Genomic DNA, 240,244 nt, shown 5'->3' with positions numbered 1-240,244 from the left:
ATTGAAATTGAAGTCAACTTCCGTGGTGTCCAGAGCGCTTGGGGGCCCTAGTTCTGTCAGATGTCACCCACTCTAATTATGTCGCTTTCTGCGGGACTCGAGCCAATGATATGCCCCTCGACAACGCACCTTCCTCTCTCGTTCGGCCTGACTGCATATGCAGAATCCCATGCAAGTCACGTGGCTGATCGAGGAATACTTTGACGCCGATGATCAATGTCATCTTACGGTTCGCTCCCTCTTTCCCAACGTGGATTGTCCAGAGGGAGAAGAAGAGGACCATGATGGAGGACTTACAGCCACCGTTCACTTCAAGCCCCGAGACTCACGGCCTGACGGTCCAAGACTCCAAGACAGCCTTGTTCAGGTCGACCGGAACTTCACTGGCTTCACTCCGCTCTACGTCCCGCCAATCGGGACACCAATAGTCGCGGAGTACGTTTTGCTTTAAAATGCTTGGTATCTCGTGGCTGATCGTGAACCCAGCATCATTGCCGTCACCGGCCTGGCCGGACATGCCTATGGCTCCTGGGCGCATCACGATGATAGAATGTGGCTTCGGGACTACCTAAAACGCACGGCTTCCAATGCCAGAATTCTCACATACGGCTATGAGTCCGGGCTAAAAGACAGCCATTCGTTTAGCATACTCCAAGACCACACCAACACCTTCTTCCGCAAGCTCATTGACATACGCGAAGAGGGAAAGTGTGAGAGTCGCCCTATCATATTTGTTGGCCACAGCTTAGGTTGTTTGATCATCAAAAAGGCCATGATTGATGCAGGCTCTATAGGCATTAACGCATCCCGGCTCCCAGTCCGGGCTATCGTCTTCCTAGCGGCACCCCATAAAGGCCTCCATGTGGAAGCTTTATAGACTCTTGTGAAAGGGCAGCCTAGTTATGGTATCATCCACGAGCTTGAGAAGGGTTCCGCTACTCTGTTGGAATTGAACCTGAAATTCGCCCAGATGGCTCACGAGATCGATATTTTGACGTGCTATGAGACGAAGCAGACTAAGCAAGCCGTAAAACTAGAGGACGGAAGTTGGGCACGGAAACGCTCTCCCGTCACGATGGTCGACCGCGATTCAGCAATCGTCTTCACTGCGAAGGAGATAGTTGTTGGTGCGGACGCAGATCACTCCGAAATCGCCAAAACCAAGCAAAGCCAGGCGGGAATCTTTTCTCATGTCAAGTCTGCCATTCATCGCGCTCTTCGCCCAACCGTCTCACTTGCAGAGGATCACCAGGTCAGTTTAGCATATATGCACTTTCAATGATTGAAAAGGGCAGATTAACTAACAACAGACACAGGCCCAAAGACCTCATTCATGGGCTTACACTGTGCCGCCTCCGATGTATTCCCCTGGTACAGGTGCAGGGTCTCATATTACCGAGGTCCGTCATAAACCAGGAGTGGGTTCACCAAAATTGCCAGCGGAGTCATCTACATTACTGTCACATACTCCATCATCAGCAAACATTGGTCGCAATTCGTCGACCTACGTTTCAATCGCCGAGTCTTTGGAGGTATCCCGATATGCTGCGACTTCCACCCAGAGTCTTCCGCAACAACCCGTGTTAGAAGCACACCAGGGTTCTGGAGTGGAGCCCGGTCTGGAGACGAATGAGCGGCCGGAAGAGCCAAGGTCAAAGCCAGAGTCAGAGCCACAAGCAACCAAACCGCTGGATGATGCAAGCTCGGCGGATGGGGCGATGGCTTGCCCCATCACCAACCGCAGTTCGACAAATTGCGTCCTTTGTTACTTGCCGATTCAGGACTCAGATCCCCATTATCTCTATCACCGGCTTAACGGTTCGCCACCCGCGGGCAGCAAAGTTGAAAATCCCCGATCCGAAAATGAAGACAAAGGCCACAGCCCTTTATGTTACAAGGATGAGATACCCACCTGGTGTTGCCACGACTGCGCCGTCAGTCTCGAAGCGCCATTCATTTGTCCCAGGCACCAGCTAACGATGGGACCCAAGATTATCATTACAGGCTTACGTTCCAAGCGTTATCTACACTTTGTCAGCGAAAGAGTTACAGAGCTAGACAATAAGGTTGTAGTAGCGATCAAGGAGAACAATACGATTGCCCTGCAGCAGGCGTTGGATCATAGCAACAGAAGGCTTCTGGGGCCTTACAACAGCATTCGTGAAACCCCTCTGCATCTTGCAATCAGGTTGGGCCGTCTATCCTGCGCCAAAATGCTCCTGGCGATGGGCGCTGAATCAAATGTGCGTGACAGCCGCGGCGTTACGCCTCTAATAGCGGCCGGCGCATACGAGCGCCTGGATATGGCTGTCGCACTTTGGGGAGACAATGCCGAATTCCGTTACCCACTTCTTTACATGGCTATCGAGTACGGGAATGAAAAGATCGTCGAGTTTCTGTTACGGAAAGACGGGGTTGAAGTCGGTGCAAAGAACGAGAGGTTTGGAAACACTCCACTGCACCTCGCATCAAGCAGTGGCTATGAGAAGGTGGTACAGATACTTCTGAACCATCACGCAGCCGTCGATGCCGTAAACGACAACCAGGAGACACCATTGCATTATGCAGCATATGAAGGCAACGTGGAAACCTGTAACGCCTTGATCAGTCACGGCGCAAGCCTGGATGTCGTAGACAGCAGCGGGGATACTCCACTTATGGATGCCGTGAACCGCAAACACTGTGCTGTCGTTAGCTGTCTCCTTGAAGCTGGTGCCAACTGTGGTATAGTAGACTCGGGTGGCAATACACCGTTGCATTTGGCAGCAGCAAAGGGCCTGGTGGACATCTGTTCCACATTGATCCGTCACAACGCCAAGCTAGCAGTAAAAAATTCGGAGGGCAGGACTCCCCTCATCTCCGCGGTCGCGAAGAACCACCTCAATGTAGTCAGCTTACTTCTCAACAGCGATCCAAACCTAGACGTTGACGCCGCCGACAACGGGGGCTACACTAGCCTCCACTGGGCTGCTGACAACGGCTCTGTGGACATATGCGCTACCCTCCTGAATCACAACGCATCTACTCAGACAAGAACATGCGCGGACTACAATTATAGAACGCCACTCTTGGCGGCGATTATCAGCGACCAAGCTGAGACTGTTCGACTGCTACTGGCACGAGGCGCATACGAACCAAATCAAAACGACAGTACTATCCGCCAATGGTACGACTTTCCGTTGTTCGAAGCGGCTTCACTTGGTCATGTCAGTTGCCTGGGGCCTTTGCTGAAGTATGTGAAGATCGACTTCGAATTCGACGGTTGGAATGCGATCGCGTTCGCGGCACGTTTTGGAAAGGTGGAGGCGGTTAAGTTCTTACTGGAAATGGGCGCAAGTGGTTTCCCACCAGCGATTCTTAAAGGCAGATGGGAGAGTCTTCCTTTCCACAACGTGGATGAGTCAATTGCAGATGAAATTCTGAAAATTCTTAGGAACGCTAAGCGCGAATAGGGCGGTTGGCACTAATAGCTTCGTTATGTCCTATCAACTTAGATATATATTCTCTAGCCCTGTCCAACTTGAGCCCTTTCCAGGGCTTTTCTTTCGTCGGTGAACAGAACTCTTACGAACGACTCAAAATGACCCCGGGCGACAGGCGAAGCTTAGGGCTTTGCCTACATTAACTTGATCAAGCTGTCGCTCGCAGCAGTCTACAAATGAATCCATAACCTGATGCGATCTGTGTGGATTTTAGAGTTCGATTACCCAGCGAAACTTTCGAAACTTGAGACGTCTGACTTCAACACTACGACGTAGTGACCAATCTCTTAACTCCCGAAAATGACTGCGACGAGCTGACAGGAGGTACGTCGTCACTGATTTCAATAGTGCCCTATCACAATGATGAAAGCAGTGTGACGGCTCTACTCTGTATTTTTCGCTTGGTATCAGCCAAACTTAGTCTAACAAGTTATCATTCCCTGCGAGCCCGGCCTAGGTGCATTTGCTACTGCCTCAACGGCTTCATGCTTCTCCATCCCACCATAGACGTTATCAATCATGTAAGTTGACCGCCATCAAAATACTGAACTCTCAATGAGGCCAGAAAGGCGTGTGGATATTGTGGTTGGACTGCTGTAAAAAGACATAGTCAACTTTGAGACTGGCTTGCGGGCACTCTTTGGTGGTAGGCGCTCCTCGAACTTTTGTCGTGAGTTACGCGTACCTTAATGAAACGATCGAGGTACTGATAATATTTCCTACATGCAAACTCATCGTGAGACCCCGGCGATTTCCAAGGCAACTAATGACTGCTGTGACAGCTGTTTCCCGATGAGCTGTTCATTTCTCTTGTGACCTCTTTTTTGCTTGAAAAGTCTCATTATGCAAGTTGGAAAAAAATGTCGCACCAAAGACTCGATCGACGGCGCTTAACGCGCACATGAATCAGTGACATGGCAAATCCGGTTTGTTGCAGAAAATCCCCAGGTTTGGCGACCGCATATCATCACACCTTATCGCTGTGATATCAGAATCCCGATCGACCCGGTCTTGTGGTTGTTATCGCCGTCGGAGACGACAGGGGTCATTGACCAATGAAGTCACTCTTTGGGGGCCACATTCTTGTTGTCCCCTTGGTGGTTCTGCCCCGTGTACTCCGTACAGCTTTTTGCGGGCGGCACGCGGGGGCTAAAAAGTGATGAGGGGAAAACGGCCCTTTTATGGGTTGAGCAGCACGAGACAGTGGTGAGCAGAACATCATCTGCCACATGATGTCAATGGCGTTGACTTTCGACTTCAACAGTTGATCACATACACATTCAACGGAAATGTGGGTATCAGAAGACTCAGCAGAGACTCGAGGTTTCAGCGGGAGGAGTTGGTTGATCGCGGCTTGGCTCTTGGTAAAAAAAACTTCCGACCCATGAGCCCCTATCCCCGATCGGCTTACCGGCCGCCTGCTTTGCCAGGTAATCTTGCGAATTTTGCTGGCCCCCACATGAAACCCAGGAAAGCCCTGCCCATAGGCTGTGACTTAAGCGCAGAAGATAGAGAAAAGTTTGTCAAAAATAATTGCAGGTCCATGGAACTGGGACGGTGGCTACGTCGTCTCATCATGGGCAGTTCGTGGCATGCTCGTGGCTGTCACGTTGCCTGCCCCGACGAGAAAGCATAAGCTTGCCAGCATCGGGGGAGGTTCCTTGGGCTGCCGTCTCGGCATCGCACGATCGGCTCGGTCTTTGCTCATCACCCTGCCGCCTCACGGAGCGCCAAGCCGGCCAACAAATATATTAGTGCTCAGCCAAGAACGCGGCTTCGACGCGGCTTCATTCCGGGCCGGGACCTGAATTAGCGGAGAGATAAGCGGATAGCTAAGGCGGTCTATCGGTGGCGGCCCAGGAACAAAGCCTCGTGTCGACGAAGAAGTTTTTCAGGCACGTGGTTGCTGCGCCGTAATACCATGGTTGTTGTAGCAATAATGGAGCACACATTTCTCGTCAGGGGTAAACCGAAGAACTCCTATTCCAGAAAAAGAACTGGAATCACGAAGACGTCTGGCCGCGTTCCGGGCTGCAGTGTCGCCTGCGCCCACCGGGCAGAAAAATAGGGAGTCAATATTTCAGGAGTCGGCAGAAACGCGACCTTGAACGGCCATGTGCCCTTCTAGATTTTCCTCGTTTGACGTCAGCCCATCGTTCCCCAACTCTTTTTCCCCCGGGAGAAGTTTTCAATGGTCCAACTCTGTTTTCTTCTCCACGCGGAGTCTCCGTATTCCCTCCGTAGGCTCCCGCAAGAGCGCGAGAATGGTTCGGACTGTCACCGAACATCGGGATCCAGAACGCGGTGACGGCCCTCACGGTAGAATTTTCGGTCAAACCACCCCCTTCGGGCGGGTCTCGCACAAACGCTATCCTCGCCCGTTGTGGAGTCGCGAGTCAGATGGAAATAACGTCGCGGCCTGATCTCCGGTACCAGAACCTGCAGTCGTCGCCCCATCCATCCCACCACCCACCGCGTTCTGGCGTTGCAGTCCCGAACCTGGAGCGCAGGCTGGAGCCCCAAGGGCAATAGAGCTCATGCGCCCGCAGCACCCGCAACCCGCAACAACACCCCCAGGTCGGTCTCCGGGCACGCGTCCCTGAGTCCTGGGGTCCTCCACTGGAGAAGAAGGCCTGGAAATGCGGACGAAATCGCTCTTACTTCGGCCGTTTTTCTCCAGCTTCTCCACCCTAACACCAGACTGAAATTTTGGATGACGATGTTGGTGTCGAGGTTAGACAAACAGGTAACGAACATCGGCGAAGAACCCACAATGGATCAATGCGCTCGCCGGGTTGGTTGTTGTTCCAGTTTTGGTCCGTCGCGTGGTGTCCGTAGGCAGTTTGTAAGCGGTATTGACTGATCTGCAAAGTTGTTTAAAAGCCTGGCGCCTCCCGTCGTTCAATATCCTTTAGGTTTGCTTGGCAGCTGTCTCTCTATTCCGGACGACCTTATCAGAGCCGCAATCTGCTTGGCATCTGCTCCTAGTCAGATCCGTAGTATTTCCTCTCGCACGGACAAGCGGAAGACAACCAACAAGATGCACGGCGTAACACTAGCCCCGAAGATTTCGGGCAAACACAACCCAGACGGCCAAAATGAGGCTCACGTCGAGAACCTCCAGACAGCCCTCCCTGGATTGAACGAAAAGGATGCCCTCGCCGTCGCCCAGGCCGGAGGGTGGGAGGTTGATGCTCTCATTGACAGCTTGGAGCGTGAGCTGGAGGCTGCCGGCGGAGTGAAGAAGGGTATCTTCGATCTCGAATTCAGCAACACCAAGTACTTCACCTGGCTTATCGTCGCCTTCGCCTCCATGGGTGGTCTTCTCTCCGGTCTCGACCAGTCCCTGATTTCTGGTGCCAACCTTTTCCTGCCCGGCGACCTTGGTCTTACGGACCGTCAGAACAGTTTGGTCAACTCTGCTATGCCCCTCGGTGCCGTCGGTGGTGCCCTTATCCTCAGTCCCTGCAACGAATACCTCGGAAGAAGAATGTCGATCATCGTTTCTTGCGTTCTCTACACCATTGGTGCTGCTCTCTGCGCTGGCGCCATGAACTTTGGTAAGCACCCTTATTTCCGGCAGTAGTGTACGCCGACTGACTCCTGCCCAGGCATGATCGTCTCCGCTCGCGTCATCCTTGGCATGGGTGTTGGTCTTGAGGGTGGTACTGTTCCCGTCTACGTTGCCGAGACTGCCGAGCGTCGCATTCGTGGAAACGTTGTGTCCCTCTACCAGCTCAACATCGCCCTGGGTGAGGTTCTTGGTTATGCTGTCGCTGCCATGTTCCTTCACGTCAAGGGTAACTGGCGCTTCATTCTCGGCTCTTCTCTTCTCTTCTCCTCCATCATGTGGGCTGGTAAGTTGTTCTATGATAACCTCTGGTTAATCTTTAAGCTAACAACCGCGTTGGCATGTTGTTTTTACCCGAAAGTCCAAGGTATCTTATGCACAAGGGTAAGACTCTTGAGGCATACAAGGTCTGGAAGCGCATTCGCGGTACCTCCACACCTGAGGCTAGGGAGGAGTTCTTTATCATGAAGGTCTCTGTCCTCGACGAGCAGCAGGTTGTTTCGGAAGGCGCTAAGAACAAGCGCTTCCCCTGGATGGACTTCTTCACCGTCCCTCGCGCTCGTCGTGCTCTCATCTACGCCAACATCATGATTCTCCTTGGTCAGCTGACCGGTGTCAACGCCATCATGTACTACATGTCCATTCTCATGCAGCAGATTGGCTTCAACGACGAGAAGGCTACTTACATGTCTCTTGTCGGTGGTGGTTCTCTCCTCATTGGTACCATTCCCGCCGTCATGTACATGGAGAAGTTTGGTCGTCGCTTCTGGGCCAACACCATGCTTCCCGGTTTTTTCGTTGGCCTTGTCATTATCGGTGCCAGCTACCAGATTCCGACTACGACGAACACTACTGGTGCTGTCGCTTGCTACTTGGTCGGTCTGGCCTTGTACATGATGTTTTTTGTATGTCACCACCCTGGATGAAACCCCTCACTTCTGGGAACGCGCAGCTAATCAAAATGAACGAAAGGGTTGTTACGCATGTCTCACTTGGGTCGTGCCTTCTGAGGTTTATCCAACTTATCTGCGTTCTTACGGCATGACCACATCTTCTGGTCTTCTCTTCCTGTCGTCTTTTATCGTCACCTACAACTTCACAGCCATGCAGGAGGCCATGACGCGCACGGGCCTTACGCTAGGCTTTTACGGAGGCATCGCTATCATTGGATGGTTCTACCAGTATGTACCCACCCTTTTCCTTCCAAACATTTTTCACGCTTGTGTCACCACTGTTCATGAAAAGCCTCACTTTTGGGAACTTATAACTAACGAAGCTGCGCGTATCGATTAATCTTCATGCCCGAGACAAAGAACAAGAGTCTTGAAGAGATTGATCTCTTGTTTGAGAAGCCCACGAGTGAGATTGTCGCGATGAACATGAAGGACATCGCCCGCGGCCTCAGCAGCATTTGCGGAGGCGGCAAGAAGGACAGCAACGCGCCCGGCCGTGAAATGGAAGTGGATGAGAAGAACGAGAAGGAGATCAGTGCTTGAAACATGAAGTAACGTAGTAATGTGGTGGTGGTGGCCCAAAGGCCATCGATGAATGATACCAAGATATCGCATATGAATCGCGAGTAATGCCCCCCAAACATGGGAGTTTTATGCAGTCAAAGTACCGAATTACTTTTGAATGAGTTCCCTTGCCATTTCTTTCCCATTTGAGTTGTGTTACTTGTGGTTGTGGCTGCCGCAATCATCCTTGCCGCGACGTTACCCCAATCGCCAACCCCAGCGCCATCCAAATGCGATGAAATGCAATGAGTGTGGCAAGCAAAAAGAAACCCTGAATTGACCCATCATGCAAACCCGCTTCAATCGTCAAGAAGGCCTCGGCACGTCGATTGAGCGATGATGCCGCGCATTCAATACCAGACACTGGACGCTGACCGTCAGCGAAGCTCCCGGACCGAAAGCGGGGCCGGAGGGGGGCCGGAGCCGGGGCTCACGCCGCCGCTGCTGACCACGCCTGCCTCGTCCCCGCGCATTCCTCCTGCCTTCTCGCATCACGTCAGCCAACAGCTGAAGGATATTTGAGCGCAAAAGCATGCACGAATTTGGGCTGGGGGTTCTTTTGTTGTGAAGTAAACGGATCTCGCTCCTCCAGCTACGGCGCAAGTGCCTGCGCATCCGGAGCTTCAGTCCGGACCACATTATGATTTCCAAGGTGTTAAAGTGTGAGAATACAAGCTCGCGGAAACCCAAACTCTCAAGTCATAGCAGCCGGGGGTTTCAAATCAAGGAAGATCTATCCCGATCATAAAAAGGATACTTGTTGTTTCGGTCTCACGTTTTCAGGAGTACTTAGAGAATTGCTGTCCCGCCTTCACCATCGCGGAATATGTTTGTTTGTCCGTGGCTTGCCTCTACTTGAGGAAACTGCTCGTATGGTCATGACCCTTTGCTCTACATTTGATATGCGTAATTCCAGTGCGCTTGCGGTCCTCGACGAGCTCTTCAAAAGCACCTAGCTGAAACTTGCCAAGGTTTTCTCGTAGCTATTCGCATCACGATGTCGCTGTTGTAAATCGAAGGAGAACGTGGCTTTAAGAACAACGTCGCCTTGAGATTTCCCGACAGCGGTCTTTGTGGCTGGAGTCGCGACATTTCTAATCCCGCATACCTCAGTCCGAGCATCGAAATATGCCATCTTAGAGTTTGCGGTCAGCCTCGCTCGTCGCCAGCGGAGAAGCCTTTTAAGTAGCTAATTAAGAGTTATCTTTTTGTTTAAAGTGATTCATTGTCTATGTGATTCATTCGCACGTCAGCTCATTGCGTCTGATTCGGCAATCATTTTTGAATGGGTTCGTCATGAATCCTCCCACGATAGAGAAGGGGCTGAATAGCCTGAGCATCCCCGAGTCGGAAGGATGAAATGAGTCTACTGCAACATGAAAGATAACAGAGTCCCATGAAAAATGTAAGAAACCGCCAGGGAAGTTTCATATTTCAATATCATGATCAACGCTGTCAGAACCTTGATTTCTCCCGACGCCCGCCAATTTTGAGCCTCCCAATGTAGCCAGCAATTGCGGAATCAAAGATTAAGGACGAAAGTCTCAAGAGAAACATTGTTGAGATTAACAGAAGACACATAGGTGCAAAAGCACCATGAAAACTGGTTGCGCAACTATCTGCTTAGCTAGCCTCTGAGCCCCTGCCTACAACCTTGCCGCTCAGACGGCTGAACACACGAGCGACACCAGAAACGTGCCTGAGTAGGCAAAAGCGACGCCATGGTTTTGTCCTATCAGTCATAGGTCGGCAATTCCTCGTCCATTTCCATCGGCAGCTTCCGGTCAGCGGACTGGGAGCCGCCCACACCAGAGCTCCGCGCGGCGCCAGCGTCATCGGGGACGCTCTGGCTGGAAGGTGGGACCTGGGATCCCAAGGCGACTTCTTCCTTGCTCATCTCGACCCTGGCGAGCTCCATCTCGCGCTCTTGCAGCTCCTTCATTTGCTCATCGTGGAGGTCATCGATTGTCTTGCCGCTGGGACTGGAAAGAGAATAAGTCAGCTTCGAATACACTCGATTATGTAGTTCAAATAGCTTACAGGTACTCGCGAACATTGCGTTCAATGTCGCTCTGATCTCTGAGCGCTTTCTCCAAGGCTTGGTTGGACCTATTGATAAGGTTCTGGATGCCGCTCTGCTCCTTGGGAGAAAAGTTGGAACCGTGCTCCTCGAGAATTTTGCCGTAAAGGCGAACTGCTTGCTTCGCATTGTTGACGTAGTCATGAGGGGAACCAGCAAGCAGCAAGTGCATTCCGGCTCGATGAAAATCCCCAAGTCGTGGCTCCATCAACATCTTCATAGCCTCGGCCTCGGCCTCTTCGTACTTCTTCTGTCCGTAGAGCTTCCAGATATGGTTGTATCTCCACTTGAACATAGCTGCGGTGAAGCTCCAAGGTCAGCACAAGATCGAAGGTGCAAACGGGATGGATCAGTTACCTCCGAGGTTGCCTAGGGGGCTCTCCTCAGGAGCCGAAGCTGGTGCCGCTCCCTCTGAAGCGTCCGCCATGATGTTGTTGAGCTTGTGATGTGAAAAAGAAAGTGAAAGTGGCTTGGGTGGGCGGTAGATTGGTAGAAGGAAGGAAGAAATTTTCAGGGTGAGCTCCGATCGGCTTCAGATTGCAGGTACGACCGAGCCACTACCTGCCATAAAGGATCGAGACGTGCAGGAACTTGCCAATACCAGAATGCTTGTTTTTAATTGGCCACCTTGAGGTCCTCCGCGGCTTAGCTGAACTATTCGAAGTGAATGTGAGCCCGATTATTCTACCAGACCTTTATCACTGAATCTCCCTCAACGCAACAACCGGAGCTTAAATTCACGGGCAGGCACTGCCTCCATAGAAGTTCCACAGGTCTTGAAGAGTACCAAACTGGAGTCTACTAAGGTTTCGTCACCTCCGGTAAGATTATCGTTCAGCATTTTCTGGACTTCCTGCTGAGTCTGACTCTTCTCCGAAAATTATTAGACGAGTCCAGGCATGGATAACTGGCCTACATGCAAGTGGCACGGTGAACACGGGGAAAAGGACGAAGGATCAGCTCTCGATGAATGATCAACAAGCCAGTTGCCGAAAGACCTTTGAAGAGGTATTATTGAGAGTCACGGAGGCTACTTGCAGGAGTCCTACCTATGATAGCTACGCTCTCGTCTTTCAGTACAAGCTGTTGTTTAAGGCCCATCAGCATCGGCAAAGTTCAACCACAGTCCACCGCCATCAATACAGGTCACCTTGTTTCAAAGATGATGAGAAAGATAGATCTCCCCTACAAACTTCCTTTATTTAGCATCCGGATGACCAGTCGAGCTTGGTCAATCGTGTAGGCCTGTCAATCGTATAAGCCCGTCGAGCGGTCATTCATGAAGGTGGGACTCTCTAGGGAGATCTAAATAAAGCATCTATTCGCGACACGGACGTGGTCGATGAGGTTGACCGCGCCACCAAGGATTGCGTCAGACCTCCCGATTTTTGTGACCGTATTCCAACGATGGATGTCCATTGTGGTCTTCCATGACTGTGCGGGATGTGGACTTCGTCTTATTTATCGCAGTTGTCTGTGAGCAAGCAAGTACGACAGATGTGTTACAGCTCGGCGACAGTCGTCGCACCAGGCGTAGGGCCGGCAGCCACATCAGTCAGCTTTTGAACCAAAAGGCCAATGCCCTTATTGACAGCCGTGAAGCGGGAAGATCCCGAGGGGTCTCGCCACAGGATGTCTCAACAGCAGCCTGGAAGACATCTGAGATCCCGGGATAATGGCTGAGGAGGGCCAGCACATATGATCTACACCTCATCTGCTGCTTACTTCCCTGTGAGCGATGCAAACAAACCGCTGCATCGAGTGTCTCTTGGTGTAATGGAATAAGTAGGAAGCAAAAGGAATTCTTTAACAAAAGCAAAAGAGTATGCGGCCAGTGTGGATTGAACACACGACCTTCAGATTGATTGAATGAAGTTGCCCGGATGTGAACCCGCTTCAGTCTGACGCTCTCCCAACTGAGCTATGTCCGCCGCACTTTTTAATGAGAGGTTACAGCCCTACGTGGAGCCAAGACGGCGATACCGGAAGTTCGCCGGTCGTCACCAACCCGACTACCACTTTAGTCCTAGATAACCATCAACATTTATGGATCTGCTCCTTTAAAGATGTGGGGTTTTAATCAGCAAGGGCATGGCATCATGAGAGTTTAACAGGGATAGAGTTAAGGTGCAGTCTAAAGTTCTCAAACCATGGGAATGGTATTTCGCAACAAACATGATGAAGAGTATATCTGCTTCTAACAAAGATACATGACCGTGGAAAATCCCTCCAGGATTTATCATCCACACAGAACAATCACCCAACGGTACTTCGGCTTCAGTACACTATCTTTGCATCAGCGGTCGTTGAAGACTAGAAATCACAAGTGAAGACCGTCTGCTGACGACAGCATTGGCTGAATCCAAAGCGTCCTACTTCCAGCAAACACTCGTCCTAACAATCACACAGGCTTAGCCCCTGGCCAGAGTTTTCGGTGTATTCTCAACCAACTTACACCTTGGAGTTGACCCCCAGAGCTCTGGCAGCAGACAGCGGTCTCATCTGTCTCGTACACAATTTGGTCATTCTCGTTGGAGCTGCAGCAATAGATCGTCTGAGCTGCAGCGCTGTAAGACAGTGCTTGTGGTTAGCGCTATACAGACTGGATTGGACGGGGTTGTGCATCAGCGAACCTTGCAGCGAGGAAGTATGTGGCGATGAAGGCGGCGGCACGCATTTTGAGGGTGGATGAGTAAAACGAGTGTTTGGTGTAAGTTTTGAAGTGAAAGTGGAGTTGAAGAGACAAAGCTGGTGGCTGGTGAATGAGTGTTCTGGTTTATTCAACAAAGTGCGAGACAGGATGCCTATTAGTATTGCAGGATACGAGTACTTTCGGGTCAGGTATGCCTATCTGGGTGAGAGAAGGCACATCTGACCGAGACATCTCGTTTTCGGATCAGATGTGCCCTGCTAGGACTGAGAGATATCGTCGGAAAGACCGAAATAGACAGAGCAAGCCAGCTGACTCAAGAAGTAGACTCTAGCACACCTCTGATACCAATGAACATCTTGAAAAGACGTTGATTCAGGGTTGAGATGTCTCCAGAGCTGCGTGTATTGTAGATGGTTCGGTCGAAGGCCGGACTTGGCAAGTACGGGGCTCGAACTCAGGATAATTGAACTTACTGCCCAAATCAATGGCGATTCATAGAATAGCCTGACACTGCTGGAAAACTGGCGCATTGCGCCTCCGCCAAGAAAAATATGCCGTCCGTCTTTTTCATCCCTTCCTTCGGCCCCTTCGGATGGCGGGTGTGGGGACGAACCGCACTGGAGTCTGGACTGCCGGCGACAACCCGCGGACCGGGACGGAGAATATCTGCACGTCCAAATCCACATGATGCATCTTGGCGCTGCAGCCCTGCTAAGGGTTACTCCGTCTTTAAATTGTGATGGACGATGCCTTAAACGGTCGTTCTGAACATGGTTGACAAGATCTGGGCAACGTCAGACCAGTCAAACCTAGTTGAAAGGCCAAGATCGACTAGCTTACGTCTGCACAGACTAAGAAAGGCTATTCCATTGACTGCTGGTGGACTCCACAACACGATTGTAGAAGACGGAAGGTTCATCTAATCTGGAAATATTGATACTTTCCTTTTGGAGAACTGCGAGTCTTATGGAAGAGCAAAGTTGGGAAAGACTTCGCCAGTCATCATCTCAAGTACTGCAGTCCAGCAGCACGCACTGAGTGGGAAAACATGCACGATAGTTACGACACTTTCAACAGCTCTGATGACACGGGAGAAATAATCATCCTATTTCTTTGACGAAAACAATAAGCGACCTCGGTCTCGGTATATTTTGACTATGAATGCCCTCTGCATCTGGTCTGGAAGCGAACACACTGCCTCATCCAGCGTAGCTCACAAGTCACACCCCAGCACGTTCCGTAACAGGGCAGTTGCTAGTTCCTTAGCCTCCGCCTCGGTAGAAAGAAAACCGCCGTCCCCCCTGTCCCACGTGATGTCGGTTATCGAAGCGTGAGGTTCGTCAGTGTTTGCTGGTGGGGCACCTCCACCCGGAGCCGCCAAGACCACGTTTATGCGCAGAAGCTCGTCCCCAGTCCAGCTTCTGTGCACATGCACCACGAAGTCTCCGCGGACGTCTGGCTCGTCTGCGCGGAACATCCAGCGGTCCTCCATCGCCGCCGGCCGGAAGCCCCGGAGGAGCTTTTCAACGTCGTTGCGAGAGGCGCTGAGGCTCCAGGGCGTAGTGATTGGGTTCTTCATGATGATGATGTTCTGACGGGATGGAGTTTGATAGCGGGCGGCGCGGCAGGTCTGCGGAAAGAGGCCTTGTAGTCCAGTAATGGTCGCGCGAATGATGCAGGAGTGGGTAGCGTCTGAGAGATTGAATGTGTGAGATGACGAGATAAGGTGCAGTGGTTGCCTTTACAACTTGGGACCATGAAAGAGAGTGGATGTGTGCTCCGGAGATCTCGGGGAAATCTGTCTCAAAGAGCTTTTTAACATAGCCTTACGAGGACATCATTCTCCGCTTTTGCGTACGATTTGACCGGCTAGCACCTAGTTCAATAACGAGCATTGTTCCGTCTGCCCAGCAGTCGAGGAAGGTTGTTTGATGACAGATGGAGTGGGGTACAGCGTTTGAGCTATTCTACACTAGGTCGGATTGCGATGCCAAGCGTTCGAGAGCGTTCGACTCAATCAAGTTGAAATATTTTCGGAATAAAGCCGGCACCGCAGCTTGTGTCTAATAATCTAAATATGCTCGTACGAGCCAAGCTTGAGGTTGAACTTAGTTATGGTGCGTGCTTTTGATATCGCACTCGCAACAGTTGTCTCTTGGGTTGTCACAATACCCAGCCACCAGGACATGGAAGCTCGTGTCCAAGATTTCGGGAACGGCGTCATGTTGAGAGCGAAGTACTGAACACCAAGAGCGGAGCCAAGATTGGGCTTGAACCTAGTCATAGTGCCGGCATTCGACCTCGAAATCCAAAGAACGCTGTCTCTTGAGTCGACGACACTCAGCCACCATGAAGCTCACTGCCAAAATTACGAGCATGACATCGTGCTGAGAGAGAAGTACTGCCCACGTCAAAGTCGTCAGAGTTGAGCAGTGAGAAGATGCTGAGCATCATGAGCGTCTGGAGAAGTATAAATCAGGACGCCTTCTCTCCTTTTGATTCCTTCTGTCATTATCATCATCACTTCATTCGCTACTCAACACTAGCCACTCTCTCAAGCCTTGTCTTACACCGTCCCTCATTTGTCACTACTTGTCTTGTCGCTTGCACGACAGACCGCCAACATGGGGTTCCAGAAGAACATTCTCATCCTCTTTGTCCTCAACCTGTGGACTGCTCTGTGCAATGCCCAGTTCAGAGTGTGGCGCGCCGATACCAGAACTCCGACTGAGATGCGCGCCGCTGGCAACTTTGCTCCCAGGGGAGCCAGCCGCTTCCTTGAGGTTACCCCGAATGTCAGCATGTACAACCATGCCGTCGGCGCCGAAAGCGGTGCTAGCCGTGATAATGACGGCTATGTCTCGACCACCGCCAGCGAAGACACCGCTGTCAGGTTCCTCACGCAGATGTTCGGCGGCAACGGCTATGTCTACGAGATCGCCGCTGCGGGCAACTTCATCCAGGTCTCCGGCACTCTCGGCCAGTTCAGCCCGTACCCCAACGAGCAAGAGTACGCCGCGCTCGGCGGCTTCAGCTGGGACCAGGTCATCCGCTGGAGACACTACACCAACGGCGTCGCCGATGCTGCCGGCATGGAAGACAACAATGTATACGAGGGCAGGATCTACAACAGCTTGAGGCCCAACAACGGCCAGCCCAGCCTTGCTGGATTCCCTGCTGGCCACCGTGCCTGGACTCTCTCCCCTTGGAATGCGTTCGCCCAGGGCGGCGAGGGCTGCGGTGGTAACGGCGAGCTCTCTGTCGGTGCTCGCCGCCTCAAGGCTCGCCAGTGCGCTCCTGTTGACAACGCCTTTACCGCTGCTAGCAGATTCCTCGACGACGCCTGCTACACTAAGGCCCTCTGCGGTTAATCGCCGAGGATCAAATCACGCCGCTTGGGCTTGCGGCATGGTCGGGGTGCTTTGCATCGGATTAGACCTTTTTGAACAGCAATAAGAGGTCACGAACGCCACGTACATGACCTATGCTCACGCGAGGTCGTCGATGCATTGGATAGGGGATGCAAGATGATGGATTGAGAGATGGCTGAGGATGGGCCACACTGTCTTTACCATTGCTGATTTCCATCGTGTGTTGTTCTTTTTGTTTTTCTTTGAGTTTAGTAGAAGAAATATATTGGTGATGGGTTGCTTTCATACTTTGAGACACCGGGTCCGATATCAAGTTCGGTGTATTGTGAATGGCTGGTTGAGGCACTGCTAATACCCTGCGGCTTGCGCAGTGCTTTAAGCACAGAAGCCAGCAAGGGCTCTTTAATCCTACTCAGAACGCACCGAAGACCGATAGTGCACCAGAGTTAGCATCGAGAGAGAAAGAGACCCCTCGAACCGTTTATCTCCCTCCAGACCCCTGCCGTTTTTGACCCCCGCATCTTGATGATGACACCTGTGCCGGATCCCGATAATCACCAGGATTCAGCAAGCTAGCGCATGGAAGATAATCTAACGACCTTGGCCAGACAACATGCAGGTGGCTTTTCCCTAACAGCTTACGACTCAGTGCATGCGCCTTCCAGAATAAATCTAACTGGCTTACTTGACCTGGATTGTTGTCATTTTGTATAGTACCGTAACTCAACTCCACCCTTTCATAGCCCCTGTGCCGGATGACTCCCTCTGGATCCCACGATACCACCTGCTACCTCGAGTCTTTGGCAACCCACTGAAGCCACATGATGCAGAAGTCTTTGCCGCCTCTGGACGCCGCATGGGACCCGACCCTGCAGACCGACGACGGAGAGGAATATTGCTGGACGCCGTTGCAGCTTGCCGCCAGAGGCGGAGAACTGGGTAACATGCGGGAAATTATTGCCGCCGACCCGAAGGCCGTTAAAGACCCCCCGAGCGGCTACTACGGACAGACAGCCATCCAGCCTGCATGCATGCATGGCCACGAACAGGCGGTGCAGATGCTGGTCGACGCCGGGGCCGATATCCGCTTCTGCGGAGGCAACAACTTCCAAAGGAATGCTTTGCAGATAGCCTGCGGGCATGGAAACAAGAAGGTCGTCAACATTCTACTCAGTGCGGGGGCCAAGGTCAACGAGGTGTTGTCAGAGCCTGCGCATCCGGCACACGGGTCACCAGCGTCATCAGTTGTCGTGACCCGGTACAACGGAAGAACAGCACTTCAGGCAGCAGCGGAGCGAGGACATGAGCATCTGGTCAGGCGACTACTGAGATTGAGAGCCGACGTGAATGCTCCGCCGTCACCAACGGCAGGTTACACGGCATTACAGGCTGCAGCAGGCGGCGGCTACATGACGATATTGAAGCTTCTTCTCCAACACGGGGCTGACATCAATGGTGCCTCAGCAAAGTACAAGGGCTACACGGCTCTTCAAGGGGCATGTCTACGAGGTGATCGCGAAATAGTCGATCTTCTTATCAAGGAAGGCGCTAATGTTCACGCCCTGGGAGGCATTTACGGAGATGGGATGGCTTTACATGCCGCAGCCGAGAAAGGCCATGTGGAAATAATCAAACGCTTGTTGGCAGCCGGTGCTGATGTGAATGCTTGTAGCTTCAAGGGACGAAAAGGCCAGACTGCACTTCAAAGCGCCGCGGTTGGAGGCCACGATGAAACGATACAGGTCCTTAGAGATAACGGTGCTGTAGGCAGGACTGGGGGAGGCAGGTTCTTATTTCCTTAAGCGTCATGGATCGAGGAGTGACTATGTTTATTTGCATAAAGCTTGTGATCAGTTTGAAGTTGAACAGGAAGCCATCGGCATCATTATTTCTAGGCATACCTTCACATACACTGCTGAGTGCAACTGTCTAATCTTTGAGCGAGACAATGTCCTTCTCTCTGTCCAAAACGATGTCAGCCTCGATGGCGCCGGCTCTGGGAGCAGAAAAAGCGAAATATTCCTCCGTGACTGGCACGACTCCAGCCTTAGCCCCGCAGTCTCCCAGTTGATAGCACCGGATAGTAGCAAAAGGGTGCTACATTTTCATAAAACCTTCGACAACAGATCGATGCAAGTGCTGCATGAATATAATTTTGGGAGACGAAAAGACAGCATATTCAAAGATCAAGACATGCAATTAAATAATTACAAATAGTTGGCCACAAGGCCTTCCCCCTTTCTTTCCTCGCTGCAGAGTGTACACGACCGAGCTAATCCTTGCACCACCATGACTCATGAGCTAGCCAGTGAAGGCTCATATGATCTCGTCCTGCTTTCGCTCTTCAATGTCTCTCACGAACCTCTCCACTTCAGGGTCAAGTGACAGATTCTCCCTGAATTTATTTCTGCTTCCTTTCACGTAGAGACCCTGGAGCGAACGAGCCCTGCTGAGCGCAACATATATCAATCTCCCATCCCAGGCACTTTCGAGGTCGACGGTGACGTGATCAAGTGAAAGACTTTGGCTCTTATGGATGGTCATAGCCCAACCTGGGACGAGTGGTATTTGAGTTCTTACCGAGAATGACTTCAAAGCCAACCGAACTTCACCATCAATCTCTTTCCAACAAGTAACAACATTGTGAAAGCTGCAATCAGGGCCGATAACGCGGCGTTCGCCATTGGAAAACCGAACTTCGGGGTCTGGAAAGCATGTAAGCATCCATGAATTTATCGCATTCTGCCACACCAGGATACTTACACAGTTTCGTGTCCAGATTCGCTTTGAAGACTCCGATTTGCTTGCAACGGGCTTTCGCTAAATCGCAGCCAACCTGATCGCCCTTGTAATGTTTGGGATTTGGATCCTTGAGGTCGTCCTCCAGACGCGGTACGAAACCAATGACCGTGCCTTGGCTGCCGTTACAAAGACCTTTCTCCACATCGATCTGCAAGAATCGTCAATTCTAGAGTCCATGAGCGTCAAAGTAACTAGGATGATCTCACATTAGAAAGTAAGATGACAGGCATATTGACTTTCATCTCCAAGCATTTCTGATATCGATGTTTGTCGTCATCATCGCCGAGCGATTGAGATCGAGATTTGTCCTCATCGTCGCGTTTGTTCTTTCTGTCGCCGATGGGTTGTGTATGATCGAGGCACTGATATTGTACTTCTTTACCATCGAGGGATTTGAGCTTCGCGTCATTGTGATTCTTGACATCATTTTTGTGGCTGAACAAAAATGTCCCATTACCATCAACCCTGCGCTTCTCCAAAAGAAGGTCAAGTTCATCATCATGGACGTGGCCTCTACGAATGTTCTGAAGCATTCGTATGAAGCCCTCGTCTTTTTGCCGATGTATCGTGGTCAAGTGTATGTTTCTGGTTGTTGATAGAATTAGCATGTCGACCCATCCCAACGATCAGAGGAGGATATACTTGAATGTGCAATGATGCCAGGCGTCAGACTTGAAAGCCCACTTTTCGCAATCTTTGAACTGACCGTGGCTCTTGTCCCAAGGGAAATAATGCAGCAGATCGTCCGACGTTTCCATTAACCCGCACGAATAAGGGATCTTGGTTTTTTCATCGAACATCTCGAAGGAGCAATATTTGAATGGTTTCACGGGGGGCAATTGGCAGAAGTCACCAACAGTAATGATCTGAACGCCCCCGAAGGCACCGTGTGCCGATGGTTCGTATCGACCTCGTCGAATCACGCTTAGAACGTAGCTGAGCCTCTCGAACACTTGTCTTTCGACCATGCTGATCTCATCAATAATGAGAACCTCGGTGGACTTGATCCGGGAGAAAATGTGTTTCCTTCGTGCCTACGCGACAAGTGTGCTGTTGGCCAGGCCGAGGTCGTCAGGCCGCCATCCAATGTATGAAAAGATCGTCCTTCCTCCAATATTGATCGCTGCTTGGCCTGTGGGTGCAAGTAAGTGAACGTTCTTTCCATAGGCTGTGAGAGTGTCGTAGAGAGCCTTTACTAGACGGGATTTGCCGCAACCACCCGATCTACGGAATCAGCTGTGAGTTGATGTGCTAATCAATAGATTATCTTTCAATCACGTACATACCCAGTGATGAACAGATTTTCTCCCTTAATTGCCAGCTCTAGCGCGCGTTGTTGTTCTGGACAGAGGGGTGGTAGCTCAGGCGGCGGTGGCGGTGCGACCTCATCCTCCTCATCAAAGCTCTTTTCACCTCGTAATTCGTTGTTTGCCGATGCGACAAACGCGTCGTGAGAACTTTCAGGGTACTTAGAAGGATTATTCAGACGCGGGCGCTTGCTTGACGAGGCTTCGCTCGGGAAGCCATTTCCAGCCTTGACTGAAGACCCAGCAGCAGTGCGTTGAGGTTTTGTTGGCGAACGCGGCAAATGTCCCGCCATGGATTCCCTAGCGAAACCTTCACGAAGAAGTTGCATCTGCTGTTCGTTCGTCGTAGTCGTAAGGGCAGAAGATTGGGCTCACGGCTATCTTCCAGGTTGATGCTGAAATGCCTATCGTGATTAGCATTCGTTAGCTAAACGATTAAATACGAGTGTATGTTCTTAGTGAGAATACTTTTACTTCGCACTCCTCCTCCCGTCTGCTCTTCAGCACCACCAGGGCCTGCCCAGTTCTTAAATATGCCGCATGTTTTCCCGGCGTAGATAACATAGTACATGCGAATGTCCCTTCGTTGTTCGATTGCAAGCTGGTCGCGATTCCGTTCGATATAATTGTCTGCCTCCTTCCAATTCCATTCGGAGGGCTCGTTTTCACCCTTGATCTTATCAAGACCGCGCTTTTCCCCCATATTGCCAGTGCTGAAATATTTGTTGATGATCAAGACGCGTCGCGCAGGGCACATCGTGACATAGGTATTTCCCGTCCTGATGAGTCAGCAATTGAGGGGCCCTAGCAGAGTTCAATCTCGGCGCCCAAAATCTCCAGCTTTCTTTTGTGGTTTCAGATTCCTTCCTTTCTACCTACCTTATTCGCTCACTACCTAGACAGGAGTGAAACCGCTGGGTGGGTCTTTGGACAGGCATTAATCCTAAGCTTTGGCTTGCCCGGTCAAATTAGCTCTTCTGTTAGTGAAAGGGCGCGGTTATGAGCAGCCCTGCACGTAGGAACTGGAAAACCAGCGTAAAGAAACGACATTACCAGGCGCACAGGCTGGAGGCTAAAAGTTGGCCGGGAATCAGATCTCACGTGATATTTGCTAGACGCAAGCTACGAATCACTAAATCAGTTACAAGCCCGATATTGGAACACCATTGCATCCTCCTTTCCTAGTGCTGTTTTCCTCCCTAACAACCCATGATTGGGATGCAGCAAGCCTCGCAAAGACTGGCGTATACCTGAGTGAGAAACCGCGTCCAGCCGCTTCTTGGCCGTTTTGGTGATGTGGGGGTATCTGAGTAGTAAATGTCAGCCACGGAACACTCTGCAAGTATGGGCCACACTCAGGCCGTGGCGGAAGTGGCTTGCCTTTTACATGAAAGCTTAGTCAAATCCATGAGAACAACGAGACTTAATTTTGGTTCGTGTTCCCGGTGAGATGCCGCACGCATTGACGACGGCGGGATCCGCCGCGGCAGCGTAACACGCATCTTCAAATTCGTTGCCTCCGAGGAAAGGGTGCGGGATGATGGGCCACGCGCGCGTGCCATAGCACTCTTGCTTCTTGAAGTTCATCTTGGAAATTGTTGGCGCATTCGGGTCGCCGTAGTGCACGCCGAAGAACTTGTCTTGCGGATAATAATTGCAAGCGGCTTGCGTTAAGCAGAGGTCGTGGTCCGGTACTTGCTCGCTGTTGCACCAGCAGAAGTGATGTCTATCGGCGAGTGTGCCAAGTGCGAGCGCACAAAACAGGACAAAGAGTCTAACAAACATGGTCGATATTACGAACGCCAAATGAGTGTGGTTGAAGCTGGGAATGAGAGACTTGTTTGCGAACAATTGACTATTAAGGTCCTCCGCCCGTTGTTATCAATAATTCCAGAGTCACGATGCATGATCATTTACACCAATGTGTTGATAAACCACTCTCCGCGGGTTGACACGAGATAACCCGCGAGGATGGCGTAAGATCGGTGTGGCCGAAAGACGTGGAGATGTCACGGACGATCCGTTCCAGGCTGGGAAACTTTCGCTGGGAAAGACCCAGAGCCCTCATATTTTATACTTCAACACACTGACTCAATTACTATAATTCCTCTGCACCACAAACGACCTCAACGTAACGCTGCAATCGCGTGCTCGAGCTTCAGATTCCGTCAACGTCAAATCCTTCCCGTGTCCATTCCTTCTGGGAACTTTTTGCCTGTTTGGGGACGTCAGCTGAGCCCTCATTCGCTGCTCAACCAACAACTGGAGTTGCGGCTTCCATCGCCGCCGACCCCTAGCTTTCTATAATTAGGGTACCCCGGCAAATCATGCGGCCTCTGCCGCGAAGCGACCTTATCACGCCCTAAATCAATATAGCGAAAATATTGAGATCACCTATTCTCTCTGCTTGGGTCTCATCGGCAACAGCGAAGGACCTGACATCGCAACATTAGGGCTGACACTCATCTGAGATAAGCTTCATTCTTACGACTCAGATCCTTCACCTGCCAAGCTGATAACTCCGTTTGGGACAAATGCCAACTCCCCTATCTCAATGGTTTCCCGCAAACAAGCGCTCTCCCATTGGCCAAAGTGGTCCATTGGCAAGCTATCACGCGAGAGCGGACATCCGGTTCGGCGTGGGATATCTCTCCACACATCCGTCCCTTACCAATTACTCTTAATATGTTCCCAGAGTCATTAGAGATATGGTTGAATGGACCTTGCCGATTGCGCAATCCCCCCTTATCTGGCTAGACCGCACCTCGGATGGTGGTCACGATAGCCGCTGTATTTGCCGCCATAAGCCGGGTGTCTGCCAGGCAACCCAGAGAAATATATCATCGTCGAGGGAAACCTTGGTGATTCTTCCAAACTCAGCGTTCATCTGCAGTCGGTCGTTCACAGTTCCATATACCCAGCCGCGGTTTGGTTTTGATCGTTGTGCTAGCGCCTCTTTTGTTTTGTTTCGCTGCTCATCATGCGTTACCAACATATAATCGCGACTTGTGTCGCGTTGTTAATGTCACAGACCGTTGCTACACCAGTCCTGGTCAGCAACAACGACATCAGCCTCCCCAGACCTACAATCTTAGATACCCGGCAAACAACTTGCGAAACAAAGGCACTTTCCAACCAAACATGGATAGAGGAAGATGTCGACGGCTTTTTGGCGAACGCCTCGCAACATTACATCCAGTACCCCAGCAACAACATTCAAGCATTGGGAGCCTACCTCGGCGCGCCCAACTTCTTTTGCGGCGTTAACGAATGGTGCAATGCTGGACAGCCATGCTCCCCTGTCCAACTTCCTGGCTGGTACGTCATATCTTGGTGAGCCTCATTGTCTTGAACTCTCGCTAACAATACCTAGGTATGCGCTCATGGGCATCCAGGGGTGGAACAACTATGTCAACAACCTCAACCTCGCTGTGACATACACAGCAGCTATCTTGGGCATGCGACTTTCCAAGATGGTTACTGAATTGTGGCCGAAGCCAAAGGACAACGTCACGGGATGGAAGATGGCAATTGCGTGGATGAACGGTATCCTCAACGCTTTCCCTACCACTGCAGTGTTCGGGGCTGTTCAAGGTGGTATCGCCTCAGCAGTACAGGGAAACAACATCATCGTCAGCGGTATGTTGCTGGCGCCGAGCGCGGATAAGGAATTCGTCAGGTGGACTGCCATTGGGGATCAGATGGGCCAGAAGTTGGATGAATACAAGAAAGCCATCGGCCAATACGCGCAAAACATCATCGACGCACCCATCAACGACACCAAGTGGGGCATCAACACGGTCCTCCACGGCGGCAACTACCTCGTCCGCAACAAGAACTTCACCCAAGACGACGTCGAAAACTGGATGTACAAGACCGTCAGCATCAACGCCATGGGTCTGATCCTGCAGGCCCAGAACGTCTTCATCTTCCGGGTCTACAACATGACGGAATGCGATCCCAACGATTACTACAAGGACTACAGGAGCGCCTTCTACTGCCAGCAGCAGCCCAACGGCCTGTGGACCAAGTACCGCCTGCAGAAGATGGGCAGTGACGACTTCGTGCCCGAACATCGCCTCGCATCCAAGCTGCAAGACGTGTACGGCCTGACTAAGGAGGACATCTTCCTTGGGCCCACCACCTGCTTCGACACCCACGACTACGAGCAGCTGACCAACCCCTGGGAGGAGGTGTCACCGAACGGCGTTTTGTTCGACGCAATGCAGCCGTGCAACTTCAACCTGAATGTTTGCACAGTGGACAACGCAGAAAAGGACCTTTATGGGAAGTCTGAGTTTGATTACTACGAGAACGAGGGCGATTGGTGGTGCGAATTGCAGGGTATTACATGGGTGTAGCGGTTGTTTAGTGCTTTATAGTCTGTAGCACATGAGAACATGATGAAATTACTTGGATGGTCAATTTTCTGAACGCGGTGCCTGAACCATGTTGGGCATCAAAACCGATTTCTGCATCAATCTCAAGCGTAGCACAACCATCTGGTCGCCCCCGACCCCTATTTTTTCCGCCGTCTTGAGCGTTACATTGAAGATGCCTAGCTTTCTCGAATGTACTGTCACTTTTTCCTCTTATTTCCAAACAATTTTTTCTTCATGATGTAGCTTAAGCGTCAATGTTCACTCAATTACTGAGTTTCAATCCGTCGAAAAGAATCTTTCTACCGTTCTGCGCTTGAGGTCCCATACTTTTTCTGATCTCTTCGTGGCGACTTACTGTCCTAACTGTCTCTGACCAGGCCGAAAGAATAACGTTTAAGCCCTGCAATTCGCGAAAGGATACCTGACGTCGGTTTGCTTTTACTCTGCGTCTCTTGACGGTAGTCAACTCTCGAAGATCTGGTTCAGAATAATGCATCGCAGCCTGAGATACCCGAGTTCAAGCTGACTCTTATTGCAAGTTGCATGAAGACATCTACATACGGTACTTGGCGCAGCTGCACTCTTGTTTCACAACATCTTCCCCCGCTTCTGATCTGACACCGTGCTTCTATATATTGAATGCGTAGCCAGTAGCATCATTGCACGTCTCAGCTATTGCATATGCAGCATCTCAGCTCGTTTTAGGATGCCTTCGGGATGGTACAACATGCCGCGACTAGCCAATGATATGCCTACCAGCTTTCTCCATAGTCGTAAACGTCCTTGCCCTCAAACGATTCCGAGTGAGAAAGACTAGGAAAAAGGAGCTATTAGTTGTGGAACTGGAAAGTTTCCAACATGACCTCTGGTATATGAAAACCACTCAATTTCTTATATATAGTAGACGCATTTGCGAGCCACGATGACTCTAGTTCCAGGGTAAGTCACATCATCTAGTCGCTTCCCGTGTATCCGCTTCGGTTTCCAATTTCCTCCATCATCACGGTGATAACGGCACTATGAATTCCCTGCATTGCAAAAAGGAAGCATTCACTGTAACGGAAACGGCAATCAATTCATCAGAGACACAGCGTTTCAAGGGAGTCGTGGAAATACCTGAGACCACTGAGGGAAAAGATCCGTTCCTCATTTGCTATGAGCGACGTCACAGTTATGGTGGGCTATCACGACGTTCCTCTTTGTGCCCGTGCTCACCACTGATTAGGTGGGGTTGAAGTGCGTTCGAGGGGATTGGAAAATGAGAACGACATTATAAGTTATTCGAATGTGAACAGACTACCATGGGCTGTAAGATTTTCAGCTTCGAGAGAGCTAATGAATTCATACCAGAAATTGAGAATACATAGGACTTCAGAGTTGGATGCGGGGGGCGATGACCGTTCATCATCATTCAACATCATGTGAGTACGCACATTTACTTGATAGCTCAATGCTGACTGCAGAAGCGGCGGGTATGGGAATGGAAGTGTGAAGCCTCTAAGCATCAGCCAACAGCTCTTTCAAAAGATCATGGACGAAATGCAGCTTCCGAAGTCAGTCCCCAAGCTTTTGCGCTCTATTTGCGGCATTTTTACGATGTTCTTAGAAGAGAACGACGACGTCACAAAATCCATCCGTATGGAGAATTGTTTCAACGTCGAAGATCATTGCTAATATTCTAGTAGTAATCATCTATTCCACGCCTAATACCCTCGTGAGGGAGGTGTTTCTCGCGATGCGAGTACGCTTTACCTATCAACATTGCTCCGTAACATGCCTCTTCTTTGACGGTCTGCATGATGACCTCGTCAAGGTTATCAAATCAATTGAGGATCCAGCCGCGGATATCGACTGGTCCAACCCACTGGCATTTCTCATCCTTGTGATGCAAGATGTCGGGCGCTCTTCAGAATTCATAAGAAGAACAATGGACGACAAGATTGTCACGATCGAGTCTAACACCAACTCAGCTTCTTGGATGAAGGTTTTCGCGACTAGCCATCATCTACCGACGACACAGATACAACAGACAGAAGCACCCCTTAAGACCATGACCACCTTGCATTTGTGCGAGAATGTGATGACTTTCCTTGGCCGTGCCACCGAGGCGGAGCATAACGCATGGCTTCAGGTGCGAAGGTTGGTCAGCAAGGAGCAGTGCGATTGGTTGTTCTCAGACGCAAGGGCTGGCAGCAGACTCAAAGCTCACATGGCAGCTATTGCTGAGTTTGAAGTGGCGTACAACCAGAGCAAGAAGCTTCAAATCCGCGATTTGGAGCAGCGTGCCAAAGTACAGATCAATCTGGTGAGTGGTTATTTTTTGGCGCGAGTGATCTATCGATAAATACGGCCTATTTCTCACTAATTATGATCGTGACATTTTAGGTGAACAATATGATGACACATCAAGAAGCGTCGCAGACCAACTTAATCGCTATCGTAGCGTTGGTTTTCGCCCCTGCTAGTTTGACAGCTGTAAGTAATCTTCCAATATTGAAGTCTTCTCGTCGTATTGCCTGCGAGCTAATCAATGCATGCACGCGTGTGCATGTAGGGCATTTTCAGCGCCGGTCTCTTCGAGATTGGCACTAGTTCATGGGTTGTTTATGTTGCCTCCACTCTATCCATCACCTTGGCAGCACTTGGGGCTGGCATGGTGTTTCTTCCACAGTAAGCGCGAATCCAGCGAGCATCAAAAGCAGTGTTTGCAAAGTTGAAACTTGTAGGCAGGCGTGGCCGCCTCAAGGACATGACAAGTAGTGATAACGTGTGAGATCAAAAGCTGGACGAGTTCTGATTCGACCAGGACGACTCGGACATTTGTATTTGGGATCACCTTTTTATGGAGCAAATGTGCCCTCAAAGAATGCGTTCTTTTCCGCGAAACATCATATTTTTACACAGCAGAATGGTCACACCTTTTTGCAGACCAAAATTGCTAGAGTGACGTCAAAATTCAAACGATCGACCCTTGGTTACGAATACAGTGACGAGACTTTAGTCAGCGGGTTCAAAGCTAGAAATGCTATGTAGAGACACTTGGCCGCAATTCAGATGTAAACCCAATGATTGAAAATCATCTGGGATTTGCGTGATTTGTTTGGATCATGGCTATGCTGTTCGGATATTTGTAGCCTTCCGGACAGTCGGTGTCGTAACCCCGAACCCGGGGTAAAGGCCGATTCCTTCGGGAAACCGATCATTTTTAAGGTTGTTGTTCCGCCCAGCTTGACGGGCCTCGATCTACGATCGCGTCTGAAAAAAGGGTAAATATAGTTCGGTTATTGAATTAGGAAACCGAAAGTGCTGTCTTGGCGTTTTGGTTGGCTGAGTCGCATCAGATGACTAGCCATCTCGCGGGGAAATTTAACCCTCGGCCCAGGAGCGACTAACTCTCAAACTCACTGACAGACACATGTGCGAACTGTCCCCGACGGAATTTACCCACCTGTCGAGTGTTAGGACTGGTTGTAGCGATAAGCGTAAGTGCCAAATGTGAAGATCCTGTAAAGATCCTATTATGCCCTCGAAGCCATCAGCGAGACTAACATGAGACCTATTAGGCTTTTCACGCAGCAAAGCGATTCTGCCAAACACGTACGAGGTAGATAGTTAAAGATCTTTAATTCATATTGGAAACTGCCTCTCGCACGCTCTGTCATTCGCTCATGTTACGTGACAATCTCTTTTGGCGAGAAATTTCCGCGGCCAAATCCAAATACAATTGCTACCCGAAGCTTGAAAATACCCTATGCTGTGGGTATAGGTCGGGGTAACTCACACTCCAAAGGCCATCGGGCAGCCTCTAGCCTTTGAAATTCGTTCTTTGGTCATATCCATGTACTCCTTTCCCTTGCCCCTTTGGGAATCAGGCCCTACTTCGGGAATCAGATAACCGTCAGGATGGTATTTGGTACCCTCATCTCCAGGAAGGCGGCCACCGATGAGACGGCTGTAAATAGCGGCAGGCCCCCATCGTGAGTAGAAGGTAGGCTTGACGTAGTATGGATGGGCCAAATAAGTCGGCAAGTAGTATCGGCAAGTCTTCTTGTCGATGTCCTTGAGCATTGGGTTGGTCCACCATTTGGGCCTCGGAAGACAAAGATTCCTCAGAACCCAGCGGCGCGTGTTCATGATAGCGTTAAAGACGGAAAATTGAAAGTCGCTAGGGTCCTCGTAACTAGAATGAAGGTCAGTAACCAAGAGTTACAACCAAGACCAGTTTACCACTACTCACCCCATTGCATGCCTCAACTGGGTCTCCATCAAACACCGTAGTTGGGCAAAAACGAAGCTGTGCGACCACTTTGGAAGATCGAGGAGTAGTAGGTGCACGTTGGCATGTGCAAGCTTCTCGTTCGGGACGGCGTAAACCATATACTTCTCCTGGTAGTTGATGCTCCAGACTTGCAGAGCATCCAGCCATGCGACGGCGTCGTTTTTCTCGGCCATGTGCGGGATCAAACAATCGTACGAAATCTCCATCTCCTTGCCCAAGTCTCTCCAAAACATTGCCATGGCGTTCTTCTCGAGCATGGTCAGATCTCGCCACTCGTACCTGGCGGTCCAGCGCACTGGCTCGAGGGCGAAGAGGCTCAGTGTATAGAGCAAGTCGTCGTTGGAGATCTTCCCAGCTTTACGCCAGCGGTCATGGAGGAAGTTGACGCGGGCGATAGCTTCGATGCTACGAGGACACTCGGGTTTGTTCATCATGATTTCTGTCATCAAGACGCCTGTGTCGGTGCGCCGCTTCGAGGCTGTGGCGTCGCCGGAAAGCTGACTCGTCGCGACAAGAAGCTTGGAAATAGTCGGAATTCCGTATGTCTGTTTCAGGGTTTAGTCTTCAAAATGAGCGTAAATAGTAGCAGGAAAGCAAACCTTGAATAGTGCAAAAGATACTGATGTGTAGAAGATTGTGGGGAACTCTTGCTCTGAGAGCTCCCGAATTATTGCGGCAGCATCCGAGAGCGACATGGACGACATCTCTTCCCTCGTCTTGTAAGGGAATCTTTTCTGGAGGTCATCTCGGCGCCGGTATCTGAGAGCCCGTACAAGAAGAAGATAGGAGACGATTGCAGCAATAACAGGTAAGTAAAACATCGTGAAAACTGATCGTCAAGAGAGTCAAAGTTGCATTCAATACATTTCTAGTTGCTGGGTTAATTCTGCCCTCGATCGAGGTGGCATGACCTTCTGTTTTATTCTCCCACGACACTTCCGATGGTCTAGCGAGCAGACAAGGATACTTTCCTTTTAACCCCATATGTTTCCGCGCTCTTTTAGCCCATCTTTCCGCCCCATGCACCCCTGGCCCCGAAGGCACAGGCTCGTTTTGACGTCAACCGTGCGATTCAGAGTCCACGTGGAGTGCGGGGGGAGTGGAGGCCGATGAGGCGTCTCTAATCACAAATATGGGCAAATTTAATGCATTAGCGCAGCCGGGGATGTTGGCTGGGCCATCCCACGCGATGGGATGTCGGCCGACGTCCAATGAATGGGGGAATAATTGGAAAGTGACACGGATTCCGTCGGGCAGCCGAGTGTGACTATCAGACGAAGTGCTGGACCAACAAAGCTAGCTCCTCGCCGGAGTCAGACAAGGCGATTCAGATTTAGACATGGTCTTTGCTCGGAATCTAGACTTGTCGCATTGGGTAAGTCGGACCCGACGTCCCTTACACCATTTCCTGTGGCGCGCCACGTCCGGATGGCAGGTCTGAATTTGCCCAAATTTTCTGACTTGTAAGATCCGACGTCGTGGGTGGCTACAATGTTGCAGGACGACGGAGCTCGTTAGAGCCAGGGGCAGCGTGTGGCGGACATCGTCCGGCTCGGCGACTTGTTATCTCATCTCGCCTCTAGCCGCCTAACACGCATTCATAATTGACCGTCATTTGCGATACGGCCTATGCAACACCTCGGTGCCCGCCATCGCGATGGGTGGGTCAGACTAAGCTCACAGAATTGTCTCGGAGCCTACGGTGCACCACTCTCGGGAGATCTTCAAAACCGGGAGGCGGTGATCCACAGTACCCGAAGTAGACAAAGAGCTCAGAGTACGCGTAGACCATTTAGCCCAGTAGGGCTGCGTCACTCTGTACCCCGGATTGCCGGATGATCCTTCATAGTCCCCTGTTCAGACCCATCGTGGACCTTTTGTCTTGAGTGTCGTGAATTAACCTCAGAGGTATGTTGGCCCAGAAGGCAGGCACTCAGTCTTAGTTGCTAAACCCACAACCTCCGCCGGAGTACCCGGTTCCACTACGAAAATGACGCTTTCCGGGGCCGGGACCGGTATAAGACGGCAAAGCCGCCTTTGCCGCAACATTTGACTTCATTCATACCAGCATCGCACAGTAAAGACTGTTTATGTCACTGAACATTACATTATCCCTTGATAGGGGTGAACCTAGGGGATAACGTAGTAATTATTCCTTTCGACTATCCATAAGCCTTTGATATGCCTGAGTTAGGGCCATCACATCTGAGTCATCGACAATATCTTGCGCTTCTCGTCCGCCACTTGTATCCGAGGATACACTATCATATGCCCATTTTACAGACCACTCAGGGAGTTCGACGCCAGCACCAGGAAGCACGTCTGGGACGAGACGGACAGAGTCGTCTGCCGCACGCATGAAGAAAACCACCTTCGTCCCCCGGACCTCGCGGCCGAAGACGTCCCTGCCGGTCATATCCAGCGTCTCGGTGACAAATTGCTCCACTCGCATGGTCTTGGCAGGCAACCCCGGACGCAAAGGCTCAACTCCAGGCGGTATCTGTCCATATTTATCCAGAACCACGCCGTGTTCCATCTCCACCATACGCCGTGCCACCGCATACATTCCATCCCTCTCCCAGAGTGCTTCTCTTGGCGCCGGGAGAACGGCCAGGCACCGAAGTGCCTTCAATCGAAGACTGAGATATCGACACTTCATGACGAGAAACAGGACTGGCGCGATGAAGCCCATCTCGAACTCAAATTTGCTTTGGCGGCCTGGAGCTCGGTTTTCGACTGTCTTTAGCATTTCTTCCACTGTGGTCTGGTAGTCGTCGAAGTGCTCGTCGAATGCCATTTCTGACGAGGCAAAGGCTATGTTGGACCAGATTCGACAGATATGGTACCGAACTAAGGAGAATGTTCGAAGAAAGCCCTTCTTGGTTTTTGTTATAGTAGACTGTTTGGTTGTCGAAATTAATCTGGTCTCAAGGTTTTCGAATAGTGCATGCCATTCGTTCAGTAACTGTACGATTCTTTGTTGCTGGCTCAGTAACTCCGGAGACGGGTCTTGGCCTCTCATGGACCCGCCTCGGTAGATGTAGCCTTGGCACAGAATCTGGAATGCCTGGTTGAAGATATCATCGACCATGTCTCCCGCCTCATCATAATTAGAAAACTGAGCAGGGGTCAAACATCTGAAGACCTTGAGATCTGGTAAATCAGGTCCTTCCCCGAACCAGAAATTTAGGGTGTTGAGGCGGCGGAACAGTGGCAGCACCCACTGCTTGACCCAGCGATAGGAGAGAGCATCGGAGGTCCCCAGAATGATCGTCCCGTGCGTGCTATGTTGAAGAGCAGCTTCGCGGTTCGACTGTAAGATCTCGATACAGATGAACAAGAGGCAGACAAGTACCACCAGCCCCTTGTTCTCCATGACCAGCAGATGCTTTATCGCAATGTTATAATGAGCTAGTGCGAGGTTGTTATCACGCAGACATCGAGTCTGGGAGCTCCTTTTCGCATCCGCACTCGTCATGGTGACATCTTCATATAATGCGCTGATGGCAAGCACGGAGTGTTTTACCGCCGGCTCGAACCTGGTGAACTGCATGACGAGGTCCGTCCAGAAATACGGGTCGGTAGCGCCGGGCAGGTTTGGGCCTACCATCTCAGAGAAGAACTGCATGGCCCTGTAGTCCGCTCCGTTTAGAGAACCCGGAAACTCGTCCGGGGACTTCGCCAGGCAAAGCTGCGGTCTGGCCGGGCGTGCCGGGGTCAGCGCCTTGTAGCCGTCGCATTTCCGACCGGTCGCGGAACATTTCACGCAGACCGGCTTTGTCTCGTCGCATTTTATCTTCCGAGCCCTGAACGTAGCCGTGTTAGGTGCAAGTTCACTAGATGACACGCGATTTGAGGCAATGGAGTGATGTTACTCACTTGCAAGTTAAGCAGCCCGTTCTCACTTTGCGGCTTCCTTTCCGGGGCATTGTTTCGATAACGGCAGGATGGTGCTCAGTGACGAGGTCAAAAGTGCCCCCTTTTCTAGTTTCCAGGTCCTGCTGTGGGTCTCCGTGGCTTTATTGGCCTCTGATAATGGAGAGCGGGTGGGAATTGGGGCTATGCGAGAAGACTGGCAGGGGTCAGACAACAGGGGTTGAGGAGTCTTGGCGGTTAGCGACTGGGTTGCGACCGGCTGTCAAGCTGACGTTGGCAACAATGATGATGGTGGCAAGACCGCTTCAAGGAGACGAATTCCAGAAAGCCAGCCGTAACTAAGTAACTCAGTCTTATAACATACGTTGGATTCTATGTCTCAGCTGTGACCCACGGCAAGTCAAGACTTTACGACTACCCAAACAGTCGCATTTCCTATCTTCTTAGACAAAATAGAGACTGCAGCAAGAACGTGTTGCTTACTAGGTACGTTGCTTATTAGAAAATACTAATGTCGTAAGCGGAGGCAGACATGAGAAGCATCTCAGGGTCAGCCCGCATAAGCTGGGCTGACGACATTATATTTTCGGGATTATTGGGTAAGGTATTCTAAGATGCTTTGATCAGGACTGTGTATGATCAGTAAGCAGTGCCAGCCCTACGGAGTTCGGACACGTTATGCGTATAATTTTCTTCTTCCCCCCAGTTTGATTAGACTCGGGGCAAATATTATTCTAATTGGGTAGGCCTTCTGATCACACGGCCATCGGGGTGTACCCTGGGACATCCACAGTCAAGTGGAGGGGTTAAGACGACAGATCAAATGGCAAATATCATCAGCAACAAGTCAAACGCGGTATCGAATTGTCCCTAGGTCACTAATTGTATCCAGGTATCGCAATACTAAAGGATATGTACCGAAAGCGTGCAGGACTGATGATAATGACGTACGCTTAAACGACTCAATAGTTCCTTCCTATTAGAAGCACGCTGAGATCCTTGGTAGTGCTGCCGCACAATTACGTTATACATTTCGTCCTTTTAAACGCAACCTCGCATCCGCAATCATAAAAGTGCGCATAACTGAAAGCTACAACAATACGCCCGTCGTCAGTCCGTACATAGTGGCCCGCAGCTGTTTCAGTTCCTTTTCTCCTCCATAGGATAGCTTCTGCAAGACCATTTCTCGAAATTCCACATCCCACTGCCCGACTGCCTGCCTCGCCAAAGCCGCTTGTTCGAACCCTATCGGATATATGCCTCCGAATCCAAAGTCGACGAGGCACAAGTCCTGTTTTCCTTCATGTAGGATGAGATTTCGAGGTGCAATATCTTGATGAGTCAGGACAACATCCGTGAAGGAGAATCTTTGGGGCTCATTGCTCGTTCTCTTGAGTCGTATGCAAACTTCCAGTTTATGGTTATACCAGTCTTCCATATCTTGAAGGGTCGGGAAAGGCCCCGTGCCGTATTCGGTGAAATAGGGACCTCGCCAGGGCTCATCGCCTCCGTGGTCCACAGGGCCAGGAGGCATGTCGCTTAATTTGAGAGACTGCATCCGATCGATCATCTCGGCGACCTTGACTGCCACGGTGTTGCGAGTGTCAGTGTTGAGGTCTGGCCATGCCTTCTCAAGAGAAACTCCCGGCACAAAATCCATCACTATGAACCAGCTTTGTTCCTCTTTGTTCCTCTTTGTTCCTCTGGCCAGTCGGGGTACAGCCCGAACAGGGAGAAGACCCGATGGACCGTGGGAACTGGGAATCCATGGACTGCAGCGAAGCGCTGAGTTTCACCCTCGCCTTTGGAGACTGTGCCATCGCCTTTCAAAACGAGACTCTGAGAGATTCGCACAATCTTGTTACTGCCAGCTTGGTATAAGACGGGTGCCGTTTAGAAAAGACGACCAAGTTGCTCGTCAGAGACCGAGTCAAACTCCACGTCGTCCAGCGGATATGATATGTCTTCCATTTTATTCGACTTATCGGCCTCAGTCTGAGATTCTCCAGGTCTGGCGTCCGACGTCATCGGACGATCTTGGTTCGGGGTGGCAGCGACGAAAATGCGCATGTGGACTTCGGTCAAAAGGAAATAGAGATGCGACCAGCGAAGATCATATAAAACCGAGTGAGAAGCAGAGATTCGATGTGGTTTGCATGATCTCTTGCTGCGATTGGCTAAATAATGAATGTCGATGGGGTTGTGTTGGTTAGGTCTTGGTAGCGCGCGGCAACATAGCCGATGTCACGTCGTGTTGGCCGGTTCTTATGGTCAAAGGAAAGATTTCCCAGCCTGATGCCTAGCCATACCCACTTAAACCTGTCCGGATGTCGTTGCATCTCAACGAGCGGTTACTTAAGTAAGTGGTGCGGCGAGCCAGTACCCTTTCATATTCTTAAGTGCTGCCTGTTAACGAGCTTCGTGGCCGTTCTACCCTCCTTCATGCAAAACCAGCTTGTTAGTATCAACGAGTCCTCACGATCTGAAAATCTTTCTCTTCGAAGTCTCCGTACAACAAGCAAGGTTCTAGCTTCACAGAATGACTTCGATGACCCAGAGCGCCCGTGTCGAGCCAAGTTCGACTAATGATTCCTCTGCGATGCCTTCAGTAACCTCTGAACCTGCTTCAACCCAGCAGTTTTGGGCTTTCCAACCACCGAAATTCGAGGCAGTGCAGTGTATTCCAAAGAAGGATCGAGAACACATCTTCTCCCTCTCAGTCTTGAAGGCAAGCGCGGTCGCCCACGAGCCCCTCGCTAACGGCGGCAATCACTGGACATTCTACTTGACCGTTACACCGAATCATCTCGACCCTGATGCCTGGCGTCTGATACAGCTCGACTGCACGCCCAGCGGAACCCCAGCCGGCGGTGGGGGCGATGGCTCTAAAGCCAACATCGTGATCAGCCTTTTGGAAGATCGACAATTCAGCCGGGCCCAATGCATTTGCCGGCTCACTACTCGACAGCCGCTAAAGGTCAGCAATTTTGTCGACACAATTGTTGAACATGGGAGGGAAAAGTATGACTTCGACAACAAGGGACAGGGGTGCAAGAAATGGGTTGCCGAGCAGATGGACTTGTACTTCAAGGTCGGGATTATCACTGATCGGGACGAAGTTCAAAGCCCGAAGAGCGAGATGATGTTCCAGTGGGAAAAGTTCAAGCACATAGGCGATCATTCTATGTGGGCTATGGGCAGTTACTATCAGTGAGTCGGTGGAGGAAAAAACAGGTCTTCAACTTGGTTACACACAACAACCTTGTTAATATAATTGATTTCACCCGAAGTTATGCTTATTATTCTACTTGATAATCCCACATGAAGCTCTGTAGATTGTGTCTCGGCTGTCCGCTGACCATGTAATCAAGGAGTAAAGATTTCTTGTGAGTTTTCGCTATGGTATGCCACGCTATATAATCTCAACCGTACGCCAATCCCTATCTATAAAGTTGAATGTGAGCCCACTCGCAGTGGCCACAAGTAAAAGACAACATATTTACGCAACGCTGTCATTCTAGCTGAGCAGGCCGTTGAAGTCAGTGTCGAATCGAACAGGAAACCTCTTCCTCCCCTTAGCGTCCTTGTTGACGAAGCATGCCATGCTGTTTCGTTGGCAGGGGAAGAGTCCCAGGCCATTCTCATCAATCATGACGTTGGCAGTCTCCAGACCCATAACGTCTGTCCATACTTCCCCAGCATGCTCGCGTCCAACCTGCATGCAAATCTGGGACTCGGCCTCGGGAGATTGGGTCCAGCTCATGACGACAGCAAGACCATCGGGTCGCTCCTCAGTTCCCTGTCTCACCCATCCGATGCAGTCGTGCTTGTCAAAGTAGTCTTTCTGCTTGCCGTAGGCGTAGAGCTTCCTGGCCAAGAGCAGATTCGGGAGGTCTGGTACAGAAGGCTCAAGGTGGGGAAGGCCGGTGCCGTAGAGATCGCCAAAGAAGACGCAGGGGTGTCCGTCTCGTCGCAGGAGAATGAGAGAATAGGCGAGGGGCATGAATGCTGCTGAAATAGGCGTGTCCATAGCTTGGCCACGCTGGGTATCATGATTGCGAATAAAAGTCTGGAAGTATGTTAGCTGGGTGTAATCGGCTGACACTCCCGTATGAGATACATACCACTGCGTTATTGGGACGTTGCTCAACCAAAGTGTTCTTGAAGACCTCCATCAAGTCGTGATCCTCATGCCATGACAGTCTCGCGATGTGGTACATCAGCGGGACGTCATACAGGCTGAAGAACGAATGCATATTGTCCATCCAGTTCGTCAACACCCGAACGTCGCCGTGCCAGAACTCGCCGACAAACATCAGATCTTGCCTACTGGTCTTCTTCAGGTACCTCGTCCACTCATTGATGAAGTTCCATGAGATGTGTTGCACCGCATCCACGCGGAAGCCTCTCAGACCAAGCTCGTCTACGATCCATCGGCCCCACTCTGTCGACTCCTTGACAACTTCGGGGTTGGTGTAGTCGAGGTTCTCCAACATGAGGTAATCTGCGTTGCCCTGGCTGGTGCCGACGTCTTGGTGCCAGTTCTTTCCATCCTCAACATACCGGTAGATTGATCTCTTGCTGTTCTGCTGGTTCCAGTCGGTGCCGTTGAAATGCGTCTTGTTGTATGTGAATGTGCTGTACTTGCCACCTCTGGCCTTGTAGTTGAATTTCGTCCATGCCTCAATCTCATACGTGTCTGTGATGTCTATCCGTCTATCTAGAAACAAAGTTTAGCATGGTATCCTGGTGTACATGAGTCGCGCGTGCGCCTTACCTCTGGGGTCAACTTCGACGACCTTGACCATCTCAGTCTCATCCGCATAAGCGCGATGGTTGTGAATCGCGTCCCACACCAGTCCGATGCCGTTCTTGTTGCTTTCGGCAGCCAGCGCCATCAGGTCCTCCTTCGTGCCCCATTTCGTGGGTACTGAGCCCTTCTGGTCAAACTCTCCCAGGTCCCACGCATCGTAGATGTCGTAGCCGTTACTCTCCGGATCCTTGGCCTTGCTTCCTGGAGGAAGCCACAGGCTGTTGACACCAACAGCCCTTAGACTTGGGAGTGCTAACCTCAAACGCTTCCAATGGGAATGGTCAGCGGGGAGGTTCCATTCAAATGCCTGGAGTTGCACCGGGTTTTGTGTGCGATCACCGCGACGACGAAGCTGTGACTTGGTCCTCTGGATGACTGTCGGACGAACGGGAAGATCAACTTGTTTCGTCATCGTGGCGCGGAAAAGAAGAAGGCTAAAGAAATCAGAGGTCTAGTGGTTTGCATGACATCTCATGATGAGTTTTGGCGGACGGACTCGGCCCCCTATATATCCAAGCGCAAGATTCATGAGGCATGGACCAGATAGGCAATTTCATGGATCGCGTTTACGAGTACGGCGCCGCCACGGTGGCTTGCGCTCCCACACAATAAGGTATGCACAGCACCGTCTCAACAAGCGCACTCGAACCCGAGATTGAGGCAGGGGCCAATCACAGCTGAGCACTGCCCAGAAGGGGTCCAAGAAGGCATTGGGACGTTGTCAGCGCCATCACGTGTCTCATACATCAGCCGTTCCAGAAGTCTAATGCGTGTGCGTCTGGTGCGAATCGTCATGGCCTCTGCGTCTTCCCCCCTCGGGTTCGCATTTGGAGACTTCGGTCCCGCAATTCAATACGAGCGGGGCTCCCCCAGGTCCCCTTATTTTTTCTTTATTCAAGCTCCGGGACCCCAAGGCAAACTGACACCCGGAACGAGTCGGGTCACCGGGTGGCATGTTGACGGAGAGCAGCACGGGCACCGCAATGGCGCGCATTGGCGCCAAGCTCTAGTTCGAATGGCTATGTTTAAGGGGGAAACTTGGGTGTTCATGGAGTTAAGGCCGGAGTGTCGGGACTCTAGAACATTGCAGCACGGGACGGGGCGAAGATCAAATTACCGATAGCGAAATTGTGTCCAAAGCTTCTCCTTATCAGCGATCAGCGATTCTGCCCAGCGGAAAAAGAACAACAGAGACAACGCGAAAGCGAAGAGAGCACAGCCTCTGCTCCAGAGCAGTGCACGGCGCGCAAATGCTTCATTCAGGCGTCAAGTAGATGACCACATCATGTTCAGGCAATTTGAAATAATGCCACATCACAAAAAAGCATGTAAACGTTGGCGGCAGTTGCCCGGGCCGCGTTGATCGGTGTGGGTTGCGCGCCAGTTTGTCAGTGTTTGATACTCCCACAGCACACCTTCTCTACCCCACGTGGCGTTCGCGCAGAGAGTCTGGGTGGACCATGTGGGAGATCCTTCGAACGCATCGCAACCTTTACTCTTATGCGGCAGCCGGCACAATCACGGTTTGGTCTGCTGATTGAATCAAGCTTATTGACTCGAACGGCCTTTGAATCTTCAGATGCATCGGCGAACGATCGCGCAACATAGCATTGCTGGCCTGATGGGTTGGTTTTGACAAGAAACCGACCACACGCTAGAACGGTTTGACATGACTTGAGATTGAATCAAGCTCAAAGCTAGACGTCACGGTGCTTTTTTCGTCGTCTTCAGACCAAGAAAGACTAACATTGTCTGTAAGGTATCTATCTAGATTGTCCCTTTTCGGAACGTTGCATAAACTCAATGGGTGTCCTCATCATCAACTTCTCGCATTATCCGAGATCCCGATCGGGTTTCCAGCACGGCAACCTCCAGATTCCAGCCGGCAGCCGACAATCTCCTCGCGTATCCTTCGTATTTCTCGTCGGATAGAGCCATAGTCGCCTGAATGTGTCCCAGCATGATGTGCTGGCCTAGCTGAGCTCGCCTCAGCTCGGGTGCCTTCAGACCGTGCAGCCGCTCAGCGAGCAAAAGACCGTGGAACCAAGCTTTCAGTTGCGACTTGGCGGAAACGCCATTCTTCAACACGATCAACACCTTGATCCTGGATGCCGCGTCGTAATTTGTCGCCTCGGATATTTGGCACCATATGATATACTGCTGATTCTCGAAAAGCTCCATGAGGTTGGATAGGTCCACCGTCGGAAGTTGAAAAGACCTCATGTTCTGTTGGCCATTTGCCAAAGCCTGGAGCATAGACTCCAATGGCACCCCGAATTTGCAATGGCCCAAAATTGTATCTGCGTTCCATCGGAAAACCTCGCCACCGCGTCTCTCGAAGATCAGCTCCTTTTCGGAAATCTTTCCGGGCGTAAGAACCTGGTCTTTGGATAGCAGTGCAGAAAACGCAATGTTCGCCCTCTGTCGATTCAGTGAGCGAGATTTGACGGCTCTGACGCCCTTCCAGTTGAGAAATAGGTAGATGGCGATCAGAATGAAGAGTGTTGTCCAGGTAGTAGTTGGTGTTGTTAGGCAAGAAACCACCAGAGTGCCGGTCTGGTATGAAGTTAGCAAATGCTGGTGCTATTCTGAATATCTGCAACTCACGAGCATGCCCATTAGTGAAATTGCCGTTTCTTGACTTGCGTCTTTCTGTATGGTGTTAGTCATGGACAAAACGTCGGAAGCAGATCGCTTACAGCATTGAGTTCCCCAAGATTGTTCCACTTCGCAAAGTGCCCGCTCAGACTGCTCTTTGATGCATTTCCAGCAACACCACTCGCCGCAAACAAGATACTTGAGCAGCACAGAATCAGAAATCTGATACTTCTCGGGAACAGCGGCGAGAGACAATCCAAGATGAAGGCAATGCTGCACAGCACATCGGAAGCCATGCGATAGGCCTTGCACTCAGCCTCTATTGATGTCCCCATCAAATGAGCAAAGGCAATGGTTCCGAGTCTGCCCATTGACTCGCGAATCACCTGTATCATCATAGCGCCAATGGGCGAAGCCCTGGAGTCACCAACTCCCATACCTGTCCGATGGGTTAGCGTCTATCTCACTAGCAAGTGGATCACTTGGACTGGTCTTCATCCAAAGATCAAGGGGCAGGTTTAGCCGTCGATGACGTTCACAGCTGCTTACCTTCCCATACGGCACGTGAAGATATCATGCCGGCTATCGTCCCGGCGAACGCCTGGAACGAGTCCTGAATGCTAGTGAGCAGCTGCCATCTAAAACCGGAAGGAATATCAACATACGTAGATCTGATAGGCGGCATAGTCATCCGTCACGCTGTGAGGATAGCCATCCGGCAGGAAGATGTCAAGCACCTTTCTCCAAGGCTTCTTTCGTATTGTAGGAAGCTGCACAGAAGAACCGTTAATCACATGCATCGCGCAACTCTGTTGGTGAGGTAAGGATCAGGGGTGTGGTGATGGAAGCTTTTTTTTTTTCTTTCTAAGCTTACCAGGATATCGACTCGAGCAGGTCCGGCGCGCGGAGCCGACTCGATAAACTTGGCTTTCAGGTTCCCAGCCCTGTCATATTCCGCAATCGCCAGACTGGCCGGTTTCCGAGCCTTCTTGGGGGGCTCAAGCATAACTTGAGCCGAAAGCGAAGGCATATTGAAAGAAATGCGATGTTCAAGCGTCGAGCGCAACAAGTCAAAGAATCAATCGGTGCGGGAAAGTCGAACGGATGCGATTAGGGAGGATGAAGGAAAGAAAAGATGGCATGTGAAAGGATGAGATTAGGGAGATTAGATCAGTACAAGAGGACTAGCCAGATGGGTTTGGCGTGTAATGACACAACGAAGAGAAAATTTTTGTTTAGGAGATTTTCCGCGAAAAAAAGACGGATACGAGAAAAACAAAAAAAAGGGTGAAGCAAGACAAGCTGTTACAGCTGTACGCGTACGGCGTGGTTATTTTGACAGGCAACGAGACTGACTCTCGAAACTTTCCGGGCTGTGCATTCCGCTCCGCGTACCCGCGCCCGCGCGCATCATTGTTATTGTTTTTTTTCGCCTCAGCCTGGGATCAAACGTGTTCGATGATCTGTCATTGTTCCCATTTGACATATGTCATGGAGTGGAGGATGTGGGTTGGATGTGGCGCTTGGTGGTGGTGTGCTGCGGGCTGTAGGTGCATGGGCCGCTGGAGGGGGGGAGAGGAAACAGGAAAAGCTCTCAAAACTGCATCAGAAAAACCAAAGACCACCATCCACAAACTTGTTTCACAAGTTGGGATGCAATCGCCCGTCAGGATTCCGTGGGAGACGCGGGAGAAGGACGTACGTCAGCAACAAGGCGTGCATCCCTCCCTACGCTGTCTCCGCTCGGGCCTAATGCGAATAATACGACTGTCATTCGTGAACTGATGTATGGAGCTTATGCCTACATGGGATCATCAGTTCGCGTTTGCTTTTCCGAACGATCGGCAGGATGAGCTTCCGGAAGAACTTGCGTAGTTCAGCCGACACAGCTATCGCCTCGTAGGGTTTTATCACACTGCGTTGGGATTCGGGACGGACGCAAGAGTCTGTGGTCTGACTTGGATACATGATGTTGGCATTGCCTGGCCCCCGTCGCGGCGAGATCCGTTTGGGTAAAACACTCGTAGCTAACGGCCACGCCGCCGATGGAAACCCGTGTGGCTGTGAATGGTAAGGTCGCCATGCATGTTGGGTTGATCGTTGATCTGTCGATCATACGGCTTGAATTATGGGACAGTCACTAGTTCGAATGATAACGTGCAGCTGGTAACGTTGAATCGGTGCTGTGCCTTTAGGAGAATCTAAATATCAATATTGCAATCGGTTATTGAACTCCTGACAGAGTTCAAGGTGACCTTTCCAACCTTAGTGCCCCCGTAGGTTGCTGTTGGCTCGCACGGGGGCATCATTTTCGGCCACGCAGACGCAATCAACCCCACACTGATGCCTCAAAGTTGTCACAACGGTTTCCGCCCATGAGGTGAACAGGTTCTTTTTTCGTATTTACATAGTTCCGGTTCGTATCGTGTGGAGGGTGCAGCCTGTCATGAACCGCTTGAGAGAGTTCAATCAAGGGCGATAGAGTTCTACAAGACAAAAGGCCTGGGACCAATGCCCTTCCTGAGACTGTCTTCTCCAGAAACAGAAGTAAAAGGAAGTTACCGCCGTCAGAAATGACCATGGGATACTTGAGAACAGTCTTCGACCGGCGTGGCGGTGGGAGAAATAAGACCTACCGGTTCCGAAATCCGACAGACCCAATCCCCACACGATAGCCTCAGGACTGCCAGCGTAACGCGAAACGACGACGATCCTAGACGAGGTTGCATTTTGGCCATCCAATCGAAAACGTGTGTATCCGTCTACCCAATCCAACGAATAGATGCATGAGCAATCCGAGGAAACACCGTATTCAGGCCGTGCTCTGCAGTGCCGTTTTGCTTTGAGTAATGTCGTTCGCTTTCTTTTCCCAGTCACAACTGCCCGTACAAGGCGGTGTAAACCCCAGTGTCGATCGGACCGAGCTGATCGTATGACTGCCATAGATAACGGTGTTGAGTATTGCCGAGGTGACACACAACGAATCGCCTTTCGGGTTCCCAATGATGTCAAGACTGCAAGACATGAAGGCTTTCTGCCATAAATGACGCTGGGAACGAACACAATCTTTCAGAGACGTCTTGTTTCTAGTCACTGTGTCAAGTTGCGACGGTGATCTCCTTTCGGAAACCTCAGCATCCGAGAGCGCCTCTTGGTATGGCCGTGGGATACCGGACGCATCTGCAGACTATTGCCACCATCAAAGGCAAGTTAGGCTGAACGTGGTTGTCTCTGGGCTTTCTCAGGAGAGAAGAGGCTTCTCGGCTTTGAATACCAACTGTCCCAAGGCAGCATCAATAGGCAAGTATGTAGCCGGAACATTTCCTTTCGCCCTCGGAGCTCCCCCCTATCTGACATCCCGCAGCAAACTGTTTGAAAGCGCCGCCGACGATCCGAGGCTTGCCCTACACGACACATGTCCAAGCAAGCTATGCGAGCCTGGCTCTGACGTCGAGAACTAGAATGACAACAAGCACAACGACGACTCCAAAACGAAGCTTCCACCACCTACAATCACCGGCAAGTATACTGTCACGGCAGGAGGAACCTCTAGTATTGATGTGCAACTCTAAAAGACAAAGGAATCGCCAAGCCCTGTCCCGGGCGGTTCAAGAATCCAAAGTCAAAAATTATATGGCGATACAACAATATTCTGAAAGAGTCGCCTCTTGAGAAGGCACAACATAAGAAACGCTTGAACGGCCGAGGACTCTTCTCGTCGATTCCTCACAACACACTGCGTTAGGGGGCATTGTTGAGGAAGTTTCGAGCCCACCCAGTAGGGGGTTCCAGCGTCGGGGTGTTATCGTAATATACCTCGATTGGCGTCGGTGTAGAGGAACTTCCAAGCCGGCTACGGCTCGATTCGTAGCGTCTGCATGTTTGGTGGGTTGCTGTCTCGTTGACGGCATGTCAGGTAACGTGGCGAACTGCTTCCCTGGAACTTTTTCGTCTTCTTATCTGCCTAGTATGGCAAGAATCCTGAACATGGTCGTTGTCTACAGTGTAGAGCTGTGACCTAGTGACGCTTCAACAACTCAGCTGGGTTCTGTCCGTCTCTCTTTACTTGTTACGTTTGCACTTCTCCCAGGCCTGGTGTATCATTGACCGGAGCTCATGATATTGGGACGTTGTGAGTATTTAACAGCTTTCTGCATATGTATGGGTCTACCTCGAAAGTCTCTGCATCCACTCGTACGCCTAGTGGTCTATGATGATTCCAATCAGTGGGCCGCGGTACGTGAGTTCAATTAGACGGATGACACAACAGACTTCAAGGTAGACAAAAGTTATAATGAATCTTATAGATTTAGTCTGAACTACATATCCCGATGTAGCCCGCACAGCACTAGTACTTTTATACACAATTGTGACAGTCGTAGATGGTATAACCCTTCCGATCCCGAGGACGGAGAAAAAAGTAAAAAATAGACACAAGAAAATATGGACAAAGGCCAGCAGCAATTTTCGCTCAAGAAAGCCAGCCCCCAACCGCAATCCTTCAACACACATAAATACCATAACCCCAAAGAAAATCCCCAACCCAAAGACGTTTAAGAATCCCAAATGGGCCCAAACGCAGGAATACCTCTGCTCTCCATCTGGTACACAAACTTATTCGTCGTCGGCCCGTTCGATATGATGGCAACGCACTCGGCGCCGCTCTCCTTGTACACATTGTACGCGAGCTGCACGAGGTTCGGGCGGCCGAGCTGGTCCGTGTCCCAGATGAGCGCGTCCGGGTCCGCCTTGAGGATGGTGTCCATGATGCCCTGGCCGTACGTCTTGAGCGGGTTCTTGGTGGACCACACCACGCGCGCGGGGACGCGGCGCTCCATGAGGACGGGCAGGCAGGGCCCGATGCCGGAGCCGGTGGCGACGAGGACCATCTTCTTGAAGAGGGGCGCGACGGCAAGGACGCCCGAGGCCGGGGTGCCGCGGGTCCAGATGGAGGTGGGCGGGTTCTCGATGATGCGCTTGGTCCAGTCGCCGGCCTTGGAGACGACGATGGAGAAGCCGGGGCCGTCGGGCTCGGGGATCGCGGCGAAGGCGTGCCACTCGACCATGGGGCGGTCGGTGATGCGCACGCCGCGCGAGGTGCAGGGCCCGGGGGTGGTGAAGTCGAAGTGCAGGCGGACGGCGTGCTTGGAGAGGGGCTCCGGGACGACCTTGACGCGGCGGAGGCGCATCCAGGGGAGGGCGATGCTGAGGGTGGTGAGGGCGACGAGGTAGAGGGCGGGCGTCTTTGCGAGGGTGGCGCCGAGGGGGGCGGTGGGCGAGGCGGAGGAGGCGGCGGTGGCGACGACGTGGGCCCAGACGAGGGCGAGGGCGGACCAGCCTGCGAAGCGGTGCGTCCACTCGAACTGGTCGTGCATCTTGCCGCGGATGGAGGGGTACGCCATGACGAGGATGGCGAGGAGGAGGAGGAGGATGAGGTAGGTGAGGACGAGGGTGATGAGGGAGACGGAGTGGAGCGGGTTCGAGGCGAGGAAGTTGCCGGTGGCGGCGCCGGTGAAGATGACCCACCAGACGGTGGCGGAGACGGCGCAGCCGGAGTGGACGCCGCCGTTGTGGTAGACGCGGGCGAAGTGGCGGCGGATGGCGAGCGGCACAGAGGTCGGGACGCGGGAGCAAAGCCAGAAGATGAAGTTGACGACGTAGTCCTGGCGGAGGAGGACGGCGCCGAGGAGGTTGGCGGCGACGGCGGTGGCGAGGTGGTTCAGGGGCAGGGAGAAGTTGTTCTCGCGGGCATCCCACAGGAGGAAGACAAAGGTGGCCAGGTTGGCGAGGAAGATGACGCCGAACAGCTTGCGGTAGGCGTTCAGGCCGCGATGGCGGATCCAGCGCCAGCCGTGGAAGCCGTTCTTGGAGGGGAGCTCGTAGTCTTCCTGCTTCTCTGCCTCTTCTTCCACGAAGGCGGCAGTCTTCTCGAGGTCTGGGTCGCTGCCATGCGAAGGGATGACGGTGAAGTTGCGAGAGTCGACGAGCGTGCAGCCAGATTCGCTCTTCGTGGGGGATGCCACCTCTGTCCTGATGGAGGAGGCGGAGGAGCCGGTCTGGGGCGTGGACATGGAGGTGGAGATGGGCGGGAGGGGAGGAGAAGGAGTGGCGCCGCCAGCGATATCCCGGAGCACGCGCTTATCAACCTTGCCGTTGGGTGTGAGCTCAATGACCGGGAGATACTTCCAGACCGTGGGAACAGCGTAGAAGGGCTGGCCCTCGCCGACGATGGTCTTGAGCTCGGCCTCGTCGATGGGAGCGGCAGCGGAGTAGAAGCCCCAGAGGCGGTCCTCGATCTTGAGCGCGCAGCCCTTGGTGACGGCAGAGTGCTTCTCAATGGCGCGGGAGACGCCGTCGAGCTCGACGCGGAAACCAGAGATCTTGACCTGGTCGTCCTTGCGGCCGAGGGGCTCGAGACTGCCGTCCTCCAGCCAGCGGGCCAGGTCGCCGGTGTTGAACATCATACGACTGTGAGTTTTAATGTCAGTGGCGTTTTCTCTCGGCCGGGTTAACGGGACGGTGGGAGGAGGGAGGGAACTGGACTAACCCGTCTTGAGTGAACTTGTCCAGCTTATATCTCTGAGAGGTTAGCTCGGGCAGGTTGAGGTAGCCTCTGGACACGCCTGGACCGCCGGCCCACATGACACCCGGCTGGCCGATGGGGACGGGGTTCTCGTTCTCGTCGAGGACATAGACGTTGGTGTTGGGGTTGGGCTTGCCGATAGACAGCGTCTTGCCGGGCTTGTGGAGGTGCGCCGTATTGAGAATGCTGATCTCGGTCGGGCCGCAGACGTTCCAGAACTTGATGTAGGGCGCCCACTGTTCGGCGAGCGCCAACGGGCAGGGCTCGCCGCCGACGGCGATGGTCCTGATGTTGGGGAAGTCCTCACGTTTGGGCATGTGCTTGAGGACGACTGACGGTGTCGCGATGACGGTGTCGACGCGCTGCAAGCAGTCCGTCCAGAGGTCGTTGCCGCTGCCCCTGATGTGCAGGGTTCCGCCGTTCATCATTGTTCCCAGAATCTCCCATGCGCCTATCCGTGTGCCGCGTCAGCCAAACAATGAAAGCTGAAAATGGGAATTTAGAGTTTGAGACATTTGACTTACACATATCGAAACCGACGTTCAACTGTTGCGCCACATTCTTTCCCACACGGATGCCCAGCTTCGACGGCTCCGCTAGAAGGGTGTTGGTAACGCCCTCGTGTCTCACATCCACGCCCTTGGGGCGGCCGGTGGTGCCCGAGGTGTAGATCACGTAGGCGCCGTCCTCGGGCTTGACGATCACGCCGGGGTGGCCCGCGTTGCCGTGCTTCCACAGCCAGCTGTTCGCGTCGAGGTCGACGACTCTCACCACATCTCGCCTGTCGTCGGGTATGCTGCGCAGGACCTTCTCCCTGAACTTAGGCAGGCACAGCACGACGGGGGCGCCGGAGTCGGCAATGTCGTAGCCGAGGGTGTCTTCCGGGATGATGCCGCCGTCGAGGGGGACGTACTGGCCACCGGCCTTGAGGACGGCGAGGATGAAGACGACCATCTCGATGCAGCGCGAGTAGACGAGCACGACGCGGTCCCCCTTCCTGAGGCCGTGGGTGCCCCGCAGCTCGTTGGCGAGGATGTTGGCGCGGCGGTTGAGCTCGCGGTATGTGATCGTCGTGCCATCGTAGTGGCGGACGGCGGTGACGTCGGGATGCGCCGCGGCGATGGACTCGAAGGCGTGGTGGACGACGTGGTAGGGGATCACATCACTCGGGCCCCTGCTGAACTGGTTGAAAAGCACTCGATCCGCCAGGGAGAGGCTTTCCAGCGAGTGGAAGGAACGCGAGGAGACCATGATTAGTAGAGCTAGAAGTTGATGCTCTTGAGTGATTGTGCCCACCAGTGACGCGAGGGATAACCATAGCTCGAACGAGGAGAGGTGGGAACCGCGAGGCAGATATATCCCTATCCGCCTGCTGCGTCTAGACCATCAACATGCCCACGCCCCCGTTGTCTCCATGTCAACTTCCTTGCCATGTCTCGCCTTGCTCGTCTGTGTGTACCGGTAGGCGCGTGGCCATCTCGCGAGATGCCAAGACGAAAGGCCGTGCAGAAGCCCTGTCATCCGAACCACAGCTCCATCCCGTTTGGCAAATTCGCCAAAAACCTGCGTCGAGCTCCGTGAACGAACAAGGTTACAGCTTCTAGAACACCCTGGCCAGACGCCGAGGGATGGATATCAGGGCTGGGCCTCGTTGCTTCTTTCAGCTCCTGCCTACTACGCAGTGTGCAGAACAAATGTTTTAGATGCGGTGGAGAACCGGGCTGCCTGTTCTGATGAGCTAGGTAGGTAGCAAGCAGGACGGAGGAGCTTTCTCACAACACCATGGGGGGGCCTTGTAATCGGACGTCTTCTGGGAACCGTCAAACCGTAAACGAAAGCAGCAACGGACGAGCGGATACTTGGCCGCACTCCGCAAAAGCCAGGGATCATGACGGGATGATGTGCTGGATGATGGGCGCAAGCAGCAGGTGTCCTGGAAGCATTTTGCATCCATCACCAAGAAAAAGCCCCGAGCGCCAAGGGGCACACCGGGGCACGGTCGAGAATACGCCTCCCTTACGAGCGCGTGTAGTACGAGTACAGGCCTAGTAGTGCTGGAGATTTGCCGTTAGTCTGCAGGTATCCATAACCATAACACGGTATCCGTAGAGAGCAAGTAGTAGGCCAAACCGACTAGGTTGAATTTAGGGCCCCAAAACGGGCAGAAATTTGGTTGTAACGCGCCTGCGGCCCTGTCTCCATCCCGCGGTAACAGTTGTTGTGCGGAACAGCTGTGCGGAACGGCGGGGCTGGCCCGGACGAGACCTCCAAATGCGGGAAAAACGGAGGTCGATCCGGACCAGATCCGCCCAATGCGGCAGCTGTTTCCTCAGGACTTGCTGTTGCTGGCGGACCTGGACCTTGGAGGACGTGAAGTTGGACTGTAGCAAGGGACTTTGTGGACGGGACGTCAGGATTTAGGGGCTCCCTTGAACATCCCCCGGTGCAGGGGAGTAGGGGTAAGGGGACGGGGGGAGAAGGGTTCGTCAGGGGGGGCTTACAAAGTTGTTGTCAATCAGTCCCATTACTTGACGGATTGCTCCCTTCAGTACGTACCATCGATCGTGGAGGATTTGTCAGGCGCTTGCGGATTCACAGCCGATGCGTGAACTTTGACGACCCCTCGTCATCTCTGTGCTGTGCTCCGTCTCGAACAACTTTCTCTCAACCCACGTCCCGTCCCTGATGCGTTGATGAAATGATGTTGGTGGTGTCGCCTCCTCCCCGGTTGGGCGACGGTCGCCGGCCGCCCGGGGTAAACCCTGATCTTCGCGGCTCCTCACGCCTGTTTTGACCGTTCACAGTGTTCGGCCGCCCTCCCTCCCCCTCATCAACTGCACTCAACTCGCCCTCTGATTATCCGCACTGCTGCTCCTGTGCATTTTTGGAGGCTCCAGTCGGATGCGACCCTGAAAAGGGCCCTGCGACGCACTGTTTCCCCTCACCCTCGTCGGTCGGCCGAATTCGGTCATAACAGGGCGGCCCTCCTGGACTGCGCGCTCGGTGTTAGTGAAGAAGCAAAACCTCGTGAGGGGAAAGAAGCAACGACGGAAAAAATAAAAAAAGTATCAAGAAGAAAACGTCCAACTTCTTTGTCTCTCTTGCCATGTGCTCACCACGCTTTTGACTCTCATTCCAAGTCAATTCCAACCGGTCCCCCGTCCGTTGTCTCCATTTCTCCAATTTCGCCCATCACGTTTTTGCTTGTTTTTTTCTCCCGCTTTATCGCCATTCCGAGGTTTTTTTCAATATGGACAGCCTGCAAACGCTCGAGTTGACCGTGGAAGCCGACAAGGGCGTCGCTCTCGTTCGATTCAACCGCCCGGCCAAGAGAAACGCCTTCTCTCAGGTCATGATCGGCGAAATTATCGCGACACTGGTGCATCTCGATGCCTTGGAAGCCGTCCGCGCCGTGGTCATCACCGGCGGCCCTGATGGGCCCTTTTGCGGTACGTTTCGTCTTCCGTCCAGTTTTCCAGCTTCCAGCTTCAGCACTCGAGACATGTCCATGTTTCTTTCCCCAAAATTTCCTGCATCCCACAAGCTCTACTGTTGGCCGTTTGGGATCTTGAAGTCTTGGTGCGACAGACAAACACCCCCTCATGCGTTCGAAATCTCGACCCCCTCCCCTCCCCTTCGCTTTTCCCCTCGGCATCTGCGGTTTCTTGCAGTTGCTTGTCAATCAACGCGCGCAGGTTGGCCTGGCCCCCCTTACCACGTGCATCCAGGCGCATCACCAACAGGCGCGGCGCCGCACACGGCAGTCAAGCCTGAAAGGCACCGACAACTGCCATCCCATCTCCATCTGATTCCCCACGGACGTGATACACAAGGGCGGTGGTGGGCCCTGCCTCCGTCCGTCGTTGGAACGTCGACGTTTCTGAATCTCTGAAACGTCATGAAAATCCTCGACGGGGGCCCCAGCAGGCGGACCTTTCATCTAATCTAATGGACACCATAACGTTAGCTAATCCGTTTTATGGTGCAGCCGGAATGGATCTGAACGAGCTGGTGCAGATCTCCACGGCAGAGGCCCACAACAGGGCCTTCCTCAAGGACCTAACAGACGCCTTTGCCAGGTTCTCCAAGCCCATCATCGCGGCTGTCGTCGGATTTGCCGTAAGTTGTTTTCCGCGTCGTCGTCGTCGTGCGTTTGGCGTCTTGGCTGGGCTATAGGCCGCTTTGGCGCCCTAAGGCGACTCCCCCCGGTCCAATTGCTTTCTTTTCCTCCCTCCAGAACTTGGAAAAACCTGGCTAATGCGCGAGCCTCAAGTTGGGCGGTGGCTGCGAGATTGCCCTGGCGGTAAGTGACATGAGCCCCCCCCCCACGGTCCTGCTGCTAGGCGAGAAAAGTCGCTTTGGGCGTGTACTTCGTACGTGCTGTGCTCATCACATTCGATAGTGCGACATGATCTATGCCGCTGAGGACGCCTCCTTCGGCCTCCCTGAGATCAAGATCGGAACCATCCCGGGTGCTGGCGGAACTCAACGGCTGGCGCGCGCCCTTGGAAAGCACAAGGTAAGTCAAGCCGAGAACGAAGATCAACTTAAAGTTTGACCCGTTCATCTTTATCGACTCACTCTCCAATGAGCTAGCGCACTGCGCCCTAGAGATAGATTGAACTAACGGTTGTTAGGCTATGGAGTTCGTCCTGACGGGCGATTCAGCAAGCGGAGCCGAGTTTGAGCGACTGGGCGTGGTCAACAAGGTGTTCCCGCGCGCAGAGGTCGTCCCAGCGGCCCTCAAGCTCGCTGAGCGCATTGCCGTCATGTCGGGCCCCGTCGTCAAGACGGCTAAGCAGGCTGTCCTCACCGGTGGGTTCCCTCACACTCTCTCCCTTTTCTCCGTTTGGGGGATGGCTTCCGGATTCCACTTAGGGATCGAGGGGGCGTGTCCCTGTAATTATGACTCGCTGACCCCATCACAGTTGAAAATAGCCACTTGGACGCCGGGATGACCATGGAGAAATCTCTTTACTACTCGACTTTTAGCCTTGGCGATTTCAATGAAGGGATGTCGGCCTTCCTCCAAAAGAGACGTCCCGAATTCAAGCATCAGTAAGTTTCGGGATGGCCCCGCAGCAATCGGTCGCTGTGCGACGCCAATAACGGGGTGGCGCACTGCAAGGGGCGTTGTAACGGTATTTCGACGTCGGGAGCATAGTGCTTGATGACTCGAGCCAACACTGGCATGTGCTCATGGCATCACGGAGTCCTTCTTGCTGGGCCCGCGCATTCCACGGTTTCCGGCGCTTGATACGCGCCTGTGGCTGTAGACGTCGGTTGATTAAACTCATGTAACCCGAGTAAATAGGGAAGCTGTTGTACTGAGCCCCTCTAGACGTAAACTTGTTCAAGGCAAAGATCCGTTTAAGCTCTAGTGAATTGACCTTGGCACAGATCGTGTCACTATGCTCCTGCTCGATTGAGGTGTCAAGCGAACACAACGGCGGCAGCGACCTGTGCATTGCAGGCTGACAAGTTGTCTCGATAGTAGGCTGGGACAACAATTGCACCGGCGGCTGGTGGCTTTCGGGAAGCTGCACAGCTAGCACACAGACTGCTTGCTGGCAGCGTAGCATGCAGCGCATCTGCCGGAAGCATCCGCCACTTCGCGCCATAAGCACATGCTTTTTGATGATTTAACGACTTGCCATTTCTGTAAAAGGTCCTGTTTCCCCTGTTATCGCCTCTAGGAATACATCACAAAACATGCTGCTTTTGACTCCATACCGTTGCCCTCCGTGCCGTGTCTTGTCCCTAGTGTTTTTCGTACAAACTGCAGTCTTCCGTCGGTTGACTGCGACTGCGCCATTTACCCGCCAGCAGCACTGCAACGTCAGACCGTTGTAGTGCCAATGTCAAAGATTGCATTGCGCCACCCGTCTCTCTGATATTCGTGCACTCGGTCGCCTGCCAGGGCCGCCTCCTCGTTCCACATTTTGACGAGACTGCCGGGGGCATAGACCCCCTTGAAGACACCCCGGCCGGGTTGCGCAACGCCCACTCGGGTGTAGAGATCTGGATCCTCCGGAGGCACCAATCTCGCTGCCACGGCCTTGAGGAATGTCCACAAGTCCTGCGGGTCGGCGATGCGGGTGGCCCTGAGCCGCTCACGAGCAAAAAGAAGTTCTCTGTTAGCGAAATGAAGCAACTCGCCGATGCTGGCAGCAATCTGGGCTTCCAATGCGGCCTTGACAATTGGTCGTATAATCGGCTTCAGCACCCAAGCGAGGCAGGCGAATTTACTCTTGCGGAGCGTATAATCGAGATGGTGGATGCGAACTCGGACATTGTGAAGAGTCAATATGTCCTCAAGTCGCTCCTTTCCGACCTCCACATCAATGGCAACATCGATCCCCCGCTCATCAAGGTGGAATCCAGCGATGCCAGCATCGGCTAGCCTCAATATTCCCGAATGAAGGCGGAGCCAAAAGCCCAGATCCTCTGCGGCAATTGACAGGCCCGATATGGTAATTCGCATCAGCGTTTTCACTGTGGAAGTCGTCCGGAAGCGGGCCTTGCGAATTTCGACATCATTCTGGGTCGATATATTGATCTTGTAGGGGAGGAAAGAGCTGTTGTTGACGGTGCGTCCTGGTTCCAAAATTAGGTTCTCCAAAAGGAGGTCGATTGCCGGTGCTGAAACCTCCAAGCGAGGAATTGGCACGTATTGAACAGCCTGCACGAGCAAGGGGATGAAGACGTTGACAGAGTCGGCCACCAACTCCCCGTTCGTGTATTGGTGGGCAGGCGACAGGATTTTAAGAATTCTTTGGGTGGTGTTGAGCACCTTTTTGATGTCGGCATCTTCAAGCACTGAGTGCAAGGCCAGTTGGACTTTGTCGAGCAACGCGTCAAGATCATCCCTGACGGATGACTCGGATGTAAGCTCTTTTGACTTGGCCCTCAACTCCTTGAAACGGTCTTCGGCATGTTCGAAAAAGTCAGGATCTGTCAACATGTCTTGCAGCAAGTTGCCGATTTGCCTGACGAGCTCGTCAAACTCAGGATCACTCCGGCCATGCTCCATAACAACCTTGAACATGCGTTCGACTTCGTTCCAATGGTTGCGGTCACCGAGAGAGGTCAAAAAGAGCCAGAAGTTGTTAAGGGCCCGGTCCGCCTCAGGGTTGGTGTTGATGTCATCCTGCGCAACTTCGATGGTGTCGGAGATGGCGTGCGAGTAAACCAAAAGATATCGTCTGATCAGAAGAGACAGCGTGGACACCGAGTCAGAGTAGTCTTTGCGGTCGCGCAAGTTCAGAATCGTCTTTTTCAATCGGTGCACGATGGTCTCTTGTTCGTCGCCGGTGACATGATCCACTAAGCTCTGGCTGGCTTCATCTGCGACTTTGGCGACGCCATCAGCAACGACCTGGGAAACCTCGACGACCTCATCCTGGAAGTCGTCCTTGGAAGGGGGAGGCTTCGAGTCCCCGTTCGGATGTCGGAGAGCTTCCTCTTCCTCTTTGGAGGGCTCTATTTTCTTGGCAGCCTGCTTGGACACGTCGGATAGGGTGAAGGCTGTGTCGCGGAACACCTCTCGACCAATGGTGCCGAGGTCCGATAGCAAAAGGCGAAAGTCAGAATTGGTTAACACGAGAGAGCCGACGGTTTGTAAGCTTTTGTATGCTTGGCAATTGTCAGTTTTAAGTCCAGTCAGGCTTTCATCTATTTGACTTTGATGGAACGTGGGGTCCTCCCAGTACACGGCATCTACGGTGTTAAGGTGTCAGTAGGGATCGACCCACCAGCAACTGTATCGGCTCTGGCCCTGGCTTTTGACGCTCGAGCACCAATGTCGTAGGCGTCGATGGACAAGCGAGCTTTCGTCAGATACCAGATAAAATCTTGAATCTGGTCCTGGTCGTTCTTGTGCAGCAGGAGCTCAATCAGCTGCTTGATCAGGAGCTTGACGTTGAGGATGAGTTTGCGCCCAGAGTCGCTGAGGTCTGGCGTGTCGGGGTTAAGGATGTCGCAAGACAGCAGGGTGCGCAGGTTGATGATGAGCTGCTCGTTGGACGGCATGTATCCCTTGCCGAGAGCTCTCAGCATCTGATACGTGTGCAGCTTCTCGTGCAGCCGCTGCTGGAGCGCCGTGTCGTCATTGTAGCGCGGCAGCAGAGGCTCTCGCTCGCGATCCTCGCGTGACTTGCCGAACCCGAAGCAGGACAGCATCGTGCGCCACCTGATATTGAAGCCGTAGGACGATGTGTTGGATATGCGCGTCAACTCATTCATGCCCGAGTCGAATGTGGTGTATCTCGTCGATAAGAGCTTGGAGGTTGTTGACGTGAAGTCGCGACGAGCAGGCGTGTTGCGTGGTGGAATTCGAAGGGTGACCAGCCCATGACGTAGGTGAGTTCGTCCACAGCGCTGAGCGGAGCTTCCCATCCGGCAGGAGGCACGTGCCACCCCAGACGCAGCAGAAGCTTGGGCCCAAAACCGCAGTTGCAGAACCCAAAGCTCAGGCAGCCAACCAGCGCGCCTGCGAATGAGAGACAGGCGATCGTCCCAAATCACAAAGACCCGAAGGCTGCACCTGTGGTTTCACTGCTTCTGAGGTGCGAGCTGTCGGGTCGTGTGCTACAAGTACCGGGATGAGTGGCTTTCCGATGACTGACGCCTCAGAAATGGGGCCGTGAGCTCCGGTTCCCTAGCCCCACTCTCTTCCGCGGTACGTCCGCAGGTCCTCCGCTCCATGTCCGCAAATCTTAAGTATGCTTTTCGGAGGACGAAGATTGCTGCAATCGTACTTATTATAGCATTGTATTTTGATATGTTTGAAGAAGTTATTTGATTGCTAGGTAAATACAGTTACAGTGTAGATATATGCCAGTCTCCAGCTCGCTATTCAGCATAAATAAAAAGACTTCAAAAACGCAATAGAAAATCTCTACTTGTCTATTCTATCACCGTAAACATGACGACCGAATGCAATCCAGAGAAGAATATCCCTTCACTGCATGGGAAAATTGCTGTCATCACCGGCGCAAAGTAAGTCGACTCACCCACATTCAACAAGCCTCAGCTTACACGATTCTTCCCACAGCAGTGACATTGGACGCGAGACAGCCAGATATCTTGCGCTGAATGGCGCAAAGGTGTATCTGGCGGTGCGATCTGAGGCCAAAGGTGTGCAGACACGAAGGCTCATTCTAGACAAAACCCCCGAGATCGAGCCGCAAAATCTCCAATGGGTCAAGATAGACCTCACGGATATGCGTAGCATCACGGCCGCAGTGAATTGGTTGAAGACACAGGAGCAAAGGCTTGACCTCCTGAGTATGTTACTTGCCCATACCCAACCCGGAATAAGAGTCATCCATGCTGACATTTTGGAAGTCCACAACGCAGCAGCAGCAACCTGGTCAAACGAACCAGTTGGCGCGGGATGGGAGCCTCACATGGCTGTGAAGTAAGTTCTATGAGTCAAATACAAGATGTCCTCTCCTGACCAGTGACTGCAGCTTCATCGGCCCCTTTGCGCTCACGAACCGCCTTCTCCCATTACTCCAAAGTGCCGCCGCGGAGAAAGGTGCCGACGTCCGCATTATCACTCTAACCTCCACCGCACAAGTCGCGATGCTACCCATTGGCTTCAAGTTCCCCTTCACCTCGCTCGACTGCCTCCGCAACCCGGTCCCGTCACACCCCTGGCAATGGCGCTATTTCGGCAAGTTCGCCTTTGGCTTCGACATGATTCGCTACGCGGTCTCCAAAGCCGCCAACCTCATTTTTGCGCAAGAGTTGCAGAGAAGGCTGGACAAGCAGGGTTTGCCCATCATATCTGTTGCGGTGCACCCGGGAGAGGTCGCCACAGAGGGCGTGTTCTCGATTAACAACGCCATGGTCAGGACCTTTGCGCGCTTGACGTTTCTCTCGCCGGAGCAAGGTGCTGCAACCTCCCTGTTTGCGGCAGCTTCGAGAGATGTGAAGGAGAATCCGGCTGCATACAAAGGGCGATTTCTGTTGCCGGTGGGGAAGATCGGTGTTCCTGCTTCGGTGGCGTTAGATGAAGAGCAGGTGAGGGGGCTCTGGAATTCCGCCATGGAAGAAGTCAACAGAAGACTAGCGGATGAGAGTCTGCCACCTTTGCAAGCTTGGTAAAAAGTGAAAAAGAGTGAAACGCGGCGAGGTACTGGACCATATACGAGGCAACTTTGATTTTCAATTCACCGTCGAACAGTACCCCGAGCTGTTTATGAAAAGACTTGTCATTTGTGGCTTGTTCCAAGTTCTGTAATTTTGCTTGCAACCAAATCCGAGGTTCACCATGACAGATATATGGAAATCCTCAATACATGACAGATACACTATCGCCAGTACTCACAACCCAACGTTCGACCTTCTCAAGCCCCCACATTATCGTGAACAACAGCCTCGCAAACTCATCAACCTCCGCAGCAGGTATCCCGCGCTCAACCAAGCTCTGCCCGTGCAAGCTATGCAAAAACAACGGATCCGCCTTGCGAGCGCTAGACTCCCACCGCGCGGACGAAGGCGCGTCCCACAGCTCCGCACGCGCGGTGATGCATATATCCCCGCCGCACGTCTCAGATCATGTTGACTTGAGCGCGCCGTACACGCCAGTAGCGATGCTCGTCAGCAGGTACGTCCGGCGGATCGACTCTGACAGGACAAACGCCCGATACAGATTCTGCACCATGTCCGTCGTGTCGGCGCCAGCGTCTGCAGGCAACGACAGGGTATTTGAGCAGATGGACGAGGAGGTTGCGTCGAGCGCGGCAGACTCCCAGAGCTGCTGGGCCCACAGGCGGAGCATGTCGATCAGACTCTCCGCCTTGGCGCGGCGGGAGATGGAGGGAGAGAAAAGGGACAGCAAGAGGTGGATTAGGAGGGCCTGCGTGCGAGCGAGGTGGTCCCTCGTGGTGAGCAGAGAGAACGCCGGCTCCGTCGCCGAGTGGCTGGCGATCAGGTCCAGGATGTAGGTCGCGGAGGTGGCGTCGACCACGTGTTCGTTGTCCGGCGTGACGTTCTGCGCGATGGCGATGGCGGCGTACGCATCTTGGAGGCAGCGGGGCATGCTCGATTCGGTGTAGAGGTTGCGGTGGATGAAGGGGTTGTGGCCTTTGCGGAGGAAGCGGACGAGCCAGTCCTGCAGGCCGCGGACGAAGTTGGTGAACACAGCGGCCGGAGGGATGGATCCCGGTGGGTGGTAGTGGTAGGCGATGGCCCAGGACGGGGAGTTCAGGAACCAGCTTAGACGCTCCACGGTGGGGCTAAGCTGGTTGGGGCTCGATTCGCTGTTCGACTGATTCGGGTTTGTGTTTGAGGATGATGACGATGCCTCGAGGTTGTGGTCGATCCCGAGGGATAGAGTACTCGGCACATCAGCTGCCTGGTCGGAAGCGAAGAAGGTGTCTGCTAAGGCGTCGATACCCTCCACCTGCAGAGCAATGTCGTTCATGTCATCCTGTATTGCGGGCCAGGCTGATTCCAAGTCCCAATTGGAAACGGACTGCGTCCCCGGGTCGAGGTCTGGCGGCGGACGGAGCCGTGACCGGCGGACCGGTGGGTATGCGCAGTCAACGTCCCGATCTAGACATCGGGAACAGGCGGGGAGTGTCCGATCGCAACGCCTCTTGGCCTCAACACATGGAAAGCAAGATGTCTGTTTTGATCTTCGGCCCATTGCGGTGTAACTTGTGATGTTGAGAAAAAAAATTGGCACGTTGTCCGCGTCGCACTAAACACGGAGTTCACGATGCAGGGGCCGCGAAATAGAGTTTCGCTGCGGAGATATTGCGGAGCGGGGGCACCGTTAGATCGACGGCGAATATTTTATGGCTCCGTCTCTAAACACCATTGACTCAATCCTCGAATATCTTCAATTTTATGGCTGATTTCCCAATCGTCGGGAATCATTGCTTTTGTGTGTTTATGGTAGCCGGTGCATTGATAACCAGATCCATAAGAACATGGTTTAGGTGACCGTTCAAGGAAACAAGAATCGGTACATCCGCATTTTCGGCACTACGTCTACTTGGCTAGACACATATAAGCTGCTAAAGAACAATACTGGGCACGTAGCGTCTTGGCTGGAAAAACGGTTCCATCCTAAGGTTCAGGGTCTCAAGTTAAGCCAAGGCCATGAATTAGGTTTCGGGCAGATCCAGCAACGTGGATGCAGGGACTGAGAAACACTAGGTGTGGGATGGAACCTGATCGTCTTCGCAATATATTTGAGTTTGCGCTGAGCATCCATCATCCCAAACTTCAAACATCAAGATCTGATGCCACATTCCATCTCTCGGCAGGGCGGGCCGGCGGTGGAGGTGTTTAGCTGGGCTATTCAGGACTGGTATCGGCATCCCACTCCCATCTCAGAACGAACCGGTGGGATAGGAACTCTAAGAGATTTATAACAACTTTTTAGTAGACATCCGGCGAGGAGTTCTACTCATCCCCTAAGAGAGTGCTAACCAGTTATGATGCCATTCAGCGCAGGCACTGGTCATGAATAGCATGATATGGGCCTGCTACATAGCACTTGAGAGGGCTAGCCTCTAGGCTTTATTTGGCCATCTTTTAGTAGTATTCATGATTCTCTGATATTGGATGGGTTGAACTTGGAGGGAAGACTTCTCTGAGTGGCCAGAACCCCTGGAAGAATCCCTTCAGGAGTGCCAAGAATTGGAAGGATTCACATTGCTGAACGGCGATTCGCTACCAACCATAGGCAGCCACTCCCAAATCTAAGGCAATTAATTGATTGAATTCTGGTCACCTAACCTTGTTCAACGTCATGTTCTTCTAGTTCTTCTCGTACTTCCATTTTCTCCCTCCAAAAAGTTGCTCTTCCGTTACGTAACCAATCGTTATCAGGTTCCAACTGCACGATATTTCAAAGCCAGCACTTTAAGCGCCTTAGACACTCATATTCAGTTCTATCTTGTCGTGGGAGGTAGTGTTCTGGACCAGAAGACCACCATGTCTTCTAGTCACAGTGACAGCGACGCTGTCGTGATTGGCCACGACGACATTAGCAACTACAACCCCGATCAAATTCTGCCAGAGCTCCCCGAGGTGATCGAGAACCTAAGAGCATGGCTACGACCAGCTTAATATGACCTAGACAGCGGCGAATATCGGAAACACCTCTCATCTCACGCCCCAGGCACCGGAGAATGCATCGCATCAAACAGCACATACAATGACTAGCTCAAAGGTAGAGAGCAAGGACTCGTATGGGTCAAGGGCAGACCGAGCTTTGGAAAGTCAGTCCTGGCGTCCAAATCGTTCGATACCTGTCCAAAAACCAGCCAGGAACCCCGGTGCTGTACTTCTTTCGAGAGAACATTGACGCCAACCACGAACCGGCTGCGCTGTTGAGAGACTGGCTGGATCAACTTCTGCTATACAGCCCACCTCCTGCAGAAGCAGATCAAGGGGTACGTCGAAAGCAAGCGATCTCTCAACAGCATGTCGCTTGAGAGCTTCTGTAAAGACCTTCAGATGGCACTTTCTGGTTTACATGAGAAAGCGTTTTGCATCATTGACGCTTTGGATGAGATGGATCGGCACCATTGGAAGTTCATCCGCGCTCTGGGTGAGCTCGGGACTTGGAAGCCTCACAAAGTCAAAGTGATCTTGACCAGCCAAATCATGCCTGATATGAGCCACTCATGAGAGATCTCAATCATTCTCAAATACAACTTGAGTTTGGCATAGTTAACGTCGACATTGCCACCTATGTTCGAGCGATTTTGGGGTGTTCAAATGTACCTCTAGAGTACCAAAAGGTCTTCAGGGAGGCTATCCCAGGTCAAGCGCATGGCCTCTTCTTGTATGCCAAACTCGCCATGGATATCTTCCTCAAGCCAGGAGCCAGTGCCCAGGAGGTTCTGCAAGCTCTCCTTAAGGATATGTCGGTCATATACTCCAATCTGCTCCGTGAGCACTCACGGAGGTCTGGCGTTCCCGAAGATGTTCAGATCTTCACTCTCTAATGGACTACGCACGCTATCCGTCCACCTAGCCTAATGGAGATGGAGATGGCCGATGTCATCAAAGTCACTCATGCTAGTCTCGCCAACCAAGACCTCACGCTCAGCAAAGACAGCGTGAGAGCAGCCTGTGGCTCTTATTGGAAATACTGCCCGATGAGACCGTCTGTGTGATCCACCACACATTCAAAGAGTACCTCACAGATATCAACAGGAACCACGACGCTGGATATCATATTCTGACCTTCGGAGAGACGAGCGCCAGACTTGGTTTAGCATGTTTGAGTTATCTACAGGCTGGGCGCCTCGATGAGATGAATCCCGAGAAACATGAATCACCAAAGCGTCCTGCAAATAAACCCAGACGCGGCTGCAAAAGACATGACACTGCCGAAGTAAACTTGGAGTATCCCTTTGCTTGCTTATGCAGCAAGCAACTGGTACGACCATATTGTCAAATCGGCCTGCGAAGGTTATCCACAGAAGGGGATCGATCAGGCACTCGAGATGTTTGTTGAGAACAATCATTGGTTGAGGATATGGCTCGAAATGCGCTGGGAAGAAGGACATGGCGGCGTAACGCCATTGCATGTCGCGGCCAGATATGGCTTATGTGAGTAGGTGAAGCATCAGCTCACCGTACCGGATGCCGCCGTCAATCCTGTAGATATTAATGGCAGATCGCCTCTTTTTCTGGGCTGCTGAGTCTGGCAGGAAGGACATCGTGAAATCTTTGATCGATCCTCTCTGGACCAAATTGCTGCTAGAAAGATCTGTCGACCCAAATAATGCCGACAACAAGGGCTACATACCCCTTCACAACCCGGGAAATACAGACAACATGTCTCAACTGATTGAGACTGACCATGCAGATATCAACGCGGCTATACCTTCAAATGGGAAGACACCGCTCTTCTTCTTCCTCGATCGCAACGCTACATTTCTGGCTCACAAATCCCTAGACTATGGCCAGGACTGCAAGGTCGTGGATAGGGAGGGTAATGAGGAATTGCACGTGGCCCTCGGTAAGTCCAACTCAGACGCCAGAATCATCAAGAAACTGATCGAGGCAGGCACCGACGACAATCTCAGCAACAAGTCTGACATAACACCTATGGACGTCATGAGGCTATCAGGCGAATACGCGAAAGAGATTTGGGGCATGTTACTCCGTGCCGGTGCTGACATCAATGCCAAAGACAAATATGGCCGTACCGCACTTTTTAGGATGGTCAAGTCCCGTACTTCCAAGACCCTCACAGAGACATGAAGGTATTGATAGAACTGGGCGCCACCCTTGACACATGCGATGCCAAAGGTCGCAGTTTGTTGCACGAAGCTGTGAGAAGCCATCCTGGGATCTCAAAGAGACTTTTCCATGATCAGGAACATCCTCGACTGGACCTTTTCTTCGGCCAAGGACTTGATCCGCAGGTCGTAGACAGCGATGGAAACACTTTGCTCCACGAATTCAGCTGGCATCCATCGAACTTCGATAACTTCACCAGCGTCATTCCTGTCTGGAAGCAGCTCTTGGATCTGAGACTAGATCCTGAGAAAACGAACCAGAAAGTCAGGACGCCACTTCAGAACCTGCCATGTAAGGCCCATCGAGGGTGGGGCGAGCCGGACGCGACATACCCCATGGATCTGCTCCTCTCACGAACGAAAACCATCGATGCCGCTGATGAAGACGGCATTAATCCGCTGCACATTGTCGTCACCACTTCAGAGTATCATGCCAAGGAGCTGATCGACGCAGGTGCTAACCAGAATGTTGCAACTAATGAGGGGTTGACACCACTCCATCTCGCTATTAGAAGCAGGCAAAGCAACATCGTCGGTTGATTATTAGACTCTCTTTGCCAACCAACTGGATTCGAATACGCACGCCTAGGTGCTTGGCTCGCAGATGATTGCAACTTGCTTATCCCCTGTGTCAATAACGAAGACAACAAGGGTCAAACACCTCTCCATTACGCTTGTAAATCAGGCCGCCCCGAAATTGTTACTACCTTATGCTGCTCCGTGCAGACGCCAATGTCAAGACCTCCGGTCTTCGCGAGGCTTGCGACCTTTTCGGAGTGGAACATGCGCTGTGGAATGCTCCTCATAGACGTGCCCTTGAGCCAGGAAATGGAGACGCAACTGGTCTCTAACTCTCAGACTTGTCCCGTCCCCAGTATGACGGCAACAATCATCTGTTAAAAGACACAGCCAGTCTCGGTGAGATTATCGACATGCTTCTTGATAGGGGCGGAGATCTCTCATGGCCTTGGGAAGGACGGCGATGGGATGAGAAGCCTCGCGGGGGTTTCGACTACCTCCTTGGGATGTGGAGATTGCAGGTGATCTCAGGTTTTGGACTGAAGCATTGCAGACGCGTCAACTTGCTCTCTATCGACATCGATTTGGACACGCAGAAGCTCCATTTGATGAGCAGCTCGTCAAGTACCGTGGCGAGGCACCCATCACGGCGTTGCGGGACTATGATGGTATCAAGAAGGGAAGGTCGAATCGAAGACTGCTTTGTTCGATATTACAGCGGCGCCATTATTATCTTGTGGAAGAGCTTTTCCACTGTGGTATCGATTTCTTTGCTGAAAACCGGCGTCTAGGGCTCACCAGTCTAGAAGAAATAATACGTGGCGGCTTCACGTGTTTGGTGAATCGCATCATCCAGCTGGAAGCCAAAAGGAGACAAGAAGATGGCGTCTCTCGTGTAGGAAGGAACACAACAAACCCGACAGCCGGAATCGATTCGTCTTGGGTGCGGAAGAAGGAGTCAAACAAAAGTTTCAGGCCATTCATTCTGGAAGCCATCCATATGGAGCTTCCAGTCTTCGACGTAATCTGCCTTTTAGTTGAAGACTTCGGCGCTGGTATCAACGAAATGAGTTGGAGCGCCATGAAGCTTGGCAACGATGAGATGCAGACCATGCAAAGTGCTCTACATATCCTTGCTAGAGGGAATCACTGGTGGCATGTCGCACAAGCTCTGCCATATCTCATCGGACGCGGCGAGAACCTCGAGCTGAGGAACGATAAGGGGCCAACGCCACTTCAAATTGCCCTTGAGTGCGGAGAAAAGATAAGAATTGGGCCATTCCACCGCAATGCAGCTCGACCGGCTACTCGTTTTTGGAAGCGCGAACGCGAATGCCGTTGACACGATGGGGCGGACATGTCTCACATATGCCGGTTCTGACGCCGAGATGATTCTACTCTCAATGGAGCATGGGGCTAATGAAGCGGGCGTGTGTTGAAGTTGTTCCAGCATGGGGAGACTGAAGACGAGGGAAGGAGAAGCTGAATGAATGGTGATGCCATCTTTGGTCTGGGATGATGGGATTGCGGGGACGGGCGCATACGGTTTCTCTATGCGAGATGTATCACCATATCATCAATGCCTGCAGATTGATTATCGTACTTGCTGCCTGAAGAACTGATCAGTCTAGACCATTGGATGGTGACCGGGGTGCGCGGCTTGCGCGGTCTCCGCGAGTGTTCTTTGGCCTGCTAGCCGAGGTCTTCAGCGGCAGACTAGTCTCGATGGCATTTCTTGGCGTCGCTGAGCCCTTGCCATTTCCATACCAAGCCCGAGAGACGCGCCGTTGCTCCAGTTCCAAGTTCGCACCGCGCATTCTGGGCATGATCGGCGGCTACGATTGCCTTCATGCAGTTGTTTGAGGCTGGACGTGGGCTGTCAAAGTTCCCCGTGGGGAAAAGGCTCCGCAGGTTCATCTGGACCGCAATTGCCCGTGGAGAAATGTTCTAGACTTTGTCCTACACGAAAGTTCTATCTGGGTAAGGTGTCTTAGTGGGAAGGATAAGTTCATCAGGTGAGGCAATAAAGTGATGGGCTAATGGCTTTTCAATAACCTCACGGGGAGTATCGGCTGTGGAGTGTCGGCGTCGGCAAGACGTGGAGTATCGGCCGCGGCTACTTGGACGGGGAACAAGACGCTTGTTTGGCAAGGAGGTGCCTGGCCACGAGTGAGCTGAGATGGAGGACGCATCTGCCGATGTCAACACCGGAGCATTCCTTGGCCATGTCGCCTCGCTGGTTGCAGAAATTGGGGATCAACGAGAGGCAGCCAATTGCGACCGCGTTCCTGGCTTGATCCGGGGGGGTCGTGTGGGGAACAAGGACTTTGAGACCGAAGATGCGGGGAGTTAGGTGACCAGGGTCAGTTGTACCGAGACTTGGATTTCGGGTTTGATTGCCTGCCGGGTGTTGAGTGAACTATCATCAGGGGGGAATAACATCGAGATGTGTGTATTCTGGCTGGCCGTTCCACTGCGATCGAATTGTCGTCAATTCAGTGTTATCAATAGCAGGTCAACCTTCATTAACCGCCGTTGATGAGCGAAGAACACTCCTTGCAGGCCCCACGTCTCGTTCTGGACTCTTCCGACGGATAGACCCGTCGCCGCTGTATCAAGTGGAAGAGACATATTTGTGAAAACAATCATCATAGTCTATGCTGGCTCTCAAATAGATAAATTCACGTATAACTAAAGAAGAGGTCCGCGTTGCAACTGATGCATTTCAGTCCAACATGACCCTGACACAGCCACGCCTTCTCGCTGTAGGAACGAGTCAACGAATCCAGCCACGCGAGTCGAAAAGGAAGGGCCAACCGCAATTCTCACTTGGCATTGGCTGTGACTCCCCGCATTCAAAGGCCCGACTCAATGGAGAACATTGGTCTCCGCGTTTCCCCAGCGGCGCAGAGGCCCAACCCGGTTTGAATCCCCCACGAATCCACTTTGAGGCCATGGAACAATACCTGTCAAAAGCGAAAGAGGCCTCGTCTCGCGCGTTCGCGGCCTGATCAACCGCGTCATTGGCCCACCTCCGCAGTTGCATGAACAGGGGGCTATGCGGGGTATTCTCCTTGATACCCCATGAACAAGATGAATTGTCCGATGTTCTAGCGAATACACCCATCTCCCTGTAAGTCGGAGGCTAGGGGCATCTCGGTCGACGCCAAGATGATACAACGGGGCGGCATGGCACGTCGAAATACTTTAATAGCCATAGCTTCGCCCTCTCGATTTCTCAAAATTCTGCCCGGGCCCAGAGCCGCAGTTCTCTCGACAACTACCTCACCTCCTCTCCCGACCTTCCCAGGCTTTCAACATGGGCCGAAAGAACTCAGCAAACGCAAAGGCCGTCGGCGCCGAGTTGGCCGCCGTCCTCCCGGACATCGGTCCGTGGTACAAGCAGCCGCACATCCTACGCCTCAACCTATGCATCATCTCCATCATGATGTGCGCCTCGGCCAACGGATACGACGGTTCCATGATGAATGGCCTGCTTGCGCTCCCGCAATGGCACGCTTTCATGAACCAGCCCACCGGCCCGTGGCTGGGATTCGTCAACGCGGCATACTCCCTCGGTAACGTCCTCGTATACCCGGCCGCCGCGTGGGTGTGCAACAAATATGGCCGCAAGGTCGGAATATACATCTCCTGGGTGTTTCTGGCAATTGGTACAGCGGTGCAGACGGCAGCACCGAATGAGGGCGCTTTTGTAGCCGCCAGGTTTATAATTGGTTGTGCTTCTGGGTTCTTCCTCTCGGCGCCGCTGCTAATCACCGAAAACGCGTATCCTACTCATCGCGGAGTTGTATCCTCACTCTACAACTGTAAGATCCACTGCTCATCTCCTCTCGACAAGATTTATGCTGACTCTATAAAGGTATGTGGTATGCTGGAGCTGTCGTCGCGGCTTGGTGTACCTTCGCCACGAGGCATCTCACCGAGTGGTCTTGGAGAATGCCATCCCTCCTCCAGATCGCCCTCCCACTCTTGTCGGCTCCGGGTCTGTTTCTGATCGGCGAATCGCCCCGATGGCTTGTCTCCGTGGACCGAGTCGACGAAGCTAGGGTGGTCATTGCCAACGCACATGCTGGTGGCGACATTAACTCTCCTTTGGTCAACTTCGAGATGATGGAAATCGAGGAAACGATCCGCGCGGAGAGGGAGGCGCACACAGCCACGACGTGGGCCGATCTTTACAGCACACCTGGAAACAGGCACCGTCTGTTTATCTCTGTTAGTTTGGGAGTCTTTGCGCAATGGTATGTCGACTTTCCATCCCTTCCATTACATCTAGTAACTTATTGGCGATAAAGGTGCGGTGTCGGCGTTATCTCGTACTACTTGGCCCTCGTCCTCTCATCAGTAGGCATCAAGTCCGTCGACGACCAAACTCTCATCTCGGCTTGCATCCAAATCTGGAACTTGATCTGCGCCACCAGCGCTGCTGTCATGGTGGATAAGATCGGAAGACGAGCTCTCTTCCTGGCATCAGTGAGTTCCTAAACATGTAACCTCTAATAACTGTTGCTGACCATCATACTATCCAGGGCACGATCATGCTCATCTCCTTCTCAATCGTGACCGGCCTCTCCGGCAGCTTCGCAATGACGGGCAACGCACCCACCGGCACGGCCGTCATCCCCTTCCTCTTCATCTTCTACCTCGGCTACGACATCGCCTTGACGCCCCTAATGGTCGCCTACCCTGTCGAGATCTGGCCGTACCGCCTCCGCGCCAAGGGTCTCACGGTGGCGTTGATGGTCAGCTTGGCCTGTGTCTTCTTCAACACCTTCGTCAACCCCATCGCGCTGGAGTCTATCGCTTGGAAATACTACCTCGTTTTCCTTGCCGTACTGGTCATTATGCTCGTGAGCGTCTGGTTTGGATACCCCGAGACTCGTGGACGGACGCTTGAGAACGTCGCGTATTTGTTTGATGGAGAGGACGCGGAGGTTGGAACTGGCACGGCAGAGGGCGCGTTGAAGCAAGCGGAGGCTGCTCATGTCGGAGAGGTGGCACATGTGGAAGAGACTGAGAAGAAATAAGTAATAGAGGTTTGTTTGTCTACAATTACTCGTAGTCAGAAAGCAGTAGCTTCGAAGGTGTATCTGGAGCATCTAATTTCTGAAGCCAAGGAGAAGAAGGTTTCCATTTGATGACTTCTGATCCGATGCTATTTTGGTGGTCGCTGTTCCATGCTGCATCCTGCGTCATCGCCATCGAGTCGCCGAGGACAAACTTTGATTATCTCCAGCTTCTGAGTCTGGACGCACATGTGCTTTTCGCGTGGCCGGTTCTGGCCGTCCATCCTAACGCTGTTTTCATTTCGCTCAAACCAATCGGGGGGGTGGGGGAGGATCCAAAATTCCCCATGTGCGTAGACTTCCGGGCGATGCGACTGATCACAATGTCTGGACAAATTCCACCATCGCCAGGCCGCAGTCAATGCTACCACCGCGGTCCATCCGCCTAACGCTTTCTTAAGCAGGTAGCCGGGAATAAGGACAACCGCCATTATTTCTTAAGGGTTGCAAGTCAATTCTCTAATCCAAATGAGAATCCAAAAAGAGTTCGCAAAGCACATTGGCCTACTACATCTCTATCCCTGAGTGGACCCAAGGGAAGACTTAATCCGCAACCCACTTCGAGGTGAGCTTGGCCGGGGATCGAACCCGGGATCTTTCGGCATCGTGTGGTGCGAGCCGAAAGCCATAGACCAACTAGGCCACCTAAGGTATCTTTCACGACGACGAGAAGGAAACTGGGTGATGTAGCAGGCGGCGGGGGAATGGGGGAAGGGCGAGAACAATTGGGAAAGACTTGGGGAGTTGCGATGAATGGGACGTGGAAGGACCGGCACAGACGGGGAAGAATGGAGAGGGTGTGGTGGCGATGTTGGAACGAGAAGGAGGATGGCCTGAGACCGGCAGGTGGAGACATGAATGGGAAGCAGTGAGATGGAGCAGCGGGTTTGAGAAGGGAATCGAGGCAACATCGAGTTCAGAACAGGAAGGGGGAGGCACGATTTAGCGGTATCATGTGGCAAGTGGAAGGACCAGGACTAGAGCGCCTGACTTTTTGGACGAGTTTACTTCGAAGCGTCGGGAAGGCGGGGCAGTCACCAGCGTGACAGCCTCAATCGAGTTCCATAGCAGCTTTCAGAGAAGGGAAGAACCAGAAATGAACATAGCCCAACAAAATCGCAATCAGGAAGAGTTTGAGTCGGGATCATGTGGTATGAAGCTCCGCATAACCACACGGACTTCTAACAGAAACCACGGACAACATGCGAGGGGGTTATCAAGCGCAACATAGGCCTCAAGTCTGTTCCCTTAGCAATCGTTGCCAAAGAAGAGACGGCGTGATGCTAAATGGCATGAGGCTGTAGGAAACCTTTCGCACACGGTGTCCAAATATCACACCAAATGCCGGGCGAAACGTAGAAGGCGATATGGCGGGAAATCAAGAGAAGACACGAGATGGCGACTTAGTTGAAAACAGCATATTTCGGCCAGAAGACGTAAGAAAAGGGGAACGAAATTGCATGTGTGGAGCGTTCGAATTCAAGTTCCAGCTAATTGCGTCCAGGCTACGATCCACAGCGCCCAGGAGATATAGAGCTAGCTTCTGCCACATTGGATATCGTGTGGTGCGTCCCGAATGCCTCTGTGGCCGAATGGTTACCTATGGTATCAGGATATCTTTTGCCTCTTCCCTTCAATTAGGTCTGTGGTTCGAGTCCTGTCTTGTGCTTTCTTTTGGTCCTTTTTTGACGTTGACCCTTCAGGTCCTCGTTATTAAACTTTACAGATTTTTACCTTAATGTCCGCGAGAAATACCTTGAGATCTTGACTCAAATGGATGTAGTTATCTGTATGTCTTTCTCAAATAAAATACAGTCAACGTAATGTTTACCCCTGAAGTGCAATAGGTGCATCCAAATAACCCGCCTGGCTTGAGAAAGGCGAACCGAATGACTTAGAAACCAATCTCCGACCATAATCGCGCGAACACTTCCCTCTATGCAAAAGGTGAGGTGGTTCCGGCTGCTGAGTACGGCAACTTGAAGAGGCTACCGAAGGGACACCGTTGCCGAGCCCCCAAGAGGCTGTCCAGCGTAACGACCACCTCATGGCCTCAGAGGTTACCGGATGATTCTCAAGCTGCATGTAACTAACTAGAAGTCATGTTGAAAAATGTTAGTTTGGCAAGATCATGAGGCCTCTTCGCCAGGTAGAACTGAAAAGTATGAGTGAATCCGAGTGATGAAAGAAACAGAGCATCCGTACATAGAGTTCGCCTTATTTTTCTTCTCACATGGCTTTCGTCCGCATTTTCCACGGCTTATAATAGGCAAGCGGCGTGTCTAAAAACACAAAGTACGTGACGTTCAACACATTGTTAAACTTGCCGTTCAAGTCAAAAACACCACTCGCCTTTTGTGAAATTTGAGAGTTGCGATGGATAATAAATAAATAAGCCAAACGGCTGACAGTCCATTCCTCGAGTCCAAGCAGACGTAATTACACCAATGACGTGACAGAGCAACGGCAGCGACGCTCATATAAAATGCTTGAAGCTGATGCCAACTCATAACGTACTTATTTTTCGTGGACACTCGAGGAGGCTTTATAACTAATTAAGGCTGACTTGAAAAGTTGGGGACGAGGCGCCACATATGTGCTTAAACTCGTATGGTCTCATCGTTATGTTCCCGTCATCCTGAAGATAGACAAAGACGGGCTCGAGAGCGATTCACAGCGTACGTCGTTAGGTTGATTTCGCAGAACGCAAAATTGCAGCCTGTCGCCAAAGCACTCTATTGATATCTTCTCACTAAGGATTAGATACAAGTTTGTATCTTCAGGCTTCGTTTGAATCGCAATTTTAGTCCTCCGATGTCCGGGAAAATCATTGACGTTCGCAAGGTTATTTCATTAGGCCGGAAAGGAGTGTTAAGCAGCATCTCTAGGGGCACTCAACTGCATCTAAACCTGCAGACTTTAACTTAAAACCGCAGCAGAAACCAATGCTTCTGGGCTCGCCTTTATATGTCTATAAATTCTCCCTTCGTTGGAAACCTATCCGATCATCACTGGCCATTCGTGCCGAGACCCTCTCGTGACGGTTGGCGGCGAGGGTCTGTCGGCTCGTGCCGTAAGACATGTCTCTGTAAGGATTGAGCTTGTGTCTGCGATGAAATTAAAGGGAGGATTCCTTGAGTAGTCGAGAACCGCAAGAAAGAAGCAACGCAATACAGCAACTCCGCTTGATTGTTGAAAACTGGCGCAACTACACGTTTGCCATATTGTCGACCCCTGTATGTGAAGTGGGTATGCGGCCGGAGCCGGTATGGGGGGGGGGGGGGGGGGGGGGGTCCGGCGCACCCAAATTTTCGGGCGGTTGCGGGGCCCGGAGGAAAATTCTTCAACACCCTGATCGAATCCACCCACCACGCCACTGCAAAAAGAATTTTCTTCCCATATATGCAACTTATTGCCCTCCTCTTCCAACAATTCAGCTGGGTGTTTCCAATCGCCCGGCTAGCTCAATCGGTAGAGCGTGAGACTCTTAATCTCAAGGTTGTGGGTTCGACCCCCACGTCGGGCTCAATTCCCGTCAGCGATTGACAGTACCTAGCTTTCCTTTTTGCTTTGTTGGAACGTAGCATAAACAGCACAGTCTAGAAGTTCACTGAGCTCGGTGGGATTAGATAGTGGAACTACACGTTGAATTGCCATCCTGATTATCTATAGCTAGATACGACCGCAATCCCACCTTTTATCACTAAACAATTATAGATTACTGTGATAAGACCCCTGAACTAAACACATTAAAGCCAGCTTAAAACAACGCAAAAAAACAAGACTATTGCACTAAGTAGCAAAGACGACCAGCAACATCTTCTCAAACCCGCATACTTAAGCGACCCGTCTCAAAATCCTTGTAGTCCTGCTTGGAGGCTCCGGCTTCCTTGCCATCAGTGGCTGCAGGCATTGAGGTGTAGCTGCGGTAGGTAGAGAAAATGTTGTTATCGGTCGGTTGCTCGCTCGTCCCTTGAAGGATAAAGACTTTGGTCTTGTCAAGCTCATTCCAAGGTATGAATCTTCCCTCCATCTGTAACCGCAACAACGCCAATGGTCAGCAAGACTACATGTATGAAACGGGGTGATGTGTTGCAATATCCTTGTCTAAAAGGGACTTCACTTACCGAGACAGCAACCCATGTAAGACCATCCTTGAGATAGGTCTCAACGGTACTCGGTGTCAGGTCTCCGATGGCGTCGATGTTCTTATTCACGGCGTCTTTATACAGGGAAATCGTGAGGGAAACAGAAGCGCGCGAGAGCACGCCTTCGTCACGTTGCCTTGCACATTTGGCGCAGTGCAATGTGTTGTCTTCTCCCTGACCCACAGTCTCGACTGGACTGCTGAACGTGGAAATGCTACCGACATGACCTGGAAACTCATGGATCATGCGATCACCAGCTCGAACATCAGCTTCAGCTGGAGCTTCTCTGAAGAAGAAGTGAATTGTGTACGGAGCGCCATCTTCGTAGCCGTAGCTGTCAGAGGTTGATGTCAGTAGCCAGATCGAAGAAAGCCTCTTAGATGTCTTACTCACCGATCATAGAGCACGTTGATAACATAGTCCTCATAATCCTTGTCGCCACCGCCCAACTGTCCACTGAGGAAAAGGCCACCCTTGTCATGTTGAAGTACGTCGCCAGTCCCGTGGTAGGTTTTGTTGATGTGGCTTGTGATGCCAGCAACATACTCCTCATCCTCCTGTCCTTTCTGGCGAACCAGAACATCATACTCGTAGCCGAATGTCGAATACGCTCTGACGTCATCGGAATTGAAGTAGTCAACGTGCCTTTCGCCGCCGAAGTCATTGTGGAATGGAACAAGCTTTTCTTGTCCACCAGCCGGATCAAACCAGCTATCGGGATTCAAAACCTGCCACATGGCAAAAATACAGTCCACGTAGCTATCACTAATTAGTTCAATACGTTCAAGATTGTGTACATAGGCCATACCAATGGTGCATCCAGAAGATTGGATCGAATGCTGCGACTGGCACATTTGACATGTGTCCGATACCCTTGCTAAAGTCACCAGCACCTCCGTTGAAGACCTGAACAAGTTAACCATCGATCTCGTGATGTATCTTCTCGGTAAAAGACGTACATGGAGATTATTGTGGATGAACTCGAGGGATATCCACTGAGTCCACTCCACGGGCTCTGGTGATGTGTCGGCAGTGATAGTTGAAGAAAACGATCGCCAGTCTTTGACATTGGAGAGAAGGCGATAGACAAGATCGCTGACGGGATGCCTGGATACTTCCCCTGGTTCATAATACTTGTGAGATCCAATGGCCGATTTGATTGGCTCATAGTTATTGATTCCTTGGGATTCAAGTTCAGCGGGCTCCGAAGACTTTATGCCCCATCTACTTGTACCTGAGCATTTAGACCACTGTTGCGGAGCGTTTCATTAGTTCTGAATTCCTTCGGGGAGGAAATCTACACATATCGGAAGCGTCGTTGTCTCACCCTGCTTCACATCGTCAATTTTGTATTTACCCAACGCTGGGCTTCCCATTAGCGTGACCTTTCCGTCAACCCTCATCTCATAGCGGTGCAAGGGATTCGTAACCGTCTCTGGCTCGGTTCCTGACGGAGTGCAGATGGCCACCTTGTCATGCTTAAATAAGTCAGGGACCCCCTCGACTGGTTGGAGAGCCCAGTTCCAGTATGGTAGTCTCCACGTGCTGCGCTCCTTCAGCCACTCCTTCTTGACTCCGGGATCTTCGATTTTGAGGTCTTCGATGACCTCACCCATGAGATTAAAAAGCGTTTGCTACTCGTGATATTGACAATCAGCATCGAGTCACAAACTATTCGATCTGAAAATACACACCTCGAACAAGATCATATAAGGTCTATGCCAGGTCGGAAATGTCAGTTCATTGTGAGTGCAGTACATTTTCTTCTGATATGTTTTGCTCTCATGGTGAGGATCCTCGGAATTGCCCCAGGCTAGATCACCTGGATACCCATGGATACCTGCCACAGACCCGGTGAGTAGGATGAACAAAAGAAGACTGTATGAAAGGGAGCATGCCTACCTGCTATTTGAAAGTATGACAAGGTCTCCGTGTAAGGTGTATCATAGAACTTCTGGAGAGCTCGAATGAAAAGGGAAACTTGGATGCTTTTGGCAGGTGCTTCGGTTGCCCAGCTCGTGAATTCTCTTCGGATGCCAGGTTTTCCGCCTAAAGGAACTGATACTCCGCCAATAAGAACATGATTCTTGGGGTTGTTGGTATCTCTGGCAGACATGACTGTTGAGAGTTTGTGTTTGAATACAGCTGAAGAAGATTGGGTGAGCCTGGATAACACACAAGTGCAATGGGGTACCCTCTTGGGGCAAGCTTGCCCAGATACTTATACATATTCCCAGGGAAACAAAATGACCAATCTGGTCAGCTTTCCCGGTCCATGATGGCCACTTGATTCTTGGCTACACTGAATTTCGGAGAGGTCAATCGTCGATTCGTCAATGTGCCTTTGGAAGAGCACAGGAGCGAGAGGGCGCTGCGGCTGATAGACGCTAATTTGCGGGGAAATGTGACGAGTCTGACCAGCCAGCCAAATGTGATGACTTGGACGATCTTGGTGCCAAAATGTCTAATGTCTCAAAACTTCAGCTGATACATATCGGTATTTTGGTGACTGGCATACGCCGAGCTGTGTGCAGCATGATGCCATGTTTGAGAATCAGCCAGCCGTTTGCTAGAGTGGAATGCCGGCAAACGGAAATATGCGGGTAGCCCGCTGGCTAGAGTACGTAAGACAAACTGGGAAAAGATCCCACAGTGAATCTCATCTCGGGACACAAGTCTACAGCCCGACATTAAGAGCCCTGCGCTGCAGCTTCCATTACTGGGAGGCTTCGAGGCGCATCTGTCCTGAGACACGAGAACCTCATGCCGCAACACGCAAGAATGTGCAGTGCACCCTAGATTGACGAGCCCAATCAATTCAGACCGCTTGAACCTGCAAACAGAGGATTTTTGGAATGGAAAAGGCTTTCATTGTAAACTTGGATTGCGCAGTCCGCGTACAACTATGTGGTTGAGTTATCTACACAACCGCGTCTTCAAGGGATGGCCAGCTGAGACCCACATGAACCCTGAACGCTTCAGAACGCAGCCTGGACCTAGTGCCTTGCTCTTCCAGAGCCCAGAGAGGGATGGCGCGTAATTTGATCATGCTAAGATATCTTTGCGGAAGGCTGAGCTTTTCAAAACAGGGTCTGCGTAACAAAGCAGCCTTCCGCAAAGACATCTAAGCATAGCGATGTGGTGTTGAGGCAGAGAGGGCGAAGGAAAATAGGCGACAATTATGTGTGCGGCGGGAGCATTTGAATGAGGCCAAGGCCGAAGGGCAAATTGGGCCCCGAACCGCAACAGGGTTCATGGTGACTTTGCCCATTTCGTATCCTCATTGACCCTCTGTCAAATGTAGACCGCAGCCGGTGACGTAGAACACCTCATCAATACCGTTGATGGTGTCACACTCTGGCTCATATCACTCACTGGAACGGCTCAGCTGAAAGCCATTAGCGTGTTATGCCTCTTATGCTGGGATTTGGTACTCAGCCACATTTCAATGTGGGTGGCCCGCGGCCTCCGGGGTACGAGACGACGGGATCTAGAAAATTTCCGGGGGCTGTGAGATCTCGCGGGAGCTTAAGGACTAGCGGGTCTTGGCATTTCTTGGCACCGACTGACAGCTTGGGGTAGCACCAAAGTACCTGGAATCGACATGCGGCTCAATCCTCCAAGTCGATGTCGTACATGGTTAATAGTCAACATCATGTTTTTGCGTTTTGAACGTGGCACGATGGCCTGACTTGGCCGGCGGTCGTCCAATCCACTGGGACAGAGCAAGTGAAGACGCTGCGCAATTGTAAAGATGATGACGAGGGTCAATAAACTTTTAATTATTAGGTATTAAGATAGTATGTAATCAAGCCCCGAAAGTGTATGCAAGAACGCTGCAAAGACAATCAGATCATTTCGCTTGCTTCTCCATCCATTGCTCTGTGTCTATTCGATCGCCCCGTTCTCTCTGATGTTCCTAGCCAGTGTCTGGTTGGCAGCGGCTGACCAGCGTGCGCGGCCTCTTTTCAGATGGTATCAGTCTGAAGTCTCGAGACGATACCAAAGCCAGGCGTGACTCGAAAGCCCTGTGTGTTCTTAACACGCGACTCGAGTGAATAGGCCTCTCTGAATCCTTCGGCCGGGCTGATGTTGTTCGCAGGGTCTGGCCCAACGGTCACAGCGCAGATCTCTTGTTCCTGAATCATGTGTCGTGCCTCGTCTGATGGTTTGGGTGCAAACTCGAAACAGGATCAGGCTGTCTGAAGTGACCCCCTCTCCCCCCATGTGATGGTCCGGGCGGTTTCTTGGCCGCAGCCTGCATGCGCTTTTGCGCAGCTCCAGACACGTCTGATGGAGGCCTTGGCGTCCGTATTACTCCTGCGACCGTGATTTTGACTCCTGTCGACACTGATTGGATAACCCTCGGACGTATCCCGCACGCATCGCCCGACTCTGAGTTGGCGATTGTTGCGTCGTGGTTTCTCTAATGCTTCAGACCGCTTTACTCTTCGATTCTTCCTCCGCTGTAGGTATTTCTCCATCGACGGCCGAGCCCGGAAGTTCGGAGATAGGCTCGACTACTCCTTGCTGCTTTGTGCCATTGAGGAATTTTCGCTGCTCGGATCGCGCCATCTGGAAGAGTCTTGATGCGCCGTAAAGTTGAGTTGTGATCCATAGGGAGAAGATCAGGGGAGTAACGACTCGCCATACCCGTCCCCATCGGTCCCAGGAACGGTGCAACAGGTAAATCGTGATCGAGGTTTCCAGGATGGCTCCGAGAAGGATCCAACCGAAACAGCCGTACGCCAGGTAAGAGAGGAGACGATGGTCCTTACGTCTTACCCTCCAGAGGATCATGGACACGTAGATGGGGAGCTCGACCACCACGTCAAAGGCGCCTTGAAGAACACAATTGTCAGCTGACACGGTTGATGACAACCGAGAAGGAAGAATGCCTACCCCAAACCATGCACATGTAAAACTCGATCGTTGCCTCTGGATGCTCTACGAAGTTGCCAAACAGAGACAGGGCAGTCTGTGTGATGGCCAAGAGGCCAATATGATGCGCGATACTGAGAGGACTGGCGAATTGAGTGCGGAAGCAGAGCTCGAAGACGTAGTAGGCGCTGTAGACCTGAGAGACGGTGAAGAGCATATCGCCGATTCGAAGACGATGTCCCTGGACCACCGGGGTCCCCAATCCAGCGGTTCCAGTCAAGAAGTGCATGACGGGGTAGATGCCGATGCACAAGAGAGCGAACATGATGATTGCGCCGACATGGTAGTATGTGAACGATCGACGGCGCTTCTCGTTCTCAGGGCGCTCCAATGTCTTGTAGACTTCTCCGTAGACCATGTGAAGAAGCCATCTCTCGAGGATGTTGGCGATCAGGACAACCACGACGACACTGGAGACCAGAAGCAGGGAGCCATATGAAAGAAGACCGGAGATGGGCCCGTTCTGAATGGTTTCGATCTTGGGCATGCCCCTGCCTTGAAGGGCTTCAGTGACAGACGCCATTGTTGAAAGCGGATTGTGGAAGGCGTCGAGTCGTTGATCGTGGCGTGTGCCATAAACGGATGTGTCTTACAGCTCTGGGTGAGGGCCAAAGTATATAACAAGGACCATCGCCAAGGCTAGCAAGCAAGCAAAGAGAGAAGAAGGGACGAAAATAAAACACCAAGGACGGGTGTTCGCCAGGAGCGCATCAGCGCTAATCTCGAAAGGAATGAAATGAGCGTTGATTACGAGCGTCTCACCGATCTAATAGCTCCTTGCGCCGTGAGGTTGGCTAGGTGTCAGGCGTCCTGGTGTGGTGGCCGCGGGATCCGTGCTTAAAAGCTTCGGCCGCCGATGCTCTTCAGACAGGTTTGTAAAACTATCGTTCATTATTGAGCGAGAGACAGGGCAACCGAGTCGTCTTGAAATGCAATCCCACCCCCGGTTCATTGAGCACGTCCGACCTGGCCTTACCTGAGCCGATCTTGCCCTGGTACCCCTGGCGACACCGGCGGCCCAATCATGGTAGTCTGAATCTTGCCGTCAAACCCGTTTTAGGGGGTGGAACGTTTGGTTTGGTCGCGTTACAAAGGTGGAACAAAGAGTATGCGGGGTGATCGTTTCTTTTTGGGGCCCTGGGTCTGCCGCTGCACGGCTCTGATGATCCACGAACGGTGTTCTCGGCACCCGGCACCTGGGGTGAAGACCAACACAACAATACCACTGCGGGCAGGGCTGCACGACACCCACACCCACACAGGTGCTCTGTACTGTGTCGCGTGTCCGCTGTCCGTCCGACCAGATAAAACCGACGTGTCTGGTCTGCGTCCCAGGGAGGTTTAGGCTTTTCTTTCCACGCCGACATCAGAGGCCAAGACGCCAGACCTGCGTGGAGACGAAACTCAAGAGAACGGCTGGTGCGGGTTGTCCGATGTGTCTTTCCTGTTTGAGAGGGCAGCAGATCTTGTTGCCTGGAGTCCGCTAGAGTTTTCGCTACCTGGATTGCAAGTGTCATCGAGAGAGACGGTAGAGGCATTTTGCCTCGGGCGCAAACCTCGCGTGGGGAATCTCAAATTACGCCTACACACGAGATCACGTGGGACTGAGCTGTTTTTAGGTCAAAGAGACACGCAGGGAATGCAAATGCGGCACAAAGGGGGGAATGGCGGCTAGGCGTACCTGGCGGTTCTAGCGTAGATCATGATCTATCGGCTGTGGCTGGCTGCCTCAGCTTTGCCTGAAAAGGTTTAAGTCGGTGCCGGTTCCCGAGCCCGAGCTAGGCGGTGCCGAAAGCCGGGACTTGGGCCCGTCCGACTCATGGATCTTTCTTGGTGGTCAGTCAGCGCCCGAGCAGGAGAAAACAAATAAGGGGGCTCCGTCGAAAAGGTCGCCGCCAGTGGACGGACGATGAGCATCAGTAAGGGGGAAGCTAGCGCATCTGAGTGGGATTAGACGCGGGACTAAGATGCCGTGGGAAATGCGGCGCGCGATATAATGCTCATGCTACTGAAGCCCACGGACACAGGGAACACATGTCAATCAACATAAATGTCTCGTCAGCATCCTTCCAATGACAGCCCGGGGTTCCGCAGTCTCGCAGTCTTGCTGTCATTGTCCGAAGTGAAGCAGCTCAATTGGTTCTACCTGATCGTGAAAACATCCGTCTACCGTTACGAAGCACCGGTGCCGTTGTCCAGTACCCCAAAGTGCCCTGTGCACAGTTGATGATGGCCTACTCCTTGATGCTAACAAAACACGTCTTAATGGTCGAAGCCACTTTCGCGTTAATTGTGTTCGCGTTTCGAGATTCCGCAGTCCTCAAATGCCGCTCAAGTTGATATGTGACCTCCTTGAATAGTTCACTCGTTGGATCTTTCATGGCCGGATTGCTCTGTATCGTCTTCTCCCATTCAATCTCTTGCCAGTTGTAATTGGTCCGGTACTCTGCCTCGCGGTTTACCGTCTCCCAGACGACGTCAGTCACTCGACCCTTGAGGTGATCCATAAGCTTGGTATTCGCATCGCCTCTGCGATACTCGGCCACACTCGCCAGAACCCCATTGATGTTGGCCAAGTGGCGCGTGATTGAGATGTCGTTTGTGACGCCCACAATTCTTCCTTTCTCAACCGCGTAGCCCAGATCGGTCCAGACGCCAACGTAGGTTTTTCGCCCGTCCCTGAGTCTTCTGAACCTATCATCCTTCTTGGGCTCGTTAATAGACATCGATCGCCATTCGAACGTGGCAGTCATGATGTCGGTTATTGAGTTGAGGGTGAATTCCCACTTTGACTTGATATCGTAGATTGTAGGCGTGGGAGTGGTGCTGCCCGTCTCAATGTAGCTGACGAACTCATTGTATGTGCAACGGTTGCCGGTGCCAGTGCCCCTGCAGCCTAGCGCGATGTAGCCCTTGCCCACACCGAATACCTCAACGTCGAGTTCGTAGACTGTGTAGAAGTACAGCATGTCTGCAGCGTCGATGAGTGTGTAGTCCGACTCGGCACATATTCGCGAAACAAAGCCCACGACTGCTATCAGCAGTGAGAGGTTCATGGTATTCTGCTACGTAAAACCCGGCTTGTTAGTGACTAAAGGAATGGAATGGATACCCGAACATACCAGTGGAGGTTGTGAGTGCTCTGAAGACCACAGCGACCTGGCAAAGATGCCTATCAAGGTGATGGCACGATTTGATATCAACGGCAAGTGAACAAATTCGTAAAATCAAGCTAAAGCCCTAGACGTGAGTACCTATGTAGTCATGTTAAGAGGCTTCTTTTAAGGTCGCAGGTGGAGAGTTCAGCCAAAAGATACACTTCCGGAGCTGGTCATGAGTCTTATCAGAAGCCAGCAGCCTTTCCAATGTGTCATCCTCGGGACTATTCAAAGACCGAGAATAAATGCTGGCCGAATTTGTTCATGGAGGTCTCGGTCGTTCTCTTTTCCAAAGTCCTTCCTGGGGTTCAGGCCAAGCCGGGTCAGACGGCGACTTTTTGAGCACGAGATGCGGGATGTTTTGAGCAAAAAACATCTACATCCTGATCAAATTTGGCAATATCGCGGCCAGAGTGAAAGTCAGTCATTTGAAGGTGGCACATCACAATCACTTGACTGCCTACAACATTCCTAATCCGACGTTAGTCTGAACAAGCTATTGATCGAAGGATCCTCGCAGGGGTCAAAGACGCAGCCCATTGAAAAAGGTGTGTGTGATAAGCTTAATGACAAGCATGCAAGGCACGCGATCGTGTGATTCCGCCGCGGGAAGCCACAGTCTCTGGAGATGGTCCCTGGTCTCTTGGCGGGCGGCCGACCGCCAAGACGGCGGAATCATCCCTGCATCGAAGCGCCAAGTCCTGCTAAACACTAAAGTCCCAAATCCTGTCGGCCTGCCAGCTCGAAGAGGCACTGGTTACACACGGCTAAAGCCAGCAAAGACTCATCTAGATGGGATGTCTTGGACGAAAGTTCCACCAAGTTAGGGCAAAGGATGGCGGGATGTGGACTCGCCAGGAGCTGAAGACCAGAATACACGGCTCGCTCAAGCTATTGCCAAGAGATAGGCCTTTCTGTATCAGTCGAAATTGAACATGAAGGATCAAGAATGAGTCGGGGGCGAGAATCCCATGAACCCAGGTAGAACTCGTGAATGAAGTGAGGGTGTGAGTGAGCCTGGACCAAATGGTCCGGACGTGTATCGTCAAATGACAGGTTCTCAATACCCTCATCAACTATACTAATAGCTTGCACGGCCCATCCCTAAAAATGGCCTGCGTTTGGCCTTGCTATTCGACTGGAAGACTTCATTTCTGACGTAGAGCCATTAAGGTTCCTCGATGGGCATGATGCAGTCTTTACCAAGATTTCTCAAGCTGTTACTTCTATGGCTTTTCCTGGGCCCATTACATGGAACATTCGCCTATCCCTATCATCATGATCGTTCGGAAGACCATGAAGGCGTGGGACTTTCCAATCAGACGCATCCTTTCGCGGAATCCGGTTACAGTCCCGTCAAATCCAGAGCGGACAAGCCAGAGCTCAGAATCCTGCCGTTGGGCGCCTCCATCGTCTTTGGCGTCGGCTCAAGCACAGGCAATGGGTGAGTGATACTAGGAAAGACCGAATCTAAGGAGTAGGGATTACTGATAAGAGATCCTCAGCTTTCGGAAGCCTCTTCGTGATGCCCTCCGATATGATGGCTTTGAAGTCAACATGGTCGGCACCAGGCACAATGGTAACATGCAAGATTGGGCATAACACTGAGCACTATTATTTGTTTACTCAAAACGCTGACGGGAGTAGGATAATGAAGCAACATCTGGTGCCATCGTCAGTGAGATCCGCTCATACCTGAAAGGGTCTCTCGCCTACAAGCCCAATGTCGTTGTCATCAATGGCGGCACGAACGACTGTAACAGAAATATCGACATAAACAACATTGGCGAGCGCATGAGACTGATTTTGAATGATATCTGGGGCGCACCTGATATGGCAAACACATGGTAACCCAATTGAACGCCCATTATAGATCAAAGACTAATCTGAGTAGCGTAATGCTTTCTACCATCCTTCCCACAGCTGATGCAACCGGAGCTCTCAATCGCATCACTGCTAATCAGCAGTACCGACTTCTCGCTGAGCAGCTTGCTGCTTCTGGAAAGTGCATCTACATGGCCGACATGGACCCTGACGAACCCAACATTGCTCACAATTGGATTGCTTTGGAAGCTGATATCGGTGGTGATGGAATCCATCCAAAGTACGGAACCCTGCCTGATTCTATCGGCAACAGTCACTGACACTGAACTAGCGACCAAGGCCACAAGAAGATGGCCTCTGTGTTTTATAATGCAATCATGAAAGCTGTCTCGGATGATAAGATCAAGAACCCCGCTGCCATGGCGAAAACTGGCACCACCGGCTGCGATAAGACGTTGGGTGGAACCTGGACTGTGGCGATCACCGCCACGAAATCAATGTTCGAAAATTGCATCTTGACAAAGCTACATGCCGCTTCTCACGAGAACGTCTAGTCCGGATGGAGGAGCGGTAGGTAGACAACGCATGGAAAAAAAAGGAGGGGAGGGGGGGATAGGCAGATTCCTCAGGTATCGTGATGACGATTGCCACAGAAACCCACATGCTGTTACATAACAATTATTCAGTTTTTCTGGTTATCGTAGATAGCATCACGATGTTTATAAACAGAATTTTTCCCTAGTGTGGCGTAAATCTCCCCAAATTGGGTGTTGCTGGGCTCAAAGATAGAAGGCGCAACAATAGTTTTAAGTTGAATTACACAAAGACCTTCGAAATTTTGAAGCCTCCAGGAACCCGCGTCTGGAACACGCCAGCCGGGTCGTACTTTGCTGCGACTTCCTTCAAAAACTTGACATTCTCTTCTCCATACGTTTTGATGGGGTCTTGGGCGGGATTGACGTAGTTCAAGTAACGCCAAGGGGTCGCCTTTCCGTTGGCTTCAGCAAAAGCCTCAAGCTCAGCAGTCGTGGCGGCCAGCTTCGCATGAGCCAAGGCCTCCTGCTCAGCGGTACGTGTCTGCACTTGGCCTAGCCAAATGATAGAGTTGTGCGTCAGCGAGGTTTCGAGTCCCAGCACATTGTTGCCGCTGCCCTTGGTTGCGAAATGCTTGGGCAAAGGCTGGCTGACGAAGGTGAGATGGAGATCCGGAGACGGGATGAGAGTCTGCAACTCGGCGAGCAGCTGGTCATAGAGCTCGGCCATCTTCCTCATGATCTCTATGTTGTTGAAGAAGCAAAGTGAGAACCACACATTTCTGTATCATGATTAGCGAATGCACCGAGAACATTTTATCACAGGACTCACCTTGCACCACCAGCCATGGTGTGAGTTGTGATAAGTGTGCCATAAGTCTTTCTGCTTCGGTCGTCAAAGAAGGACGGCAGCGTTGCGAGAGGTGCGAACGAGGTGGAGTTCGATACGCCTGCAGTGTTGACAGCCTGGACGGCGATCATCGGCGCCGAAGTCTCGCTTGAGTAAGCAAACGTGACGACTTCGGTGTCATCCGGATGTTGCTCATTGGTGTCGATCAGGTTGACAAATTGCTTCATGACAGCATCCTTGTGCTCGTAACCCATGAAGATCAGGCCCCCGTAAAGACCACCGGGGGCAGCAGCAAATGTCTGCATATCAAAGCGCGTGACGATGCCGAAGTTGTTGCTACCACCCTTCAGCGCCCTGAATAGATCAGGGTTCTCGCCACCATTGACATTGACGATGGAGCCATCAGCCAATACAGCCTCATAGTTCTTGACATCGTCCGCTGCGAAGCCGCGGTTACCAGTGTGGAATGATGCGCCGCCCCCGAGAGTCAGACCTGCGACACCGACGTTCCCCTCGCGACCGCCAGTCACGGTCTGGCCGTACTTCTCAATCTCGGTGTACACCATACCCCACCTAGCGCCGGCTCCGATCGACACAGTGCCCTTTGCAGAGGTTTAGTTACTGTCGCAAGAGGGAACTGCAGCACTTACACTGCAGTTCTTGTAAACCACCGAGTTCATGCGGCTCATGTCGATGGTGACGCCATGGGCAACATTATTCGAGGTGAAGTGCGAATGGCCACCGCCACGAACGGCGATATCCCAGTTGCCGGCGGGACTTGTCTTGACGAGTGCCGACAGAGCCCTGGAAACCTCGTCGGTGTTGGTGGGTTGGATGATGCACCAGGGGTGGAGGGCCTGAGAGTCGGCAGACCAGTAGGAGGCGATACTGGAATTGTACACCGAATCAGTGGGAAACGACACTCGGTCGGAGAGCCCAGCTGAAATTAGTGCATCGCACTGCAGGTCATCATGTCAGCAATACCGCTCAAGTCCATTAGATGTCAGCGACGAAGGAGGAAAGACATCTCATACACCTGTATAGCCACTGGCAGGTGGGGCTTGTCGAGCGTGTCGGCCGAAGCCGACCTCTACTCGTGCGGCTGCGACGCAGGCCAGCAGCGAAGAAATGGCAAGCGGAGATGATAACATCATTGTAACGAACGAGCGAGCGAGGAAAACGAATGAGTGGACTGAGGATTGAAGCCAACCTTACTCATGGTGACATCTCGTCGTTGGTATGGCGCATCGCTGCTTTTAAAAGCTTCCCGAACAGTATCACGAGTGGCGTTTCCAACCTCCACCAAACACCCCAAAGCAGTCATTGGAGTGCGAGGTAAAAGCGAAACCGAGGTGCATACAAAGGAGATTAGAATACGACCCTTGAAAGTCTATACCTGGGTTGCTCCGTCTTTCCTGAGATGGCAAACATTTCTCATATAGAATTAAGTAGACGGGAGATATAATTAACCGAACACCCTTCTACACGACGTGCCACGCTTATTACAAACATTCAAGGGAGATATTCTTATGAACCCCATGCGATCTTGGCGAATATGTTGAAAGAAGAAACACTGCTGGAAATTGGCCCCAAATTGATGGCCCTTGTGTGCGTGCTGGAGGCCTTCTGCATCGGGTTGGTGCTCCAGAATACAACTGGCAGAAGCTCCAGAATTTAGGACTCGGAGTGATTCCTATTGGACTCGGTTATGGCAAGCGATGTGTTGTGCCACCATCCTGCATGCGGTACCATAGAAAGACGGAAGATGAGGCCGGTAACTTGCACCAACAACAACATGTTGGTTGTTGACTGGGATAGATACGAGTCGCTCTTGGCATGCAGAAGCGAGAGGCCAAGACCGGTATGTAATCGGAAAATCGGCGTCTGATATGAGTGATAGTCATCACGGCGATCTCACAGTTTGGGGCGGCACGGTTTCAAGATTGAGTTTGGCGCCCAAATCACGGGTATGTTGACATACTGCATCAACAAGCTGCGACATATTTGGCGTAGAATCATAGTAGTTGATACTGAGCAATGTGCGGTTGGCTTTTATGTTGGTGGACAACGGGAAGAGGTCTCGCTTCTGTTGGTAATTTACATGAGTTTTGCTATCCGGGCGGTAGTTTCTGGCCAACCGGGCGGTACCCACTTATTCTAGCCAATTGAACGTCTAGCATTGATCGCGCAGCCAATCACGTATAACGCAGCGTTCTGCGCGCAATCGACGACTTCGCGCGGGCGCAGTTATCGCGAAGTCGTCAATTTCGCCTGAAGTCGTCAATTGCGCGCGAAGTCGCTGATTACGCGCAGAGCGTTAATTGCGCGTAGAACGTCAATTGCGCGCAGAACGTCAATTGACTTACGCTGTGGTGGTTTTCTGAGTGGGTCAATAGGATCGCTGAGATGGTCGATAAGTGGGGTACCGCCCGGTTAGCTAGAAACTACCGCCGGATAGCAAAACTCATTTACATTTCATGGACCCACGACATGGTGGCCCACCCATGAAGTGGAAGCCAGGGCTGCCCAACGGTTTTTTCCCAATTCGTCAGATATCCAGCAAATACAAGGTACGGGTTTCGGGGATACGTCCGGCTCCAAGGAATAACTGCTAATGGAATATGCGCTCCGGTCCAGGCCTACAGGGCTCGTCGTCAGTCTGGACTGCAATCACAGGAACCAACAACCTTTCCTGTACTTGGCGTATCCGTACCTGCTTGACGATCGCAAATGATATCCAGAAAACTGGTCTTTTTCAGGTCGGTTGCTTCATGGAGCACGCTAGTGCCAGATCTGCCCTGTTCCTCCGATTCTCGTTCATCACATTGTGGCTACTTGATGTCAAGACATCACTCATACCCCTATTCCGGGGCAGTTGAGAATATTCTACGCCACGCGCTTACAAGATTTCGTATCACATACATGAACTCCTAATTAAGGATCAGAAACAATTGCTCTGCACGGATTGCTACTGAAGAATGACTGGATATCTCTATTGATCAGTGGCTCAATGCCGACGTTGGGCCCTGATATTGACTCGCTGTGCCTTTTTTCCTGTCTACTGTCTTTCTACGTGTCTGTCTTCCTCTTCCTCTCACACACACGCCGAAACCTCTCGAGCTTTCTCCATGTCTTTCTTGCTTCACACTGGTAGTATTGAACTCCCTAGTTACGACTTTGCAAGGCAAAGACTCCCCGATTCCATGATGGGCGGCGAACCCACTCCAAGCCTTCTTCAACAAGACGGAACTACCGCACCCCTGCCGATACCGATTAACTATGGCGATCCCTCTGTACTGATCAATGCCCCTGGGTGGTCAATGCTCGCGATCTCGACAACATTCCTTTGCCTCCGAATCTATTGCAAAGCCTTCCGAGTGTGGTGGATGGTGTGGCTGGATGACTGGCTCTTGATCGGTGGGTGGGCCTTCCTCGTCGCTTCGCAAGCTCTCTTGAGCGAGCTGATGCGACTTGGGTTCGCAAAGACATACAATGTTACGCCAACGATCAGCACCGTCATCTACGCATGGGACAACTGTCACAAGCTTTCCCTCGCGCTGACGAAGACCTCCTTTGCCGTAACATTACATCGGATTGCTTCCTCCCGGCAAAGATACATCATTTGCTTTCTGGTCGGAACCATGAACGTACAATTCATCGTCCACATCATCCTTACCTGGAGAGCAATTTGCCGACCGACCCGACCTGGAGACACGACACCTCACCTGCCGGTATCATGCTGGCGCTCTGAAGTCGCAATCGCTCTTGGGATCTTCGGTGGCTGTAAGAGATCCCTGCTTTACGGCTACTTGCTGTTGGAAATACAGCCCGCTGACTGCCATAAGTCTATTCTGCCGCTTCTGACTTCATCCTCGCCCTACTGCCATGGAAGATTGTTATGGGACTACAGATGAAAAAGCATGAGAAGATCGGAGTGGCTGTCGCCATGAGTATGGGGGTATTGTACGTTATGATTGTCGTGAAGAAAGTCTCAGATTGTTGGAGTCCTAACAGAAAACAGTGCCGGGGTCATGGGTGTCATGAAAGCCGTTCAGAGCATCATCATGTTAGACACATCAGCACCAGATTGTGAGTTCTTTTTCCTTCACCCAGAGATAGTCGACGTAGAGACTGCCTCCTGTTCACGCAATAATGGGATATCTACATGCGTTCCACGAAATTCCTGACACCATATGGGATTTCAGTGTTTTGGAAAATTTGCATCATGCATGTTTGGGCCATGGCCGAACCGAACGTCACCATTATTGCCGCTTGCATCCCTGTTCTCCGAGTCTTATTTCGACACATTCGCAGTACCCGCGAAGCGGAATATCCTTCTTCGGGGGCCTACATCAGATCAGACACCCTGAGCAAGTTCCGGAACCAAGACATACGAGGTGGCAGATCAAGGATCACCCGTAATCAAGATGAGGGAGACGATGGAGACAGCGATCGCAGCATGTTACCCCAAGGCATCATCATGACCACCGAGGCAACGGTAGATTATGACAAACGCAGCGGCAAATCAGGCAGCAGCATACCTGGCGAGGACGACATCGAACTGACAAGTCGGCGTGTAATTTCGGCATGAGGTCCGAGGGCTGTTCTGCTATATTTCGGGGCCTGGGACGCCCCTTGGTAGTGGAATATACACATCCGGCTCCGGAACAATCTTGTTTAACCATTCCATCCAATGATCCAATTTGGAAAGTTTTGCATCATCCTTCAAGTTTTCGTTGGGCTTTTCAACCCTACAGCCTTGCCATATGACCCCAATATCTTCAGCCGCCCTCCAATCAGCTTCGTCAAGCTTCCGGGAGTTCAGTTCATCCATCACGACTTGCATTCTTCGCTCCCAGTGGTCGTCAATAAACGTGCCTACATCGGGACAGTTTGCATAGTCCTGTTCCAACTTTCGGAGAAGCTCCTCCAGATAAACAAGCTCTTCTTGTTGTTCCTCCACAATCTCTGTCACATCTTCGTCATCCCGTTCATGAATTTCGGAATACTGTCCCAATCGACAGCAGCTGTGACGAAGATCCAAGACAGTAAAGGTCAAATATCTCGATATCGACTCAACCATCTGGGTCTGTGCTGCAGCCTGTCTCTGGCCTCCCACAGCCCATGTCCAAAGTTCACAAAACCATCTAAAGTTCTGCTTGTAGTCGTGCAATGCGGAGGGTTGCTTGTTGCGGCTTGCTCTTTCCCAGGACACCACCCCATCTAGCAATATGATCAGGGAGCTGCAGCCGTTCAATGAACATGCACATCGACACTGGTCAACTATGTCGATGGATGTAATCGCCTTTTTGATAAGATCAGGCAACTGGAATCCGAAATCGCCATCCTCAGCTAAGGCGTGGCATAAATAAGCCGACAGCAAGTGCGCCGGCGTCCACAAGGCATGATTGATTTCCCCGGGTTCTGTGCGAGACAGAGGTTTTCCAAGCTGCGCCCCTCTGTCAACTAGCCATAAAACATGGTACACAAGTTGAGACCTGTGCCATGCGTCCTGGATGACAAAGCCGTTGAGCACACACTTCCATAACTCGTCAAACCCGAAGGCCGAATCGAGACCAAGGTCTCTGAATCCCTGTTCCCATGCGTATGAAGCGATACATTCATTTGCGATGTAGGAATGGAGGGGCCTGAAATTCCAATCTTCGCCATTATTGCTGTCGCAATCATAGACCTTTAGTGAGATAGGGACTGAAATCGAGTGTTCGTTGAGAGCCGTTTGCACGTGCCCGGCCGCTTCATCTAATATCTTTGGTAGATAGAGACCGAGTTGCTTGTTTTTCGCAGGAGAAAGGTGATACATGGCATATTCGGCCAATCTTCGACGTCTTTCTCTTAAGCAGAGAATGACTCTTTTCTGTAAATGCATCGCTGTGCCCCCGTTGTCCCTAGTACGTCGGGAGAAAACAGTGGATAAAAACGAAGGAAGCATTGCGCAATCAGAACTTAACAAAGCCTCCAAAACATTGCAACCGTTGCACTCAAGGGAAGCTGAACTGCAGCATTGCTCATGAAGCTCCGACTGGACAGAATATTCGATAGGACGATAGCCTCGAGGTTCTGTGCAGTCGACTTTGTTCAGAAGCGGCGCGTCTGCGTGAAGCAGAATGATTTGAAGTATTTCCAGGTTCGCAGCACCTACCGCAATATGTACTGAGGTCTGGCCAAAACAATTTGTGCTGCGGATGCTTGACGTATCTTTCTTGAAAGTCTCCAGGACGCCGCTCTTGTCTTGTCTCAGGATGCAAATCTGGAGGTCAGGAAAGTTCAGTGCTGCTTGGTCAGTTGACAGTAACACGACAATTCATTTTTGAGTGAAGCCCACCTTCTGCTGTCATCGGAAAAGCCTTCATCATTTGTAGGTGATGGGTAGACCGTTCGAATAAACGAGGTTGGTAGGGGCTGTCGATATCTGTCTCGTGGCTTACGAGATTTCTTAATACTGCGTAGCCTGAGGTGTTTGCCGATAGCCAACCAGAAACCAATACCAAGGCCACGGGATGGCTTTATTCAGAACAGTGAGCAATGATAGTCCGCTCAGTCACTAATCCAGCTAGTGATAGCTGCCAAAGTAACTCACCCATTTGCGTTAAAATTGGGAACTGGCGAGACATGCAGAGCCTGGACTGAATGAATCAGCCAAAGAGCTTGTTGACTGGTAACGGTACATTCGACGTCCATCCCTATGAACTTTGATTGGTTTAATTAGCATTGACATCCAGAAAAATGGGTCAGCTTGAGAGTTCCGATGGGGACGAATCATATTCTGAGTTGACCATACCTTCATTCTCTGAAGCAAGCAATACAGCAAGGTTTCTCCCCGCTCGTTTACGTCAGTTGGGAATGCTTTCTTTTGAAGGTAGCACCAAAGGACGCGTCTCCATATGGCTCCCAACAGACGCCATCGACCTTCAGGTCCTAGGAAGTTCTGACTTTCAGGGGATGACAATACAGACTCTGCGAATCTTCCCAGTCGAAAAGGCAACGAACGATCGGAATCAACTACCTCATTGACACTGAGACACTGCTGAAGGTGCAACCCAGTCCGTCCGCTTGTGATAGACCAGAAAAGGCGAACGGCTTTGCCGGCTATCGATTGTAACATAGGTATTGTGACCTCGAAAACCAGAGAACTTCGGTTCTCATTGTCCATGAATATTTCCATGGAGCAATCTCTCGAATGGCGAGTAAATCTTTGGTCTTTGGTCTTTGGTCTTGAATTTCACAGGGCCCCATCGTATTTGATGGTTATTCCGCCGGCAGTAGTCCTTGCATGAACACCGCGTCGTGTTTCTTCGAAATTGTAATGTTCTTGGCCAACTTCGTACTCGAGCATCCTTCCAGATTTGTTTGCAAAACCACGTAGACCATCACACATGGCTTGCAGGTTTGATGGTCTCGCTACAAGCCGAGCACTTTCAAGATCCGCGGTCGTACGTTGAAGCTCAGTTCGCCGAGCCATGTCATTAAGAAGCTCTTCAAAATTTTCCAGGCGTCTGTCAACGTGAGAGATTTTTCGCTGGATGCTGAGAGTGTTGCGGTCAATGCGAGCCGTGATTTGATTCGTCTGCGATAATATATCTGCTTGTTGAACCATCAGTTCAGTTGTGCTCGCCGTTCTTTCGTCGATCGTGGGAAGTATTCGATTGGAATCAGCTGTCGACAAGCAAATACTCTCAACGTTTCTCGACAACTCCTGCATTTCGTTGCTAGTATCTCCTACAACGGTACGAACAATATCCACGGTGGACTTGACAGCGTGAATTTCATCCTGATTGTTGGCGAGTAATTCCCTAAAATGGCATGCTTTAGATGATGCTGGGCAAGTACTGGAACTTGGGGCTGTCAACTTACAAGCCCAAAGGCCTGCATTGCTGTTTGGAGAACCACAATCGCTGAACCTAGTCTCTTCTCAAGTTCGATCATGGTTTCCCGATGAAAAGGGAAAGCTAGCTTTCTCCCCTTTTCTCGAAACCTTCCAGATATCGTGCTGATGGGCGCAGATGGTCCCTGCAGCCGCATGACCAATGCTTCCAGGGCGACAAGCTCGCTTTGGCAACTTGCCAGGGTCGCGTCGAGTGGGTCCCTGGATGCCAAATTGCGAAAGGAGGGTTTGGATGTCGCAACAGAGATAGCGTCGATGCAGCGCTTCAAATTGTCGCCCAATCGCCTTGCAGAGTCGAGTTCTCGCTGTATCCCCTTGACAGCTTCCAGATACTTGGAGATTGCGCCATACACCTGGATCCCCTGGGATATCAGACCGGCAGTCGTACCGAGAATTCCTGCGACCTCAGCCATGTTTACAAGGCGGTCGCCGATGGTTGATGCGCCAGTCAGACTGGATGGTATCGGACGGGAAGCGAGAGAAAACAATGGCGGCGGAGCTTCTTTTGTGTCGGAGGCTGCAGAAATAACAACTCGCAGCACCATGCCAGTGCATAGCTCATACGTCACTAAACATTCCGTTTTTGTCTTTGAAATAGCTATATGGATCCCCATTGGTTCTGACTCTACGCTGTATTTGCACACGGTATTCCAAAGACTAGGTATCTTGACACAATGAACATACAATCGACGCCTCGATCAGGAGCCTTCGAGCAGATACGCAAACTCATATTTTTTCAGTCCTTCCTAAGGGACCTCGAATGTCCTCATGTACAAAGCTGCCCTCCCGTCAGCTAGATTTCCATAGAAAAGAAGCATTTAGTTGCGAATGACCTCTATCAGATACCTATCAATAAGGACTATCAACATGAAATGCGGCGATATACCAATCAAGATACCTTGATGTGACATCTCGTCGCATCACTCCACATATTTCTCTCTACGCGCGCAGAAGAAAAGTCCACGGAAATGACTTCGCACTTTGCATCCTCCCAAAACTTTCGTATCCGCCCTCACTTTCATCCGAAAGCCAAACAATCCTCCTCCACAGACGTACCGCGCGTACAAGTGATTGAATGCTGACGTGTTTTTCGTCGCGCAGGCTAAGGCGCCCCGTGCAGGAGAAGCCTACTTTTTTCGTCGCGTCTGGCGAATCAGCTGTTGCGGCAAGTGAGGGGTTGACGTGACACAGGCGCAGCTTGGCGGCAGTCCTCTTTTTTTCTGCTGCTTCTCCTCCTCTCTCAGGTTGACAGGATTTGAGGACTGCCTAGTGCGTCTAGGCAGCATTGTGAAGGTGAAATATGGTCAGATTGGGCTTGTCGGCGCGGGGTTGAATTTTGCTGCTTGGCTTTTCGGGAGCTAGAAGGCACGCAAGGTGAAGATGGCTACGTTTGCTGGACAGTGAGATAGTTAGTGGACTTGGAATCTGTCAATATGACGGTTAATGTGAGATGCATTCGTATTGTCTGCTTATGAGCATCTTGTATTTGAGTTGCCAATTTGCCGTGTCCTTTACTTTCATCCCAGCCAGCTTTAATGCCGTCGTTTCCGCCGTGTAGCTCAAATCACCATCCTTTCCCCCCTGGCCCCTTATAGCAAATTCCCTGGTAGCATTTCGGCGTCGTGTGCGATTTCAATAGTACCTTATGTAGACAATAGTGGTGAGTGATTTTAGCACGCAGACTCCTAGGCCGCGAGCATTTGGGTAGTTCCATCTTCGTAAACCTTGACGCGAGGTTTCTGTAGAGCACAGGTCAATATTGGGAACGCGTAAAGTATCACCAGGGGGGGTGAGCCTACAGTATCAATGTCGTGATAGCCCTGGAAGCGACACGAGCTATGTTCGCAATTTTTGAGCCATCGACAATGGTGTCCAAGCATGCAGTCGGCATTATCACAGCCTGACATGTCGTTGCACGGTATTCCCCGAGACTAAGGGCCATTAGCGGAGACCATTCATACTGTATATCATGACATGGGATCATCAAGACTCACTTTCTGCTTTAGCAGTGTCAATTCTCCCTGACTCAGCTTTTCACCGTGGAGGAATGGGCACGCATCGCCATTCTTGCAGAATCCATGAAGATGAAAATTGTTGCAGAGGTTTTTGCCAGACTTTGTCATGCGCTCTTTGAAACGCTTCTCGACGTTCGGGTCAATACGCGGGAACTGCTCGTCGACGCGCTGACTCTCAACGTTGAGAAGATAGTACTTTTTAGGCGCAGGTTTCTTGGAAGAAATATCAATCGTCTTGCCGGTCGAGACCTTAGTGACGACAGACCAGGAGGTAGGTGTCTGCGCACCGCCGCTCGATGACTGCGGGCTCGCAACACGCTGGGGCTGGCTCTCGTTCGTGTTGCTTCTCAAAAGGGCGCCGCCATTTCCATTGCTCGTGGGGACGTGCACCGGGGGCGGCAGCGGTTGCATGCCGGCAGTGGGAGGCGACGCGACGGCAGAAACGCTTGACACACTTGATACACTGGGGCGCTCGACGCGATCGGGGAGTTTTTCGGATCTGAAGACCGACTTGAACGAAATTCGATGAAAATTGAGATGTTTAAAGCCCTCCTCGGCAGGAGTGGTCTCGATAAGCGTCAGACGCGGGTAAACCTTAGGGTCTAGCTTATATGGCTCAAGGACAGGAAGGTATCCGTTATCATGGCAAGGGCCAAAGAAAATGTGCTTGCACTGATTGATGCGAACCATCAGGCGCAAGGTTTCGCGAATTTTGTGATCGGCGGACTCCTTGCCAGAGCCGACGTCAATGAAGCTGAACAGGGGCTGAGCACGGCCAAAGCCACGTCCAAAGTCGGACAAAGTGCGCTCAGCAGCAGTATTGGAAATAATGCCACAGGCGTGGAGCTTCTTGGCCAGACCGTCGAGATTTAGCACGATCTGAACCATGACGCTCCAGTCCTGACTGGCTGCCTGGGGATAGGCCTCGCTAACGTAGTTCATAATTTCGTTGTGGAGGAGGTACCCGGCTTGAGAGCCTCCATCGGCACCGGCCTTGAGGAGCATGTCTTGAAAGACTGCCCCGTCTCCATCAATAATAACAAAAACGAAAGGATTAGATTCCTGCGGTCGGTCAGTAATCGTTTGCGTGGCAGGAGGTGACCGAAGCCCACCGTCGTCTTGAGACTCTTGCTTAGTGCCTGCATTTCTCTATCGTAGGTTCCTGCCTTGGTCTGCCACATTCGGCGGGACTCGACTTCATTACTGTAGTCGTCGCATTTTTCCTGGTATGCACGTTGAAGGTGTTCATATCGCGTAAGAATTTCCTGTGATTCCGAGAGTCAGATATCGGATCATGTGATTTGGAGGCAGCAGCCGTCGCCACCGTTGCCGTTTTGACGGCATCTGAAGTTGCTTGTGTGACAAGAAAGCATGATCTGCTTCAATTTCGGAGAATCATCGGGCCACTCACTCCTATCATTTGATCGCGGGCATGATCCTGATGCCGGAAAAGTTCGAGTTGTCGCACATATTGGGTGAGGTCGTTAGCACCGTCCATGATGGCGGCGTCGTCTCGTATAATGCTAGTCCGCGTCGACAAAAACACTATCTCGATTGTCTATCGACGGTGTGGGCGATTGATGCTGAGATATCTCGATTTCTGACGGCGATTGAGAAAAAAAAAAGGTGAGATGCAGAGATGAGGTTGCGAAGGTTTTGAAGTTCGGACGGCAAGACCCCATTACTTAAGCTCAGAGTGGGGTCGTATTCTGGGTTCTTCCTGCCTTTCAGGCCATTCAGAGCGTCGCTTTGCATTGTTCCGGGGGTAGCAAGCCCCCGGCGCGGCGCCTTCCCGGTAAAGGCGCCCATGGACTTCCAGCGGATTTTTAGCTGCCCCTGCCTGTTGTGTTTGTGCTTGCTAGGCGGAAGTCCTTAGCGGGCCAATCAAATTGCCGATTTGCCCTCTGTTTGCGCCAAAAGCGGGGGCCTGCAGGGACCGCCATCGCTCACCCCAACGTGGCACGCATTCTTTTGATAAACTGTGCCGCTTTGTCTGATTGGCCCATATTAGACATCCGAACGATCCTATCAATGGGACTTTGAATGGCGCTGATTTCGTAGATATAGCATTCATGTTCTGTTTTGTTTGAGAATGTGTCCGTTTGCAAGTATTTTTCAGAACTTTTTGAACAATGTCGCAGCTCAGACTCTCAGTTGGTCTGAACTCATGAACCTGACAAAGTCTGAAACCATTCGAGGGAAACCGATTGACACAAACAAGCATAGTCTATATTTGTAATTATTTATTAGTGTGTTTGCTGTTAAAAATCATAGTATGAGCCCTTGAAAGCTGCACGGATGAGGCGTTCACGATGTTTGTTGAGAGAATTTAGACAATATAGTAAGTAAATGTATTACTGTTGTGTGATGAAATCTTGCTGGCTCGTACGTAACATTTAAAATAACTTCAATCAAAGCTTTTAACAAACACTATGGTCTCCTTTCATGCATTGGTCGGGAGTTTGATGTTTCGAAAGCAATTGCCTTCGAGTTACTGCTTATGTATTACCAACGCATATTACGGAAAATGCATGCATTGCACTGGAAAGTGTTATTCACTTGAGGATCTTTTAACACATACACCATCAAAGCATGAACTTCAGACCAGCTTAATAGATGATTCACTGCCAATGAACACAGCGCCAAGCGATGAGAAAAAAAGCCTGGGACACCTTTGTTGGCTCTGATTCACTCACGATACGTTTGGAAAAGAGCAAGCAAGACAAGACCGTGGTGATTCACCGCAGACTCAGAAATGGCATATAACTTGGAAACATTGCCACTGGCCGTTGAGATCTTCTGGGCCACTATTAACCACAAACATCCACACGAATCATCTCCGTCTTCAGTGGCGCACTTGAAACCCCAGAATCAGTGCCTGTCTACAATACATTCTCAACACTCCATCATCATCAATTCATCATCCATCTTTGACTGTCTCATCATGTGTTTCGGATCTGGCGACCGACCGAGAAGAAAACTGAAAAAACGGCGTCGCAGACGGAACTCCCTTGGCTACTTTTAGAAAGACGATGGTCTTGAAGGCTGGAGTATCAACGGGGACAAGTTCAAGGTGGTGGAACGTCGAAGGGATGATTGCCATCCATTTCTGAAGTAGTCGCAGAAACTCAAAAGACGCCCGTTGACTTATTTCTATTTTGCAACTTATTAATTGTCCGACTCTAGGCCGCTGTGTGTGGTTGTCTACTGTGAGGCAAACGAGAGAACCGTAGGACCACAGCAATCCAAGTTTTCCAAACTGCTCATGTTACAAGAAAATAGAAGAAGTATGAAATTGAGGCTGCTGAGGAACATTTTGTGCTTCGGAGGAAGTAAAGACCGCTTTTTCTGCACCCGCAAGAGTCAGTAAGTGACGTCTGAACGACACAATCCACCATCAGATGTCCACGGAACGCGTTCCATGTCCGATGTTCTCCACCTGAAAAGCTTGATTAAACGCGAAAACGAAGATGCACGACTTATTTGTCCCACTGAGTGCCGTATCCGAATCTCATTCGAGAAATCTTACGTTGAAACCCGCAGGTCCGGGCCGGAAAGACCCACTTCGGAACACTATGACGCCAGTAACCGGAACCACACGATCGTCGGCGGAGGTAAGACGCTCTTCCCATTGGTCAGACTCATCAACTTGGGAAAGTCGCGGAGATAATGCGCACTTCCCATTGGAAGAGCCCATCACATCCGGAAGCTCGGGGCTGATCGCCACTGCACAACTGGAGATCCCGCTCATCGGACCATCGAAGCGGCTCCATTCTTTCAGCCTTAAGCCTTGGAATAGACGGGTCCAGACTGACACAGAGCTGTCCCTCTCACCAGCTCCAGACGTCATGTTCTTTCGGAAGACAGCGGGATGCGCGGAGGCTGCTCCAGCTCCGTGGAAACCACGGCTCTTCATCAATATCGATATGGGATGAGGTCGAGTATAAGAATCGTCGACGATGACCCCGAAAGACAGAAATTCTCTTCGCCATCATCAACACAAATCACAAACACTCAAACAACTCTCAACAACAACTTCAACTCATCTACACAACACCCTTTACTTAACCACAAACCACCCAACCCATCAAAATGCTCGGCAAGATCGCACTCGAAGAGGCCTACGAGATGGCCGGCATGGAAGCCAAGTCCCGCCGCGAAGCCGCCCTCTACATCAACCCCAACGACCGCACCCGCTACATGCGCCAGATCAGCGACGTCAACGACGAGCGCGTCAAGCTCGCCGACGACCACGGCATCGGCTACACCATCATCTCCCTCACCGTCCCGGGCATCCAGGGCATCGCCGACCAGGCCGAGGCCGAGCGCCGCGCCACCGAGGTCAACAACTGGGCCCACGACCAGATCAAGGCCCGCCCCGACAAGCTCGGCGCCTTCGCGTGCCTGTCGATGCACGACCCCGCGCAGGCCGGCCGCGAGCTGACGCGCTGCGTCAAGGAGCTCGGCATGCACGGCGCGCTGCTCTGCGACTTCCAGCATGCGGGCCCCAACGGCGAGACGTACAAGTTCTACGACCAGCGCGAGTACGACGTCTTCTGGAAGGTCGTCTGCGAGCTCGATGTTCCGGTGTACATCCACCCCGCGGCGCCTGCCGATGTGATGTTTGACAAGTTGTACGCGGAGCGCAAGTACCTCATCGGCCCGCCCCTGTCTTTCGCAAACGGCGTCAACCTACACCTCATGGGCATGATCTCGAACGGCGTATTTGACCGCTTCCCGAACCTGAAAATCATCGTTGGCCACCTGGGAGAGCATTTGCCACTAGACTTTTGGCGCATCAACCACTGGTTCGAGGATGTCAAGAAGCCCATCGCCAAGGACGAGGGCAACGAGGACAACATGTGCAAGAAGACCATCTACGACTACTTCAAGCAGAACATCTGGGTCACCACCAGCGGCCACTTCTCCACGCACACGCTCAAGTACGTTGTCGACGAGATTGGCGCCGACCGCGTGCTTTTCAGTGTCGACTACCCCTACGAGACCATCGAGAACTGCTCCGCTTGGTGGGACGGCAAGGCCGAGGAGGTCAAGGAGGCGGTTGGTGGCGTGGAGAACTACCGCAAGATTGGAAGGGACAATGCGAAGAAGCTACTCAAGCTTGGTAGCTTCCACGACTCTGAGGCCCCTGTTTCTTAGAGAGACTTATCGTACTAGACTCTGTTTCAGTCAACTAGATTTGTAGAGCGAATAGGTAGCAAAGCATGATCATTTTGTTGAAAATCTTGTTATCTTGCTGCGATGTTTGGTCATTGGAAGCTTGACCAGTTACTTAAGTCTATACCTTGCATATTGAACCAACTCTCGTTCAGGAGGTCAGAACTAAGGAAGTCGCCAAAGTCCTGAGCCATTGGTGTTTGACTCATGCCAGGCATGGAGCTAAAGGGCAGCAGTAAGTCGCCCTGGTTTTGCTCTTGTAGTCCTTCAGGGTGCGAAATCTGAGAAGCTATCGCATTTGAACCGGCTGGTGCATCCTTTCTTGACACAGCCGCAACAGAGTCCCGGAACCGTTGCAAAACCTCAATACCTCTTGTGGCTGATGTCACATGCCTTTTGTGAAAGTCAAATATCCGAAGTGCACGATCCCAAGATGTTTTTGTGGGTTCGGTGTCAAAGCTGACTTGGAGATCAGGGCACAGAGTTGCAACGACTAGGGTGGATGCTGCGGCAAAGGTGACTACCGTATCCGTTAGAGGTTATATCAAGTTAGGCGAATTGGTAGGGAAACAGCTTACATAGTAACACATGCCATGCTGAGTTTTGGCGCACACTCCCTAGCTTTTCGTACATTTCTTGGAGAACGCCATGAGCTGTAGAGACACAGAGGGTGTTTGCGGCATGGCGAAAGCTCTCGCTCAGTGCCGATGAGTTGGGCAGATCTCTCCTGGACTTGGTCGTCTGCTTGGCTTCTACTAAGAGCAAGGGACGCAGGAGCAGAAGCCGTATCCAAAGGACTCTATCTTCAACATCAGTCTCTGCCGTGGTGAGCGATACGATTTTGGGTGCTTCTACCTTGACTTCAAGATGTTCGCCTGCATCTGTAGACTTCCCTTGAGACTCTCATCATACTGAGACAGGCTAGCACCTTCTCTCAGATAGACCGGAAACGAGTCATTCAAGTCATCTAGCTTCGCTGAGAGCTGAAGCACGTCGCTAAGAGATCGCGATTTTAGGTCAGAAGAGCCATCCCCCTCACCGTAGAATTTGGCCAGAATTTCTTTCAGAACGTCGAATAGGACCAGAGAGTGCACGAAACATGCTAGGTACGACGGTCTGCCCACCGCCTGGCTTCCTTCGGTGATGTCTGACAAGTACTCGTCATCAACCATGGCCGGAGCCGGTGTCGAATACTGTCTCGACAGTAAGACGGATCGCCCGAATGTAGTTGCAGTAAGCCTGACATTCTGCATTAGCTCTGAGCGACAGTGGAGCAGGGATTGTAGACCGGCTTACCTATCCAAAGTGAGACAGCAATGCCAAACGCGCCGCCTCATCTCACGTTTGAGCTGATTTACTCCAACGGTTTTATTTCCTTCATTTTGCAGTCCCAGCCCCTGGGCTACTCTCACTGCGACGCCAACAGTATTCCAGCAACGGTCAGCGTACGATGTATAGTGCAGGTAGACACCTCTCAGAAGTAGCAGCTGAACGACTTGCAATGAAGAGTGGTCGAGAGTGTCTACCGATATAAGCTTCACAGACTGCTTGTAGAACTTGTCAGTGAGGTTCGCCTGCTCTGCTACTGACACCTGATCGGTTCGTTGCGATCCCAGCGCAAGCACAATGCTTAGAGTCGAGTGGAACACAACGTCTTTGAAATCCCGCTTATGATTTCGATCTTTCGTTGGCTTCCAAAGCGCCTTGTATGATGCAATGAAGGACGGCTTATGTAGAATTGGGAAGACCGGGTGCACGAACTCCCAGAAGGACTCCATCAAGCTGTCGGCAAGCCATCTCTCGGGTAGCATCACCGGTTCAGGGAGGGGATCGGGGCTCTTTGGTTGGACTGTAGAGAAGCCAAGGACGTTAGGCGTGCTCTCGGTCTCGTTTCCGGGACCGTCTGGGCCAGAGTCATATGGCTTCTGCGCATCCGCGGCAAGAGTGACTTGTCGGAGAAAGGAGATATTTGAAGAGGGGCCGTAGATGGTCTCATCCTCATTGTGGGACGTCGATCCATTTCGCTGATGATGGCTTGCCGGCATGCCTTCAGCAACCCTCGGCTGTAGTCCCGGGCCTGTGTCGCCAAGAACAGTCTCAACTCCGATGCCAATTGGCCGAGCCGGAGCGATTCCGGAAACTCCGGGAGCTCCGGAACCCGGCAAAGGGGGACTGCTATTCGGAGGTACAGATGTCTGGGGAAGAGGCGATCCCTCAAGTCTCTCCAACCTCTTTTGGAGTTCAGAAATTGTCCTAAAAATCGTCAGTATCATCCATGATCTGGAAAGAGTGGACACGTACGGCCTCGAAGATGCGTTCATCACCGACTCCTGATAGGTGCACTGCTGCTGGATCCCTTTTTTCTGGCACGCCGTGCACACCGGACGCGTCCCGTCGCAGCCGGACTTTCGAGCCCGACACGGGTTGCACGCGAGCTGCGTCTTCCGGCGCTTTCGGGGCGGCACCTGCACCGAGGACATGGTTGGTGGTGTCTACCTCTTGGCAATGATGATGCGAGGCATGGTTGGGGGGATCAGCAGTTCAATTGCCGACGAACCACGTCCGGAACGTGGAGAGGGTAAAGCTCAAGGACCCACATTTGTTTGTGCTGTGCTGCACCGGAACTCGGCACTGATGACATTGCTTTCTTTCAGGCCTGAAGTATTATCATCTTTTTCGATCTCTGATTACAACTTGCCCGAAAATCTCGTCGTATCAAGCAATCGCATTTTCCGAACAATTTGACTCGCGTTTGATGCGCGAACTACTCTGACGTCACATCCGAGCTGACAAGGGTTCCGAACCTCTTCTCCAACTGGCAGCGGGGAACAACAGACGTCATTGCAAGACGGCCAGACCGGGAACCTGAGTCGGTGGCTAGACTTGCTCAATCCAAACAGGAACCGGCGCTTCGTTTATCCCAGAATCCCAGCAACCGCGTTCCTGGTACGAACCCCGCGCGAAGGAGCAACTGGCATTTGCAGAGATCCGCTCGCGATGCCACCCACGTGCGGAGAAATACCACAGCCGACGCGGAGAATTGCATCTACCCTTCCAATTGCGCCTGTCAACTAGCCTGCTCTGAGCACATGAGTGAAGAGCCCTCTCCACTTTCTTGACGAAGAAGCGGGATTCGGCGCCGTTGACCGAGGTTCTGGGGATCAACCGCCCCCGTAACTACCACATCCCCTCCTACGTGGTTAAAATTACCAGTTATCATTGGTCTCTACGAACCTTCGGCTAAAGACTTCCTCTTCAACTACAAATCTCCACAGCGTAGTGATCGTCGGCCACGGCGCCGATGACCGAAAAGAGACCCAGCCACGTGGTTAAGACTCGAATCTGCGAGGAAGTTTGAAGCTCAACGTGCGGAGTAACGGGGTAGCGGACTGAAGACCGGCAGTTTAGAGCGTATCCACACTTGTTGACAGGCAAGCGATGACTTCAAGATGGGTGAATACAAAAAGGGCGCTATCTCGCCTCCGCTGAAACATGTTTCTGGTTCCCGGAGTAGGTCACGTTGGATCTCGGTCATCTACATCATGTTGTCCGCTCTAGCACTCGCTTCCTGGTTCCTGCCGGCTTCAATCGCGGTGCCCTCCCCTAGAAGCCCCGACTGCGAGTCTCTCGCGGAACAGGTAAAGGCCTCTGTGCCAGAGTTGACCTTGGTTAGCTCCGCTCTAGTACCTGCGAATAGCCTTAACATCTCTTCGGTCTTCAACTCCGCGTCGTTCTGTCGGTTCAATGGCACCGTTCCGTACCCAGAGAACAACACGGTTCTCTTTGAGGTTTGGTTGCCGGAGAGCGGATCCTACAACGGCAGATTCCTAGCCGTCGGTACGTCAATCAAGAGACTATGTTGAGGGTCAAAGGCTCTAACGTGAGATAGGCAACGGAGGATTGGCTGGCACGATTGACTATGCGGCAATGGTAGAGAATCTCAACAAGGGATTTGCCACAGCGGGAGGCGACAGCGGACACCGCGCTGCCGACAATAACGGTGGTGATGCCTACCCCGGAGGGATTTACCTCCCATTCCTGCATGATCGAAACCAGGTTCTCGCATGGATTAGAAACTCCATTGCGCTCTTCACTACTCCAGCAAAGCAGATCGCCAGTCTGTACTACGCGGAGCCCCCGTCGCATGCCTATTACAAGGGCTGCTCGACTGGAGGCGCTCAAGGCTTTGCCCTGGCGGAGTATCAACCTGAGTTATTCGACGGAATCGTTGCTGGGTGCCCTGGAAACTGGTACTCTCACCTTGCTCTCTCATTCTTGTGGAACCAGCAGGTGTCTCTGGTTAGTAGCCAATGCGAGCCAGTAAGACGAACTTGACTCACGCTTCTCAGGACTCGGCTTTCATTCCCCAGGAAACGCTCACCTTCATCCGCGACTCTATCCTGGACCAGTGCGACACCCTGGACGGCGTCGCCGATCGCGTCATCGAGAACCCTCTAGCCTGCTCCTTCGACCTCTCCACGCTCGCCTGCACCTCATCCTCAACCAACACATCAACTTGCCTCACACCCGCTCAGATTACCGCAGCCCAGCAAATCTACGCTGGCCCGCGCCATTCCCAGACCAACGCCAGCCTGTATCCCGGCTTCGACCTAGGCAGCGAGTCGGAGTGGATCAGTCAAGAAGGCCGTCTGTCCCTCTCCTTCTCGCTTCCTCTTCTGCAGAACATGGTCTTCGATGATCTCAGCTATAACGGTAGCACATTCGACTGGGCTAACGATGTTCAAGCGCTGGATGAGAAGGTTGGAAGCTTGATCGACTCGATCAGCACCAACTTGACCGCGTTCAAGGGGCACGGGGGCAAGTTGATTGTAACCCAGGGTTGGGCTGATCCGTACAATGCTGCGACGTGGCCGATTCAGCATTTGGAGGATGTGGAGAAGGTCACTGGCGATCGGAAAGATTGGGCTTCGTTGTTCATGGTTCCTGGTAAGTTTTCACAATTTCAAGCGAGAGAGAAACCAAGATTAACCTTTCTGCAGGAGGCGGTCACTGTGGCGGTGCTTCGTCGTATCCTCAAGTTCCCAGCAAGCAGAGTTCGCTCGAGGCGCTGGTTGAATGGGTGGAGAAGGGGGCAGCACCGACTGAGTTGCTTGGAAGCGAGCCGGCAGATGGAAGCAGCAGGACGAGGAAGCTTTGCCCCTGGCCACAGACGGCAAAGTTGGTTGGAACAAAGGCTGATGACTCGGGGTCATACGTCTGTTCATGATGAATCGCTGACGAGAATGGATATCATACAATGTCAATGTCCCGTAATTCACTTTCATCCTCCGGCCACAACTCGCCCTTCATCATCCCAGTGACAACTGACGGCCCAACGAGTCTGTACTCTCCATTATCACCATGCGGTCTTAAAACAAACGGGTGCTTCAGACCAGCGATCACGAATATCTGGTCGTCCTCCAATATCCATGGCACACCAAGCCCGGCGCGTCCGTCGATTGAAAAGAACATCCGACCTTCGCCTATGGCCCACTTGACGTCGATACCCGTTTTTTCGTTTCGGCAAAGGATTTCAAGAAGATCGTGAAGGGTGGCATTTGGTTTGAGGGGAGGCAGTGGTTTCCGGCCATGACGTTTCGTATCTATAATGCCGTCCAACAGTTCGAAAAGAGTGGCTGCAACCTTGGCCTCTGAGAGTAGATCTGTCCCAAGTTTTCCATGAAGAAAGGAAACAAAGTCCCCCATCAGCTGTCTCAACCGATTTTCGTACTTGATGTCGGTTTCAGAAACGCTGAATATGTCGTCGTCGTGAAATTCCTGGCCACATGCAGAAGCATCTTCTCTTGCCATTTTTGCCATCAGCCAAAAGTTGCCTACAGGGTCGATGTTGCTAATGAGATTCCCTATCACACCAACACTCCTTCCACGAACACGGAGGCAGCCTCCAACGTCGAGAAAGGACATCAATGGCGGACTTCCACGTGAGGCATTGGAAGATAGGTAGGGGTCCATGTGCGCCCTACGGTTGAATTGATGACAATCCTTGGTGCCGAAGTCTACTGACCACGACGGCATCGAGCCAATTTCGGTGACCTCCAGAGATGTCCTCGCCAAACTAGCAAGATATAATAGATAGAGCCGTTTGGTTTCTTTCAAAACAATCATGGAAGTTTCTATGTACAGATCATGCAATGGTCGCTGGTAATCAACTTTGATCTTTGCAAACACATCAGTAGATATGGCGCGAAACGCAAATATTCTGTCCCTTGGCTCTGTGACTTGCAACTTCAAGAAGCGCTGTAAATAATAGTGACTGATCAGAAGAGGATCGTGGCTAAAGCGCCCAAATACTCGACATCTCCCGTAGACGTCTCGGTGCATCAATAGTTGCCCGCCGTTTTGTGAAAAGTGGCTGCTGTGGCGAATCATCTTGATCATGCCAACAAAGGATATCATGTTCGAGTTCTGGCAAAGAATAGAAACATGAGTATTGGCGAACTCTTGAATGGTCCAAGCGCGAGACCAATAGGAACTCCAAAGTATGGCAAGGAGTGTGGTTTCACTGCAGCCTGTTATTATGTCAGACGCGTCCACACACAAGTTTCGGTGGGAGGTGTAACAATCCATCCTTATGAATATTTGACTCACAGAAGTTACAAAGAACATTTCCTACCAGTTTCTCTAGCCTTTTGACTTGGGGTTCGAACCATCTGAGGGCTTTCGAGCGCTCTGCCCAATCGAAAAGACCACTCAAACTCCCCATATCGAGATTCGGTAACAGTGCACATGGCAAAGAGCCAAGCAGAGTCCTTGAAGTTAGCGGAGCGCGTCGATCACCTAGCCAGACAGCCACCCTCTTTGCTCGGTGGAATATCTCGGCCATCATCGCAACCTGAGTACTCTTATCGTCGTTTGAACTTTGGTTAATGCAAATGGCATCGACCCACAGCGTTACACTTTTGCGCCTGTTGATGAGTCGATGAAGGGACTTCCGGAACACTCTCAGAGCGGCGGCGCAGTTGGGTGTGATAAGAAGCCGGGAGCCCGACGTCTGGCTCGTGTCGACTTGGGCATTGCCAATCGTGAGTGGTTCACTAGGAGTCTCGCCGTTCCATGTGTAAGAGAGGGCAAAGTAGTCCGGCGGATTATCCAGGTTAATCTCGTCAAGGTTGCAGCTGAGGGGACATGACGGGCTTTTCGTCGTCCCGGGGTGCAGCCTGATCAGTCGAGTGAATCTGGGACCCGATAAAGGCGGATACTGGTAGGTGCTAATCGGACTCATAATGTGGAGGATGAAAGCGACGTGAGATTTTCTGAAATGACGTTGAAAATGTGGTAGCGAGATGAGGCGTTCGGCAGCAGCGCCTCCATGAGGTCATGTTATATGGCAACGCTTACGACTGAGCCAAGCAAGGGCGAGACCATCGCCCCACTTATAGGCATGCCCAGCCCATCGGTATATGTGAGGGAGGAGGAGGGCCCTTCAGGAGGCCCTAGGAGGGGGGGATAAGGCTATGAGAGGTTGAGAGGGCATACGAGGGCTTACGGGCGGGCCTTTGAGGCTGTAGATAGCCTCTGGAAGTGAATGTTGGTGGCCTCAAAATTACCCGATCAGGTAATCTCTTTAACGTCATGCTGTACAGTGACTGATTTACCTGGACTGTATTTGCACCACCCAACTAAAACTACATAGAGAGGGCGAGAAACCCCCCCCCCCCCCCCCTCAAGTTGACAAGTATGGGGTTCAAGATTGCTTTGAATGCCCTTATGAAGGCTCTGCTCCGCGGCTGTCTTACGCACAACATAGGCTGGGCTGAGGAATGGATCATCTGCGCGTGGCGCAATTAGCTTGGATGGTTACACAAGACCTACCAAACATCGGCGCAAACCGCCCTCGGTCATGCACTCGTTCAAGCAGGCTCTGTCGCTGCCTAAAATGTCAGAGACGCATGCAGCAATGTAAAGATCAAAGGCCATGGTTGTAAGAAAAACTTCTTGCTTCTTGTCGTCAAGATCTATGATATGAACAAATGAAAAACGTAAGATATTACAGGTAGGTATCACCAACGGCATGAAAAAGAATGCCCCCAAAGACACCGAGCCCCATGCAACCATCCCCGACTCCGTGACGATGCAAAGCCCATATATACCAACACAAGTAACCCAATCCCCGTCTATGGTATCCATACACTCTATCCTTCTCTATTTTTCATCTAAAAGCAGAAGACGGCATCAGTCATCTTGGACATGGACCCCGGCTTCTCAAAGCCCAAGTTCTCCAACGACTTCTTCGCCGCGTTAACCATGCCCGGCGGACCGCACAGCATAATCTTGGAATCCGCGCCCGCCGGCGCGGGGAAGCGCTCCGCCATCATCTCCTGCGTGACGTACCCAACACCGCCGGTCCAGCCCTCGGGCGGGGTGTCGAGCAGGTAGTGAAGCTTGAAGTTCTTGGGGTACCGTCTCGCAAAGGCCTCGAGCTCGTCGCGCAGGAGGATGTCGGCCTCGGAGCGGTTCGCGTAGATCAGGCTGACCTCGGTGGTGTCGCGGTCGTCCTCGCAGATGGCGCGGATGAGCTGGTACATGGGCGTGATGCCGGTGCCGCCGGCGAGCATGCCGATCTTCTTGGTCAGCCCGCGGCTGTAGCGCATGGCGCCCTTGGGCCCGCGGAACAGCACCTCCTCGCCGACCTCGACGTTGGCGAGGTACTTGCCCGTGAGCAGGCCGTCGGGGTAGCAGCGGATGACGAGCTCGAGGCGGCCGAGGTCGGCGTTGTTGGAGGTGGGCGTGTAGGAGCGCGAGACGGACTTGCCGTCGATCTCGGCCTTGATGGCGACGTGCTGGCCGATGGGCAGGCCGAGCACGGTGGAGGGCGTGGGCAGCTCGAAGACGAGGCGGTAGACGTTGGGGGCGATGAGGTGCTTCTCGGCGAGGGGGAGCGGGTGGTAGGTGACGGGGTCGAGCCAGCCGCGCTGGAGGAGGGGGTTCGGGCGCGCGACCTTGGGCATCTTCTTGTGCGGGCGGAACTTCATGGGGGTGAGGTCGTAGTGCAGCAGGGCGGAGAGCTTGTTGGCGGTGACGGTGCCGGCGACGGCGAAGATGGCGGAGGCGAGGGCGAAGCCCTCGACGAAGCCGAAGCCGGTGCGCTTGGGGCGTGTTCCGGCGCTGCTGAGGGAGAGCCACTCGGGGAGGTGGAGGTTGAGGCGGTGGACGGCGGCGATGACGTCCTGGCCGGCGGGGGTGTTTGAGGCGTGGCGGGCGGCGACGGTGCCGAGGGCGAGGAAGACGGCGGCGGCGGCTGCTTGGCCGGCGATGCGGACGGGGCCGGAGGTTGTGTTTGAAGGGGCCGCGGGGGCGGCTTTCGGGGCGACGCGGACGGCCTTGGGGGCGTTGCGCTTGTTGGCGCCCTTGAGCTTGCCGACGCGGAACTCGGCCATGATCTCGGAGGCGTCTTCGGAGTGGCCTGCGTTGTCGAAGGCTTCTGTGGCGTCGACGCCGCCGGCCTCGATGAGGACTTCTGCGCCGCCGGGGTGGTCGTGGAGGTACTTTGTTACATCGTAGACTTTTCGGGTGAGGAGTTAGCTGGGTGTTTTTGGTGATTGGAAGATAGGGAGAGGAGGGGTTGTTTACCTTCACCGCGGATGACCATCCAGCAGTCGTTTGCTTCTCTGTGAGCGGCGACCTCCTTGGCCGTGTATTCTTGGCCTTCTGTTGACGCCATGATGTGTGTGATGTGTGTGTTTGGAGGGGTATCTCAGGAAGTGGACCAAAGAAATTGAGAGAGGAACCGGTGTTGATGCGACCGAGCCGAAACTTGGGATTGTGGGCGGGATATAAAAGGATTATCTATCTTTACTTATGGATAGGGAGAATGATGAGAATCACCGATAAGGTTCGGGTGAGATCGCAGTGGGAGAAAGGGCCCCTTTCGAGTCGAGCCTCGGGACGTGGAAACGCAGCCAGTATTATTTATCAACGATGGCGCCACGACAGCGTGCATGCAGACGCGCAAAAAAAGGATGGGATATCCACAATTAAAAAAAATCATTCCAGATCACAATCGGCCGTGTGTCATGTCGAGTCCGTGTCTGACGGTCCATGGAACCCATGGAAAGGGTGCCGGTGGTGGTAGGGGATAGGATAGCGTAATGTCCGAGACGGGGGGGCGTCGGCGGGCAAGATGCCGAGGTTCGAGATAAGTGCTGTGGATTCTTGGTTCTCTCGTCCTTTGAAATGCCTCGCAATGGTCACGAATTTAGGTGCATTTTGCTGGTGTGGATAACCCAAGGTAAGGATGGGAACGGTGTGGGCACCGGGCGGGATCAAGCCGCGGCGATCGGACGGGTCGGCCGTCTGACAAAGAGGCGCGACGGGATTGGATGCCGGGCGGCGGCGGTGTCGGCGGTGACGATTGCGTTCGTCTTTTTTTCCCTGGGAGCTGTTTTCTTCGGAGGGGCCGAGGCCTCTCTGCCTTGTTTCATGCCAAGTTTCTTCAGCACTACGCTCCTCTGTCTCTGCCTTATCGGTGGCCTGCGGCGAATGGTTGCCCTTTACAGACGGTGAACAGCACTCATCGCGAAAACGAAGCCCAAGGTCTCCAGAATTACGTGTGTCGAGGGCAGAAAAACAGAGTCAGCACCCTCGCATCTGCCCGGTGCTGCGGTAAACAGGTCGACTGCCGGCGGGCCAAGAGATGGCGGCTCAGGGCGAATCTGCCTGCTGTCATCTGTTCATGCAGGGCGCAACGCAGCGTGGCATGGGCGGGAGCTTCTTCAAGCTTGGGTTGGAGCGGGAGCCCACATGGAAGCAGATGAAGCTTCTCATTGGCTGAAATGTCCCTAAATTACGTGGGTGGCACAAATAAACAGCAGCACCCAGAGAACACGCAACGAGCCGAGGCGCAACGGATTTCGGGACTTGGGACGCCGCCTTGTGGCTGCAGGCTGCAGCAAAAAGAGGGAAATATCGCATGAGCAAGGGGTCAATGGCATGCCATGGCAATGCAATGCAATTTGATAAGGCGCGGCGCGGTGCGGTGCGGTGCTCTATTCGTAAGGTGGTCCCCTATTTTCGCTGTGTTGTCTCTTCGTTTCGCCTCGGCACCTTTCTTAGTGCCCTATACACTACTTTTTAGTGTGTGCGGTACGTACCTCAGTTAGCGCAGATCATCCACTTTAAGTCGGCCCCTGTCTCCCGCTTGACCCTATCAAACGACGCGAATTCTTCTGATTCTTCTTCAAAGCCCCGATTTTTGCTTCCATTTTTTTTCGTCTCTTCCTTTTCGTATCGCCTCCGTTCCGCTGTCATGCCATCGAACCGCGGCTTGTCTCCGTCCACACCCCCCAAACCTCCCCAAGATCCAAACCCAAGTTCCAAACTACGGCGACTACTTCCAAATTGTTGTCTGGTCCACGCAGTCCACGCCGCCCACGGAGCCGATGCCGATTCAATGCTGCATGCCCGCCGCGCACTTCGGACTTGGGCGCCCATGATCTCATCAGCTCCCCTATCGCGGCGCCGACCCGCCCACTCTTCTTTCCCATCACCCACCACCCCTGGTCCGTTAGACACTTTGACGTGAACCTCGGCAGGCCACTTTTTCCCTCTCGTGTCTGAGCTGTTCGTCGGTCTGTTTCCACCGACGGGTTGCCATTGCCCAGGATCAGATTGGATAAGCTGCGGGCGGCATCGTTAATCTGCCTGGCTGGACCTGGTGGTGGGATGGGAAGGTACGTACCCTTTAGGGATTGCGACTTTTTTTTTTTCTCTGCTCTTATTATTACTTATATATCGTGAGCTCGTGGCATCTCCATCCTGCACTGCCTTTGGTTTATTGTGAATACGTCTCTTATCTACTACCTCAATACCATTTCTTCATAATCTGGTCGCATCGTCACTTCCATTTCCATCTTGTGCGACATTCAAACCACACCACACATCACACATACACGCAATGTCATCACAACGCTTCTACCTGTTGGGTGAAGACCCTTCAGCCACAACAGAGATCGAGATCCCCGCCTCGACAGACGAGGAGGGCCTCCAGCATCTCGCCGCCTCTCACTTTGCCGTCGTCGACCACAAGGGTAAGCACTCTCTCGTTCCCACCCTTGCTCCTGCACCCAGCTAACATTCCCTCAAGGCATCGGCTTCGTCTCCGGAGATGAGGCTCTGACAACCGTCGCCGACGTTCTCGCCGCCGAGGGCCCCGTCGCCCTCTCCATCGACGGCCACGCCGTCCGCGAGGTCCCCGGCCCGGCCGGCCTGCCCTTCATCGGCAACTACTTCGAGGTCTACCCCGACCACCTCGGCAACCACCAGCGCCTCTTCGAGCGCTACGGCCCCTTCATCAAGACAAACAACATGGGCTCCGTCATCTACCACACAAACGACCCCAAGCTCGCCAACATCGTCTTCTCCGAGTCCGACTTCTTCACAAAGAACATCATCCCCGGCCACCCCCTCTACCCCATCAAGAACCAGGAGTCCGGCGTCTTCCTCGGCGACACCGACACCCCCGAGTGGAAGATCGCCCACAAGTTCCTCCCGCCCGCCTTCGGCCCCAAGGCCGTCCGCCACTACGCCCCGACCATGCAGGCCACCGTCGAGGACGCCTTCAAGGTGTTCGACGAGCTCGACGACAAGGACGAGGCCTGGAACGTCTACCCCTACATGCTCAAGCTCGGCTCCCAGGCCGTCGGCAAGCTCGTCCTCGGCATGGACTTCAAGCATTTTACGGCCGTCGACGCCCCGCCCCACGAGATGGTCATCCGCATCGCCCAGTCCCTCGAGCTCAACAAGAAGATCACCTCCATGGGCTCCTGGTACGCCAAGCTGCCCTTCGGCGACCCCCAGCGCCTGCGCGACGCCCGCGGCCGCATCATCGACATGATGAACGAGTCCATCGCCGCCGCCTCCCGCGGCGGCACCGCCAACCTCGAGCTGCAGGAGGCCGCCCTCAACGCCGACAACATGGTCGACTACGTCCTCCGCGCCGCCGACCGCGACGGCAACAAGCTGCCCCAGGACCGCATCATGGAGCCCCTCGTCGTCGCCACCGGCGCCGGCTTCACCACCACCTCGTCCCTGCTCTCCTGGCTGCTCTACGGCCTCGTCGCCTACCCCGGCATGCAGGAGCGCCTCCTCCAGGAGCTCATCGACAACGGCTTCGACGAGGACACGCAGATCACCGCCGAGCTGACGCAGAAGCTCACCTTCCTCGACAAGTACATCAAGGAGACGCAGCGCAAGCACAACCCGTCCTACCAGCCCGCGCGCACCTCCAAGGTCGACATGATCCTGCCCGGGGGTTACAAGTTGCCCAAGGACAGCATCGTCATCCCGGCGATCCACCACATCCACAACAACACGCTCGTGTGGGACAACCCGGCGCGCTTCGACCCGGACCGCTGGGACACGGAGCAGGTCAAGAACCGGCCCAACGCGAGCTACATCCCCTTCGCGACGGGCCCGCGCATGTGCATCGGCTTCAACTTTGCGCTGCAGGAGGTCAAGGTCTTCCTGCCCAAGCTGGTCTACCGCTACAAGTTCAGCCTCGCGCAGGACAGCGCTGTGGAGTACGACCCCATGTTCCAGCTCATCCGCCCCAACAACCTGTACGTGCGCGCCGAGAGGAGAGTCAAGTGGCCCCCCAGGAGCGACGCTTAGAGGTGTGTGAAATTGGGATAGGATGGGTTTCGGGTTTGTGTTATTTTGTATGTACCATATTTGTCGGTGTATACCCTTTGGAGCATTGCATGGCGCGGGAATTCGGGGCAATTGGGGTTAGATCTCATGACATAGACATTAGAGCTGGATAGATCTAGAATAATTACAACTTCTACTTGTTCACATCTGCTTGTTTTTGCTCGTCTTCAGTGTTTCCAAATGCGGCAATATGATGAGGCCATCACCACGGAGGACTGCCCCGCGCACCATCCTGCCTCAGAAAACACGACACGAAAAGTGCCCCGCCGTCCCCACCCTGGATGACCTCGAACCCCCACATCCCAGGGGCGGTAATGCCGACACCTGGATTCTTCAACCTTATGCCAAGTGCCGATCCCTCTTTCACAAATACGACATTGGGAAATCATGCGAAATCAAACATTTTCGATGGCTCGCTCGAAAGAAGCTAGGCTGCAAAGTGTGCCACCGTCATCCCCTGGTAATCGACAGGAGAATATTAGAAGGCTGTCGGGGAGAAAGGTCTCGGCGGACCGGGCACCTGGCAAGCGAAGAGTGGGGGCGAGATGAAGAGACAAAAACAAAAGGACAGAAACCAAGGGGGACAAAAAAAAAATAAGAGCTCAATTCGATCTAGAATCGAGTCAAGTCCATGTGAGCGGTTGTGGTTTTACATGATAACCTCATCTTACGACTTGCTGTTCAATCAAGAAGGGCTCAGGCTCAAGATGCCCTGCGAGACAACTCGCGTTTGGTCTATTTCCAACATCGGGAGGTATTAGACGTACTGCTGTCACTCTAAACCGCTCTCATGCCATTGAGTACCTTAAATTGAATGGGTGTTGAATGGAGAACTGAGTGACAGTCCCAACGTGTAAAATGAGTCTAGATAATTCGATATAGTCTCATACTTGTCTCGGAGTACGTACCGACCACTTCCACCTTATGTAAGGGGACGAAACTGCAGGAAATAGTTAGGCGACTGCCCAACGACATGTCCTAAATCCCCATCTCACCATCGGCATAATTCAACTTCTCACCCACTCAAAGCCGGAGATCGCTCTTTGTTTCTATCCACATAAGCCGCACCGGAAGATATGCCGCGTCCCAACTTCTCACAGCATGCACCGCCGCCCCAAACGCCGGTCTACTCAGATGCCTCAAGTTCCTGTTGGCCACCGGGCTGGAACTACGACCGCTACCGCCATGCTACTCACGCTGACATCGCCGAGCTTCCTGAGGGGGAGCTTTTGAAGATGCAAGTGGGGCTGCGCGATGTGCTCGGCGAAGACGGGGTGGAAAGGTTGGCGATGCATGTGTACGAAGAGCAGCAGCGGCAATCGGGCGCCGATGCTAAGGAGAGTGTGCCCGGATACTTCCCACCAAATTGGCTCAAGCATTGGAGCGAACGCCACAAGGGCCAGACGTGGGGTGTGGTGGCCTTCCGGACAGCCAGCTACGATGATTCACATCGATGGGAAGCTTTCACCAAAGAAGTCGACAGGATTATTGAGATTCCTTTCCAGAGGGCGGTGGACGAAGGCAATGTTCCCGACGAGTCCACGGGATCCATTAAGGAGGCCAGGTCCCAGTTTGAGATCAGATGGATCGAAGATGCTGCCCTGGCCAGCGAAAGCGCCGACGATCTCCGGGCCAGATTCGACGGCCTCAAACCGGATCTACCCGCCGGCATGTCGGACAAGGTCTTCCTCGTCGCGTCAAACGAGGCAATTGCATCCGTGCTGGACTTGGAGGAAGCCGAACGGCCGACTACGAAATCCATGTGGTGGCGGCCGTCGGCGCCGTTCCTGGTTGCCGTCGCCGTGGATCCTGATCCAGGGCTAGAGGAAGGTCATGAGGAGAGAGAGTGGTTCAGACCCATCTTCAAGGTGGCTGCGGAAGTGGTGGTTGAGGAGCTGTTGTGGCTTCTGGACTCTGACATCATGCCCCTAAGAAGAATCACGCGAAGCGTCAAGGGATTGGAAAACATCACAGGCAATGAGGTCGTCGGGGACAGGGAATCAGATGATCTCTGGTGGAGTACGGCTCCTTCTCCGCAGAGAATGAGGAAGCGTCGTGGAGTATAAGCGCTACGTCTTGGAAGGAACAGCAGGTGTTACGTCCTCTTGTGGCACGCCGAGGCTGGTCAACATCTGAGTCTCTATCCCAAGCTCCTGCGTGAGATATGCTGCCATCGTCCTTCTTAATTTCTGATCATACCACCCCTCTTTAATCGATCTTTTTCTCAGCCTTCCGTCATTCTTCCCCCGTGGTCGCACATAGATTAACTGGGAGGGACCTGCCTGCTGTTCCTCTACGAGAAACTTGACCATATCAAGAACGGGATGCTTCCCGAGAATCGCAGCAGCCAACACACTGCCATATTCTCCAAACTCCAGATATGCGTTAACATCAGCGCCACTTGCAACGAGAAAGCGAGCGCAGTCCAATTGTCCCATCGATACAGCAGCTGCCAACGGGCTGCCATACGGGCCGAACTTTGGGTTCATGTTGACGTCCGCTCCATGCTCCACGAGAAGGCGAGCGCATTCGAGCTCTCCACTGCATACAGAAGCAGCCAGAAGACTTCCAAAGTCTCTATATTTCAGTTGGGCGTTGACACCTGCACCCTTCGCTATGAGAAAGCGTGCACAGTCAAGCTGCCCCATGTATACGGCAGCTGCCAGAGGACTTCCATCCAGATCTCTGAGATTGTCTGGGTTCACGTCTGCTCCCTTGTCAACGAGAGCTTTCATCATACTTAGATTGCCGCTGTAAGCAGCTCTCGATAGGCCACGACGAAGATAGTGTTTGACGCCAAAAACAGACACGAAGCGAAAGCAGGATCTGCTGCGACACTCGATGTTAGGGTCTGCGCCTTTCTCTAGTAGAAGGGTGCAGTAATCGATCCCCTTTTCCGTGGCCAGACAAAGGAGACTGTGATGGTTCATGACGCGATCCGGGTTTGCTCCTTTCTCCAGAAGCATTCTCATAGTGCCGATCTTCTGCTGATGTATGGATGCGCCCAGTGCGCTGTGGCACGTAGTTTTAGTATTTATGTTGATGTCACATCCCTGGTGGATGAGGTACTCGCAGAGTTCGGTGTAGCCCAAATAGGCGGCGATTGCCAGGAGATCTGACCCCTCTGCATTCACCAGTGAAGAAATATCGACGTCTTTGTCCCACCAGCCAGCCAGAAACCGATGAAGACCAAATGTAACAACTCCAAAAACAGGGTTGTCGTATGGATCGACAGAAGCACGCATGTAATTGCCGGAGGAATTGTCATAAGTCCAGTCATCGCTACTTATGACAATAAGGCAAAATGCCCTGTACTCCCAGGAAGGCTTCTGAGGGCTTGCTTCCCCTAGGAAGCGTTTCAGAGCCTGGACAACATCCAAAATGCTGGAATCTTCGTTGGAAATGTTATGTATGTGCTGTAGCCAGTTTCGAGTAATGTATCTATGAAGCGGATGCCAAGGATCCAGGGTGTGCTTGGGAGCGGCCCTCCTAGCCTCAAGCCAATCGGAGAGTTCAACGACTGTTTCGTCGTTCATCATACACTTCATCGGCCAGACCGAGGAGCAGAAGTCTATCAAGCACTTGGTCAAGATGACTGTCAGCTTCCCTTCGGCGTCTTTGACCCACGAGTCGTTTTTAGCTCGAAAGTATTCGGCAACTGATGCATGCGGGAATTTCCAAACTCCAAGTTTTGGGTCTCTCACGACCAGGTGTCGGCAGACAGCCTCCAAAATGGGCTCGGTGAGGTCCGCCTTGTCAAAAGACTGTTCCCCGTTCGCTTCCTCGCTTTCGATTCTGATGGCTGCCAGCAATGCTCGACTTTCTAACGGTTGTCTAAAGTGCTGATTGTGATCGTCGTCTGCGGCCCTTGAAATGACCTCATGTAACCATTCAAGTCGTGTTCTGGACGACTGGCTATGAATATCTTCAGTAGTCGATTACTTCTCTCAACGAGGCGCTTGAATATCTCAATAAGCTTTCTCCTCGTTTCTTTGTTGCACTCTTCCAAAGCGTCGAGTATCAAAACGGTCCGTGGATAACTGTTAATCATCTCAATCAATGCTGTCTCGCAATCTTCGACTGTAATATCGCTCTGGATTTCTGCTCTCCTGTTGTATAGATCAATAACCACTTTGTGAACACTTTTGCGATCACGCGTTACCTCACAAAGTTGTCGGACATAACTTCGGAGGACAGAGTGAACGCTGTGCCGAGTCGTATCAGAACTATTACAGTAGAAAAAGGCAACCCCTTCGTCGCTCTTCTCACAGGGTGGCTGACTGGCGTTTCGGCTCTGAGCCCAATAACGATCAATGACCTTTGAAGTGAGAAAAGACTTGCCCGTACCAACTGCGGAAGAACGCCCAGGTCAGTCCATCATCCCGTAAAAGTGTTGAGGCACCAAAACTCACTATTTCCTTGCAACCAGAGAACCGAAGAACAGGCCGATTCTTCCCATTTGAGGAATTGAGTATGGTGTATCAGCCATTCACATGTGTCTCTGGTTCTATTTTCACGTTTCTCGTTGTGGTGAACCCCGACTGGGACAGTGCTGATGTATGTCATAGCCTTTTCCTTTTCCTTGTCAGCAAGTCTCTCAAGAACTGCCGCAACATTGTCGTCAACACGCTTGAGCGGCCACGCAAGACTCTGAATCAAGCCTCGATGTTCAGAGCTTGCTTTAGCCTCGCAAGCCTGAGCTGCGAACTGTAGCCTCTGCTCAAGGGCTTTTATGGCCGACACGCGCTTGTCACCGTGACCGGGATCTAAGAGCGCCTCTAAGAATCGCCGCATATTCCCATGGTGCAATTCGCAGTCCACGAAGGCTAGAAACTCCAAGCAGTTCGAGTATACCTTCACAAGCTCTTGCTTCAAATATTCCTGGGCTGGGAGTCTAGGCAACCCCCGAATGTACACCTCTTCGTACACTATGCCACGCCTCACGAGGCAGAGGACTATGTCTGCACAACCCATGACAGCTACAAGATCTTCGCGTTCCAATACGTTGGTCTGAAAGATCGTCAGCTTGCACGGTTGATGAGCAGATATTTTAGTTGCAACACCCTGGCACCTACCTTCAGAAGCATCTTGACCGCTGACCACACGGTTGAAGAAGGCGCCGGGGCAACTGTGACGGCAATGTCTCCGATTGCAGTCAATAAAGAGATGACTCTGCTCGCGTAATCCCTCCATATTTGACGGCCGCCGATCGTGAGCTTCGGCGCCCATTTCCCATGTTTCTCCTCCCTCAATCGGACCAATTCCACCAGCTCTTTTACGGGGTCTTTGGCATTAGCAGCACCCGGAATACTGTCGATCCATTTACGAGTATTCTCATCCACCTTGTTGTACGCTTCTTGCCACAGATCAACTGTTGCCGCAGCGCGGTCTGTTGTTGCTGATTCTTGATCAGTAATAGGGGTGACGGAAGCTGGCTTGTCTTTAACGTTAACAGCTGACGGCGCAGACGAGCTTTCTTCCAAGAAAGCCGGGGTTTGGATCTCGGGGTTCGTCGAGGCAGATGTTTCATCGTTAGCTGGATTGAGCGACGACAGCTCGGTCACCTGCGTTGCGGATGACACCAAAGGGGCTAGTTGATTTGGGCACTCGGAAGGACCTGGTCGCGGTTTGCCTCGTCTCTTGAAGCAAGAAGATAGAACGGAGAGACAACCACTGTCTTCACTAGGGTTGGTCATATTGGAGTAAAAGAGGCTACTTCGCAAAGTACAGTCTGATAGAAAAATACAATATAGAAGGACGACAAGAAGAAGTTGAGGGAGGCCTGGTCGATTGCCAAATCCCTCGCCGTGTTTCCCCTCTCCTGCCGGTATTTTCTGCACCTATCCGTTTTGGAAACGTAATGCAGCTCAAACTGCACATTTCCGCTCTCTCACTGGTCAGATTCCTACGTATAAAGGGGGCGGATCCTCACCGGGACCGTATCAGCAACCAACCAAGTCATTTAGGCACAAAGCTTTGAGCCCTACATCTGCGGCTGGACTCGAATGAAGTAAGCAGTGTTTTGATGGGGCTTAGAGTCGACATAGGTATCCATCCAATAGGCTGTCGCCTGGGCGATGAGCGAATGAGGTCATCGGAAGCCCTTTGTTTCTACGTTTTTAGTTGGCGCTTGACCATAGAGAAACAAATCGTCTGTGTAACTACCCTGTGGAATGAATTTCATTTTCCCCAGGCCTAGAGAATACCCTATGCTTTTGGTGCACAATAGGGACACAGCAAACTGGTATTTTCTGAATATGGAGTTAATTAATTACATATGGTCGTCAAGAATACTCAATGCGGTAAGCCTACTAGGTAGTGGCCCGTCCCGCGCTGGTTCTCGGGATGGGTGAAAGTTGGGTGTGATCTTCTCCCCAGTGACATCACCAGTACTGTCTTTGATGACCACTGGCTTTGTACCGAACGTTCACTTGGACTGCTACACTACGTCCTGAGGGATCACATAGACTCCGTCGCTGAACATTATTCAGTACCTTGGGTCACAAACATGCACTGTGAAATATTTATCACTCTCAAATTATTCTCATCATGACTTGCACAGTCAAATGATTGGAGTTCGTCGAGTCAGTGGAGGCAATTTAGGTTCACACATAGCTACTCTCTAACGCTGCCCCAACAGATGACCATGGAACACCAAATGGTTCACGAACCCTCTTGCAATCCGACCATCAAATTTGACTCCCTCCACAACCTCCCCTCCTTTTCCTCATCGTAAGCCCATGGCGCGAACCCCTGATCAAGCGAAAACGGACCCTCACCAGGCTTCACCGGTCCAACCTCCCCACAATCACTCAGATACCTGCCTCCCCGGCCTTCCCAGTCTTTACTCACAGCCGCGTACACCGTTGTCGCAGCTCCTTGCGCGGGGCTCTTGAGCGACTTGGCGAGGATGTCGTATTGCTCTCCAAATATAGCTCTCAGCTCTCCGGGGTCTTTGCCGAGTTGGTGGCGGTTCAAGTTGGTGATGATGCTGCCCGGGTGTAGCGAGAGGCCATGGAGACCCTGGGCGCCGTAGCGGCGCTCGATCTCGTTGGCCAGGTAGACATTTGCGATTTTAGTTTGGCTGTAGGCGATAACCGTGTCGTAGGGCCGCTTGGTGAAGTTGTAGTCGTCGAAGAGGACTTCGCTGCCACGGTGGAGCATCGAGGCTACCGCGACGACGCGAGAATGGAACTGGGGTGTTGAAGAAGCCAGGAGCAGTGGTTTGAGCAGTTGAAAGAGGAGAAAGTGGCCCAAGTGATTGGTTGCAAACGTCTTTTCGAAGCCGTCCTCGGTTGTCTGTTTGGTTTCTGGCATCACACCTGCGTTGAGCACGAGGATGTTTAGCTGCTTGCTGCGCGCTGTAAAGTCCGCTGCTGCCTTTCGCACTGAGGCGAGAGAGTCGAGAGAGAGCTCTACCAGGTGGAGGCTGCCTTTGCTGTCTGCGTTCGTCGACTTGATGTCGTCGATGGCGGTTTGGCCACGGGTGAGGTCGCGAACGCCGAGATAGATGGTGGCACCGGTTGAGTGCAGTGCGCGAGCTGTCTCGAGGCCGATGCCTTGGTTTGCGCCGGTGATGAAGATCGTTTTATTGACGAGTGCATTGTGGAGGTTCTCGTCGTCAATTATCTGGGCGGCTGTAGGGCGGGCGTCGCCTGGCCCTTGGATATTTTCATGAGCGGCCGCGTACTTCGACATGATGAGTCACTAATCTGGGCCGACGCTGGATCACACTTTGATACCTTCTTTATTTCATAGGAGTTTGAATAATGGTAGTGTGGAGCTCACTCGGCGGTGATCTTTATAGTCTTGATTCTGAGGCGTGGGACCGGTCACCGGACCCGCCGGCAACAGCGTGGTTCTCACATGAAGTACCTCACTACAGGTGATGCACTTGCAATATACATGTTCTGCAGCACTGACTTCCGGATGTTACTTCAAATTCCCGTTCCGAAATGCAAAGTTTGGAAACGGATACATTGACTTGATTGGGAGAGGTTCGGATGAAGACATGGTCACATGGATCGCGGTGCCCGGTAGGAAGAAAAGCCCGCTTCAGCCGGCGGGATGGTTTGAAGCTGGTATTTGGCCAAGCCTCCGGCGAAAACATGAAGACAGCCGCTATCACCAGTGTCATAACTCTATGGAATCGGCAGATAATAACAAGATACAACCGAAAAATGCGTAACGTCGTGGGGAGTAGTCATTCTTAGAGCAGTTTCCCTGATAATGCGAGACCTCATGAACTGACCTTTTTTGGCATTAACATTAATGGCATCTGTATTGCTTGAAGGAGCCTCCTTCGGTTATTCCAAGGTAACTATGCTTGATAACAAGATAATGAAGAAGTTATCTGTTGGTGAGGACTACGTCATAATGAAGGGGGCCCCTTGCATCATAAGACATTACACCTTCAGATTGCTGCTGCTGTGCATCTCAACAATATCGCGGTGGTCGGCCTCCAGCATTTGACCAAGCCTACGCCTGCACTATCGCGTCTCCAACCTGGAAATTTCACCGCCCATCGCATCTATCCTCAATGATTTAGCCCGCTGCATGTTTTCAGCTTCATGTAACAAGACCTTGATAAAATGGCAGCTATGCCGGCCATCAATTTGTACAATGCGATCTCCGCACCAGACTAAATTACCAAACAACCACGCAATTCAGGAGATAAAGAACCTATACTTTGTCCGAGATGGCCAAGAAAAAGTCCACCAGTCTTAGCGGCGAGACGAAGACCTCATTCACATTCCCACACTTGAACCAGGAGGTTGCCGACGCCGTTTCCAACCACATCACCTCCGTGTGGTTTAACAGAAAAATAAACCAAGAGTCCGACCGGAAATATTCGACCTTTGTGATGGGGAGGTTCACTTGCGACAATGGCAGCTGTTCCAAGGCAGCCTGGAGCAGCGGGAAGGTGACCATAGTCATCAGAGGATACCCCGACAACGGATACAACGCAGTCGTATACAACCAGCGCTGCAAAGCCTGCAAGAAACTAGGAACTCTGACTCTGGATGAAAATTCGTACGTCGAGCGGGTCGCGTATCGGTTGAAGAAATGGGCAGGGGTGGACATGGAACGTCCTGTCTACAGCAAGAAGGAAACACCTCCCCACAAAAGGGAGCTTTGTGAGGGTTGCAAGAGTGGTTATTGTGAGGCCTCAATGTATTCGGCACGGATTTGATCTTTATGCAATGACTTGCTTCCTTTATGAGGACTACGGCTTGTCTAGCTATGTTTACCGATGTGGGAAAAAGAGCTTTCGCAGAGCATGGTCAGAGAAACTGATATCGTCCTCAACATCATTCCAGAAATGCGTTAACCCGACTAGGGAGATTGAGATATTTCAAGAATCAATCGTCGTTCTTCCCAGAGGGTTTGTGGGCGTCAAAGATTCCCGATATACTTGAGACATGAAGCAAACCCTTATCCATGGCTCGTAGTGCGAAAATTTCAACACCCTTGGGATGATGTTCATCTTAAACCGACCCGGATATTTCTGCCATTGAGTAGCTGCATGGTCGAAGCAAATCCAACACGCTAACACGCAGCTTTTCTTGTCCTGGCTGCCAGTTACCCAAAGGATAGATACTTTTCCCGCCTCAAACGCGCAGAACCTTCATTGACTTAAGGATTCGAACCATCAACAAACCCAAAAACGTAACCTCGCATGTGCCTTGTAAAAGTGTGGCCTGACTTTCGAAGTTGTTGCGATAGATACCAGGACTTCCTGCATTGCAGTATGCGGGGTGCTTTTACAGCAGGTGCAACGTGGACCAACAGAGCTGTGCAGGCCTCCCATTATTGGCTGGAAACTGCAGCATGCAAGCCACACAAAGCTGCTTTGCAACCATGGCCCATGGGCCGTTGGTTGGATTGCAATAATTCTGTCACGCTGATGGTGGCAAATGCTTCCACAGTAGAAAGCACATCAGGCTTGCGTAGGCCACCTGCAGCAAAGCCCAAATCGCTTGGCTTGGAGGCACCTAAGGCGCCTGCAACATGTTCCATTCGGGGCGTGGGCAATTCGGAGCAGTACCTTGACTACTTAAACAGCACTATCAGGCGACTTTGGGTGGAATGCTTTCTCAAAATCATAGGCATCGAGAACTATGGCCAAAAAGAAGAAGAAATCGCAGGCGAACACCACAGACGCTACCACTGTCAACGCAATGCCTCCAGCAGATTATCAAATGATTCCAGAAGACGCGCCCCCGCCCCCGCCCGATGACTCTGAGCCTTCAGGTCCAGAAGATGCGCCGGTGCTTTCGTGAGTGGTATCCCCTCTGCACGAGGTGCAACAGAGAGCTGACATGTACTTGGGTTCAGACCATACACGAGCCCAAGCTGTAGGGTCTACTTCAGGAACAAAATGCCGTTCTTTGTTCCACGCGACCTGCTATGTAATGCAAGCGAATTGCTTGGGGCGCTAGCCACTTTGCCAAGCGATGAACCCCGGGATGAACTCAACGATATACATATCGAGGAAGTTCCGGATGACGCCGGTCATGTACTGGTTCATTATCTCTACACTGGGACTTGGCAGACCCTTTCACAGAGCCATTCACAGCAAGAACCCCTCACATGTTATGGCTCCAACATCAGCGTCATTAAGTCCGACTTTCAGACGAGCGTACATGTCTACTGTGCTGCTAAGGCTTATGGTCTCTCGGGCTTGGTGGGAATGGCCAAGAAAGAAGTGCTGCGGCTCGCCAATTATTTGACGCCGCTGGACGTTGTCGTATCGGCCTCCGAGGCTTGCCAGCTTCTGAGTGAACATGACATCTGGTTCAGAAGCTTTCTACAGCGCCGCCTGAGACTCATGTTCAACACCTCGAAGCATCTGGACGATTCGGCGTTTTTGGGATGCGTTCAACACGGCACGGTCTATTCAAACTTTCTGGTGAAGAGCATGTTTTTGTTGTGCTGTCAAAACTCGCGAAACCGCCGTGTATTACCAGTCGCTGATGTGGAACAATCCGATTTCGAAACCGACGAAGCCCATTTGAATGGATCGGCAGCGGCAGCCGACGTGCCTGCAGATGATCACTTCTCTGTGTCACAAGATGAGCCACCAGCAGAGGAGACGAAGGTGCCCGAGACACCGCCATCGGATGACTGGGCTGTGGCTGAACAACCCACGACCGAAGAGTTCGCCGAGCCGACGGAGTCACTGATAGAATGGGCTGAGATCAAAGAGAGTGACCCGGCGGACTATATTCCTGAGGCTCTGCCAGAGACCTGCCCTCAGCAGGACACGAACTTGATTCAGTCTACAAAACAGTCTAAGAAGGATAAGAAGAAGTCGAAAAAGGCCAAAGCCTTGGAGAGAAACGAAGGTGTCTTGATAGATAATGGGGTAGAGCTTGTGTCGGAGCCGGGGCCAGAGCCGGAAGCTGTACCAGAGGTCGAGGCAGATCCTGGGGCCCTTTGGGGTGAGCTGCCCAAGCCCAAGAAGAAGAAGAAGGAGAAGAAAGTTGAGGGAGGAAATACGAAGAAAAACAAGAATCAGGAAAATGTTCCGGACGCCCCAAACCCAGAGTCCGGCACAGAACCGGGCGCGGAAACCTCAACGATGACGGTGGTAAACCCCTGGGGGTTTCTGCCGAAGAAGAAGACGTTGACGAGGGAGCGAATGATTATGCCCGAGTTAGGATGTCCTGATAGGGTCACTCATATCCTTGGTGGCGGATGGAACGAATGCTCTACCTGTCGCGAACAAGTTGGCAACATATCGGGAGAGTATCAGGCTAACCAAGCCAACGAAGGTGAACGGCTGTTATCTTGAGTAAGTAAGATGAGTTTTCGTGGTTATTATCAACAGAACGCACTCATTTAGAAACAAGTCATTCGTTTAAAGAATCATCAGAAATTTGTGAATCATTTGAAAACGAACTTCTCTTGCCATCCACTTGTGGCGCCCTCGGACTGCAGAGCTGAAGACATAACGCGTCAACTAAGTGTCGTTGCTGGAGCAACGCACATTGGGAGCTCTGACACGAAAAAAGGGACCTTTGCTACCCCTGCAATCGATCCTTATCAGCACTCGATTGCATCATCGCCGCTGTGCCGTTCGTTTCTCAGCGACCTTCCGAGCTTGGTTACTCGTACCAATTACCCGTAACGGTGAATGCGCTTATCGCTGATGTGAGGCATCAAGCGCCATCTCTCTTCATAACCCCTTGCCAAGCCCCATCTCTCCTCCACACATCCACAACCGCAACCCAACAGCCACCATGCGCTACTCTCTGTCTACCAAGCTACTGCTCCTTCTGGGCTCTTCGCAGCTCGCGCTGAGCGCCTCCGATGACCAGTTCGTTATCGCGCCTGCCAGCAAAGATGCTGCGACCCCGTTCCGAATCCACGATGCCGATGAGTCAGTCCTCGCCGCGTTGAAGGCGCATCCCGATCCCGTCGATGCCCTGCTGTCCCTCCAACCCGAGAAGGCGGACAAGCTCGCCGAGCGGAGATTGCTTCACGTCTTTGGCGAGAAGGAGCCGCAATGGATGACGGAGGGAGACAAGCTTCGTCTACGTCGGAAGGGCAAGAAGTTCCGCGACATCACGAACCACCAGGACCTCTATGCCGAGGATTCTGTCGGCGCGTGGTCCGGCAAGGCCAGTAAGTGCTAGATCAGCACGCATCGACTTAATAGACAACCAGCTGACGGGTTCTCGTCCAGACCTTCCCAAGATCACCCATCAACGATTGGTCAAGCCCCTGTTCCCCAAGGTTAACCAGACCGAGATGCACGACGTCCTCGCCCACATGACGAGCTACTACAACAGATACTTCGACGGTCCGACCGGCGAGGAAAGCTCCCAGTGGCTGCACGATCATATCGCCGAGATTATCGCGCAATCTCCGTACCATACCCATATCTCTCTTGAGTACTTCACCCACAACTTCGTGCAGTCCTCCATCATCGCGCGTTTCGAGCCCAAGGTCCGCGACTTCTCCAAACCCCTGACCATCATCGGCGCCCACCAAGACTCCGCAAACTACCTCTTCCCTCTTCTCCCGGCCCCCGGGGCCGATGATGATTGCTCCGGCACCGTCAGCATCCTCGAGGCCTTCCGTGTGCTTGCCCTGAGCGGCTACATTCCCCAGGAGGGGCCCGTAGAGTTCCACTGGTATGCCGCTGAGGAAGGCGGTCTGCTCGGTAGCCAGGATATCGCCGCTTACAAGAAGAAGGAGGGCGCGAACATTGGTGCTATGATGGAATTTGACATGACCGCCTTCATCGCAAGGAACGCTACCGAGTCGATTGGATTCATCAAGACTGATGCGGACGCGCCTTTGACGAAGTGGGCTGTGGAATTGAGCACCGAGTACATCAACATTACCACCAGTGTGTATGAGTTGATGCCCGGTGCTGGATCAGACTACATGTCCTACACCAAGCTGGGCTTCCCTGCCACGTTTGCCTCTGAGGGCAACCCCGTTGCTGGTGGGTTCCCTGGCGAGTTCGACCCCTATGTCCACACCAGCAAGGACCGGATGGACATTGATGACGAGTTTGGCGTATTTTCTATTGACCACATGGCGAGGTTCTCCGAGCTGGCTATTGCTTTTGCTATTGAGCAGGCTGGTTGGGATAACAAGTGGAGGTAAGGTGCATTGTAGTATGTCCAAAGATTGAGCACGATCGACTGCAGGGTTGTCATGGTATTGTCAAGCACTTCCAGTGCTGGTTGGCGAGAGCGGGATCACTGGTGTAAATGATTCTAGTTCCCTTTGAATATGGCAAAGTCAATATTACTAGGTACATGGACTCAGTGCTGCATCGTAAACGTACGGACCACCTAGTTTAAACTAATGAACTGACAAGTTCGCCCTGACCATCTTGAGCCATGTCCACGCTGCTGTCCTACTGGCGAATTATTTTCCGCGAGGACTACAGCCAGCGCTATATGCCTCCAGATCAGCGTCTTGGACCTACATGGGCGTTTGGCAGTCTGGGCATCATCTGAAACCCGAAGAACGTGATTCTTAGTGGACCATCCATCTCAAGTCAGCGTAGATGCGTACCTCGTTGCACCTTCACCGAGCAGTTGCTTTCGAACACCTTTGGCATTTTCAAACGCAAAGAGGGACTTAGACGTTTCTGTGTTGTGCATCTCAACATGAAGCCTGCGCTGATACGTATTGGGTCTGCTCGTGTAACGCGGAGCCATGAAAACAAAACGGAAGTCTCTGATGTTCCAGCTTGCTTCACAAGCCAACGCATGAGAGCTGCTGACAGCTCGCAGTGGTTCTGAGATACGAATACGGTCGTAAACGTCCTCTCGGCCGATGGCAGGCCCCCGATGGCAGGCCCCCGATCATCCACCGTAACGGCTCGTTACCATGACTCAATTAGGTCGAAGGCAGCGACGATAAGCTAAGGATGTAGCTGACCTTACCTCAGCATACCGCGCCTGTGCTGCCCTCATGTGATATCATGAGGTCATGTATCGAAGCTTCAGAAGTCAATTCATGCACGGGGCAGAAGCTTCCATGCCGCCGCTACAGCACATCCCGACTGCCGGAGTCCGTAGGGAACCCAGTTCTGCTCGTACCCGAACCCCGCTGAGACTGGCGAGAACGAGCGGTCGTGTTTGTCGCATTGTTCTCCATCCGATTTGGCCATGCGTCTCATGGTTGCGAGCTGTAGTGGCTTCCACCGGGGAAGCAGGGATGAGATGACTTTCATCGGCGCCGGAGTTTCGAAGGAAAGTGAACGTTTTCGAAGACACGAGCCACGGCCTGCCACGCACACGTCGTCCGTACACCGGCCGGGTTATGGTCATATGCCGAGGCACATGCCGTTTCTAATGTCAAGCCGTCTCCTCACGGGCTTTATGAAGCAGTCAGTGTCAACAGCCAAAAGGCAGTCGATTCCATCGCATTTCCAGCTCTGAGCTGCAATCACACTCCCAAGCTATCACGATGTCCACGGCTGTTACAACAACTGCTCTGAGCAAAGGCAAGGTGAAGTTGTCAGGTGCGCAGGAAACTCTCCTGCTCACCCTCTTCGCCCGCGCCAAGGATGCCGAGTCTGCATCGCCGATTCTGAATGACCAGTACGCCCTAGAGATCGTCAACCAGATCAAGGAACAGGGCTATGACTTCAACCGAACATCCATGGGATTCACGAGAATTCCAACGTTCTCCGCACCGGTAGCTATGCGCGGTCGCATGCTAGACATTTGCACTGAGAGGTTTCTTCGAAGAAATCCGGGTCCTGCAACGGTGATCCACTTGGCATGCGGGATGGACTCGAGATGTCACCGCGTGCAGTGGCAGGGAGAAGGAAGGGTTTGGATCGACGCGGACAAGGAGGATGTCATCGAGCTGCGGCGCCAAGTTTTGAATGACCCCGAACCCGTCAAAGGGGCCGAGTACCGCTTGATCCACCCCAATATTCACAGCGACACCTGGCTCCGCGAAGCCAAGATTCCTGTGGACCGGCCAGTTCTGATCCTTTTCGAAGGTCTTACTCCGTACCTCACGAACGACGAGATGATTGGGCTGGTCCGGCGCATTGTGAACTACTTCCGTTCTCATGGCGCCCATGGCGAGCTTCGTTTCGATGCCGTCGGCTCGATTACGTATTACGCGATGAATTATATCTTCAAAACCCCGTTCAAGACTATGGGAACGCGATTCTACTACTACCTCGACGATCCCAGATCTCTGACGCAGAAGATTCCGGGGCTGAGGTACAAAGACTCCATATTCCTGATGCCAGACTTATTCAGGTACGGCATCTTGGGGCTCGTCCTCGGATTCTTCACATGGATCATAGACCTCTTTGGGATTTCTGGCCGTCTCGGTGGTGGATATGGGTATGAATTCTAGAGGGTGGCTAGGCCTTTTTGATTGACCTTGTCTTCGGCTCAGTGATTCGTCGTATGAAAGTTCAGGGATTTGGTAGATCTAGCTGAAGTGCGATGCGATGGATTGGTCATGTGTAGAACCTAATGTACTTGCCTAATGCTGTAAACCACCTCATTGTACTTAACGTGATCTCGTTGTAGGGCAGGAACTGACCGAAATAAAACATCACCGAAAGAACGGGATTCAAGCATTACTTATAACTCCATAACGCTCTCGTGTATTTCTACTCTCAATCACCTAATCATGAATCATTGCCGGGTACTGTACTGTGCCTGCCTTTTGTTCCTAACGTGCCATGCAGGCACTCGAGTCGGGTTTGCTATCCTCGACTGTGGCAGACTGATATCATCGAAAACATTCATCGCTAGACTCGGCAGTCTCTGGTATCATTTCGCAGCAAACAATCAAGCAGACGCATTGTTATATACAAAGCCATCGAGGTTGAAAGCAGAGCGCGTGGTATCAACGTCTTTCAGGAGCACCTCGACAGCGCATGCCACGATCGTCCAGACTCCGAGGACGAAGTTGCTCTTGTGTACTCCGCCTCCGGTCGCAGGCCATCTAGGATCGAACTGGGACAGCTGCTTGAAGAAGGTCACGGTCCAGACTCCCATCCAGCTGGTCCAGAGCCACCATGATCGGAACTGAATCAAATACAAGGGCAGGCAGATCAGAATCGGGCCGACGAGGGCGACAAGAAACCGATGGAAGTTCCGTCCGCCGACCGTGTAAAACGAGTTGATTCGCATCTTTTGATCATCGACGATGTCCTGGTAGCTGTACGCAGTGTTCAGGTAGATGATCCAGAAGAACACCATTGTACAAAGTGGGAAACACTGGCTGACGGTGAAGTCGAAAGGTTGCTGCCGACCGTAAATGGCTGAGCGTCCCATCACGGCGGGCCAGGCGATGGTGAAGCCAAGTATGTATTGCGGGTAGATGCGAAGGCGGCGGGCATTCGGTCGCTTTCCGTAAGGATAAAGAATAGAGGCGATGATGACGGGTATCATGTGCTTCCACCTGTACTGAAGTTAGCAACAGACATCCGGCTGTATGCAGGTACAAGCCATACACATCCTTCCCATCAAGCATCTTGTGAACCAAAGACAAAGCCATCAGCAGCTGCAGCGCCATCCACAGCATGGCATCGGTCACGGTGACCTTCTCGGCCGCTAGCGGGCGATCCTTCGTCCGAGCGACCTTTGCGTCGATTTCACGGTCGACATAGTCGTTCCAGACCATTCCCGCGCCGCAAAACAGGTAGGCCGAAAGAAAACATAACGCAGTCTGTCGGAAGACGAAAGCGGGTTGAATGTTCGAATGGGGGTTGGATAGCTCGGTTGCTCCAGCTAGCAAAGCGGACCACACTGTCTCTGCTCAGTCGTGCTGGTTTGAAAACGTCGGCTTTACGGAAACATACCTCCTGCGAACGTGGTGAAGAGGGGCGTGTACTTGTTGTACCGAGAGAGAACCACGAGGTTCCAGAACAAAGTGACTTGCGTAGGCCGTGGCGGGCCGTAGTTGATCTCCTGGAGCTTCTTTGCATCCAGAGCAATCTTACAAAGCTTGACGGCGTCTGATATGGTATCCATGATCATGTAATAATGATAAGTGGACGACAATGATAGAACGCGTAGATTTCACAGTCGAATCATCGAAGCGGGCAAAGAATAAAAAGACTTCTGGATCCCTTCTTCGCCTTTAATTTCAAGAATGCCACCCCCTCTCTGCAGCCCAACCCGAGGCGTGCTCGCCTTGATATTCGCGGCGAGAGCGGCATGCTCCGCGCGTTCATCTGGGCCGTTTCAGATGTGACGTCGGCTGGCCCGTTGAGTTTGTGCTTGCATGGACTCTGCCTTACGACACATGCTGACGTGCGCTGGTTGCTATTTTGCCGTGTCTGGGATTTGCCTACAAGCATCTTAGCACCGTCCGTGGGTTCACGACAACCTCCCACAGCTGAACGGTGCCCGGGGTCGATGGTGGCCCAACAACCACAACAGACATTTATGCCCTAAATTCAAAAAGCCAGATGTGCTTTTAGGACGTTCCAGCTCTTCTCTCTTTTTCATGTAGGAATTTTGGAAAGCTGCACAGGGCTTTGGGGTTGGGCTTTGGTGGCCTTCGCAGGACTCCCACTTACCGAGCGCTTCGTGATCTGAACCCCAGGGATCCGTCCATCATCACAACCGTTGGCGTCTCGGTTACCATTTGTGGAGATTCTAGAAATCTCTAAGGGGGATCCAAGCCGAAGGGATCTATGCTCTATCGCAGATCGGGAACTAGCGGTGCACATCAGTCTTTAATTCCTCGGCTCCACGCCCACGTCACTCGTAAACCAGCAGCATCCCAGTTGAAGTTTAAACTTGGCACTCTAGCTGGCCCAACTCCGCCTCACCTCTACGTGGCGGCCCGTGAAGTGGTCTCAAGTGCCGCGGACCCCGCCTCCGGTCAATGTGAGGCTGCAGAATGTGGTTGTTTGGCTCAAACGGCTCAATTTCGTTAGGGCGTTCCTGATGAAGGTCTAGTTATTGGCGGAGACTGATCGTGTGAACCAGTGGATCGTGCAAAGAGTCCCGCTGCAGAAACCAACAGTTTGGGAGAAAATCTCCTGACTTCGCCTTGAGTTTCATTGGTGCGGGAGTCTGATAAGGACGGCGCTGCATCTACCTAGTGGGTGTAATGAACTATGGCCACCCAGTTTCCAAGACCACTTCGATACAAAGAACGGTTCTCAAGTTTGATCCGAGGCTAATTTATACTGCAAAAATATATTTAGACTGTCAATTTCATTTCATACCAGGACTTGAACGTACACGACGTGATATCAGTATCTCTGTACGCCTGCGTAGGGGAGATTGGTTCAGGCTTGCCACGTCATTGTACCGTCAACTAGCTATCTCGGACATACAATTGCGCCGGGCATCTAGCACGCCATTGTTTGTCCAAGGACTCAAACACACAAATATGATATTCATACGCCTCATTGCCACTTGTATCTCAAAGATGATACTTGTGCTCAGCGCCGGCCAGGCATGTGTACGATTAACGACACTCGACGTTTTCCAAGGCTTCCATCTTCATGTGTATTACACCTGTGAACAAGGTACCCAGCCGGGAAGGTCCTTGTTATGATTTGAGCAGTAGAGAGTGGAGGGCATTCAAACACTGCATCTTGGTCGCATTTATCATCTTGCTAAACAGCAGGCACGTCTGATTTTGCTTTGGCTTTACACTGGAGTTTGATTGCTTGGTCTTTTTCGAAGCGACTCCACATCTCTTGTTGCTTCTTTGCCTTAGCAACTAATGTTCTCTGCTGCGGAAGAGGCCAATGAGCAAGAGCCAATCGATCTCCTTGCCTCATTGTAGCCATTTCTGTTTTGTCGAATAGGTCATTACTCTTCTCAGACACAACCAGATCTTTAGTTTTCCCATTGTTGATCACCAAAGCCGTGGCATCGCTTAGGCTATCGGGGCGCTTTCCTTCTTCCACAAGAGAGAAACTGTCGGTTCCTCCTCCCGGCCTCAAATCTCGGTGATCACGAACTTTCTTCGTCTTTCGATGGGATACCGTCTTTCCGAAAGGCAAGCGCCTTGTTTCGTCATCCGCGTCAACAAAACAAGCGTGTCCAGAATCACCACAGCGGCTGCCATCTGGACCGGCGTTAGATTCGAAGGCGTAGAAGTCTCTGAACTCGGAGTTCTCCTTTTGAACGTCGATTTTGCAGTGTTCCTTCCCCGTCATATGTTGTTGCGCGGCTTGTGGAGTATTCCGGATAGATCCACAATAGAAACATTCGTTGTACTCGTAGATTACGAGATGGAGGTACTTGACTAGTGTCTTAAGGTTGACTATCAAACTCTCAGGATAGGGAACGATCATGCCGTGTCGCTTTCGCATATGATCAAGGTTTTCGTCCAAGTTCTCACTGTTATAATTGCATAAAAGACACTGAGTGGCATCGAAGACGTTGACATCAACTGAGGCCTCGCTCTCATTTGATGATGCCGACTATGCATCTGGACCTCCAATGTTGAGATTTGAGAGCTCCTTATTCAGGAATGCTGCATCGACACAGACTTGCTCGTCTTCCGACGCCATTGTGAAGCGAGAGACTTCGAGGGAGTCGTTCTGGATAAACAAATACTCAGTTCCTGACTGCGACATAGATACGGACAACGCAATGTTGAATGTGCTTACGCAAAGAATTGTGATGGGGTGTACCGCGTAACCTGGGCGAAAAAGAAATGAAGGTTGAAGAGCAGAGACACGATGGAGTGAGGGCATACCAAGGAGCATGACTTTAAAGGGTAGCACGCTGACAGGCGGCAGGAGACCGACCGCGCTTTGAGAAAATTGAAGTCTAGACACCGCTCTGGTCCAATTCACTACTGACCTTCCTATTTGAGTGCTCAAATGCCGCTATGGCGTGTCTCGCTTCAACGAACATCAGTTTTGACAACAGACCTGTAGTCAATTCGTGCGCTTAGCCATTATCCCTTTTTTTCTCGGCATATAGAGATACCTCAGTTGCTCTTGTTCCGCCTTCCAAGTCTGGACGACTCCCAATAGGACAAGCTTATCCTCCAACAAAAGAAATACCGTCCCAATCTAGGCTCAAAGGTGTCTCTCTCTTTCCCAAAACCATCGATAATACCCTAAGGAAGGTTTCAGGGTAAGATCGGTTTTTCTAAACAGCATTCTCCGCCTTGAAATTGCAGCTCGGCGTGATCAAGCATAGAGTGTGTGTTATTTACAAGGAGAGTCTCTCTCAATCTTTTGAGGCACTATCGCTAGATCTAATAGGGCGTAACTCAACAACATAGTCTTACCGCAGTGATAGGTAGGCTCTTCAGCAGTCGAGGAAACATCACGTTGTCGTACCAGATTCAGAACGTAATCAAGCTATCAAAGACGAACTAGAACTAGTATTAATTTAGTACCTATCAAACTTTCAGTACAATAGAAGAGGCAACTCAACCCATGAAGGAAGGACAAGATAAGTAAAGAGAGAACATCTGACGCTGTCTTGCCAACTAATATTCCCCTGAAAAGTCTCTCGAAGCGTTTGGTCTGCATCTTACGACAGACAAACTCTTCTTTCTGGACACGCGTCCGGACGGATTGCATGGATCACAACCTAGACCCCAGTTTGTGTCATGGGCGTGAATTCAATGTCTCTTCCTGGCCGCTTACGTTGCACCAACAGCGTTACATTCTTACAATTATGAGCTAATCACTTTCTGATTATCGTGTTCTGCGCTGATACCTCAGGCAGCAATCCTACTTGTAATTGTCAAGGTAATTGGTTCTTCCTCTACACTACCCAACTTGACTCCATCAACACCACACACAACACCTGTAAGTCATTGCAGCGCGGTTTTCACGATGGCATCCCCACGCATCCAAGCCACGCCGCCCTCCCAGGATGCAATGCTCGATCGTCTCCTTACCACCGGCCGCCGCAACGGCGTCTACGTTGGCCTGCGCGATTGCGATCTCGAGGTGGAAATGCCTCTTCTTCTCAACCGGGCTGGCGCGCCCGTCGTATGTATGGAGCCGTCCGATGACTTCGAGGCCGTCAATGCCCACTTTTCGGTTCAAGTGCACGCCTTCTTCAATGCCCTGCACACTCTAGAGAACATGGCAGACGAGCAATCCCCCGACGAGACGGACTTCATCCGGAAACCTGAAGACGGCGGCCTGCACGCCGCCATCCTCATCCTCAACCAGTCCTACGACATCTACCCCGACTGCTGGCACCGCACATTCCACAACCGCCGACTCACTGTCCAGAATCCAGACACCCTGCCTCTCCTCAACTATGTTACCCGGCTTCGCGTCTTGCCCGCCCCCAGCAGCTCCAACGAGCCGGACATGCACTTCGTCCACATGCGCCCCGTCTCCCCGCGCGTTCCCCTCGGGCTCGCCGCTCGCCTCCCCCATCTCCGCGAGCTCGACTGTCCCTGGCTGTGGGAGCGCCTCCCCCTCGCCTTCTCTTCTCAGGCGCTGCGCATATTCTCCCGTCCCTGGGAGGGTCCTTGGCGGGATGCCCGCGTCGAGTTCGGCCGCGGGGTGCGACAACTCATGCCCTCGCTGCCATCTTCCCTCATCAAAGCCCGTCTCTGGTTCTGGAGGCTCAACCCCTACGGCGGCGACGAAGATCAAGCAGTGCACATGCCCGACCTGGTCGGTGCCTCGCCATCGTCGCCCTCAGAGTTTGAAGGCATGGACCCCGTGTCTCTCGGCCTGCGGGACCTGGGTAGTTGCCTGGCGGAACTGAACATCCGCGCCCTCATCACCCCCGACCTTTTCCGTTCCTCGTCTTGGCCGCACATGCGGCACCTCAGAGTGGAGTTCCACCCTTGCGCGCCCGACGGAAGGTGGTACTTCTCCGGTCCTAGAGGCGAAGATCCCTACCCCACGGGCTACGCCGTCACGAGAGAAGAGCACTACCCGCCCGGCTCGGAAGACGTCGAGGAGACGCACGCCCTGATGTCTCGCGAAGAGGACGAGTTCGAGGGCGACGATGAGATGTGCCTCGAACGCCGGTCAGACATGTTCCGCATACTTCCTATCGCGGAGCGCATAGATCCTCTGCTCCTGGCGTTTGTCTCGTCTCTACGGCGACAAGACACGCCCTCCCTCCAAGACGCCGAGATGTTTACGTGGCTTCAGTGGCGGCCTTCCAAGGATCGGGCCGAAGAGTATGAAGGGAGCGACGAGGTGCCTCCTTCGGAGGATGAGGACCAGACAGTCATGTTCCGATGGGGTGTGAGATACGATGCGCCTGATGGAGATGGGAAAGGGAAGGTGACATGGCAGGTCGGCGAGGACTGGAGGCCGGGGGGGGAAGTCATCAGGGCGTTTGAGGAGCTTGTGGGGGGAGACGGGGAGGACATGGAGTGGAAAGCGTTTGAGTTTGTCGGGGAGAGGGAGACGGAGGCGTACATCTTTGATTAAAGCATCAACAGGGCAGGGCAGGGCACCCATCAGCCATGCCACTCACTTGATATGACAGGATCAAAGTCTTTTTGTCTCTTTTTCTCAACAAAGGGCCAACAATCGTGCCCACAGCTACAGGCAGACACACAAAGAAAAGAAAGTCATCTGTAAGTATGTAAAGTACCAAATATCAAAGCAAAAACTTGAACTTGTCACCAGCCAGCAGTATGGATCCCCCTTCCACTCTTAGCCACTAACACCGACGCAATACGCCTCTCCCAGCCAATAATTTGTCAAACAATCGCTGCTCACAGCCGGGTTCCAAGCCAAAAACTGACTCAACGTGATCCCCGCCTGGCTCGCCATATCCGTGCAGGTCAGACCGTCCGTCACCAGAGCCCATTTGTTGCAGTTGTCCGGCTCGCCTCCCATGGTAGGCCCAGGAGGCGTCACCGACGTCGTCGTCGCCACCGCCGTGGTCGTCGTCGACGCGGGGGTAGACTCACCAGAAACACCGACGCAATACGCCTCGCCCAGCCAGTAGTTCGTCAGGCAGTCCGAGGACACGGCCGGGTTCCAGGCCAAGAACTGCGCGAGGGAGATACCGGCTTGGGAGGCCATGTCGGTGCATGACAGGCCGTCGGTCACGAGGCTCCATTTGTTGCAGTTAGCGGGCGACCCGGTCATTGTTGGGCCGGGCGGCGTCACCTTCGATGTCGTGGGAGCGGTGGTTGTCGCCGCCGCCGCCGTCGTTGTCGTGGCGCCGTCGTCCGAAACGCCGACGCAGTAGGCTTCGCCGAGCCAGTAGTTGGTCAGACAGTCTGACGAGACAGCTGGGTTCCATGCCAGGAACTGCTCAAGAGAGATTCCGGCCTCGGATGCCATGTCAGTGCATGACAAGCCGTCCGTCACGAGAGCCCATTTGTTACAGTTCGCGGGTGAGCCCGACATGGTGGGACCCGGCGGCGTGGGGGATGTGTTTGTCGGGTCCTCGCCGCCCGCGGTCGTTGTAGCCGTGACGGCGTCTTGGTCTCCGTGTTCGATGTACCACGAGCCGCAGTAGCGAACGCCGTTTTCGAAAGCGCACGCCGAGTCCGAGACGTTGCCGAGACTGGGGTTCCACAACCCAAAGGTCTCTGGGTCGACGTTGTAGGTGTGAGCGGCGAGCTCGCAGTTGCTGGCGAAGGGCGAGCCTGCGAGGTCGTATTGGTAGTCGTCGCCGGCGAAGTAGTGGACGCAGTCGCCGCGCGTGCCGGTGGCCTGTGGGAGAGCCGTGTACAGCCGGGTGTAAGGGGAGTTTGTCGCGTCTGGTCGCTCCGTGTAGGGAACGCCGGTGAACGGGGCCGAGGGGTCGAGTGTGATGGTGGCGTAGCCGGGGCGGCCTGAGTAGGTGTTGATGTCGCCCACGGCGGCGACACAGTACGACTCCAATGCGAAGAGATTGGTGCAGTTGGTGTTGACGGCCGGGTTCAGGAAGAGGAAGTCGGCGAGGGTGATGGCGAACTTGACGGCGACGAGGTTACAGTAGTCGCCCTGCTGGACCGAGTACCACCGCCCGCAAGGCTTGTCGGAACCGCCGGAGCCATCGGCCGCGTCCGTAGGCTTGGGAGCCGTGGTGGTCGGAGTTTGAGGGGGCAGAGCGGAGGTGTCGCTGGGGGCCACGAACTTGCGGCCGGGGGCGTCGATGCAGACCTCGGAGCCATTCATCCTGGGCAGATTGGCGCACCCGTAACTGATGGAGGGGTTCCAGGACTTGAACTGCGCCTCGGTGATATTGGCGGCCGCGGCCATGGCCTCGCACGTCGTGTTGGTAGGGACGGTAACGGTGGTACACTGATTGGCGATGCAGAGGCCGGTGCCGGCGGAGGGGAAGTCGGCGCAGAAGGCCGCCAAGTCGTTGTCGGCCAGCAGCCAGTCGGTGCCGACGCCTTGGCTCTTGGAGACGGTGTAGCAGTCGTCTGAGTCCTGAACCGTGTAGGTCGAGCCCTCGCACACCTTGGCCGTTGGAACGGGTGACGCAGTGAAGTAGTCGATAGTCGTCGTCACGACCGGGCGGTCCACGATACCGCAGCTCGCCGTCATGCTCGCGTACAGCGACTGGCTGGCGGCGAGGGGTCCGTCGAAGTACGGCGACCCCTCGCGCAGACGCAGGCGGTTGGCCAGACACACGTCGCAGTCGTCGGGCCGCACCTGGTCGGTGGTGTTGGTGACATAGTTGAAGGGGCTGATACCGGGCTCCGCGAAGGCCGCTGCCAGGGCCGCAACTGGTCCGCAGTAGCGGCCCGAGTCGTCCTGCAGGCAGGCGTTCTGGAAATAGTACTGCAGCGACCCGGGGATGTAGACAGCCGCGGCCTCGACTCCAAGGTCTGCCGAGATGGTCTGGTTCCCGCACTGGGACAGTACGGATGACCGCCATGTTTCGATGGCGGACGAGCAGGCGGTGGTGCAGATGCGTGTCAGGGACGTTGGTGGGTAGAAGACGTCAGGACGGAGGTCCCTCACCAGCGGATCGCAGGCTGTGACGTCCACGGCCAGCGCGCCGGTGCACTCCGAGGTGAGTGTTGAGGGCAGACTGTCCGGGTAGAGCAGCACGGTGGCAGATGCAGTTGATGCTGCCACGAGCAGGTCGACGAGGGAGTACCGCATCATGAAGGTTTGAATCCCCTTGATAGTGGCCTGCCTTGCCTTGCCTTGCCTTGGGACCTCAAAATTCGGCGGGAAAGGCACTGCTATTAGGAAGGGAGGGGAGCTCTTCGCAAACTGCACGTCGCAAAAGGCGGCATCACAAGAGACCCTTTTCTTGGCCAGGTTGCCAAGCGTCCATCACAAAGCCCCCATGTTCCATTAGGCATCAGACCACGAGGAACACCGTTGCGGCGCGGTGCGGTCCGTCATCTCAGCGTTGCACTTTTCTGTCTCGGACAACTTGCCAACTCGGGCTTGAGGTGTCCAATAGTCTGAATCTGAACATCACCTCTCTGCCTGCGAGTGAACCAATAAGTGAATCGACAACAGGACCAACGAGGGGACCAACAGAAGCGGCAGGGTTAATCAACCAATCGGGGCCACGAACCCGTGGAGTTCTTGGGACTCGCTTATGATTTCGCGCAGCCTTGTGACCCCTCCTCTGTAAGATTAGATGTAACTATAGGCGGGACAAGATAATCAAGCTCACATCCTCCCGCCTTAGCTCTTCAGCGGGTACGTTGACGAGCCAATGAGAACTTGACGATGTAACATGGTACCTGCATAACGCCGCAGCAATGCAGTCTCACGTCAGCCCTCTTCATGTGCACATAAGCCGAAATTCTATTGCAAGCAGGGAGATAAGTGAAAACCCCCATTATATCTATCTTGTAAGATTAAATGTAACTCTAACGGCCCGGGCTAAGTGAATGCATATCTACTTTTCGACATGGGAGGGCCTCGCAAGCTTCACCATCCAACGATTCGACAAAATACCTTGCATACGACACAGCACGCATCTGACGGGATTTCCCAAAGTAGATGTAAGTCGACATCCGAGCTCACCGTCAAAGTGAGCAGACCGCAAGGCTTGGCACGGCAAGGCAGAACCGATTTTGGCGCAAGTGGCGGCGCTCGCCGTGATGCCATTCTCTTATACAAGATGTAGCGGCAACTTGCTGGCCAAGACAGGTGATGCAGCATTCCCGAGCAACCACAACAGTCACGGCCATGCGGTATCCTATCATCTTTGCCCTTCTGTGGTGGCAGAAGCTTGCCGTGGGCTTGCCTAGTGCCGGTCGTGCTGCTGCTGTTGTTGTTGATATCCCATCAGCAACGTGCCGGAATCCCGTCTTGTAAGTGTTATGCCGTCGCGTTTCGAGCCGTTTGCTTGTTGGTCCAACGTACTGATTCCTTCCCCGCCACCGCAGACCTTTTGACTACTCGGCCAAGACCAGGCGGGATTATGAGCTTCCGCTGTGCCGGGACGGCAACGACGGCCATCCCGGCCTCACCGCCGTCTCCGCGCCATTTCTCCTGGGCGGCCGCGCCGTGGTCGATGACTACACGTGCGGGCCGGACCGGCCTTGCGCCAACAAGGCTTGCTGCCCCAAGGAGACGGGGCAATGCAACTACGGCGAGGAGGCGTGCGGCACGTCGGGCATCTCGCCCAACGAGGTGTGCTGGTCCAACTGCGACGCCAAGTCCGAGTGCGGTGTCAACGCCAAAGTGCCCGGCCAGAAGTGCCCTCTCAACGTCTGCTGCGGAAAATGGGGCTTCTGCGGCATGACGGACGACTACTGCGATGCCGAGGACCACGGCGCCACTGGCGGCTGCCAGTCCAACTGCGACCAGCCCGGTCCCAAGAACAAGGCCGACTCCCAGGACCGCATCATCGGCTACTACGAGGCCTGGCGCGCCGACAGCGCGTGCCAGGGCATGGGGCTCAAGGACATCCCCGTCAGCTCGCTCACCCATCTCTACTTCTCCTTCGCCTCCATCACGCCCGACACGTATGGCATCGCGCCCATGGACGGCATCCCCGGGTCCCTGTTCTCTGAGTTCACCAACCTCAAGAAGAACAACCCGGCCTTGAAGACCGTCATTGCTATTGGTGGTTGGACCTTCAACGACCCGGGCCCGACTCAGAAGGTGTTCAGCGACATGGTGAGCTCGGCACGCACTCGCGAGACCTTCATCGACAACCTGTTCAGCTTCCTGAGGGAGTATGCCTTCGACGGCGTCGACTTCGACTGGGAATATCCCGGCGCTGATGACCGCGGCGGCATCGACACCGATGGTGCCAACTTTGTCACGTTTCTCAAGGAGCTCGATGACGCCAACAAGAAGCAGCCCGTCAAATACGTCGTCTCCTTCACGGCGCCCACCTCATACTGGTACCTGCGCCACTTCGACCTCAAGGCCGTCGACCACGTCGACTTTGTGAACGTCATGTCCTATGACCTGCACGGCGTCTGGGACGGCAAGAACCCTATCGGCCAGCACATCTACGGGCATACTAACCTCACCGAGATGGAGCAGGCCTTCGACCTCTTCTGGCGCAACGACGTCCCCGCTAATAAGCTCAACATGGGCCTTGGCTTCTACGGCCGCGCCTTCCAATTGCAGGATTCCTCGTGTAGTAAGCCGGGTTGCGGCTTTAAGGGCGGCGCTACTAAGGGCGGCTGTAGCGGGGAGTCGGGAATTTTGAGCTATCGCGAGATCATGGCCGTGATCGACTCCAAGAAGATCAAGCCCGTACATGATAAGAAGGCTGGCGTTAAGTATATTACGTGGAACACGGACCAGTGGGTATCGTATGACGATGCTGATACCTTCGACCAGAAGAAGGGAATGGCTAAGGACCTAGGGCTGGGTGGCTACCTCATCTGGGCTATCGACCAGGATGACGAGCATCTGACCGCGCTGCAAGCCGTCATCTCGCCTAAGAAGCTCGGTGATCTGGGCGCAGCCGACGACTCTGATGACTGGCAATCTTCCAACAAGCACTGCTACATCACGTCCTGCGGTGGTAATTGCGACGCCGGCGATGTCAAAATCACCGACCAACCTTGCGACAAGGGTCGCAGTAAGCTCTGCTGCCCGCTGTCTGGCGCCCCGGACCCCAAGGAATGCACATGGCGCGGCGGCGAGACCACCCGCTGGTGCAACGGCCGCTGCAACGACGACGAGGTCATGATGGAGATGAACAAATGGGGCGACGGCGACAGCTGCTGGGATGGCAACAAGGCCTACTGCTGTAAGAGCCCGCTCGCCGAGGAGAACAGCTGCTACTGGGGTGGTGTAGGTGCCGCCTGTAATGGAGACGATCTGCCGTTGACTTTTTCTGGCACCGTCCTGACCGTCTTGGAAGACGTAGCCAAGGTCATCCTCCGTGTCGTTGGACGTGCGTATCCCCTCACGGCCCTGACGGGAGAAGTACTTCTCCAGGTACTTGATGCCCTCGACCTCGACACGGACAAGTACTACTGCTGCCCTAAGGAAGACATTCCCAAGTGGAAGAACTGCGAATGGTTCGGCAAGCCTGGAAACTGCTTCGACGGACACTGCCCGGATATGACCTACGCCCAGCTGACCGACAGCTACTTTGGCGGCGGCGAGACATGCGGTGGCCAGCTATCCCGCGTGCGTACCTTTTGCTGCGAGCCGAGCGAGGACCCCCTATTTCTTCCCGTGCCCCTGGGAAATCTCTTCGAGCATCCGCCCGACGGTGATAGTGTTGATACCGACTTCACCCTCGAGACGGACAAGGACTCCGACTCTCAGCAGAACCCCAACGACGCGGCCTTCCAGTTCGTCGTGCTTGCCTCGCCCGAAGAGCTGCAGGTCTCTCTCGACAAGCGCGACGGCTCCCACTGGGACATCTTCTCTGGCTGCGGAGGAGTCGTCGGCGAAGAAGGGCCTCACACGGTTCAGATGGTGTGCACCGACTTTTCCGCGGACAGCAACTGTCACAAGATCGGGCTCGGCCACGGCGTGCCCGGCACCATCCTACAAATGCCTAATGGGTGTGGTCCCGGGAAGTACGCCGTTGCAAAGGACATGGTCCCGACCCCTGAGACGAAGAAGCTCATTCTTCCTCGCCACCTCAAGCACCTCTCCGCGCGCTCGCCCATCGTCTACGACTTGACGTTTGACTACGACTTCACCCGCGTGCCTCGCGACCTTGGAGATACACAGATGCGCGTCGACTTCAGCAACCAGGATGACTACTGGAACACGGTCGTCGCCGGGGCCGCCACGAGCAAGAAGAAGGTCAAGCGCACCCTCGCCGACACCGGAGGCAACCACGTCCGCTGGATGGAGGAAGAATTCCGCGATGACTACCATTTCGGCGCCCTGTCGCGCCGCGAACTCGAGGAGCGCTGGTTCGGCTCAGGCATCCTCGACTGGCTTGCCCAGCTCGTCAAGCCGGAAATCAAGCGCGAGTTCACTTATAGGTACGAGGACACCCTGACTGCCAAACTCATCGACGAGACCTGGCAATGCACTCGCGAGGGCGTCGGCTACGAGGGCCATCTCCTGGCCCAGGCCCTCCTGAAAGTGAACATCGAGACCAGCTTCGGTTTCACTCTGATCGTCACGAAGCTGTCGCTCCCGCTCGACCTTTCCCAAAGCTATTTGACCTTCTACAATAAGGGCGAGATCACCGGCGTCCTAACCCTCGAAGCCGTCGCCAAATTCAAATACCATGAGTCGGAGGTTATCATGAACATCCCTTTCCCGGGCGCCTCCTTCAATATCCCAGGAATTGCGGTCATCGGCCCGCAGCTGACGGTCGAGGGCAGCATCGACGCTCAGCTCACCCTGGCAGGCAAGGTGGAAACCCGCCTCGAGTTCGCTAACTGGGAGGTCCGCCAGGTCGTCCCGGACAATGGTGATAGCAACTACACGCCCAAGGAGATCGGCGACGGCGACCCGGACCTCAAGCGCAACGGCGACACCAAGGACCTGGACAATCCCAACTTCTACGCCGGCGTCCAGGCCCTCGGCGACGTGACGGCTTCGATCTCGGCCGCGGCAGAGTTCGGCGTCCGCTTCGACAAGCGCTGGGAGGTCGAACCGGCCGCTGCGGCCGTGGTGGGTGAGGCCAGTGTGATCATCAAGATGGGCGCCGGCATCTCCACCAAGGACACCTGCCCCTTCACCTGGGGGCTCGACGTCGGCGCGCGCCTTTTTGCGCGGGCAAAGGCGCCCGCTGTGTTCCGGTGGCCTGGAGCCGAGGTGCCCATCACGCCCGCGTACAAGAAGCCCATCTTCGAGGGTGGCACTTGTCCGGAGCTGGGTCCCCTCCCTACCAAACGTGACCTTGAATACCTTCCTACCATTGGCAGCAACTTTAGCCGCAGCCTTGATCACCTTCACAACCACAACAGCCGTGGTCTCGTTCACATCCGCAACAGTCGTAACCTAGACAAGCGAGCGGCCGTCTGGGGCCCCGTCCTCAGCGTGCCCGTGGGAGACTACTTCTGCCCGCCCGAGTCTGATGACAGTGCCGGCCCGGGAACGGTCTGCTCCAAGATCGGATACGCCTGGACCGTGGACGACGGCGACGGCAACGCGCTTGCGAAGAGAGGCGTCCTCGAAAAGCGCGGCACCAAGACGAGCTCCCTCTGCGGACTCGGCACCCGCTTCCAATACCCATCAGACACGGAGGCCAAAGATATGGGCAACCCGGCCTACGGATTCACCACCACCGACTGCGACGACTACACATGGGGTGGTCCCCTGAGTGCCGACACTCCCAACTCCAACTACGAAGCCGAGCACATTCTCGAGTTCCAACTCACTAAACAGTTCTTCCAGGAGCTCGACCAGACTCTCGACGTCGTCCCTCACCCCGACCCCAACAAACAGACGACACTCAAGTTCTGCGGCCTTGTCGATCAGCTGTGGAACATCCCGGCCGTCCCGATCCCGAACCTCGATACCGCCTCCGGGATGGGCGCCACCCTCACCCCGGCCAACCACGTCGCCAACCAGTTTCCGACCAAGACGTGGAAGCAGGAGGAGTACGTCCGGCTCGACAACACCATCAACTCGCCGCCAAAGGCGAGCGCTTGGGCCGGCCTGTCCAAAACGTTCAAGCAGATCCAAATCGTCGACTTCAACAAATGGATCGGCGGCGACCCCAATGACCCCGGCAGCGTCGTCAACACGGACCAACCCAACTACACGGGCCTCATCACCGAGATCGACGGCGCGGAGAAGATCATAAAGTCCCTTCGCGCCATCGTCGGCTCGCGCCTGTACCACAGCGACCCGCTCGTCATGTCTATCTTGCGGAAGCAGAAGGCGCGCGTAGGTGAGGTGCTGCGGCGCCTCGATACGGAGATCCTGCCGGCAAACCCAAAGCAGCCGACCTGGACGCCCTGGGCGCCACTGGGGCTCAAGGAGCGGTGGGACGAGTTCATGAAGGGCAAGGAGCTGCTAGCGGTGACCAAGTCGAACAAGGTGCTGAATGATATATTGCCACGGATGCAGGCCATGTGGGCGGACCAGGCTGCGAGGGACGCGGCGGCGGCTGATGATAATGATTCACAGACCGAGGCTGAGGCGAAGGCGAGGAGGCTGAGGCTTATCAATAGTATTGATGCATTGGCGGATGTTTTGAGAGTATTGCCGGCGTGGCAGATGGCGTTCTGAGACACTGACTTTGTGCTTTTCGTTGATAATGGTTAAACTTGGTCTTTAGTTTACTTTGTTGAGACCTTGTGTGTACATACACCCTGCTCGTCAGCAGGCTTTGCTTAGTTCAGTACATAATGTATTTCGCACATCGCAAGTAGTCATGGAATTCGATGTGTTTTTCAGAACGGTGTAAGTTTGAGATATGATATCTCCTGTGGCTTTGTAAAGGCGCGGCTTTAGACAGTCAAACGTACCTCGATGAGATAAAGGGCAGCCTGGATGAAAGCCAACAAAGCATGTTAAAAGTAGGCCTTCCAGCTACCAGCTGGAATAAACTATACCTTAGTAAGGCATCAGGCTCACGCCTGCCTCGCCAACCGCCTCAGAAGTATCTCTGGGCAACCTAGCCTACCCTCTAAACTTATTCGCTAACTTCACCACCCAATCCTTCTCAGAGAAGTTCAGTAAAACAAGGGCCGTCCTTCCGTTATAGCTAGCTATAGTGTAGACAAACACGTCCTCACTATTATTATACTCTGCTACTATTAAGTACTAGGTATATGCCTTTTGGAAGAAAGGTTATACCTTTTAGAAGAGAGGTTATGCCTTTGAGACCTTTTCCGCAAACGGGATCCAATAGCGTCTGGTCGAAAGAGTCTTATGTTGGTGTAAGACACAGTAACAACAGTCCAGGAAACAAGACCATGATCCAGCCGACAGACATGCTCATGCAGCCGACCAACGGTCACTCTGCGGTTTTCCCGACCAATGCAGCAGTTCAATTGGACTGGCAGGCCTTAAAAAAGCGCCTTCGGTGTTGGTTTTGCTTTGGTACCTGTGCCGCACGACTGCGCTCTCGCACGAGTTACTGTTTCTCCTTCCTAAAGGAGGTCTTGCCAGTTAGCGAGCAGTAAGCAACCAACAAGGCGACCCCGTAAAATTGCCGCCATTCCGGTGCCAAGAAGAACCAACAGCAGTCTGGATCCCCTTTTCGCGAAACCAAAATGAGAGGCACAGCAATGTACCATCACGGCAAAATAGCGGTCATTGACGGGTACGACTTGTGTCTGAGGGGCTGGCTTTAGTAATTCCATGCTGTAAAAGTTTCGGACTCGTCGCTAAAAAGCTTATCTCTTTGCTTATTCTTCCGCCTCCCTTGAGTGTAGCTGAGCCGTGAACAACTGTTGGAGCCCCGAAACCAATCAAACCTCCGCTCCACATGCTGAGATCTTTCGAGGTTAAAATGGGTCCAATAAGGATACATCTGCACTGTAACCACCAGAAGAACGCATGGGGAACTTTTGCAAACTCCTTGTTGGCGGCTGTCTCTGGATTGCGCCATGTTGGAGGGGGGGCTTTTCTAATTGAGGCACAGTCAGATGTCCTCTCGGATGACGGGAACTTGAGTCTATCCCAGATGCTCTCAATTTGTGGGAGACACTGCCACACCTCGACCATTTGAGATCTAAATTTTCCATGGTAGCTGACAGCGATCCAAAAAAAAACATTGTTTCTCGTTTGCAACTCACCTCAGTATGGGCGAAACTGACGAAATCAACTTTTCTGCTTCTAAGGAGAGACTACTTTCATCTTCATTGTCTAGGCATGAGGATGAAAATGTAGAACAGATTCGGAAGTCACGTCCACATAAGTATTCCTGGGCTCTGGTGCTTGGGCTTGGCTTGTCGCTCGTGCTCAATGTCGGACTACTCGGCCATTTATTTTACAGAGCTAAGTTACCGAAGGCGGCAACTTCGCATCAGTTGAGCTCAGCTAAAAGTGTCATAGCCCTCTATTGTAAGTCTATTCGCGCTATTAAATTTTTCTGAGTGTATCTAATGTTTTGTAGCTCCAGCTAATGATGCTGTGGAATACTAGCTCACCAAATTTGCGAGCTCGGTTGAAGGGGGAGAGACCGACTTTTAGGGAAGACCTTTGATGAAAACTAATTAAGCTTGGCAGGGCTTGTATGAAAGTGAGAGAACGATATTTGATTTTCTTGAGACCAAGCTGACAAGTCTTTCTGCGCAGATGTGTTCACACACGTCATGGAAGAAGACGCATGAATGCTGCCGAATAAGACCGCACCCAAGCTTGAATCTAAGGAAAGCGGATATCTAGTCGTCCTGAATGTCTTTCACGATCTCCATTGCATGGATAACATTCGAAAGGGGCTCTACTATTTCCTCGAACCGCAATGGAACAGCACACATAATCCATATCTCCTATACGAATCTCCTGAAACCGCGCTTGAGGATCGCGGGGGCGACCACCTGAGTATTATGCATCTAGACCATTGCATAGACTCACTCAGGCAGTCAATTCAGTGCACCGGAGATGTTGTCCCGAACGTTTTCCAGTACAGTCCAAAATATGGCGATGTGCGGGCTCGCTCTACTGTTGTGCACGAGTGTCGTAATTTCGGCAAGGTGAGTGCAGCCGCCCATAGAAACGAAGCCATGACTTACACGCAGTTTTACCGACAGATTCAGGAGTGGGCTGCTCAGCACCACGTCCCAGGCCTGTTCAAAGACTTTGGCAAAGGCCCCGAGCTCGGAAAGTGTGGAATTGACGACCCGTGGACTTGTTTGTTTGAATAGGGTTTAGAGAGTCATCCTACATAGGAAAGTTCATTGTCTCAGCTTTTTGCAATTGTTCCCGTGACACCTACTCATTAATGAAGAAGTTGCAGTGAAGGTCGCAGCACTGAACCAATTAAATGTGAAATCTACCAAGGCGGGCATCACATCCCTGCACCCCTTGCACAATGTAGGCCCTGTCCAGACTAGCCCAGCTAGGAAGCTGGGATCGAGGGTCCCGTCTTGGCTCAGGCGTGCCCTGCATTTCGTGTTGGTACTTCAACAAGGGCTACCAGCTGTATTCACGCCACGGCGGAACACTTGTTTGGTCTTTCTCTTTCACTTTTTCCTCCCTCTGCGCATTCTTGACTGCTGTGCTGTGTTGCCGACATCAACAACCGCGCTGCGATGAATGCATCGGCGCATTTCGATGCCTTCGGGCCGCAATTGACAGGACAATTCGACTTCACGCTTTATTTTGAACAAGCAATTCTGTCCATCATCCCGTCCGCGCTCTTCTTGGCGATCCTTCCCTGCCGGGTCACATGGCTGTTGCGGAGACATTCGATCCCGCCCAGCGGATGGCTTCTCTTGGCAAAGCTTGTACGTGACATGGCCACAAAAAAGTTGAAGAACCACATCTAAGATCTCCCTCCAGGCTGCTAGCACAGTTCATCTATCCCTCCAAGCGACTCTCTTGGCACTATGGGCACTTCCGACCACAATCAGAACTCCAGCCTCGTTAGCAGCAGCTATTTTAGCCCTGGTCAACTCGATATTTCTCATTGGCTTGATCTATGTGGAGCATGGCCGCTCAACTAGGCCGTCTAAGCTCCTCAGCATCTATTTGTTTATCTCAGCTTTGGTGGACATGGCTCAAGCGAGATCGCTCTTTCTGCAACAGCCCAACACGAGTGGAAGAATTGGTGCTGTGTTTGCAGTGTCTCTGGCCATGAAGCTTCTTCTTGTCTTGCTGGAAGAAATACCAAAGTCAGGTTTACCGGAGCCTTCATCAAAGGAAGAGATCAGCGGGCCGATTAACAGATCTGTATTCGGCTGGTTGAACCCTTTATTCCTCCGAGGTTCCAGGGGCACGTTACATGTTGGAGATCTCGGAAACATCGATCGCAAGTTTGACTCCGCTCGGCTGCTGTCTAAGCTAAGCTCCTCGTGGGATAGCAGCGATAGATCTGCCAAATATGCCCTGCTCAAATCCACGCTCTCCGCTTTCAGAACGGGTTACCTGGCCCCGATTCTTCCGCGATTGTGTTTGGCAGCTTTCAACTTTTCCCAACCTTTTCTGATTAAAAGGATCATTGAGTTCGTGGGGGAATCTAGAGACATGCAGTCTCGCGAAGTTGCAGGAGGACTTATTGGAGCTGCTTTGCTGGTTTATTTGGGGCTAGCAGTCAGTGTCCCCATATTCTCTCCCACTGTAGCGAGTGGTGTACTGATTTCTTAGATCTCCAAAGGCGTTTACAACCATGCCGTGTACCAACTCACGACCACGCTTCGAGGCGGATTGGTTTCTATCATCTTTAGAAAGTCTCTTGGACTGGACGCCAGAACAGCTAGCCAAGAAAAGGCTGTTACTCTCATGAGCACCGACATTGACGCAATCGCCAGTGGAGTCAAAGATCTGCATGAGATTTGGGCTAGCGTGCTCGAGCTAGGCATAGCTGTCTATCTACTGCATTTGCAAATCGGCGCCGCGTGCTTTGTCGTCATGATTCCAGCCGTTGGTAAGTGGTCTTTGTATCCCCCCTATGCCGTTTTGACTCTGTGACTGACAGATGAACAGTGTGCAGCTTTATCACAGAGAGGGCCACTGATGGCATTGGTCCTGCCCGGATGATGTGGAACGAGGGTGTCCAGGAACGCGTTTCCACAACTTCTTCAATGCTTTCTCAGATCAAGGGTATCAAGATGATGGGTCTCACCGACTACTTTGCCACCATGGTGCAGCAACTCAGGGTTGCAGAACTTGACATGTCTAAGAAGTTCAGGATGTTTATCGTGCGGATCATTCTCATCTGTGAGGCCCCGGCTTCGCAAACTCCACCATTCACTCGCATCTGACACTTCCAACAGCGAATCTCTCGGATCAGATGACCCCAGCCGTGGTCGTGACGGCTGCAGTCTTCTGGACTCGGGCGGATGGCTTCACCATATCCCAGGCCTTCACATCTCTCGCCATTGTGGCCTTGGTGTCTACACCCCTGGCTAACCTCATTGGCTCTTACCCGACTTTTGTGTCCTCTGTCGCCTGTTTCGGTCGCATCCAAGAATTTCTCGTACAAGACGAGCGCAGACCCGAACAAGTGCAAGACACTGACGCCTCCGAGAGGAAAGCTTCCGTGAGCACCACTTCGATCCCCGATACCACGTCGCACACGACCTCAAAACACCGCGCCATAGAAATGAAGGAGATGCATGCGCCACAATCTTCAGAGAAGTCCGGCGTTGCTATCAGTCTCGAGAACGTGAATGTCGGCGTCGAGGGAAAAGACGAGCCAATCCTCCGAGACATCATGCTGTCCGTTCCAAGAGCCAAATACACAGAGGTCACTGGCGTCGTGGGATGTGGAAAGTCCACGTTACTGAAGACCATCCTTGGAGAACTTCCTTTGATCAGTGGTAGCATCCGGTTTGCACAGCTCAACATGTCGGTTGCTTTCTGTGAACAGTCAGCTTGGCTACGGAATATTTCCATCAAGGACAACATCGTTGGCCAAGAGCAATTTGAAGATGAGTGGTACGGACGTGTTCTTTTCGCCTGCGACCTAAAGCAAGATATTTCTAGACTACCAAAGGGAGACGACACGCTTGTTGGTAGCGGAGGCATTACACTCAGTGGTGGGCAGAAGCAAAGAGTTGTAAGTACCGTCAATTCCTAAGTGGAGAACCCTGTTCACTGAGAACGTCTTATCCAGGCGCTTGCGAGAGCTGTCTTTGCGAGACGGTCTATCGTTCTTCTAGATGACCCTTTTAATGCTCTCGACGCTGAGACCCGAACGAAAGTTTTCAGCCGTCTACTTGGTGAGGAGGGCCTTCTGCGGAAAGGCGATACCACTGTGATCCACGCCACCCCCGCCGGTAAGTTGGCTTGCCTGCTCACTGTCGGCAACCACCACCGTTGTTGTCATCCCGTGAGCACTTCAACTGACAAGATTCCACTAGGCCCACGAAAGACAACTGCCGACAACGTTATACTTCTCAGTAAGACGGGGTCTGTTGAACAAGCAGGACCTTCGATCAGTCTTGTCACGGCATTCAAGGACGTCGATGTTGAGCCTCAGCCTGAAGATAGAATTCAACAGAATGAAGATATAAGTGCGGCGGGCAAGACATCAGAAACCAAGGACGAAGAAGCTACTCAGCGGCAATCGGGCGACTTCTCGCTCTACAAATTCTACCTTCGATCCATAGGCCCGGCCCTAACCATCACATTCATTCTTGCTGCGGCCACGTACATCTTTCTGGGCTTCATGCCAAATATCTGGCTCAGAATTTGGACCGAGCGCGGAACCAACGATGGAAGCCGCGGCGCTTACTTCGGCGCCTATCTGGCATTTTGTATCGGAACCGTCCTGTTCTCGGGACTGGCCATTGGGCTGTTTTTCGTCGTCGTCATCCCCCACTCAGCCACAAGGCTTCACTGGCAACTTCTCGACTCTGTTCTCAAGGCTCCTCTGTGGTTCTTCACAACAGTGGACAGCGGCGTCACTCTGAACCGCTTCAGTCAGGACATGACGCTTGTCGACCAGACTCTACCTACGGCCTTTTTCGAGGTTGTGCTCGACACTCTGGTCGCTATCGCTTCTACAGCACTTATCGCCTCAGGTGCCCAGTACTTCGCAGCTATCATTCCGTTTTGTGTCTTGCCCTTGTACTTCCTACAAAAGTTCTATCTCAAGACATCGCGGCAGATGCGTCATCTTGATCTCGAGTCAAAGTCCCCTCTTTACACTCACTTTACAGAGACACTCAACGGTGTCGTGACCATCCGCGCCTTTGGGTGGCAGCAGGAATTTGTCAAAGAACAACTCCGTCTACTTGACATTTCTCAGAGACCTTACTATCTCCTGTTCTGTATCCAAAGATGGCTAGCAATTATGTTGGACCTGTTCGTGGCGGTGATCGCCACCGTTCTGGTGAGAATGCCGCTTCTGTTCTGCAGTGTTCGGACGTGCTGACTAGTCCCAGGTTGCCTTCGCTGTCAAACTCACCAACACTACAAGCGGCGGTGCCATTGGTCTGTCCATGGTCAGTCTCATGGGCCTGAACTCTAGCTTGTCGCGGCTGATCAGCTCTTGGACAAACTTGGAGACTTCTCTCGGCGCAATCGCCCGGTTGCGTGATTTTGTCCGCGATACTCCTCAAGAAGACAGCGTCGATACCCAGAGTCTGCCTCCGGTCCCTCAGGGGTGGCCATCTCCTGGTGCAATTGATTTCAAGAGTATAGACGCTAGATACAAGTATTTCCCCCCATCCCATACCCTACATTTAGTGAAAGGGGTTGGTGCTAATTATTGCGAAGGACCGATGATGAGATTATTCTCCGCGAACTTTCCCTGAGCATCAAGCCTGGCCAGAAGGTCGGCATATGTGGACGCACAGGAAGGTAAGTCATCTCTCTGTATATACCAATTACGGGAACCACTACTCACGCTGGCCAATATAGCGGCAAAACATCTCTGCTTCTCACTCTCCTTCGTCTTCTCGAAACGCCGTCGGGATCCATCCAAATCGACGATGTCGATCTCTGCTCTCTCTCGCGCAAAGCAATCCGACCACTTTTCATCACTCTGCCTCAAGATCCAGTGACCCTTCCTGGGAGCGTCCGAACCAACCTTGACCCGAACGCATCCTTCGATGGAGAATCAGGAGACAAAGCACTTGTGGAGGCACTGGAGAAGACGTTTCTTTGGGACGATGTCATCAAGTCTCGCGGCGGATTGGACGCTGAATTCGCTGAGTTGGGTCTGTCCCACGGCCAACAGCAGTTGTTCGCTCTGGCTCGCGCCATCTTGCACAAAGACCAGAGTAAGGTCGTGCTGCTGGATGAAGCAACCAGCAGTGTCGATCACGGAACCGATAAAATGCTTCAAAAGGTACTCAGGAAGGAGCTCGCTAGCCACACCATTCTAGCCGTGGCGCACAGGCTCGACACCATTGAGGACTATGATGTTGTAGTGGTGATGGACAACGGTAGGATCGTAGAGGTAGGCAATCCGAGACAGCTTCGAGAGCAAACCGGATCAGCCTTCCAACGTCTCAATGTGTATTAATCATACCAAAATGTGGGCTGGCTGAAGTTCGTATTGATAGCTGTCTTCAGAGATGACTCACTCGTCTATATGACCACCGTGAGAAGTCTAGCTGTTATGGAAATTCTCCTGGCTCTATTCTTAGGACATTTGAAACGGACGAGCTAGGAGTAATACGATAGATAGCACTACAGTAGAAAATATATAGAAGATTGATGTGCAATTGCAAGTCATTAGTCGATCGCCGGCGCATGGGGGAGCCGTGGCGGCTATCACTTTTCAATGTATGCGCCTTCTTGTGGATCAGGGTTTTGCCAAGTGCTGGCATCGAAGTTGAGGAAGTTCAACTGTAATTATGAAGGAGAATTTTCGTAGATAAGATGCCGAAAGAAATGAAACATTAAGAAGTGGGCTGCCTTTGGATTGGGAAGCTTCGGTGGTGTTGATCTGTTGAGTCATAACCGCAAATTTCCCTCGCCCAGACTCTTGGTGATCGTTTCCAGGTTAATCTTAGCCAGGGGGTACCGGACTCCGGAGCCATTCCGACGCAGCGGACCCGTTCCGAAACTACATCCTTACATAGGACAGTACTACGGCAGCTTTTATCTCTGCATCTACCCACTGGCAGATTCCCTGTCGAATCCTACGCAAGCTATGATCGGGAAGTTTTTCTTCCCGGTCAACGAAACGCCATGAAGTGAGTCGGTAGCAATGAGTCACAAAGGTCAATGCTTGGAGAGTTGCCGTAAGATGTGTAGAAGCTGTTCCATCATCGACACGTTCGCCCAAAAGACTAGAAGATACATACTCCCGTCCTTACACTTCAAATCTCTTTGCATTCCAGCCTCAAGTTTTCAATTCTTTTGCCTCCTACGATCCAACGAATCGCGTAGACTAGAATACGGGAACAATGACGAGCATCAATGGATCGGATTCTCATGGCCTAACGCATGCCCCTAACGAGTCGGCACCACGCGAGATCTACAATCGACCAGTCGAGAGCTTCCTGAGCAATGTTTCGAGGTTTAAGTTGATTGAGACAACACTTCGCGAGGGAGAGCAATTCGCGAATGCTTTCTTCGATACAGGTTTGTCTTGCCTGCCCCTGATCTTGCTCCCACGTTCTGTCAAGGCCTGCACGGATACAAATTCCCTTCATGGATAGCAGCTAACCAGTTTACCTAAGAAACCAAGATCAAGATGCAAGAGCCCCCGATCGGAACTGCTTGACCAAACGAACGATTCAGAACATTAGCTGACATGAGGACAGAGCCAAGAAGCTTGATGAGTTTGGAGTGGATTACATTGAGCTTACAACTCCGGTCGCATCTCCACAGTCACGCAAGGACTGCGAGCTTATATGCGGACTTGGTCTCAAGGCACGACCCTCTATGCGCTTTTCTCCAAACTTCTTTTTCGTCATTCCTGATTGACACGCTTTTCAGGCCAAGATTCTAGCACACGTGCGATGCCATATGGATGATGTACGAGCGGCCGTAGAGTGCGGTGTTGACGGAGTGTAAGGCAACCCCACAGTCAATTCCCCGTCACTGGCAGCAGAGATTGATTGTTTGATGCAGCAACATCATGATGGGAACGTCGGCTCTCCTTCGCCAACATTCTCACGGCAAGGATGTTGCCCAAATCATCAAGGCAGCAATCGAAGTCATCGAATACGTCAAGTCCCAGGGCCTCGAGGTCAGATTTTCCACTGAAGACTCTTTCCGATCCAATCTCGTCGACATTCTTTCCGTCTACAAGACCGTGGACAAGATTGGGGTCAATCGCGTAGGAGTTGCGGACACCATTGGTTGCGCCAACCCGCGTCAGGTCTACGATCTAATACAAACCCTTCGAGGGGTTGTCTGTGAGTCATCGCCCCCAAACACCGCTCCCAAACACCAGCTTCCTCAAAACAGCAAGAACAAAAGAAAAGGAACGTGAAATATGACACAGCATTTTCTGACTTTTCAATACCTAACCAGCATGCGACATTGAAACCCATTTCCACGATGACACCGGCTGCGCTACCGCGAACGCGTACACTGCCCTCGAGGCAGGTGCCACACACATCGACGTCACAGTGCTCGGTATCGGCGAGCGTAATGGTATTACGCCCCTCGGTGGCTTCATGGCGCGCATGATTGTCCAGAACCGCGAATACGTCACTAGCAAGTACAAGCTGCACATGATCAAGGAGCTGGAAGACATGGTCGCCGAAGCTGTGCAGATCAACACGCCCTTCAACAACCCCATCACTGGATTCTGTGCATTTACGCACAAGTCCGGTTATCACGCCAAGGGGGTCTTGAGTCACCCGAGCAACTACGAGATCATCAATCCCGAAGACTTTGGGATGACGCGATACGTCCACTTCGAGTCAAGACTGACGGGCTGGCATGCAGTCAAGACCCGAGTGAGCCAGCTTGGTCTGGACATGCCGGACGATCAAGTCAGAATTGTGTAAGTACTGGTTCAATAGGAACTCTGTTGGTCAAGTCTCTAGGCACGTTTTCTGACATCAAATTTTAGAACGGAGAAGATCAAGACGCTGGCTGACATTCGACCATTGGCTATCGAGGATGTGGATTCTATCATTCGAAGTTTCCATGCAGGTCAATCGCGAGACCAATAGTTATTGTAATTTGCAGGGCCTGGCTTGGATTTATACATCTGTAGAGATAGGGTGATAGAGATTAAATAAATCTCCAGCTCTCAGTCTTCCGTAGATGGATGGTCTGCATCCCACATGCTGCAGGAGCTTATTGAGCGGGATCGACGGCCTTGTAAGTAGAGTCGACAGAAACTTCATCAAACCAGATTTGTCGAAATGCCTGGCTCCCAACCATCTTCTTATCATCATGCCAGCTGTTTGCGTATAAGCCGACACGGAATGCGAATTTGCTGTTGTCGTTGCTAATCGTTGTAGCAACATCGTACTTCTCAAGCACCTTGGCCCCATCGAACCAGATCTTGTAGAAGCCCGTGTTGTCGCTATTCCATCGCGCCTGAATGACGACCGTGTGCCATGCTCCAGCAGAGACGGTGGCAAGGTTGCCAAACTCAGAAAAGTTGCGGATGCAGTTCGGACTGGTGTATTGTCCGCTGACAATGCGTGTTGTGAGTTGAGTGCCCTTGAGCCAGAGCATGGACGAGGGCATCCAGTCGTCATCGCCGCAACCAGCGCCGGGACGATTGGCAATGAACTGAGCGATGTTGTAAGACTGCGTCCCTTCGAAAGACCAGCTCTCCGACAAGCGAAAAGCGAAGCCGTAGAAGCGCTCGTCGCCACGAGTATAGCCGTTCGAGACGTCTACCTCGGAGTGGTATCGGCCGGTATAAGACGCGTCGTAGGTTTGCGTCATCTTGAGGGCTGTGGTACCTTTGTATACGACGTTGGTGACTTGTTGAACTGTCCCATCATGCTCTGCGCGAGAGGCGTCCCAGTTGCCAGGCAGAGTGCCGGGGTTGTAGAAAGGGTATGTGGCTTGGACAGCGAAGGGGAGAAGGGCCAAAGCACTGGCAGCGAGAGACTTGGGAGTGATCATGATGGAAAGAATGGTTTTGCTTTAGGGTTGATCAGGATGTCTTACGAAGTGGCCTAGATGGTACTTTATACGTTCATTTAGCGTCTGACTTCGGAAGACATCGAGACAGTTGAGCCCATCAGAGAGAGACAAAGATCCATGTACTACGGTATATTGCCCGAGGACTCGAGACCACCGATTTCGTCATTGAGTACCAGTCTTACTGAATGTTCCATTTCATCGGAAAGGTTCGTCAACTCGAAGACAGTTTCAGGCTTTCAATCAAGCGCCGGTACCTGTGTCGCCAGTTGAGCCTGCCATGCATGGTGCATGCACTGAATGTGTATGGGCTATTATTCAGCCATCTTACTTGCATCAGTCAATGAAAGGAAATCAAGTGTCATGAGACTTCATTCGGTCAAGCATGGCGCAAGAAAATTCGATAGTGCTACTCTATTTGACTCACGTCATTGGACAGGGAACGCTGATAATTGTTTGTGATTGCTACCCGTCCAAATCAGGCAGGTCAATACCCGTGCATAGGCTACTCGACCTCCATACGAGACATGCTGCTGTCCTAGACTTCAGCTGGGCTGCATGTCTCCGCCTGCTGCAACGCTACGCCAGTCAGCAACAAAGACTATCTTCTCCGGACAGGATTCCGGAAGTGGGACCGGCCACGGCACCGAGTGGAACCCGGGGAAGGAGATGTACATGCGGGGTCTACGTCAGGATTACATAAGCCATTAAATATTTTCGCGGCAGCAGACTCATCACTCCCTCAGAAATACATCTAACCAGCCGGCGACATCAAGACTCACCAGCATGTCATCCGCGAACACGAAAACGGCCCCGGCCGCTCTGGCTCTTCCCCCGAACGTATCAATATTTACGCCGAAGGATGCAAGCGTGACAAAGAACCTTCTGAACGGCAAGGTCTTCACCCGCCTTACAATCACGGACAAGACACAACCGGCACAAATCTCGGCGGCGCTGAAGAAGGCAAAAATCAGCGAAACCTTCTGCCTCACCCACCAAAACGTCATCTTGATTTTCGATCAGGATCAAGATACTCACCATGAGCATTTCCGGGTCGTATGCTTGGCTCTGAGAGATGCGGACATCGGATTGAGCGTTTCTGGATGCATTCACGACGCTCCGGAGGTCTTGCAGGCTGGGTTTCAACTGGACACACTGAACTCAAACTCAATCCTGGTCATTGATTTGATGCATGACGACGACGATGATGATGATTCGGACGATGAAGAGGCCAGCCTCGCTGCCTTGATGAACGGAGAGTCTAGCACGACGACATCTTGAGGCGTGCGCTACCGACAACAGCCCTGGCGGGGCCTTATAGTTTTATGGAAATGATTATCAAGAAGGGAAGCAGTTGTCAGGCCGTCAACCGGAATGATGGGATTTTCTACGGCGAGGCGGTGGTCTTGACTTTTCAATGACCTCCGAAGAGGTTTGTGTATTAATAATTCACCTTTCACGCAAATAATCACAAATCATCCAACATTTTCTTGGTGCTTTTGCTAAGTAGACACTCTTTATGGCGTGAGTCTTAAATACTGGTGTAAAAGAGGCCTATAGCTCACCAGGCTGCTCATTGACTCTCGAATTTCATATTCCCTCTACTCAATGTGATAAAAGAGGAAATTCCTTTCACCTGTCAATATCCTTACGCCCAGTCTAGACTTCAATAAATCGCGCCATCCAGGTATTAGTAATTTGCTTGGCTTCGTCTACTAGACCCATATCTAGAAGCAATTGAACGGTTCCCCTGAGAGCACTCTCGAGGGCACTGAAAGTCCAGGTGTGCATGAAAGTAGCTGCTTCGCCGATAAACACAGTTTTGAACTGCGTTTGGTAGAAAGCGGGAAGGTAAAGATCTTGCTGCGAGAAGATCTGCATGGTGAAGGCTCCTGCATGGTGTTCATCCTGTTCCCAGCAGTGCCGAGCGGAAATGCCCGTCCAGTTTTCCTCAACGACATCGCCGTGGACTTGGATAAGAGCCCGTTTGATGTAGGCAAGGTGCTCCTGTTCAGACATGGAGCAAGCGACGGTAGCCTCGTAGTCTGAGAGGTACGATGCTAGCATAGTACCTGGTCCAGTGGCGTTCAGGTCCCACGAAGGATAGCACACCTGGCCGAGCTGAGGCTTAGTGAGACGGGTGCAGCCGCCGAAAATGGGCTTCTCGAGGTGTTCCCAGAATCGAGTCTTGAACTGAACAGCAACCTTGACAGCGTTACCGAACAGGGTTCGATCAACCGCGCGCTTCAGAAGGCTTGAGTAGGGTGGCAGATCCCAGAACTTTAACAAGTTAAGTGGGACACTGTTCATTACGTAGTCGAAGGTCTCGACTTCTTCAGGGGTCTCGAAAGGCTCGGCTCCAGTGGGTTTCCAGGTGACAGAAACAGTCTTGTTTTCGTTGTAGTGCAGACCATTAACCTTGGCCCCGTACTGGATTCTGCCCTTCATCAGAGGCTCAAAAGCGGCCGGCAATCTACTGAGCCCGCCCTTGACAGTAACCCACTTGGTGGCGAGAAAGTAAACGGTTTCGTATTCCCACATGGGCCAGTAGATGTGGGATGGTGAAACCTCATCAGTGGTGTTGAGGTCCGTTTTGATGACGTCCCGCAGGTAGGAGACTTCCGAATAATCGAACATGCCGTCTTCCTTAGCTTGCTTATAAGCTGCGAAAATGTTCGTAGCGTACATGCGAATTCGTTCGGCGTCGAGGCCCTTGAACTTGTCGAGAGCAGCAATGGCCTCGGCAGCAGCAGTGGCGTTACTATAGACGGTAGGGTTTGCGTAGGCTGGGTCGGTTGCCACCTCAGTCTTCCCGGGGAACGTTCCATCAGGACGTCGAAACGGAGAATCAACAGGGGTGTTGGGAGAGCTTTGGATCCAATCCCAAAACTTGACTTGCACTGACTCATTGCCAGCGTTGAGCTCGTTGAGTACGTCGGCCAGCTGGAAAACGATGCGTTGATCATTGAATGGGAAGGTCTCGTTGGTCTCGGAGTCTGTGATCTCGACCGGGAAACGCATAGGCCCAAGCTCGTGATATTGACCTTCCTCGGGGAAGGTACCGTTGAGATAGATAGTCCTGAAGCGGCCGCCGAGACGCTCAGATGACTCCAAGATTTTCCAATTGTGAATACCAACAGAGTCCAGGAGTAGCTATGATCCAAACAGGTCAGTCCATGCACCCAAAAATCAAGGGAGCCGACAACTTAGACTTACAGACGACATCAGTCCAGACATACCGGCACCGAGAATACCGAACGACTTGTTCTTTGCCGCGGCGACAAATGCCTCATCAGGCTGTTTCTGCTCCAGGTAGGCCACGCCGTTGAACCACATGCTGTCGTCTCCTCCCACGTCTGCGAACGATCGTTTGGCGCTTCGTCGAGCCATGCGCTTGGTGACTGGAAGATCCTCGGATTGCCCCACTAGCTCACCATTGAGGAACGCACGAAGACACCCGCCATCCGTGTCGGTGGGTGTCAACCAGACAAACTTGGTTGGCCGCCTGTCCTCATGGTCCATGTGGCGCGCAGCTAGAGGATGGTCACCGACATGAGTTGTGCCGAGACGCTGCTTCGCGTCCGAGACGACGGCAGCACCGTCGCATGAGTCGTAGGTGATCGTGATTTCACCATCTGCACTGCCGCCATACTCAATAACGACGTTATGAGCACTTCCTGGGCTGACCTCCGAAGGGGACAGGAACGTCACAGAAGGCTGATCCAGCGGCTTTGCCTCTGCCAAAGAACGCAAACCTCCCAGGAGGGGAATCAAGTGAATCGAGGACCGCATGGTTGACTCCTACAGGCGATGGGGTGCACAAAGAGTTCAAGACATTATGAACGTGACAGAGGCTCCCTTATAGAGGGGTGTGTCGTCCGCGTAGAGTGGTTCTCGGAAAATGGCTCAATCAGAGCGTAATCCGGCTTGGTTCCAATGCCAAGGAAAGTTTACCGATATCGCCTGTCCGGACGTTCGTCATGGCCAGGAAACGGGTTGCTTCAGTCCAAAATGTGTCATGGGCATGACCACTCGAGCAACAATGTGGGCTACTCCATACCAGATAAGACCGCATCACACCCCATGCAAACAATATCGGCAGAGTAGCGATGTTCTTGTTTGTCGGTGAAGAAAAAAGCGTTCAGTTTTCCGTCCGGATCATGGGTCTAGATGTTGCCAAGAAGCTAAAGAGAGATGAGGATCGGTTGATAAGGCAGTGTGCAGCAAAAATGGAGATGAGAGCTGCAATTGATAGGTTTGTGTCTGTGCAGATAAGAAAGACGTGATAGGTAGGTAAACAAATAGCCGACGCCAAGCAAGAAAAGAGACCCTTGTCGTTTCCCCGCATTGGCAAGACGTTCAGCAATGAAGGCGGTTGAGCCTCTGTGATGTGGTCAGTTGTTCCAAGCAGGAGAAAAATGCGAAGTTCACTTCATGGGGGGGTCATGATGGTCGCAATCCTGAACTTCCGGCTTGCCCTTTGCTGTGTTGCGTCCTTCAGGCATTGGTATGGCCTCCCAAAGCTGACTTCCACGAGTTGGAGCCAAACTGGTATAACGCCTCGGGCCCAAAGACCGTCTCAGTAGCCAGGTAGTTGTTTGTCGAACGTGAGGAGATTGGAAGTGTTGAAGGGTATCTGGTTCACGGTGAGGACTTACCTACCTCACTTTCAGTTGCTGGACTGGATCCATTCAACCCATGGAAGCATGCGATAAAGACATCAAAGGTTTCGATCGTCTGCGGGAAGGATATTAAGGAAAACTTGAGTATCTTCGCCAGTCTTCCCACTTTTCGTATCAACTATTAGGCTTTCTATATGTTGCAAGTTCTCGGTTATAACACATAGGGTTGATTTCGGTGTACCGCTCTCCGGCCGGTCCGTTGTACGCCACTTCTCACTATACTGGGAGACGTCGTTGGGCAATCTGAAGTCTTCTCGCCGGACCGATGGCGATCAATCGAATCGACATCCGGAAAGAGTTCCTTTGCAGCTGCTTCTAGATCATGTCGAGGAATCGTTTGACCAATAACTTCCTTGGTGAAAGCCTCACTTTTCACCTCGGGGATATCAAGTAACGAGGCATCAGATGATTCGATCTTGATCGTTCTGTTGGTGCTACTGCAAGCCAGCTGTGCAAGCCGCTCCTTCTTCTTGCGACTCTTCAGAGTTTCGGTGAAAATGTATTCCGTATTGGCGCTGATCAATCGTCGGTTCGCCTTGGCCAAAGACTCCATAGCAGCTTCGTACTTTGTGCGAAAGGGGATGAAGCGTTTCTCTGCTTTGCTGAAAAGCATGTCGGACTTCTCTTTGCGCTTCCTGACCCTTTCGCATTGCTTGTACAACTTTCCCCCTAGCGTCTTGGCCTCGTCGAAGTCCAGATAGACGCCCAAGTGAATCTCGTTCCTGTCGCGCGTGTCTTTCACCGAATAAAATTTTGCCATCTCTTCGAAATGTTTGGGCTTCATCTCATCGAGGCGTCGCTGCATTTTGTCTTTCTCTGCAACGGCGACATCAACCTCTTCAGCGAGGTCACAGAGGAACTCGTCGACGACCCAGTGAGCGGTTCCCGCGAGTTTGCCGCAGGCGTCGCACGCGACTCTGGTCATTGTTCGCATATCATCCATCTAATTTCTTAGCATTGATTTAGAACTCCGGCTTATTTGGCTTACATTGAGGCCGATCGCATGAGATTCTGGAGTATGGAGGTCGTGGAGGAAGTAGGTGATTGAGAGAATTGCAAGATGGGAACAGTGGACGCGTCGCGTTCAATGCCGGGGCAGGTCGTTCAGCGCGTTCAGGGGGCGCTAGAATGTACCCGCCTATCTCAAGCATGTGTAGGCCGCCATTGATGTTGAACCACCAAATCATTGGTGCTCACGATCAATGATTTATCTCAAAGAGAGACATAGATAGTTTTTCATTTGATGTTTCATTAACATTATGCCCTGATTCCGGTGAACCTGTTTGTTGAATAGCTCAGAGTGATACTTATAGATGAACTTTTGTTGACCGGCACACGCTACTAAGACGGTATTGTCTGCAAGGCATTTCAGTGCAGCAAATTTGGCATTATGAACGATAGACTAACATTCGTCGCGACGAGTTTCTTACAGACTCATATAAAACAATCCTTCGTATCAAAAAACATATTCCACTCTTCGTACATATTTTGACAAACTTGATGTCGCCAGGTTTCACAAATGCCCAACCCACATTTCACTCCTCGGCAATTCTAATGAGTTCAGACTGACCCGAAGTCTCAAACTTCCCATCCTGTAACAGCCATTTTATTCGTTTTGCATCTTTGTTACGTCCATTGTCCTTCCTCAGCGGTTTCTAAGCCTTCGCACACTCCTCCTCGCAATCTTGCGGCACCGCCTCCCCTAAGCACTCAACCTCTGGGCTCTTGACCAAGCGCTCCCTCACGCTCGCTGCTTCAAGTTTCTCCAATTCTGTTTCGGCCCCATTCCCTTCCGGCTGTTGCATCTGCCACTTCAGGATGTTGACCGCCGATCGGAAGTAGGGCTGGTGCCTAGCTGCGATGCTTCTCGTCCTGCTGGACCGCAAAGGCCTGACGGCAATGACTGACAGTCGAGTCAATGGCTGAGATGACGGCTCACTGACCAGCGAAGGAGTTCCAGTAGTCCCTTCAACGACGAGATGGGGCATCTCGGATAGTGAGCACGACACTGACATGGCCTCCACCTGCTCAGTCTGGCTCGAAGTGGATGCGAATTCTGGCGGCGGCGTCCGGTAGTCCTCACACACGCACGCGTCCCAATCTCCGACTGGTAGCACACGATGCTGTTCCGCCTCGCGTTTAAATATCGACGCGGCATTAGATAGACGGACCGTTGAACGCGAAAGGTAACGATGAGTTTTGTTGGCTTTCTCATCGATTTCAGCCTTGTCTAGCCAGGCCTTTTTCACTCGACGCTGGGCCCTCTCCAGACGTTCCTCGCATGCCTGCAGGCAGACGATAATTTGTTTGAGAGCCACTTCAGCTGCGTCTCGCTCAGCTCTCAAATCTGCCAGCTGGGCATTGTGTGCCATGGAAATCGAGTGCGCCCTCTCCGAATTGATCTGAGCGGTCCATTTCTCCTCTTCCGCGCGATGGAGATCCTCGAGGGCGGAGTGGTATTTGGTGTTCTGTAGGCTATGGTTGTTGACATTTGTCACATACGAGGCGATTGTTACAGCGTCCATCTTGGCGGATGAAGTCTTGTTAGGGATCACTGAGATGTGAAGGCGCGTACCCTAGTTGAGGTTGTGAAAGAGAAATGGCTTTCCAAACGCGGGGACGAGAGGTGCAGCACTTTTTAGGAGGCACAGTCTTGACTGGGGATTGAAGCTGGATTCTCCAATCGGGCGGGCGTGATGTGGAATGTCGTGCCTCCTTACATGTAGGGAGGACATTGCAAACGCCTAGAGGTGGCTGGAATACCACCCAGCTCTTTGCAGTGCTGATATGCTGCAGTTGAAAGCCCACTTCAGAAGCAGCTATGCATCTGAATAGTGGTGTCTTGACTTGTTGGTTGTCTACATGACCTCCATGTTCCAAAAAAAAAAAAAAAAAAAAAAAAAAAAGAAACACTAAAAAAACAAAGCTCACTTTATTTAGGTGATCGTGATGGATTCTCATGAAACGCCTCCGAAATGAATATTCTTAAGCTGAGCCATCCATTGTTAGCCATCCCCTTCTCTCAGCTTCCGCCCTGGGCATGACCTCCATGATCCCCCACCGCGTGTCGATGGATTCAAAGGGCTTGGCTGCCTGTCTAGGCCCGTACCCAAACATATTCAACAAGTCATCCTTGTGAGATTCATTGAATTCCCGGCTGTCATCGTCATGAGATCCTGCCATGAACTTTGCCCACACATCTTCCGGGTCCATCCTGACGAGATACCTTGTGTTGCCGACTTCGATAACAGTATCATCATCTAGCTTCGAGATTTTGATATCCTCTTCATCCCAAGACGGCAGTTCCCCGCAAGAATGCACAAGCGGCTCGACTTTCGGGGGCAAGTCCTTCTTGGTCGGGTAAGGCCGATGCCTCTTCACCCTCTTGTCGATGCGGTTCGGACCGGCCGCGATCAGGCTCGGAAGCGCCCTCTCGCCGACGGGGCCTGCCACATTGCGCGCCCTATCGCCAAACTCATAAACACGCTCCTTCTCCCAGTCGATGACAGGACGCGGCCCCTTCGCCAGCTGCGCGGCGTTGGTGTTGGCGTCGTGCATGACTTCGACGGCGCTCCAGTACTCGTCGCTCGCTGGCCGCACCCGCCGTTCAGCAACCTCAACTCGTTCCTTCAGCTGTTTGAGCTTCTTCTGTGCGCGCTTTTGTCGGTGCTCTGCCAGCTCCAGGACCTTGCGAGCGGCATCGACCTCGTTCTGGGCGCGGTATACTTCCTCGCGGACATCTTCCAGGTCGTCCAAGGCGCCGCCACGCAGGGTCAAAATGTCGTCACAGGCGACCCTAAATCTCATGGTCCGGTCGGTCCAACGTTCCGCTTCAGTGAGGGCGCATGCGTGATTAGAGCCCGGCGCGTGATCGGCGTGGATTCGGGGTGGTTGCAGGGCGCTGTTGACGGTGGCTCGCCCATCTTGACGACAATGGAAGGAGAAATTTTGAGTTGGATATTTTATGATGTCTTGTGTGAAGAAGAATGAATAGACCGAAATCTTCTGGAGGAAAATGATTCGAGTCGGAGGCAGCTTAAATTAGGGGCGATATGGCACCGCGTAAATGACCGCACCCCACTCTTATCAGCGCAACGCGTCAAACTCATTGAGGTCAAACTCACTGGGCTCGACAGAGCATGAACCAGGGGGTAGTTAGTGACGACATGACCCCCGTCGTAAACCCAATGGATGATATATGACGCAGCAATGGTGGTCTTTCACCTTCCAGCATTGTTTCTGTATGCGCACTGGTTATTGACTTATTTCTCTATGAAAAACCCCTGCATGCTCTGTGTTTTGACCTCGACACAGCTCCCAGATTCAAGAAGCATCCGGGTGACTACTACATACCCTCCAATGGCAACAGGTCCATAAGCCATGGCGCCCATAATGGCTTCCCAAAAGCTTAGAAAACCATATGGGCCAACATAGTACCCGGTGGGCTGTTGGTATACATTGGCTGACTGGTTGCCAAATCGTCTCAGGGCTTGGCCGAGGACAAATCCAACTCCCAAGCCAAGAACCAGCCACATCATGACCCACACCCGCTGGAATGGTTCACTCTGCCCGGGCTGAAACCCAGAGAGACCGCCAACTAAAGCCAAGGGAACGATGAAGACGACCAAAGGCGCCAATAACTGTTCCTTCCATCTCCGGCAGAAAGAGACTATCCCGGACTTTGGGTCCTCGCGCACTTCCCTGGCGAGCAGCACAAATTCGTCTCTATACCAACGTAGGGTCCGGCGAAAGTCTTCCGTCCAGAGTATGTCGATAATAGGCCCCAGAATCATGCCACTAAGTGACTTGCGACTCCAAGTTGTCAAAACCGCATTGAGAGCCGACCGCTTGCGTGCCATTAGTGTCGTCTGTTCGGCGCCCTCCTGCTCGTGACAAAGTGCATAATCTTTGCACAACTGCTCTTCCCAATGATCTTCCAAGCGGCCCACAGTGCCGTCTACCTGCCACTGATCTTGCTCGGATGTATCCAAATTTTGACACCCGTCTCTCCGGGTGTGTTCCAAATCGCGTAGTGCCCGAGAGCTGACAATGTAGATCTTATCGTACTGTGGGCACATCGCGTTGCCAACGAGATTGATGAGGGACATCCATGCGAAAGGTATCACAGTCAAGCCGAATGCGGCATAACCGTAACGCTGGAGTTGGTCACCCCGTGTGCGGTATAGTGTTGAGACAGCGAATATCAACTGTATGATGGATGCAAGTACTCTGACTATATTGTAGCTGCAGGATAACGCGGTGGTTGACTTGGCTGGTTGAGGCTGTGTCCAGGGGAAGATGGTATTGGCTAGACGCCGATAGTGGTACCATGGCCGGTGGTCTATGGGCAAGTCGTCTTCTCCCACAAAAGTAGCATTCTGAGGAATTTGCATGAGGTGGTACCCTTCGGGCAGGTCACATAATCCGTGAATGTTGGAGTTCAGTAGACCTGTCATCCCTTTTGTTGAATTAGCTCCGAAACCATGTATGCTACATGCACAAAACACTTACAATTTGCCGTGCCATTCGACTGTCTTGAATCTTCGTGTACCGATGAATCCTCTAAAAGCTGCTTCTCTATGTTTTGATCTTGCTGAGTGCTTCGGGCTGCCATCGTAGCCGGCATCGCAGCCATTTGGATGCCCTCTGCTCCATCTGATACAGACGTCAGATATGGGCGGTGGTGATTGTCCTTGACCACTGCGTACAAGGCGCCGGCACGGGCTGCTGTCTGCAGGTCTGTAGGAGCGAATCTGGCAAGGCTTAGTATAGCCTTCAAACCGTTCCAGATGCCGGTGCCGGGAAGCAGAACAGCACCTATCATCGTCACCACAGTGATCAGAGTGCTCTGCCCGGGCCGCGTAGTAATGGTAGCGGCATGGGCGATGTAGTTGCCGAGATAAAAGACAACTACATCCGTCCATTTTGTCTCCCGGCAGAGCAGTTCACAGCTGCCCTGGTAGAAGAAGCCCGGTACGTTTGGGCATTCGGCGGTGCCGTTGCTAGTGTTTTGGGCTTGTACCTCTCTGATGGCTAACACGACGACTGCAATGAGACGCCACATGTTGTCAGCGGGCGGTGTTGTCGTAGCCTGCAATTGGATGGATGAAGGGAAGAAATCTCCTGAGAAGCAATTGCGGCGCGTAAATCCTTCAGAATCCACCCCTGCACTGCGAGTGCGGTGATCTGTTGGTTGTTGGACTGATGCCTAGCGGCTGCATGGATTGCCTCCACATTTCGTAATGAGCCAATCCCACCAGACGCTTCCAAGACTGGATTGAATCATTGTCACAATCCAGATCTGACAGCCTTGCAATCATTTGTCATTGGTGAGTGACAGAAGACTGAAATAGGTGAAGGTCCCTAGACGGATGATCCTGTATTGAGACCTCATTGATCGCTTGAAGATAAGCCCTGCCCCGCCACACAACCTTGGGTCTTAAAAAACATTGATGCACAACAGGAATTCAAGGATAAGTAACTGATGACCCCAAAATGTACCAGGAAGAAATGTCCGACATAAGTACTATGCTCTTTGATTAGATTGGTTTTGATTCAGAACTGGATATGTCGAGGGAAAGCCTAACCCTCTCGGTGCTACCAAATTGGAATTTAGACGCCGAGCCATCTAGGATTTGCAATTTCGCTCAGAATCATAAGGTCTGAGATATATACCTAACTTGAATGAAGAAAACGTATGTGTCTGTTGCTCTTCGAAATTCGCAGACGCGACCTTTGAGACCGTGGCACTTTAGTCAAGCGGCATCTTCTAAAATGATAGTGATTCATCAATTATCTCTTCGCAATACGAAAGCCTTCGGGGTATCCGAAGCAGCTTCGCACTTTGTCTGTTCGCAATTCGCATTGCAAACCTACGCTGACTCGTAAAGTCCATCTCGCGATGCGGCTCTATCACTGTCGGATAGCCTAAATCCTCGGTGAGTTTAACCCCTCTCAAAAGCCAAGCAATCCATGACGACCCGAACAGGAAGGTGCTTCCAGCCAACGCGGGGAAACCATTGTTCCCCCAACGACAAATGGCCAGAGTCTACCAGAAAGATGGTTTGTTTCGTGCAGGGATGCGCCGTCCTCCGCCAGCAGAGTTTCCCTCAATCCGTACACATTTCTTGATACACTCGTGGAAACTCTATACGGCGACAAGTACGACGCACTTTAACCGTATCTCTCTTTTCGCGCAGTTCCCAATTTTCCCCCTTCTTGTACCCCACAATCAACTCCACCACAGAAACGAGATAACGAAAACGAGCCGTCGATCTACTCTCTGCTTCAATCGTGACCTCAGGTGAAGGGAGACAGAGAGAGAGAGAGAGAAAGAAATTTGTGTCGTCGCGCGCACCGCCGCCGTGGTTGCTTGCCGCCGCATCATGGACACGGCGGAAGTGTCCGCCGGGCTCAGCACGGGAGCCCAGGCTGGCATCGGCATCGGGGTCGGCGTCGTGGTCATCGCGCTCGCGACGACTGCGTATGTTCGCCGGCGGAGGGCGAAGAGCAGGCGGAACAACACCGTCGTTCGGAGGGACGAGGAGGAGGAGGGGGATGAGTACGCGGAGATGGGTACTTTGAAGGGCGAGAGGCCGGTTATTTGCGAGGGCGGGACGTGCAGCAAAGTGAGAATGGTTGCGGCGTGAGGCTGCGTGACGAGGAATGCGATTCTTCACGGCTTGACGATGGTGTATTCGACACCGTGAGTACTCTTCTTTGACATCCCTTCATCGCGATTCGCTGTCTGACAACTGGCAAAGGCGAAATCTATGAGGGCGGGATGGAGTTTCTGGTTCTACAGAGGCTTAATCGCCTTGGGGCGCTTTCTCACGAATCTTACTGGGTCTTTGGGCTTGTTGCCACTTTGTAGAGGCGTTCAGGAGCAGACGGAGCGTCCGGACAGTGGTTTAGGGAGGTTTTTCTTCGGCAGGTAATGAGCGTATGTCCTATTTGGTTTTGTGTCCGGTCCAAATGTGACGGTGATGAGGCTCATGCCAATTAGGGTCGTCTGACTCGTGACTATCAAACAACAATCGGTATCCCACACCATGCATAGGAGTTGAACTATTGCGTCGTTGGCATCGAACGTGGTTTCTCACTCATGTGCAGCGGGGAAAACTGGTTCGACTTCGTCCAGTTTCACACATCAATTGTTGTTCTCTTTATAGGCTCGTTCTGGGTGAGTAGGCTTCTGTGGGGGTTCATGGAGAGCTAGCTGTGCCGTAGCTTGCATCTCTTCGCAATCCAAATGCAGAGGGCACTTGTTGGTTAGGAGAATTGCACCATAAGAAGCAAGCTGTCTCCCCAGTGATCAGAGAGGTGAGCTTTCACGGGGGGCAGCCTGAGAACAATCGAGACGAAGCTACATCTGAGGTCGCAATTGAAATGACCGCTGAAGGATGGAGTCGATCTTGTCGCAAGAGACCATAGTCGCCAGGCTTCAGGAATATTAAGTGGTTGGTTTTATTCCAAGCTGATGCTTCCTTCCTGGTCAGGGTGACATCGTGGGATAGATGCGACAGGAAGGTTACGTGCTCGCAGGACCGAACAAAACCAACATGAACGAGGATTAAATCTGGATGGCTGAAATACCACATCGCCGATTGTGTGGACAGGGATAGGAATGTCACCCGGCGGATTGCGGAATAGCTTCTTGGCCTGGCCTGGTGCAACGCTCGTCGATGCAGGCTCCCAGGCAACCATTGTTGGTGGCAGGTTGTGCCGATGGTGATGACGTCGCCTGAAAAAAAAAAAGCTCGGGCAGAATTCTAACGGCTGGCAGCCACGGCGATTGGTACCCGTCGTTCTATCAAATATTCCCGACCCAGAAGCTTATTAGCGCCGTGCGGCCTCAGCCGTGCCGGGTTTTTGCTGGGCGAGGACGAGCAAAGGAGGGAAAGCTGCGGAGATCAAACTGGATTTCGACGGGGTCGGTTACGAAGATTTTCGGCGGGAGTCTGGGGGGGGAAGAGGAGCATGGGCCAGATGTTATGGGGCCTCTGTCTGCATGTTTATTTCCTTCCATTGATGCTTCCATGACGAGAGAACAATTGCCCAGAACTCGAAATCACGGGACAATGACTCAACAAACAGAAGGAAAAGCTGATGCGAGACATATCGCAGATGGAAGAAGAAAGGAGGCGGGCCAATGCCAATGGAGAGATGCGGACAACAATGCAGCTTAAGCAGGGTTTCGGGAGCGTCACCACGGTGAAGAGAGGCGCTGCTGCATCTCACCGCTGGGACTTTGGGGCAGCACGCGCCCACTTGGAAACGGGGCGGGACAGGGGGAGGAAACATGGGATGGGAGAGAGCCGAGATGAGGCAGATCGGATTCCTGCTCTGGGGGCCCGGTCTTTTTATCGAGTTGGTTGAGTTGATTGGGACTCTGAGACTCTGGAAAGAAAGAACCTTGGACTCCATCCTGCTGCAGGAGAGAATCCTAAAAGGCTGCGTTGTTGCAGCGAATGCCATGCCGTGTGCCACGCCGTGCCCTGTCCTGCCATGCGAGCCACTCGTCTCGTGGGCCGGCTGAATGACTTGCAGACGGGCTTTTGACGAGTCGGCGCAGCCATTGGACCATTGTGCAGAGGGAGACGAGGGGAGGAGGAGACGCCGATGGCCCAGTCAACGAGGTTGGGCCAATGTAAACAAACCGATGCGCGGGTCCGCTCTGCCTCGGGCTTTATTCCGGACTACTGCGGGTGACTGAGTTGGTTTGTTTGTCCAAGTGTTTGCATAGGGTTTGCGATCGTCTGCACTCGATCCAGTAGAGCAGAAAATCACCCAAGAGCCGCATCAACTGCATGAAGAAATGATGGATGTTGGAATGCAACACTCCTCATTGCTGAACCAAGATGCGGCCATGTGGGAGACCATCAACCTCATTTCGCGTGAACCAAAGACGAGTGGCTGGGTTCACTGAGTCCGGTCAGAATCGACGAGGTGCGAGGGAGGGAGCAGGAGGAGTCTTACCTAAGATCCCTGGCCCGCGCTGACAGACAAGCGATAGGGCGCTAGAACAGCTCACCAACAAGGAACCTGACCTAAGTCCACAAAGACTGGACGGCAATAGCACCGGGGTTTTAAGGGCGTACGGGCCAATTGGCGGCCAATGGCGGGGTAGCTCTTTCTGAAACCCACCACCAGCAGCGCCCACTTCTCACAGAAGCTGCCCAGCGTTTGGCTGTTGCCCCTGGCGACGGCCCACCGCGAGAGCTGCCACTGGCGCACCCGCTAAATCTGGCCCATCACGTTTCCCGACCACCTTCCCGTTCATTCACATCGCTCTCTTGATCTTTCATTTCACCTCCTCACCCTCACCTTCACTCTCTCCCCCTCCCAACGCCGCATCACGACAGGTAACTAATCGCAGGCTCTGGCAACCGACCCGACTCTCTCCAGGCCTCATTCAACACAGATACCACGGAGACTGCAGATTGCCATCCCTCCAGCGCCGCTCTTTTGGATTCTTTGTTTTACTTTCTATTTTTTCTTGTGGTCGGACAATGCACACCGAGTCGCAACTCACTCGGTGACCATTCGCTTGCCCTTGAGAGAAAGTAAACATTTCCAACTCCAACACCCACCAAAAAAATCCCCGACGATTCCCCGCCGCGGCGTGAATAGCATCATCAACAACCACCACCACCACCAGCCGTTTGCGCTGCACCCGCTCTTTTTACCCCCCGAACCTACCTAATCGATATTTTACTGCCCGCGACTTCAATCGGCATTTCTTGTCCCTTTTCCTTGGTTGCGCGTCTTCGTCCACTTATCCGCCATGGATACTAGTTACCTGTCCCAGCAGGTCAACACCATTATCGGCCAGCTGCACGGCCTGTTTGACGAAATTGGCGTTCCCAACCATGATCGCGAGGCGCGCGAAGCAGACGTACGCTCTTGCCTGGTCGTGTGGATTTCTATCCGTGTGCTAACCATCGCCACAGCTCTTCGAGGCCCTTTCCAAGGCCTTGACCGACCAGGTCCGCCTTGTTACTACCGAGAAGGAGGAGATGATCGAGGAGGCCGAGCACATGATCAACAACATCCGCCAGATGGAGGCATCAATCAGCGGCCGCCGCGACCGCGATGGCGACGACATCAAGATCACATACCCCCTGGTCCGGTGCTTAAAGTCTCTCAAGGAGAAGCACGTCCAGATTAGCAGGTTGCACAAGGAGCGCTTCGCGCAGGTCAAGAGTGAGTTGGCCCGGCAGCAGCTGCCGCGACGCGCCACGAAAAGGAGTCCCGCTGACCACACCGCCAGAACTTGTCGAAGCCCTGGAATCATACTCGTCACACCTCGAACCCACCTTCGTCCAGATCCCCCTGCCCCCGACGGGCCCTAACCAGTCGGTCCCGGCCAACTTCGACCTGTCGCCCGCGTACGTCGACAAGCTCGACAACGAGTTTACGAGAGTCTATGAAGAGTACAGTCGCCGCGTCGCAACGGTTAAGGCCCTCTGCGAGCACATCATCTCGCTCTGGGCCGAGCTCGGCACCCCGCAGGCCCAGACGGATGCCGCCATCGTCAAGTACTACCGCGATGCGCCGGAACAGCTAGGTCTGCACGAAGAGGACATCGCCCGCCTCAAGGCGAAGCGCGACAAGCTGTCGGACGAGAAGAAGAATCGCGAGAAGAAGCTCAAGGACCTGCGCACTGCGGTCGAGGCCCTATGGGAGAAGCTGGAGGTGGACCACGCCGAGAGGAAGGGCTTCCTCAACAGCAACCGCGGCTGCGGTGTTCGCCAGATCAACGAATTCGAGGACGAGCTGGCGCGGCTGAATGAACTGAAGCGTCAGAATCTGCACCTCTTTGTCGAAGACGCCCGCTGCAAGCTGCAGGAGCTGTGGGACGCTCTCTACCTTTCCGAGGATGAGATGCTCGAGTTCACACCTGCCTTTTCCGACGTATACAGCGACGCCCTGCTTGAGGCCCACGAGCGCGAGATCGCGAGACTGGAGGTTCTCAAGGAGCAGCGCGCCCCCACGCTCGCACTCATCGACAAGCACAAGAGCCTTACCAACGAGCGTGACGAGCTTGCGGCCTCCAGCCAGGATGCTTCTCGCCTCATGATGCGCGGGCAGAAGGGAGAGAGACGTGATCCTGGCAAGCTGCTCCGAGAGGAGAAGATGCGCAAGCGTATTGCCAAGGAGTTGCCCAAGGTTGCTGCTGAGCTTCGTCAAGTCTTGGAGCGCTTCGAGGACGAGTACGGCCGTCCATTCCTTGTTCACGGTGAGAGATACCTCGACGCTCTCGAGGCGGAGGATCGTCCTGCCCCTGGACCGCGATCCAAGACACCCGGCGCCGGACAGATGGCGTCGGCAACCAAGCCCAGAACCGGCCACAGCCGCGCGAACAGCGTCAGCGCAGCACAGAGACCACCAACCCGCCAGGGAGCAAAGACACCCGTCGCTGCTGCCCCGACAAACAAGCGCAGTGCCAACAACATGAATGGCGCATCCGCGGCAAGGCCCTTGTCCGCTCACATCAAGCCGCCTGGCAGCCCTCGACCGGAATCCTCCATGGGCTTCCGTAGCAACCACGGCACACTCACCAAGCCTCCAGGAAGCCCGTCAAGGATTGCCCGCCCTCCCCTTACGAATCTTAAGTACGGCAACAACTCGCCCGAGAGGATACAGAGACCCGAGTCGAGGATTGACGCCTACGCGACAATACGCGGAGGCCCTCCCCTCCGTGCGCCCCCGCCCAAGATGCGTGATCTCCACGCCATGGACCTCGAGACCCCGATGAACCACTACAAGTCTGCCGGGCTTGGTGGAAGCATCGTCCGTCAGGTGGAGCTGGAGGATGTCTACGATGACTGCCAACCGCGCCTCATGAGAGCGAACTCGACACTCTCCCATACCTCGCACGCATCCCACGCCTCCCACAACTCCCACGCCTCCGCCTCGTCACACCACTCCCAAGGCTCCTCCCAGTTCGACTTCCAATCCTCCGTGATCCGACACCACCCCCCGTCATACAGCCAAGCACCGCCGCCGCGCCAGATCTCCAACTCGTCGACGGGGTCAAGCAACGTGACGGGGTCGGAAAACTGGGAGACGTACGACGACGCGAGTGAGCCCGAGCAGGACGCGACAGACACGTACTACGCCAAAGTTCGGGCGGCGCGCCAGCAAGCTATTGATCCCAAGAGGCCACGGGCGTACCCGCCGCAGGCGCATGCTGGGAATGCGTTTGCGGACCATGAGGGCAATCGAATCATCTCGGGCAGCGAGTGGACCGACGAGGACGGGTACTGAGGAAACAAAACACATCATTGAGCATTAGCCAAAGAAATGTCTTGCTTCGTTGCTGTTTGGCGTTAGCAACCCTCTTGCTTCCGAAGATTTTCTTCAAACTTTGATGATAATGTCGGATGATTATGCCCCCCTCTCATGTCTGGAACGATCAACCAAGTCGAAATTCACGACGTATTGTCTTTTCAGCAACACAAAAGGACACCGAGCATCTCCCCCAACACCCACTCACCCTCTCTCTGAACAAAGACACCGTGTCTGCGGACCAAACCCGACACAAACACACACGTCTTTCTGCTTCTTCTTTTTCTTGTGTCATTATCACTTCTTCCAGACTTCCGTCTGCACATGTATAGCCCCGACCTCGAGACGGCTTTGGTTCTCTCTCCTTTTGGTTGGACATACCCATTCGGTAGGGGGACGGGTGGACGGGAGGAAACGGGTGTCTTTGTGATACCTCATTTTCGAAGGAAGGTGTAAAGGGAAAGGGAGGGTTCGGTCAAACAAACGGAGTTTGGTTTTGCGTTTTGTTTGCGTTTGATTTTGGCCTTTTTTCGATTACTCGACCATTGGCGGCGGGTCGCATCCGGAGTGTGCTCCTTTTTCTTTTTTCTGTCAGCCTTTTCTTGTAAGACTTTGTAGTTTTGTGTTGTTGCTATTAAAGCTCAACGTTTTTACCATGGACCCAGTAGGTATTTTCTTAAAGTAGTACAAAAAGGGGTGATGCGTGCATCGCTGATTTATCATGATTATTGTGTGTTTGGTCTGGTGATGATGATAAATGCCGAGGATGCCGGATGATGTGAACGTGAGAGGCGATGGGCGGGAGGCCCGGTAAGACGGGAGCTAAAACTTGACAGGATCAATCTCCGAATGAAGGAATGAACGGAAACCTAGGCTTTATTAGCCCGCCGGCAGCGTGACGGGGTGGTGGTGGTCTAGTCAGGACAGATTTCCAGAAGATCCGCTATGACGACGCCGGTGATGTCGAGATCTTCGGTGGTGGTTTGTGTTTCCCTGGCGGCTCCTCGGCTTCCCCCCAAATTCAGTTCCCCATAAATTATTCTTTGCGTCACTGTGTCAGGATGGGAACATGCCCCCTGCAGATGAACACAGGCAGCTGTCGGGTGTCAAGAGCGGCGCCGTGTCTCAGCCTTACAGGTGCTGCAGTTGGCAGTGGAATGCTGGAGCTTGCTGCAGAGGGAGAGACCTGGAAGGAATATCCATTCCACTGCCTGCGAAAGAAGGTCACCGGGCCACCCGTTCGTCTGAATGCGCCGCAGCTTCCCCCAATCATCCCATCCGACGACCTTCTCCGCACGGGCAGAAAGGCAGAAAGCTGGAGCTCACTCAGCAGCAGCAGCAGCAGCAGCAGCAGCAGCAGCAGACGTGGAGAGTGCGGTGGGCAGCTGCTATTTGCGTGGGTGAAGGTGGATAATCAATAATCAGCTACAGCCCGAGTACCTGCCTAGGTATTTCCACTTCTGCGGCGCAGCCGGATCCAATACGACCACACTCACACACCACGCACTCCGTCTCCGTCTCCCTCCCCCTGACACCTCCTCGTATCTTCTGCCTATTTACCTACCTACATCAAATAAACGACGCCTCATCCCTCCCTTCGACTCTGCCCTCGAGTAACTCGCACACGTACATCTACATCGCAGACGAGGGCATCGCGACCGTTTCTCCCTCGAAATACCGACAACTCCTACGTAATGCTCCAACCATCGTCGACCGCATAAACAAACCCCTCCCAATCCGATGCCGACACTCCTCCCACCCTCGACCACCATCCCACCCCGCGGCCGTCAACCGGCATGATGACGAACACACAGCAGAGCCTCCACCACCACACGGGCGGCGGCGCCTCCGACGCTGCCGCGGCGTTGAAGGGCGCAAACCTCGCCTTCAGCAAGACCAAGCCCAAGCCCGTCCCGCCCCCGAAACCGACCGCCAACATCGGCGTCCGCGGGGGCAGCCTCGCTCCGGCCCTCGCAGCAACCGCCGCCGCCGACCGCAGCCGAAGCACGAGCCCGATCCAGCGCCAGCACACCGGCACGAGCGTCGCGACGAGCACTACCTTCGGCCGCGACGGCACCGCCGACATGCGCGACCGCCTGTCCTCCTTCCTCGCGAGCAGCCCCGCCGCCGCCTCGACGGCATCCCACCTGACGCCGCACACGAAGCTCGACCCCAAGAGCCCGAGCTACATCGCCGCCGCCCTGGCCGCCTCACGCAGCGCCTCGCCTAGCCCGCAGCCGCACCCGAGCCCGTCTGCGCTGACGCCCGCGCAGGTGAACCAGCTGCACCAGATGCAGAGCGCGCGGAGCCTGCGCAGCCGGAGGGATAGCCTCGAGGAGGAGGAGGGCATGATGGGGCTGCCTGATACCACGTCCATACCGGCCACCGGACACCTCATTACCATGTTTGAGCGGAGCGAGGACGTCGACCCGGTGAAGAAGAGCGGCGGGGACAGCAGGAGGAGACCTGCGGTGAGGACGATGACGCCTGAGAGGGAGATGAGCCCTGCGAGGGCCAAGGCGGCGAGGATGGGGATTGAGGAGAGGCCGGTGGTGGTGAAGCCGAAGCCGAAGGTTAAGACGAGACCGATCACGCCCATGCCGGTGGAGAGGGAGGTGGAGGCTGTCACGCCGAAGAGCCAGAAGCCGGTTACGAAGCCCAAGCCGAGACCGATTACGCCTACGCCGGCTATTCAGAGGACGATGTCAGATGCGGGGGTGAAGAAGCCTGTTGCGAAGCCGGCGAAGCAGCCTGGATCGCCGGCCAAGAGGTCGCCGCACAGGAGGACTGAGTCGGAGCAGGTGGTGCAGAAGAGGAAGCCGCCTGTGGGGTTGCAGCCTGCTGCTGAGGTCGTGGAGAAGCGATCAATGCCGTCTTTGGCGAAGGCAGCCTCCATGCAACCTGCGAGACCAGATTTGAAAGGGCCTCCTGTTGCTCCTGAGCCACGGAGGTCACGCACGACAAAGGCAAAGCAGGCAGCCCCGAGCTCACCACCAACAGCCAGCAGGGTCCAGACAGAAATTGTCTCTCCTCAACCTAAGCGGCCAGCATCAAAAGCAAAGATCCGGCCGCCTACGCCACCTCAACCCCGCGGGACAGCTTCAAAAGCGAAGGAGCCGGAAGCGCCACTGTTGAGGAAGCCCAGGAGCATGGCATCGGTCTATGGTCACGGCCTTCCGCTGCAGGAGATTTCACGTCCGACTTCCGCGACCAGGCCATCGACTGCTGACACGAGCTCATCTAATGATACCTTCGTGTCCGCGTCCTCCGGCTTGACGGCTGTACCCGATGCAACCCCCGTGAGACCGCCAAACCGGCAGACGCCCTCGGCGCTAAGCACACCCAGCCGCTCGTCTGTCAACAGCTCGCCCACCCGCGCAACCCCTCGCCGCACGCCGGCATCATCTACAACGAGCCTGCCCCTGAACTCCCTCTCCAACGCCATCATGGCCGGATCCCTCGCCGCAGCTCGCCTCACGCCCTCTAACACAGGCAACTCGACCCTCTCCCCGCCTGCCCTCCCAAACCGGACAAAGTCACCGCGGCTTCGGCAGACCCTCCGCCAGCCGCCCTCAAAGTCCGACGACGAGGACGAGATCCGCAAGAAGAAGCATCAAAAGGCTAGCAACAAGCACTCCCACGCAGAGGGCGCCCGCCGCCGCTGGCGTGACGAGATCACCGAGCGCGAGCGCCGCCGGTACGAGGCCGTCTGGGCGAGCAACCGCGGCACGCTACTGCTCGCACCTTTCCTCCCGCAGGCGCTGCAGTCAGATGCCGTCCTGCCGCCGCCACAGGAGGCGGCCGACTGCGTGGCCAACATTGTGGCGCGCGAGATCTGGCGGCGGTCGCGGCTGCCGGCGGAGGAGCTCGCCGAGGTGTGGGACCTGGTCGACCGCAGCGGCCGCGGGATGCTGAGCAAGCAGGAGTTTGTGGTGGGCATGTGGCTGATTGACCAGCGGTTGCGGGGGCGCAAGATTCCGCGCAAGGTGAGCGCGAGCGTGTGGGATTCCGTGCAGGGCGTGAAGGTGCGCGAACCCAAGGGTAAAAAGTGAAGAGCTTGTCCTTCTTCGGTTCATGGAAAGGGGCGCAGGATCAGGGAGAGAGCGTTGAAACGAAACATTGGCATTGCATTGCGAAGCATGAGCATGGCGTGGCATCGTATTTGAGTGTAGCGTATTGTAGTGATACCCACGATCTAGAAAATATCGGAGCTTGCGTGAGCCTTTTCCCTAACGCTGTTTCTGTCTTGGACTATGTGATGGACAGTATGGTGTATATCTTTGTTGTGAATGGCATGTCACTCAAAGGCTGAATGACACTTGTCCAACGTCCATCATCATTTTTAATTTTTTGAACGCAGCAAATCATGACTGCGTAAATTTCCTTCCCGGTCTAAATGAGGAAAGTTGAGATAAGACCCTCAGAGAAAGCAATCGGGCACGTCATTCTCTTTTCTGGCCACCGCCCACTTACCGCCGAACTTGACTCGGATAGAAGAGAGGAAACTGGGGCCGACCTCGGCGGAAAGACACCGGCAGGCGTCCGGCAGGGCGGTAACGTGTCGAAAATGTCATTCGTGTCGTCCGTGTCGCGCCCTTAATTGACTCGCGGTGGGGGTTCTTGGGCGGTGGCGCCGGCGGGTAGATGTAGTGGGCGGTTTGGATTCGAACAGCCTTGGTAAGGGATCAGAAAGGCGAAAGGGCGGTGTTGGGGGGTTGTTTGCCGTCTGTCCTGTGTCAAAGCTGAGAGAGGCATGTGTGGAACTCGGTCTGGATGGGGGCGTCTGCGATGCAATGCGACTTTACCGTTCTTGTGGATTCTGGGGGTTTATTTAAGATCTTGGGTGTTTTCCAGATTCAAGATTTGTGAGTGTCTGAAGTCAAGTTCTTTAACTGCATCTTTCAGTCGTTGTCACCTTTTTCTGCATCCAAAGTGAGAGTTGTTTCAAAGCCGTCCAATCACGACACTAGACCGCGCCGCAACTCCAGCTCTGTCCGTTCTCACCCAAATACAAACCGCTCAACAGCAACATCAAAACCACACAACCACCACCACACACACAAAATGACAGTCTCCCACCCCCAGCCACCGCTCTCCTTCCGCCCCGCCACGCCCGCCGACATCCCCCTCCTCCTCCCGCTCATCCGCTCCGCCTACCGCGGCCTCTCCTCGCGCAAGGGCTGGACGACGGAGGCGGACCTCGTCGCGGACCAGCGCATCGACGAGGCGGGGCTGCTGGGAAAGATCGCCCACCCGGACGGGGTGGTGCTGCTGGTCACGGACGAGGACGCGGGCGCGCCGCTCTCGTGCTGCGAGGTGCTCCGCAAACCGGACGGGAGGACGGCGTATTTTGGGCTGTTTGCGGTTGACCCGGAGAGGCAGGCCGGCGGGGTCGGGCGGAGGGTGTTGGGGTATGCGGAGGAGTTTGCGAGGCGGGAGTGGGGGGTGGGGAGGATTGAGATGTGGGTTATTTGGGTTAGGGAGGAGCTGATTGCGTGGTATGAGAGGAGGGGGTATAGGAGGACCGGGGAGAGGAGGGAGTTTCCGTATAAGGAGCTGGTGGGGGGCGAGGCGTTGAGGGATGATTTGTATTTTGTGGTGTTGGAGAAGGAGTTGTGATGGCATTGATGAGATGCGGGTTTGTGATTTAATGGTCGGTGTTGAATATGTACACGGAATAGAAATAGAGACACCCCGAAGAGCTTAAGCAGGGAGAATTTGGACGACAAAACTGTCCCCCGAGAGCGCAACCTGCCACCCTCCTCTCGCCTGAGTGACGCCCGACCCGGTGACCTTCCAGCTCCCATCACCCTCAACCCAGACTACCGCATTCGCCGCCTTAGGCACGCCATCCAGCTGGGCCAGCGTGACGTCCACCGTCTTCGACGCCGCCACATACTTGACCTCCCTGATAATCCCCGCGTCCACACTAACCAACACCCCCAACGGGCCGATAAACACCTTGCGCCTGACAGCATCCTTCGTCACGACGCTGACACTGCTTCCGGACGACGTCAGCGTACCGCCGAACGCGACGAGGCCGAGCTCGGCGTCCTGGACGACGTAGGTGCCGGAGCCGAGGGCGAGGCCGAGGAAGCCCGGGCCGTAGTCGCCGCTGATGCCGTCCCACTTGAGGGTGTCGGGCCAGGAGTGGAAGGAGGCGGCGGCGAAGCCGTCGGCGTTGATGTTGGAGAGCGGGCCGGTGGTGCCTGCGTAGCCGGTGCGCAGGAGGTAGGTGTCGGTCGGGGCGGAGCGGAAGGCGGAGAGGAGGGGGAGGGCGTTGAGGGCGGAGCCGTAGTGGTGGATTTGGCGCTCGATGCGGCGGAGTTTGCCGCCGTAGCTGGGGGTGTTAGTTGTGAGGTTGGGATGGGCGTGGGGAGTGGTTGGGCGTCCACGGGTTTGAGTATGGGTTGGAGTTAGATATGGGTATCCTTGGGTATGGGTATGGGTATCGGTTGGGTAGTAGGTATCCGTGGGTATGGATTCTATGGAAATGGATACCCAGGGGTACGGGTTGGTTTGGATTTGGGTATCCATATGAACAACCATATGGGTCATGGGCAGTGGGAAATGATGGATATCCATGAGTATGGGTATGGGTATGATTTGATTAAGTAGGTATGTTGAGGGACTTCCCAGTCTAACCAGTAAGGGGTTTTACAGTAAGGGAAAAGCAGTTAAACCACTTGGTCTAAGGTAGTGCTCTATCCGGTAAGATTAACCGGGTGCAAGGCGGTTTTGGGTATAGGTATGATTATGGATATCCGCGAAGATGGGTATCCATGGGTAATGGGCAATGGGCAATGGGCAATGGGCAATGGGTAATGGGTAATGGGTAATGGGTAATGGATACCCATGGGTTCGGGTACGATCTGGGTAATGGGTGTGGATCTGGATATCCATGGATAATGGGTAGTCATTTTGGATATCCGTGGGTTTGTGAGTTGGATATAGATGGATACCCATGGATGTGGGTAATGGGTGTTGCGTATGTGCGATGAGTGCAAAGATAGGATTGAAGAATGACCCTCGGAGCATGCACGAAGGGGAGAGTTCGTAATATATGAAATAGCAAGACTCACATGTTGTCCCAGTATCGACGGGCATTTCCATTCCAGCCCCAGTGTGGAAGGGTCTGCATGAAACCCAACACACTGTTGACTGACTTCGTAGCGGTGTTCGTGAAGCCAAAGTATCTGCAAACCCCAAGTTAGCATATTCAAGTATCATCATCACGAACATCAAAACTCACTTGGCCCAGTAGTAAACCCCCTCCTGACCAGTCGAATCCCAAGCCATCTCGCTTCCAAACGGCACCTCCTCTGTATCCCACTGCGCCGCCCTCGACCGCATGCTCGTCGACAGAGTATTCGCTTTCGTGGTTTGCCCCTCGCGGATCAAATCCGTCAAAATCTCCCCGAATACCGTCTCCCCCATCAGCCCGACACGGTTGTACCCAACATCATTCCTCATACCCCTGATGATAGTGCTGTACGCCTGATTCAGATACCAGTCCCACGTGTGGCTCTTCACCAGCGCCGGGTACGCCCGCGCCACGCGGTACAGCGACCAGTACGCGCCGGCGACGTGTACATAGTTATACGCGCGATCAATAGCATACGCGGCCGCCTTGTTCCACGACGTCCACGACGTCCAGTCGATGCTTGTGCTGTACCTGTAATTCGGCACAGCCGCGGGCTCGTAGAAGAAAATGCTCTTGCGGACGCCAAAGTCGGTCGTCTGGATCGTCTTCCAGAGCACGTTGTCGACGAACTGCTCAAGCTTGGTCACCTCGTCTGCGGCCGGTTGGATGGCCTGCTTCATGAAGGCGGAGAGGTACGAGCCCGCGCCGGCTTCGTCGCTGAGGCCGGCGACCCAGGCGCGCGAGTCTTGGGTCACGATGGACTTTGTCTCGTAGTCGTATGTCATGACGGAGGAGGAGCGGCCGAAGGGGTCGGATGTGTCGTTGAACCATTGCGAGGTCGTGAGGAAGCGGCCGAGGCTTGCGACGGCTTCGGTGGAGGGCTTGGTGACGTAGTAGTGAACGGTTTGAATCTTGTTGTCGGCGTAGGTGATTGTAAGGCGGACGCGACCCCAGGCGGAGGCGGAGGGGGTGACGGTGTATTTGCCAGAGGAGACAAGGGTCACGGTGAGTGCGCCGGCGGGCTCTGAGACCAGGGACTTGACGGCGGATTGAGATTGTAGGAAGAGTTGAGCTGGTTCGCCGCGGGGAACGATGTAGCCAGGCACGCCCACGGCAGTGGGAGTGTTGGTGCCCCTGACCGCGGCGTCGAGTCCGCGCACTCCGGACTTTGCGACGGAGAAGCGGACGCCGAACTGCAGAGACTGGCCAGGCTGAAGAGTCTTAGACGAAGGTGTGTTCCAGGGTGTCTGCGCACGCCATTCGTTCTCGGCCCAGGCTTTGGTGAGGGTCTGCCACTCATAAAAGCCTTCAAACGTCTGGCTACCGTAGGCCGTGTCGGAGTAGTACGTCTCGGGGAGGTTGCGGTACGCCTCCAGGGGCGTGTCTCCAAGCGGAGTGATGACAAGGGCAGCGCCAGTACCGCGGATCGGAGCAACGCGGATTTGGCCGGCGTGCATGCCGATGTAGGGGTCTGAGAGGGAGCATAGACGCTGCATGTCTGTGGCGAGGCGGTTTGTGAAGATGGAGTTGAACTCAGCGGGGAAACCCACGCTGCCGATCTCCACGGCGGAGGAGCCCGAGTTCTGGATCGTGAAGCGCAGGCCGAGGTCGCCGGAGACGTCGAGCCATTCGCGGGTGATGTTCAGCGGCCCGGTCGGCAGAGTGGGGCCGAGACGGGAGGATGCGAGGACGCCGGACCCCGCAGTGAGGGCCGTGACCGTTTGCCGGGCCGATGCGGAGTTGCCATCGGCCCATGCTGTGGCGCCGGATTGGCGGTAGCGGAAAGTGATGTCGCCCCAGTGGTATTGGCCGTTGCGAGCACGCTTGGAGAGGTAGTCAAAGGGGAGGAAATCAAAGGTGTCGCCCGCGGGTTTCAGGGAAGCGAGAACTTGGGCGTTGCGGACGAGCTGGAGGTTGAAGTTTGCGGTTGTGAGGGTGATATAACCGTTGCTTAGGCCCAAGTTGTCCTGGCAGAAGACGGTCGCCACCAAACTGGCGAGCACAAGAGTGAACTTCATGGTGGAGATCATGGGGAGCTGAACTGCTCTGTCTTGTCTGAAGAGCTAGACTCTGGCTACAAACGCCAACGGATCATCATGATTATATAGACTTTCCGATTCGATTTCCGATCACACTATTGATGGCACCATACCATTCGACTCTGAGGGACATTTTAGAAACGCGATGGACTATGACCGATCTACGTTCCTGCAGTTGGGCGATGCTACATTGAACCCGGTGTCGTTCCCGATGAATCCCACGCCTCGGCGGAACAGATTCCATCGCTTCTTTGGTCAATTGAGGAAGCATCAAGCAAAGTGATGGTGGATTTTCGCTTCAAGACTCGCATCGCTTGTTTCTTGGTTCGGGCCAGGCAACCGAATGCAACCATCGATCGGGCGGATGATCCGAGTTTTGTGCATCGCGACCACAATCTTCCCGGTCAACGAGGGTCAACTACGCGATGCCCTCAAGCGGACCGTCAACTAACCATCCCACCAAGCCTGGAGTCCTGTTCTCATGCACGGAATGGGAAGCAAACGCGGGGTACCCCTGCCCACCCCCCGTGCGATGCAACCCTTCGGCGTCGGTCTCTGTGCAACGTGATTGGGTCGCAAGTAGAAAGAGTCGCAATGAGACGCCCCGGTCCTCCCACCGGGGAAATCAAAATCCACGGATGGTTCGTCCTAGTCTTGGAGGGGCAACCTCGTATTGCGCAAAACGCATTTATAGTACTTGAGAGTAGGGCGGAGTTGAAATACATTTGAAAGGGATGAGAACGGGCAGCAAAAGATCGCTGACTTATGGCTGAGTTGAGCCGGGTTGCTCCGTTTAGTTGCTTTGGGCAGGTCGTTTAACGCAACCGAGTCTCATGGCTACCCCAGTTTAAGTGGCTAGACGCCGTCACAATTAGTGATGATTTGCCCCCTGTTGGCTGATCTGGTGCAATTGTCAATTTATTCGTATCACGAACGAAATTCAGGGATGAGGAAAAGTGGATGCCCCTCCTAAGGTTAATCCAGTTAAGTCTCTTTAAAACCTGACACTCAGCCCTTTGGAAGAATTCCCCGACCTTAGTGCCAACTCGAGTTCCAAGTCAACTCAGTGAGCTTGTTCGTTCTTTCAACCGTCCTTCTTTTGTGTGTGTATACATTCAGTCATTCTTTTTTCTCCGATCATTTCTCAAAATGCTCTCCAACCTGTTGCGGGCTTGTCTCGCTACTTCGCTGCTGGCTCAGCCCCTGCATGCAGGCGTCATCCCTGTCCGCCGACAGGCAACCTCCAAGACTTTCACGTCCACCGGCAACCCCATCCTGGCCGATGGCTCCATCTACTCCGCCGACCCGGCGCCGCTCATCGTCAATGACACCCTCTACATCCTCTCCGGCCGGGACGCCGCGGGCCCGACCGAGAACGGCTTCGTCATGAATGAGTGGCAGATCTTCGAGGCCAAGAACCCCGACCCGGCCGGCGGAGACTGGACTCTGCACCAGGACGTCGCCCAGCCCGAGGCCATCTTCTCCTGGGCCAGCGCCGGCACCGCGTACGCCAGCCAGATCGTCCAGGGCGCCGACGGCAAGTTCTACATGTATGCCCCCGTGACCCAGGCGAGCAGCAGCGCCAAGGACCCCTTCGCCATCGGTGTGGCCGTCTCCGACAGCCCCCTCGGCCCCTTCAAGGACGCCCATCCCTCCGGCCCCATCATCTCCCAGACCGTCCCGTCCCCCGGCAACGACATCCAGAACATTGACCCCACCGTCATGGTCGACACCGACGGCAAGGTCTACATCTACTTCGGTACCTTCGGCTACCTCAAGGGCTACGAGCTCGACAAGGACATGATCACGATCAAGGGCGATGTTGTCGATGTGGACTCTCTCACCGGCTTCTTCGAGGCCCCCTGGCTCATGAAGCGCGACGACACCTACTACATGCTCTACGCCGCCAACAACGCCGGCGCCGACTCTCCCTGCACCCCGACCAGCTACCACGCTTGCCTGGCCTATGGTACCGCCTCTAGCCCCCTCGGTCCCTGGACCTTCCAGGGCGTCTTCCTCGACATCATCTCCTCCACTACTTCCCACCCGGGTGCCTACAAGTTGAGCAACGGCGACTGGGGCCTGGTCTACCACACCCGCGATGCCGAGGGCGGCACGCACTTCCGCCGCTCCATCGCCATCGACAAGCTCACCTGGGACGACTCCGCCAAGCCCCCCGCCATCAACAAGGTCGTCCAGACCAAGCGCGCCGCCGCCGCCAAGGAGCCCACCCGCAACGTCGCCCCCAAGGCCGTCGCCGCCTCCGAGGGCGAGACCCCCATCCAGTACTGGATCAAGGCCATCAACGACGAGCGCGTCGAGGAGGCGCCCCTCCCGCCCGACTACTGGTCCTCCTACAACGCCGAGCAGTCCCCCAAGGAGAGCACCCTGACCCTCACCTGGAACGCGACCCAGGAGCTCAACGGCGCCGCCATGGCCTTCTTCGCGGACCAGGCTGCCGGATCCACCGTCGGTGTCGCCCCGCCTGCCTCGTGGAAGCTCGAGTACAAGGACGGCACCGCGTGGAAGGCTGTCGACGCGACTTCGTACCCTACGGATGTCACTGATACGCCTGCCGAGGTCAAGTTCACCAAGGTTTCTACGACTGCGCTGAGAGCTGTCCTCACTGCGTCTGGTAGCAGCACGTATGCCGGTGTCGCTGTCAAGGAGTTCTTCGCCTACGCTCCCACGGCTGCTTAAATGCGTCTTTTAGGATACTGTCAAACTAGACTTGTACGATTACTGATTATCTCGCTCCGCTTCGAGATGGTTCTGCTGTTCATATTGGAAATCATGTACATAGATATGTTACAAGCAATCCAAGCGCCTGCATGCTTTTATTCTTCATATTGCGCAGTTTTGCAGCACTTGCTACAATGTATTATCATTCGATCATTACCTCATGACAATGAACACGTGCACGGCTTGACCGCCATAAGGGATGAAGACTTGGGAAAAGAGTTTTGCCAGCCAGACAGTGTCCATTGGCTACCCGGGCAGTGTTCACACATTTATATCCTCTTAAAGCGACTATGTTTCTGTAAGCTCGCTTTCGTCGTCGTCTATCATTATCGCTACCCCTCTTTTATTCTCTACTACCATCTTCCTCATAAAAGTATTTAGTGCCCTACGATACTGTCAAAATGACTGACTGACAATGGCCGGCTAGCAAAGCTCTGGGAAAAATAGCAAACTATCCACGGAAGGTCCTACAATTGTAATAACATTGTCAGCTTCAGACCTATGGTCAACGGGAATCACGCTAATGTATTTGCCGCAGTGCCCACCGCAAGGCAAGTAAATTTGTCAAGTGCAATCAATCAATCAATCAATTATGTATGGAGATATAGCTAGACAATCAAGCTAATTATAAGGCTCAAACTCGATTGATTGCCTTGGGGTGGGCGTTGAAGGCTGTCGTAGGAAAGTAAGGATCCGATGGCATCATTTCACGACTCAACGACGCGAACAGAGTGGTGAAGGGGTCTAGCCGTACTCATGGACTCTTCAACTGGGAGACACAGATTCCTGATTATTCGAATTCCCAGGGCATCAATTCTTTTTATACCGACACACCTTCTCTAACTGAAGTAACAAACGTCATTTTAAATTATCAAGAGATCAAGATCCATCACTAGAGAAGGCGAAATAAGCCGTGCGTGTGAGTTTGGGTTACATTGCAGATTGGCCATTCAAATTTCGCAACGGGGGTAATGCATCAATTCCACCTCGTTATTGGAGCAAAACTCACCCGGCGTTGTACAAACCAGCAGGCTAGCTATCATGTTGAGGAAGTTCAGCTCACGCACCTAGTAAGAAACTGTAGCTATATCCGACGCGGAAATGCAGCGGCTTATTCCGCCCCTGTATATAAGATAAGTATATAAGACCGGCTTACCTCGACCACTGCTCGAATCTCAGACGCAGCCTGATGTCCTTCACATCAGACTGAGCCTCAAAACGCTACCTACCCACTAACTCAAAGTTTACGGCGAAGAGATGGCACTCGCTATACGAAATGCGGCTCCGCTGAAGCCAGAGATTCGCTTGGCACAAGCTGTTTCAGAGTTCGAAGCTAGCCTCGGCGATGGAAACAAAGAAGTGTTCCGAACTACGCGAAAAGCCGCCCTCAGGACGGCGCCGATCCTAAGCGATGTTATGAGGCTGACTGCGGAGATTGATTCACGAGTACGAAAACAGCATGGTCTCTCCCGATGTTTTGGGCCCCGTCTTACCAACATACTCCAAGCTGTCCAGCAATTTGCGGCGCTGGGCGATACGGTGGTTGGCGGGTCACAGAATCTGGTGGCTTGTGGTGTGTGGTCAGCGGTTAGGACGACGCTATATGTTTGTGTCCCTGAATGAGGTATATACCAGTGTCGCTAATTTCCCATGTGTGGTGCAGGTGGCGGTCAATTATGCTTCTTACCTGGAGAAGATGTCATTGCTATTCATGACTGCCGGCCGACAGGCCCCTCGATATCAAGCCTTGGCAACCATTTACCCCCAGTCCGAGACTTTACAAAGCTGCCTATCCGAGTACTTCATCGTCGTCGTTCACGTATGCCAAAAGATACAGAAATATGGAAACAGATCAGCCTTTGGCCAGTTCAAGTCTTCGTTGAACGACGCGGACCTTAAGGGGTACCAGGCAGATCTTGAAGTCTGGGGGAATGCCATCAAGGACCAAGCAACCGTACTTCTTAACCAAGTGGTTCACCACGAATCACAAGAAAACAACAAGTCCCGCATGTTGATGAGTTGGTGGTCCGCATCTGCTCGGCGGCAACAGGCCCTCAAGCGTAAGATGCGATGGCTCGACGCATGTTCCACGTACGACTTTCAGACCACTTGGAAGCAGATTCGGAAAAGGGGTTCCACATCGTTGCTACCAACATGGCCCGACTATCAGCAATGGAAACAGGAGATTGAATCGACGTCAGCTATTCTTTTCAGCGGAAAGGTCGGCGCTGGAAAGTCAGTCACAATGGCCAATATTGTTGACGACGTGTACTTGGTAGAAGACGCTGTAGTCGTCTACTTTTTCTGCCGCCACGATATCCAGGAAAGTCTCAAGTCCCGCATAATCTTGGGAAGCCTGGCTCGCCAGTATTTATCATACTTTCCAGAAGACAACGGGGTCTTCAAGGAATGTGTGTCGTCTCTTGATTTGGACGAACTCACGACTCTCGTGAAGTTGAAGTGCGACAATCGGCCAAGGTACCTACTACTCGACGGTTTGGATGAATGCAGTGAAGAGGAACGTCGCTTCGTCCTTGTTCAATTGTCTTTTCTGCAGAGACACTCCAGTTGGAGACTCGGGTTCTCAGCTCGTCTTTCAACAGAAAGTTTCATCCAACGACACATTACCTTAAGGCGACACATTTCCCTCCCAATTCTCAACCCCGATATCGAGAGATACATCGACAACGAGCTAGATAATCGCCTGTCTAGTGGCCAGCTGACACTCGGAGACCCGAATTTGTTGTTAGAAATTCGCAATGCTCTCCTTAGCGGCGCGAACGGAATGTGAGTTGAATATTATTTCGCCTTGTGTTACGCCCGATGTAGTCAAATACGCTTGCTTTGACCTTGGCTAACAATTACCATCACTAGGTTCCTCTGGGTTGCTTTGCAGCTAGATCAAGTGTGCTCAGAGATATCCGACCACGCCATACGCCTTGCGATCAAGTCCCTTCCTCGAGACTTGTCCGAAACGTACGCTCGTATATTGGGCGAATCGTCAGCTAGAGATACTGGCCGACATCACGTCCGCCTGTTCAAGTTCCTCGCAGCAGCTTATATGCCATTAACGATTGATCAGATTCAAGAAGTTGCCAGCGTAACAATAGGTGATGCTACTTGGGATCCCAGCAAACGTATCAATAACATCCGGAGGGTCGTGGGATTCTGCGGGAGTCTCGTAATGATTCAAGAAGAGGAACAAACAGTCCAGTTTGTCCATCACAGTGCCAGAAGCTTCTGTCAAGGTGTTCTCGAGGGCTTTGGTCGTTGGAAGTTCTGCTTTTCTGACGACGAGGCACATCGCGAAATAGGAGAAACAGCGGTCACTTATCTTAGCTATGGCATCTTCGACACCCGGCTATCGATTCAACTTATGCCAAAAGTGAACGTGGATGGCTTCGCACAACGTATCGTACAGCAAACAATTGGGACATCAAATCCTATTGTAAATTTGGCTCTTGATTTCGTCATGCCCAAGACGGACAACAATCGCGACATCGCACATTTTCTGACACACACGCATGAAAGGACTAGCGCAACAGAATTCGAATCTACCAACCATCCATTTCTTCCTTATGCAAGGGAATTTTGGATCTTGCACACGAGAAACATCGAGAATTCAGAGGTACATCGACTGTGGGAACAGCTCTTCAATGAAGTCGATTTGAGTCATCTACAACTCACGCCTCATGTCGCTGGTCCCCTAGACCATTTTAAAGCACCCTGCAAGCACCCGATCGCATCGGCCTTTCTTTGGGCTGTCAACTATTCCCATGTTGCTATTTTCGACCGCGTCATGGACCTGGGTCGCAACCATCCCTTCGCCCCAGGCCTGCCGTGGGCACGTTTCCGTTTCTTCCGCAGTCTGCTTCAATATCTTCAACCGCACGGTCCATTTGATAAGGTTCCACGTCTAAACCGGCAAATGATACGACGACTTCTCCCAATAGCGGTCGTTTTGAGGGTCTATCATGCGGTTGAATGGATGTTGCCTCATGTAGACGCCGCTCAGATACTCTCGGTCTTCGAGGTAGCCATTTCTTGCGGCAATTACACATCTGCCGCAGTCCTCTCTTCCAATGCAGCCTTCAGTCCACCCAACAAGCCTATTATTCCAACTGAGCTTATGTTGCTCGCTGCCTCTACCCACGACCCGCGAATGATTGGTCTCTTGGCGAAAATGGGCGCTGCTAGGTCCGCACACACCAATACTTCGGCACTGTCGAGTTTGCTACACTCTGACATGCATCACGGTGCTCTACTGGAAGCGACAGCCATTCTTGCCAACGCGGGACTTCAGCCAAACACACTCAATTCGCGAGATAAGTTTGCTGTCTTTCAACTGTTGGCTCTGAGTCCCGAGACCAGCGCCAAAATGGCCCTACTGTCTGTCGAGAGTACATTGGCCGCGGACTCGGACTTCCCACGGCTTCATCAACAAATTCTCCAGCGCGCATGCTCCATTGGAAGTTTTGATCTCGCCAATGCTGTCTTGGCCAGCTACGACAATTTCACTACTGGAGAGCGGAAGGTTGGTATCAGCAAGGTACCCCACTTCCCTTTCGAGGGGAATGAACTGGTCCTTGTACTACAAATGGTGTCGGAGAGTAGGACCAAGCTTGCAAGTTTGCTTGTCAATCGGGGATGTCATGACAAGGACCGGCGCGGTTTTCGCAGAGCGCTTGTTCTCAGGCATTGGCAACTTGCAGACGCTTTGCTCAACGGGAGGGATCTCACGAGTGATACGCTCACATTATGTGACAACCACGAACTTCTTCACCTGTGTCTCTTTCAAGGGGACCTCATCGGCATCAACGTCCTGCTTAAGATTGGCATAAGTTTTGAAAACCCATCAACCGGACCACTTTTCAAGCACGCGACTCCGATGCAGACACTCTTAGCTCAGGACTCGGAATATTTTATTCGTCTCTCTATGGTAGAGCTTCACATTCGAGGGGCTCTATCCATGGATGTTCCTACCAAGTTCTCGGATTTGAGGACTGCCGTGAAACGACTTCTCTCACCTTCCAGTTCTTCCGCGTGGGACCCTCAGATTCAGCAGATAGTCAGAGAACAACTTTCACGGAACGTCTATTCCCATGCTTATGACCTGGGTTGGCTCATCTGTATTTCTGCTGTCTCTGTACGAAAGATCGTACAGACACATTTCCTGTCTTTTGGTAATGACCAAACTGGGCTAGTGCTTCTCGAAAATTGGTTAGGACTCTTGGAAGAGATATATCGTTCAAATGGGGTTCCAGTCGTTTGCGACGAGCTACAGCGCACCCTTGCTATTCGAGAACTCTTCGGCGCCACGGCTGTTGTAGACGCATTTTCGGCTCCTTGGTCTCGATGGCAGGCTCAAATGACATGGATGCTGTGGCAGTTCATTGATCTATTCGCTGACCGGGATTCAACAAAGCCTGCCACACCATCTAGGGACAGAGCACTCCGGGAGCTGTCACTCTTGCTATGCAGGGCACCACTTGAGTGCGTCTTCCCGGAACTCTGTTCAGATGTTCCAAGCATAAGGGAACGAGTTTTCAAAATACTGCGCGTGGCGGATGAAAGCCTGGGCCTACATTGGGTTCTTCAATACCTCTTCATGCGTAGCCGCAGGTTCTCTGTTTCTGACTTCTGTGATTTTTCGAAAGATTGGAAACGTACTACTCGGGGCGTCGATATTTTCAGTAAACCACATGAAGCATTCGTACTCATGGAATGGACGGAAAGAGATAGGCAAACGCTTGAGAGAGCCAACTTCATGAGGCCTGGACTGAGAAAAGCTCTCTCAAGTCCATGACGGAATCACAGCTACACGAATGACGCAATCGTTTCTACATAGTTAGGGAATCTCTAGGCTATTTAACAATGCGGGAGTTTGCAGAACGGAATTTTGAGTAAAACGTCATGTCATTTCTGTCTTGCGTGTTCAGCTGAAAATGTCTCCGCTGAACCAACACACTCAATAATACATTCGAATTCCACCAAATGGAGGAGCCCAACGCCTCTAAATAAACGATATGTCGGCATCATTTATCCAATCTCATCTATGCGCAAAACTTGCTTCATCCCGAAATCTTACCTTATCTGAATACGCTAGCCATGAAGTATTTGTGTGCCTTTGTAATACAGTATTCAGTTCGCGGACCGCATGATGGGCCTGCAGAGCAATTTTTTGCCAGTCCAACTCCCATTGTTGGCAAGACATCAAAGGTAACTCAATCATCCTCTTTGCGGGGAATGTTGAAAGGCGAGTCCCTTCCGGTATACACGAAACCATCATACACACACGCACCCACAACACCGCCAATGATCGCAGCGACCCAAGGAGCCCACAGCCAGTAGTAGTAGTCATGCGTAAAAACAGCAGACCCGTAGCCGACGATGGCCAGCGCAATACGCGGGCCTGTATCACGGGCGCCGTTCATGGCATACCCAGTGTTGATGCCCAAAGCGGAGCCGATCGCCAACAGCGCCAGAAACATGGCGAATGGCTGGGTACCCTTGGGCGGGGACAGATTGTTCTTATCAGCCAGCGCAAACACAATGGCGATCAGCACCGCCGAGGCGAGAAACTCGGTGTAGAACGCGCCCAGGTACGGCAGACCCGCGGCAGGGAACGTGAAGAAGAGTCCCGCGGTGGCGTGCTCGCCGACGAGGGTGCGGTTCGTGCTGCCCTCGTAAGCGGCGATGCTGGTGGAGTAATTGAGGTAGACGGCGAGACTGGCCAAGGTTGCGCCAAGGACCTGAGCGATGAGGAAGCCGGGTACTTTGCGCCAGGGGAAGCCGCGGAAGAGGGCGAGGGCGAGGGTCACGGTCGGGTTGCAGTGGCCGCCCGAGACGCCGCCGGACATCCACACGGCCATGGACACGCCGGCTGCCCAGGCGAGGCGACACTGCAGGAAGTCGCCGGCGTTGGAGCGGATGTCGGAGCCTTTGTAGTTGAGACGCGTCTCGCACTCGACTCCGGCGCCGAAGAGCAGGATCATGAAGGTGCCCCAAAATTCACTGTGGACAATGTGAGCTTTGATTTCATGTGAGATGACCTGATTGAGGCGATACTCACGCAAATTCCTCACGCCAGTAGTGTCGGATCTGGGCCCATGTATTGGGCGGCCTGTCACTCAAAGCCCATTGAGGCTTGTGAAGACGGGTTTCCTCGTGAGCCGCGACGGGCGCGGCTGGGAGAACGGGCTCGACATCTGCGTGATGCGGATGGACTTCCTGTAGGGAGGCGCGTCTCACCGCCAAGGGCGATACGCGACGCTCGCCATTGAATCTAGGCAAGAAGTTGAACGTGCTGGTGCGGCGGCGCTGGTTGGCGAGAAGTGGCTGCGTTGGGTCGCCCGGATCGTGGATTGAGGATGCGGGAGACATGGTGGCGATATTTCGCGTCTGGGTTAGCGGTGTGGCGGGCTGACCGAGAAATGAATGAGATTGATATGTCCGTGTGGCTACGACGAGAAGTCGAAAGGATGAGATGCGAGGGCTTTCTTAATACAAAAGAGGCTGATTCCCTTCTTTAAGCTCTTCCGCGTTACGCCCGCGAGGTGGAGGAAGAGTTTTCGAGAGGCGTTATCAATGTTTGTTTTGTTTCCAAAAACCTGTCTTTCCGCTCGGTCGGCCGATCCATCGCAGCACGGTTGAAAGTTGATACGATATCTCGCGAAATGACCCAGTTAATGCGCCATTTCTCCACTCAACTTATCTACACAACACGGGCTGTATTATAAAGAAAACTGGCAACCTTTGGCCCACCTGCGCCCGTAGTTTATGTTTGGGACCACATATCAGCCGGGATCGCCAAGGATCGTACATGCCGGTCGCACCGCCCGGCCGATCCCCGGTTTACCTGATCCGCGTTTGGCGATGGCTTCAAGCACGTGCAGCTGTCACTGGCAGGTAGTCTTTTGACGTTGATTCATGTCGATTCGTGCCCGTTTTAAACGTAAATTTTTTTTTCCAGCTCTATCCTTTGCATCGGTATCCCCAGACTCTATCGTGAATATCTCAAACCGAAAAAAATCTATTTCTTGTTGGAAACGTCTAAGACAGTAAGTCAGCATCTATCGAACAAAATCATGGAGTGAGCATCGAATTTTAACGTACTGAATTGGAAGTGAATGATATCTCCGTCTTGGACGACCTGGGAGAACGCGAGTCAGCGCTGCAGCATTAGAAAGAACTCAGAAGTCGGAGCACTCACATAAGACTTTCCTTCTTGGCGGTACTTGCCAGCAGCCTTGATCGGGCCCATGGACTTGCCGCCTTCACAGAGATCGTGGAAGTCTTGGTAGGCGACGACCTCAGCCTTGATGAATCCCCTCTCGAAATCGCTGTGGATGGCACCAGCAGCTTGGGGAGCAAGGCAACCCCTTGGGATAGTCCAGCATCTGATCTCCTTCTCACCAGCTACGCCAAAGTCAGCACGCAAATTCAGTTGGGGGTGACAAGGTGAGAACAAACCAGTGAAGTAGTATTGCAAGCCAAGCTTCGTGAATCCCTCGGTCACAATCTTGTCCAGCTTCGACTTGACCTTGCTCTCCTTGAGGAACTCGGCCTGCGCAGCTGGATCGTCCTTCATGCTGTGGAGCTTCTCCTCAAACTCGATGGAGAAGGGGATGATGTCGCGGGGAACGCCTCCGTGCTCGGTGACCCACTTGGCGATGGCCGGCAGGTACTTGCTCTTCTGTCTGAGGTAGTCCTTCATTGTCAGGTTGACGAGGTAGATGGCGGGCTTGGTGGTGATGAGCTGAATCTTCTCGTTGATGAGGGCAATTTCGGCCGGCGTCCAGCTACCGTCTCTGACTGGCTGGTCCCTCTCCAGCATCTATTTCACAATTATGAGCATATTTGAAACGGCCAGACTTGTGGAATTGGGAACTCACCTCCTTGATCTTTGTCGTTGTCTCTGTGAAGAGAGGCAGCATCTTATACTTGCCGCCTGCCTTCCTGACAATTTGCTCCTCAGCGACAATCGTCTTCGCCAGAATGTCTAAGATGATGAGGGTAAGCTCGCGTCAGGCGGATTCAGAGGGGAAAATACTAACCAAGATCCTTCTTGCAAAGCTCGCTCTGGATGGTGTCTATAAGATGAACCATTAGTTTTGTCAACCTGAGAAATACGGCTAAACTAACCCAAGTCACGGACGGGATCAACCGAGTCATCGACATGCAAGACTTCATCGTTGTCGAACGCTCTGTCGTAATGCCCAGGTCAGTGTGGAGATGCAGCAATTGAGCCATGGATATTGTACCTGACAATGTGGTACATGCCGTCCACAGCCTGGATGTGAGACAGGAAGGCATTTCCAAGTCCGGCACCTTGAGAAGCACCCTTGATCAGGCCAGCAATATCTGTGACCTGGAGGTACGCGGGGTACATGGAGGGCGGCTTCCAAAGGTCACAGAGAAAGTCCTACATGCATCACCTTTCTTAGCCATTTATTCGGAGTATTTCTCTAGGCAAACTCGACTTACGTATCGAGCGTCGGGGACAGCACATCTCGCCTCGTTGGGCTCAATCGTACAAAACGGGTAGTTCTCCGCAGCGGCGCTCTGCTCGGTCAAGAGGTTGAAGAGACTCGACTTTCCGACATTGGGCAGACCGACGCATCCCATCTTCAGGTTCTTGCTAACCCTGCCGAACGCGACGACATTGTCCTTGACAACTTCAATCTTCTTGGGAGGCATGTTAACTGTATTTTGGCCCAAGCACAAAAATGAATTTTTACTTGAAAGCTTGATCTTGAGGGGTTGCAAGAAGGAAGAATTCTCTGGCACACGTTTTTAGAAAATGGCCTGATAATTCACATCGAGACCCACTTATGGACATGGGTATGTTCTTAGGGGTCCTGGGGTCCAAGGGTCCTTTCTCGATGGAAATGGCCGCCCCACGCGCTGCTTTAAGCCTTCTGAATTGACAAGCCTGCAGCTTCACGGCTCAGAGCATCATGAATTTCCCCCCGACACATTCACTCACATGTTGAATACAAGAGTCACAACTACATGGAACTTGAGAAATGATTCTTCAAAAGTCTCAATTTGTTTCTCAAGATGAAGTCTTATTTGACTTTGGCTGAACCACTACCAATTGAAACTCAAATGCGGCCAGTTGTCCACCCTTGCCTCCCAACCACAATGTCGGAAAACCCTCAAGTTACTTACAGTATGATAGACTTCGACCAAGAAAATCTCGCTGAATCATTGGAAAGCTATGTCAGATCATTTGACCCTACTCGCTGTCTCTTCTGCAACCACCTACAGCACGACCTCCGCCAAAACATCATCCACATGCAGCGCCACCATAGCTTCATCATTCCCAGCAAAGACGATCTCGCAGTTAGGTTCGAGACACTGCACTCTGTGATCGTCAGAGAGGCTCAGTGCATATGCTGCGGTTCTGTGCAAGGCTCATTTCACGCCGCCAAGCAACATATGCTTCACAATGGATATTGGCGCATCGACATCTTCAAGGGATCCGCGTTCCGAGAGTCCTGCGACTTCGATTAAGAATCTGAATTTCCCGAAGATACTAACGATCGTAACGGAGCGAAGTACAACGTAATCACGAGCGACGACCACGCGAAGTTACTGGAAGGCAAGAAGTTTCTGCATCCCAACGCCAGGGGACATTGCCACATGCGTTATGCTCTCTTTGGAAAGGGCCAGCGATGATGACATACGGACAGCTTGAGGATTGAATTCATGCTAACGACGCAGCTCCCCTGCAAAAGGAATGCGAAAAGTCCACCCAGTTCGCGGGCACGTTCGGAAAATAGTACACGCGCACTTTAATCTATGCCACCTATCAGTCAAGAACAGTAGCACCTGCAGTAAGTAAATCCTCTGAATATCTCCGCATAAATATCGATGACTCTGCAATATTCTATCAAAACTATATCATGTTTCATAGAGACTGTGTGGTAAGCCAGCAGCGAGCTTGTAGACCAGATAATTCTGATTTAATTCCAGTCTGCGAGTTTCGACGGCACGTTGTGGTAGCCGTTGAAATGGCTGTGCGGATCGTAGGACGTCTTAAGGGCGCTGAGACGTTCGTGTCGCCACTCCGCGTACCCATAAACAGCCGACTTCGGTTCATCTCCGTGGGCATAGTTCTGGTAAATATGCGTCTCCTCATAACCCGAAATCTCCGGCTCGGCGACCTCATTACGCCATCGCAAACCCCAAGCGTTCGCAGCTTCCGCGACCCGGTCATCGAAGTATCTCATGGAGAAAACAACTGCGTTAGCGAATGACTTCCGATGAGGAAACGCCGAGTAGTTGTCATAGAGTGCGTCGACGCCTTGCTGACCGATTGTTTCGATAAATACAACGCTGTTGTTCGCCGCTGGGTTTTCCTTTACAAATGTCGTGTATGAATTATATATGTCGACGAATGTTTCTTGATGTAACGTCTTGGTTAGTATGCTGTATTGATTTGCCCGACTTCCAGTAGCACATCCTTCCTCGATGATGCCAGCTAGGGCAACCGACGTCAGGTTTGTCCATGGAACCATTTGCTCGTTGGTGCTGACACTGAAGTTTGAGTATAGATCAACTATGGCTTGGGCAGCATCTTTCGGACCAGCGTAAACGATGTTCACGAATATCACAGGCTATTCGGTCAAAGTCTGTCAGCTTGCTCCATCATGCGGGTTTACATAGTGAGAAGCAAGGCCAGACTTACGTCGAGTGATCGAGGGTCGGAACCATAGGCAATCATTATGGCGAAGGCAGGATCCAACTCCTCATTCAGCAAATTGTTCGTAACTTTCAACATATCCTCCAAGTGATCTCTGGCAATGATCATGTCGACGTTGTACTGCAAGCCGTCGTTGGCAGCCGGCCAAGTGGCAAATGTCGCATCCACAACAATGCCAAAGTTGTGACCAGCTCCTCTCAGACCCCAGAACAGATCAGGATTGGAATTCTCTGACGCCTCGACAACTGTGCCGTTCCAGAGAACTACGTGGGCGGATTGTAGGGCATCACTTGTCAAGCCGTAGAGACCTTGAAGTCGACCAAGTCCACCGCCCAGAGTAGCACCCATGACGCCAACGCAAGGGCAGGCCCCCACAGCTGTTTAATCGTAAGTAGCTACTCCTTTGGCTGTAACAGAGATCTAATGCGCCATTTGACAGGGCCAGGGCCACTTACTGAGTTCCCTTCCAGCAGTACCAACAGCGCTGACCAGATCCCGGAATTTCGTGCCAGAACCCACGGTGACTGTATTGTCTTGATTCATGATGACGTTGTCGAAATTCTCCATGTTAATCATGACAGCCTCCTGAATGACGCCGAGAGTTGGGGAGTATCCATGTCCACCGGACTTAGCGAGCCAGGTCTTTTCGGTTCTTGAGAGATATCCAAGCTGCGATGCCGGTTTCAGTACAGTCCAAGGTGGATCTTATCAACTCCATAACGAGACTATGTCTGGACTTACGCCTTGTGAGAGTTGTTCAATCGTCTCTGGGAGGAAGACTTCGTTGAAGGTTGGGGCCTCGAAGGTAGACCACCGGGTGGTCTTTTCGACAAACTGAGGCCAAGATTCGTTGAATGCGAGGTGCGAAATCTCCTCCGGCCATGGCTCAATTGTACGAGTGCTCTTCGGAGACCCCAACGCTGGTCCCGCGAGAACGCTGAAAGTCAGAAAGAGATCAATGAGTCCGTACATCTTGACTGATTATACAAGGAAGAGTAATGATCAGGGGGGAGAGACTTGTAGCAACTCTCAATCCTGGGTGGACGTGAAGATCTATTTACTAAAATGTTGTAGTCTTCTGTTTAGGAATTCAAGCTGCGTTAATGAGCTTACGCGGTAAGGCAAAGAATTGAGCCTGCTTAAGTAGCGTTCTACAGACCAGCTGTATTGCCTGACTTTAGGAAGCGTCTACTTGTGTACCCACCTACCTAAAGTTATTGTCTGCGAGACATTTACCCCTTTCAAGGCAATCTCTGGTAAACAATCAATTGATTGGAGGCTACCCAGCTCACCGGTTACGATTCCTATCATCCTAAGGCTTCTAGGGGTTAGTTCGTTGCCTAAAAGCCTTAGCAAACAATATTTGAGCCCGGCCTATGTTCTCACCGAGTCCGCCGGGTCATTCCTTCTTATCTGAAAGATGCAGAATAGCAGCCCATTCATAATCAGGTAGACAGCCTTGTCTGTAAGCTTGCAGGATTCTGCCTAGTTCAGCCGCACTCAAAGGGAGGATGTAGATGGCGAAGCAACGAGGATGTGATGGGCGCCTGATCCGCCGCTTTGAAGCAGCCCCCACGAGAATATTACCGACCTCAATGTCCCTTGGACTTTATGATGAGCTTCGATTGCATAAAACTCCCAGATATTGACAGGCACTCTCCTACAAGTTACTAGTGTTGAAAGGGAGCAAAACGCCGTGGTGGCTGTTTTTGTTCTTGACGAGCAAGGAAATCGTTCATTCGCAGGCATCAGGGTCGTCCTCACAAGAACGCATGAGTGATTTGGTAGATTTATGACCATGAATAGACTCCCATCAACAAAGGGGTGACCAAAGTCGCAATGAAGGTATTGGATTGTCACCAGTTGGTGTTCTTGCTGTTGGTATGTTTGGCCCCATGGCGGTAGAGGCCGGGATTATCAGCAGTACGTCAGACAGAACGCATTAGAAGTGTTGTGGACTAATTCAGCCTGAGCCAAAAACCACGCTGACTCCGAATTACCGCCGACCACATGCAACTCATGGTAAATCACCTGGAAAAGCGGTCTTCGGTGCGGTTCTTAAGCGGAATTGCCAATTTCTGATGCCACAGATCGGATATCTTACATACTCTACTGTTGATGTTACATCTATTGCTTTGAACAGCTGGGCCCATATGTGATGAAGTCGCCGCTCGCTGCCGGAAGACCGATATGACTCGTAAGCTTGCATTCTGACAAGCCGCGAAATGGCCTCATGGCTGCGTAATCCTTCTGTACTCCTGGGGCGCACACACTTGGCGAAGTACTTGGCGTAATCAACAGGGAACGGCCTTGCCCGAAGCTACCACACCAAAAGCGGTGCACTTTCCTATTCGGCAGGTGTATCGGTACCTTGCGTTAGCAATGGGGGTTTATCCAATCGACTGCATGAAAACGTAGCCACCGACAGCTTGGCCGCGCTTGCTATGCCCCGAGGGCGATCTTCGTTCAGTTGTATGTGAACAGGCTCTTCTCGACCATCATTGCACGATTTCTTTTATTTCCTTCGAAGCTTACGATTGTCCCTTTGAGAAAATATTAGTTACGCTGTTGAAACCGTGGGCCCGTGATTGAGCTGACACCTTCTACTATGCACGTAAACTCTGAAAAACAACGAAAAGTGCCAACCCCTTTCCTTCTATGAATAGGTAGCCAATTGTACGTTTGGTGCTCGTGTTAGGGTGAGAAAGGAATTGTGGGAATCATGGTGGTAGTGAAATTGGCAACTTCCTTTCAGTTTCAACCGGACAAGGCACGAATGGGTAAAAGATGTTTTCTTTCGGCACTTGACTGAAGGCTACAGTATATGGCTAAACTAATCATAAAGGGTCATGAACTATTGGTGTTCGTAACTCTTCCTACTTCCTTAGGAAGTTGATCGATTCTAACTGCTTAGAATCACCAAGACCAAGGCTCAGATTCTTGAATTCGTCCAAATCCTTCCGGATACTCTCAAGATCCGAATTCAGCAGACCCCATGCGTCTGGCCCGAGAGGAACACGAATTGGCACACGATTTCCGCTGCTGACCACAGCATAGATGGCTACTGCGAGGTCTTGTGGTTCGGTCCAAGTACTGCGTCCTTGTTCGCTCTGGATATACCCTAACAAGGCATTGGCTGGGGAACTCGGGTCCGAGTACGCGGGATGGCGACCTTTCATCATCTTCAAGGAGGATGTTGCATAGTTCGTCTTAACACCACCAGGCTCGATAATTGAGAGATGGACTATTAGAAAGACAGAGATTAGTTGTCCGATCATGAATCTGCACCACCGCAATCCTGAGAAAGGGGCCATGAACTCACTGTTCCATGCGGTCGGCAGCTCTTTGGCGACAGATTCCGTCCACCCTTCCATGGCAAACTTGCTGGCGTGGTAGAAAGCCTGACCTGGGAAGCCAGCCCAGCCCCCAATTGAGCTGATGTTCATAATTACTCCACCCTGCTGACCACTCTTTGGGTTTTCATCCCGCATGATGCCGAGTGCCTTCTTGGTCACATCCACCATACCCCAAAAATTAGTATCCATCACAGCCCTAGCCTCCTCATCTTCGGCGCCTTCAGCATCGCCTGCAAGTGTGTAGCCTGCATTATTGACAACAATGTCAATGCGACCCCATTTCTTGACGGTAGCAGCCAGAGCAGATTCGATAGATGACTTTGAGCACACGTCAAGCGGCAACTTGAGTACGTCCTCGCCATCAGGGATATCAGACAGATCCGCAGGGTTTCGAGCCGTGGCCGCGACCCGGTTGGACGTTTTCGCGATAAGTTGGGCTAGCGACTGCCCAATGCCGGACGAGCATCCTGAAACTAGATGTAAAAAAGAATGGTCAGTGCCGAATCCTGGAGATTTTGTGAAGTAGGCGCTAACCGAACCAGACCGCATCAGAAGTGATCTTGTATGGCTTAGTATTCGGAGCCTCCATGCCGATGGTTGAAAACTTGGTGTTAAAGAGAGGCTAAGGAAGCTGCTTAGATCTGAACATAAGCATCATGATTCAACTAGCGGTCTCATAGGATGACCAGGCCATCTATACTCGTTTCAGTTTCCTGTGAACAAATGCGGACTGAATGGAGATTGTAGGACTTAAGAAATGCTGCTTAATGTCTCCGTTAAATCCGGTGAGGTGCATAAAGGACATATACGACATTCGTCAGACTACTGGCACGCTTGAAATAATCGGCCCCTCACCAAAGTCCGCCGCACTGGACTGGATGATGATAATCTTCTTGGCGTACATAATGAGCTGCATTGCGGCTGAATTCAAAAGTCTGGCCGGAACAGGGTCTGGTGCGAAGCTGACGCATCTGCGACATATTGGTGATGTAAGGTACTTATGGGGAGATAAGCTGCCAGTCGTTGTGGAGCCTTAAGCTGGACTCAGAACCTATGTTAGTTATAACGCCGCACTGCGTCTGCAGTCCTCGTATCTGCAGTCCTCGTAAAGTAAGGCATACCGTAGCTCTGATTGGCCAGCTGTCTTAAAAGCCAAGAGTCTGGCGCGACAGCTGTTTGGCTCCAACAGCACAGAGATTTGCTGATCTTATCTCAATAGATCTGTAAGGGGTCAACATTGTCCACCCAGCTTTTCACAAAGACTTCGTCGCGACCGAAGGAACAGGAACAAGGATCCATTTGACTGGACCTGGCAGACTGCGGCTGTATGCGTCTCTCCAGCCTTAGCAGATGAGAGACCGGGCGATATTGTGAGACCAAACTTCAAACAGATTTTGTTTTCTTCTCCTCCGTCTTCAAGGCTACGAAATGCTGCAATACAGGGATCCACCACTATCGACGCTGGCAACATGAATGGTCTGGAATAACCCAATCAGGGTGAAACGGCAGGAACACAGACACTAGTTACCCATGCCAAATGAATCGACCGTCTTCTCATGTTGCATGATGCAAATTGCCAGCGCAGTCGTAAGGCCGCGGTTTCCAATCAAAGCTCCGGTCCTGCCATAACAACAGAAGTGTCCTGCCGGCCAGCCACCGTCTACCTCTTGCAAAGACATGAAGGTTTTCAAATCCTTCTGGTAGAGGCTGGAGGAAATGGACACCTTTTGGCATGCGAAGAGTCGCATTGCCAGCGCCAAAGGGTTGACCTGTGTATTGATCCTTTCCCTGAGCTTCTTCTTCACAGGCTCTAAGTTCTGCTTCAGCTGGGCATCCCTGCACTCGTCGTATAGACGAGCAACAAGGTAGAGGAAGGCTTCTGGTGTTGAATAGTGCCTGCTTCCATCTAGACAGGCGTCGTTGTTGAGGCTGTCTACGACCCAGGCTTTGGTAGCTTCGATGTTGAGATTAGCGTCCAGCATGTGACCGAAGCGGTTGAAGGCTCGCAAGATGTTGCAGCAGACTTCGGGGCTTTTCCGGGGCCGTTCTGTGCAGAAGTAGGTCTGCATGATACCATCATTGTCTGTGTTGGCTGCCATCATGTCCAAGACTAGTCTGGGAGGTGCAATGCGTGATAAATACTCCTCAGGAAGGGATACATATGCTGTTGAAGTCGTGTCAGCGTCGGGAGGAAAGTCCCGGGTTGTCAGAACTGGCTTGTCGCAGAAGTAGTTCCAGAGTCCCAACTCGACATTATTCTTGATGTCATCAGGGGAAGCCCCGTTAGCCATGTCGTTCATACTGAAGATCCGCTCGCCAGGCGCACAGTCTTTGTCTTTCAGCAGCTTGCCACCAGGCCAACGAAGATCAACCAAGGTCGAATCTCCTGTCAGCTCCCAAATCATGAGCTGAGAGAAATTGTCCTTTATAGTGACGTCCTGGAGCCCTTCAACTACACATATGTGGTTCGTTGCGTGTGACTTCATAAATGCCTGTGCTCGTGCTTCAGGGTCCCCCAAGAGGTTATGGAGTACGTTGCGGGCTTTATTAGGATGCTTGGAGTCAACCAGCAACCCATGGATTCCGAGAGAACGAGCGGCACATATGTTCTCAACCGTATCGTCAATCATGATTGCCTGCTCTGGCCTTACTCCAATCTGATTGAGGACGTGGCGCCAGAAGCCTAGCTCTGGCTTTCGCATTCCTTCGTTTCCCGAAGCGAAGATCTGTGTGAATTGTGACCAAGGCAAGTCAATTTCCTTTTGAACAAGTTGAAAGTGTTCCTAAAGGTTTGGCCAGTCAACGCTACTGAAATTGATTTCATGGAAAGGGTTGATGTGTGAAAAGGAATGGGAAAGCAAAGGTTACGCTTACCACAGATATGTTGGACATGATGTAAAATTTGAGATCCGCGTTAGATGCTTTCAAAGCCTCAATTGTGTCTACAAAGCCGCGCACAACTCTGAGAGACTTTTGGGCCTCCCGCAGAGAATTTTCGATGATAGCTGCTTCCATGCCAAGCATGACGCCAAAGTACTTGATTGTGATTCAGTGTTAGATCCTCTGCTGTGCGATTGACATGTGATTGACGGGTTATGAATCATTACTCACCTCGCAAGATTGCTTCACGGTAAGCTCGCCCCTGTCTAGCTGATACCAGGCTGGCGAGTTCATGATGGCTAGAAACTGGGTAGGAGCCAACGCGGTTGCTCCATGGCGGTCCCATTCTAACAATACGCCGCCGAGATCAAAGATGAGAGCTTTCAAAGCCATGATAATCCTCGAGAGGTCGAACAAGGGCCTCAGTTCGATGAGCAGATCGTTTGACCCATTGACAATGGCAACAGACGGGTTATCCGGATTAATAACCGTGTTCAAGTCCCTTGCATTAGTGACACACAGCTGATCTGATGTAGCTCCAATGACCAAAGGTTCCGATCCATAGAAACGGGTGCCCACTTTCCATGTTTAACATTTCATCAAGGGGTTGTCGTTTTATTGTGTTCAGCTGCAGTGAGCGCAATACTGGACAGCCTGTGGCCAACCGTACCATGCAGCCATACATACAATGCAACAACTCTAAGGTTCGGGTAAATCACCTCGATGTCGCAGTAACAAGTCCGAGAAGAGGGAAACGTCAGGCTTACGTGGCAGAATGCTCTCGGCCAAATGGCTCACTCGCTGTTTGTCATATCTCCACAGGTAATCAATACGTACAGGCCAAGCCGTAAAATACATGCAAGCGCTCACTGCATCAGGCAATTAGTTCATCGATTGAGGGTCTCGACAAATTCTTTATCCTTCACCTTGAACATGGGTCTCGCCAGCCCAAGTGAATGTTCTTACATATCGAGCTGCTCTTGGATCAGGCTCTCTGAGGATCACTGTAAACAGAGAAAAGTTGAGGTACGCACCAGTATCGCACGAAGTGATCAATCAGAGCACAATTCTCTAATTTTGATTGATTCTTGCTATTATATTGTGGTACATTTTTGAAGCCTGGAGCCGCAGGATATCATTCGATCTCAATATCCGCCACGTACCAATTGCGCCTTGACAGCAATATCGAGATGGACAAGGACGCCCCAGGATTTTCTACACGCCCCCGGTTTCGTGTGTTTACTTCTGGCCGCCGTGATCGCGCATCGGCTCAGTCTCATCGTATATCGACTTTATCTTTCTCCCCTAGCAAAGTTCCCCGGGCCCAAGATTGCGGCTGCGACATCATGGTATGAGGGTTTCTGGGACCTCTGGAATGCACAATTTCCTGAAGTCGTGAAGGATATGCATACAAAATACGGTAGGGTAGTTCACCCACGTTGACAGCGATGAGGTTGACGGCAGTAAGGTCCCATTGTGCGAATCAATCCTCGTGAGCTTGTTATCCAAGACGCGGATTTCTACAGCCAGCTTTACGTTCCGGGAGGAAAGCGAAGAACACATACGATCATGGGAATGCGTGCGGGGCTGGGAATGTCAGGTAAGCTCAAGATAGCTGTTTGCTCGCCGCTTATGTACGCATAAGAAAATGGACGGTTTCCGCTGACTGTGCGACTTTCGACAGACGCGATCGCAACCACGAGCCAGCACGAGCTGCATCACATGCGAAGAAAGGCCGTGGAGGGCTTTTTCTCCAAACAGAGTGTCACTCGGATGGAATCAAGGATTCACCACGAGGCGAGGAGGCTTGATGCAAAATTGCGACAGTTGAGCGGCACCGGACAGGTCATCCATCTTGACCATGCGTTTTCCTGTGTCACTGGTGATCTCGCGGCGCAGTTCGCTTGCGGAGAAAGCCCTGAATTGATCGAAGAATTCGGATTCAACCCCGAATGGTGAGTTGCCAAAGGTTTGACGTAGAGTCTGGTAATAACCGTACACTGGTAGGCATAACTCCCTCATGGGGATACTGACAATGGTCCCATATGTGCGCAACTTCCCCTGGATTAATAAGTGAGTAAAGCGGGAACCTCTTATTGAACGGCACTTACAGCGTTTACAGTGTCATGAGATTGGTTCCTGTGTGGGTTTTGAAAGCACTGAACCCTGAGCTCGCAGGCTTCAGAATCTTCCATCTGGTAAGTAATATTCCAAGTTCCCATCGCTATCGATCAACTGGTACCATAGCATACTCAACTACTGTTTTCACCCGACAGTTCAGCGAAGGACGAATTGAGACAATCAAGAGAGAGATGAACGACCAAAGCAAAGACGACGAGAATACAAAGAGTTCAATATTTCATCATATCCTCAGGAGCGACTTGCCAGAAACAGAAAAGGCAACAGATCGCCTCAACAGAGAAGCGTTTGCCCTGTTAGCCGCTGGCACCATCACCACAGCCGGTACTATGACGCTGATCACGTACTTTGTCCTCGAAAATCCCGATATTGAGAAGCGACTACGGCAAGATCTCCAAAAAGTCACGGCGTGTTACCCAGAGACTGTCCCCCGCTGGGCGGACTTGGAGAAGGTTCCCTACTTGACTGCGTGCATCAAAGAAGGCTTACGGTATGTCTTCAATGCTCCAGACGAGTATTACAAGTCTAAAGCTAAATGAAATGGAGACTTGCGCGTTTTATGAGGCGGAATACTCGTATCTCGCCAGATGTAGATCTCAAGTATGGGCAATGGACTATTCCAAAGAGTGTAAGTCGCATTTCTCTGGCAATTCCTTCACGAACTAGCTGACGGATGTGCTTCGCAGACACCGGTCGGGATGCATATATGCCATATGCACATGGATCCGGAGGTATATCATGAACCGAGCAAATTCATCCCAGAACGCTGGCTTGGGGATTACGATCCACGGATGAATCGGAACCTGGTTCCGTTTGTCAGAGGCTCCCGAAACTGTTTAGGCTTGAAGTAAGGACCCCATATCTTACACACGTGGCTACTGGCTTAACTCACTATGTTCTTTAGTCTTGCTTGGGCTGAAATGTACATATTCCTTGGCGTCATCTTTGGCTCAGGAGCCCACGAAATGAGCTTGGAGTGCGAAGAGTCGGACATTGTTCCCATCCGTGACAGCGATGTTGGATTTCCAGCCCATGGTGCACAAGGCCTACGCGTTCGATTTCATTAGACCTTTATAAGTGGTCATAGGCCACATCCCGTGCGTGCTGTATAGTACGTTGCACAAAACTCACTACATCACGGAAATTTCGGGGATTACGGTATCCACAAGTCAGACATCATAGGCGCAGGAATAGCCCTGGATATTTACGTTGTTGATAGTCCTAGCTTAGTCCCCAGAGTAGACTTAGCTGCATAATGTATGTGCAGAGAAAAGAAATAAGAAGCTATCGAGAATATGCAATCACTGTGCCTCTTCAGCGCCGTCGAAGATGGCGACACCGAAACTTCTCGTCCACGTGCTGCCCTCGCTGTCCTTGACACTGATATCAAGGTAGTCGATTCCCTTCTCAGCACCGGCCGTGTACGTCGCCTTCGTCCCCTGAACGCTCACTTCACCCTTGCCAGCACCCGTGACCTCAAACGTAGGCTCCTTGAAGCCCAACGCCAACGCCGCAAGATCGATCTCGACGGCCTTGGAGGGAGAAACATAAGCATGCGGCTCCGCCATGAAGTTGAGGTACCCCTCAATCGGCGTGTATCCATCCCCGCCGCTAGAACCATCCCACCAGTCCGCGATGCCGTCACCGTCAGCGTCCCAGCTCGCCGCGCGCTTGACCTCGGGGAAGTCCTCGAGGCCGCCGGCGTCCTTGGGATCGTCGATGAGGCCCTTCTTGCCGGAAACGGAGCCGACGTAGGTGGTTGTGCCGGTGAGCGTCTCGTTGATGATGCGGGCGTCGTGGGTGTCGCGAACGGGCTGGCTGACGCCAGAGTCGGAGAGCACGCGCTTGTAGGCCTCGGTGGATGACTGCGTGCCGACGTGCGGCTCGAAGAAGGGCTCCGCGAAGAACTTCTGGTAGGTGGGGGCCGGGTCGAAGGAGACCTTGGCCCAGCACGCGATCTTGTCGGTGATGGAGGTGCCGTCGCCGGAGGGGTACTGGACGGAGTCTTGGTCGAAGACGCCGTATAGGGAGTTTCCTGCGCAGTGGTACTGCTGCATGCCAGGCATGTTATCCTCGTACTATTCGGGGTTAGCATTGTGATGAGGAGAAACTGAGGGGATTGAGCTTACCGTGGCCTTGAGGGTATAGTTCAATGTGGAAGATGGACCGGGCTTGTAGTAGTTTCCGACAAAGTTCACCTTCTTGGCTCCGCCATCCGTGACGCGGGAGCCGTAGTTGTAGACGACATTGTTGCGGATGTCGAGCTCGCCGGCGAAGGCGGCATTGTCATCAACACCGCCACCCATACTCCAGCTGCGGCCCTCGGCGTGGGCGAGCAGGTTGTGGTGGAAGGAGCCGACGTCACCGCCGATGGTAGCGCTGTAGCCGTGGGCAGTGCCGTTGGGGTAGTTCTTGTGGCCGGCAACGTTGAGAGGCTCGGAGATCATGTTGCGCTGGAAGGTGATGTTCCAGGCCGAGCGAGAGCTGAAGGCCTCGTCAATGGTCCAGCCCTAATCATGCTCGTTAGCAGGCTAGTCTGATAGAATGATTGGGTAGGCTAAAGACATACCATGGAGCATCGGTCAAAGATGCAGTGGTTAGAGCCCTGCATTCCCATGCCGTCGACAGTTTCGCCAGAGACCTTGCCGGGGCGGACGCGGACGTGGCGGAAGACGATGTCGGAGGCGCCGGTGAGACCGACTGGGAACCCCTGGACCACAATGCCCTTACCGGGGGCCGTCTGGCCAGCGACGGTGACGTACTGGTCGTTGACGGAGATGCGGGACGTGGTAGTGATTACGCCAGAGACGTCGAAGACGACGATGCGAGGTCCCTTGGCGACGGTCAGGGCGTAGCGGAGGGTTCCTTCGTCGGTCGAGTCCGCCAGGCTGGTGACCTTGACAACCTTGCCACCGCGGCCGCCCCGAGCGAAGCGACTATTTTCTGTCAATAATCTATGCTTTGTCCTAAGAGTGAGAGAGGCGACTTACCCATAACCCTCAGCACCAGGGAAAGCCAGCTGGGCCACGCGGAACATGAAGACGCGGCCGGTGTAAGTTGCGTCCCCTGCGACGACGTCGACGCGCCAGTAGAAGGTGTCAAAAGTGTTCAAGCCTTTCAACCACTTAGTCCAATTCCACCATCTGTAAGAGCCAAGAAATACATACCAGGGAGAGAAGCGCTCGTCTCAGTAACACCCTCAGCAACGCTCGTCAGGTTAGTCGCAGAAGTGCCAAGGAAGACATTATACTTGACACCCTCCGCCGACGCAGGCGCGCGCCACGAAGCCTTTACGCTCGTCTCAGTACCAATCTCGATGCGCTCATCGCGGTGCTTCGGCGTCGGGAAGCTGATCTGGTTCGCCATCGCAGGCGCGTCAATCTCAAATCCGTTCAGAAAGGCGCGCCCATCACCGCCGCTGGGCGTATAGACCACCTTCACCTCCTGGCCCGCCGTCGCGACATCGAATGTGACATACGAGGCCGCAGCCTCCCAGATATTGTCGACGCGCGCGGATTGCTTGAAGCCCGACTCGACGCTCTTGCCGTCGACAGCGATGTCGAGCGTCGCAGTCGCGTTGAGGGCATCCCAGGCGTTGTGCCACGTCAGGAGGCTGTGCTTGCCCGCGGGCAGGCCCTTGATGGAGAGAGTGAGCGCCGTGCCGTCCTTGGTCGAGGTGCTGATGCCCTCGTTGACGACGCGCTCGCCGAGCGAGGAGAGGAAGCGCGTGTACTGGTACTTGTAGTAGTTGCCGGACAGCTCGGCGGTGCCGGCGGCGAGGGTGAGGGAGACGTCGGCGTCGGTTATGTTGGCGACGGTGATGTTGGCGGTGGACGCGCCGGGAATGGTCCAGGTGATGTAGTCCGAGTCGACGAGGTTGCGGACGTTGGCCGGGTTGAGCCGCAGGCGGATGGGGGCGACGGCGGGCAGGCCGGAGGCCGGAGCGGCGGAGGCTTCGGGGATGCGGGAGGTGACTAGCGTGGTCGGGGCCGGGGCGGATGCATTTTGGGCCGCGGAGGCGGTCGCGAGCGCGGTGGCCACCAGGGCCTTGAAGAAGCCCTTCATGGTGCTTGTTTAATACTCAATGATGATAGGAAAAGACAGACGGGATGAAACGAATGGAATGCGATGAACGGCAGAGATTCCGAGACTGCGACGCCGCGAACGCTCGGCGCGCGGGGGAACGCCAATATGTAGGCGACCATCTACGGTCTATTACCGGACATTTTCGCACCATGTTTGCGCCGAACCCACCTGTTCATTAGCTGCCTTTTCCCACCGCAAACAAGCTGCTCCTATTTCTGCATGCTTTTCGAAATGTGGTGCACCTCATTCCCAGATTGAAAGGCAAATAGATGGGGGAGGTGGGCGGCCGCTAAGAATGAGGCGATGGCGCTAGACGGTTCCTGGACGAGCCGGGGGATAAATCCAGCGCCCAGCGGTTGGCCATTTTCCACGAGTAGGGATCAGGGCGGCCCCCGCAATGGGATCTGGGTTGCATCCCGGACCGAACATGGCGCTTAAGTGACCAGAAAGTGGCCGTTGTGAAGGCAGAGGCTGCGGGAACCTTGCATGAGGGCTTGGCGGGGATGAGGAAGGTGTTTAGGCTTGATGAGGCAGCTCGACTCAGGTACGAAGTACGGATGCTGCAGCGACTGCGCACATCATTTCAAGTGGATGCCAAGAGGTGAAATTGCCCAGGGGCTCGTGAGCGTGGAGACTGGGCGGCCGATCTGCGGCCCCTTGAATGTGACAGGATTGACGAGCTGCGCTTTGGGGAATCTTGTGCCGAGTTTTCTGGAAGGCAGCGCTCGGGCTGCTCTGATGCGCCGTAGTTGTTAAGGTTAGATGAGTTTGGATATAATTACGGTGGTAAATAACATCAATTGAACTTGCTGCCCGTTCATCTGATTCAAGTACAAGCCTCAAGAGGACCCTCTTTTCAGTTGCATACAGCCACAGAATAAAGTAGTTTTCGCACTCAGAAGTTGGCCGGTAAAACTGACTTAATCTTTTAGGCTTTGCGACAGAGGGTGTCGAGTACTGACAGTTCATTTCAACTGATGAGGCCACAAGCATGAACACCTTCCCACGAAAAGTGTTATGACTTATTTTGACATGTTGTTTGAACACGTTCAAACTCATTCAATGATTTGCAGCGTCGTGGCTTTTCGTGTACCGTACCCGCTGGGTTGAGATGAACGACGACTGAGGTTCCCCGTCATCGTCCCCATACCATGGGAACACTGAAACAGGTCATGAGAGAGGTAGAGTAGGCATTCATCCACAACAAAAGGAACGTCAACCCATAGTATGGAGCATCATTATTACATTACAGCAACATTCTTGCTGCTTGAGAGGCGTCTAGATACACGATACTAAGTAGAAAAACTCGCACCAAGGGACCAACCCCTCCTCACTGGTTAAGGTACTGCTCAAACTTGCCACCATACCGCTGCCCCGCGACCGGCAAGCTCTCAATCAGCGCCCAGATCTCCTTCAAATCGTCGTCGCTCAGCTGCACGTCCTCGCAGTTCTGCACCACGCGCTCCGCCTTGGTCGAGCCCGGGATCGGGATGGCGCCCTGCCGGCGCACCCATGCGATGGCCACCTGCGCGACGTTCGCGCCCTTGCGCTGCGCAATCTTCTCGACGGCCTCGACGAGCTTGAAGTTCTGCGTGAAGACGTCCGCCTTGAAGCGCGGCAGCATGTGGCGCATGTCGTTGGCGGGGAGGTCCTCGGGCTTGCGGAACTCGCCGGTGAGCAGGCCGCGGCTGACGGGGCTGTAGGCGACGAGGGCGATGCTGACTGTGAATGGGTGAGTTAGTAATTGATAAAGCATGATGACGGGCTGGGCATTGTGAGAACTTACGCTCGTGGCATGCCTCCGCGACACCGTTGGTCACGGCATCGGGCGTGAAGATGCTGAGCTCGATCTCGACCGAGTCGATGGGGTGGACGGCGTGCGCACGGCGGATGGTCGCGGCACTGACTTCGCTGAGGCCGATGCCGCCGATCTTTCCTTCCTTGATGAGCTCCGCGAGAGCCTGGACGGAGGTCTCAATGGGGACGTTGGGGTCGACGCGCGCGCACTCGAAGATGTCAATCTTCTTGACGCCGCCGAGGACCCGGACGGCCTCCTCGACGGAGGCACGGATGCCCTCCGGGGTGCCGTCCGGGATGTGGGTCTTGGCGTCGTAGGCGCCCTTGATGCTCAGGACGACCTTGTTGGCGTCCTCTGGGTATTGCTCGAAGTAGTGCTTGAGCAGGTGCAGGGAGTTTCTATCGGGAGTACCGTAGTGGATGCCCTGTTGTTTGGTTAGTACATCCGAAAGATGGTATTGTGAATGGGAGAGAGGGAGATCGCAGGCTTACCCCATTCCAAAAGTTGGCGCCTTGGTCGAGGGCAGTCTTCATCAACTTGACCGATTCGGAGAAGTCAATCTGGTCCCAAGGGCGAGTCAATCCTGTGCAGCTTTATTAGCAAAAACATGATCTGCCTCGTATCATATGTGCTTACCCATTAGTCCGTAGCCCGTAGGTCCAATGGCCTTTCCGACGAGGGTCTTGGGTGCTGTGGTGGAGCTCATGTTGACGATGATTGAGATTGAGATGTAAGTGTGTGTAGTGGAGGTTGTAGTGTCTGTAGTGTTTGTAGTGCTGTGTAGTCTGCTGAGTGAATGCTGGATTGATGATGTTCTTCAAACTCAAAACCATTCTCAGGTTTTCAGCTGCGTATATATATTCTTCCTTTCAATGTTAGCCATTTCTGCCATCACTGCCATCACCAGTCATTGATAGTATGCCTACAGCTGTAAGTGTACCCAGAAATTAAGTCCGGCCAATTATCTCCTAATGCGCGGGCCGGGGTCGGGCGCCGCCGCAGCGACTTCTGTCGGTTTCGGGCGGGCCTCGGTGGGGTTAACGGAGCTCATAATAAGATCCGGTCCGTCTCACTCACTCACTCACAGGCTGCAGCTGGCGGTGCAGGACATAGACCCCATTCCTTACGGGGCGGTTCTATCGGATTTAGCATGGCCAAGGTTCTGAATGACGACGCCGTACTCATAAGCGTCTACCAAAGGTCCAAATTGAGTGGGTGCCGTCTACCAAAAGCCCAAATGCAAGTCCCACGGTTCAACGCGTCTGCCTAGTGAATTCAGTTTGTCCATTTGGACGGTCCAACGCCGGACATTGATTGAGGCATTGCACCGCTGCACTCGACATGGGTTCTTCCAACCAAAAAAAGACCGCATTTTGTGGCTGCGCCCGACTTGCCGTACGGGATCGCATTCCTGGTGGCTGCACTTCAAACGCATCTCGATGAATCCTGCCGTTTCAAGGACCAATCGCATGAAGAGTCGCGGCAGCCCTACAGCCCCATGTAGGCCGTGATTGGAGGTGAGGAATATGTTGCATACTCTGTTGATTCAGCACCTTATTTTGTCGTCTTCGCAGTTAAGACACCTCCGCTCCGCCCCTTCGGGTTCTAGATAGCCATTGTCAAGCGCCTCTGTGAAGCATCCCGGACAGGGAGCTATCCCATTTGCAAGAGTCACATACGCTTGAGACTCATGGTTGGGGGGTTCGAATCAAGTGTGAAGACGCCAGAAAACATGAAATAATAGTGGGTGAGAAAGAAAGTTTACAATGATGAATTACAAAATTACTCTATAAAGTCCTTGCGATGATACGTCTATGATGATGCAGTATAGCATGCAAAGCTGCCACCCAATCTTCTCACATCTCAACCCAATACCGCCCCCAAACCCCCATACCTCCAAACTGCACACCAATCTTCTCTTCTTCTACTACTCCTTCTTGACCTTGGTACTCTTCTTCGGCATCCGAAGCAGCCAGTAAAGCAGCGCCGCTGCCGCGATGTTGAAGATGCAGTAAGCCCACATCAGCCCAAAGTTCCTCCACCGGTTCGCGAAATCGACGTTGATGCCCTTGAGGAACGCGTTCGTGTTGTCCATCGCGCAGTAGCTGCACTCCGTGGCGTTGCCCGCGTCCGGGTTCTCGAGGTACCCGCCCGCCGACGCGATGTAGCCGGCCATGTACTCGCCGCAGGTCTGCGCGCTCGGGGCGCTGAACTTGACGAACTCGTTCGCGGCGCAGTGGACGGGCGCGTTGGCGAGGGAGGTGCCGAGGAAGCCCTCGACGACGTAGGTGAAGGGGTTGACGCGGTACATGAAGATCCAGAAGCCTGGGAGGTCGTTGGGGCCGGCGAGGATACTGGGTAGGTGTTAGTTGGGGGATTTTCATTGGAGGAAGGAGGTAATCAGGGGGAGAAGACGTACCCGCAGAAGGCAAACATCATGATGGCAAACAGGTTGACGATGCCACTGGCGACTTCCGCGTTGGGCAGACCCGCGATCATCATGTGCGCGAAGGAGCCCGTGAAGACGAAGAAGATCCAGACTAGGAGGAACATGGTGATACCGCGGGAGTCGGTGGCGTCGGTGTGGTAGGCGTTGCGGTACAGGCCGATGGGGAAGTACCAGCAGACGAAGCAGAAGACGGAGGCAAGCTGTCATTTCATTAGTCTCTGGTCACACAAAGTCGGATCTTGATGATCTTACCGAATTCCAGGCCATCTCGACGAGGATGTTGGCAATCAAGAACGCCTTCCACGAATACGCCTTGGATGGCCGCTCGCGGGCTTCGTACATGGTGCGCTGGGAGACGAAGACGGGCATGATCTGCTCGACGACCTGGCTGAAGACAGTGAGGAAGATGAAGACGCCAAACATCTGGTTTTGCAAGCCGCGCTGGGTGTTTTCTGCGTTCAAGAATGAGAGACCGATGAAGAGAGCCTGTAAATCAGTCAGAATGTAGTCTCCTGCAGGTTGAGGAGGGTTAACTCACAGCACCAAAGGACAAGATGCCCTTGGAGTAGATGTACGACGGACTACGCCAGTACTGTTGGAAGACACGCTTGGTGACCTCGAAGAACTGGGTTCCAAAACCGGCAGCAAATTCCTTGTAGCTAGATACGTCTTCGGTCTGCGGTGCCTGGACCTGGGCCTGAGCACCTGAGCTCAAACGAGTCAACTCATCCTGAACAGTCTGATACTCGGGAGTCTGGCGCCAGACAGCGGGCCAGTCGATATCGGTATGAGCGCCTGGCGCCGCACCGATGACTTCCAGCATATACTCCGCGGGATTCGCTCCAGGAGGACACTCAGGCCCGCCGTTCCGGACGAAATAATCAACCAAAGTCTGCGAATTCTTTCCAATCTCACCAAAGTACACGGTGCGTCCTCCGCGCGCAAGCAGCAACAGCCTATCAAACCGCTGGAACAGCATCGCCGAGGGCTGGTGGATTGTACAGAGGATCGCCTGGCCGCTCTTAGTCAGCTTCTCCATGAGGTTGCAGATGGACCACGAGGTCTGGCTGTCGAGGCCCGAGGTCGGCTCGTCGAGGAACAGCAGGAGCTGGGGGCGTGCTGCGAGCTCGACGCCGATAGTGAGGCGCTTCCTCTGCTCAACGTTAAGGCCCTCGCCGGGCTCGCCAATAACGGCGTCCGAGTACTCTTCCATACCGAGGAGGGCAATCACGGTGTCGACGTAGGCGAGCTTTTCGGCGCGGGAGTAGGTGGCGGGCTGGCGCAGGAGGGCGGAGAAGTTGAGGGCCTCGCGGACGGTGGAGGTGTGCAGGTGGAGGTCTTGCTGGGTCACGTAGCCGGTTTTGCGTTGGAAGGAGGAGTCGCGGGGTTGGCCGTTTACGAGCATTTCGCCGGTGATGACGCCCATTGTGACGCGGGTTGCGAGAACATCGAGGAGAGTTGTTTTGCCGGCGCCGGAGACACCCTGGATAGTTGGTTATCAAGGGCAAGTTATGTGTGTGATTGAAAAGACTTACCATCAAAGCCGTCAGAGTTCCTGGTCTGTAATGAATGTGTCAGTGGAGCTGCAACAACGGGTTGTGAGGAGCATGACTTACTTCACCCAGCCATCGACATGGTCCAGAATCCGGCGAGGCTCACCCTTGATCTTGATGTCGTAGCACACATCTTTCCAGTGGAAGACAGAAGTCTGCTTCTCCATTCCAGCAACGCCCTCAGAGTCCTCCTTGTCAGTCTGCTGAGCTCGGACAGTTGCACCGCTCTCAACATCGACAGCGCCAGACTTGCGGCGCTTGCTCATCGCCGCACGGCTGAATACCAGAACCTCGCCCTTGGAGCGCTCAGAAGCGACGTACTCCGTGGCGATGAGGTGGAGACCCATGAAGAGAATGGTGTAAGCGATCAAGACACCAAAGTTCCTCCACCTGTGCGAGTTCTTGAAGCCGTAGGACGTCAAGAGGTAGGTCGTGCCGCTAACGAAGTCCTGGCCGGGAACGGATCCAGCTGAAGAGCAGACCTTCTCGTTGGCCGCGACCGAGCCGTATCCAGGGCCCATCGGCACGAAGGTAGAACAGGGGAAGTTGCGCCCGACGAACTCGTTGAGCATGACGCTCTCGAGGCCATAGAAGACGGGGTTGATCCAGCGGACCCAGCCCAGCCAGTCCTGCATGTACTGCGGAGGGATGGCGAAGCCGGTATACAGGGCGATCAGGAGGAGGATGATGGACGCTGGGGCGAGAGCCTGGGCGACGGACTTGGTGACGGAACCAATGAGGCGGAACATCATCGACATCGAGAGCGTCATAGTGAACGAGATGAGGAGGAAGAAGAAGAAGGCGCCGGGTTCTCTGCGGAGATTGCCCATGAAGTACAGGATTGTATTCATCAGGATAGCGTTAAAGATCTTGTACGGGAGATCCACGATCATCGCAGACAGGGCCTCAGCCGAGGGATGGTACAGGGCGTAGCGGGAATGTTTTTCGACGATTTTCCGTTTGGCGTACAATGTCATGATCTCCAGGATGCTTCCGAAGGCGTTAATGATGACCGTGAAGAACAACAGGATGGCGCGGCGGAAGAAGCTGGATGTGTCGGTGGGTAGGTTGTAGAACAGACTGCTGATGATCAGGGCCTCGAAGATGTTCGTGATGAGCATGGTGAGCGTAATACTCGGGTCGCCTTTCAGCATCACCCAGCTTCGCCACAGGGTCAGGTTCATCTGCTCCGTGTACGAGAGCGTGAAGGGAGACTTGGCGCGCTGAGACTTGGACTGATCCATGCGGCGAGCCTCGAGGAACTTTTGGAAGTGCTCGCCTCCAAAGGGGTGGCGCTGGAGGTAGTCGTCGACTTCCGCGAGGAGGCGGGTGCGGTGCTGGCTGGCCTTCCAGGCCTGAGCGAACTCGTCGGGGCTGCGGGGTGTCTTGCCCTCCCAGCCGGGGCGGATGACGCGCTCTTGGTGGCTGGTCATGGACGTGAGGAAGTCGGCGGTGGTTTGCTGTTCTGGGCAGACAAAGCCGAGGCCTTCGAAGTAAGCCTTTGCTTCGGTGGTCTTGCCGAAGAAGATCTGACGGCCTTCGTACAAGACGACAACCTTGTCAAAGACCTGGAACATGTTAGTTCATGATGATTGGATGGTAAGAGAAGTTAGACTTACATCGTAAGCGTCCTGGGAAGCTTGGTAAATAGCAACGCAGGAAGTGCAGCCCATGACATCGGCTTGGAGTCTCAAAGTGCGACAAAACTCAAGGGCGTTAGCACTGTCGAGACCGCGAGTACTGTTGTCCCAGCACTGCAGAGGCGAGTAAGATAGCGCTGCCTCGGCAATCGTGACACGCTTGCGCTCACCGCCGGATACTCCACGAACGAAGTCATCACCAACACGAGTATTCTTCGTATGCGAAATGCCAAACATGGCCATCGTCACATCACGAAGATGCTCAGCATACTCCCGCCTCGAGACGCCTTCCGGGATGTTCTTCGGGCACCGGGCACGAGCGGCGAAGTACAGCGTGTCGCCAACGGTCAGGTGCGGGAAGTGGTGGTCAACTTCGGCCGTGTAAATCGCCTCGCCCCTGAACGCCGTGCGCATCTCCTTGGGATGAATTCCCTGGTAGTTGATGGTTGCGCCGTCGCTGATGTGGAACCCGTGAGTGTCTCCTGCAATGGTTCGCAGGAGAGTCGAACAGCCCGATCCAGGGGGGCCAAGGACGGCCAACATCTCACCACTGTGAACGACGCCCTCGAGATCGTGGAGAATATCGATGCGTTGCTCCTTGGCTCCAGCGAGCTTCTTGACCATCGTCGCAGCTTCGAGGAAGACATTGCCGACGCTCTTCTGATAGTCCGTGGAAGTACCGAAGCCGAAGACGTTGAGGTCCTTGAACGCAATGCCGGTCGTCTTGGGCGGGTTGCCCTCAGAGGTGTCGGTGCGGATGTCGTAGAACGCCTTTGCCCACTTTCTCGCGTTGAAATTGGGGCTGGCAGGATTCAAGGGGCCCTCGGCGGGAACGGGGAACAAAGCACCCGGGGCGCCATGGGACTGGGTGGTGAATCGGCGGGCGAGTTGCAAGACCTCGTTGTTCATCCGCTCTTCCTGCTCAGCGGCATCCTCGTGCTTGACCCATTCCTTCTCAGCCACGGTCGTGGCCGAGTTGGACACCGAATCCGACGTTGAAGGCTTGTGCTGCTTCTCGTTCGCGGTTGTCGGGGGAGGCAGAACGGCGCTGTCGGTCTCCGTGTCGCTGTCAGACCGCATTGTTGGCTCGAGAGGTCTCTCAGACCAGACGGCACGGATGTGAAAAGTCTGAGTATGATTGACAGAGTCTTGAGAATTAAAGTGACAGAGTAGTAAATAACAAGCCCGATGTAGTAGTGAGGTACGATCATCAGTTGAAACCGAGTTGACTGAAAGTGGAATGGAATAGAAAATGACATCCCATCTTCGGGACGAGATTCATAAATAATAAACATGGTAGCATGCACGATCTGAAGGATCTTATCTCCATCATCATCATCATTGTTTGCTTTCGTCAGCCCGTGTTGTTGGTTCTGGACAATCGGATATTCGGTTGTGGAGAGTCCGAAGGTCCGCCTTTAGGGGACTTTTTCAGCCCTATGAAACATCATTTCGGACTCAGCCAAGCCTCTCGAAAGACTCATTTTGATCTGGAACCCAGCGCTAGCCACGTCTATGACTTACCAGTGTGGCTTGGCCCAGGAACTTGCCGTCTCCCCCTTAATGTGCATTAACAAATTTCAAGCATGACCAGCCGGTCGCAGCTGTTCTGACCGCTTTTCCCCAGCTTTTGACAGCCCGGAAGATCAGTTTTCACGATTCCGGTGGGCTGCCGGATTTCTCGGGAACCCTGGTCGAGCTGCCCGCGGCCCCCGTTCCTCGAGCTCGCGCGGATCCGTGCTAAGCAGGCCCCCCTTGCCAAGCCAGCAAGCGGTAACCATTTTGACTTTGGCAGACAAAACCATGTCTGTCCCGGAGATTCCACGTCCATGATGCGTCAGATCGGCTCGGGTGGGCTAGTCGCGGGCCTGTACATGGTTATTTGTCTTCCGACTCCCCCTCTGTTTACCCTCTCTTGCACCCGCGCGCCCCTCACGGCCCATTTCTCCGCCCTCCGAACGTCTCGCGAGCCTAGCCAGCCATGGCGGATCAGTCAGCACATTTGAACCCGCTCTCGGTGCGTAGCGGAGATTCCCATGGCCCATTGTCCGCTCTCTGGTTCTTCTCAGGGGCAATGGGTATCTGCTTTGGTGGCTCTCATGGCTGACAGTTGTGTCTCATCTCGCTGTGTGTAGTGCAAAAGATGCAAACACAGAAAGGTCAGTTCTGCATTCCTCCCGGCGACAGCGCCGTTCACGAGCATCATCAACTGACGGGTTGTCTTCGACATCATCAGGTCCGGTGTAGTCGGGTGATGCCGACATGCGATAGATGTAAAACACACGACATCGACTGCGTCTATCCTCAACGGGTCAAGAGGAAAGTGACCAAGACCCTGACGGACCGCCTCTCGTAAGTCTCCGCCCCTCCACTTTCCTCCGTGCCGTCTCTCCGATGGCCAGATTTACGAGAGATCGTTGGCTCAAACTCGGTTTCTTGGCGACTCCCCAGCACGACAGATGACGCGCTCTCAACCATCCTGGAACGGTTACAGCGCGTCGAGGAGCACTGCACCACGCTGCCGAACGGGGGCCAAGCCGTTGGCTCTCTAGATGCCGCACCCCCTGCTCCCGCGTCTGATCCTCCCGCCCCGCTGCGGCACACGTCAACATCCAACAGCGCGCCGTCCAACGTCTCCTCTCCGGCTCCTTCGAGCGCGGCGGTGGTGGCGTCCCCATGGACGTCTTTTGCCACCCCGAGCGCCACTCCTGAGATTGACACGGCGGCCATCCTGAAAGACGCCGTTGATCAGGTTCAACGACTGAGGTTACAGACTATCGCTACCGCAACCATCACTGAGAATGTCACTATTCCACCAGAATTGTGTAAACAATGGATCGAGAGTATGTTGGAACTCATTCCCCGTCATTTCATTAACTGTTACTCACTCTGTTGCCAGACTACTTCACCCACATGCAAACAGAGATGTTTGTCAGTTTGATAAATCTCAAACTCATCAAGCTGATCCCCGACTTGCTTGATCTTCCTCATGTTCACCTAGATCCGGCTATTCTCGTGGTTTACTACGGTATTCTCTACCACGGTTGCGCTCTTGGTGCAACCTTTGAGGGCAATGCTGGCAGCGGTTTGCAGTATGTCCGCATGCTGTATCTGTGTTGTCTTCGTTCCCTGCCTCTCTGGCAACGGGAAGCAACAGGGACAACGACGGACTTCATAGCTGCGATCTTCATGGTGAGCCTTGCACCAAAGACTACTTTACTAACCGAAATGGTTTCGTTAACTAATCGTGATTTACAGTGTCGCACAGCTGCCGAATGCTTTGACGAAGAGCTAAGCTGGCGGATGTACACCTACGCCACCGACTACGCCCAGAAGTTGAACATTCACAACCTCGACGCCCACACAGAAGGCACCAGCGTTCTGCTAGACCAGGCCAAACTCGATGCCGACCGGAAGGGTTTCTGGGAAATGATTCAGATCGATTTCTTCTTCCGCCTACTGTTCAACAAGCCACCGTCAATTACCGCCAGCATCAACTCCTGGAAGGTCAACCTGCCCTGGCTATCAGCAGACGCACAACCAGACATCAACGCCGTGCCAACCATCGCTTTCCTCGTTGGGTCGCGCCAGACCTTCATCCTCTCGCGGTTCTTTCAGGAGCTCGAAAACAGCAACTGCACCGAGGAGGAGATGCGGCCCAAGACCGAGGACCTCTGCCGCGAGATCGGCCAGCTCTTCGCGGAGTGGGGCGTCGAGGAGTGGGTGACCAAGACCATGTCCAGCGAGAACAAGTCAGAGGCCTGGATGATGAGCGACATCGCCATGTCCGGGTACACGTACGTCATCTTCATGCTGCGCAAGCTCTCCGTGCTGCGCTCTAACTCGCCGCGGCCGGTTATGTCCGACGCCGACGTGCCCGACTCGCCGCTCGCTGTCGACGCGTCGCGCCGCCTGCTGAGCGTCGTCCACATGGTGCTGGTCAAGAACCCGTTCCCGGAGACGATGTGTGTTCTGTTTGGCATGTATCGCCTTTACGTCGCGTACGCGTGTCTGATGAACAGCGTTTTGCATTCGGCCGATGTTCGCGCGCATATGGACGATGTCGGGTTGCTTGAGCAGTTGTGTGATGTGATGACGGTTGCGTCAAGAGGGGAGAAGGACTTTGTGCCGTTGATAAGGGCGATCCAGAGCTTGGGGATGGAAGTAAAGAGGAGGCTTAATGAGCCGGGGACGAGTATTACCACACCGATGCTGGGCTTGGGAACATGAGACTGTTGCTGTTTGTTCTCGTGTTTTTTTCTGCTTGTCGTTCAGCCTGTCATTTCATGGGGGTTTGTACAACCATGGTCATCACGGAAAATGGACTGAAGCTCTTCTGGTCTGTCATGGGCGGTGAAATCGGGTATCATGATCTTGCTGGAACTTTTCGGGGGGCTGTACGTGATTTGAAAATAGAGATGGCTGTGATATTCGAATTCATTGAATAATCATTACTCTTATTATTACTGCCCACCGGATTAAGCTACTGTAGGAGGGGATCGTCCTTCAGTGACTGCTCATACGCTTTCTCTATCAGCTCCGTTCTCTCAGGGCTTCTCGGTTTCAGATCAAAATCAAAGTGCTTTGGCTGGACGTTAAAACCCTCCACAAAATTGTAAACGGGGGGTATCATCTCCTCTCCGGCAGAATTCTTGGCTCTGTTGACGTTGCAACCCCAAGCCAGCATCGCAATCTTAAGGTTGAGACTCCTCTCGGCAATGTTGATACCCTGGCAGATTCTTCGGCCGTGGCCGAACGCCGAGTAGTTCTGCAGGTTGGGGTACTGCGTCAGAGGCTCCTTGTACGTCGGGAACGACGGATCCAACCAGCGATCGGGGTTGAAGACTTCAGGGTCGGGATACTGCTCCGGGTCTCGCTGGATAGCCCACTGCACAGCATGCACCACAGTTCCCTTCTTGAGGAAATAGCCGTTATAAGTATCGTCTTCCGTCAAACGATGGGGGAATCCTCCGGCGGTGATGGGGTAGACACGAATCGTCTCCTTGACGCACGCTCTCACGAGAGGCAGCGCCGCAATATCGGTGAAGGTGGGTAATCTGTCGGGCCCGACGACTGAGTCAACCTCCTTTTGAAGCTTCTCAAACCATCCAGGGTTCCGCACCATGCACAACACAAATGACGCGAGCGCCGACCCAGAGGTTGTGGCTGCGGCCTGGAACACGGACCCAAGCATCCAGTTCGCTTCGCGCCGCGTGAGGCCCCACTGCTCTTTCGTCTCGAGCCAGTTTCGCGCCCACGACGGCGACTTGCTGCGGTCGATGAGCTCGTGGAAGAAATCCTCATCGCGCCGGCGTCGTGCGCGGAGGTACTTTTTCCAGGGCGCGAGCCACTCAGGCACGTACATGAGCGACGGGAACAGGTCGACCAAGTACGCTCCAGGCGACCCGACGCGCTCGAGCTCGTGGACGATGTCGAGAATCATCCTGGCGTCCCGGTCATGTCCGCTCTCCAGCCGCAGGCCGTAGATGATGCGTAGGCCCAGGCCGACGCTGAATCGCTCAAAGAGTGCCTCGTAGTCGCTGGGGTCGCGGAGCAAGTCGCGCAGCAGGCGGATGCCCTCAATCTTCTGCTCCGTCTCGTAGAGCGGGGCGACCGGGGACATTGTCACCTGGTGCAGGAACCGCCGGTACTTGCGCCACTGCTCGTCGTACGGGAGCAGCAGCAGCATGTGGTCGTCCGTGAGGAGGTGCGATGACGCCGGCGCATAGTGGCGGTCGCTGTAGATGTTCCCGCGCTGGCGGAGGAGGTCGTTGGCGGCGGTCTCGGTGCCGAGTAGGACGTGCTCCTGGCCCGGGATGGAGAGTCGGACGATGGGGCCGTGCTCCTTGATGAGTTCGTGGAAGGCAAGCCACGAGTGTACCGGGGGGATGGACAGGAGATTACCGATGAGGGGCTTCGGCTGCGGGCCCGGCGGGAGGGCCGTTCCCGGTGGGAGTTGTTGCTGTTTCCTTGGCTTCAGGGCGGTGAGGATGAGGGCGAAGAGGATCGCGGCCCCGGCTGCTAGGTACGGGTTCACGACGCCACCCAGGGAGGCAGACATCTTTGAGCGGGCTCTACACGATGATGACTGGCGATGGTTGGGATGCTGCGTGGGACATGTCTCATTCCCCGGGTCCTGCCTGGCTCATACGAGCGAAGATCTTCATGTGGGAATGTGGAAACAAAATTCTTCAGCAACGGGGTTTTTGACTGCCGGCAGGTCTTTGTGCTGTGACAGCGGAGGCCCCCGCATCATAGTAGCTCTTTGTTATCAGTCTAGACCCCCACTCATGTACAGGCGATACCAATTAGAGATAGCGGCTTGGAAATACGGCCTTAGCAACGGTAGTGCCAGATGGAGTGCGGGTAGCTCGAGTCATGTTCGGTAGTACGCAACAGGACATCAAGCACGTATTGTAAGTCTTGATATCCGTCATTGGATAGGTACCATATGTTGCTGTCAACAACAGAGCTTTGTTGCCGATGCGCCAATGTGGCACAGCATGCAGTGAACCACATGGTTTGTGGGGTAGGTGGCCCAAGCTTCAAGACCCAAGTTGAATGATCAAGAGATGATCTTCAGAAATTCAGACGCTCGTTATCTGAGACTCGTTGTGTGAGACACTGGTCTTTGGTCTATGTCTAGGACTGGGCCTGGAATCTCAAAATGCATGATAGTGCCGGCACAATCCGGGGTTTTTTTTTTTTTTTTTAAAAAAAAAAAGGAACTTAGAAGCTGCAGCATTTGAGCATACTAATGACTTGAAGAACTAACATCCATCAACTCCCCTTGGAGCCAGTCATCGCCTTCACAATTTCGATGCACTCCAAGTTCGCCTAGGGAATATTACCCTTGTATATGCCTTGACTGATGCTGCAAAACACCTCAAAGCGTGCATCGGAAGCTTTTTCCACCATCCAATCAAGTGTGCCAGTGCTTCTTGCGCTCTAGATGTGAATGCTGGCTTAGTCTCCATCGCCAAGTGCTGGTCATGCTCGCTGACGGCAGCTTCGAGCCTGCGCATGATTTCGTCGTGCTCTATCTTAAGCAGTCGAATGTGTTCCGGGTCATTTTTATATCGAGCATATTGTAACGGTAATTTGCCAAACCTGTTCTTCGTCCAAACACTGGGTTCATGTCTGACAAGACGATCAACTGCCTCTGTATTCGAGAGTCGCATTGCGTAAGAGAGGGGGGTTTCTCCGTCATGTGCGGCACTGGTGTTGGCGCCCCAGGTGAGAAGTAACTGTAGGATCTCACTCCGCCTTGCGTAAATGGCGTGGAAAATTGGTGGCCGCCTTTCAAAGTCCTTGGCTTCAATGTCTGCGCCTTTCTCCAAAAGCAAACTAACAACCTTATGATGGCCATGTGTGATAGCAAACACCAGCGGCGTCGTGCCTTTCTCATCATCAGGTATCTCGGTGTCAGCGCCTTGCTGAAGGAGGAGCTGGACAATCCGGTCATGTCCATTCCTGGCAGCCAATAATAGCGACGTTCGGTGACTTCCATCGGTCGCATTGATGTTAGCCTTTCGGCTTAACAAGTGGTTGACAACGTCGAAGTGGCCCATATAGGCAGCGATGGCTAACACAGGGCAATCGGCTCCGAAATCAACTCCGTTTGGGAAACACGACAAGCCTTTCTCATTGACATCGGCTCCATGATTGAGTAGGCACTCAACAATACCAGAAAAGCCCAGACGAGCAGCCACAGCCAGTGTAGGCTCATTCTGAGCCGTTAGAGGCGATTCAGACTGATTTTGAAACCCGCCTCTCACATCTGCTCCCCTTTTCAACAGCGTTCGGGCAATTGCACAGTGATTTGCCTTCACTGCCACATCTAGTAGAGTCTCGCCGTCTCTTGTTACTGCCACATTTAGTAGAGTCTGGCCGTCTCTTGTTCGAAAGCTGGCGTGAGTCTCTTTCTTCAACAACATCTTAAGGGCTGCAGGGTGCCCTAGCAGGGCCGCTGTGGCTAAGGGAGACTGTCCGCGGCTGTCCGAGCGTTTCGCAGCAAACCCCATGGATATGAGTGACTCCAGCACTGGAATGTTGTCTGTAGCAACTGCCATAGATAGAGCACCTCGCCCTTCGGAATCTTCGACAGTAACATCGGCCTCCAGGAAGTCCCAGAGATATTCCATGGCAGCAATATGTCCCACAGTAACGGCACGAATGAACGCCCTCCGTACAATGTTAGGAATATTATCTCTTGAAGGAATATCGCTCAGTTGAAGATCTCTACAAAGACTGGTCAACATCGAGTATTGCCATTGTCTTTGTCTGCTCTTTGAGCACGCTATCAACTCTTGGACCGAATTGAATTCCAGGGAAATTTCAAATTGAATTGCCTCTTTTTCGCTCAGGAGATCAAGGAGATGTTGATCTTGGGCTTTCTTTTTGCCCTTCAGGGGCCTCTTGAACTCTGCCAACTTCAAGCTGACCGGCCAACTTTTTGCCAAGAATTCCAAGAGCAATTTTGTGTGTGCAAGTATGTTCAGCTCCCGATCTGCGTCCACGCCGATGTGCATAGGTTGTGACGCTTTAGCCAGCGCTCCCAACGTGGTCATGTAGAGTTTGGAGCTAGGCGAATCTTGGAACAGCTTCAACTCCAACGTCAGAGAGTCGCTGCTTGCAATATTGCTGCCGAGAAAGCCATCTGAATCGGCTGCTGTTCGAGCAATCATGTCCAGAGCCGTATCCCTAGACGCAACCATCAGATGGCAACTTGCGCGCACTTCCATTTGCTGGACGCGGAGTTCGAGGGCAAAGATAAAATCTTTCAATTCCCCCGTCTTTTGGCGGACCTTCCACCATGACCGCCGAGCTGCATCGTATCGAATATCCATAACGGTACTAAGGACAGCTTTATCTTCGTTCCATTGTCCATCGAAATAGGTAGCGACGATGTCCAAGTCGGTTTCCAGGAGTTTAGCCCACTGAGCGACGTGAAAGCCGTATTTGCAGTGACTCAGTGCAGCTTTATTGCTTGGCAGCAATGCCCGAAGTCGAATGGGTCTGGGTGCCAAACTTACTTCCGATGGAGGTACACACAGAAGTGCTTTTGTCCCCGCCGGTCGTATGTATTCTCGAGGCACTGCGCCAGGCGTAATGCAAAAGAGGGGGATACCCACCGCTGCATCAGTGCGGTTCATCAATCGACAGTTCAGGATTCCAACAGCGTGTCCAGTCTTGGTGTTGCTGAGACAGAGCCGCAACGACAAGCAGCCTCTCGCGGTCTCTAGCCCCTCTATGGTCGAGCTCTTATTCTCCATTGCCACTATTTGGCTACTGTGCATGAAGTCGGTCGGGCTGGTGGCTAGAGCGTTCCCAAAGAGATTGATGTCGGGGTTTTGATTTTCGCCGCCGTCGTTCAGGCCAAAGCTCATGCCCCACGCTAGGACTGAATCGTCCGCCGTTTTCTTGATGATTTCTTCCTGGAGTCGAATGAATGCATGCTCCCCTTCCCCATATATCATGGGCATCATGACATCAAAGATCCCTAGGAGACAATACGCCAAGTCTTCCTTTCTCTTTGTGACTCTTTTGGCTGCCCAAGACATTCGCTGTGCGACGCTAGCATTGCTCAAATCATCGAAACCAATAAGAATCCCATGTGGGATACCTGTAATGCTTCCGATGGCACCAGCCAATTCAAACCTCTCTCCTAACGGGTACCATTTGTTGTCAAAGAATCTGAGGCTTCTAGGAGCTAAGAGCTCCTGCAAGGTCCACCCCCGTGTAAACCAACGACTCCTGTGAAACTGGTCCAGATCGATCTCTCCATTATGACCCGATACGTCCGCTAGGTAAACGTAGCAAATGGCTGATTCCTTGTACCATCGGAACATAGAGTTAATGGCTTCGCCCAGTTCGACAGAGTTGCTTTTGTCGATACAACAGGTGTCAATCCAGACGTGGCTGTAGCCATCAGATTTTGCCTGCCTGCAGAGTCCATCCAGCTTATTTCCGAATCGTCGCTGGATTGAACCCTCTTGCTGCTGCATGTCATGGAACGATATCTCCTCGTGGTCTTGTCCCCATGTATGAGACAAGATAGCGTAGCTCGGGATATCGCTGTGAAATTCCTCCAACCTGCCTGATTCGACGTTGATGAGTCGCATAGCAAGGACGACCGGGCTGCCACGGAGCCACGCAGGCACCCGTATCGACAGGAAGATATGGAGATGCAGATCAAATTCTAGAACCTGCAACACGTGCCGGGGCAACAGAATTTTGGGCGTCCTTAGATAAATGATACAGAGCAGCAAAGCTGAGACTGACGATGCCTCAATGGGTGATGCCTTCGCATGGGATGCGACATGTGCAGGAAGAAGAATCAGGCTGCAATGAATCTTGTCGAGCCAACCCACGTCATCACGTTCGGGACAATCACCAGCTGATAGGTCAGAAATCAGAAGTAAGCCCTACGCCAACACGGTGATACGCGTTGTCTGAGCTACATGTAAGCGAGATACAGCTGGTGCTAATAGGTCAAATGTTGTAGGCCAGTCCAGGCCGTGTGTGATACAGCATACGGTAAGGCCGCTGACCTACGAAAATCTTCAAAAACCACTCATTACCTAGTTTTGTGGTTTTAGCGCACATCAATTTGTTTGACAAGGTTTGACAAGATAACCTGGAATACTGTCAAAAGCTGGTCTTCAAAGGTGGAAAAACAAATATTATGACAGATGCATCTCGAGCGTGTGCCGCTGACTTTCGCAATGCATCAACGGGAGCCCATTATGTTCCTATGCAGGGATAATCATTGCCATCGCGATTATCCAAGGCCATGAGGAGCATTTTGAAGTAATCGTGGGCCCTTTTCTATCCCACTTGACGCCTGCAGACCATTAAACCTACATCAAGTCAATATTTATGCTTCTCCACGTTTCGCCGGTGAGGTACCATGTCCTCGGGTCCGCGGACGACCGACCTGCAACTCACCCAACCCGCGTACCCGCGGGGTCCCCGACCCTCGGCCGCCGGGTTCTTCGGACCCCGTCCGCGCCGCCCTTGCACCCCGCCGCCGAGGTCAATCGACGATGACGATGAAGACAGCTGGATTTCTATCAGTGAGTAAAGTTAGTGATCGGGTGTATCCCCGACGCAAGGACGGCGCAGACGACTAGGAGCATATTATCTAACAAACTGCCACACTCTGCAATGTTCATCTCACCCTCAAAGTCAGACGTTCGGCGATTAATTACCCAATCCGCTCCCTCGGGAAGTGGGTAGACGGCATGCCACCGGCGCTCTATCCGCGGACCGCTGAAAGGGCACCCGCCGGGGGAAAAGCCAACATGGCGGATAAGGGCAAGAGTTCCAGACCGTATCCTGTTGGTCGCATCCCACAGAGCAGTTCATATCGTCACTGTGTTTTCGATGTATAAGAAGCGCATGTTCTCCCACCCCGCGCCCGGGAAACCCGGGGTCCGACGGGCGCCCGACGCACCACCTGACGGATCGTGAGCCCACGCGAGCGGCGTTCTTTTACCTGGTCCAACCCGACTAATCAGCAATTTCAATCAACTCAAAAGCTGATCTTCCTCCTAAGGCTGACGACGTCCCATCGCCTTCGGGCTAACCTTTTATTCCATCTCCGCTCCGCGTTGTCCGCCGGGCGGTTGGTCGGATCAATTGTCAAGCAAACACCCACTGGACATGGACCAAGTCAAGGTGGAGCGGGCGGAGGTCGAGCCCCGGCCGGCGGCGTTTCGATCGGTGAGTTGAACCAATAAGAAACTACGATGATGAATCATCGATCGATCGAGTTGTTAAGTTGACGTTGAGGCTAATTTCACTGCATTGGTAGTGCGACTGGTGCCGTTCTCGAAAGGTTAGTTGTTGTCCAAGCCGGTGTTAGTCGCTAGGCTGCACAGCCATTCTGGCAGGCCGAAATGCGACGATATTTCGGCCTCTCCGTCTCATGTTACAAAGTACACATCATGCTGACCAACCTTGTTAGATTCGGTGCGATAAGGGTTCGCCCTGTACTAGCTGCAAGGTGTCCAAGGTGTCGTGCGAACGAAAGCTCCAACTGAAGCACAGGACCCAAGCACAGAGAGTGCTCATATCGCCAGAATAGTGCGTTGCCATCTCCAGCAGGCCCCCAAGTTGCTCTGCTTTTCTGACCACCAGAGACCAATAGCAGGGCCAAGATTGATCGTATTGACGAGCGTCTCGATAAGATCACGCAAATATTGATGGACTTGAAGCAGCAGACCAAGATCCCAATAAAGCAAGAGATGCTGAGTCCTGGGCCGAGGCCGCACCCTCTCTTGGCACCCAAGGTCAGAGCCGAATGAACAGGAGAGCACAGTTCACGATTCAAACATAACGAAAACGCAACATGGTCATCATTGTCAAGACACAAATAGGAGTTCCGGACTGCTCAACTATTTTTTCTATCTCATAATACAGTACATATAGTTCATGCTTGGGCTAGTTGACGATTCGATCGCGACTTGATTCTTGATGTAGATAAAAGCTTCGTTCCTGTGATTTCCGTTCTGTTTGTTTGTCTCGGCTATTCCAAGGGCTACAACGACACTTGGCAGTTCTCTAGTGTAGACCGCCGACGTCGCGTCGTCTCACATGCGAGATCACCCAATCCGCTTGATATAAGGTTATGCAGACTGCTAAGATAGAAATGAAATCGGTAGTGGGCTATCGAGTGCTCATCAAGAAGCTCCGAGCACCCAGTCAGATCAGAAGCGCGCTCATCGGCCGAACAATGCACTGTTCAGAAAATGCGTACGGCATGACTTGATTCTCGTTCAAGGTCAGACTTCCCGAACCGTTCAGTAATTGACTTTGTGGACATTTTTATGAATGATTTCAGCTAAACTGTAACGCAAAATACAATGTTTCTTGGAATTAACATGCTTATACCGTCACGATGTTCCGATAAATCAAGAGGCTAGAACATACTGAACACCTGCATCACCTGTTTGCCACCTTCCATCAGTGAGTGCCAAACACTCGTCGAAATGTCCTCAAGGTTTATGAACATGAAATACAGTTGGTCAAAGTTCTTCGGCCAATTATCCATCACGGGCACTACGATAAATGTGAGAATAGCACCGAGTTTTGACGAGGTATAACTTACGCAGAGCACAATCTATCCCCAGATATGAATGTGAGTGATTTGAAGTATTTCATCAGGGGCCAGATGCTTACACCGCTACCCAGGCATTTGACAAGAATGGACTCTTCGTCATTGTACGGACTGTGGCACACTCTGCGCGTCGGGAAGGTTTCGGTTTTGTTACCGGGTTCTTCACACTGTACATCTGATATTAATAACACTCTTCGAGATAGCGAAGGTGCTCCCTTACACAGTAGGTATTGGGCTAGAGCTTTTCAGCTGGCTGTACAACTTTTATTGTGATATGGTGGGTAAACTTACTTGGTTAAGAGAGCACGAGGCTCCTTCGGGCTTGTCCCATCCAGCGTTACAGTGAGCGGCCTCGGTAACGGCGACCAGAGCGAGAAGAAAAGCCGGGTATTTCATATTGAGAAGTTGATAGCACGTCAGGCCAAAGGTGACAGTAGTAATCAATGACTGTTAGCGGGAGGATGGGAAGCTGAACAGATAGGATGTCGGTACGAGAGGGGGAATATATACTAATTGTATGTCAAAAATATTGATAGAGAAGTCAGAAGATGAACTGATTTTACTGTCAATTGCCTTACTAAGCGCACAAGATTGCATGCAACGCTTTGAGACGTCAACAACTGCGTGTTCGATCTCCTGGCAAATCATCTACATCACACACTCAGCCAGGGCTGACCGCCACGGTTTGGGATTATAATGTCGCCAGGTATCAGATGTCGGTAAATTTAGTCTGAAGTGATCTTCAAAATTCTCCATCTCGTTCTTTTGTATCCATTTCGATGTATAATTTAGAGCCAAGGTTTCAGTTTCCTTAGAAGGCGTTCCTAGCTTCAGTGTATCTCATAAGTTACGACTCGTGGCGGCCGCCACGGGCCGCTTACTGGAGGCAATCCGGGAATGATGTACCGAAACAGGCATGATTCACCCGAACTTCCACCTCTGCCGAAATGTCTCAACACTGACAATGCTGGCTCTTTGCTGATTGTCAGCAGGGGCGGATGTGCCTTGAAACTCAGAACGGCCATCATCCCAGGGCACGTCAAGGTCAAAAATAGCATAGTATCGCGTGCCGGTGAAATTGGTTGGTCCCGACTGGCCGGAGCTGATCGAACTTCTGCAACAAGAATTCTTAAAGCAGACGTCATTCTACACAAGCCGTTTGTTATTGTGATCATTCCTTCACTTCTTTTAATAAGATGACAATTACTGTAAGACAAAATATGGAATAACTTGCCAAGTTTGGTTAATATTTCACCGAGGTAACCCTACAATGATGACTTTTGGATCATTCGAGACTCAAATTTATTCTTATGTCTATTCAAATACAAAGAAGTAAAATTGGCATTACTTGAAAGAATTAAGTACTTTGCCGGAGGGACATAATTCTATCACCAACCTAATGGTAAGAACAGTTTCGTGATATCCGAATTACAGCTGAATATAGAGCTTTCAAGCCCTTTCATTTCCATTCAAGCGCTCAGCTGTACCAGCCGTTGTATTGGAGCTTCACCTATAGAGACAGTGAGCAACCTGCAAATCAAGTGGAATGAAGAAGATGACTTACAAACGATGAGTCGATCTGCTTCAGATCCGCAACCCCAAGATTCGCAGCATCAATCGCAATCTCATGCTTCAGAAGCTGCGCAGCCCTCGCCACACCCTCAGCACCGTACGTATTCGCAAACATGAATGGGCGACCCAAGCCGACGGCTTTGACACCAAGCGCAAGCAGCTTCAGTACGTCGGCACCGTACCGCACACCGCCGTCGGCAAATACCTCAGTCTGCGTGAAAATTTCCGGGGCCTCTTCATGGATTTCCAGCGCCACTTCCAAGCCTGACGGTGAGCTGTCGAGTTGGCGGGAGCCGTGGTTTGAAAGGATAATACCGGGTGCTCCATGTTCCACAGCTAGCTTAGCATCTTCGACGGTGCCGACGCCTTTGATGATAATAGGAAGGTCGGTCATGGACTGCAAATGCTTGTAGTATTCCCAGGTGTTGAAGGTAAGAGCGGTATCAGCGGAGCCAACGCCGTAGCGGGCTGCTCTGTGGCGGTTGCCGTCCGCGGCCGAGTCCACCGTGAATACGAGGGCTTTGTGGCCCAGAGCCTTGGCGCGATCAAAAATCTCCTGGGTTGCGGTGTCGTTGTGTTCGAGGTAGACTTGCTGGAAGGTCACCTGTCCATCGACCCTGGCGTTGGCAATGTCTTCGCCGGAGCGTGTAGTCCGGAGGGCAGGGATGTAGAGAATGCCTTCCTTTCCGGCACCACCGACGAGACCGAGTTCGCCGTCAGCATGTCCCAGTCCAGCACGGCCACAGGGGCTGATATAGAAAGGGGCAGAGAAGTTGTGACCGAGGATGGTTGTCGGCATCGTCGACTCAACCTTAGTGATGTCGACCATAACGCGGGGACGGAAGCGGAGGCGATGGAAGCCTTCAAGGTTGTTGCGGTAGGAGAACTCGCCTGCTGCGCCATTGCGATAGAATGTGTAACTTGACGCGTTGAGGTAGTGGCGGGCTGCCCAGTCGAAGTCCGGCAAGCCGACGAGTCGGTCTAAGGGGGGCAACTCGCCAGCTGGGAGATCACCAAAGATTTCCCCGATTCCAGTGTCGGGTTCATTGAGGAATGGGCGAGCTGCGAGAGCGGCGCTGACAAACAACAAAATAGTGAAGGATCGCATATTGAAACGAGTTCAGCGTTAAATGAGTGTGGTAGTTGCTGGCAGCTGAATGATCGGAAACACCATTTCACCAGAACGTTTGACGATGTTGTATAGCTTTATAGCTTGAGTCTCAGACTCGCCAGGCTTTAGACCGTACCTACATATGCTGTAGTCATTGAGGCCGAGACGGAGCTATCCCGACGTCTCTTGCTTCTTTCCCGGTTAGCTGTCTAGCTTGACGATGGCCAAGGATCTCATCCAAATTGTAAAGTATCACGATGTTCCTTGGCAATCCTTCGCAGACCAATCTGATAGCTTGTTGGACGCTCACGTTTCCCAGTGGGGAAGGTTGATGCTGCATGGCCGGGGATGAATTTACCAACATGAACCTAGCTAGATTTGGGAGTTCGGAGGAAACAACCTGAATGAAGTACGACTGATCCACGTGCACACCTAGGAGAGCTTGTTATTGGACGTTAACATCAAGATCGGTACCTGATAAGTCCCGGCAATGATTTCAGGTGGGTCGTTTATTGCCATTCAACCTACCGTCTCAGATCGTAAGGAAGACGACGATCAGCAAGGCCATGATGATATCTGATATTGGGTCAGCAATCAGGCACTAAGACTGGACTTGGCCGTGGCGTAGGAAACGTGATCTGGCGGCCTGCAAGACCTCGACGTATTCAGATATGACTGAAGTTATCTTGACAGTACTAGTTAGTAAACCAACTGTCATTCCTGATGTGCAACTGTTACTTGAGATCGGTTGTCCCGGTCGCCGAATCATCCATACCGGAGCGAGCGCCTGCTGCTTTCGGAAATAAGTCAGAGCTCGCTACCGCAGAATCAGTTGGCGACATGATCAGGGTGTCAGCCATGCTTAACAGGGATACCCTCCCGATGCCCCACGACGGAGTAGTCCGGACGTGGGGGTTTGTTGGCTCACTGGACACTTTATTCAAGAAGCTTAGAAGTCTATGAGGGATAAATACGGAATGAACACCTTGATTCGAGTTTCTTTCAATCTGGAGTATTGTCCACAGAAAATGGGTACGCCAATTCTTGGCAGAGAGAAAAGGGGAACTTCATCATCGGCATCATGCCGTCATATCGGCATCAAGCCGGTCCCACTTCAACTCGACAACCACTACAGGCTCAAGTAACCCATCATAAACACCATAGGTTGGAAATTAACCGTTGCACGGTATTTGACATCAAGAAGTCACGATTTACCCGACGAGTTCGGAGTGAGAATGCCTTAAGGTAACCTGCCACTAATACCTTTGCCTTAACTTCAGCCACATAAACACAAGAGCTCCAAAAAGCGCCAGAAATACTCCAAACGTAGCATCCAGAGACGTGTCCTCCGTTGAACTTTGAACCATGCTAGGTTTATAGATGATCCTCTCCGCCAACCGGTGAGCTGCCTGTGGGTCGTGGGCAGGGAGGAGTACAACCTTTTCGCTACTTGCAAATTCTTTGACTTTCCTCAGAGAATCGATTGCCAGCGCTGGATTGTTGTTGACGCCATCCGTGAGCTCCTTGTCAAGTAGATCTTGATCATATGTAGCATCTCCAAGCAGGAGATACGTAACGTCATCGGCGTATACAATCACCGATACATGTCCTGGCACATGACCGGATGTGTCAACCGCCACCACTTTCCCATCATTGGTTATAGGATAGCTCCGTTTCCATGGTCCAATGGGGCCACCGGTTGGCTGAAGAAGTAGAGGCTTGAAAGTTTGTGGCCATTGGTTTGGAACAGCCCCTTCGATTGTGGCGTGAAATGGCTTCTTGTATGTCTGCCAATGTTCTTCAGTGATCCAGACTGGTGCTCCAACAAGGTCTGGTAGCCCATCGCCGTGATCATGGTGAAGATGAGATAACACGACTGCCTTGAGGTCGGCGGCAGCAAGATCCTCCTGCTTGAGAAGAGAGCCGATGCCCTCGTCCTTTCCGACATTGATATCGACAACGAAGTGGAAAAAGGGCATCCAGAACGGAAAGTATCCCGGTTCCATACTGTTCGGAGACTCACCAGAGTCGAACAGGATATGCCCCTCAGGATGGTCGATTAGGTACGTGTTGATGGGCAGTGGCGGCGTCCAGGATCTGTCAAGAAAGACTGATAGACGACGTAGAAGTACAGTTTTCCTTGCAGGCTGATGGCGGTGGGACGGGCGGATTCGTATGGTCCCTGTCTGCAGAATCTTGATGCCGATGGCCATCTTGAAGTTTTTATCCAAAGGTATTGTCGAGTTCTGGCAAGAGAATGGCACTTGGTTTATTCCCAAAGATTAACTAGTAGTGGTGAGATGAGATGGTTATTTATCTACGCCCAAAGCTATTGGCTTTGGGTAGTTGGAGGCAGCGGTGATAATGTACTAGGTAGCTACTGAGCCCCGGCCTACAACTTGTGAAGTGGCTCAGATCAGAATGTTCGTGCCGGTGGGATATTTGCTCTGGGCCTAGATCTTTCAGTGATTGTGGAGAATGATGTCTCCTACTCCGGGGTTCCAAATGCCTGATCTTTAGAGAGCACCGGTAGCGCGGCGACAGACGTACGCCGTTTTCCGTGGTCGGGGGCGTCAGCTACCGACCCCTGACTTCATACCTTTAGACAGCAGTTCCTGTTGAACGCCTCCTACTGCCACCCATCACGCCGATGAACCCACGTCTGAACCTCATCAGGTGTACAAGAATGTAAAAATGAAGCTATGCGCCTTTTGGGTGAGCGATTGTCGGAACTGCCATTCTCCGCGACCATCCATGTGGTGTTAAACTGGACTTCATCGCCGAGAGCCCAATTCGTCAGCGACAGCGAACGCAGCGCGACGCCCCTGCTCAATAGCCCCATCTATATAACCAACCCAGCCATCAGCCCAGTCCGACCCAGCAAGAGTAAGCCTTCTAGACACATTCTTGTTGTCCATGAGTGTACCGAGGGTTTCCGAAAGGACCTTGGCAGGGTAGACAGGCCAAGCTCCTTTGGAGAACTGGTCGTTCCGCCAATCATGCCAGAGATACTCGTTAATACTGCCCAAGTCCACTGACCCAGGCTTCAAATCGTCGAGGGCGTCATCCAGAATCGTCAATGGTGGCCGATCGGGTGCTTCGAGACGGGCGCTTTTGAAAGCAACTATATTGACACCCCCAGTTTTGGAAGCAGACTCGGTAAAGCCAAAGCAGGCAGTTCTGGAAGGAGTAGTAACGCCAAAGAATTTAGCCGCTCCATTTGGCGAATGCACATGAAGCTTTCCGCCAAGATTATGGTGTTTGATGGAGGTTACCGAAGGAGGCAGGACAGGTGTGAATTCGATATCGGCGAGACAATGTACTGGGACGGTGCAGATAACGTGACTGGCAGAGAACTCTTGGCCACCCTTGACCTGAACTGCTGCACTGGTCGAATGCGAGGTGATAGAAGCGATATGGCGATTAAATAACGACGCACCCTTGAATTCGGCGAAAATTACTTCGGCTAGCGCTGTGGTTCCTCCGGGGATCTTAAAGGTTCCGTTAATCTCAAGATATTGCTGGAAGTTGTACCCAGAGAGTGCATAAAGCCGTAGCAGACTTAAGAACCCAATTTGAGATACGTCAGTCAGGCCTGAGATCGACATCCATATTCTGAGTAGCCCTTTCTCTTGCTCCGTGACATCCATCTGGTTTATACGCTCTTCGGCGCTGATATCCCACACGGCGATTGCTTCGTGGTTGAGGAGAGGTCGAGTCGGCTGAGGCATAACAATTCGCCCGCCATGGCCATCGACGTCGAAGAAAGCAGCTGCGAGAGGGGCAAATGACGCGCCGGCCTCCTGCATGCTTTGGAGGTTGCCATCGATTTTCAATGGGCTGTCCTGCTCCATCCCGGAACTCTTCTCGGTCGCCGTGAGACCATACCGACTCATCTCACTCCACACATGAGGTTGCAGGTGGTGGACCCAGCCACCGCCCATTTCGTAATCATCGTTCTGCCCTTTTGCAGTCCATGTACGGCCGCCGATGCGATCCCGAGCTTCGAGAACGAGTACGCTCAAGCCTTGTAGGGATAAATCTCTGGCGGCTGTTAAGCCTGCGAAGCCAGCACCGATGACGATGACATCGTGGAATTGGGAACCGTCATTAGTGTCGAGCTTGACGGCTGGAGTTGGGAGGCCCGTGTTGACAACGTTACGCTGAAAGTCCCAAGAGCAGCCTTCTCTAGTTCGAGACCACATATTGAATGTTGACTTGAATTGTAACTTTGATGTGCGTTTTATTGCTTTATGTTCGGTGACTGACATTTAGGTAGGTAAACGTGAGGATTGATTAACCTAACTATATAGCGAAAGCGGACCATTTGTGTTACAACTATGCATGGTCTTTGCTGTAAATTTGATCACACGTCATGGCTCAAGGCTAGAATCTAAGAAAGTCCGAAGGTCCGAATGGCCGCGTCTAGGCCTCAGATCCACGTCAGTTGTGATGAAGGTTAGCTTTGCATGTTCAAAGGTGGGATGCCGAATTTTAGGTCCAAACGCCAGGGCTTTCCGGATTGCACGGGCGGCCGAAGCATTTGAGCAGTTGATCAAAGACCGGACAATAAGACAAACTCAAAGAACATCTGATGCCTAAGCACGAAACAGATCATTGTTCAATTGGAACTCATTACCCGCAACATCCGATGGCCAAGACTTCGAGAGACGACTTTTCATCGAAGAGGTATGCTTGGCGCAGTACTCCCAGTAGGGTTTACAAACATTACCAAAATGAAAGCACAGTTTCTGAACTCGGATTCTTCAGTTGTCACCTGTCAAGTCCAAGGAATCTGACTATGGCGACATAAACATCCCTTGTTTAGTTATAGGTAGCGAAAACGTCAATCTCATTGTGGTAGTAGCTACGAGACATGCTTTCCAGACAAGCTCTTGATCAGCTTTGATGAGAACCAGGCCCGACAAGTTTCTCTGTAAGCTTGATGAACTGGTAAACTTCCCCCAGAGAACTAGTGTATCCTGCGCAAGGTACGGCATGGGGAATTGAACCTATCTCAAAGAGCGGCTTAAAGTCCATTGGTCCGAAAACCTTTCACGCCTCGATCAGAAATTGAAAAGATTCATGCTTACTCCGACCGACAAGAGAATCTTGTCGGGTCTATCGCATCTTCACGGCCCTGGTAGCCAAGTCGTTGTACGGAACGGGAGCCCCAGTCCCGAACTCCTTTAGAAGACTAGGAGTAACGCCGGCGTAGTCCACCAGTGGCTTTCTGCTAGCAAAATCGGAAGCGGGAACCTTGGAAGTAGGAATTAGCTGCGGCATCGAAGAGTTTTCGTACAAAGTGAATCGTGTCCCTCATAAGGTAGGCAAAAAATATAGGGGTTTCCGTTTCAACTCACCCAATTACCATGTACACCCTCTCGGATTCTGAACGGAAGCTGGATTATGCTCACAGGGCCCGCCGGGATATCTCGCGTGTCCAGGATCACCAGGTTTCCGAGGGTCGTGGTGTGGTCGCGGCAGGAGACGACCAGGAATCCGTCCGCTTCCGGAGCATCCGCCGAGCGGGGGACAAAGCATGGCTCTCCGACCGTCACATCCGGGCCTGCGTTCCACATCTTCGTGGTTCCGGCGGCGATGTCAATGTGTAGGACGGCACCGAAACCCCGGGGTGTGGGGCCGCCGGAACCGAAGGCGTGGTTATAGGGCTTCGTGGTGTAGCGGTCGTCGCAACGAGCCATCTCGCCGGCCACATCGCTGATGATTTTCGGTGGCTCCATCTCTGTGGTCTCGGCGGTTGGGTCGATCTTGAACCTGACGAACTTGCCCACGGGAGGACGGTGGCCGGGGTTTTGCGCAGACTCGAGTTCGGGATGCTGGGTGGGGAAGACGCCGAGTGCATCAGTGTCGTGGAGGAAGGTGTCGATATAAATGCAGCCGTCGTTGCCCTCGTAATGGTTACTCACGTGGCCCCAGTAGTGGTTCTTTAGCGAGGTGAACCATCTTACGTCCTCTGGTTTCGGGCCTCGACGAGGAAGAACACCAAAGTGATTGGCCTTCGGGATTGAGGGAATTAGCCTACGGAATCTTTTGGCCGATATGGACGGGTCTAGAAGCTGCTTACAAGGAAAGGGTTCCGTCGAAAATGAGTTCCGTTGGCCTCCTTCATGTGCTTCAAGTCGAACTCGTGCGGCGTCATCCCGAAGATAACATAACTGGATTTTCATGTGAGCATACATCCTTCGTTCAAAGCATTCCAAATCCAAAATCTCAGGGGAAATGGGAGCACACTTGTCAGTTGCGGCCATGTCATGGGTCCAGGTGACGACCGGAGTTTTGATCCAACACTCATCCAGCAATTTCCCCTCCTTGCTGAACCTGTAGTAGGCAAGGTCATTCGAGCTGAGTGGGCAAGGTCAATATCTGCCTAAGAGAGTCCACGTTACAGTCACGCACCCAAGCCCAGCAGCTTCCATACCGAAACCGAGCATCTCACCAGTGGAAACATCCGTCTTGGGGTGGGCGCAAAACGTCTTGGCCGTCATTTGGCCCTCGAAGTCGTAAACCCCTGTCGGTTTTCTTCTTTCAGCTTCTCTTCCTTTTTCTCAATTTCAGAGAAACAGGGCCGCGGGTAGATTACCAATCGTATCCAATGTATCAGGGTCCACGAGCAACGGCGGGCTATCTTCCTTGAGGACAAGCAACTTCTTCTGCCACCACTGAACATGCGTGTTGCCCGTGGACTGAATCTGGTCAAAGACGCGCGGATCTCCAGCGTATGGATTCCGATACGTCCCCCAAAGAGGCTTCCGAGCCGCTCGCTCTATGATGAACCGCGGGGTCCGAACGAACTTCTGCTTGAAATCGACCACGCCGTTCGAAATTCTCCAAGCGTTCACGGCACCATCGCCGTTGATCCAGATGTCATGTCCATTACGGTTGGCAAACACAAAGTCGCAGATGATGCGGTAAAACGTCCCGTCGATGCATTGGGGGATGTTTCCGTGGACGACGCACGAGGCGATCTCAGCGTCAAAACGGCCGGGCTGGTTAACAGGCTGAGCGCACAAGTGGTCGGCCACCGCAAATTGTAACTCGCTACTAATGGGCAGAGTATGCCTTTTCTTGTCAATGGTCGCAGAGAGATCCGATGCAACGATTTGAGTGTTGTGGCA

The 240,244-nt window shown here is 52.8% G+C and overlaps 66 protein-coding genes and 3 non-coding genes across 69 annotated transcripts in view; 29 read left to right on the top strand and 40 right to left on the bottom strand.

Moving 5' to 3' along the window:
• Nucleotides 1-6,522: 6,522 nt before the first annotated feature.
• On the top strand, nt 6,523-8,549 carry COL26b_002121 (uncharacterized protein; the record flags this gene model as incomplete). Its single annotated transcript, XM_053175050.1, has 5 exons — nt 6,523-7,042; nt 7,094-7,364; nt 7,421-7,958; nt 8,026-8,234; nt 8,330-8,549. 5 exons carry the CDS (start codon nt 6,523-6,525, stop codon nt 8,547-8,549), a joined length of 1,758 nt encoding a protein of 585 aa, XP_053040994.1.
• Nucleotides 8,550-10,305: 1,756 nt separating this feature from the next.
• Nucleotides 10,306-11,077, bottom strand: COL26b_002120 (uncharacterized protein; the record flags this gene model as incomplete). Its single annotated transcript, XM_053175049.1, has 3 exons — nt 10,306-10,552; nt 10,611-10,947; nt 11,008-11,077. 3 exons carry the CDS (start codon nt 11,075-11,077, stop codon nt 10,306-10,308), a joined length of 654 nt encoding a protein of 217 aa, XP_053040993.1.
• A 1,399-nt stretch (nt 11,078-12,476) lies between these two features.
• Nucleotides 12,477-12,581, bottom strand: COL26b_002119. The gene has a single exon. It is a non-coding gene; the product is annotated as a tRNA-Phe (tRNA).
• A 3,346-nt stretch (nt 12,582-15,927) lies between these two features.
• COL26b_002118 (uncharacterized protein) lies at nt 15,928-16,674 on the top strand (the record flags this gene model as incomplete). The annotated part of the gene is made up of 1 exon (XM_053175048.1): nt 15,928-16,674. One exon carries the CDS (start codon nt 15,928-15,930, stop codon nt 16,672-16,674), a length of 747 nt encoding a protein of 248 aa, XP_053040992.1.
• An 824-nt stretch (nt 16,675-17,498) lies between these two features.
• Nucleotides 17,499-18,003, top strand: COL26b_002117 (uncharacterized protein; the record flags this gene model as incomplete). The annotated part of the gene is made up of 2 exons (XM_053175047.1): nt 17,499-17,932; nt 17,958-18,003. 2 exons carry the CDS (start codon nt 17,499-17,501, stop codon nt 18,001-18,003), a joined length of 480 nt encoding a protein of 159 aa, XP_053040991.1.
• Nucleotides 18,004-24,061: 6,058 nt separating this feature from the next.
• COL26b_002116 (uncharacterized protein) lies at nt 24,062-25,144 on the top strand (the record flags this gene model as incomplete). The annotated part of the gene is made up of 2 exons (XM_053175046.1): nt 24,062-24,105; nt 24,157-25,144. The coding sequence occupies 2 exons, from the start codon at nt 24,062-24,064 to the stop codon at nt 25,142-25,144; spliced, it is 1,032 nt and encodes a 343-aa protein (XP_053040990.1).
• A 1,948-nt stretch (nt 25,145-27,092) lies between these two features.
• On the top strand, nt 27,093-27,644 carry COL26b_002115 (uncharacterized protein; the record flags this gene model as incomplete). The annotated part of the gene is made up of 2 exons (XM_053175045.1): nt 27,093-27,470; nt 27,639-27,644. 2 exons carry the CDS (start codon nt 27,093-27,095, stop codon nt 27,642-27,644), a joined length of 384 nt encoding a protein of 127 aa, XP_053040989.1.
• Nucleotides 27,645-28,942: 1,298 nt separating this feature from the next.
• COL26b_002114 (uncharacterized protein) lies at nt 28,943-30,139 on the bottom strand (the record flags this gene model as incomplete). The annotated part of the gene is made up of 3 exons (XM_053175044.1): nt 28,943-29,345; nt 29,403-29,989; nt 30,044-30,139. The coding sequence occupies 3 exons, from the start codon at nt 30,137-30,139 to the stop codon at nt 28,943-28,945; spliced, it is 1,086 nt and encodes a 361-aa protein (XP_053040988.1).
• Nucleotides 30,140-31,593: 1,454 nt separating this feature from the next.
• COL26b_002113 (uncharacterized protein) lies at nt 31,594-33,072 on the bottom strand (the record flags this gene model as incomplete). Its single annotated transcript, XM_053175043.1, has 1 exon — nt 31,594-33,072. The coding sequence occupies one exon, from the start codon at nt 33,070-33,072 to the stop codon at nt 31,594-31,596; it is 1,479 nt and encodes a 492-aa protein (XP_053040987.1).
• Nucleotides 33,073-35,859: 2,787 nt separating this feature from the next.
• COL26b_002112 (uncharacterized protein) lies at nt 35,860-36,534 on the top strand (the record flags this gene model as incomplete). Its single annotated transcript, XM_053175042.1, has 1 exon — nt 35,860-36,534. One exon carries the CDS (start codon nt 35,860-35,862, stop codon nt 36,532-36,534), a length of 675 nt encoding a protein of 224 aa, XP_053040986.1.
• Nucleotides 36,535-36,837: 303 nt separating this feature from the next.
• On the bottom strand, nt 36,838-38,545 carry COL26b_002111 (uncharacterized protein; the record flags this gene model as incomplete). The annotated part of the gene is made up of 3 exons (XM_053175041.1): nt 36,838-37,389; nt 37,445-38,040; nt 38,098-38,545. 3 exons carry the CDS (start codon nt 38,543-38,545, stop codon nt 36,838-36,840), a joined length of 1,596 nt encoding a protein of 531 aa, XP_053040985.1.
• A 1,388-nt stretch (nt 38,546-39,933) lies between these two features.
• Nucleotides 39,934-41,761, bottom strand: COL26b_002110 (uncharacterized protein; the record flags this gene model as incomplete). Its single annotated transcript, XM_053175040.1, has 5 exons — nt 39,934-40,689; nt 40,741-40,785; nt 40,833-41,117; nt 41,397-41,501; nt 41,606-41,761. 5 exons carry the CDS (start codon nt 41,759-41,761, stop codon nt 39,934-39,936), a joined length of 1,347 nt encoding a protein of 448 aa, XP_053040984.1.
• Nucleotides 41,762-45,284: 3,523 nt separating this feature from the next.
• Nucleotides 45,285-48,565, bottom strand: COL26b_002109 (uncharacterized protein; the record flags this gene model as incomplete). Its single annotated transcript, XM_053175039.1, has 3 exons — nt 45,285-47,199; nt 47,279-47,765; nt 47,839-48,565. The coding sequence occupies 3 exons, from the start codon at nt 48,563-48,565 to the stop codon at nt 45,285-45,287; spliced, it is 3,129 nt and encodes a 1,042-aa protein (XP_053040983.1).
• A 1,999-nt stretch (nt 48,566-50,564) lies between these two features.
• COL26b_002108 (uncharacterized protein) lies at nt 50,565-52,376 on the top strand (the record flags this gene model as incomplete). Its single annotated transcript, XM_053175038.1, has 5 exons — nt 50,565-50,763; nt 51,303-51,433; nt 51,717-51,833; nt 51,952-52,129; nt 52,243-52,376. 5 exons carry the CDS (start codon nt 50,565-50,567, stop codon nt 52,374-52,376), a joined length of 759 nt encoding a protein of 252 aa, XP_053040982.1.
• Nucleotides 52,377-53,153: 777 nt separating this feature from the next.
• COL26b_002107 (uncharacterized protein) lies at nt 53,154-55,558 on the bottom strand (the record flags this gene model as incomplete). Its single annotated transcript, XM_053175037.1, has 2 exons — nt 53,154-54,949; nt 55,069-55,558. 2 exons carry the CDS (start codon nt 55,556-55,558, stop codon nt 53,154-53,156), a joined length of 2,286 nt encoding a protein of 761 aa, XP_053040981.1.
• A 682-nt stretch (nt 55,559-56,240) lies between these two features.
• COL26b_002106 (uncharacterized protein) lies at nt 56,241-57,427 on the top strand (the record flags this gene model as incomplete). The annotated part of the gene is made up of 4 exons (XM_053175036.1): nt 56,241-56,314; nt 56,370-56,602; nt 56,663-56,735; nt 56,788-57,427. 4 exons carry the CDS (start codon nt 56,241-56,243, stop codon nt 57,425-57,427), a joined length of 1,020 nt encoding a protein of 339 aa, XP_053040980.1.
• A 451-nt stretch (nt 57,428-57,878) lies between these two features.
• COL26b_002105 (uncharacterized protein) lies at nt 57,879-58,748 on the bottom strand (the record flags this gene model as incomplete). The annotated part of the gene is made up of 1 exon (XM_053175035.1): nt 57,879-58,748. One exon carries the CDS (start codon nt 58,746-58,748, stop codon nt 57,879-57,881), a length of 870 nt encoding a protein of 289 aa, XP_053040979.1.
• Nucleotides 58,749-62,128: 3,380 nt separating this feature from the next.
• Nucleotides 62,129-62,557, top strand: COL26b_002104 (uncharacterized protein; the record flags this gene model as incomplete). Its single annotated transcript, XM_053175034.1, has 1 exon — nt 62,129-62,557. One exon carries the CDS (start codon nt 62,129-62,131, stop codon nt 62,555-62,557), a length of 429 nt encoding a protein of 142 aa, XP_053040978.1.
• Nucleotides 62,558-66,433: 3,876 nt separating this feature from the next.
• On the top strand, nt 66,434-68,162 carry COL26b_002103 (uncharacterized protein; the record flags this gene model as incomplete). The annotated part of the gene is made up of 4 exons (XM_053175033.1): nt 66,434-66,941; nt 66,995-67,376; nt 67,431-67,608; nt 67,665-68,162. 4 exons carry the CDS (start codon nt 66,434-66,436, stop codon nt 68,160-68,162), a joined length of 1,566 nt encoding a protein of 521 aa, XP_053040977.1.
• A 606-nt stretch (nt 68,163-68,768) lies between these two features.
• On the bottom strand, nt 68,769-68,853 carry COL26b_002102. The gene has a single exon. It is a non-coding gene; the product is annotated as a tRNA-Ala (tRNA).
• Nucleotides 68,854-71,654: 2,801 nt separating this feature from the next.
• On the top strand, nt 71,655-71,727 carry COL26b_002101. Its single transcript has one exon. It is a non-coding gene; the product is annotated as a tRNA-Lys (tRNA).
• A 297-nt stretch (nt 71,728-72,024) lies between these two features.
• On the bottom strand, nt 72,025-73,086 carry COL26b_002100 (uncharacterized protein; the record flags this gene model as incomplete). Its single annotated transcript, XM_053175032.1, has 3 exons — nt 72,025-72,234; nt 72,329-72,683; nt 72,743-73,086. 3 exons carry the CDS (start codon nt 73,084-73,086, stop codon nt 72,025-72,027), a joined length of 909 nt encoding a protein of 302 aa, XP_053040976.1.
• Nucleotides 73,087-73,617: 531 nt separating this feature from the next.
• COL26b_002099 (uncharacterized protein) lies at nt 73,618-73,965 on the bottom strand (the record flags this gene model as incomplete). The annotated part of the gene is made up of 2 exons (XM_053175031.1): nt 73,618-73,646; nt 73,677-73,965. The coding sequence occupies 2 exons, from the start codon at nt 73,963-73,965 to the stop codon at nt 73,618-73,620; spliced, it is 318 nt and encodes a 105-aa protein (XP_053040975.1).
• A 2,818-nt stretch (nt 73,966-76,783) lies between these two features.
• On the bottom strand, nt 76,784-77,813 carry COL26b_002098 (uncharacterized protein; the record flags this gene model as incomplete). The annotated part of the gene is made up of 2 exons (XM_053175030.1): nt 76,784-77,190; nt 77,252-77,813. The coding sequence occupies 2 exons, from the start codon at nt 77,811-77,813 to the stop codon at nt 76,784-76,786; spliced, it is 969 nt and encodes a 322-aa protein (XP_053040974.1).
• A 1,711-nt stretch (nt 77,814-79,524) lies between these two features.
• On the bottom strand, nt 79,525-80,259 carry COL26b_002097 (uncharacterized protein; the record flags this gene model as incomplete). Its single annotated transcript, XM_053175029.1, has 1 exon — nt 79,525-80,259. One exon carries the CDS (start codon nt 80,257-80,259, stop codon nt 79,525-79,527), a length of 735 nt encoding a protein of 244 aa, XP_053040973.1.
• Nucleotides 80,260-82,346: 2,087 nt separating this feature from the next.
• On the top strand, nt 82,347-82,826 carry COL26b_002096 (uncharacterized protein; the record flags this gene model as incomplete). Its single annotated transcript, XM_053175028.1, has 2 exons — nt 82,347-82,552; nt 82,604-82,826. The coding sequence occupies 2 exons, from the start codon at nt 82,347-82,349 to the stop codon at nt 82,824-82,826; spliced, it is 429 nt and encodes a 142-aa protein (XP_053040972.1).
• A 262-nt stretch (nt 82,827-83,088) lies between these two features.
• COL26b_002095 (uncharacterized protein) lies at nt 83,089-84,874 on the bottom strand (the record flags this gene model as incomplete). Its single annotated transcript, XM_053175027.1, has 4 exons — nt 83,089-83,587; nt 83,638-84,257; nt 84,306-84,595; nt 84,871-84,874. 4 exons carry the CDS (start codon nt 84,872-84,874, stop codon nt 83,089-83,091), a joined length of 1,413 nt encoding a protein of 470 aa, XP_053040971.1.
• An 8,369-nt stretch (nt 84,875-93,243) lies between these two features.
• On the bottom strand, nt 93,244-94,578 carry COL26b_002094 (uncharacterized protein; the record flags this gene model as incomplete). The annotated part of the gene is made up of 2 exons (XM_053175026.1): nt 93,244-93,297; nt 93,553-94,578. The coding sequence occupies 2 exons, from the start codon at nt 94,576-94,578 to the stop codon at nt 93,244-93,246; spliced, it is 1,080 nt and encodes a 359-aa protein (XP_053040970.1).
• Nucleotides 94,579-97,665: 3,087 nt separating this feature from the next.
• Nucleotides 97,666-98,733, top strand: COL26b_002093 (uncharacterized protein; the record flags this gene model as incomplete). Its single annotated transcript, XM_053175025.1, has 1 exon — nt 97,666-98,733. The coding sequence occupies one exon, from the start codon at nt 97,666-97,668 to the stop codon at nt 98,731-98,733; it is 1,068 nt and encodes a 355-aa protein (XP_053040969.1).
• A 1,182-nt stretch (nt 98,734-99,915) lies between these two features.
• COL26b_002092 (uncharacterized protein) lies at nt 99,916-100,796 on the bottom strand (the record flags this gene model as incomplete). The annotated part of the gene is made up of 2 exons (XM_053175024.1): nt 99,916-100,009; nt 100,201-100,796. The coding sequence occupies 2 exons, from the start codon at nt 100,794-100,796 to the stop codon at nt 99,916-99,918; spliced, it is 690 nt and encodes a 229-aa protein (XP_053040968.1).
• A 1,497-nt stretch (nt 100,797-102,293) lies between these two features.
• Nucleotides 102,294-103,978, top strand: COL26b_002091 (uncharacterized protein; the record flags this gene model as incomplete). The annotated part of the gene is made up of 4 exons (XM_053175023.1): nt 102,294-102,588; nt 102,641-103,050; nt 103,101-103,698; nt 103,752-103,978. 4 exons carry the CDS (start codon nt 102,294-102,296, stop codon nt 103,976-103,978), a joined length of 1,530 nt encoding a protein of 509 aa, XP_053040967.1.
• A 2,947-nt stretch (nt 103,979-106,925) lies between these two features.
• COL26b_002090 (uncharacterized protein) lies at nt 106,926-108,433 on the bottom strand (the record flags this gene model as incomplete). The annotated part of the gene is made up of 2 exons (XM_053175022.1): nt 106,926-108,274; nt 108,343-108,433. 2 exons carry the CDS (start codon nt 108,431-108,433, stop codon nt 106,926-106,928), a joined length of 1,440 nt encoding a protein of 479 aa, XP_053040966.1.
• Nucleotides 108,434-110,665: 2,232 nt separating this feature from the next.
• Nucleotides 110,666-112,380, top strand: COL26b_002089 (uncharacterized protein; the record flags this gene model as incomplete). The annotated part of the gene is made up of 2 exons (XM_053175021.1): nt 110,666-110,798; nt 110,855-112,380. 2 exons carry the CDS (start codon nt 110,666-110,668, stop codon nt 112,378-112,380), a joined length of 1,659 nt encoding a protein of 552 aa, XP_053040965.1.
• A 1,115-nt stretch (nt 112,381-113,495) lies between these two features.
• On the top strand, nt 113,496-114,485 carry COL26b_002088 (uncharacterized protein; the record flags this gene model as incomplete). The annotated part of the gene is made up of 1 exon (XM_053175020.1): nt 113,496-114,485. The coding sequence occupies one exon, from the start codon at nt 113,496-113,498 to the stop codon at nt 114,483-114,485; it is 990 nt and encodes a 329-aa protein (XP_053040964.1).
• A 2,589-nt stretch (nt 114,486-117,074) lies between these two features.
• Nucleotides 117,075-118,115, bottom strand: COL26b_002087 (uncharacterized protein; the record flags this gene model as incomplete). The annotated part of the gene is made up of 2 exons (XM_053175019.1): nt 117,075-117,119; nt 117,495-118,115. The coding sequence occupies 2 exons, from the start codon at nt 118,113-118,115 to the stop codon at nt 117,075-117,077; spliced, it is 666 nt and encodes a 221-aa protein (XP_053040963.1).
• A 1,112-nt stretch (nt 118,116-119,227) lies between these two features.
• On the bottom strand, nt 119,228-120,117 carry COL26b_002086 (uncharacterized protein; the record flags this gene model as incomplete). Its single annotated transcript, XM_053175018.1, has 2 exons — nt 119,228-119,239; nt 119,272-120,117. 2 exons carry the CDS (start codon nt 120,115-120,117, stop codon nt 119,228-119,230), a joined length of 858 nt encoding a protein of 285 aa, XP_053040962.1.
• A 2,995-nt stretch (nt 120,118-123,112) lies between these two features.
• COL26b_002085 (uncharacterized protein) lies at nt 123,113-124,267 on the top strand (the record flags this gene model as incomplete). The annotated part of the gene is made up of 2 exons (XM_053175017.1): nt 123,113-124,096; nt 124,253-124,267. The coding sequence occupies 2 exons, from the start codon at nt 123,113-123,115 to the stop codon at nt 124,265-124,267; spliced, it is 999 nt and encodes a 332-aa protein (XP_053040961.1).
• A 397-nt stretch (nt 124,268-124,664) lies between these two features.
• COL26b_002084 (uncharacterized protein) lies at nt 124,665-126,042 on the top strand (the record flags this gene model as incomplete). The annotated part of the gene is made up of 2 exons (XM_053175016.1): nt 124,665-125,049; nt 125,111-126,042. The coding sequence occupies 2 exons, from the start codon at nt 124,665-124,667 to the stop codon at nt 126,040-126,042; spliced, it is 1,317 nt and encodes a 438-aa protein (XP_053040960.1).
• Nucleotides 126,043-127,359: 1,317 nt separating this feature from the next.
• Nucleotides 127,360-128,271, top strand: COL26b_002083 (uncharacterized protein; the record flags this gene model as incomplete). Its single annotated transcript, XM_053175015.1, has 1 exon — nt 127,360-128,271. One exon carries the CDS (start codon nt 127,360-127,362, stop codon nt 128,269-128,271), a length of 912 nt encoding a protein of 303 aa, XP_053040959.1.
• A 443-nt stretch (nt 128,272-128,714) lies between these two features.
• Nucleotides 128,715-129,908, bottom strand: COL26b_002082 (uncharacterized protein; the record flags this gene model as incomplete). The annotated part of the gene is made up of 3 exons (XM_053175014.1): nt 128,715-129,330; nt 129,383-129,677; nt 129,731-129,908. The coding sequence occupies 3 exons, from the start codon at nt 129,906-129,908 to the stop codon at nt 128,715-128,717; spliced, it is 1,089 nt and encodes a 362-aa protein (XP_053040958.1).
• Nucleotides 129,909-133,699: 3,791 nt separating this feature from the next.
• COL26b_002081 (uncharacterized protein) lies at nt 133,700-135,274 on the top strand (the record flags this gene model as incomplete). Its single annotated transcript, XM_053175013.1, has 1 exon — nt 133,700-135,274. One exon carries the CDS (start codon nt 133,700-133,702, stop codon nt 135,272-135,274), a length of 1,575 nt encoding a protein of 524 aa, XP_053040957.1.
• A 228-nt stretch (nt 135,275-135,502) lies between these two features.
• On the bottom strand, nt 135,503-137,902 carry COL26b_002080 (uncharacterized protein; the record flags this gene model as incomplete). Its single annotated transcript, XM_053175012.1, has 1 exon — nt 135,503-137,902. One exon carries the CDS (start codon nt 137,900-137,902, stop codon nt 135,503-135,505), a length of 2,400 nt encoding a protein of 799 aa, XP_053040956.1.
• A 1,050-nt stretch (nt 137,903-138,952) lies between these two features.
• COL26b_002079 (uncharacterized protein) lies at nt 138,953-144,388 on the top strand (the record flags this gene model as incomplete). Its single annotated transcript, XM_053175011.1, has 2 exons — nt 138,953-139,077; nt 139,153-144,388. The coding sequence occupies 2 exons, from the start codon at nt 138,953-138,955 to the stop codon at nt 144,386-144,388; spliced, it is 5,361 nt and encodes a 1,786-aa protein (XP_053040955.1).
• A 4,161-nt stretch (nt 144,389-148,549) lies between these two features.
• COL26b_002078 (uncharacterized protein) lies at nt 148,550-152,243 on the top strand (the record flags this gene model as incomplete). The annotated part of the gene is made up of 8 exons (XM_053175010.1): nt 148,550-148,694; nt 148,754-148,987; nt 149,044-149,828; nt 149,886-150,048; nt 150,133-151,106; nt 151,159-151,430; nt 151,493-151,576; nt 151,637-152,243. The coding sequence occupies 8 exons, from the start codon at nt 148,550-148,552 to the stop codon at nt 152,241-152,243; spliced, it is 3,264 nt and encodes a 1,087-aa protein (XP_053040954.1).
• A 1,566-nt stretch (nt 152,244-153,809) lies between these two features.
• On the top strand, nt 153,810-154,857 carry LYS21 (homocitrate synthase lys21; the record flags this gene model as incomplete). Its single annotated transcript, XM_053175009.1, has 3 exons — nt 153,810-154,089; nt 154,208-154,685; nt 154,755-154,857. The coding sequence occupies 3 exons, from the start codon at nt 153,810-153,812 to the stop codon at nt 154,855-154,857; spliced, it is 861 nt and encodes a 286-aa protein (XP_053040953.1).
• Nucleotides 154,858-154,984: 127 nt separating this feature from the next.
• COL26b_002076 (uncharacterized protein) lies at nt 154,985-155,770 on the bottom strand (the record flags this gene model as incomplete). The annotated part of the gene is made up of 1 exon (XM_053175008.1): nt 154,985-155,770. One exon carries the CDS (start codon nt 155,768-155,770, stop codon nt 154,985-154,987), a length of 786 nt encoding a protein of 261 aa, XP_053040952.1.
• An 804-nt stretch (nt 155,771-156,574) lies between these two features.
• On the top strand, nt 156,575-157,069 carry COL26b_002075 (uncharacterized protein; the record flags this gene model as incomplete). The annotated part of the gene is made up of 1 exon (XM_053175007.1): nt 156,575-157,069. One exon carries the CDS (start codon nt 156,575-156,577, stop codon nt 157,067-157,069), a length of 495 nt encoding a protein of 164 aa, XP_053040951.1.
• A 378-nt stretch (nt 157,070-157,447) lies between these two features.
• On the bottom strand, nt 157,448-159,580 carry COL26b_002074 (uncharacterized protein; the record flags this gene model as incomplete). The annotated part of the gene is made up of 2 exons (XM_053175006.1): nt 157,448-158,941; nt 159,005-159,580. 2 exons carry the CDS (start codon nt 159,578-159,580, stop codon nt 157,448-157,450), a joined length of 2,070 nt encoding a protein of 689 aa, XP_053040950.1.
• A 1,041-nt stretch (nt 159,581-160,621) lies between these two features.
• Nucleotides 160,622-161,395, bottom strand: COL26b_002073 (uncharacterized protein; the record flags this gene model as incomplete). Its single annotated transcript, XM_053175005.1, has 1 exon — nt 160,622-161,395. The coding sequence occupies one exon, from the start codon at nt 161,393-161,395 to the stop codon at nt 160,622-160,624; it is 774 nt and encodes a 257-aa protein (XP_053040949.1).
• A 730-nt stretch (nt 161,396-162,125) lies between these two features.
• On the bottom strand, nt 162,126-162,995 carry COL26b_002072 (uncharacterized protein; the record flags this gene model as incomplete). The annotated part of the gene is made up of 1 exon (XM_053175004.1): nt 162,126-162,995. The coding sequence occupies one exon, from the start codon at nt 162,993-162,995 to the stop codon at nt 162,126-162,128; it is 870 nt and encodes a 289-aa protein (XP_053040948.1).
• A 460-nt stretch (nt 162,996-163,455) lies between these two features.
• COL26b_002071 (uncharacterized protein) lies at nt 163,456-164,277 on the bottom strand (the record flags this gene model as incomplete). Its single annotated transcript, XM_053175003.1, has 1 exon — nt 163,456-164,277. The coding sequence occupies one exon, from the start codon at nt 164,275-164,277 to the stop codon at nt 163,456-163,458; it is 822 nt and encodes a 273-aa protein (XP_053040947.1).
• Nucleotides 164,278-171,256: 6,979 nt separating this feature from the next.
• Nucleotides 171,257-173,742, top strand: COL26b_002070 (uncharacterized protein; the record flags this gene model as incomplete). Its single annotated transcript, XM_053175002.1, has 3 exons — nt 171,257-171,367; nt 171,423-171,675; nt 171,743-173,742. The coding sequence occupies 3 exons, from the start codon at nt 171,257-171,259 to the stop codon at nt 173,740-173,742; spliced, it is 2,364 nt and encodes a 787-aa protein (XP_053040946.1).
• A 1,820-nt stretch (nt 173,743-175,562) lies between these two features.
• COL26b_002069 (uncharacterized protein) lies at nt 175,563-177,815 on the top strand (the record flags this gene model as incomplete). Its single annotated transcript, XM_053175001.1, has 1 exon — nt 175,563-177,815. The coding sequence occupies one exon, from the start codon at nt 175,563-175,565 to the stop codon at nt 177,813-177,815; it is 2,253 nt and encodes a 750-aa protein (XP_053040945.1).
• A 1,012-nt stretch (nt 177,816-178,827) lies between these two features.
• On the top strand, nt 178,828-179,382 carry COL26b_002068 (uncharacterized protein; the record flags this gene model as incomplete). The annotated part of the gene is made up of 1 exon (XM_053175000.1): nt 178,828-179,382. The coding sequence occupies one exon, from the start codon at nt 178,828-178,830 to the stop codon at nt 179,380-179,382; it is 555 nt and encodes a 184-aa protein (XP_053040944.1).
• An 84-nt stretch (nt 179,383-179,466) lies between these two features.
• Nucleotides 179,467-182,937, bottom strand: COL26b_002067 (uncharacterized protein; the record flags this gene model as incomplete). Its single annotated transcript, XM_053174999.1, has 3 exons — nt 179,467-180,103; nt 180,846-180,959; nt 181,016-182,937. The coding sequence occupies 3 exons, from the start codon at nt 182,935-182,937 to the stop codon at nt 179,467-179,469; spliced, it is 2,673 nt and encodes an 890-aa protein (XP_053040943.1).
• A 1,158-nt stretch (nt 182,938-184,095) lies between these two features.
• Nucleotides 184,096-185,646, top strand: COL26b_002066 (uncharacterized protein; the record flags this gene model as incomplete). Its single annotated transcript, XM_053174998.1, has 1 exon — nt 184,096-185,646. One exon carries the CDS (start codon nt 184,096-184,098, stop codon nt 185,644-185,646), a length of 1,551 nt encoding a protein of 516 aa, XP_053040942.1.
• A 6,266-nt stretch (nt 185,647-191,912) lies between these two features.
• COL26b_002065 (uncharacterized protein) lies at nt 191,913-193,071 on the bottom strand (the record flags this gene model as incomplete). The annotated part of the gene is made up of 2 exons (XM_053174997.1): nt 191,913-192,702; nt 192,761-193,071. 2 exons carry the CDS (start codon nt 193,069-193,071, stop codon nt 191,913-191,915), a joined length of 1,101 nt encoding a protein of 366 aa, XP_053040941.1.
• Nucleotides 193,072-193,720: 649 nt separating this feature from the next.
• Nucleotides 193,721-195,387, bottom strand: COL26b_002064 (uncharacterized protein; the record flags this gene model as incomplete). Its single annotated transcript, XM_053174996.1, has 9 exons — nt 193,721-193,740; nt 193,804-193,840; nt 193,901-194,106; nt 194,161-194,524; nt 194,583-194,689; nt 194,745-194,780; nt 194,833-194,894; nt 194,952-195,112; nt 195,175-195,387. The coding sequence occupies 9 exons, from the start codon at nt 195,385-195,387 to the stop codon at nt 193,721-193,723; spliced, it is 1,206 nt and encodes a 401-aa protein (XP_053040940.1).
• A 1,271-nt stretch (nt 195,388-196,658) lies between these two features.
• COL26b_002063 (uncharacterized protein) lies at nt 196,659-198,370 on the bottom strand (the record flags this gene model as incomplete). The annotated part of the gene is made up of 4 exons (XM_053174995.1): nt 196,659-197,054; nt 197,384-197,775; nt 197,854-198,067; nt 198,140-198,370. 4 exons carry the CDS (start codon nt 198,368-198,370, stop codon nt 196,659-196,661), a joined length of 1,233 nt encoding a protein of 410 aa, XP_053040939.1.
• A 1,904-nt stretch (nt 198,371-200,274) lies between these two features.
• On the bottom strand, nt 200,275-201,343 carry COL26b_002062 (uncharacterized protein; the record flags this gene model as incomplete). The annotated part of the gene is made up of 3 exons (XM_053174994.1): nt 200,275-200,642; nt 200,721-201,227; nt 201,289-201,343. 3 exons carry the CDS (start codon nt 201,341-201,343, stop codon nt 200,275-200,277), a joined length of 930 nt encoding a protein of 309 aa, XP_053040938.1.
• A 931-nt stretch (nt 201,344-202,274) lies between these two features.
• Nucleotides 202,275-203,778, bottom strand: COL26b_002061 (uncharacterized protein; the record flags this gene model as incomplete). Its single annotated transcript, XM_053174993.1, has 2 exons — nt 202,275-203,480; nt 203,629-203,778. 2 exons carry the CDS (start codon nt 203,776-203,778, stop codon nt 202,275-202,277), a joined length of 1,356 nt encoding a protein of 451 aa, XP_053040937.1.
• A 3,296-nt stretch (nt 203,779-207,074) lies between these two features.
• Nucleotides 207,075-209,838, bottom strand: COL26b_002060 (uncharacterized protein; the record flags this gene model as incomplete). The annotated part of the gene is made up of 5 exons (XM_053174992.1): nt 207,075-207,851; nt 207,903-208,283; nt 208,343-208,709; nt 208,764-208,887; nt 208,941-209,838. 5 exons carry the CDS (start codon nt 209,836-209,838, stop codon nt 207,075-207,077), a joined length of 2,547 nt encoding a protein of 848 aa, XP_053040936.1.
• Nucleotides 209,839-211,189: 1,351 nt separating this feature from the next.
• Nucleotides 211,190-212,363, bottom strand: COL26b_002059 (uncharacterized protein; the record flags this gene model as incomplete). Its single annotated transcript, XM_053174991.1, has 4 exons — nt 211,190-211,581; nt 211,646-212,081; nt 212,149-212,240; nt 212,294-212,363. 4 exons carry the CDS (start codon nt 212,361-212,363, stop codon nt 211,190-211,192), a joined length of 990 nt encoding a protein of 329 aa, XP_053040935.1.
• A 1,221-nt stretch (nt 212,364-213,584) lies between these two features.
• On the bottom strand, nt 213,585-218,379 carry COL26b_002058 (uncharacterized protein; the record flags this gene model as incomplete). Its single annotated transcript, XM_053174990.1, has 7 exons — nt 213,585-214,011; nt 214,077-214,306; nt 214,359-214,592; nt 214,645-215,589; nt 215,642-215,666; nt 215,723-217,227; nt 217,279-218,379. 7 exons carry the CDS (start codon nt 218,377-218,379, stop codon nt 213,585-213,587), a joined length of 4,467 nt encoding a protein of 1,488 aa, XP_053040934.1.
• A 901-nt stretch (nt 218,380-219,280) lies between these two features.
• Nucleotides 219,281-221,529, top strand: COL26b_002057 (uncharacterized protein; the record flags this gene model as incomplete). The annotated part of the gene is made up of 4 exons (XM_053174989.1): nt 219,281-219,316; nt 219,794-220,142; nt 220,199-220,491; nt 220,558-221,529. The coding sequence occupies 4 exons, from the start codon at nt 219,281-219,283 to the stop codon at nt 221,527-221,529; spliced, it is 1,650 nt and encodes a 549-aa protein (XP_053040933.1).
• A 253-nt stretch (nt 221,530-221,782) lies between these two features.
• COL26b_002056 (uncharacterized protein) lies at nt 221,783-223,360 on the bottom strand (the record flags this gene model as incomplete). The annotated part of the gene is made up of 1 exon (XM_053174988.1): nt 221,783-223,360. The coding sequence occupies one exon, from the start codon at nt 223,358-223,360 to the stop codon at nt 221,783-221,785; it is 1,578 nt and encodes a 525-aa protein (XP_053040932.1).
• Nucleotides 223,361-231,899: 8,539 nt separating this feature from the next.
• On the bottom strand, nt 231,900-233,102 carry COL26b_002055 (uncharacterized protein; the record flags this gene model as incomplete). Its single annotated transcript, XM_053174987.1, has 2 exons — nt 231,900-231,932; nt 231,987-233,102. 2 exons carry the CDS (start codon nt 233,100-233,102, stop codon nt 231,900-231,902), a joined length of 1,149 nt encoding a protein of 382 aa, XP_053040931.1.
• A 2,777-nt stretch (nt 233,103-235,879) lies between these two features.
• COL26b_002054 (uncharacterized protein) lies at nt 235,880-237,310 on the bottom strand (the record flags this gene model as incomplete). Its single annotated transcript, XM_053174986.1, has 2 exons — nt 235,880-236,484; nt 236,545-237,310. The coding sequence occupies 2 exons, from the start codon at nt 237,308-237,310 to the stop codon at nt 235,880-235,882; spliced, it is 1,371 nt and encodes a 456-aa protein (XP_053040930.1).
• Nucleotides 237,311-238,226: 916 nt separating this feature from the next.
• COL26b_002053 (uncharacterized protein) overlaps nt 238,227-240,244 on the bottom strand; it is a gene marked incomplete at both ends in the record, with an annotated part of 2,072 nt that continues 54 nt past the window's right edge. The window contains 5 exons of the mRNA XM_053174985.1: nt 238,227-238,382; nt 238,469-239,053; nt 239,194-239,284; nt 239,526-239,637; nt 239,710-240,244. The exon at nt 239,710-240,244 is cut by the window's right edge and continues 54 nt beyond it. Coding sequence (XP_053040929.1) covers nt 238,227-238,382; nt 238,469-239,053; nt 239,194-239,284; nt 239,526-239,637; nt 239,710-240,244 — 1,479 coding nt within the window. The remainder of the gene's footprint in view (nt 238,383-238,468; nt 239,054-239,193; nt 239,285-239,525; nt 239,638-239,709) is intronic.

The sequence above is a fragment of the Colletotrichum chrysophilum genome (assembly GCF_026319265.1).
Source record: "Colletotrichum chrysophilum strain AFK26 chromosome Unknown scaffold_10, whole genome shotgun sequence".
Taxonomy (NCBI): Eukaryota; Fungi; Ascomycota; class Sordariomycetes; order Glomerellales; family Glomerellaceae; genus Colletotrichum; species Colletotrichum chrysophilum.
The sequence above is the reverse complement of the archived record's forward strand: the minus strand, read 5'-3'. Positions and strand labels throughout refer to the sequence as shown.